General features: G+C 42.8%; 4 protein-coding genes and 1 non-coding gene across 7 annotated transcripts; 2 read left to right on the forward strand and 3 right to left on the reverse strand.

Annotated features, from left to right (window-relative positions):
* The first annotated feature begins 490 nt into the window (after nucleotides 1-490).
* Nucleotides 491-13,037, forward strand: ZDHHC23 (zinc finger DHHC-type palmitoyltransferase 23). 3 transcript variants are annotated; one of them, XM_058661906.1, is made up of 5 exons: nucleotides 491-582; nucleotides 1,128-1,394; nucleotides 7,098-7,811; nucleotides 10,120-10,287; nucleotides 12,287-13,037. In XM_058661906.1, the coding sequence occupies exons 2-5, from the start codon at nucleotides 1,255-1,257 to the stop codon at nucleotides 12,552-12,554; spliced, it is 1,290 nt and encodes a 429-aa protein (XP_058517889.1). In that variant the 5' UTR covers nucleotides 491-582; nucleotides 1,128-1,254; the 3' UTR covers nucleotides 12,555-13,037. The 3 variants fall into 3 exon arrangements, with proteins under 3 accessions (XP_058517889.1, XP_036350751.2, XP_004578344.2); XM_036494858.2 differs by lacking the exon at nucleotides 491-582 and adding an exon at nucleotides 629-831 and having other exon boundaries at nucleotides 10,129-10,287; XM_004578287.4 differs by lacking the exon at nucleotides 491-582 and adding an exon at nucleotides 633-831.
* Nucleotides 13,038-18,346: 5,309 nt separating this feature from the next.
* Nucleotides 18,347-114,062, reverse strand: CCDC191 (coiled-coil domain containing 191). The gene is made up of 17 exons (XM_058661908.1): nucleotides 113,637-114,062; nucleotides 111,299-111,337; nucleotides 99,295-99,436; nucleotides 94,938-95,081; nucleotides 89,189-89,367; nucleotides 86,171-86,394; nucleotides 83,211-83,364; nucleotides 61,861-62,051; nucleotides 51,689-51,923; nucleotides 46,118-46,569; nucleotides 44,436-44,548; nucleotides 42,437-42,519; nucleotides 41,613-41,714; nucleotides 26,777-26,920; nucleotides 25,044-25,196; nucleotides 24,291-24,436; nucleotides 18,347-18,556 (listed from the first exon to the last, which is right to left on the reverse strand). The coding sequence occupies exons 1-17, from the start codon at nucleotides 113,724-113,726 to the stop codon at nucleotides 18,412-18,414; spliced, it is 2,736 nt and encodes a 911-aa protein (XP_058517891.1). The 5' UTR covers nucleotides 113,727-114,062; the 3' UTR covers nucleotides 18,347-18,411.
* Nucleotides 75,668-75,828, reverse strand: LOC118758990 (U1 spliceosomal RNA). The gene has a single exon (XR_004995918.2). It is a non-coding gene; the product is annotated as a U1 spliceosomal RNA (small nuclear RNA).
* Nucleotides 114,063-121,494: 7,432 nt separating the features above from the next.
* On the forward strand, nucleotides 121,495-141,306 carry QTRT2 (queuine tRNA-ribosyltransferase accessory subunit 2). The gene is made up of 8 exons (XM_058661909.1): nucleotides 121,495-121,712; nucleotides 122,826-122,881; nucleotides 125,533-125,609; nucleotides 127,590-127,802; nucleotides 132,274-132,473; nucleotides 135,463-135,614; nucleotides 138,560-138,677; nucleotides 140,596-141,306. The coding sequence occupies exons 1-8, from the start codon at nucleotides 121,513-121,515 to the stop codon at nucleotides 140,825-140,827; spliced, it is 1,248 nt and encodes a 415-aa protein (XP_058517892.1). The 5' UTR covers nucleotides 121,495-121,512; the 3' UTR covers nucleotides 140,828-141,306.
* Nucleotides 141,307-184,339: 43,033 nt separating this feature from the next.
* Nucleotides 184,340-225,171, reverse strand: DRD3 (dopamine receptor D3). The gene is made up of 8 exons (XM_036494851.2): nucleotides 225,049-225,171; nucleotides 220,722-221,024; nucleotides 203,839-203,951; nucleotides 196,834-196,976; nucleotides 190,069-190,265; nucleotides 188,177-188,254; nucleotides 186,035-186,377; nucleotides 184,340-185,015 (listed from the first exon to the last, which is right to left on the reverse strand). The coding sequence occupies exons 2-8, from the start codon at nucleotides 220,989-220,991 to the stop codon at nucleotides 184,819-184,821; spliced, it is 1,341 nt and encodes a 446-aa protein (XP_036350744.2). The 5' UTR covers nucleotides 220,992-221,024; nucleotides 225,049-225,171; the 3' UTR covers nucleotides 184,340-184,818.
* Nucleotides 225,172-225,609: the final 438 nt, after the last annotated feature.

The following is a 225,609-nucleotide window of genomic DNA, read 5'->3' on the forward strand; positions in this document are numbered from 1 at the left end:
GAATTGCAGGTGAGGAACCTTGCTCCTTTTTTATGATGGGGCGCTCCCCCAACGCCTGTTGCCGGCCACCGGAGGAGGACTGGCCCACCACGTGCTCACGTAGGTCGGAAATCCTCCGGATTCCAGGCTTTCCCGTATTTCCGTCTCCGCACCGCGTTCGCACCCCGAGGGCTCCCGAGGCTGCCCCGCCCACGCGCTTCCCGCAGACACCGGCCGGGAAGACCCGCGCGGCCGCCGGTGCGGACACCCTGCTCCAGGAAGCCGCTCCGGGAAGCCGCCCCTCGGGCTCTCCCGGCGGCCGCGGGCCGGAGGAGGGGCGGCGGGCGGGGATCCCCGGCGCCGGAGGCGGGGCACCCGGAAGCGCGCGCGGACCTGCCGCGCCGAGCCCGGACGGCCGGGGGTGGACAGGGCGGCGGCGACTGCGGTCACAGGTGGGCGGCTGCGGCGGGGGCGCGGCTGTGCGGGGCCGGGGTCCAGCGGAGCCGAGATCCGGAGACGGGTTCCGCTTCTCCGGAGGAGCCGACCCTCCTCCGTTCCGTCTCCACCTCTTGGGCTGCAGCCGCACCTCCGTCGGGAGAGCAGGTAACTTCCCTTCCAAGGTCATTCTCCGGGCGGGGCGGTGGTGCTCGAGGCCCGCCCACGTCCTCCCGATTGGCGGGGGCGGGAGAGGCGCGCCCGGTGCGCAGTCGGAGAAGCTGGGGCTGGACGGCTATCCTGAGCTCTGCCCGGGTTCCTGGTGGCATTCCCGGAGCTGGACTGCTGCTCCTACCAGCCAGGAGCGTCCGCCGGTTCCAGCTGGCAGACAGTGCGCCTCTCCCTGCAACCCCAGGGGTGAGTTTTCACCAGCTCCTAGCCTTGGGGCGGAGACCGCCCTCCCAGTTCCGCACCCGCAGGTGAACGCCACCGCCCGCGCTCCAGTTGTCCCGGGCAGCGTGGTCTACCGTCACCATGGGAACGGCTGGTGTCCTAACAGCATCTGCCTTGGGTGGGAAGGGGCAGAAGGGAAAGCTCTAAGACTCCCCCCCCCACTCCCCTCCTCCCTCCCAGCCCTGGAGCCCCCTGCCTGGCCAAGCAGCGCCACGGAAGCGGATGACAACAGGCTTTCTTCTCATTTTTTGGTTGCTTAGGCGTTGGCGGCTGCTCAGAAGCGTGGATGTGTTTACAAGATGTGAATTGTGTTCTCATCACCTTCACCTTCTGAGGGCTTCTTACGCCTCATGGTGACAGGTGCAGATCACCACGCCGAAGGGCATTATGAAGCCCGTGAAGAAGAAACCCGAAGAACCTGAGTTGGAGCCTCTATGCTGCTGCGAGTACATAGATCGCAATGGGGAGAAGAACCACGTGGCTGCCTGTCTGTGCGATTGCCAGGATCTGGATGAAGGGTGTGAGAGGTAAGGACTCAGGGCTCCCGCTGCCTGACCCCCCGCCCCCCCACCAGCCCAGCCCTGTGAGTGCCTTGGCTCTTGATTCTATTGCCAAGGGTCTACGCTTGTTTTTCTGTGTCCAGGGTAAGGGTTTTATAAAGCTGTGTTATGCAGTAGTGCAGTGTCTGCCCAGCTGAATTACTAGAATCTGATCTTTGTTGTTTTTGTTTAAAACACGCAGGCAAAAGGAAATTAGACATGCTAAGTAATAAAAAAATTGCAAAGCAGCAGAGTTCATTATGGACACGTGTGTTGCAGAAAGTGCCTATGTTCTCAGGGATCTCTCACTAGAGATAAATTGGTACTAGGATGCACCTTGGGGTTACAAGGTGGTTCTGCTTTGGGTGGGTATCCTGGGAGACGGGCCAGAGGCGCGGGCATCCCCTAGACCATGGCCTTTTGTGGCAACGACAATAGTGGCTGACGGAGCAAACTGTACTTGGCCTGTTCTCAGGCCATCTAAAGAATAATGTTGAATGTCTTTGAAGAACTTTTGTCCCAAACAGCAGTAACCTTGCTTTTATCGCATTTTCTAAGTGATTATACACATAAAATTTGTTATATGGAAATTGTGATGTGGGAATAATAGGTATATTGGGAACTTAAGTTTTTCCATTAATAATTACTACTGGTTAAAAAAAAAAAAAAAAAAGACCAGGTGGTGGCCAGTCGCTCACTCGGAGCTGGGTGTGTAAGTCTGGGCCTGAGAAGCCTAACCTGGGCACTGCTGGAGGCTGAGGACTAACCTTGACCCCTAAGAGCTCATTGCCCTTTGCAGATCTTCTAACAGTGTCTGTAGTCTCCTTCACAGGTTCTTTAGTCTGAAATTCATACAGGGAAGAAAGGGAGCGCTTTGCCTTAATGAAGGAGCAAAGCTCCAGGTTCCGTAATGGCCATAGCTCAAGAGCAGAGCCCTTGCATTAACCTTGCTAATTCTCCCTTCCTGATCGCCCTGGAGACCTGAGTCGTCCTGGGAGTTCTCTCCCAGGCTCCCTTGCCTCCCTTCTCTGGAGGTAGGCTTTCAGGCTCCCCCTGCACTGCTGTACTGAATGACTCCCCTCTGGTCGCCTTGCATTCACTTCCAAGTTCCAGTCCCACTGTGGGTGAAACTTCATCTGTGCCTCAACTCTATGGCTCCTTGTGAGCCTGCGTTGGTTCACCCAGGCTGTCGAGATACCTTAGACTGAGTAATTTAGGAATAGCACGAATTGTTCGCCCACAGTTCGGCAGGCTAAAAAGTCCACGGCAGATCCAGTGTGTGCCATGAGTCCTCTTCTTTCAGGTGGCACGCCTGGTGTGGCAGGAGGGGCGAGTGACCCCGTTGGGCTCCTTTTGGGCCCACAGAGGGGGCGGGCTGCACCGCCCGAGACACCTGCATCCTGTGTTTTGGAACCTGGGTGTCAGGCCTGGCTCCACTTCCCATTTCAGCTTCCTGCTGATGCAGACCTTGGGAGTTGGAATGGCTCAAGGATTATTCCTACACACCTGGCGACCTGGATTGAGTTCCCAGCTCCTGGCCTTGGCCTGGCCCAGCTGCTGCAGGTGTTTGGGAAATGAACAGTGGATGGAAGTTCTCTGTTGCTCCCTTTTGTCTTCAAAAAATTTTTTTGAGTAAAATTATTTTTAGATAATAAAGATTTTGGTAAAAAGGAGGGCTTTGCCCTCATGATCTCCTCCTAAAGGTGCATAACTAATACGAATTACTTAATGATGTTGGAGATCAGGATTCAACTTGAATTTGGGAGATGTTCAGATCTGGACAGTCTGCCAGTGTTTTGTTACCACCTTCTCCTGTCTCCCAAAGTCATGTTCTTCTCACATGTGAAATATATTAACTTCATCCTAATAGCTTTAACAGTCTTAAACTCAAAAGCTCCAAATCCAGAGCATATGAATCAAATCTAGGAGAGACTCAAGGTAGCGCTCATTTGCTGCCGTGAATTCCCCTCCTGCGGTGAGCCTGTGAAATGAAATGTCTTGTGTTTTCCAGGTACAATAGTGGGACATGCACAGAGTACACATGTTCGTTCCAAAACTGAGAAACAAGAAAGATGGGGCAGGCATTGTGCGATGGGTTAAACCACCAATGGGTACCTCCATGCTGTGTCAGAGTGTCAGCTCAAGTCTCAGCTGCTCTACTATTTTTTTTTAAGTTTTTTTATTATTTTTTAATTGGAAAGGTAGATCAGATTTATGGAGAGATACAAAGATTTTCTCTCTGCTGGTTCATTCCTCAAATGGCCGCAATGGCCAGAGTTGAGCTGATCCGAAGCCACGAGTCTCCCATGTGGGTGCAGGGTCCCAAGGTTTTGAGCCATCCTCAGCTGCTTTCCCAGGCTACAGCAGACAGCTGGGTGGGAAGTAGAGCAGCTGAAACACGAACTGGTGCCCATTTAGGATCCCAGTGTTTGCAAAGGGAGGATTTAGCCACTCAGCCATTGGGCCGGGCCCATTAGCAGCTCTCCTAATGATCTAGGTTCCTGTTATTGTGCTGGGGCAGTGGTGGGGTGGGAGAAGGCAGTAGAAAGATAGCTAAGTACTTGGATCCCTGTCACTCACAGGGGAGACCCTGCTGTAGTTCTTGGGTCCTGTCTTCTGCCTGACCTAGACCTGGCTGTTGTGGCCATCTGGGCAGTGAATTCGCAGATAGATTTCTCTCCCTCTCTCTCTGTCTTTTTCACTCTCCTTTCATATAGATAAATAGATCTTGTGGAAAAAAAAGAATTCCTTACAAGTCCCAATCCAATTACAAATAATACTAAGTGTGAAAACTTGAGAATAATCATCTTTGACTAGTTATTCCACCTTCTGAACCCGTGGGGATGGTCCCCTCTGGCTTTTCAAGCAGCTCTGCTGGGCATATCCCACCCTGTAGCTTGCATAGCCCGAGTCAGGGGTCCACAGCTTATCCTGGTTGGCATTGCTCACTGGTGGCTCTTTCAGCCTAGGGTCTCTGGGCCAGGGTCTCAGGCTCAGCGGTGGGGATTCTACAGTGAGCCCTCTGCTAGGTTTCACTGCTGTGTGCCATAGTGGGGGCTTTTGTGATGACCCTGCCCCTGTGGCTTTTTCTGGCCTTGGTCTCAGGTTTGCTGGGCATCCTTTGCCATGGAGGAAGTAGCCATACCTCTATAGCTCTTTCACTCATTTTTTGTTTGTTTGTTTGTTTGAGATTGATTTATTTACTGAAAAGCTGAGTTACAGGGAGAAAGAAAGAGACAGATATCTTCCACCCACTGGTTCACTTCCAAAATGGCCACAATGGCTGGAACTGGGCTGAGCCAAAGCCAGGTGCTTCTTCGGGATCTCCCACGTGGGTACAGGCACCCCAGCACTTGGGCCATCTTCTGCTGCTTTCCTGGGCCATTATCAGGGGCTGGATTGGAAGTGGTGTTTTGCCCACTATGGCTCCTCTTTTAAGTGCCTGCAGAGGTGACACCCAATGGATGGCACCAGGATGTGCTGCTACCTGTGCCCTTAAGAGGGTGGCCACTATAGCCTGCAGCACACCTAGGTTCTTGGAGGCAGCCCGAGGCGGCCTTGCAGCGCTGCAACAGGAGGAAGGGGGCAGAGTCTCAAGGTGGCACTGGGCAGCGAACCTGTTCCACAGTGCCCAGGGCTGCTTTTACCAGCCCTTCTATCCTGAAGGCCCTGAGAGGGGCAGCCCCAGGACCTCCCAGGTGGCCTCTGCGCCATTTCCCATTGTCTTTGTGTGGAGCACAGGGTGCTCCAGTAGGAGTCTCGGTGCTGCCCCCCAATTGTATTTCTCAGTTGTTACAATAAAGGCATGCTGAGAAAGCATTAAATTCCCCACATTTTTAATTGTTTCCGTTTTGATTATAAATTGTGTCTTTAGGTTGTTTCTTGTGTTTTGCTGGAAGCATTCATGAGAAGCCAGGTGGTGCCGTGAACACTTGGCTTGGAGATTTCTCTTGCCAACATGCAGGCTGCTTGCACTTGAGCTGCCGCTTCTGTTATGTGACCAGTCTGTAGTTCAAGGATACAAACAGCCCGCAGCCCAGGTTTGTGGGACAAGGATCGCTTTCCCTTCGGTTTCTGATGACCTGTTCCTTATTCCTGTTGTGAGAATGGCCTTTTCCGACCCTGCGTGTACCAGCGTTTTGCTCGTGACCTCTGAGGTAATGATCTCTGAGGCTGAGGCTTTCTCGGCAGCTCCTTTCTCCTTTGGAGCCCTTACTAGATTGACCCTTCTTTGTAATCCATCCTTTTCTAGCATGGGCTTCCAGTATCATCAGCCCTTTCCCCATTTCCCAGTTCTAGCACTGCTAACACCCCATTTCTTGGCACTGATGTGTGCCTTCTCCCGTTTGGACTGTTGTCAAGTGCAGATGTGCACTGCCCACAGTGCTGGAGGCTGTGAAGCTGGGCCTGGCTTGTGGCTTTCAGTGGCTGGGGAGGGCGTGTTTGCTCACTGTCCCTGGTGCCTGTGTGCTGCAGCTTTATAGGGCGGAAGGGGCGAATAAGCTTTCAGGGCCTCTCAGCGGCACCAGGCAGGTTCGGGAGGGCTGCCCTCTGACCTCCAGTATCTCCTGCAGGCTCCGCCTCCCAGCCCTCCAGCACTGGGGATGAGGTTTTGCTGCATGAATGGGGGGGGGGGCACATGCACAGGGACATGGTGCAGTCTAAGTTTGCACAGAAACAGGCAGGTACCTTCCTGTTCAGCAGGTGCAGTCATCTGACCAATACTAGCTTGCTCTCCATCTTTCCTGGGAAGACTGACTAGGTTTTGTGCCGCACACATTTCTTTCTGTTGGAACACCTTTGTCCATTCCTCTCCAGGCTTGTTATTGTTATTAATATTTTATCTTTTGAATTAGTTACGGGCGAGAGGAAGAGAGAGAGAGAGATATTCCATGCACTCGTTCGTTTCCCAGATGGCTACAATGGCCAGAGGTGGGCCAAACTAAAGCCAGAAACTTTTTCCAGGTCTTCCTACATGTGTGCAGGCACCCAAGCTCCTGGACCATCTTCTGCTTTCCTAGGTGCGTTAGCAGGGAGCTGGATCAGAAGAGGAGCAGCCGGGACTTGAATTGGAGCTCATATGAGAAGCTAGCACTGCAGGCAGAGACTTAGCATACTGTGCCACTGTGCCACTGTGCCACAGTGCCAGTCCCTTTCCATGCTTAGAGCACTCAGTGGTCATCAGGGGCAGGCTCAGGTCACACTTTTTCCTCAAGAACCTTCTCTTCTTGATGGTGACCCCCCTAACTAGAAGTGTTTGCTCTCCTGAGCCATCTGTAATGTCTGGTTGTAGAATGTGCTAGAGAACCATGCTTGCTTTGTCACTCTCTTGGTATTTCTTGAATTCTTGGATTGTCTTTGAAATTCGGTTATGAGTGTTTTTTTCAGATTCTCATGGCTGCCCACCCGCCCTGCCTACAGGTTCTTTGCCTGATATGTGTGTACAGCTATGGATTTATTTAGTGGAGAAATAATCTTGACTGTTAAATTTCTAAGCATGGCCTTCTTGTCTCTCCTTATAAAAACATATGAATCAGGATAACTCAAGTTTAAAAGTGAGGAAGCAAAAGACCTTGGCCTTGGGTGTCTCTCATTCCCTGAGCTGCTGTTTGGTGTTCCGTGTTGTGTGGTTTTTAATCCCACAAACCCTAAATGAAGTAAGTGGCTTTTCTCGGTGCGTTTTTGGAATAGGTGGATTACGTGCAAATCCCTGCAGCCAGAGACTTGTGAAAGAATCATGGACACAGTTTCTGATCGCCTCCGAATTCCGTGGCTTCGCGGAGCCAAGAAAGTCAACGTGAGCCTCCTGCCCCCGCTGGTCCTGCTGCCCGTCTTCCTTCATGTGGCCTCCTGGCACTTCCTCCTGGGTGTGCTGGTGCTCACCTCCCTCCCCGTGCTGGCCCTCTGGTACTACTACCTCACGCACAGGCGCAAAGAACAGACTCTCTTTTTCCTCAGCCTTGGACTGTTCTCGCTGGGCTATATGTACTACGTGTTCCTGCAGGAAGTGGTCCCCAAAGGCCGCGTGGGGCCCACCCAGCTGGTCCTTCTCACCTGCGGCTTATTGCTGATACTGCTGGCCCTGCACAGAGCCAAGAGGAACCCAGGCTACCTCAGCAGCCCTGCGGGCAGGGACGGGGCGCCTGGCCACGGCAGCCACCCTGAGGGCCTGCCAGGAAAGGGGCAAGAGCTGCCCAAAGGTTTCCCGGGAGCAGAAACTGCAGGAGGCCTCAACAATCGCACCCTCAAGGATGACCTTAAGGGCCCCTCCCGGATGCTGGCTAGGAGCCCCAGCAAGCCGAATGAGGACTGGTGTGCCAAGTGTCAGCTGGTGCGCCCGGCGCGGGCCTGGCATTGCCGGATCTGTGGCATCTGTGTGAGGAGGATGGATCATCACTGTGTCTGGTATGTGGGGGTAAAAAAAAAAACCCAGGCGGCTTGCAGAAGTGAAAATTCACGGGAGAGTCTCATTCGATCGTCCTGCGCTCTCCTCAGTCCCCCTCCTCCCCAGCTTTGCACCCTGCGATGCTTGCAGGCTGTCGTCATGTTCCCACTTAGTCATCAGGTTTCCCAGTTTCACAGATTTGGGTCCTTCAGTCATTTCCTGAAGGAGCCTAACTGAAAAGGTTGGGTTCTTCTTCTTTTTTTTTTTCTTTCAATTTTCTTTTGAGCTGCTCTTCATTGATTTTCTCCCTAGTAGTAGAGGAGAATCTACAGTCGAATGATTTTTAAAAGCATTTGTTTTCATCTACTTGAAAGGCAGGGTGAGAGAGTGGGAGGGAGGGAGGAGAGAAGGAGAAAGAGACCCGCCATCTGCTGGTTCATTCTCCAGCCAGGGCCGGGTCAGGCTGGAGACAGGAGCCAGCGAGTCCATCTGGTCTGCTGTGTAGGTGGCAGGGGCCTAAGCACTCAAGCCATCACTTGCTGCCTGCTAGGATGCGTTAGCAGAAAGCGAGGCTGGAAGTGGAGTAGCCAGGACTCAAACCAGGCACACATCCTGGGGACGTGAATGTGTCCCAGGTGGCTACTGCACATGGTGAGTTTTTAAAGAATTGATCAGAATCAGTAGAGGCATATTTCTCTGTGCTACTCCTTTTGAACAGAGCTTGACTGAATCTTCCCCTGTTTTTGAGTGACTCTTGGTCATTTGGTGCTAAATCCCAATCCTTTTGGTGCTGCCAAGGGCTTCCAATCAGCGTTGCTGAGTTGGGGCTCCACACCTTCCAGCTAGCCAGAGGCAGTGAAGGCTTGTAAGACCCACAAGCTATGAAGTGTGTCATTTTGGAGCTTTATGGAGTGAATGTATGTGAATGTTGTGAGTAGCATGCTTGCAGCCTTCCTGCTCATGAGGCAGTGTGATTGATGAGTTAATGTGTTGGGTGTCCAGCGTTTGGTTGTGTGGTATGCTTCCCCTCAGAAGGGGCTGGGAATGCAGGGCACTGGAGTGGACTTAGTTGCACAGCTTAAGTACAGGGACCTCACTGTTCTAGAGCTGAACTTTATCTTTAGGAGCAAACAGGTATTTCTGTGTCTTCAGCTGAGTGTGTGCATGTCCACATGGATGTGCACTGGCTGTTTACAGATGCCTGTTGGCAGATGTACAGAGAGGAGGAGAGACAGAGAGGAAGATCTTCTGTCCGATGATTCACTCCCCAAGTGGCTGCAATGGCTGGAACTATGCCAATCTGAAGCCAGGAGCCCGGAGCTTCTTCCAGGTATCCCACACAGGTGCAGGGTCCCAAGACTTTGAACCGTCCTTGGCTCCTTTTCCAGGCCACAAGCTGAGAGCTGGATTGGAAGCATGGTTGCCAAGATTAGAACTGGCACCCATAGGGGATCCTGGGGCGTTCATGGCAAGGACTTTGGCTGCTAGGCCATTGTGCTGTGCCCCTGAAAGCCTCCCCCAAGCATCCCTGAGTGCAGGTGTAGGAGCGCCCCCTTTACATTCTGCCCTGATGGCCATGACCTAGGATTATTTTTGCCTGTAAAGTAGCCCATATATGAGCAAGTTGTTCTGTACCCCACACCATTAGTGGCTGTAAAGTCTTTGGACTTTCTTATTATGCTTTGTTATACCCGAGTTGTATTTTCCATAGTGTGTAGGAATTTTGGTGACCCAGTTTCCTGAAATTTTATATATTTAAAGCCAGAGACTGCGCTCTCGCCTCTGCTGGCTCACTGCTCAAATGGCTTAACAGCCGTGGCTGGGCCAGGCCGAAACCAGGTGCCTGGGACTCAATCCAGGTTTCCCATGGCCTGAGTGAGCAACCCCATCATGAGAGCCATCATCACCTGCTGCTTCTCAGGGCTACATTAGCAGGACGCTGGAATTGGCAGGATGCAGGCGTCCCGATGCAGGGCCCCTCCAGGTCAGCCTGTTGCTGATTTTGCATTTTTTTAAGCTTTTGCAAATGTTACTTACCACACTTTCTTCATAGCTAGGTGATAAACTTCACTTGGAACGGATGAAGATTTGTTAGCCAGTTTCTGTTTCTTATCTAGTCTTGTCCTAATGCTGTAATTCCATTTTGCAAAAGACTAGAGAAAATGGCAAAGTTTTCATTTCCCTAATGTTGAAAAATAAAGAGAACTTTTTTAATGATCGAAATTCATACCCGCCCCATTTTGAAGGCTTTCTTGTTTATTATGTGAGTTACACAGAGAACTTTTAAAAACATGTTTGCTTTTTTTTTTTCTCTTGTGCTGTTTTGAGGATAAATAGCTGCGTTGGAGAATCAAATCATCAAGCATTTATCCTTGCCCTTTTCATCTTCTTGCTCACCTCGCTGTACGGGATCACACTGACCCTGGATACCATCTGTAGAGACAGAAGTGTCTTCACCGCTCTCTTCTATTGTCCTGGAGTTTATGCCGATTACAGGTGAGGTGCGGGTACCACGGCTGAGAACCATGGGAGAGCACTGACCGTTGCCACTAAGGAGGGCTGATGCTTGTTGCTGGGGCATGCCTGAAAACACAGCGCAGGTCTGGGTAGCCCTGAAATCACCAGTAAACTTATGCAGCGACTGTGCATTTTCCTAGGTTGGTGTTGGAAGGACCACTGACTGACCCGGTGGTGTGTGCACAGGTGTGGGCTAAGTCAGGGACTTCCAGTGTCCAGTGACCTTTTCAGGCCTGAGGCACCTGCAGGTCCCAGGCTCTGAGTGTGGCCTGTTAGCCATTGGTGTCAGGAAACTTCCTCCTTCATTGCTCCTTTTGGGTGATTTTGAACGCAGTCTTTGTTATTGGGTGCTGCTGACCCCTCTGAGAAGGATTTCGCAGCTCTCTCCAACCTGCCTTTTCTTTCTGACCTCTCTTGGTTGGTTCTATTGTAGTCCTCTCCTGAGGACTGTGCTGTCTAGGTCACATTTGCCTTGGGCACTGTCGGGTCGGGGCCCATTTATGGCAAAGGCTGGGCTGCTGCAGCCTGGTCTCCATGCCTGCCTGTGCCTGGGTGCTCCGCTGACTTGGGTATTACTACATGGCTTGGTCCCTTCCTTTCTTCTCATTGGCTGATGTCAGAATAATCTTTGCTTTTTCTCACCAGTGCCCCAGGAGGGTGCTTTTGTTAGCCAGTAGACAGATAGCCCAGAGGGCCACCCTGGATGAGCCTCTGTGGCCATTGTTGGAACAGACCGGTGCTCCTCCTTCAGGGTGTCCCGGCTCGCTCCGTGGCTGGGCAGCATCTGGAAGCAGAGCACATCTGTGTGCCGTGGGCTGGTGGGCAGGAGCTGCGAGCACAGGCCTGCTGCATGGGGAACTCGTGCCACCTCAACTTCGTGAAGAGGTCTTTGGGTACAGTCACTATCAGGGCACCCTTCAGCCTCATCTGTGAAGATTCGGGGTGAAGTTATCTCCAACTCACTCTGTTTTGGGAATATTTTATTTCAGAATGGTGCTAAACTTAGGAAACTAAAGATGTGAGGTGGTAATAGAGTTCCCATATGCCTCTCATTTCCCCTTTTAACAGCTCATATTAATATCTTTGTCACAGTTAATGAACCACAGAAACTTCCTCTTTTTCCTTTATTTTTGTTTTTTAGATTTACTCATTTTAAAGGCAGAGTTACAAAGAGATGGAGACAGAGATCTTCGATCCACTGGTTCGCTTTCCATGTGGCCACAGTGACCCGGGCTGGGCCAGGCCAGAGCCAGGAGCCAGGAGCCTCTTCAGGGTTTCCCATATGGATACGCTGACTAAAGCACTTGGGTCATCCTCGGCTGCTTTCCCAGGCCACAGGCAGGGAACTGGAAGGGAAATGGAAGCAGCCGGGACAAGAACCTGCACCCATATGGGATCCTGGCTGGTGCAAGGCAATGATTTAGCTAGTAGGTTTTTGTGCTGTGCCCAGTAAGCTGGGTTTTAAATGCTGAGTTCCCATGTTTTGTGTAAGTAGGTAGAGGGCTGCTGGAGGTGGAGCTGTCTCCTTAGACTGCAAAGATAACAGAGATAGAGCTGCAGCCCTGCTCCCAGGGGTCTTCTTCCTAGAGGAAACTCATTGTGCCATGCAGTGCCCTTGTCTTCCCATGAGTCAGTTGGTTCCAGCTTAGGGATTATGCCTTCAGTCAGGCCACAGGTGTCATGTGCCATTCTGTTAGGCCCTGTGCTGGTTGTGTGGAGGACATAAAATGCCAAACCAACCCTTGCTATTCTGTTATAACATACCTGACAAAGAGGCACTAATAATCCTCAAATCAAATAGAACACGGTCACTCTCATCAGTTGGTTCTTTATTGATGTTTTGAGGATAGAAAGGCATCTTCTGGTTTGGCGGATGTGGGGAGGTACCAAGTATAAAGTGCGTAAAACGTTAGCATAGTGACAGCTTTTCTGCATGTGACGACAGACAACAGCCCTGACTGGCCTGTCCCTCTCCTAGCTCGGCTCTGTCCTTCACCTGCGTGTGGTACTCTGCGATCATCACAGCGGGCATGGCCTACATCCTCCTGATCCAGCTGATCAACATCAGCTACAACGTGACGGAGAGGGAAGTCCAGCAGGCCCTGCGGCAGAAGACAGGGCGTCGGCTCCTCTGGGGGCTCATCGTGGACACAGGCCAGTACAACCGGGGCTTCCTGCGGAACTGGCATCAGTTCTCCATGCTGGGCACGCGCATGTTCCCCCACCCTGCTGAGGACATTGTCTGAAGTGCCTTGTGTTGCGCTGCCCTGAGGGACTGCTCCACCCTCGGTATCCCTTCCGTTTCACATGCCCGTGTCCGTGCAGGCTCTTCGTGTGTGTCCCTGCTTTCTCAAAGGTATCACAGGGCCACGCTCAGGGTTAGAGACTGGACCGGGGAGAAGGGAATTTTTCTGACTTTACAACTCGAGAGATTTTTTTTTTTATATTGATGCAGTGTAGAGCCATTCTTTTCCTGTCACCTTATCAAATGGACTCAGTTGCCAAAAGTTGACAAGGATGTGGATTGCTAATGCACACATGGATTGAAGCAATTGCCTTCCATGAATGGGGGCAGAGAGTTTTGGATTAGGGTAGTTTCTAGTCCCTCTTTGAATCTTAATAGCCATGTGACCCTTGGTTGTGTCACTTTCCCAAGTCTCAGGTTCAACTGCAAAGTGGGGTACTCATGCCTGCCCTGCCTCATGAAGCCGTTGTGAGGGTCACGTGAGTGATGAACTGAAGCACTTGGAGACCTAAGACAGCCCAGTGTGAGTGAGGCGATGGGTGTGGCATACTGTTGTGCAATTACGACAACTTCTCGTGCAGTGGTCAGTCACTGTTGGAGCAGGATGGCATGATGTCTATCTGGAGAGTCTGCTGATAACAATTACAAAAGTAATTATCACTGTGTGTAAGGTACAGTGGGCATGAGTTTTTTGTTTTCTGTGTGTTTGGTTTGGATTTACTAGTTAACTCCAATAAACATTAATGTTCTTTTTCTCTTTCCACATTTCACTGGCTAAGGTGCTAGCACATTTGTGACAGTGGCTGGAAGAGAAGAAACGCTCCTGTGGGTATACTACTTTCTTTCCTGGGTAGCGAAGCTGATTAACAAGGGCTTGATTTTTTTTTTTTTTTTTTTTGGTTCATGAGTTTTAAATGCTGTCCTTTTATAGCGCTAAATTATGAAAAGTCAGTCTTCTGACATTCACATTTTTCTGACATGAACTTTCTCTGAGTTGACTGGCATCTTCCTATTCAGTTTATATATTCTCATTTACCCTTCCCAAAGTAGAAGAATCTCACTAGCAAAGAAAAAAAATGGTGTATCTGCTTTTTGCTAATAAGATTATAGTTTCTGCCTGACTTTCCGAAATATGAAGTCTTTTCTTTAATCATAACTCAACACTTGAAGATATATCAAAGATTAAATATTTATGTGGAGCAGGTCATTCAGCCATAGAATTAAGATGAGGGAATTTTACGCAGGGAAAACACCCTCTGGGAATGTTTGATTTTATTCATGTATTGTTTTGCAATCCCAGCCTAAAGATAACTCATGATTTCTTCTAGTTTGCCTTGATTTTATGTAGGGGAAAATACTGCTCGCTTTGTCAGGCATTCTGTGCATGCTCCTTAGGGATTTACAAATGGTGAGAGAAAATGGCACTCCTTCTTCCCTCTGCAGCCAGCACCATCCCTGGTCCTGCCACTCATCGGGCTGTCCTTCAGCCAGTCACCCTGTGCTTATTCAGGTTTGCTCTGCCCCCAGAGATGATGCTTAATGAGTGAGATTCCCTAGTCCAGTGGAATGAGCCACAGTACAAGCTTCGGATGTCAGCTGACACCGTGGTCTCTACGGGAATGTCGTTTCTCCTACCCACAGCCAGGATGGAAGTTGGATGGCATACAACTAGTTTGTTTCTGAAAAGGTAGTGGATAAGAGAGTAATCCTGTCAAGGACAGAGTGTGTGGGCAGAAAATTGGTAGCTGTCAGTGGCAAACAGTGTCATCTGTGTAGCCAACACTGAATGAATTGTAATGATTAATGAAAGCTGATGGAAACATTTGTATAGGCAATAATTTTAGCTTGCCAGAACTTTAACAGCAGTCAAAATATAATGTGATGAAGATGAGTAGTCCAAAAAGACCAAAGTCATTTGAGAGAATTATAGCTGATTATCTTCTTGGTAACCGTACACTCTTACGTGATCACTTGGTTGAGGGAACTCGTTCCTTCCAGTTGGCCAGGACTCTTAATTTCTGGCTTAGTGGAATGCTGATGCTTGTTTTAAGTTCTTTGAGAACTCAGATGGACAGTTTTGAACCTGGCAAACAATGAGTGGATTTGAGGGCTAAAAGCTTTCACAAGTGCTTGTCCTAAAAGGAATAGCCAAAGGGGCTGTGTGTGAGTGAGCAACATTTCTACAGGGCCTAGGACATCCCTGGTCCACCCACCCAGATTTCCAAGTCTTTATAATGTGGAACCACTTGAAGGATTTCGCAACTGACCTTGGTTCTCTGCAATGGACAGAGGAATTGATTGTGGTGTCTTTGAAAAGATGAGGCCTCCAGATGAGTCCTTTCCAGAGACTCCTGTCATGGTGGCAGCAGCATGGAACTGCTCTGCACACCTGTGAAGTTTTTTGGCCAGAGAGTAAAGCCCCTAGTACATGCTCATTAAACAAGAAGCCCTTCTCCCACTCTATTAAACGTGGATGTGGAGCTGCTTAAAGGGCCTGTTCTACTCTGAGCACTTACATCATCATAGTGCTCTATACTGTTCTTGGGGGAAATGAGTGCGTCTATAGCAAAGACTCAATAGAAATATGCAATATGTCAAAAAGTTTGTGAAAAATGGAAGTGAATATTTTGTAAAAAGTTGAAGTGCAATTTTTTTTTTGTAATGCACATTTGTCATGAACTTTTTGAAGATCCTAGTTAAGGATCAGGATTGCAATGAAAGAAGGAAATTCTTTGGTACTTTTTATACTTACAGAGCACTCTGGTGAATCTGCTTGGGCCCTCCTGAAATGAACTGGCCATTAACACCTCATTTGTAGGCTGCTTGGAGCTGTTCTGGGACAAAGCGCTGCTTGTTTCATGTAGGCCAAGCGTGTATTTGTATTAAGACACTGTGACCCTTTGCTGTCCAAGCAGTGTTTGCCTTTAGTGAATGAAATAACTGTTGTATTCCTCTGTACCATCTGCCTATTCAAAATATTGCTAGAGAATTTCTCTTACGCAATAGTCCTTGGTACTTCTAATATCTTGGTAAGAGAAAATTTTCTGTACCAGAGTCCTCCACTGCCAGAAATACAATGCCAGTAAAATGATACGTAATACTGACCATCTGCTTGATAGACTATTTTTCTTTGGGTGGGACGTTAGCTTCTTGTTATAAAAGCTCAACTATCATAAGCAAGAACATGACACCTAGAGGGAGCACAGTTTTAGGCACAGGATGTGTAAAAAAATTGGTTTTTTTTTGAGGTTCAAGGATCTCTTTAAACTAGGTAATAAGTAGATTTATACAACTTAACTGCATTTTAGCTATACTTGGTGCCCTGCATTTTGAAAACAGATTTTCTTGAACAAGCAGTAGTTGACAGGAGACTTTTTCTTATACCTATCTGGGCACCTGCTTTGCTCAGCTGCAGCTTCACGAGTGTGCCATTTTAATATGTGAAAGCCATGCTAAACTCGATACAGCAGCCTGGTCAGTATGTTCGGGTGGATGTTGGCTCTGCTTAACGTAAGCCTTTGCAGACTCAGCTGAAAGTGATCGTGTTGCTGACAGACAATAGTCCACACTTGAGCTGGCATGAGGCGTTTCACTGTTGCAGCAGCTGGAGCCAAAGACAACTTTGGTTAAGGGGGACAAAATGTGTCCTCTGCTGGGTTGGGCTGTGACTCACGGGTATGCCAGCTTTCTGGATGGCACCTTTAACCTCTGCAGATACAGCATGCAACACCGAGCTGCAAGCCGGTCTAGTTACTGATGCAGCTAACCCCAGTCTCTTCAGGTGGGGCCACAGATACGGCACAGACCCGCTGGGTCAGGAGCACGGTGGTTTGAGTTAGTGTTTTTGAGCCTTTTCATTTGATTCCATCTCTGGGTCTGATGCCAGATGAAAGGAAGCCCAGAAATACTTACTTCCTAGGAAAGTCAACACTGAATATAACTGACACAGGAATTTATTAATGGGGATTTCTGAACCAACTCTGGAGGCTGGGGGCTAAACATTTTGCACTGATTTTATACTTGTTTTCCTGGATCCTCTTATCACCTCAGACTCAGACACAGGCCTTTTAAATGTAGATTTTGTAAATTACTGCCAATTGTGAAAAATGACGTCCTGTGACCAAGTTGTCCAAAAGGAAAATAAAGTGCTTTCTTTACAGAAAATATTTGGTGTTCCTTGGCGTGTCTGCCCACCACTTGCTTTAAGAACTCCCTGCTTTGGAGCTGTGTTGCCTCGTTGGCTATCTAGATATTCCCACCCTATGACCCTGGCTCTAAGCTGTCATTTTCCTGTTGGTTATTCTTCCTGTATGGGCATAAACTCTAACAGTAAAATTTCAAATCAGATATTCATGACAGTTCAGCAAGAAACAGCATCAAGATAATTATCTTTCCATCTAGGTTTTTAAAAACCTTGCTGGCCCAATCAGAATATGGACTGCTATAAATTTTTAGTTGGTGTTTGAAGTGAAGCAAAAGGAAAACTTAAGCTTTATAGTATCTGTTTAAGCCCCTGGTGTGTTCATTTAAGAAATGTATCCTTTCTTACAGTTGGGCTTGATATTAAACAAAATTGGAATTTGTTTTCTCAGTGTTTGTATCAGGCAGTATCCATCCTTTAACTGTACAGTAGTTAGTTGTAAACAGTGAATTCGATGGAGAGAGATGAGATATATGTTATTTTTTTAGCCCTGTTCTCTCACTGGCCTCCAGTCTTAAAACCACTCTTTTCAGATGACTCCTGCAGAACAATATTAGAAGAAGAGCTGTGCGGGGACAATGATATCATGGCGGAGGTACCATGTACTTCAGACTCTGTGCTATCGATCCCCTGATACAGCTCAGGGAAAGGGGATCCTGGTGGGTCGTCTTGCAGGGAGCAGAACCAGGAAGCTCTTGTAGGAAGCACGAGACACTGACAGCAGCAGTCAACCTGAAGAACCCCCACAGTGTATTTTTCCAGCTTTACCAAGTAGTAGTAGTTGCCTCAGGCCTGCAAAGGGCTTCCTCATTTTATCATATACATTTATGGACTACCTGAATGTGTTCTATTAAACATTTTGTAATTAAAAATTTTTTTTACAGCAGTTAATTCTCTGAGAGAACATTTCCATCAGTATTCATGACACCTTAAAGATGAAAACATTCTTTTGATTGAAGACAAGCAGCTCAGTGTCTAGATCAGACTTGAGCTGAGGACTTGAAAACAAATGTGTTATTTAGAAGTTGCAATGGGGAACATGAACAGACATTTGAATGAGTTGCTGGTTTGTCTTTGATGGAGTAGCTGTTTCTGGAATTTCCTTTGGGCTCATGAAGGTACATAACAGAAGGAAGCAAAAAAGAGTCTCCTAAGTCAGCATACATTGCTGCCTGTTGCCATTCTGGGGCCTGGGTTGGCAGCAGTGCTGGTCAAAAAGGCAGCGATTGGCTAGGATTCCCGCTGCTGCTGCTCAGCTCCTTTTCTAACCGCGCACTACTTCTTCCCATTTAATTAAAGGGATGCTTGTCAGCAACTCTTCTTTAAACAGTAAGGACATATTTTCTCACACAGGGTCAGACAGGCATAAAAGTCCTTTTTAAAGCTTATTCCACTGAAAATAAATGACAGTAGGATTCATTTGAGCAGTGGAACCCTTAACTGTTTAGCTGACCCCACAGTGCTGAGTGGTGGAGGGAACAGAACTAGGAGTTTGGGGGAAATCAAAGGAGCGAGGACAAATTCTCAATTCCTCTGATCCAAGTGGCATGTACACCGGAAGAGGTAGCATGCACATGTATCCCAGGGCCACCAGAGAGCGCCGCTGTCCTAAGCAGCACACTGGGCCAGGTCCACTTGTCGCTGGGACAGCCAGGAATCACAATGGTGACGGCCGCTGGAAGTCTGGGAGAATTTCGGCAACCTTTCTACGGAGGTGTTCTCGCCTTTCTTCTTTCTTCCTTTCCTCTTTCATAAATTTCACACACTTCTTCCATGTTTGAAATGTGACCTGGAGAATCCTCCTTTAAAAATAAATAGTGAAAAAATGTGAATTAGTGAGGAAAAGTAGACTCTCCAATAGATGTACATCAAACACTTTGAAGAAATGATTCTTTGGGTCAGTGTTCTGATGTATAGCGGGTAAAGCTGTTGCCTGGGATGCTGATACCCCAGGTGGGCATTGGTTTGTGTCCCTGCTGCTCTACTTCTGATCCAGCTCCTTGCTAAGTCCTGGGAGGACAGCAGAAGGTGGCCCACATGCGTACACCCCTGCTACCCACGGTGGAGAGCCAAAAGAAGCTCTTGGTCCCTGACCCAGCCCTGGTTGTAGCCACTGGGGAGTGAACCACACCACCCGCCCTTCCTTCCTTCCCCTTTGTCCCTATTGGAAAGGAAGATCAGATTTATAGAGAAAAGGAGAGACAGAAGATCCTCCATCCACTGGTTCACTTCCCAAATGGTGGTAATGGTTGAGGATGAGCTTCCTCTGGGCAGGGTCCCAAGGCTTTGGACCATCCTCCATGCCATAAACAGGGTGCTGGATGGGAAGTGGAGCAGCTAAGACATAACCCAGTACCCACATGGGATCCCGGCACCTGCAATGTGAGGATTTGGCCATTGAGCCACTGCACTGGGCCTAGCTCTGACTTCCAAATAAGTAATCTTAAAAAAAAAAAAAAAAAAAACAATTCTTACATGAATAAAACATTATATTTAAAAGTGCAGAAATTATAATTGGGATTCAGTGTGAAATGTCATGAGGAAAATAAAATGACAGAGTTCCTGATAGGATATTTTTATTTTTGACTATTTTCATGCTTTGACCAGCTGAGCAGGGAAGCTGTCTCTGAGGGGCTGACGTGTGAGTAGCTGTCCCTGGTGGCCTGTTACAGTGCAGGCCACGAGATGCTCTGATCTGGCCCAGGGATGTGGCAAGGGCAGCCCCAGGCCTCAGGGCAAAGATGGCCGGGCACTGCATGCAGAAGGTGTCACAAGCTCCAAGGACGGCGGGAGAGAGCGTGTTGGGGAGCAGCCTGGGCTCAGGCTGTGGGGAGCAGTAGCTTAGGCTCCCAGGGCTTTCCCAGGAGAGGCCAGGTCAGCACAGGGACTTGAGGTGAGTTCTGCAGTTGAAACAAAAGTGCCCAGTAGTTTTTATATTTTTATAACTATAGGCAGAGATGGGATTTGTTCTGGCTTTTTAACCCTCTAATGAAGCCCTGCAGTGCATTCCAGTGCTTAATGTTATAACTGTTGGTTGGTTGTGGTGTTTTTGACACCGTTGATTTTTGTTGTTGAAAGTATTGTAAAGCAAAGCCTACAAGAAGTGGAATTGCTTTGTGGCTTCTGTTTTTTATCCACTCACTCCACCGTCCACTGGAGCTGTGCTGGGCCCCAGGGCCCATTCTCAGTCCTTGATCCTATCTGCTGCAGTTGGCTGCTGCTCACATCTGTTCTCTCCTGGCTACATCTGGATTTTCTGACTTCTACCTGTTACCTCCCTCTGTGTCCCTAACTTCAAAAAGCTCTGCCCCCGATGGGGAGGGGTCAGCCTTCCTAGAACGTCCTCATCATTGGCTTTCTGAATTCCCACAGCATTTTGTCACAATCACTGATTAAATACTCACTTCTCTCTCTCTAATCTATTATGTTTTCTACTAAATTATGAGCTAACGACCATGTTGTTAGGTACTCTTTATGCTTGGAAAATATGTCAGATTAATTACACGTAGGTATCTTAATGATTATTATGACTTAAGTTGTGAAGACGAAGGTTTTAACTTGGGGTCCAGAGATCTTAGATACTCTGTGTACAGTTGCATATGAAATATCTGTGTGCATGTTACGGGGCTCAGGCCTGGGACTTCTACCACTGTTTCCTGCTGGTATTGTGGCTAGTGACCACAGTGACAAGATAACATTAGAAATATGAGAAGTGCCCACTCAGCTGAGATGAACTGGACCAGCAGGCAGCTGAACTCTGAGGTACAACTGCAAAATAACTGCTAATAAAAAGACACGAAGGCCTCGTGACATCTATTAGTCCCACTGTGTATAAATCACCAGCTACATGGAAGTATACAGAAGTGGTGTAAATTTGTGGAACTAAACTTAATATTCTTATTAGTTATCATCTTTCTTGATGTTATTTTATTTTTAAAGATCATGCCTAAAAGAACAGAGATGTCTTCCCCTCATTCTCTTTTACCCATAGCTTTTTTATATTTTTTTACTCACACAGGATTAAGGATTTTTAATATCAATCAGAATTTAAAATTTTGCAAGCAAGAGAAAGAGACAGATAGAACTCCATCTTCTGGTTCAATTCCCAGATGCCAGAATGACTGGGACTTGGCTGGGGTGACAGCCACCAGTTGGGAACTCAATGCAGCTCTCCCACATGGGTGGCAGGACCCCCATGTATTTGGACCATTACTGCTTCCTTCCAGGATCAGCACTGGCACGAAGCTGGAGTTAGGACCCAAAGCCAGGAAGCAAATTCAGACACCCTACCATGGGACTTAGGCAGCTACATCATCATCATCATCATCCTTATCATGGTGAAAGGCACAAAGACAAAGAGTGAGGGAGATCCTCCATCTGCTGATTTACTCCCTAAATACCTGCAACAGCCAAGGCTAGGCCGGGCCAGAGGTAGGGGCCAGGCTCTCTTACACGTGGCAGGAACTCAAGTACTTGTGCCATCATCTGGTGCCACCCAGGTTTATCAGTAGGAACCTGGATAAGAAGCATATGGTAGCTAAGACTTGAACCAGCCACTGATATGAGATGTGGGCATTCCCAGTGATAACATTGTCTGCTCTAGCAAATGGGCATCGTAGTTACTGGGTTAAATGCCCAATTGCTAAATATTAGTTTAAAAAATATATTAAAGTTTATTTGAAAAGCTCTGCTACTCTAAATATTAGTGTCACTCCTGCAATAAAACCAATATGTTGAGTCATTTAAATATTTACTGCATATCATGTACTAAGCACTCTCATGACCTGAGAGCACAGTACTGAACAAGTGGGGGCCCTTCCACTCCACTGGGAGGAGAGACAGTCATCAAGTAACAGTGAATTATATACTTTGAGAGTCTTCGGGGCTGTGAAGGAGCTCTAGGTAGGCCAGTGGATAGGCAGTGACTGAGGGAAAGTGGTCAGGGAGGAGACATCTGAGCAGAGCTGAACGGAGCGAGAGGTCGTGCGAGTGCTCTGAAGCACAGGTGGGCCTTGTTAGAGGAGCAAGAAAGGCAGGCTGGTGGCATGGGAGCAAGGACAACAAGGAGTGAAGCGGGAGGAGATGAAGTCAAAGCAATGCTTTCAAACCCAGTAGACACGAAGGAGAATTCATTTGTTGTTGACTGCATGTATTCCTACACTGTTCATAACTTCAAACCCTGAACGAAATTCCTTGCCTGGGAATGGAAACCATGACATCTGCTCCTCCCCCTGGGTTATACTGTGATCACATGAGATGGTTTGTATGAATGACCAAAATGAATCAGCCTGCATCGGGTGGCTGAGAAACAGACAGACAGCAAAAGCAGATTAAAAGGATGTTTAATAATGATACTTTCACAATGATGCTAAGCTAAAAAATACTAGCTACCATCTTAGGCCATACAGAGCTTGAGTCCCTGTATTTCCTTGTTGGGTCTTCACCACAACCCCATGAAATGGCTTATGTTGTTACTCTAGGAGAAGCAGGGATGCTCTGAAAGCCTATTTGTCCAATGTCTGAGTCTTAAAGTTCAAAATCTTTGGGCCCAACGCAGTGGCCTGGCGGCTAAAGTCCTCTCCTTGAACACACCAGGATCACACATGGGCACCGGTTCTAATGCCGGCAACTGCACTTCCCATCCAGCTCCTTGCTTGTGGCCTGGGAAAGCAGTCGAGGATGGCCCAAAGCCTTGGGACCCTGCACCTGCGTGGGAGACCTGGAAGAGGCTCTGGGCTCCTAGCTTCAGATCAGCACAGCTCTGGCTGTTGCAGTCACCTGGGGAGTGAATCATCAGATAGAAGATCTTCCTGTCTCCTATATCTGACTTTGCAATGAAAATAAAATAAATCTTTTTTTTTTTTAAAGGTTCAAAATCTTCAGGCTGGCATTGTGGCACAATGGGTAAAGCCATATCCTGTGATACTGGCATCCCACTGGGGTGGTGGTTCATGTCCTGGCTACTCACGATACAGCTCCGGCTAATGGCCTGGGAAAGCAGTGGAAGATGGCCCAAGTGCTTGGAACCCTGTCACCCATATGGGAGATGTGGCAGAAGCTCCTGATTTTGGCCTGGTCCAGCCTCAGCTATTGCAACCATGCAGGGAAACGAACCAGTGGATAGAAGATCTCTGTCTCTCCCTCTCTTTCAAATAAATACACATTGGGGGAAAAAAATTCAAACTCTAAAGAGCAAATATTTTATTAAAAGGCAAGTCCCTCACATATGCTTACTGCCTGTTTAATTCAGATAAAACTATAATCAACTTCCTTTTTGAGTTATTTGAGAAGGATGAAGAGACAGAGCTCCCCCATCTCGTCTTCCCAGATTGGCTCCCTTCTCAAATACCTGAAATGGCCAGGATGGGACCAAGGCCAATGCCAAAGCCAGGAGGCTAGAATGCAATCTACCCAGTTACTGGCTCTGTCGTCACTACTGCCTCCCAAGGTCTGTATTCCCAGAAAGCTGGTCTTGGGGTCACCGGGAAACTGAACATGGGTTTTCCAGTGTAGATGTAGGACTCTTAACTACTAAGGCTAAACACTTGCTCCATAATCCACTTTCTTATCTATTTTCTCAGCCCACTGATTTCTAGTACTTGTAAATTCAACAGGAATGAGCAGGTTTTGCTAGAGGTGGATACCCTAATGATAACAAGAGAGGAAAACTATTATAAATAGAGAAACACAGGTACATACATATAGAATGAAACAAAGCACCCAGAATGAATGTCAGAATGATAAGGAAAGAGGTACTTAGCTACCTATACAAATTTTCACACATCAGAACCCAAAGGCATCACCTTATTATGCCTACCACATTAACTGATGCTCTTAAAAAGTGATCTAAATGTATAAAGGTAATAGCATTTCTGTGCAATAAGCCTAAAATTAGAAAACAAAGAAAAACTTACTTGTGTGGAATATCTCAATTCCCAAAAACTTTGGATTGACATATAAATGTTTCATAAATATTAATATGACATTGAGTATAATTTCATATAAAGCTCCAAACCAGGAAAAGAGTAAAGTCCTGAAGACTACATACTTGGGAGATAAATGTAACAAGAAGAGCAAAGAGGCATCCATCATACAAAGATGGAGAATGGTTTACCTTTAGGGGGCGCTCTGAGTGGGAAGAAGCAGCATTACCCACTGGGCTATGCTCTCAAACTCCCCTGGGAGGCCTGAAACTGCAGATGGTACCCAACCTTATTTTTTTTTAAATCCACACATATCTATGATAAAATTTAATTTACAAATTAGGCACAGTATGAGATTAACAACCATAAAAATAAAACAGGGTTAACAATATATACTGTAATAAAAATGTTAGCATCCCCATTCTTGCACTGATGTCACTGAAAGATGGGGGTGTGGGTGGGTTACTGAGTTGCTTTTTCCCACTTGTTGACAGGTGGGTTAGAACTCCAGGTCCTGCCTGGGTCCTCTGAATGCCCTGTGCTCCTCTGGTTTCTACCTCATCTTTGCAGACACACTGTAAACAGGGCATTTTCTTGGAGCTGAAAGCCTCACCTGTCGCTGTGCTCTGTGGCCATCTTGTGCTGGTGCTGAGCCTCCTTCTTCGCCTCCCTGACCACGTCAAGCCATGCCCTGAAAGTCTTCTTCTGAAGGAAATGTATACGAAGTCTTCTTTCTTCTTCCTCCAGATCATGCATGTACTGTAGATGAGGGCATGAAGGAAAGTGACACAAAGAACTAGAGCCAATAAACAACACAAATGAGAGAAGCTGAGCAGAAACAAACAAAAGAAGAAGGTCACTAAAGGCCTAGAGAGAAAAGTCTAACGTGGTCAAGATAATGCCTTCTATAATATAGAACGAAAATAACAACAAAAAACTAGTTGAATGATCGAGGAATTAGCCTTCTAATCAAACCTCAACACTATGATAGGAAACGAGTACAGAGCAAAAGCTGATAGAATGATGTGACAGCTCTTCCTAAAGGTTATGGATATGTGTGTTACGAAGAAACCAGGCTTGGAATTCAAAATTATTCACACCTAAATAAGCATCTTTTGATCCCATTTTTCATGAACTTTGTGAAGTACCCTTGTACATTATGTTTCACAGACTTGCACATCATGTGAGACGAACTTACAAAAAACTGATTTGGCATTTTCAGAGTCGTGTCAAAACAATGAATTGGACTGACCATCGTCCTTGAAAGTAATCGTAATGACCATGGATGTTTTGGATTCCATCTGGTTCTCCTCCATGGCCCTGAGCTGCTGTGATGCTCTGAGAGCCCCCTTCCCTGTTTCCTCACCCACAGCCAGCTCCAGAAGACTCTCCTCAGCAACATACGGGAACAAAACTCCTCGGCCTGGGCCTTCTTCCTAGCCAGGCTCTCCTGGCTCCTGTGGAACCAGGCCAACAGACATTTCTTCTGAAGGGCCAAACGGTGATGTTCCTCTGCCACCTGGATGGTTTTTTAAATGAGACAAAAAATGATTCTTTGGATTCTAAGTCATTCATGGAAATATGTCAGCCTAGCAAACAATGCTACAACCAACATATAGGCACTTACTGGAATGGACTAATCTCAAGATACATACAGTCTACTTCCGGAATGCTTTGCTTATTGATCCTGCAAGACGCAGGTTACAGATTCACAGCATGTGTGGCCTTTTAGTGGTTACTGCTCGAACCACAGTGGCTGCCTACGGGCATGGAAGGTACAATCTTCCCAGCCATCCCTTCACTTCTGCGGACTCTGGAGTGGCTGGCTGGCACCACTCTTAGGCTGCTCTCCCACAGCCTGGACAGCTACTCTGTAATACATCTCTCTTTGTCATGTACTTATCCACTGTCCAAATTGAGGAAATGCCAATACTTTCAATTAGTTACAGAATGAACTCTCCCCAGCATTAAAATTTAGATGTTATCGATAAGCCACAAAAACCATTGATATTAACAAGATGAATAATTTAATTTCTTGCTAGCTTAAAAGGTGTAGAGTATTTAATCAAAATAAACACACAACTCACTGTTTATAGGTCTTAACAAGTGACTGTTGTATTCTTTGAAGGAAGAGGGTCTGGGGAGAGGAGCTCTCTCTTTTAGTCCTTTGCAGACCACGGCTCATTTTGCTAAGCCTGCCTAGCCATCGAGAATGGGGTAGCTACAAGCCAGTGTCTTGGCAACCATGCTATTGGGCAAAATGACCACCCAAGGAGGTCTCTGTGGTCCTGACAATCACAGCCTGAAAGCTGAAATGCAAGACAACATTTTATCTATTATGCACTTCTTGATCAGTTAGCGGAATGCTCTGTTCTTTGCACTAGACACAATCACTAGGGACGTACCAGAAATTCCAGTGGTGTTTGGTTTCATGTATGTCTGGGCCAGAGGGTAGATTACTGGTCCATGTAACAGAATGGTACGCCCCACCCTTTGCTATGTGTCTGCAGTGGATGGAGACTCCTCTTCAGCTACCCTGACCTTGGCCCTGTTATTTGTTTTGGCCAATGCAATTTCAGGGACATGATGCAAGCAGAAGTCATATGAGCTTACATCACTTGGTTTGGTCTTTGTGCCCCTTGCCAGGTTAAAAGCATGCCTTGGGTAGCTGCTGGAACCAGAATGAGACACATGGGGAGAAACCTGAACCTAAGGCACAAGGGCCGCAGACATGTGTCAGAAATAAATGTGTTGTAAATCACTACTATTTTTGGACTTTTAAAATACATAACTTCCCAGCAGAAATATCATCACTATGATGCTGTTTTGTTCTCTTTCAAAAACTCTACTCAATGTCTCTCTTCATCTTATACCTGAGTCTCTAATCCAAAAATTCACCCTAGTTTTTTGTAATGTTGAATTATAAAAATCTTCTCTAAGATCAAATCTAAATTTTTATCTGAAACAAAGGAACATACACACTTACTTCATTTTTAAATCACCTTTCTGCGTGCATGTTATTGGAAAACATTCCATTTCTAACGGGCCAGGGGCGGGGACAGGGAGGTGGATGGGGGAGTTAGTAGTACGATGCTGCACCTGGATGTTTTGCTTGCTTTGCATTCTTAGTCTCTTCCAAGGTTCCAGACCTTTTGTAGTTAGCAACACCTTTTTATAATGTTCTTTGGCTATTGCCTCTAACTGCTGGTTTCTTTTGATTCTCTGCTGCTTCTCTATTTCTTTCTGGGAAAAAAAAAAAAAAGAAAAATGTCATAACCAAAAAACTAATGAAATTCGTTTAGACAAAAATGCTATTTCATTTAATTTAAATATGTAGCATTAAACAATGTGTTAGAGCTTTGGAATTAAAAAAAAAACTCTGAGAATATCAGAAGTTGGTTACAAATGCTACAAGAATCAAGGCTTTTGCATGTTATTGGTTTGATCAGTATCACTCACCGAAATGATTTACTTCTCACCAAGATACTAAAAAGTCAATCTCATTAGGAGAGCAAACAGAATTTTTTTGTCATTATCCTTGGAAACCCAGCAGTGCAGCTCCTTCATTGGAGTTATAAGCTAGAGATGTAGATATAACTAACCCTACTTAGATTAAAAAACACTCCACTAAAAGTCTGGTAGCCAGCACCACGGCATAGGGCATAGGAAGCCTGTGGTGACAGTTCAAGTCCCGGGAGCTCCATTTCCCATTCAGCTTCCTGCTAATGGCCTGGAGAAGCAGTGGTTCCTGTCCCCATGTGGTAGACCCAGAAGAAGCTCTTGGCTCCTGGCTTCAGACTGGCCCAACTCTGGCTTTTGTGGCCATTTGGGGAGTTAAACAGTGAATGGAAGATCTCTTTGGGTCTCCTACTCTCTAATAAGTTGGCCTTTTCAATCAAAATAAATAAAATCTTTTTTTTTTTTTAAAAAAGTCTGCAGTGCTTTTTTTTTTTTCTTTCAAAGTGATGCCGAGTAAGTAGAGATAAAGAACAAGTATTTGGTCACCTTGAAGTGGCCTTCCCTCCACTGAAGAGAAAGATGGACTCTGGTGATACCTGCTGTGCCTCAAGGGGACACACACCCCTGAGGGGTAAGACTGAGAAAGATGTCTGAAACTTCCCGGTGTATCCTGCAGATAGCATCATTTCTCTCACTTCTTTTTAAATGAATCTAGCTTACAATAAAGGTGACAGAAAAAGAAAATCTACCTAAAAATACTGACACCTGCTAATAAAGGGACAGAGCAAAGACTACAGACATCTTCCCAGTCATCACTTAGGCAGTATAAACACAGAGACACTTTAATTTGGGTTTCCTTTTCTCTGCTTCCCATAACTTCAGTCTTTTTGTCTAATGCTGTGGAAAAAGTTCCCGGAAAGGAACACTTTCGGATTGGTAGAGTCAGAGAAACAAAATCTCTTCCCCAGCAATGTGTTTCTCACTTAAGAAATTTATTTCCAACAAGAAGCTGGAAAGATAGCAAATTAATTGCTTTTTTTAAAGCTGATCAGAGGCTTGAAATTTGGAGAGATCAACACCTAAAGGGAAGCCCAAGAATTTGCTTACCTGAGGCAGATGCTACCTCACGCCAGGTGAGCCACTCAGGCAAACCAGTTATTTTGTTTTGCTGCTGGCAGCTGAGAGTAGACTAACATGAGCAGGGTGAAGTTCTTGGGAGGTCACGGTCACGGGGTGGTTCTCACCCTTCTGCAGGCTCTTCCTCTGGGAATGCCACCAGGTATTTGCAGAGGAGCCCTGGGAGAAAATCTGCTCAGCCTGCCTTCTCTTAGCAGGAAGAGGTAAGGGTGCATGGGGGAACACTAACCATTCAGGACTCCCTATTTTTTTTATACTTAAAAGTCTGAGTAGACAACAGTGCGTGAAATCACCTGGCATTGCTGCATATGCGTGCTGCATACTGCTCCTGGCTCCTCCGAAGAGGTGTGAGGGGAAGGTCTTTACAGAGTGAATTGGGATATAAGGCAATACAAAAGAACTGATTGGTCAAAGTAGAATAGTAGTCTTACTTAGATTATTCCACTGGAAAGTCTAGATATAGGTTAGTTGGTGGTTTCTGATTGGTTAAGACAGTTTATGTTTTGCATTGCTTCTACTGAAATGCAGGGCGAAACTCTTGGGAGATAAAACTGCAACAGAGTACAAAAGACAGCAGTTTTATTGTCAATGTTTAAATAATTGACAGCAGGTTTTGGCAGTTTTATCTTGTTACAACACATAATTTATGTAAACTCAAACTGCGTGTTTTCATTGCTTTTAAATGGGATATACATATAGCTACATAAACTGGAAGACAAAAATTTAGTAAATATGTTAAATGAAAACAGAAAATTCATTTAGTAAAATTGAGATCCTCGTGAAAGCGGCACGTGTCAGCACCCTGAACTTCACACACATGTCCAGACAAATTTTTAAAATATCTATCTATCTATCTAAGAGGCAGAAAGATAGGGAGTTCCCATCTGCTGATTAAATCCTCAGATGTCCTCAACAACCAGTGCTGGGGCTTATCAAATCTGGGAGAGGGGACCTCAATCTGGTTCTCCCCTATGGGTGACAGTAATCCAGCCAGAGCCATCTCACAGCATGCCCATTCATAGGAAGCTGAAATTAGGCGCACATCTAGGACTTCTAGTCTGTCACCATGGCTTGTGATTGTGGGCATCTGAACCAGTAAGACTCCCAGTGATCATACATAAAGACGTAAGAGTTTATCCTCCAGTGGGGAGAGCTTCAGGGTCACAAACTGGGTTTAAGGTGGATGCCTGCTTCAGCTGAAAAAACGGCAATGGAGTGCTGGAAAAATGGGTCCATACCTAAAACACAGACCCAAGTGTTTTTGAGTGTCCAGTTCTGTGTGTTCCAAAAACGGAAACTTAACAACTTAACTCCATACTGAATACTTCCCCTTAATCAACAGCCTACCACCGCACTTGTACAAGCTTCCAGTAACAACAGTGGATCACAGCTGGGTGAACTGTAGGAGACAGAGGCTCTCGGGAGCAGCACAAAGGAAAGATCCAATACAAGAGGGGAGACAAGAACAAAGTCACCAGAGGAAATCTAAATCTCTGGTGCCCATAGCAACAAGAAACCTCAACAGTGGCAGCCATGGCAACAACAAACTTCAACCGAAGTCCAATTCCTGACTAGACTAACACAAATCTCTACACTAAAGGCCTAGTTACCTCAGTTTCTATTGTTCTGAACACAATTAGCTTTTAACAACAGGAAAATACAAGTTATACCAAAATACAAAAAATAAATAACAGTATGAAAAATAAAGCAGTCTTCACAAGACCCCCAATGTAACAGACATGTTAGAACTCTGAGAGAGGGAAATTTAAACAACATGATAATAATGTTAGAAGTGCTAATAGAAAAGGTAGATACCATTCAAGATCAGAAAAATAATTTTAGCAGACACATGAAGACTTTCAGAAAATTAAAAAGCCTTAGATATCAAATGCACACAGTAATAGAAATGAGTATTTTCAATAGGCTTACTGCTAGGCAAAACAACTGAGGGATTAGGAAACTGAGATAGGATAATGAGAAGTGTCACAACTAAAAGGAAAAGGAAAAGACAGCAAGAATCAGCACATGTGAGAGATGTAGGATAACATGGACAAAACAGGAATTCCAGAACGTAAAGAAAAATAATGGACAGATAGGTTAAAGAAACAACAGAGAAACATCCCCAAATTGGTGACAAAGCACAAAACCATATACCCAAGAAGCTTAATATCACCAAGCAAAATAAAATAACCAACCAACAAGCCAAAAATAATCATTCATATTTGAAATACTGAAAATCAAACACAAAATTTTGGGGGCTAGAATGATGGCACTGTGTATTAAGCTGCTACCTGTAACACTGGCATCCCATATGGGTGCCATTTGGAGAATCGGCTGCTGCACTTGCAATCCAGCTTCCTGCTAATGCTCCTGGGAAAGCAGCAGCAGATTACCCAAGTGTTTAGGCCCCTCCTACCCATGTGAGACCTACAGGAAGCTCCCAGGTCAGGTCCTGGTTTCAGCCTGGCCAAGACCTGGCTGTTTTGGCCAATAGGGGGAAAATTGGAGGATGGAAAGTTCTCTCTCCAGTAATCTGCCTTTCAAATATATAAATACATCTTTTAAATAAAACAGTCTTGAAGGCTGCTCAGGGGAAGTCCACATAACCTACTGTTTTGAACTCTCTGCTTCATGTTCCCTGAAAATTCTTGTTGAACTCTAGTCCACAGGTGGTTATATTTGGACCTGAGGCCACTAAGGAATTAATTAATGTTTAAGAAGCCATACAGATAGTTCCCTGACTGGACAGGAGTAAGGTCCAGAGTTTTTGTGCCCTCCATCCCACTATTTCTCTCTCCCTTTCTCTCTTGATGTACACATGCCAAGGAAAAGTCATATGAGAATATACTGACCCGGCACGATAGCGTAGTGGTTAAAGTCCTCGCCTTGCATGTGCCAGGATCCCATATGGTCACTGGTTCTAATCCTGGTGGCCTTGCTTCCGATCTAGCTCCCTGCTTGTGGCCTGGGAAAGCAGTCGAGGACGGCCCAAAGCCTTGGGACCCTGCGCCCCCATGAGAGACCTGGAAGAGGCTCCTGGCTCCTGGCTCTGGACTGGCTCAGCTCCAGCCATTGCGCTCACTTAGTGAGTGAACCATCGGATGGAAGAACTTTCTCTCTGTCTCTCCTCCTCTCTATATATCCGCCTTTCCAATAAAAATAAATAAATCTTTAAAAATAAATAAATAAATCTTAAAAAGAACATACTGAGAAGGAGGTTGTTTATAAATCAGGAAGAAAGGTTTCTAAAACCCAACCATGATGGCATGAATTTTGGACTTTCCAGTGTCCACAACTGTGAGAAAATAAATTTTAGTTGTTTAAGCCATCTATCTACTCTATGATATTTGGCTAACACACCACAAGGAAAATAGGATTTCTACAGAGGAACAAAGATAAGAGTTACAGCAGACTTCCTGCAAGAAACTTTGAATGTAACATGGCAACAGAATAACATTTTTAAACCACCAAAGAAAAAAGTCAACTGAGTTCTCTATTCAACAAAGGATAAGGGCATTTCGTATGACTTTTTTTTTTTAAAAAAAAAGATTTATTTATTTTTTATTGGAAAGGCAGATATACAAAGAGGAGGAGAGACAGAGAGGAAGATCTTCTGTCTGATGGTTCATTCCCCCTGCTGCCCCAACTGCTGGAACTGAGCCAATCCGGAGCCAGGAGCCAGGAGCCTCTTCTGGGTATCCCATGTGGGTGCAGGGTCCCAAGGCTTTGGGCCGTCCTTGACTGCTTTCCCAGGCCACAAGCAGGGAGCTGGATGGGAAGCAGTGCCACTGGGATTAGAACCGGCGCCCATACGGGATCCTGGCACATGCAAGGTGAGGATTTTAACCACTATGCTATAGTACCGGGCCCTCGTATGACTTTAAAGATGCCATTTGCGATGCCAAACCTTCAGCCACCTGGACCTGACCCCCAAGCCCAGGCTGTTGCAGTATTTGGGAAATGATGGGAGATCTCTGTTCATCTTTCAAATAAAGTAAAATAAACATTTAAATTTTTAAATAAAGGTGAAAGGTAAAGAAAGATTGTCTTGGTCTTTATTGCAAAGTTAATTGTCTCAAGCAAATAAAAAACAAAAGAATTCACTGCTATATGACCCTAATCTTTAAGAAATGCTCAAGTGGGCCTGGCGTGATTGCTTAATTGGCTAATCCTCCCCTTGTAAGCACCAGGATCCAAGATGGGCACCGGTTCATTTCCCAGATGCTCCACTTCCCATCCAGCTCCCTGCTTGTGGCCTGGGAAAGCAGTGGAGGACGGCCCAGTGCCTTGGGACCCTGCACCTGTGTGGAAGACCTGGAGGTGGCTCCTGGCTCCCAGCACTTTCTGATTAGTTCCAGCTATTGTGGCCATTTGGGGAGTGAACCAGCAGATGGAAGATCTTTCTGTCTTTCATTCTCTGTAAACCTGCCTTTCTAATAAAAATAAATATTTTTTAAAAAGAGAAATGTTAAAGTCCCTCAGGCAGAAAAAAAAATGATACAGGTTAAAACCACAGATCTACAGGAACAAATGAAGAGCATCAGAAATGAGGGGGGCGCAGAAGTTTGGAGAAGCCTGCATCCCATATCAGAGTGCCTATTTGAATTCCGGGTCTAATTCCTATCCAGCCTCTTGTAATGCCCAGGCTCAGAAGCGCTGGTGATGGCTTAAGGAGTTGGGTCTCTACCACCATAGCTGAGCCCTAGATTGAGTTCTGAGCACCTGTCCTCAATCTGACCATCACTGGCTCCTGCAGACATCTGGGGAGTGAACCCATAGGTGGGAGATCTACAGCTTGTCTGTCTCTGTTTCCCTCTCTGCCTATTTGCCTCAAATTAAAATATATTTTATTTTATATTTTGTATTTATTTGTTTAATTATACCATGATATAGTTCTATAGGCTCTGGGATTTCCTTTCCCACTGCCCAAGCCAACCCCTACACCCAATAATTTCCCCCATTTGATTACAATAGTATAGTCCTTCACAATCAGTCATGGGTCCATCATTCTGCTATTTAAGTGTATCCTGACATTACAGGCATGGAAATTGGCAGATCCAGCATCCTGTTGCTAAGATACATTCAACAGTTTATTGGGAGTCCGTATTTGATTTGGAAGTAGAGATGCACACAGCATTGTATCTTTACATCTGTATGTGATAATCTCTACTACATAGTTACTATACATCCCCTTAAATGAAAAGCCATAAAACAAAATCAACAACAGGAATAAAACAGAAAATTTACAACAACATTAAGTTAAATATCATGCTATTGAATGACCAATATGTTGCTGAAGAAATGAAAACGAAAATCAAAGACATTCTGAAGCAAATGATGCTATTGTATTATCTATGTGTCAGGGAAGAAATGAATAAGAAAAACAGAAACTTTTTTTGAATGAATGAAAATAAAAACAAGCATATCAACCCTCCTGAGATGTAACAAAAACAGTATGGAAAGGGCTACTGATCTCATATTTTGTGTGAAAGTTGCCTTGTATCAGACAGAACATGATATCTGTGTGTTTGCCTCAAATTAATGTTTAAAATTTTTTTGAAGAACAAAGTTATTATAAAGAATGAAAGAGATTATGGTAAAATACACTTGTTTTATTTCTAATTTTGTTAGAAGAAAATTAGCTATTTAAAGCCATAACATTAACAAGTGATTGGGTATTTATAGTACAAAGAACAGTATAAAATAATGCATAATACAACAATGGTAGAGGGATGGCGGAAGGAAATGGAAACATACTGATGCAAGGTTCTCTCACCACATCTCAAGTGTTGCAGTATTATTTGGAGATGGAAGGAAGTTATTTTTGAAATGTAAATATTGCAATAACTAATAGAAATAGTTTTAAAGAAATATAAATAACAAATCCATATAGGAGCTAAGTTCGAATCATAAAGATGCTCAATTAAAACCAGAGAATGTAGGGGGAATAAGAGAAAGAACAAACACAACAAGTGTAAAGTATCTACTGAAATGGTAGATTTTACTCCACTTTAGATGTAATGGTATAAACACAACCTATCTCTGTTAAAGACAGTGCATATCAGATTGAATACTAAATCAAGACATTGCTATATGTCTACAAAAAACTCAATTTTCTAAGACTTACATCTGTAAGTCTTCTCTAAATATACACATCCTATTTCAAAGAATTATAAGGCAGAAACAGACACAAAAGGGGAAGCAGATAAACGTACAATTTTAGTCCTAAACTTCAACATTCTCTCAATAAATGAGCAAGTAGACACAAAATCAGTAAGAGTACATGTGACTTGAATAACAAATAACATGACAAAATATTTATAGATCAATAATAACAGAGAAGTCAGCCTTCTCAGAACACGTGAAACTATCACCAAGATAAAATCTGTACTGCAAAATAAAACTTCTATATATATATATACCATGTGCTTTCTTATATCACAACGAAATTAAACTAAAAACCAATAATGAGCCAGTGTTGCGGCACAGTGGGTAATATCACTGCTTGCAACAGCAGCATCCCATATGGAGTGCTGGGTTGAGTCCCTGCTACTCTACTTCCAATCCAGCTGCCAACTAAAGTGTCTGGAAATGCAGAAAAAATGGCCCTAGTGTTTGGAGCCCTTCTACCCACACAAGAGAACCAAAGGAAGCCCCTGGCTCCGGGCTGGCCCAGTTGTGGCCATTGCAACCATCTGGGAAATGAGCTAGTGGATGGAAAGATCTCTGTCCCTGTCTTTCCCTCTCTCTCTGTAACTTTTCCCTTAAAAAAATGATTAATTAATTTATTATTTGCAAGGCAGTCACTTGGAACAATGGACATCCCATATTGGAATGTATGCTGTCAAGTTCTGGCTCTGCTCTTCAGTCTGGCTTCTTGCTACCCTGGGAAGCAGTTGGCAATGGTTCAGGTAGTTCCTGCCACCGACTGTGGAGAGCTTGACAGAGCTCTTGGCTCCTGGCTCCAGCCTGACCTATCCCTGACTATTGCAGGAATATGGAAAGTAAACCAGCAGATGTGAGCATCCATGCTCTCTCTTCCTTTAACATAATGTAACACAACATAAACATAAAAATAGAAACTTGGAACTGGCACTGTGGCACAGCTGATAAAGTCACTTCCTGTTACACTGGAATCCCATATGGGTACTAGGTTTGTATTCTGGCTGCTCTGATTCCCATGTAGCTCCCTACTAATGACCTGGGAAAAGCAGTGGAAAATGGCCCAAATGTCTGGGCCCCTTGCTCTCCATGTGGGAGTCCCAGATGAAGCTCCTGGTTCCCAGCTATGGCCAAGCCCAGTGCCAGTCACTGTGGCTATCTGCGACAAAAAACAGCAAATAGAAGATCTCTCGCTCTCTGTTTCTCCATCTCTCTTACTCTGACTTTCAAAATAAACAAATAAATAAATAGACAACTCCAGGAAGAGATATTTCCCTAATAAATTCTGGCAAGCATTCAAGGAGAAGTAATATCAACTTTCCTTCAGAAAATACAGAGTAGTAACCTGCCGATTTGTTTTATGAAATTATCATTTCCTAATACCACAAAAAGACAAATATAGCATCAGAAAAGAAACTACAAATATATCTTATGAGAACAAGTACAACATTCTAAATAAATGTCAGGAAATCATATCCAATATTTTACATGATGGATGAACTGATAAGAAAATGTAGTATGTATATACAGAATGTCACATTATTCAGGCATAAAAAGGAATGAAATTCTGTCATTTGTAACAACCTGAATGGAGCCAGAGGATATTATGTTAAATAAAGTAAGTCAGACACAGAAAGACAAATACCGCCTTCATATGTGAAAGCTAAGTTCATCTCAAACAAGTAGAGATTAGAATAGTGGTTAACAGATCTTGGGAAGGGAGCAAGGGAGGAAGGGGTGAAGAGAGAATTGTAAACAAGGTACAGAGGGAGTGTTGGCTGGGAGAAATAATTCCTGATTTTCTGAAACATAGTGGAATAAAACAATGAACAACAATTAACTAAACACTTCAAATTAGCTAATAAAGAGGATTTTTTTTTACTAAGATTTATTTTTTCTTTATTGGACAGGTAGATTTAGAGAGACAAGAAGAGACAGAGAGGAAGATCTTCCATTTACTGGTTCACTCCCTAGGAAGCTGCAATGGCCAGAGCTGAGCCAATCCAAAGCCAGGATCCAGGAACTTCTTTTGGGTCTCCCATGTGGGGACAGGGTCCCAAGGTTTTGGCCCATCGTGTATTACTTTCCCAGGCCACAAGCAGGAAGCTGGAAGGGAAGTGGAGCAGCCAGGATATGAACCAACACCCATAAGGGATGCTGGCACATGCAAGGCGAGGACTTTAGCACTTGGTCCCAATTTTGTAGTTTTAACAAGTACACCAGGGTAATGTAATAACATTTGTGGAAGCAAACAGAATGAGAAACTCTCTTATTACCTTGTAATTTTTCTGTAAATCAACATTATTTCAAAACCAAAACCAAAAACAGCTCCTTCAAAAACCTGTTCTGTATATAAATGAAAATGCATTGAAGAATTCTAAATGACAAGTGAATATACTTATGAGAGACTCTTAGCAAAACATGTGGCTTACACACATACCTAACACAAATGATCAACATATTAAAAGAGAAAGACATAAAGGAAAAGACCAGAAGTAGATATATTAATATATTAAGTACAATTCCAGAATTACTGCTGAACTCAGAGCTTTCTTCCATCTTTTTGTTTTGGTCAATTTTTTATAATGAAGACATAAGAGAGAACATTTTTATATTGTGTAATTTGAAAATTGTCTCATGGCCTTACAGTAGCAAGGCAGCAAATTGTTAGTGATGTGTTACTAAGTGTAGTATTAAAAACCGGTTATACAGATAAATGTTACTACCTGACAAAGCCCCTTTTCTGGAGGCTTGGAATGCTGGGAGGATTACAGATTCTGAGAAGTTAGCTGAAACTAAGCTAGCTTTCTTTCTTCTGTTCTTCCTTTCTTTTTTAAAGGAAGAGTTTCTTTATTTTTTATATTTTTAAGTTATTCTTTTTTTTTTTTTGATGGAAAGGTAGATTTACAGAGAAGAGAGACAGAGAGAAAGATCTTCCATCCATTGGTTCACTCCCCAAATGGCTGCAATGGCTAGAAGTGAGCCAATCTGAAGCCAGGAGCCAGGAGCCTCTTCCAGGTCTCCCACACAGGTGCAGGGTCTCAAGGCTTTGGGCCATCCTCTACTGCTTTCTTAGGCCACAAGCAGGGAGTCAGACAGGAAGTGGAGCAGCCGGGATACAAACTAGTGCCAATATGGGATCCCAGTGGATGCAAGGCGAGGATTTAGCCATTAGGCTATTGCACCAGGCCCAAACTAGCTTTATTTCAACCAACATTACCAAACTTATTTCGCCACAGAAAGTAAACTTTCTCAATACAACTTAATTTTTCTCAGGAACCAGCAGGATTACACAGAACATATGTATTTCTATTTTAGAAGCTCTTCACTGTAGTTTCTAGGGGAGAAAACTGTTATGTTTTTCTAGATGTTTTAGGTTTCTTTATGAATTATACATATGCCTGGGAGGCCAGCATTGAGGTGCAGCAAGCTAAGCCTTTACCTGTAAGGCTGGCATTCCATAGGGTGGGTGCCCCCTTCTCATCCTCATCTCTATTCATGTGCCTGGGAAAGCAGCAGGAGATGGTCTAAGTCCATGGGCTTTTGCTGCCCACATGGCACACCTGGATGGCAGTGCAGGCTCCTGTAGCCACTGGAGGAGAAAACTAGTGGACAGAGATGTGTGCTCTCTCCTGTTTTTTCTATCTTTCCTACCCCACCTCTCTGTAACTTTTCCTCTCAGCTAATACATTTTTAAAACTAACTAATTATATATGACTGGATCTTTCACTCCATAGACAAGATGGACCATTCTGTGGGTACTTGTCAGCTTGTTTTCCCCCCAGGTAGCCCTGTCATTGCCCAGCGGGCTCATGAACAAAGGAGGCATGGTGGCAAGGATGGAGACAATGCATGGTCTTAGCAACGTGGACTTCAATTCACCAGAGCCAATGAGGCTGAAGGACTGCAGAGTGCCCACACTGCCTGCAGTAAGAGAACCACTGAGATCCTTATGTGGGACCATTTCCTCGGGGGAGTGGTCAGCGCTTGGTGGAAGGTTCCTTACACTGACCACTGCTATCACAGACAGAGCAAAAATTTGTTCTTACTTGGACTATGGTTTGGTTTTCCCTGCAAAAACAGCTACCATCTGCATACTTAACAGTACCACAAACATGGCATTTCAATAGCTCATTTCATTGTGTCGGGCCCCAAGTGCTCATTTCTGATAAAAGACCTCATTTGACAGCAAAGAAGTATAGCTATGGGCACATGCTTAGAGAATTTACTCCATCACCACGTTCACAACCATCCAGAAACAACTGGCTTGAGAGAGAATACTGGAATGACCTTTGGAAAATTTAGCTATCCCCCAGCTACACAGCAATACCTGCAGGACTGGGGGAAGGTTTCCCCAGAAGGCTTACACACTCTGAATCAGCATGTAACACACGCTACAGTTTCTTTGACCATCATGGTTCACTGGTCCAGAAACCAAAGGCTGGAAGCAGGTGTGGCACCATTCATTATTACCTTTAGTGACCCACCAGCAAAACATTTGCTTCCTATTCCCATGACTTACACTCTGCTGATTCTGAATGCCAAGGAGAAATTGAACCACTATTCTACGATGGAGGAACAGACAAACATATCCTGCTCTCTTAGCATGTCTCTTAGAATTATAATGTCCTGTGATTAGGGTCAACAGAAAAACTGCAACAATCCAATCCAGGCAGGTAGACACACTAACTGCTAAGACCTTTTAGGAACCAAAGTTTGGTGCACCATACCAGATAAAGAGATGCAAGCATCTGCCATTTTTGCTGAGGATAAAGGGAATACAGGTTGGGTATTATACCAGTTAGGAGCATCTGTCTAGTGACAGAAATGAGAACTCTTGAGACTGGCTTTGTGGCATAGTGGTTTAAGCTGCTGCCTGTGATGGTAGCATTCCATGTAAGAGCAAGGGTTCCAGTTCTGGCAGTTCTACTGCTGACCCAGCTTCCAGATAACACCTCTCAGAAAGCAGCAGCAAATGGCTCAAGTGCTTGGGTCCGTGCCACTTCTGTGGGAGACCTGGCCCAGTCCTGGCCATAGCAGCCATTTGAGGAGAGAAGCAGAGGATGAATCTCTCTCTGTGTGTATGTGTTTTTCCCCCTCTCTCTGTAACTCTGGCTTTCAAATAAATACATCATAAAAATTATAAATGAGGACTTTGACAATCACAAATATTTTCTTCCTATTTTGCTATGGATACATTGTGTACTTTTTCTGATTTCCTACCATGCAACAGAAAACGAGATGCATTCCCTTTGTATTATAGTGTTTAAGTACTGCTAATTTTACATCATAATATTTAATTTATGTGATTTCCAGAAGAGTGAACATCCCTTAGGGACTTTACCTCCTCTTGTGAGGAAAAGGTTAGCACATTTTCAGATGTACACAGGGTGACTGTATGATTCTGGACAGGATTAGTCTTTATTTGCAGATTATACACTATTAAAAGACATGTGAATGGGTGCCAAGTTGACAAGGGTGGATTTGTGATAGCTAATTTTGTGTCAACTTGGCAGGCAACATGAGGGGCCAGAGGAAACACTATTTCTGGATATGTGTGTGTATGGTGAGTCTTGATGAGATTAGCTTTCAAGTTGGTAGACTGTGTAAAGCAGACCGCCCTCCATAATGTTGTTGGATTTCATCCAATCTTTGGAGGGCCTGATGGGACAGAAAGAAGGAAGGCATTGTTCCTGTTCGCCTAATGTTTTTCACTTAAGCTGAGAAATGGGAATTCTCCTATTCTTGGTCTAGGGGTTTTTTTAAATATAAGATTTATTCATTTTTATTGCAAAATCAGATACACAGAGAAGAGGAGACACAGAGAGAAAGATCTTATGCCCACTGATTCACTTGCCAAGTGGCTGCAATGGCTGGAGCTGAGCCTATCCGAAGCCAGGGGCCAGGAGCCTCTTCCGGGTCTCCCACACGGGTGCAGGGTCCCAAGGCTTTGGACCGTCCTCGACTGCTGTCCCAGGCCACAAGCAGGGAGCTGGATGAGAAATGGAGCTGCTGGGATTAGAACCGGTGCCCATATGGGATCCCGGCAAGGACTTTAGCTGCTAGGCTACCATGCTGGGCCCTGGAGTTTTCATCACTGATACCCCATGGTCAGTAGCCTTCAGATTCAGGCCAATGTATGTCTTTAGCTTTCCTGGGTCTCCAGATAGTAGATGGCCAATCTTGGGACCCATTCTGTTTCTCTAAAGAATTAAAACTAACATAGTTTTTAATTCAAATTCCCTTTCTGTGAAAATACTTCTAGTTTCTCCAAAATCCTCATGGATCTTGCTTTGTATGAACTGTTGGTCTCTCTTGTTCTATGTAGCATCTTTGGGTCTAGGTACTGTCTGACATGTATGAGGATTGTTAAATTTAGAATTTTACAATCTCGAAAGTAAGATCTGGGCCCAGTGCGGTGGCCTAGGGCTAATGGCCTAGCCTTAATGCAGCAAGATCCCATATGGGTGCCGGTTCTAATCCCAGCAACCCCGCTTCCCATCCAGCTCCCTGCTTGTGGCCTGGGAAAGCAGTCAAGGATGGCCCAAAGCCTTGGGACCCTGTACCCGCGTGGGAGACACAGAAGAGGCTCCTGGCCCCTGGCTTTGGATTGGTGCAGCACCAGCCTTTGCAGTATCTTGGGGAGTGAATCAGCGGATGGAAGATCTTCCTCTGTCTCTCCTTTTCTCTGTATATCTGACTTTCCTTAAAAATAAATGAATCGAAAAAAAACCCGTAAGATCCTTGATCATTTTTTCCATTTATCCACTTATTGATACATTCATTTATCGTGTCTGCTGAGTGTCTGGTAGGTTTTAGGCACCCCAAGAGCCAGTTCAGCAACACCAGACTGTCACCTCTACTGTTACAGAGATTACAGTTTAGTTGGGAGGCAGACATGAATAAATTAACCATAAAAAGCTGCATAATTATAAACATCAATATTGTTCTGAAGGGAAGAAGTTTGAGGGGTCGCAAAGGGGTCTAACATAATCTTGAGTAGGCAGGACAGAAAAGTCTAATGTGAAGAAGTCATGTTTGAAGTAAGACTGGAAGATGAGCAGAGTCTAAATAATGGTGCAAAGGAGTGATGATGACTCTAGAGTATTCCAGAGTCTCTGAGAAGGGCAGATAGGGCCATGACATGAAAGCTGTCCAGAGGTACGTGACTACTAACCATCTTCTTCAGTTTCTCCTCTTCTCGCTTTCTCTTCACCCGAGCTTCCTTTTCTTCTGCCTCCCGCAGCTGACGTTCCTCCTCTTGGGCCTTGAAGAGGGCCTAGGAAAGATTGGAATGAAAATGATTAGAATTCTCGATCTATGGGTTTAGGAGTTTTTGGGCTTAGGAAAGTCAAACATCTTCCAACATATTTTGCTGTCTCTGAAAGAAGTCTGTGCTTTGTGATAAAAGTAGAAAATGTAACCAACATGCGGTGGGTTGTGTAACGTGAAAGTCTCTCCAAAAGCATCACTTTTAGGCTTGGGGAGATGAGTCAGCATGAAAAAAATCATTCATTTTTCAGCATTAAATGACTACTTGTTAGTTTTTAATTTTACTTGTAAATACTAAATCCAAATTATAAATAGTATGAAGGAGAAAATCCATTTTCTTTCATTTCACCAAAAAGATTCAAACTGTTAACTGTTGATTTTTTTTTCTATGTAGGTACAAAATTCACTTCAAATAGCTAGGTCGAAACTAATTAGTTTGGACACCCACTTATCACAAGCTAAAGTTAGCTCTGTGTAAACCTCCTGATTTGCTAGCCATCAACAAATTTTATAACATATCCTCCCTGTTATGCTCATGGTGTTGACTCTTTCTCCTTTATTTTCCTAATACTGCCACAGATTTCAGGTCTGTAGGCCAAAATCCACTTCCAAAGTTGGTCTAACTTGTTCTTCTGCAGGCTTAACCAAGCCAAGGCTTCATTAAAAAAAAAAAAAAAAGACCTAGACAAGTTCCTTCGATTGCCTCAGACTGCATTTTGAATTTATTACCAATTTCTCCTCTTCTTGTTTTTTCTTCCTCTCTGCCAAGATTCGCCTACGTTCAGCTCGTAGAATTGCTCTCTCTTCCATGGCTAGAAAATAGTAGCAGAGTTCCAATATAAAAGAATATGAGGAATATTACAGAAGAGATGTCTTCATTCCATAATAAAATTTTGTGTTATTGTTTGAATTTTCTGGTAAAGTTGCATGTTCACAATGTCAGAATACAAACAGATAACAATATAGAGAATTTGTAAATTTGGTACAGATGAAAATACCTAAAATCCCATCCTTATCAAAGATGAATAATCTGTGGATTATCTATGTTTTGCTTACATCATTATGAGAATAATGTTTACCATTCTAAACAAGAAAATGGTACTGAGAATAGACTTTCAGTATGTGAAACCTCAAAACCAGAATTTCAGTTTAATTACACCTTAATGACTAAAGAAAACTTTTTATCTAACAAGTACTTGAGGACAGAATCATTCCTCAAATCTCATTCAAATGAATCAATGAATTTTTCTTAAGTCACTGTACATATGTCTGTATATGTACAACAACAACAAACAAACTAAAGTTTGGGGTCATGATGAATTCATTTCAATCTAGTTTTCAGACCTGGCTATCCAGATGGGCAGGAAATGGAATTGTACCAGGCATTTGAAGAACAGGCATCTGAATGAATTTGAGTGTCAGACTCCTGTTCTTGACAGTCTATTAAATATCGATCCAAAAGAGACAAATGTGCAAGATGGTCGGATAATGTGACTCTGCAAGCAGTTGGGCCTCTTGGAAGAGGGGCAGGGGTGGGAGGAGTATCAAGTTCTGCTCATTTCAGCTAGCCAATGGTTACGTCCAACTCCCTGTGCTGTGTTGAAGAGAGAATTTAAGGCCAAGTTTTAAGAACTAATAAACAAAAAATTCAGCAGACGATTTCCTGTAACTATTAAGTGTCTGCTTTACTGGTTCCAGAGATGGCAGCAGGGAGATTGTCTTTAAAGAGGGTGGAAAGCGACTCAAGGATTAAAGGGAGAGAGCCCTAAGAAGCTCGGTCTGGTAATACGCTCTTTCGTTAAAGCCTACTTGAAAAGCAGACTGGGATTTCAAAATAGTTAACTTGATGATCAAACAACAATTTTAAAAAAAGCTGTTACATGGAACTGGGCACTTTTGATCATCCTTAGTGCTGGACAAAGATGGCATTAACTGTTGTCCTGGCAGGCAATTGAGGCAAAGATGGTACAGTTTTGTATTAATGGGAACCAGCTGCAGACACAGCGTTGTTCAACTGTGATCACTTTTTGTTCAGGCAATAACCATAGGTTAAAGAAATCAAAAGTTATGACTACCAATAGAATCATCAGCATGCCAACCACTACATAAAAACATACATACGGATAGTGACTAAGTGTATAGTAAAAGCTATCTGTAGATTCATTTGTGAGGGGAAGGTCTCAAACTATCGTTTAGTCTAAATAAAGGTCATTCTATGCTCATAAAAATGTTACCAAATTATAATAATCTGATCAGTGGATTTCATTACTAAAATTCAATCATTTATGAGTGTAATTCATTATGAAACAATGTAACAACTTTATGTGGATTTCTGTAAATTCACAAATCTTTTAACAGGAACAAAGCACAGTGATCTTTATCAGCATTTTTTAGCCTTGAAGGCTACTCAGAGTTTTCTCATTTATATAATTGTGTCTTGTTTTTACAACTGAAAACTCAAAGTAAAGAAATATAGTGCATCTTCCAGCAATGTGTTTGTTGTTGTTACTGTTGTTGGCTAGAAAGGCCAGAAAGGTTGAGAAATGGGGCAGGAGCCACGCAGTGGACCTTCCTCGTGCATTTCTTGCCTCCTAGGTATACCCATCTTAGATTTGAACCAGGAACTTCCAAATCTCAAAACCTAAGAGTTGGCAGGATTCAATCCAGTCATATTCTACTCTAGGCAGCAAGGTAACCACCACCAAGGCTACCACTAAGACAGCCCTGCCTTTCAGGAGGGGATGAGGAGCCGTTGCCTTGTTCAGTTTCCTTCTCGGTCCAGGAGGAGAATCTGGGGAATCATTTCTTCTGCCTTTCATCACACGGGAAGCAACAGAAGAACTGAAGGGAAGAAAAAAGCAAATAATTCAGACTAAGAACCCATTTCCTTCAGAGTTCTTTCATATGAGTAACTTGAAACATTTCAAAACTTTAACTCTTAGGCCTGGAGCAAGTCTCAGCTGTTTCATTTCCAATCCAGCTCCCTGCCTGTGGCCTAGGAAAGCAGTAGAGGATGGCCTAAAGCTTTGGAAGCCCACACCCACATGGGAGACTTGGAAGAAACTCCTGGCTCTTGGCTTCGGATCAGCTCAGTTCCAGCCATTGTGGCTACATGGGGAGTGAACTAGTGGACTGAAGATCTTTCTCTGTCTCTCCCTCTCCCTGTGTATCTGCCTTTCCAATAAAAATAAAACAAATCTTTTTTTTAAAAAAAGCCCTTAACTCTTCCTCTTTGGCATAAATGCATGTTATTACCTCTACTCCATAAATTGGTGTAGTGAGGTAGGAGAAGGCCATTGAGTCTACTGTGTAAGTCACACATTCTGACTCCATCCTCATGCTGCTACCGAAAAGGTCTTATCCTACCACTTATCACATGTAGTAAAACCATCTTAACTGGGTTTTGAGAAGTTTGGATTGCTATTCTAACTTCAAAGATGCTTAATTTTATCCCAAACAACTACAAATTTATGTGACGTAATTAGGGGTGGATGGGTGGGGAAATGACATCCCATATCGGAGCACCTGAATCCAACTCCTGGCTCCAATTCCATTCCTAGCTTCCTGCTAATATACACCCTAGCAGGCAGCAGGCCACGATGCCTAGTTTGATCCCTGTCACCCACACAGGAGACCTGGATGAAGTTCCTGCCTCTCAGTTTGAACCCAGCCCAGTTTCAGCCACTGTAGGTATTTCAGAAAGAGATCATAGGATGGCAGCTAGCTGTCTTGCTGCTTTATAGAATAAGAGAGGAAGGAAGGAAAGAAAGAAAGGAAAGGAAAGAAGGAAGGGAAGGAGGGAGAGAGAGAAGGTAAGGAAGGAAGGAAAGGAAAGGAAGGAGGGAGGAAAGAAAACAGAAAGGGGGAGGGGGAGAGGAGAGGGAGAGAAAGGGAGAAAGAGGAAGAGAGGGAGTGGGGGGGGAGAAAGAAGGAAAAAAAGTTATTCTAAGTAACTATGCCAGGGATTGCTCCCTGTGGATCTGATGCTATCTGACCTGGCTGCTCTGCACATAATTAGAAACCCAGAAACCTAGTGAGATGAATTAAGCAGTCTCCTCTCTTCCTGAACTCTGTCTCCTAAAATGAAGGCAGCCATGGTACATGCTAACTGCAAAACTTGGATTCTCAGAGGCAGCCATATTTGCCTTAAATTATGTCTCTCTCCATCCATCCATGCATCCATCTATTTATCTATCAATCTATTTATATATCTGTACCATATACCAGTGGACCTTCTTCTTTTTTGAAGAATGCACAATAAAAGACAGGAAGGTTATAGAGTTTAGAAGTTGGATAAAGAAGTACATAAGCCTCTGTACTTACAAGTAAAAAACAAACAAAACCACCAAAAAACAAAACAATGAAGCCCATGTAATGAGTCCAGGGTGTGCTCTGACACAAAGGATATACCTCAGAAGCTTCTGGCAGGTTCCTTTTGGTTCTGCTACTCCTTTGGGATTTGGCAGCGGGAGGCTCTGGGCATCTGTGACTGCCGCAGCCTGCTCTGATGCCCACCGAGCCTCTGCCAGCCGTTGGGCCTCTTTCAGCTCGAGAATTATTTTCTGCTGTTCCTGAAGCTTCTTCTTTTGTTTCTTAATCAGCTGTTGCTGAAAGACATGGCGGTTATGGAAATGACCCATGCAGATGGGTTCTGCTTTCTGACTGATTCCAAGCTTTTCACTGCCAGGCTGTTGGGGGGGCTCAGTGTCCAGGGTCCTGTGCAGCTTGCTGTCAGCTATATTCTGAGAGACAGCCTGAAGAGGATTCTGCAGATGGTCCTTTGTTCTTCCTTGAACAGGGCTGGGCATACAATCACTGCTCTCCAGGGGAGGCTTTTCCTGTAAAGAGGACATGGCTGTCACCTGAGGAAGAAGGAATGTAACACAGTTCAGCCACATACAGTATGGTACTGCTAAGATCCAACACTTGCCCAACCACCGTAGTTTTGATCAAGGGTACAACTGTCCAGCACCCCAGTTACAGCCACCCTGTTCGCCAAGGCCACCAGGTGTGGCCCTGCGAGCCACTCTTAGCATACACACTGCTTTTACTAGAGTCAAGAGAGGCTACAGCTGTGTGAACCATCCACGGGTCAGGGCATTTGCAAAAGGAAAAAGTTCCCTTGTGTAAATGTCTAATTTGCACTTTTCATTTATAAATTAGGTAAAATTCTCCAGCTACATATTTTAAGAATTTTAATTAACACATGAATTAACTGAATTTTGCCAAAAATTTTAAAATTTTGTGGTGAAAGTTATACTCTTCTTTCAAGAGGTTTGACAATTTAAGAATACCTTTTATAAACAACAGTTCTTTTCTTTTGAAACCTCTCTTTTCACTAGTAAATCAATAATTTTCCATAACATAGGGTATTTATTTCACCATCAAGTCTGAGTTAGCCATCTCTAGATGTGAATTATTTGTGAGAAATATTTGGAAGCCTAGGGTTACTGAGCAAACACTTGTGTTATATAAGAATAATATCAACTAATAATATTTTGCATGAACATAGGAAGTCACAGTTTTCAGGACTTTATCATATAAAGTTCATTCAATAGATGAAGATATCAAAGGATATCAATTACAAGTTCTATATGGCTTGATTACATAGTCTGAGATCTGACTAGTTTCTGATTCTACACCTGCAGTGGTGTAAAGAGAAAAATTCTGTGAGCTATGCAATATCAGAAGCTTAGTGCTCAGCAATGTGCTAACCTCAGGTACTAAACAATCTCTCATGCTGATGGAAGTGCTTTGTATAGAATTAGCTGAAGTCAAAGATGTGACATGTTAAAGACCTTTAAAAAGAATCTTTTATTTCAAAAATGTCAGTGGACATTTATTCATAAGAGCACCTGCTTGAGTAATTTAGCATCAAGCAGGGTATGTGTTTTGAACTGTTGTAAACTTTGTGGCGATGACATGTCATTAACCCAGCAAGATTGTATAAAGGGCTTGAGTATAAGAACAAGATTTCTTTGGGACATGGTAACTTTTTAAGGTGAAAATAAAAGAATGAGAGAAAAGCTTAATGGTACAGATTGTACTTTATAAAAACAGCAGTGAATAGTCTAGCCTAATCAGAGAAAATCACCTGTTAGATAACTGCTAATTTTGAAAAATTTCAAGGTACAATATGTACATTCTTGGCACCTGAGTTCTTATGATTGTATAATTATTGAGCATTCAGTTAAAGATTTTTATGTTTAATTTACTCTACAGTCATGGAAAAAGATTATTTAGTAGCCTTCACAGTTTATTACGGCCCTCTATTTTCATTTGTTCTACATTTTCTCACAATATTATCATTTATTGATGGAATCTTTTCTTCTTGATTTCATAGATTTGGAGACTTTTGTTCTTATGAAAAAAATGTATATACACACATATATCTATACCTATAGATGCAGGTATAAATATAGATACACAGGTGGGGAGTTGGGGGGAGTGATGCTGCAACCCGCCAGGGAAGGAGGCCTGGGGACGCACTGGGGTCTGAGGGCATGTTTGACAGGGGAGGAATGATTGCTGTGGTCTTCCACAGACCGGGTCACTGCACTTGCAGGAAGGCAAGGAAACTGGGATGGAGTAGTTCAGGTATTTCCTCTCTCTCTCTTTTTAATTTTCATTGGAAAAGCAGAACAGATTTATGGAGAGAAGGAGAGACGGAGAAAGATCTTGTGTCAGCTGCTTCACTCCCCAAGAGGCCACAATGGCTGGAGCTGAGCTGATCCAAAGCCAGGAGCTTCTTCCGGGTCTCCCACATGGGTGCAGGCTCCCACGGCTTTGGGCAATTCTTTATTATTTTCCTAGGCTACAAGCAGGTAGCTGGCAGAGAAGTGGAGCAATATGGGATCCCAGCACTTGCAAGGTGAGGAATTAGCCACTGAGCCATTGCACTAGGCCCTAGAGTGGTTTAGGGGACGAAAACTGGAAAACTAGAGGACATGTTTGGATCACACCAAAGCACTTGCACATGTGGGAGACTTGAGCTGGGCTAAACAGCATCTACACCCACCCACTGGTGATTGCAAAAACTGGGGACAGGGACATGCCTAGTTGAGTTAGACCACAGTACTTGCTCACAACTGTCAGAACAGGGGGTGGGTCATGTCAGGCTGGGCTGCACCATCCCAGAATTCAAGAGAACCAAATCTGGGAGCAGATTCTGTAGGGGACTTGTGGGCTTGCCTTTATGGAACTGCAGCACCTACCAGTTTGCACAGAGAACTAGGGCTGGTGATGAGCTGCGCTAGGCTTTGGTACCTGATGCCTGCCAGGACTGGGTACCAGTCATGTTGGGTTTGACTGCAATACCTCCTGGCAAGTTCAAGATCTGAGGTTAGAAGCAGGCCTGGTAGGGGAACTGTGGGAATGACCTTGTTATTTTGTACCTCCCGCAGGTGAGCATGAGACCATGCTCAGGGGGCAGACCAGGTTATTCAAGGCAGCAGCATCCACTGGTATTAGCGGGGGCCGGGTCTAGGGATAGGGCGGGGTGAGCTAGGCCCCCAGCAGATGCAGGCACATGCAAAAACTGGGGTTGGGGTCTCTTGGAGGTTATTCAGACTCGCTCTGACTAGGACACAGCACCCATCGGTTCATGTGAGAGATGGGGCTGGGGCAGAACTGACCAGTAAGCTGTCTCTACCACTGTGTGTGTTGGCTGATGCAGGTGACAGACCGTACCTGAGCCTACACTTGGCTGGCATATACATACTTGTCTGTATACATACAGACAAATCTGAGGTCACCCCAAGAGAGGCTCTTTAGGGGACTCCCTTCCTAACTAAATGGCTTGACTGAAACTCTCTCCACCACCATCATATATGTGGTTCAACCTTGGAGTGCACGTGCTGGGCCTCTTCAGTTGCTGAAGCCTGTGCAGTGGACAGCATGTCCAGATGCACATACGGGACATGGCAGCCAGCTGATTTAGGCCAGGAGATATTGAGTGCCTTGTCAGAGGACAGAAAGCAGCACAGGCTGGACCATGCTTCTAAGCTACACAGCATGTCCCTGGGCCTGTGGATGCACTAAGATGGACTTGGTCAGCTAACAGACCTTCAAGAGATTTTCTCAACCCTGAAGCAAAGAAACAAACAACTTGTTAGAACTATCAAAACCTCTCAAGTAACACTCTCAGAACACTCTCCCCCCACACTGGGGTTTCTAAGGTGCCATCAAGTAACTGTACCCATGTAGTTTGACAGCAAAGAATGCACAGCTCTCCTTCCCCCACTGTGGACACAGGAGGAAAAGACTGAAATATGTGTTCCACTATCTTCCTCCATACCTCAACCTGACCCACCTCTCCCTAACTGGAGATCCATACGGACATGCAAACCTCTCAACTATGTAAACAATATTAAAAATAAAATTGAAATATTAAAATATTAAAATTATTGTTGAATTAAATTATTAAAAATAAAATTGAAATATCAACTATGTAAACAATTTTTAAAATAAAATTCTGATATTAGGTGAGTTAAACAGATTTTAGCTTATGTTTCATGACAGAATACAATGCAGTCATTACAAAAGGATGACGTAGAACAGTTGTTCTCAGCAAAGGATATTTTTCAAATTTACCCACGGAACTTAGAAAAAAATGCAGGTATCTCACACTCAGAAATTCCAATTTTGTATGTCTGATTCTACAACAGTCTCAGCTGGTAACTACTGTGGCAGAAGTGTATGTTATCACACAGAAAATTCTCATTTTGTGAAAACTGAAAAACATTGTTTAGAAAATCAGAATTATGTTAGCGTGAAGAAGAAACAATGGCTCTTCTTTTTCTGAGTTATGGCAAATCAGATTTTCCCAATAACAAGTAACTGAAGAAAATTTGAAACTAAAGAAAATTTGAAACTACTGAAAGAGACACATTTGGATATGCTCAAATAGAAAGCCAACTCAATGAATGTATGTCAGCATGTGTTTTTTTTCTTTTTTTTCTATGATTTACTCTAAGGCAAACTGATTCAATTAGTGGGCCAGTACGATGGTGTAGCATGCTAATCTTCTGTTTGTAGAGCTGGCATCCCATATAGATGCTAGTTCAAATCTCAGTTATTGTACTTGCAATCCAGCTTCCTGCTTATGGCCTGGAGTAGCAGCAAGTGATGGCCCAAGGCCTTGGGACCCTGCATCCACATGGGACACCTCAGAGAAGTTTCTGGCTCCTAGATTCAGCCTGGCATAGCCCTGACCATCACAACCATTTGGAGAATGAACCAGTGGATAGAAGATCTCTCTGTCTCTCCCTCCCTCTCCCTGTAACTCTGACTACTCTTCCAAGTAAAATAAATAAATGTTAAATTTTCCATGTCAATTAATGCCACAATGTTGTAAATGGTTGGAAATATTATGTTGGGGCTTTTAATTGATTGGGATGATACTCTGCCGGCTCTACCTTCAGACCAGAGATGGTCTCACCAAGAAACCATTGAACTTACCAGAACAATAAGATGCTGGACTTTATGCTTGGTAAATACCTCCAATGAAAGAATCTCAACTGAATTTGAACTACGGAAATGCAACAAGGTGGAGCAATCTGCCGTGGGGGGAGGGTGTGGGGAGGGGCGGGGGAATCCCAGTGCATAAAAAAAATGTATCACATAATGCCATGTAATTAATTTAAAAAAATGAAATGCAATAAAAATATGTTTAAAAAAATAAATAAATGTTAAATTTTTTTTCAAGGATTGTCACCAGTGCTTTATATTTCTGTTCCTAAAGGTGTCTTCCACTTGGTTTTAATTTCCTCCTCTAAATTCTATCCCTAACAACTTGCAAGTATGCCAAAGTGTATATGTGATTATAAATAGAAGATGTGGTTCAAGAAAATAGATACTAAAAAGGAACCCTTATGACCATGTCCACTATACCTGAGGTTACAGAAGTATACAGCTCAGCTGCAAATGTTCAAGAAGCTGGATGACCCAACAAAGGAAAACAATACCCTCTGCTTTTGTCACCTGTGGATCCATCGTGGCTGCAGCTTCCTGGAGCGGACTGCCGCCTGAGGCCCCCTTGGCACTGAGTTTCCCTAGTAATGCTGCACTGAGCAGTTCATCCATTTTCGTCCTAGTTTCCTTCTTTGCCAGAGCCAGTTCTCTCTTTAGGAACTCTGCACCATGCCAATGCTGCCACTCTGTAAAGCAGTGCTGGAGAACTCGTTTCCGGTTAAACTCAGCAGCCAGTTGTTGTTTTCTAAGCAGAAAGGAACTCCGGTTAAAATAAAGAGGTCATGAGTGACGCACAAGTACAAGAGTACAAGAGTACCAGAAATGCTCTACCTAACTCCAGTATATGCTTTTATAATAAGCTATACAGAAACAGTTTATGAACCCCCAGCACAGAGTCTCCTTATAGAATGTGCCAACACCTAAGACATCTTCAAGAGGAGAGCCACTGTTCTAGCATATTCCAGACTTGGGAAATTTCCTTATTACCAAACAATAGCTTCTAAAAGCTTTTGGAGTGGATGGAACAAAAAAATTGATACATAAATAACAAAAATATGAATTCATAGGATAGATTGATTCAGTTACAAAATCTGACTGAAATTTGGGGAAAAAGGGAAAGGCACAAAATACTAACTTAATAAGTGGACTGCCAAAAATTACATGTAACACCTGTAAAAGTCAAATGAAACTACAAAGGTGCATCTTGTGAAAGAAGGACTTCATCAGGAAAACATTCGATAAAGAGACAGACTCATTGATAGAAACGAATGAAGAAGCTTGCTAATGAACCGGCAACTGTAAAAGGCAAAACAACACACTTGCTCTTCTGGCACTCATTGTTCATGCAGCCTTTACTCAGCAAGAGCTCCTTTTGATTCCTACAAATTTTATAAATATAACTCCACTTAGTGCAGTAGGTAGGTGGCATCTCTGCCAGCCACATTCCATTTCCAATGGGCAGCTCCGTTAGGAGACACTTGGGTGGCAGTCATTCGAGAGTACAATCTCTGTATTGATCTATAAATGAATGATTAGCATCTCTGAAACATAAGCTATGAGACTGGAACTTATATATGGTATCAGGGATCAGTTGTGAATGTTACATCTGAAATGGGCATTTGGCATTGCAGTTGACAGGTTGCTTGCAATACACACACACACACACACACACACACACACAGTAGTGGAGTGACCGGGTTCAAGTCCCAGCTCTTCTCCCAATCCCAGCTTCCTGCTTGCACATATCCTGGGAGGCAGCAGGTGATGGCCCAAGTAGTTGGATCCCTGCTACCCACAAGGGACACCCAGATGGAGTTCCTGGTGGCTAACTTTGGCTTTTGGCTTGGCCTCGCCTTGACTGTGGAAGGTGTTTGGGGAGTCAATCAGCAGAAGGCAGATCTCGGTGTGTCCACCTTTTTCTTGCAGCCCTTCTAAGTAAATAAATTAAAAACAATTTGTCAGGTTTAACCTTGTTTTAAACATATACTGGATTTTATCATATTAAGGTAACAGAAAGGCCTCAGCAGATACCAGCATGGTACTTTTGGGCTTCCTATTCTCCATAAGAAGAATGGTGAGCCAAACACCACTTTTTTTTTTTTAAGATTTATCTACATTTTTTTATTGTAAAGTCAGATATACAGAGAGGAGGAGAGACAGAGAGGAAGATCCTCCATCTGCTGACTCACTCCTCAAGCGACCATAACGGCCAGAGCTGCACCAATCTGAAGCCAGGAGCCAGGAGCCTCTTCCAGGTCTCCCACACAGGTGTTTCGGACCATCCTCAACTTCTCTCCCAGGCCACAACCAGGGAGCTGGATGAGAAGCAGGGCCCTCTGGGATTAGAACCGGTGCCCATATGGGATCCCAGCCCGTGCAAGGAGAGGACTTTAGCTGCTGAGCTACCACGTTGGGTCCCAAATACCACTTCTGTTGCTTATAAAGTATCCAATTTATAACATTCTGTTGTAGCAGTAGAAAACAGACTAAGACATGTGCTAACCATGCATTTCATTGCATTTAACTGCTTCCTTCCAGTACATTGATGATACGTGCTCAATAAAACTTGGTGATTCACAACAGAGGACAGAGCAAATCGATCATCTACCCAGCCATGTGTTGGCAGTGAAAATCTGAGCAAATGAGACTCTAAGGTGAACTATGTCAGCTGGTGGATTCTGGAGAGATTTCATTGTGCTTGGAATGGCGAGATTGGCAGCAATTCAGAACTGTTGAACTATCAAAACCACTTGAGCAAGTGCCCTCAGAGCATGCCCCATGTTGGGGACCTGGGATGGGTAGGAAGCTGGGTGGGGCTTCTCTCTTTATCTCCCCCCTTACCCCAGATACAGGGGGGAAAAGAGGGAGAGAATGTGGAGAAAAAAAAAACTTGGTGATTGACTGATGGGGTTTGTAACAAAAGTATATTGTGGGTAGCAATAAGCATTTATATACAATATTTTACATTATGAAAATAAGTAACTGTGACTGAAATAAAAATTTAAGAAGAAAAAAAGATAATAAATCAGGTATTAACAAAGAACAAAGCTCCAGAAATGTTAGAGCATAAGTGGTGAAACAAAGAAAACACCCTACTTAATGCTAATTCAAGTGAATAAGAAGTCATAAATTTCCTCAGGACAGAAGATGTAAACTGTACACTGCTTTCTGATTAATGTGAAATCCAATTTACAACAATCTACTCAGGAAGGTGGAGTGTGAAATTTATCTGATGTGTTAATTTCAATTTATCCAACATAAACAACCAAAAGCAGCACTTAGGCTATGACCATCAAAGAGGATCTTATTTGGACGCCATGGAAAGGCAAAGAGAAAGACATCTGTAAATATACCAAGAGTAAAAATGTTATAAAATGAACTTAAAAATGCATGCTTGCTCTGATGCTTGCTGCCCATTTGTTTTAGTCTGTTTTCTGCTGCTATAGTGAACTACCTGAGACTGGTAATGTATAAGGAACAGAAGTTTGTTGAGAGCGTGGTTCTGGAGGAAGGGGAATGTAAGAGCGTGGCTCCAGCACCCGGTGTGCGTCACCTTGCTGTGTCGTAACACGACAGAGGTCAGGAGGTGGTGAGGCAGAACAGCTGTGCTAAGCTCAGACTCTCCTCTCAGGAGACCCACACTTTGGGTTTCACCTCCAAGAGACTGGATCTCTTCCCATCCCAATTAACTCCTCAAAGCTCCAGCTCCAAGCACAATTAACACACGAGTTGGGGGAACAGGTTTATAATGCATGCACTTTAGAAGACACACTTCACACTTTCGTGTCTGCAGGTTGTGGTTGAACAGCAGTCCAGAGCCAGAGATCCTGAGGGGAGTATGTTTCTGCTCTACTATATCCTTGCAGTTTACTTCAGCACAGTGACAATATTTCAGATAAGCGGATTTCTACACTTTCTAAGGGATGACACTAGGAATACAAATATTTCTGAAAGTGAAAAAAATCATGTATGTTTCTTAAAACTTCAGTCATATGCAGTTGGCTTGGGTATGCCTACCTAAAAAAATGATTTTAGTCTCCAGCTAATCATAAAAAGAAAAACAAGGCTAGGCATTTAGCCTTACCAATTAAGATGCCAGTGAAGGGGCCAGCATTGTGGCACCGTGGGCTAAGGGGCCATTTGTGATGCTGGCATCCCATAAGGGTATCAGTTTGAGTCCTGGCTGCTCCACTCCCAGCCCAGTTCCTTAATAATGTGCGTGGGAAAGCAGCAGAGGATGGCCCAAGTACTCTGTTCCCTGCTACCTGTATGGAAGATGAAGCTCCTGAGACTCCTGGCCTCACTGTGGCCTGGCTGAGCTCCAGCTGTTGCTGCCACAGGAGCATGAACCAGTGGAGGGAAGTACACCTTCTCTCTGTGTCTCCCTGAGACCCTTGCATCCCACATTTGAGGGCATGGGATTTACACCTGGTCTGGCTGCTGACTCCAGCCTCCTGCTAATGTAGATCTTGGGAGGCAGCACTGATGGTTCAAGTACTTGGGTCCCTGCCTCTCATCTGGGAGATTTGGATTGACCTCTGAGCTCCTGAAAAAAAAAATGGTGCCAATAAGCCCTATGCTGCATATGTTTCTTGAGGATCCAATTTAAATTTACTTTGTTCTGAAAATACAAAATAAAATCTACATGTAAGAATAAAATAACACTATTGTCTTGAGTTTTTAAAAAGGGATTGAGAGATGATAAATAACCACATAGCAATTATCTGAATGTGAATAGAAATCCGATGCACAGGGTAAAAATGGTAGTGACGGGCACAGCTGCCTTTGGGAAGAGGTTTGGCAGGAATGGAAATGCAGATCGTTAATACATTCAATAATGTACCAGGTAACTCCTGCGGGTTGGGGAAAGTGAAGCATAGCACAATTCTGTTTTAAGAGTTTAAGGTGGGCCGGACAGGCAAAGCTAGTCCTTTTGCCTCTGAAAGACAAGCACGACCTTAACCAGCTGCAGATGCCAAGTGGCTCTGGATGCCCCCACCCCAATACCTTCTCCTCTTGAGTCCAGGGCGAAGGATAGTGAACAGGACTGACACAGGCAGCCCCCAAATGGCTGCCCTGGAGACTGTACAAGTCAGGAATGCTGGAAATGGGAAATATCTGATGGTGATCTGTTTTCAAGTCAGGTCTGATTTCTTCCTCCACTGGCAGGCAAGCCTGACAGTTCACCCTGGTGTGTCCCCACACAAGCTTGCCTTGTAAACTGCTGGTTTACTAGTTTTCCCCCAACTGAAAAAACATGCCCTTTTCTACAAAGCCACATTCTTCTGTCTCTGTCAGAAGGTGTGTGTGTGGGGGAGGGAAGGGGTGCCCATGAATTTCTTATTTCTAAAAAGCTCCTCAGGGGATTTTAATACACAATAGCCAAGTCTACATCATTCCTAAGGGTTTTATCTTATGGTGCCTCCTGTTGCAAATATTTTGAGTATTTGAATACGATCTTTAACTCCTCCATCTCAACTGAAAGTTGCTAGTAGGCAAAAAAATATTTAATACTTTTAGCCGTGCCCTTGGTACTGTTGAGGAGGGGGGTCTAGTACAGAATAATCATCAATAAGGCTGGTTGGTCGAATGAAGCTATCCCAGCAAACAGAATGAGTATATAAAGAAATGAATGAGGTGTGTGAGGGAGGCCGTAGGGTAGCTTTTCCACTGGCCTACCATGTAGGCTCATGCCTCTGCACCAACACCTTGGGTGTGTAGGAGTTATGTTTCCTGGGTGGGGTAATGAATTAGTTGAAGAGTACAGTATTAAGGAAGAGGGGCTTGTGGGACAGAGGGAAGAGATCAAAAGCGTATCCTAGGAAGGACCCAGAGCATTGTGTAAGAGGGTGGAACTGGAGATTGTGTGAGGATAATAAATGGACAGAGGGCCTCCCAGGAAAGCTGTGATCAGGGAAACAGGACTCAGGAAGGGCTGGTGGATGATGCTGAAAATACACTGCTTCTTCCCAGTTATGTCTAGGGCTGGCTGCAGCTGCTGGGAGGAAGTGAGAGAAGAGAAATGGAAAATCTGGAACTAACTCTGTAAAGTGAATATGCTAAAGAAATTGGAAAATACCATTCAAATTTCAGCATTATGAAGTCACAACAGTCTAATTTAGTATGTGTACTAGAAATTCATGTGTGTTATTTAAGTGAATCCTCAGGGATTAGAAACATTTCTTTTTTTTTTTTTTTTTTTAAAGATTTATTTTTATTGCAAGGTCAGATATACAGATAGGAAGATCTTCCGTCTGCTGATTCACTTCCCAAGTGAGTGCAATGGCCAGTGCTGTACCGATTCAAAGCCAGGAGCCAGGAACTTCCTCCAGGTCTCCCACACGGGTGCAGGGTCCCAAGGCTTTGGGCCATCCCTGACTGCTTTCCCAGGCCACAAATAGGGAGCTGGATGGGAAATGGAGCAGCCGGGCCCAGAAACATTTCTTAATGTATAAATTATACAACAATGCAATATTGAAAGTTGTGATATTGTTTCCATAATGTTTTTTAAAAGAAAAGAGATGGGGCCCGGCATGGTGACCTAGCAGCTAAAGTCCTCACCTTGATCGCACTGGGATCCCCTATGGGCACTGCTTCTAATCCCGGCAGCCCACTTCCCATCCAGGTGCCTGCCTGTGGCCTGGGAAAGTAGTTAAGCACGGCCTAAAGCTTTGGGACCCTGCACCCACGTGAGACCTGGAGGAAGTCCTGACTTTGGATTGGCACAGCTCCAGATGTCGTGGTCACTTGGTGAGTGCTTCATCGGATAGAACATCTTCTTCTCTCCTCTCTGTATATCTGCTGCAATAAAAATAAATAAATCTTTTAAGAAAACAGAAAAGAGAGGGACACAACTAGAGTGATACAACTCCTATTAGGGAAAGTAAATGCATTTCTGTATGTAGATGAACGCTTAGAGTGGAGGTGAGACTCTGAACACAGAATCCATAAGAAAAGACAGTCACTAAATTATGAATAAGCAGAAGACAGGAACTGTTTCTCCAGCACAACAGGTAGAACAGTAGACAGAAAAAAAAAAAACAACCCCAAATCCTAGATCCTTAATGAGAGACTGGCCGGTGGAAGAAGAGCCCCAGAAGGCAAAACCAAATATGGGCGTAGGAGCTAGAAGATGACACAGTGGACACTGAATATCATATAACCAATGATTTCCATGCCCAGGTGGACATGTCGCAGAATCACGTGTTTGTCAATCTGGTAAGAGTTCAGCTTCTACAAGAAGCGGTCAAGTTTCTATAGCAAGTAGCACTATGATAAGTAACCTATATCCTTTGAGCTTGCTATTTAGAAAGAACACTTAAAAGACCTCTCAAGTTAAATTAGGGAATGGGGCAACTGAGCTCTTCTTTCACTCACTGTCTCCCTTGTTATTTAATACATGGGTATTCGCTGACCATTGAGGCACTGGCGAAGAGAGCTATCGGCTCTTCTGACCCAGAGCATTTCTTAGCCTCTGCTTCTAGTAACTAACTGTGAGCCTTTTCTCTCTACCATTAATATCTCAACCATCTTTGAACAAAATCACCAATTCATTTCCTAAAACAACCTCCAGAATAAAATGCAGTGTGCAGAGCCAAGGATTTGGGAGAAAGCAGCACCAAGGAAAATTTATATTTTATAGCTCCTTTCTCTGTATATGTTTCCAGCATGACTTGTCATTTGTTATAAAGATTTATAGATTTACTTGAAAGGCGTGCGCACACACATACATGATAGAGGGACAAGGAGAGAGCTCTTCTATCTGCTGATTTGCTTCCCCAAATGTCTATAGCTGAAATTCCTGAAGCCAAGAACCAGAATTTTCATCTGTGGATAGCAGGGATAAGAGTAATTAGCCATCATCTGCTGCCTCCCAGGCACAGCAGCAGGGAGCTGGATCTGAAGCGGAGCAGTCGGAACCAGTGGCTGAAATGGCTGTGTCACCACACCATCCTTCCCCCACCCACCAACATCATTCATTAATGCAACTCTTATTTTCCCTGTGCAACAATCTTATTTTTTCAATGTAATAGAAAAAAATATGGTTATCTTAGGGGAAATGCTATTTATTTTCATGGAGAATCAGAGTGGTACGGGAAAAAGCGTAGGCAGAATTAACAAAGTCAAGTTTTAGTACTGGACTAGCCATTTTTAGCTTTGTAATCTTTGGAGTGTTATTTGCTCTCTTTGTATCTTTGTGGGTTTTTTTTTTAAGATTTATTTTATTTTTATTGCAAATAAAAATTTTATATACACACACACACACACACACACACACACACACACACAAAGGAGGAGAGACTGAGAAGATCTTCCATCCAATGACTCATTCCCTAAGTGGCTTCAGTGGCTGGAGTTGATCCAATCTGAAGCCAGGAGCCAGGAGCTTCTTCAAGGTTTCCCACGCAGGTGCAGAGTACCAAGGCTTTGAACTGTCCTTGACTGCTTTTCCAGGCCACAAGTAGGGAGTTGAATGGGAAATGGGGCCGACAGGATTAGAACCGGCACCCACATGGGATCCTGATATGCACAGGGCGAGGACCTTAGCTGCTAGGCTACTGTGTCGGGGCCGTACCTTTGTCTTCATCATCTGTAAAACCAGGACTGGATCAGATGATCTTTGAGGTCCTTCTTGCTCTTTATTTATTTTTTTTACTCTAGTGCTTTGTAGTAAAAACTTAGTATGATTTAGATATCTAATGTTTAAAATCTAACAATTAAAAATAGTATCCATTCTGAACATTTAAAAATAGAATTTACAAATAATCCAGATACAAGATGAGAAATTCTGAGATCTTTAAGAAACAAATTGGCACATCATATTATAAAATCCTCATTTAGTGCTTATATTTCAACAGTTTAATTGGAATAGAATCTTAAAATTCTCCAGATTTTTCTTTTATAAGTTACTTTTGGCATGTAAATCTCACAAGCCATTATGAACTTCAACATCCCAGCTTCCACTCACTTCACGTCCTCACACTGCTTCCACTTAGAACCCTCCATTTCCCTTCCTTTATCCAACAAATCCTGCCATCATCCTAACTCCTACCAATTCCTTGTTGCTGGGATTTCAGAAACAAAGGATGGGAGTTTTCTAACTCTTTAAAAATTTTCATTGACGATTCCTGTCCCCTCCCCCATCAGCACACTGTAAGATACAGAAACTCACTAGGTAATATCCCTATTGAAAAAAACATAAGGTTTCAACTCCATTTACCAAAGAATATCCAAACTTTTCCTCCTGGCATTCAAGGTCTATTAGAAGTTGATGAACTTGGGCCCGGCAGGGTGGCCTAGCGGCTAAAAGTCCTCGCCTTGAAAGTGCCCCAGGATCCCATATGGGTGCCAGTTCTAATCCCAGCAACTCCACTTCCCATCCAGCTTCCTGCTTGTGGCCTGGGAAAGCAGTCGAGGATGGCCCCAAAGCCTTGGGACCCTGCCCCTGTGTGGGAGACGCAGAAGAGCTCCTGGCTCCTGGCTTCAGATTGGTGTAGCATCGGCCACTGTGCTCACTTGGGGAGTGAATCATCGGAGGGAAGATCTTCCTATCGCTCCTCCTCTGTATATATCTGACTTTGTAATTACAAAAAAAAAAAGAAGTTGATGAACTTGACAACATGTTTGAGGGTCTGCTGCCAAGCCAAGGCTTAATGTCATCATCTTAGTCTCCTATTTCTACTTAGGAATATCCTATTTACCATGCAGAGCCCAGATCAACATCAGAAAGCCTTTCCTGGCATTCTTTAGGAACATTCTGGTCACAGAGACACAGCCCTCGTTGTGTTCTCAGCAGCAGAGGGGGATGCATTCTCGGTTTACAATGCTACTACCTCTACACTGTAGATTTTGTTTCTCCTGTAAAACGGAGAGTTCTTGGCCTTAAGCCAGGCTTCTACATACTCGCCTCAGGACTGATGCTGTCATAGGGTTGCACAGCTCCAGGAGGTACCAAGCCCCTCAACGTAATAATATCCCCACATACCATCACTGAAGTTTTCATCCTTGAATGCAGGTCAGAATTGCTGATAGAGTACTGACTACACATGAACACATGAACCCTTTCCCCCTGTAAATAAATGGCTCCCTCTGTAAATTTTAAGAAAGCATTTAAGAAATGAGAAAATATGTGGAATTTAAGATGATAGACTAAAAAACGTTTCATCCACAGAAAATTCCTGTCTTATGCTTATGAGAGCTGCTACAAAGGTGTCAAGAATCACTTTAAGGTGTAGAACAAAAGACAGAGGAGTGGGAGGAATCATTCTTGGCAGGATGTTCGCTCCATTCTAAGTTAATGTTCTCTGTATAGATGGTAATGTCTTTCAATGATAATTACTCTGGCAAATAAACCCAACTTCCTCTTCTGACTTACAAGATGGTCCCAGGTGTAGAGCTAGCATCACCAGAGAGCAAGGAGAAAGCCTAAACTTACTTCTTCTAAAGGAAAAAAAAAAATCATATTTTAATTACTAAACTTTAATAAAATGATTTTATTTGCTTATAATTTTCAGTTAAATTTTTCAAATTTGAGATGGAACACAGAAAAACCAGGATTACCATGGTTTATAGATGGATAAGGTGACGACAAGGAACAGCATTTTTAGAGTTCATTTCTTTGTTCTTCAGGCAGATTTGTTAGATAAACATATTAGAAGGATTTCAAGATATAAACAGTGTACCTGTTTTCTTCCCTAAGATCGTTTTCCAAGGCCTGCATCTCCCGCTCAAGCTTCTGCGCTCTTGTGTAATTTCTCCAGGCCCGCAGGACCTTCAACTGAAGTTTCCAGTCGGACAAAGTTCCAGCTTTTCCCAGCTGGATCTGATGATCAAGAATCAGCTTGTGCCAGGCAGAGAAATACCGTTTTTGACACTGCAGTGAAAACATTGTAATATAAAACCATGTATACAAAGCCAGTGAATCAAGAGCCCTCTCCCTCTGGTATTCCAGTTCTATTCTTTCTAACAATTCTAGGAACTGCTCTCTTGATGGAAGGGGAACAAAGCACAGTTCCTTTATGCTAACAATGATGAAGAGATATTCAAGTCATGCAACTAAAGCATTCTCAGTCTCACAACCTAAACTTTTTTTAAAATATCTGAATCACCTCAAGTTAATTTTTTTAAAAAAATTTTTATTGATTACATTGCATTATGTGACACAGTTTTATAGGCACTGGGATTCCCCCCCCCTCCCCAAACCGCCTCCCCATGGTGGATTCCTACACCTTGCTGCATTACCATAGTTCAAATTCAGTTGAGATTCTTTCATTGCAAGCATCTACCAAGCATAAAGTCCAGCATCTTATTGTCCAGATAAGTTCAACGGTTTCTTGGGGAGACCATCTCTGGTCTGAAGGTAGAGCCGGCACAGTATCATCCCGATCAATTAAAAGCCCTGACATTACATCAGTAACAATTTATGTTATGGAATTAGTTGACATGGTATTTTAACCAACATGTTAAAAGAGAAAAAAAAAGAAAAAAAAAGAATGAAAGTTCTGAACCACATCCTGTGACTTCTACATTGACATTTCAATTATTAGTTTATATACAACCGGGTTCTATACACCTTAAAATGGCTATAGATTACTATTCAGCTGTCTCGTGTCTATTTTCATTTTAGTATTTAGCAGTTTATAGCGTTGAAGCATGATTTTGCTGAACCTGGCTGTTTTCCGGGTAGTCTAACTCTATAACTCTAACAAGACATGTGTCAACAGTGTAGGTGAACAGTTTTAGGAGGGGTGTGCAGAGAAATCTTCAATACCCTAGTGAGGAGTAACTAATCTTTGTGTCCCACCCAGTGAGTTATAAGTGCATCCCCGCTGACCGTTTCCTGTCTGTTTCTAAGCTTTCCTTGTTGTTCTCTATCTATTCTAGTTTTTTTGTTTGTTTGTTTATTTGTTTGCTTGTTGGTTTTGAGGGGTTTCTGGAGCGATCCTGATGGTCATTGCGAGAGAGGGTAGGAACCCAAAGTCGGAACCAGGCAAGGACCAGAGAAAGCTCCTCTCCCTAGTCCCGAAGGAAGTTTACCGTTCTTCTGTTTCTGCGGACCGCTCAGTGCTCCTGGTTGTCGTTCTGATGACACTGGATCCTGCAAAGCAGGATTTGGGCTTCTTCCATCCCATGTGATAGATCCAAATGGAGGTGGGTGACCTTAGAGTTCTCGGCTTCCGAAGGAACTCCCATTCCCCGTGACAACCTACACTTTTTTTTTAAGATTTATTTATTTTTATTACAAAGTCAGATATACAGACAGTAGGAGAGACAGAAAGGAAGATCTTCCGTTCGATGATTCACTACCCAAGTGAGCCCAACGACCAATGCTGTGCCGATTCGAAGTTGGGAACCTGGAACCTCTTCCAGGTCTCCCACGCGTGTGCAAGGTCCCAGGGCTTTGGGCCGTCTCAACTGCATTCCCAGGCCACAAGCAGGGAGCTAGATGGGAAGTGGAGCTGCCGGGATTAGAACCAGCACCCATATGGGATCCTGGGGCGCTTTCAAGGTGAGGACTTTAGCTGCTAGGCCACGGCGCCGGGCCCTTATTCTCAGTGTAAATTGACGGTTCTGTAGAGAGCTGGAATTTCAAATTGTTATCTATGACAAAATGAAGGGATGTGTTTACTAGATTTGGAACCTTTGCTCCCACCACCCAGCCTCCATGACAGGCTGTCTTGTAGAGTGAAATGGCAACCATCTAGTTCATTCCCAGCACTGACTCTACCGATGTCCTTGACAGGTGAATACCGAGATCCCAGGAGGATGGAACAATACAGCTATAATCAGCAGTTTGAGCTGGACTGCCACCAACCAGGTTAGTGGTTTAGTGAGCAGACCTAGAAACACCACATGTTGGGGCTACTTAAAAATGTTGTATTAAATGAAACTGACAGCAAATCAAGCTGCTGACTCTAAGGATATCTCCAGATAAATACTTCAGTCAAGATCCCAAGAATATTAGTAAGAACATCACTATGACATGGTCCTTGTCTCTCTCATCTATATTCACAGCAAACTTCATTTTCCTTCTAGTTCAAATTACTCATAGTTCTTGCCCTTAATACCAACCATCATTTCACATTTCTCCATTTATGCTATTCTTTTAAAAGAGTTATTTATCTTTATTGGAAAGGCAGATTTATAGAGAGAAGGAAAGATCTTCCATCTGCTAGTTCACTTGCCAAATGCCCACAATGGCTGGAGCTGAGCCCACACAAAGCCAGGAATGAGGAGCCTCTTCTGGGCATCCCACATGGGTGCAGGGTCCCAAAGCCTTTGGCCATCCTCCACTGCTTCTCCAGGTCACAAGCAGGGATCTGGATAGGAAGTGGAGCAACTGGGACAGAAAGTGGTGCCCACATAGGATGTTGGCATTTGCAGGTGGAAGATTAGCTAATTGAGTCATTGTGCCAGCCCCTCTATGCTATTCTTTTCTGTCCTCTGTCCTCTGTCCTCTGTCTTCTTTCAAGAAGGCCTCCTATTACCAAATGCTCTTCTCAAATTTAAGTTTCCATCTACTGTGTTCCAAGAGCAATCTATGACTTATTGAATCAAAACACTCATCCTGCTGTATCATAATCACCAATTTACCTGAGAATAGAAAATAGTTCTATTATGGAAGTGGCAAATCAGAGTGGCACAAAATATAAGGAACATTAAATCTGAGAGTGACCTCACAGGAAGGGGCTTTGTGGAAGGGGCGGTGACTGATAAGCAGCTTCGAGGACTTGGCAATGCCAGCATGACCAGCCTGTGTACTGTTTCCATCCTCGTAGCAACATTTGGTTTTTACTGCTTCAGTTTTTACTAAATATTTAGCATTGGGGCTTAATTTGAAAACTCTGAACAAAATATTTCTGACATTTCTATTTTTGAGCGATGATGAGGAAAGGAAATAAAAATGAAAAGATTAATAACATAGGAAATTATATGCTAGAATTCTTAGAAATAGTCCCTTTGGCCAGCAGCTTTTCCTATACAGAATGCCAGTTGTATTTCCACGTAGACAAACTACACAGTATTATAATTCCTCATTAGGAAAAAAACATAGCAACTCAACTAAAAACAAAAAACAAAACAAAACAAAAAAACCAAAACTGTTCCCTTTCCATTATGTCAAATGAGAGCACATTTCCCAGACCTTTACTTTACATCCTAAGGTGTTTAGGCCAGAAGAAAGGAAGGAAGAAATAAAGGAAAGGGAATGGGGAGGAAGGAAAGTAGAATTGCTGGATATAGGATATGCTTTCAGTCAAAACAGAAGACATACAGCTGCTGGAGGTATGCTTTTCACATTATTATTAACCTATATCACAAGATACAGAACGTAAAAATATCTACGCCATATGCCATAGCTAAGTACGTGTACACACACACACACACACACTATCCCTATTGGTTTGTTCAAAACATCCCTCTTACATGATCTGGTAAAAATACCCTGTATAACTACTTTTAAATACTGAATTATAGCTAATGATGAAATAGTACAAATATAATCCCCATTGACAACAACAACACCGTTAATGGTGTTCTTGGAATTTCTATATTCCATTTCTCTGTAAAGTTAAAAGAAGTTTCCATGTTACTATGTCTGTATTGACATGCTGGTGGGTTCACAAGTCACTCCTTTAGCAGAGGATACTATGGAAGTGCCAGAATGAGACAAATCCTGTGATACTCCAATGGCAATCAAGCTCCACCTGCAAGACCAGGTCCAGCTCTTTTCCCCTAGTAAGGCCCCCTCAGATGCATTCCTACAGGAAGGCTGGTCACAGCGGTTCTCTCACAAGCTGTACTCATCTTCCTGCAAGTGTTTCCTGCCCCACCTCTCTTGCCCTTTGGTATAGAGAAGAGGAGAAAGAGCGCTAGCTGTGGCTAACTTTCATCTTTTTAAGATTTTTTTTTATTGGAAAGGCGGCTATACAGAGAGAAGGAGAGACAGAGAGGAAGATCTTTCGCACGATGGTACACTCACCAAGAGGCTGCAATGGCTGGAGCTCAGCCAATCCGAAGCCAGGAGCCAGGAGCTCTTGTGGGTCTCCCATGTGGGTACAGGGTCCCAAGGCTTTGGGCCATCCTCGACTGCTTTCCCAGGCCACAAGCAGGGAGCTGGATGGGAAGTGGCGCCACCGGGATTAGAACTGGTGACCATATGGGATCCTGGCGCATGCAAAGCAAGAACTTTAACCACTACACTAACTTTCATCTTAAGTCATTTTATAGGAGAAAAAGGACGTGTCGATAAAGGAATATCCTGTACAAAAGGATTCCTGAGAGGAGGACCCAGTGGTGGGTGTTTTGGTGAGTTGAATTTAGGATAGGGGGTAGATGTCCACCATCCTATTGGGTGGACTCCTTGAGTCCTAAAGTCTTCATGGTCTGGTGGGTTAGTGTGGTTCAGTAAGAATTCAGTTTTGTGACTCCCCTGTTTGGGAAATTCCCCTTGGGGATTTACATTAGTAGTATGTCTCCTTTGGGGACCACTGGTGAGTTCACATCCCTCTTCTGGGATGGTGGTGGTTTGGCAAGTCCTGCAGAATAATGTGTTCCTCATGGAGCAGCGGTGGTCTGATATTCCTCTAGGGGTAAACTGGTGGTTCAATTTTCTTTTTTATTACCTTTTAAAAATATTTCATTTTGCTTGAATGTTAGAGTTAGAGAGAGCAAGAGGGAGAGACGGAGAGAGGGAGGGAGGGAAGGAGGGAAGGAGGGAGGGAGGGAGCGAGAGAGAGAATGAATCTTTCATCTGTTGGTTCATTCTCCAAACGGTTGCAATGGCCAGATCTGGGCTAATCTGAACCCATCTAATGGGTGCAGCGGCCTAAGCAGTTGGGCCATTTTCTGTACTTCATCAGGACATTACCAGGAAGCTGGATTGGATGTGAGACAGCTGGTACACCAATTGGTGCTCATATGGGAGGCCAGCGCTGCACGTGGAGGGTTAGGCTGCCACACTACCATGCTGGCCCCCATACTGGTGGTTCAGTTTTCTTCTTGACAACCCCTGGTAACATAATGTTCCTCTTCAGGGGAAGCCTTGAAGGTTTGGGGTTATTCTCTTTGGGGACTGCTGTGACAAGGAAGGAATTTAGGTATTAGAGGGGTCCTCCATAACTCTTTTTTTTTTTAATTGTAGGAACTGTTTCTTATGTATTTCTGAAGGCTTAGAAGTCCATGACCAAGTTGCCAACAGACTCAGTATCTCACGAAGGGTCTCTGTTCCATTTAATTTCTTATACATGAAGTACTTTATTAATTCTTAGATTATCATGCCAAGACACACTGTGTTGGGCCTGTGGCTGTCTGTGGCACATCAGGTTAAGCTGCGCCCTATAATGCTGACAACCCATATTGGTATGCTGCTTGGAAATTCAGATTCCCCACTTCTTATCCAGCTTCTGGCTAATTCACCTGAGAAGCAGAAGAAGGCCCAAGTCCCTGGGCTCCTGCCACCCATGTGGGAAACCCAGGTGGAATTCCAGGCTCCTGGCTTTGACCTGCCCCAGTCCTGTAAGTTGTGGCCACTGGGAGGTAAGCCAGTCAATGAAAGGTTTTTCTGTCTGCTTCTCTGTGTAATTCTGCCTTCTAAAACAATGAATATTTTTAAAGATCTTGTTTTTAAAAAACATACAGACTGTGCTAGTATTGATTCAGTTCACCAAGCAGAAACTTGAAGTATGGAAAGCTTTACTGAAAAAATAGTTAGTAGTTCACTTAAGGCTAATACAAAATCATGCCAACATCCTGATGACTCTATGAAGCAAAAATTCTCCTCTTTAAAAAAAAGGAAAGGATAAATTCTTTACTTCTCAGATAATCAAAGAAAACTAAATCTCTAATTTGCTGTGTTAGAAAAGTACCGGTAAGGAACATAACTGAACTAAGGAGGCGAAAATTTCAGTTCATAAACTCTGTAGTTGATATCTTTCTGTAAAATTACCTAAGTGGAGGCTCTGAAAGCAAAATGATTGATTTTAGAGGTCAATATCCAGTTTTGGACATGCAGAAGTTAACAACAGCAGAGTGTCAGATCCCATATAGCAACTCCCTCTTAAAATTAACTTACTATTAGTTTTTCTTTTGACTGCTGTGAGAAGCAATCCCTTTAAAATTTATACTAAGAATATAATATGAATCAAAAAAGAGGTGTTTAGTATTTTCTGGTTATAGCAAACATTATTCAGGTCAATAGGAATACCATAGATACGTGTTTGGGAGACGATATTTGGGAAAGGAATATGACTTCAGTCTGCTGTTTTTATTTAGAAGGGATGAGAGTTGGCATGCTTCCCTAGACATGACTGATTCACTCTCCCCATTCTTCTCTCCCCTCAGCTAACTCCCTGCTGTTCCCATGCTGTTCCCATGCTGGTACTACAGTACCGCTCCATTTCTAGGGCTTTTTGAAACAAAAACGATTCTTTACAATCATAACTGGAAGAAGAATGCATTGTGTTTAAGTCAGCAGAATTTAAAATTTTCAGTGTCCAGGTAACTGACCTCCGTCCATTTCTTGCCATTTCAGTTGGTTTTATATCAAGTTTTTATTTCTGATAGGTTTCTAGATATAGTCATGCATTCTTATCTTAACTCTTACAACCTCTTTATCATAGTTACAGAAGCAATTAAGGCTTGACACACATAAATAAAATTTTGAAAATCACTGTGGGAAGGACTATTCCCAGGTGTGAGTTTGTGTGTCTGTATATGTATGTATAATTTCTAAAATAACGTGCTACAGTACGATACGTAGAAAGTTTTAAAGCATAATGTTTTCCTCTCCTCAAAATCTTCCACAAGATGGCATTTGGTTGGTAAGGACTCTACTCAAGAGATGAAATGACAGCTCACCATACTAAATTTATTACCTGCACTGGAGTTGCCCTCGTTTTGTTGGCAAGGAAAGCTCTTCCCTGAAGTGTAATCACACTGCTGTCACCAGGAATGATTGACATTAGGTGGAACAGCAATTTGCTATCTAATCTTCATTGTAATTCTAACCCTGTCACTAGAGATGCTTGTTCTGATTAATGAAGTGGGTAACTCATCAAAATTCCTCAGCTATTTCCCTTTTGTCAGAAAGCTCGGTGATAATTGCATCAAAATTCTCCGTCATGGAAAAATAAACAAGGAATTGTAAAGAGGACAAAAAATGTCAACAAGTTTACAATTTATCTTTGGTGAATGGAACTAACTGTAGTGCAAGTAGTAGTCTAGGAGAGTTGGCCAAGGTTTGAATGACAAGAAAGCTACACTTCTCCCAAAACCCCCAAATGACTCCTTGCTGCTCCTAGGTCAAAAGGAAAGGACACACTATTGCTATAAAAGCGAGCCACCATACCTAGGCAAAAGACTCCAGAGAAACTATAAAAGTTCCTGGGGATTGAGAAGAGGAAGATATTTATTACAGCAAAATACATCTTCAAGGAGAAGTGCAGCACTAAACAGCACTGAAATTTGCCACGGAAAAGCAGCTCTCTGCAGCCCCTCCTATTCCTGATTTTCATAATTTCGTCCCACAAAAAAAGAAGAAATTGCATTACCCTCCCACCTCTAACCATACACACTTTTGAAACTAATTATATTAGAGTAAACACATTGTTTCCAGAGCACAGTGCTAGAATTTAGACTTGCTATTGATTTCCATGGAAAAACCTAGTGGCCCAATTTTGACAATCATTGTTGTATGAAATGGCTATAGATAAAAAATTACTATAGTTATGTCCTAGAATATGTGATGCTCATTTTAGTTTTGTATCTAATTTTATTCTCCTTCCTTTTGTTTTTTTCAGAAACCTTATTAGAGAAATTTAACAACTATACCCAAAACTAGAACAAAGTAATAAAACCTTTACCTAGCTTCAAAAATGAGCATTTTGACAATTTTGTCTTTTCTTTTTCCCACCAACTTTCCTTTCTGGAGTATTTAAAAATAGATTCCAGAAATGCAAATAAAAATGAGATATCACTTCCACCCTGTCAGAATGGCTAACATCAAAAAAAAAAAGGAACAAATGTTGAGGAAGAGGAGCACTTATGCAGTGCTGGTGGGAATGGAGACACTTTAGAGTTCTTAAAAAATGAGAAATAGACTGACTCAGACAGACAAATACTGCATGATCTCTTAAAATGCAGGAGCTGAAATTTAAAGAACAAACACAAAAAAGAAAAAAAAGAAGAAAGGTGTATGTGTGGATCAGTATCATGGCAAACACAGTCTTGTAAAATTTTATATCAAACCTGTGTCAAATCAAAGATTAAGGATGTTATATATTCTAGTTTTAATGATCTGTGATTCCTTTATAATTTACTGTTTGTGAGTGAAATGGTCATTTTTCTATTTGATTATTATTCACAGCTATTGTCTGTATGCTGATTAAGGCCTTTTTGCTTTGTACCTGTTAAACTTAACTGGTGAAGTATTATGTCTTTTACTTCAATGTTACATGAGATAAAATATGTTATCTGAAAAGTTAGAAAGAAAGAAGGAGGATGAAAGGGAGGGGAGGACGGAGTATCATTATGTTCTTAGAACTGTATTTACAAATCACATTGAATCTGTTAAGTACTAATTAAAAATTAAAATTAAAAAATTTCAGAATTCTGAAAAAAAAATCCCAGACATCAGACATTATATCATTTTACTCATGAATGTGTCAAAATGTGCCACTAACATGAGTACATTTTATAAACTCTTAATTCTGCCTAGAAGTTTTTTTTTAATTTTTAAAATTTTTATTGGAAAGTCAGATTTACAGCGAAGGAGAGACAGAGAAAGATCTTCCGTCCACTGATTCACTCCCCAAGTGGCCACAATGGCTGGAACCAGAAGCCTCTTTCTGGTCTTCCACATGGGTACAGGGTCCTCTACTGCTTTCCCAGACCACAAACAGAGAGCTGGATGGGAAGTGGGACAGTCGGGACATATGGGATCCTGGTGTATGCAAGGCGAGGACTTTAGCCTCTACACTACTGCGCAGGGGAGGGCCCAGGAAGTTTTAATGAATTACACTGCTTTATGTATCTACTAGTTCTTCTGTTTCATGGTAGAAGTTGTAGAATTTCAGGATATAATTGTTTAGTCTCAGCAATGTGTTATCTATACTGGTGAAATTTGCCATTGCTCTTTCACTCGGAGATCTGTCCCTTCTCCACCAACCTTAACTCTCTGCCTGCCCCCCACCCCCCACAGGCACACTAAGCTGAGAACACAGCTCACCTTAGAATATATCAGACAAATGCTTTCTTCACCTTGAGGGTACTTTCACAGTGAGATGATGATGTGAAATCCTTTATTCTTCTCCCAGTCAATATTCCTACATTCACATGAAATGACTACTGTTCAGGGCAAAAGATATTCTACTATATAAAATGCAGTGGAATTAAATTATGCCAAAGGCCTTCACTTTTCAAATACAAACTGAATCAGTTATTTTTCAAAAAACAAAAAATCAAAGATTTAAGAATAGGGCCGCCATCCCCACCACAGTGTCTGGCTGCACTTCCAATACCAGTTCCAGATCCATGTTTTCCAGCAGTGCAGATCCATGGGGACAACAATAATGGCTCAAATAATGCATTCCACCATCCATGACATTCCCGGGTCTCAGCTGTGGAGAGGTTTCATGGGATTGAAAAGCAAAACATAAGCCTTGTATTTTGGTTAACTGACCCTCACTGTCCCTTCTGTGAGAGTGAGAAATAAACCACCCCCTTACTAAAACTAGTAAAATTTTAGCTTTGAAATCCCTCCTAAGTGCCTGTTGAAATGTATTAAAACTATTTCTCATGACAGTCAATCTAAGAGAATTGCATGAATCCCAATATTCTTCACCTACATGCTAGTGTTTCTCTTTCTTTACAGTTTATTTGCAAATATGTTCTCCCTCCTTGCCCTCTGTAAACATAACACACCATTGTTAAGAGGTTAGTTGCCATGAGTCAGCTCAGAAATGGTTTTCCTTTAGGTGTGTAGGCAGCTCAAAAAAAATAATAATAATAAGATCTTTGGGAAAGGAACCATGCTATAAAAATGAGGTACTTAAAGTATGAAACTACAGTGCTTATCCTATCAAAAAAAATCTAGGCTTCTTTTCCATCTAGCTCCACATTTCCTTGGTTTATTTTTTTGGAAGGCACTTTGTCACAAGCATGTCATTATGAGTCCTCTGGGTCATGATTAGCTTACTGTCTGGCAGAAAACCCGACCAAACAAGCAAACAGAAACCAATCCTGGGAGAGAATTCAGACTTGGGTTAGCGTCACCCCAAGTGACTGATGATGAGTTGGCTAGGTGCACAGTTTTTCCTTGTGCTCTTCAAATTTCACAAACAGAAAAGATCACAGAATGTCTAGTCTAATTAGAACAAAACTATTTGAGAATAGGGTGAGAAATAAGAAGGGCATTTCCCAAACTGTACAAGAAACTCATAGCTAGTCCCTTGTTGCTTCTGCTAATTAGCAATGACATATAGATTGCTGAGTCTCCTCAAGGGATTTGAATTGCAAGATCAAAGAAAAAATAGGAGAGGCTGGAGGGGGAAGGTTTCTGTACGGAAACAGATGTTTTTGATAAAACAGTGGACCTGGACATGAAATATGTAGGGGAAATTCATGAATAGTGCTGTACCTAAACTTGTGTTTTGATAAGACAGCCTGCCCTGCTTCTCTCAGAAAGTCTCCTGTTTCAAATGTGGCTCAAATGAGATGTTATGAGATTGTTTAGGGGAACAGATGAAACAGAATCAAATCACAAAGGATTGCATGAATTAAAGGAACTGGACTAGAAACGTCATCTGCAGATACACTCTCCATCTATTGCTGTTGGGTTTGTGTCACTCAGACATTCCGAGAGTGCTAACAAAAGGTTCCAGTCAGCTAGCTGCTAAGAGAAAGTCAGGTAAGCATGTGCTCCCTGTTTATCCTGTGGTCGTATTTAGGCTTCTGAGTTTCCAAGTTTCATTATCTACAGCAGCCCCTGCCTAGGAATGTGGACTAGGATAAAGGAGGCCAGAGGGCCTACTCCTGTTGCATTCATTCATTCATTCATTTGTTGATTGACTCATATGTTTTATTTTTCTTTTTAAAAATTCTTGCTATTTTTCATGATATGGTGCCAGAGGGACAAAGATCCTGTCCTCCATCCCGCATGACCCTTTACCTTTTCCCGCATATTATTACGATAGTACAGTCCTTCAACCTCCCGCTGCATTTAACAGAGGACTGTCATATCCCCAGCCAAGTCCATGTGGAAGCCTTAGCAGTCGGCCAGGCAGATTCTGATCATGTCTCAGTTATACTCATTAACACTGTAGAAATCTAAATCAGAGATTTACCAACTATACCACAAATGAAAACAAAGTCACACTGAAGGGGAAGGAAATGAAAGAAACATAACATGAAAAACATATTTCCACTGAATATCATAAGATTAAAAAAAACAACCTACAAATGCAGGTATTGTGTTCTAGTTAATGCATTTATTACCACAGTGGTATGACTTAGTCGTTCTGAAGCCATCTTTATAGATCATTAGGAATGAAGTAATACCTAAACGTAATGTAGTTCATGAGAACCGAGTTTCTAATGGTCAGAAAAAGAAGTTGCAAATGAAAGAGAGGGAAAGACTATACCGAACCCTATGGTGCTGGATTAGCACTAACAATATCGTTGTGCACTTGTAATTATTTAATATGTCTACAGATAGATAAATATTAAGAGAAGGGAAAAGAATGACATGATCCTTTTCTCTCACTGGAATTGGAGGTATCAACATGAACTCTTATAATTTAGTATGTATAAAGATAGACACAGAACTATAATGTCTGGGTAAGTTTATATGCTTATATTTTAGTGTCTGCTGAGAGGACTTGGAAAGAGTGATACCCCAGTGGCAATGAGCACACCTAGCCCCCAGATTGGTTTCTAAACATCATTCTAAAAATGAACCAAGTCCCAGATCTAGGGACAGAAATATATAAGATGAACCTGCAAGTGTCTTGTGATGCCAGAAAGAAAAAAGTGTTCAAAAATGTTGGAGGCATGCTAAAAATCACAAAAGTGTTGACCTGAAAAATTTCCCAGTGGCAAAAGGTGGAGCAACTTGAAGAACAAAGTAAACAATATTATCTTGTAACCTAGAGAATAAAGAGTCCAAATTGAATAAAATGAATGATTATGTAAATATATGGGAGAAAAGGGAGACAAAATCACCATTAAGCAATACCACATAGTAACTGTTGTAGGGTGGACCTGTGGCACAGTGGCTGAGCCATGACCTGAGATGCCTGCACGTGTATCAGAGGGCCCGGCTTCCAAGTTTGGACTCTGCTTTGATTCTATCTTCCTGCCAATGCACAGTCGAAGGGGCAGCAATCATTTCTCAAACACTTAGATTGCTGTTACCCACGTCGAGTTTCTGGCCTGGCTCTGGCCTGCTCAGCCCCAGCTATGGAGGGCATCTGAAGACTGAACTAGAGAATGGAAGATCTCTAATGGATGAAAGTTGTTTAAGGAGAAACAGGAAACTTGCACAGTCTCACAATACCTCCTGTGAAACAGCTACTGCTCATGAAGGGGATAACAGCAACTTCACATGGAAAAAGCAAGCCCAGCAGATAAAAAACTTAACCAAATAATCAGTATTAGTATCAGCAGTATATACTGCCTGACATGTTACATACTGTCTCTAAGAGAAAAAAGACACTAATGAGAAAACAGGAGATATCCTAACAGATATCCTAATGGCATATTAAATGATGTTGTACCAATGTTAATTTTCTAGTCTGTCAAGGCCATTGTGATGGCTCAACAAGCCAATCCTCTGCCTACAAGTGCCAGCATCTCATACAGGCACTGGTTTGTGTCCTGGCTGCTCCACTTCTGATCCAGCTTCCTGCTATGGACTAGGAAAGCAGCAGAGGATGGCTCAAGTCCTTGGGCCCCAATATCTAGGTGGGAGACTCAGAAGAAGCTTCTGGCTCCTGGCTTTGGACAAGCTCAGCTTTGGCCATTGTAGTCAATTGGGAAGTAGGCCAGTAGATGGAGGAACTCTCTCTCTCTCTCCTCCTCCTCTCTGTAAATTTGCCTTTCAAATAGAAATAAATTAATGGAAATTTTTTTCCTATTCTATCTGCCCTGCTATCCCCTACCTCCTACATTCTAAATGGAGAGGCAGAGACAAAGCTCCTACCTGTTGGTTCACTCCCTAAATGCAACAATGTTTGGAGCCAGGATGGGAAACTAGGAGCTGGCAGCGAGGAGTGAGGAAGTGGATTCAGTACCTCCACATGCGTGGCAGAAATCTCCTAATCGGGGCTCTCACTCCTGCCTCCCCAAAGTCTGTATTAGCAGGAAGCTGGAATAGGGAACTGGAGCCACATATGAGCACAGCTAGTCTGATATGTGGCACAGATATCTTACAGATAGATAAAGAGATACAGATAGCATATTAACTGCTAACTTAAATGCCCATCTTTTTTTTTCCAGGGGAGAGTGCAAACGCAGTCCCCCACTACCACAAATTATGTGATCGAGTTTCCCACATTGGGGAAACCACAGGGGTCAGGACACACAGAGTACAATGGGTGAGCCTCGCCCTGAAAACCACCTTCGTGATCATGGTATCTCTCCTGCCAGGTAAGTATTAAATGCCCATCTTGACGGGTAATGTGAAAAAAAAATTTTATGTATTTAAAAGGCAGAGTTCCAGAGAGGAGGGAAGGGGAAAGACAGAGAGCTCTTTCATCTGCTGGTTCACTCTTCAGATGGCTGCAAAGGCTGGAGCTGAGCCAGGCTCAAGTCAGGAGAACAGAGGTTCTTCTGGTCTCCCACATGAGTGCAGAGCCCAAGCACTGGACCATCTGCTGCTGTTTTCCCAGAAACATTACCAGGGAGCTGGGTTGGAAGGGAAGCAGCCGGGTCTTGAATCAATAGCTATATACGATGCCAGTATTACAGGTGATCAATAACTATGCAGAAGCAACAGCTCCAAGCTGCTTTTTAAAATCAAGTAATGTTTTAAATGGGTCGCCAATTTTGTACAACTCTGCATGAATGTCTTACATTCACATCCAGCAGTCCTATCTAAACAGGTGATCTCATATTATATACTGGATTTTAATACAATTTCAAATTGTTTAGGGAACAAATGTCTTATTTCTCTCCTTGCTTGAGTAACATACTATGGCACTTTATTCTGCGCCTTCACAAGATGGCCTCACAAATATCCATTTCTCTCATATTTTCTCTTAGAAATCTGAACTTCTATTATGGAAGAATATAACAATTCTATGTCTTAAAAAAGAAAACAGAATGTAAGAGCTCCCCCAAATATCCCTCAAACAATCCCAGTGACCAGTTCTGTGATGGAGTGGTTAAAAGCAGGGCACCAGTCCTAGTACTGGATGTTATACCTGATCTAGCTCCCTGCAATGTGCCTGGGAAATGAGTGGCAACTGGCTCAAGTGTTTAGGGCCCTGTACCCATTTGGGAGACCCAGATGAAATTTCTGCCTCCTAGAATAGGCCTGGCCCAGTCCTGACCTTTGAGGCATATGGGAAGTGAGGCAGCAGATCAAACACCTCTGTCAGTCTGCCTCCCTCTTTCTCTGTAACTCTGACTTTCAAAATAAATAAATAAATCATTGAAAAACATATTAATCCAAGGCTGGTGTTGTGGTTCAGTGAGTTAAGCTTCTACCTGCAGTGAGAACACCCCATATGGGCACTGGTTTGATTCCCAAATGTTCCACTTTTTATCCAGCTCCCAGCTAATATTCCTGGGAGAGCAGCAGATGATCGCCCAAGTCCCTGGGCCCCTGTATCCAGGTGGGAAACTCGGAAGAAGCTCTAGGTTCCTGGCTTTGGCCTGACCCAGTCATGGTTATTACAGCCACTTGGAAAATGAATCAGCAGATGGAAAATATCTTACTTTTTCTGCTTTTCCAACAAACAAATCTTTAAAAAAAATTAAATTCCTAATCCTGAAATGTCTTTTTTGTTGTTTTAAGACATAGATCCATAGGCTCTGGGATTTCTTATCCCCCTCCCCAAGTCCCCTCAGCCTCCCTATTGATTTCCCCACTAGTATTACAATGGGTAGTCCTTCATGAATAGTCATAAGTCCATCTTTCTGCTACTGGAATGTTTCCCAATAGGCATGGACAATGTCAAAGAGCTCAGCATCCTATTCTCAAGATATATTTAACTGTTTCACTAAGAGTCCATCTTTGGTCTGCAGACAAGTCTTTTTGCCACACTTTCTTCTTTATTCCTGAGGCAAAAATTATGACCAAATTTTGCTACTTAGTAGCTAATTGTCTGGTTTATAAAAAATTATTTATTATTTAAAAAGATTTATTTATTTTTAATTGAAAGGCACAGTGACAGAGAGAATATTCCGTCTGCTGGTTCACTCTCCAAACAGGCACAATGGCTGCAATTGGGCCAGTCCAAAGTCAGAATCCATAGCTTCTGCTGAGAATTCTATGTAAGAGAAGGGGTTAAGTCATTTTCTGCTGTTTTCGCAGGTGCAATAGTAGTGAGCTGGATTAAAACAGGAGCAGCTGGAACTTAATTTAGTGGCAATATGGGATATGAGCACGACACAGAAAGGTTTAGCTCGCTATGCCATGCCCCAAATTTTTATTTTTCAAAGTGCTTCCCCATATCTTAATCATCTTTATCATATGAAAATTCCTGTTACTGATTTCTAAGATCTTTGTAAATCTATCATCAGATTTATAAAGCTCCATGTAACATCAACATCTTTTTAGCATTCTCTTTTTTCTTCTAAAATCTATTCATTTTCCACTGGCAAATCCAAACGCCAGAGCAGAGTGTGGGTCGAGCCAGGTTTGGTTGCAACAAAAGCAGTATACAACATGGAATGAAAAGGTGAGGTTGCATGTACTGGATGTGACCACAGCGCCCAACCAGCACACATGAGATTCAGGAAGGGAGGGACAGAGCCGGCAGGGGAATATGGGGTGGTTCCCTTGCTGGACAGTTACTACCACTGGAGAGTGTGAGCTGGGATGGGGACAGACCAGACTAGGCAGGCCTACAACACCTGTGCACCTCATGTGGACCAGATAAGGGAAGAGCCAGGATGGGTGGACTATTCCTACTGGTGCAAACAAAATTAGAGTGGGTGAGAGTTGTTGGGGCTTACCCGCAGCATCAGCTGGCACTGGGGGCTAATACTGTCAAGTCTAACCACAGAACTACCTGGAGAGTGCATAACCCGGGGAGTGAGAGAGACCTGGGAGGGAAATAGTGGGCTCCTCCCTCTTGGGTTACCACTCCCATGGGAGGTCACAAAATAACTAGGACAGGGGCTGGGGTGTCTAGACAGAGAGGCACTCAACAACATCCATGAGGGTTGCATAGTGGAGCTGGTTAGATGGAACTAAGCTTCAATACCCTTCGACATTTATGAGAGCCAAATGGGATATGGGCCAGACTGGACTAGTCTGCTACACATACTGGCAAACCAGGGTAGGGGTGGGCCTGGTGGGGGTTATTGTGGGTCTCTCTGACTAGGCTGCAGCTCCCACTGGTTGATGTGAGGGCCGAGCATGTGATGGGCAGAGCCAGGCTGGACTGCAACACCCATTGGTTCCAGTGGAAGTCGGGGCTGAAAACAGAACCAACCCAGCAGTTGCAATCATCAGATGATCGGGGTGATGGACTGTGCCGGGCCCTGTACTTGCTGGTACATATAGGAATCTGGTCTGGGAATGCCTCAAAGTTTCTTTGGGGATCCCCCCAATCGAAATGGCAGACGTACAACCCTAACCGTGAAAAGACGGAAGATAGAACAGGTCAATCAACCACCTCAGCTATATGTTGGCAGCAAAATACTGGACAAATGGAGACTCTATGATGGACTATGTCAATCAGTGGATTCTTCATCAGCCTCATCGTGCCTGGAGTGGCGAGATTTGCAGTGATTCATAACTGGTAAACTATCAAAACCACTTGAGCAAGGATCTCAGAGCATGCCCCACATCCGGGACCTGGGGTGGGTGGGAGACTGGGTGGGGCTTCTCCCTCAATATTCCCTTTACCTCAGATATATGAAGGAAACAATAGGGAAATAGTGGTCTTACCCACTTTCCTATAGCCCTTGTACCTTTTTACTCTAATTAACAATGTAAAGATTGCCAAAAATATAATTTAAAAATTTTTAAAAAGATATATTCATTCATGTATTCATTCTCTTAACTTTAAGGATGTTGTAGAATAAATAAAATATACATATTAGTGCCTTCTCATCTAATCTTCTCAATTATATATCTGATATAATTTCTTCCATATGAAATGTATAAGCCCCAAATTCAGACATTTAGCAGAACCACTTCACTAAAAAGACTGCCTAAATAATTTGAGGGGATGGCTGTTGATCAATAAAAAAATCCACCATTTATTTTTGCTAACAGGAAAAGTAAAAGGAAGGAAAAAGGGGTAAAATAAAATATTGACTATTAAAAAGAGAAGGAAAGAGAATGTAGATGGCAGACTAGCATGAAGACACGTTTAAACAAATGGAGAAACAATAGCCAGGGTGAAGCAGAGAGGGCACATTCCAGGAAATAGGAGAGGACAGACTGACAGCAGAGGGGCACCTGGAGACTGCCAGACATGCGAATGCAGCAGAAACAACAGTGTGGTATTATAGTGACCAGACATCCCAGCAGCATTCAGCAGCGACGATCTGAACTGCACTGGCAGCCAGAACTGCATCAGCAACCACATGGGAAGGGGAGTTCATCAGAGCTCGGGTGAACCCAAAGAACTGTTTGACCTTCTAGTTTATTTGATTTGACCAGGAGCGAGGCAGAGCAGCAGATCCCAAACAAGCGGTACAGGAACAGGGTAGATTTCACAGCCCAGAACCCTCCAGCTCCCAAGCTGAATCGGGTGCCATTTTGTGTCAGGAGGCAAAGGCTATGGAACAGGACTGTGTATGCACTAAGCTGGGAGCAAATTAATTTCTGGTCCAGTGAATTGCAACAACGTGGTATCACACAGGTTCCACCAAAAATAGGACCAGGTATCACCCAGAACTTATGGCCAGCAGATCAAGAACTCCATGCATGGCACATCAGGCACCATTTTGCACAGTGTGGCAAAGGCTTTAAGATTGCAGGGACAACAGTGAGCTGCCCATTTGCTGAGCTGGGAGCAAACTCACTGAGCTCAATGCATTGCAATGGTCTCACAGGGAAAATAATATTGACTTCGGTATCTTATGACTCAAAATAGATCCGTGTGACCGTAGGACCTAATGGTCAGCAGGTTCTGGCAAGATCAGCACTGCCAAAAACCTAGCTATTTAGAACACCTGGTATCTCCCTAATCCTGGGACCTGCTCCAACTGGAAGTGGAGAAAAATTGTACAGACAACACTGCAACCAAACCACAGGATCACAGGAGGTAGAGTGCTAAGGCAGGAACTGAGGCTATGGAGACCATGGTGGGAGTCTAACATAAGTGCCCAGATCTGAAACTCGCTGGAGGGAGTGACACAAGCGACTGCAAACAAAAAAACGTGTACCAACCGCAATAAGTAAAATCGAATTGAAAATCTGAGGGTGACACAGCTTAGACACCTGCCCTAAAAAAAAAAAAGACAGACAGACAGACAAGGAGAAATGTGCCCTAAGGAGAAGAAATGCAATAACCAGAGCAAAAGAAGAGACAAAGGCACAATGAACATCACTGAAAACTCTCCTGCAAAGGAGCAAGTCTTTGCCAACCTCAGAGTTAACTGAGCAAATACATCAAGAAAATGAGGGATACAGAATTCAAAATACTTTTATTAAGGCTTCTTATCAACAAATGAGAAGTACATGCAGGAATTTAAGTAATATGTCACACAGCAAGCAGCAACACAGAAAGAAAATCAAACTGAATTAATGGAAAAGAAGGATGCAATAGAGCAAATGAAAAATTCAGTGGAAAGTCTCTATAATAGAATGTAGGAGGTAGAAAGAAGAATCTCAAAATTAGATATTTCTTGATACCATGGGGAAATAATCAAAAAGCTGGAATCAGAGCTGGGTAAAGCTAAAAAAGCTTTCAAGAATGAAGAGACACTATTAAAAGTCCAAATATAAGAGTTATGGGAGTTCCAAAAGGTACAGAAACAATCTGGGATTGAAGGTATATTCAATGAAATAATAATATAACATTTCCCAAATCTGTAGAATGAATTTGAAAACAACATCCAGAAAGGGCACAGAACTCCCAACAGGATTGACCAAAAGCGATCTTCACCACGACACATTCATAATCAAGCATTTTTCAACTGAACATAAGGAAAAGATCCTTAAATGTGCTCATGAAAAAAAATTAACTGACATATAAAGGAATACCAATTAAACTCACAGGAGACTTCTCACAGAAGCTACAGGCCAGAAGAGAATAAAGCGAAATATCCCAGATTCTAAATGCAAAAATTGTTGGCCCAGGATAATGTACCCAGTAAAGCTTTCCTTTGTCTTTGAAAATGAAACAAAATTCTTCCATAGTAAAGAAAAAGTAAAAGAATATGCCTTTTCCAAACCTGCCCTACAAATGATACTTACAGGTGTTCTCTTGACAGAGAAGAATAGCACCTACCAAAACCAAACAGAAATGCAAAGAACATCCCAGTAAAATAACAACATATGACTAAAGCAACGAGCAACCCATTGCTAAAATGACAGGACCAAATTACCACACATTCATATTATCCTGAGTGTAAATGGCTGAAACACATTAATCAAACATCACAGATTTGTAGATTGGATTAAAAGACAAAACCCATCTACTTGTTGCCTACAGGAGACACATTTCACCAATAAAGATCAGCAGAAATAATATCTAATGGATATTGATGTTTTTGTTTTTAGTTTCATTTCTTCAAAACACTTTTTTTTCTCATTAAATTATTCACTGACTGATAGGTCATACAGTAGCATCATCTTCTTCAACAAGGTTCTTGATTTTCTTTTTCATTTCTTCAGCAACACATTAATCATTCAGTAGCATGTTATTTAACTTCATGGTATCATAAATTTCTTTTTTTTTCTTCCTATTGATTTTGTGTGGCTTTTTCATTTAAGGGGATGTATAGTAACTGTGTAATGGAGACTGTCATACCCAGTGGCATGTTGTTTAACTTCATTGCATTGTAAATTTCTGTTTTTCTTCCTGTTGTTGATTTTGTTGTGGCTTTTCACTTGAGGGGATTTATAGTGACTGTGTAGTGGAAACTGACATGTCCAGATGTGAGGATATGAGGCAAAATGCATCTCTACTTCTGGACTGAGGATGGACTCCCAGTACAACTGTTGGATGTGTCTTGACACTTGGATGCTGGACTCTCTGTCATTGTCCATACCCGTAATGACGGACTTATGACTGTTTATGAGGAACTTTGCTGTTGTAATGATGTCAGAGAACTCAGTGTGTGTGTGTGTGTGTGTGTGTGTGTGTGTGTGTGTGTGTGTGGTGGGGAAGGATCTGAGGAGGGGGCAGGGGAAATCCCAAGGTCTATGGAAGTGTATCATAAATGATAACAATAATTAAAAATGAGAAAGAAAAAGAGAAGGAAGGACTCCACAAAGCATTGCTTTAGGAACTGAGCTACTGATGGGAAGTCATAGTTTCTTTATTTTTTGAATAGTAATAACAGAACTATCCTAACACCTCAAAGGAGAAGGTAAAGTTTCAAAAACTGCCAACACATTACCTTGGTAGTAAAATGCTACTCTGAAAGGTATAGTTTAAGAAGTTCCAAATTTATCCCCTAATCTCCCAAGATCCATCCGAGTATATAAAGAATAGTTCCAGAATCCAGAACATGGGCCTCCACACCATGCCAGCTAGATTACACAAAATAAACAGTATGTGCGATTCTGACATTTGTAAGGTGGCTCAGGGGAGCATGGCATTTATTTTACCCCATCTCTTATGGAGCTCCTGGTCATTTATTTTATACTACAAAATGCCAAATAAGGAGATAGCATAGTTCCCACCTGATGATTTTCCTTGAAAGTTTGGATCAATAACTTCTTCATTTCCCTTTTTCTTTCTCTTGCCATTTTTCCTTCATCTAGTTGAGTGTCGGCACTCTGAAATGTACTTTCTTCTGGATTCTTTTGAGAATTCTCTTCTTGCCTTGCCTTCTCCCTATTAAAAATAATATACATGTACAATAGATTTAAAAACAAGTAATTACAACCAACTATAGTGGAATCAACACTGATTTTCATCAGAAAACACATATTTTTCTTTTGAAGGGTTATTCCTTTATAAAATACAGATTAAGTGAAATAAATTATCATAAAGTACCCTGAAAAGAGAAATTCCAATAGATATTTTTATCAAAGTATTTCTGTAAAGTTTAACTTTGGACAAAATTTGAGAGTTAACGACTAGTAAGTATTTTCTAATATGGATTAATTTCTCTCTCTTCCTATAAGAGCAATAGAAAAAGATCCTCAAGTAAAGAAGAAATAAGATTATAACTACGTGGATTTTACAAGGGTTTATGGGAAGAAACATGATAAAGCAATTAGGTGTCACTGAATAACAAACGGTACACAATGCCATTTATCACCATTAAGGAGGTTTTCCAGCGTAAAATTACTATATTCTTGGTTCTAATCCAGGCAGCTCCACTTCCCATCCAGCTCTGTCTCTCCTCCTCTCTGTATATCCAGCTTTCCAATAATAATAAAATCTTTAAAAAAAAATTACTATATTCTCCTTTGTAAAGATCACGTGTTTTGGAAGATATACTCTAAAACTATGCAATGAACAGATTCAGGATTGCTTACAAACAAGTTTTTTTTTATTTTAAAGATTTATTTATTTTTATTACAAAGTCAGATATACAGAGAGGAGAGAGAGAGAGGAAGATCTTCCGTTCAATGATTTACTCCCCAAGTGACCCCAACGGGCCGGTGCTACACCGATCTGAAGCCTGGAACCAGGAACCTCTTCCGGGTCTCCCACACGGGTGCAGGGTCCCAAAGCCTTGGGCCATCCTCGACTGCTTTCCCAGGCCACAAGCAGGGAGCTGGATGGGAAGTGGAACTGCCGGGATTAGAACCAGCGCCCATATGGGATCCCGGGGCGTTCAAGGCGAGGACTTTAGCCGCTAGGCCACGCCGCCGGGCCCACAAATAAGTTTTAAAAAGTTCAACCAATAAGAAAATTTACTGATTCTTTGCAAACTATTAATGTTATAATTACATTAGATGATTATAGGTAAATCATACTGGGCATCAAAAAAGTGTAATACTAATATTATAAATCTGATTTTTAAATAAACTGCATTAAACTACATATGCATGTTCATCTATTATGAAAGTACAGTCTGGAGAGATGTAAAAACCATCAACATTTCCATCCAGAAGAAACTGATGTCAATTCTAATTTTTTAATTTAATAACTTCTCCAACATTTCATAATGTCTGTTATTATGAAGTTATTTTAATTACTTTTGAGCATAAATTTTTATCTGAATTTCTGGTAATTTTCTTAGGGCAGTTTTCCTAGGACTGGAATTGTCAGGTCAAGAGATAATATCATTCTATGGCTCTTGCTATTTATTTCCAAATTGCTTCTAGGAAAGTTTAAATCAGTTCATCCATCCAGAAGCAGAGCATATTATCTATTTCACTGTAAGCATGGATAAGATTCTAACTTTTAAAAGCAATGACTGGTCCGTGAGTTATTTGCTGAAGTGCCCACTGTGAACACAGCATCCCGCTAACATCAAATTCACTTGCTTCACAGTTTATTTTAGGTCAGCCTAGATTTTCTAGGGCTTGGGTGCAACCTGAAAAGCAAGGTTGACCTTAGAAATAGCTCACTAGTGTTTACTGGTGATTGCTTTCTGAAAGGCATAGCATCTGGAAGAGGTCTGAACCTGGCACTTGAGGGAGTGAAAAGCAAGTCCACTGCCATGCTGCTTTAAATCCAGTGGAATAAGAGCAATTAAGAACACAGGAAGGAAAGCTCTGTAGGCTGATCGAGCGGAAGGGATTATCCAATAGATGTCTCTCGCCTCTCAGTTTGAGTGTTCACTTGAGTCACGGTGTTCCAGAGGACTTTCACAGTTCATGCATCAGAGCTATTTCTCAGAATAAACACGTTAGTTCTCTTACGAAGCTCATTTTCTATGTGAGGATGATAGCTACATCCTGTGAGGACTATTTCATTCTCCTTTTGTCAGAGATATTCTTTTATGTTATTGGTAGCTTGTAAGGTAATGGTGACTTTCCATATGATTATCAGAAAAATAAGACACAGACACAGTTTAGAATAGGACAAGGCACAACTGCTGAACGTGCATTATGGAATATCAAATCTTCAAATATCATTCAGCCAAAGAACTGCAAACCAATCAATAGAATAACTATTAAAGTGTGAAATACTGGAAATCATTATATTCCCAAGTGAAGAAAAGGCTGTAGTAAATTGGCCCATTGCTGGCAATGCGGCAAATAGATATAACCCATTCTAAAAGCCATTTGGCAATGTTTCAAAAGTCATATAAAGACGTATACTGTTTTACTCAGTAATTATACCCTTAAGATTCTATCTCAATAATGTAATCCAAAAGAATTAAATACTTCTATGCTTAAGCATACTTACTACAATACTAAAATAGCTGACATGCTTACTTGAGGAAGTCATGACAAAAATTACAGAAAAGAAACTTAACACAGGGACATACAGACCTCAGGACCCTAGACAACGTGTTAATTACCATACACAAAGAAACAAATTAAATGCCCTTCATGGTTGTAATGAAGTGTGTAAAGGGATCAAGATCAGACAGAAACATGGAAAAATGAAATTAATTTGTTAAGAGAGTGGAATGCTGGGCTATTTCTCTTTTGTGTTCTGCTATTACAGTATTTGTGCATTTTTAAAACTAGAGCATTTCTAGAAAAGTTCTCAACGGCTTATCATGCTGTCTTACATTTTCCAGGCTTCCTCCACAGTGCGTCTCCTCTCTACTATCTCCCTCCTCAGCTTTATCATCTCTCTCTGAAGCTCCTCCTCCTCTCTCTTGGCTTCCAGAGCCTTCCTTTTCTTTTCTTCTTGCACCAGGTACTGAGCCTCCAGGAAGGCTGACTTTTTCATGGTCTTTTCGAGTCTCTGGAATTCCCGTTCTTTCTCGCGTCTTAAGCGATTTTCTTTCACCTTGAAAAGAATTGAACAATGGTGTAAAGTCTTTCAAGAGGAATAGGAAATGCAGAAGCTTGAAACAAATGTTCCAGGTCAGAACACAACCAGTGTGAAAGTTTCTGACCCAAGGCCCCACTGGTGAGTCGGAGGAAATTCATTTTAAACACAAATTTATACGTGAAGACAGATAAAGAAGACCTGGAAAAGTTGAGAATCTAGTATGTCAGATCTCAAGTTCTGGATTCCTATGTATTCCTGATTTCTTATGTAAGAGGTTGTTTAAGGAGCACTGCTCCTTTTCCCTTGGTCCTATCCACATTCTAATTTAAGAAACAGTAGGGGTAGTCTAGTGGTTACAGTCCTCACCTTGCACGTGCCAGGATCCTATACCGGTCATGGTTCTAATCCCGGTGGCCCTGCTTCCCATCCAGCTCCCTGCTTGTGGCCTGGGAAAGCAGTCGAGGACGGCCCAAAGCCTTGGGACCCTGCACCTGCGTGGGAGACCCAGAAGAAGCTCTGGGTTGCTGACTTTGGATCGGTGCAGTTCCAGCCATGGTGGCCATCAAAGGATGGAGGATCTTTGTCTCTCCTCCTCTCTGTGTATCTGATTTTCCAATACTAATACTAATACTAATACTAATACTAATACTAATACTAATACTAAAACTAAAAAGAATAGGGATACTTTTTAGAGGAGACATTGTGAAGGATAGAATAGTGACTTATTACCTTAAGGTACATCACAACTTTATCCATTTCTATCATTATTTAAATATGTGATTATGTGGTCAGCACAGTGGCTCAACAAGCCAGTCCTCCACCTTCAGGACCAGCATCCCATATAGGGACAGGTTCTAGGCCCAGATGTTCCACTTCCAATCCAGCTCCCTGCTTGTGGCCTGGGAAAGCAGCAGAAAATGGCCCAAGTCTTTGGGCCCCCGTACCCATGTTGGAGACTTGGAAGAAGTTCCTGGCTTCTGATAGCTCAGATCCAGCCATTATATGGCCATCTGGGGAATGAACTAGCAGATGGAAGATTTCTCTCTCTCTTTGTGTATTTTCTTCTCTGTGAATCAGCCTTTCACAAAACAAAACAAAACAAAACAAAACAAAGCAAAACAACAAACCTCACTGATTCCGGGTCCTATCTGGAAATTAAAGACATGAGCATTTTGAATAAAGCACATTCACTTTTTAAAAAAATTATTTATTTTTCTCTTAAATTTTGCTTATTTGAAAGGCAGAGCAATACACACACACACACACGTACATATATATACAGAGAGAGAGATTGATCTTCCATCTGCTGATTCATTCCCACTGCAACAGCCTCGCTAGGTCTGAGTTGACGACAGGAACCCAAACTCTACCTTGGTTCATCATGTGGGTGACAGGGGCCTCAGTACTTGGGAATCTTCCACTGCTTTCCCAGGTGCACTAGCAGGGAACTGGATTGAAAGTGGTACAGTTGGCACTCTAGCAGGGAGTTATATGGGATGACAGTATTGTAGGCAGCAGCTAAATCCACTGTGCCACAACACTGGCACCCATAACTTATCATTCTTTCATTTTTAAAAAAGTAGTATTTATTTAAAAGGCAAGGAGTGTGTGTGTGTGTGAGGGAGAGAAACAGACAGACAGAGATATCTTCCATCTGCCGGTTCATTTCCCAAATGGCCACAATGGCTTGGGCTGGACTAAGCTGAAGCCAGGAGCCAGGAACTCCACTGGGGTTTTCCATATGGGTGGCAGGGGCCCAGGTACTTAAGCCATTCTCCCCTACCTTAGTAGGAGCCTTAGTAGGCAGCTCGATTGGAAGAGAACTCAGGTGCTCCAATATGGGAATGTGGGCATCAGAGGCAGTGGCTTAGCCTGCTGTGCACAGTACTGACCCCCAAACCTGTTATTTCTTCAGAGGTTTGAAAGGCTCTGAGCTAATCAGTGATCCCTGCTCCCCTGCTTCTCTTTAACTCTGCCCTTATCTTACTCTCTAGCTGTGGTAAGTCTTCTTGACAACAACTATGTATCTTAGGGGCCATTCTCTCTTCCCTATTGTCATAAATCCAAGCCAGGATGATACTTCCACCCGTTTCTGCAACATTGCCAATGTTGAGTAGGTGTATCTTACTGGTATAAGCAATGATTTTCAAATTTGGCAATCAAAAATTGAGAAAGTACATGTATAGGTGACTAATTCTAGTTCATTCTTAGCTCTGGACATACGGCAAAGGCTAGGTCATTCTGATTCCCTGAAGCTCCCTTTAAAAGTGTTGAGATCCCAGGCTTTTTGTTTTTTGTTTTTTTCTTTTTCTATGACCCACAGTTCTCTTTGGAGAAGAGAGTTCCCACATGCCTTGTAATTCAAAGCAGCTGAACTAGATTTAATTCAGATCTGTCCTCCTTTTCAAATGATAATCACAAAATGAGTGTTTCAGTTGTCTAAAAGAGAATTACAACATTCACCAGAATATTCATGATATTAATATATTAAGGTCACAATACAAAACCAAATTTAAGACAATGTTACCTACATTTATAACAAGAAGTAATATGTTCAAACTAATAAAGTTCAGTTCAACACTATTGGTGAAGATCAATTATTCCCCTTTTTTGTCAATTATTTCCTAAACTCAGATTATGAGAATTATTTTCCTTCTAAAGTTCTTATATTTTATCTTTATTCTTTCTAACCAAACCACAGATGGCATCCTTTTTCATAATAAAGCCTAAATCTTTATTTAAGCTTATTAAATGTGTTACACAAAGACTGTTTCCTGTTATCCATTTTAATTTTGTTTTTCCCTCCCACCTGCTTATGTCTCATCTCCATGGTAAGACGAGGATCCTTCTGCTGCTTCTTGTCTTGGTTTTCCTTCATTCCAAGATCTTCCAGTATCCCAGAATTCACCACTTCTTTATGGAGCAGATGGTCTAAGAATTTTTGAACAGTGGTACTTTCCTCTTCTTCCTCCAAATAACCACAAAAATCTGAGGAAAAGAAAAAAAATGGGAGAAGGGTTAAAAACTTTCAATTTTGGTATAAGATTTATAGTTATATAAAGAATTCCGATATAAGAAAAATAGAAAGCTGTGGATCCTCATTAAGTATCTGATTCTGCCAAGTGGATGTGCAAAAGCCCTTAGTGGCTACCTTCAACAAAGAGGAAACAAAAATCCGCCAAGTCACTAAAGACAACTGCCAATTCTAAAGTCAACCTAGAGAACTGGACTGCTTTAAAGACAAAAAGATTGGGGCTAGTGTGACTGCTCAATTGGTTAATGCTCCACCTTTTTTTTTTTTAAATTGGAAAGGCAGATATACAGAGGAGGAGAGACAGAGAGGAAGATCTTGCGTCCGGAGGTTCACTTCCCAAGTGAGCTCAATGGGCCAGTGCTATGCCGATGCAAAACTAGGAGCCAGGAACCTCCTCCAGGTCTCCCACGTGGGTGCAGGGTCCCTAGGCTCTGGGCCGTCCTCAACTGCCTTCCCAGGGCACAAGCAGGGAGCTGGATGGGAAGCTGGGCCACCAGGACTAAAACCGGCGACCATATGGGATCCTGGCACGTGCAAGGTGAGGACTTTAACCACTACACTATCATGCCAGGCCCATTGTTCCACCTTTAAATGCCATTTTTTTTTTTTTAAAAATATCCATTTTATTTTCATTACAAAGTCAGAAATACTGAGAGGAGGAGAGACAGAGAGGAAGTAGAGCTGCCAGGATCAGAACCAGCGGCCACATGGGATCAAGGCGAGGACCCTAGCCACCAGGCCACACCACCGAGCCCTTTAAATGCCATTTTTGTCCCAGTTGCTCTGCTTCATGCCATTTTTGTCCCAGCTGCTCTGCTTCCTATCCAGCTCCCTGCTTATGGCCTAGGAAAAACAGTAGAGGATGGGACACTGCACCCATGTGGGACACCTGACTTCAGATTGGCTCAGCTTTGGCTGAAGCAGCCATTTGGGGAGTGAACCAATGGATGGAAGATCTTTGTCTCTCGGGCCCGGCGGCGTGGCCTAGCGGCTAAAGTCCTCGCCTTGAAAGCCCCGGGATCCCATATGGGCGCCGGTTCTAGTCCCGGCAGCTCCGCTTCCCATCCAGCTCCCTGCTTGTGGCCTGGGAAAGCAGTTGAGGACGGCCCAATGCATTGGGACACTGCACCCGCGTGGGAGACCCGGAAGAGGTTCCAGGTTCCCGGCTTCGGATCGGCGCGCATCGGCCCGTTGCGGCTCACTTGGGGAGTGAATCATCGGACGGAAGATCTTCCTCTCTGTCTCTCCTCTGTATATATCTGGCTGTAATAAAATGAATAAATCTTTAAAAAAAAAAAAAAAAAAAAAAAAAAAAGATCTTTGTCTCTCCTTCTCTCTGTAAATCTGCCTTTCCAATAAAAATACTGGCAATGGCAGGATTGGATGATGGACCTATGACTGCTTATGAAGGAATGTAGTATTATAATAATATAGGGGAAATCAGTGCAGGGGTGGAGGGAATTTGGGGAGGGCATAAGGAAATCCCAGAGCCTATGGAATTGTCTCATTAAAATGCACAAACACACACCCCAAATGTCTAAGTCTATAATATATTTTGTCACATGCTTATGAGAGTAAAACCATCCCCATAGTTATAATAGTGAATGTCTGTCAATTCCAAAACTGTCCTTGTGGTCATCTGTATCTCCTACTCTCACTCCTTCACATCTTCTATCCTGCTCCAAGCAAGCACAGACCTGCTTTCTGCCACTATAGATCGGTTTGTACTTTCTAGAATTCCATATAAATTAAATCACACCTTCTATACTCTGGTCTGACTTCTTTCAGTCAGCATAATTATTTTGAGAGCCATCAATGTTGCGTCTATCAGTAGTTTATTGTTTTGGATTGCTGTTGAGCATAGTATTCACTGCATGGACATACCACAATCTAGTTACTCCCTCAACTGTTGATGGAGATTTTGATTTTGCACACATTTTCATTATTAAAAATAAAACTGTTGTAAACAATTACGTACAAGTCTTTATACATAATGTGCTTTATTTTCTTCTGGAAAAATGCCTAGCAGTGGAATGGTTGATTTACACAGAAATTATGTGTTCAAATTTTTAAGAAGTAAACTGTTGTTTAGAAAGGGTTTACAGTTTCATATTTCCGCCAGCAGTATGGCAATATGTCAGTTTCTCCATGTTCCTACCAATACAAGCATGGCCAATCTATCACATTTAAACCCATTTTAAGAGATATGTAGTAGTAATACATCAGAGTTTCGATTTTCATTTTCCTAATAACCAATGATATTGACCGTTTTCCTTATTGATGTCTAAGTCATTCAATATTTAACAAGGTACAATGGCACGCAAGCAACTAAGCAAGACAATGTGGGATGCAGTTGATTAAGGGCACAATAAACCTCCCACTACCCATACTTGAGCAAACCTCATTATACTTATTGAAATGTTGGGATTTCTTAACACAGTGCATTGCATCTTTTAGATTCCAGCCAAATATTAATTTTACTCATGTTAAGATCATGTCAGTCTTCAACATGGTTTTTGGGAAACTTCACTGACACCTGAGAATTACATTAAACACATCTTGTGGGCTTGCATTGTGGTACAGGAGGTAAACCCATCCAATGAGATGATGGCATCCATACAGGCATCTTTCCTGCCCTGGCTGCTCCCACTGGTGGGCTGGGAAAAGCTGTACAAGGCATCTCAAGTGTTTGGGCTGCCCATGTGGGAGACTCAGATGAAACTCCTAGCTCCTGGCTTCAGCCTGGCCATTGCAGCCATCTGGGGAGTGAACTAGCAGATGGAAGATATTTCTGCTTCTATCTCTTTCTCTGTAACTTGGCTTTCAAATAAATACATAAATCTTAAAAAAACTGATCTTGCTCTTTGAACTCTTGACCAGTTTCAGTGTTGGGTGTGAACTCCTGAGACCCTGTCTCTAATTCTTGATGTGCTCTTTGTCATCTCCTTCTAAGAAGTTTTCCTATTTCAATTGCTTAAAAATCCTGAACTGTCGGGTCTGTAGCAGTAGACCAATGGTTAAAGGCCTCACGTTGAATATGCTGGGATCCCATACGGATGCTGGTTCTAATCCCGGCTGCTCCACTTCCCATCCAGCTCCCTGCTTGTGGCCTGGGAAAGCAGTTGAGGACAGCCCAAGGCCTTGGGACCCTGTACCTGGATGGGAGACCCAGAAGAGGCTCCTGGCTCCTGGCTTCAGATTGGCTCAGCTGCAGGAATTGCGGCCATTGGACAGTGAGTCAACAGATGGAAGATCTTCCTCTCTGTCTCTCCTGCTCTCTCTATATCTGACTTTGCAATAAAAATTTTAAAAAGATTTATTTATTTTTTATTTATTTTTATTGCAAAGTCATATACAGAGAAAGGAGAAACAGAGAGGAAGATCTTCCATCCGATGATCTACTCTCCAAGTGACTCAATGGCTGGTGCTGCACCAATCCAAAGTCAGGAGCCAGGAACTTCCTCCAGGTCTCCCACGCGGGTGCAGGGTCCCAAGGCTTTGGGCCGTCCTCAACTGCTTTCCCAGGCCACAAGCAGAGAGCTGGATGTGAAGTGGAGCTGCCAGGACTACAACTGGCATTCTATATGGGAACCCAGAGCGTTCAAGGTGAGGACTTTTAGCCTCTAGGCCATGCCGCACATCCCAAAATAAACAAATCTTTAAAAAAAAGTACTGAACTGTCTTCACTTGGGAGGATGATAGCTTCTTACATGTTCATCTGCTACATCCTTATTCTATTGGTGGAATAAACTTAACTTTATCCTCAAATGCTGTTTTCATTATTCTGACTTGGCACCATCGACAAGGACCAGACTGTAGGTAACCTATGGATTACTGAAGTCTCTGCTTGCTCTCTTATCTTACTAACTTATCTTTCCAACTTTGTAAGCTTTTTCTTACTCTATTTTGGGGCTCTTTCGTCAGGTTTTTTCTCTTAGCACAGTCTGTTTTTGTCCTAAAGTCTATTTTTTCTGATCGTGTCATCACTCTTACTCTCTTTTGGTTATTTAATAAATGAATCTTTAAAAAAAAGACAAGCTTTCATAACTTTGTGACTCCTCCAATTGAGCATTTTGTAGTCATAAACAAAGAATGTTACCTGGTGGGTTCTCCAAGGACATTTCAGCCAACCTTCAACACATTTACCTCAAAAATCTCAGACTTTGAGAACATTTAAGAAAACCTCATTGGATTGATGTTATGGTGTGGCATGTGAAATCATAACCTGCAAAGCTGGCATTCTGTATGGGAACTGACTCGTGTCATGGCAGCTCTACTTCCAATCGAGCTAATGGCCTGGGAAAAGCAGCATAAGATGGTCCAAGCACTAGTGCTCCTGCCACCAATGTGGAGATCCGGACGAAACTCCTGGCTCCTGGCTTCAGCCTGGCCTAGCCCTAGCTGTTGTGGCTGTTTAGGGAGTGAACCAGGGAATGGAAGATCTTCTCTCTCTCCCTGCAATTCAATAAAAATGTATAAATCTTAGTGGAAAAAAAAGAAAACCTCACAAGTTACCTATGTCTGATACTAGCTCTGCACTCAATTGTGTTATCTCTTTCATCTTTCAGGAAACAACTAGGAAAGTAATAACCTCCCTTGTAAATGACAAACGACAAAAATATGAGAAGCATTTTGTAGAAGAAAATGGGCCATGAATGTTTTCACAGAATACTCTCCACTGAAGTAGTTATTCAATGATACATGGGGAAGAGGTGCTTAAGCAACATTAATTGCAATTACAATCAAAAACAGAATTACAAATAATAAATTTATATTTATTTCTGTATTTAATTGAGAGGCAGAGAGAGAAAAACGACAGAAATAGGGAAATCTTGCATTTGCTGGTTTCAATCCCAAATGCCTATATAACCAGGCCTGGGTCAGGCTGAAGCCAGAATCCTATAACTCATTCTGGACCTCCCACATCAATGACAGGGACGAAAGTACTTAAGCCTCACTTGTAGCTTCCCTGGCTGTGCATTAGCAGGAATGTTGGAATTGGAAGCAGATCTAGGATCCAACCCAAGTAATATCTTAACCACTATGTCAAATACCACATAAAACACCACAAATTTATACTCAAATAATTTTCACTCAATTAATAACAACTAAAACCAATAACAAAAGGAAGCAAAACACAGAAGTCAAATACTGTATCACTTATCGTTCAAAACAACTAAAAACAAGGGGATGGGTCAAAGAGGAAATCCTTGTGTATATAGAACCATATCATAGAAAAGAATAATGATTTAAAAAATCAAGAGAAAAACGAACAACTAAAAACATTTTTTAGAACCATTCATTAGATGGTGGAGCTTAGAACAGTCAGATACACTCTTTTTTTTTTTTTTTTTTTTTTTAATAGAGGATTTTTTTTTTTTTTTTTTTTAAGATTTATTTTATTTTCATTACAAAGTCAGATATACTGAGAGGAGGAGAGATAGAGAGGAAGTGGAGCTGCCGGGATTAGAACCAGCGGCCATATGGGATCAAGGCGAGGACCTTAGCCACGATACACTCTTACCATCAAACTTGTCATACTTCCAGTGACTTCTGGCTTCTTCCATAGGAGTGACACTGAACACAGTGCTTTCAGCATCACCTTCTCCATCACTGGTTAATTCTTGTTTAAGTTTGGTGTCTAGCCAGTCATTGACTAGCTCCTGAGCTATCAATAAAAGAAAAACATCTTTTAAATATTTCAATTACTTAAGAGACTGTCTTCATTTATTAGTTTCATTGATTCAATAATGAATATCTTTCATGCTTCATATACAGTTCTAGGTTCTGGGAATATAGCTGTGAACAAAATTGGAAAAATAAACCCCCACTATCACGAAGTTTATAATGTAATTGAGAAAGAGAGACCATCATCATCACCATCATCATCACAAATAAGACAGGGCTGGCATTGTGGCCGACAAGTTAAAAGCCATCGTCAGCAATGCCATCAACCCACATGGCTCATGATCCAGCTACTCCAGTTCTGATCCAGCTCCCTGCCAAAGTACCTGGGAAAAACAATGGCACAAGGAGACTTGGAGGAAGTTCCTGGCTCCTGGCTTTGGTCTGGCTCAGCACTGACTGGTCTGGCCATCTGGAGAATGAACCATCAGAATGTTTCTCTCTACCTCTCCCTTTTCTCTCTTAACTCTTTCAAATAAACAAATAAAAAATGCTTCAAAAACAAATAAGGAAAAAAAAAGCAAAGCATGGAAAGGTGAACAAAGTCCAATACAGAAGATGGGGGTTAAGTTTTCAGTGGTCAAAGAAGGGTTCACGGAGAAGGATGTGATGCAGAAAGCCACCTGGATACATAAAGGGACATCCTTCTATGCAGCGGGAAAGTAAATGTGAAAGCCTTCAGGCAGGAATGTTTACCATGTAAGGGAAACAGAAAAAGGCCAATGTTGCTGAAGAGGAGAGAACAGCAGGATGAGTGAAATAGGTAACACATGGATAAGGTTCAGGGTGGCGATCATCAACAGAAGACAATTTAACCCCACAGAGGACAAATGGCAATGTCAGGAGTAATTTTTTTTTTAATTTTTGTTAGCTCAGAAATTTTATTATTTCTTTTTTTAAAATTTTATTATTTTTTCCCATTAATTACAATGTATTATGCAACACAATTTCATAGGTACTGGGATTCTCCCCTTCACCCCAAACCCTCCCCCCCCACCGTGGATTCCTCCATCTTGATGCATAGCCACAGCTCAAGTTCCGCTGGGATTCCCTCATTGCAAGCATATACCATACATAGAGTTCAGCATCCCATTGTCCAAATTCAACGACCTCTTAGGGAGGCCCTCTCAGGTCCGAAGGCAGAGTCAGTAGAGTGTCATCCCGATCAACTAGAAGCGCCAACATATCATCAGCAACAATCCAGGTATGATGAGGCTGGTGCAGAGTCCACTGACTGATATAGACCATCATTGTGTCTCCCCTTGTCCAGTATTTCGCTGCCAACATATAACGGAGGTGGTTGATTGATTTATTCCATCTTCCGTCTTTTCTTGGTTAATGTTCTGATTCCTCCATTATGATTAAGGGAGTTCCCAAAGAAACTTTGAGGTGTTCCCAGACCAGGTTCCTACATGTACTAGTAAGCACAGTGCCCGCCACAATCCATCACCCCGATCAGCTGGTGGTTGCAACTGCTGGGTTGGTTCTATTCTCAGCCCCGACCTCCACTGGAACCAATGAGTACTTCAGCCCATCCTGGTTCTGACCATCACACACTCATCCTTCACTTAAACCAGTGGGAGGTGTGCTAGTTGGGTGCTGCATTCCTAACCGGCACAGGCAGCCTTGCCTTGGCATTTTGTATTGTATATATATATTTTTTTAATTGCAACCAAACCTGGCCAGACCCCTACACAGCTCCAGCGCACAGACTTGCCAGTGGATAACGCGAGCTAACTCAGCCTGGTCCACCCCCAACTTGAGCCAATGTATGCAAGTGGGTTACTTTCCAACGCCTCTTCTGGGTTGTTTACCTCCTTGCTTCCTGCGTTTATTTGTAGGGTCAGTGTCCTGTCAGAGGAACTGTTCCTGGTGTCAGGCTTCACGCATACCAGCAGTTCCTTGGGCCAGCTCCGCTCTTCAACCCATTCTGGTTCCTGCTGTTGGAAGTTTCAGCCCAGCCACGGCTCATTCATACCCACATATAGCTCTTATATGGCTCAGTTGGGGTTGAAACCTAGCCGAGTCCGTCCCACGTCTACCCTGGTCCTCCAGAGCACCAAACTGTGCTGCGGTCTAACCTGGCACGGTGCATCAAGTCCCGATCCATATTTATGCCAAGGGACTACAACTGTGACCCGACCAGAACTCAGCCCCCTTCCAGTTCCTGCGTTCCTTAGTGGTAGACTCCACCCAGCCAAGGCCTCCCCCAAGCTCCCCAACCAGGCCTGTTCCCAGCCAGTATTAAGTATGCCAGTGGTTGCTCTGCATCAGCTCAGCACGCCCCATAGACTGTCATACCTCCTGCATTGTCTCCACCGGCCCTCCTAAACCATCCAGTAGGGTCAGAATTTCCACGGGGATTGGCCCACACAGCCCGACACATTCTAGCCCAGGGTATGGTTCTCGAATGCCAGTCAATGTCATGGTCTTGCCTACTGTGACCCCTCTGCTAATTCATCATCCTGTTAGGCAATGGGGACATCCTGCTGGACAAGCCCGTAATTTTGCCTTTAAATGAACTGGTGATTGGCAATCTGCACTATAAAGTGAGTACAGGATCGTCAGGGGAAGATTTACTGCCATTGAGAATCTATATGATTGATACATGTCCCCAGAGCACTGTGGGTTCAGCCTGGAGCCATTCATGCAGCATATCAAAGAACCCAAATTCCAGAACTCCCTGGAAGACGCCCAGGAGTCGCTCAGCCCATGTACCTGGGTGTGCCGTGCTGGAGATGGGGCGAACCTGAGCCCCCGAGCAGCATGGCTGCCCAGGGGGTTGAGGTGCTCGGATCTCAGCCCCCCCTCCCCCCGCTCCTCCTCCAGCTGCCGTCACGTGGCTCGCTGGGGACATCCAGATCCGCTTCTCAGGACCTTAGGACCCACCCTCCTGGCCCAAAAGAGGGCAGTCAACCAAGAATCCCGGCAAATCTGGAAGATGCCAGGGAGTCGCTCAGCCCATGTACCTGGGTGTGCCATGCTGGAGATGGGGCGAACCCGAGCCCCCGAGCAGCATGGCTGCCTGGGGGGTTGAGGCGCTCGGATCTCCCAGGAGTAATTTTTTAAAGACATCTTCACTTACTTAAGCGATGGAGAGATGGAAAATGTCCATCTACTGGTTACTCTCTAAATGCCTACAATAGGCTTGGACTGGGCCAGGTTGAAAATCAAAGCAAGAATACAAGAATTCCATGTAGGTCTCCTACATGGGTGGTGGGCACTAAGTCAGCTGAGTCATCACCACTACCTCCCAGGGTCTACATTAGCTGGAAGCTGGGGCTTGAAGCTAGAGTTGGGTGCTGTAGCCCTGTACTCGGAGGGAAAAAAATAAACGAATCTTGAACACTCCAATATGTGACATGGGCATCTTAATGAGTGCCTTAACCACAAGGCCAAATGCCCACGCAGATCGCATTTTTGTCTGTCACAACTGGGGAAATGATACTGGTATCTATTATGGAGGGACCAGAGCCACTGTTAAACATCCCATACTCACAAGGATAGACCCTCGCAATAAAAACTCTTTAGCCTCAAAGAAACCAACAACTCACTCCCCCCCTCAAAAAAAGACAAAAAGGCAAAAAACTGTACATGCTGAATAAATGAGAAACCAAACTAAGTGACTGGCGACATAAATGATCCAAATGGGAGTTTGCTTATGGGATAATCTGACTTTCCTCCACCAGAGTGGCCTCGTCCTTTCCATGTTGATAGTTTCTCCTGATCCTTTTAAATCTCTAAGTGGCATCATTCTTTGGAGCATCAGTACCTAAATTAACTGAATTCTAAAAAGCAAGTGCTTTTAGAAGATAGAGATGGCTTTAAGTTTTCTTACTAAGGAATAAAACTGTTCGTAACGAACCAGTGGTTAAATTGTTTGTACAATGCCAGACCAACCTAATGTTTTCCAATCTCTGCAACAGGTTAACACTGTACTACAATTCACTGGTTAACAGGGAGTAAAGCAGCCTCTGGAGGTGGTGGATTTTGTGGTGGATTTTGGCTGGCTTTGCGTGTGTCCTTACTTGTCTACACTGGAGTTAACCCCACAGCAAATGAGCTTCAGGGCAATTGGACAAAATAAAAATTAAGAACAAGAGTAAAAAAGTTTCCATTCTGCATTTTCAAACACACCATGCGTTATATTTTAAAAGCAGTTAACACCACAGTGGGGGGAAAAAGCCTTCTCTCACCTTCCGCATACACTTCATCATGATAATCTATTTGTTCAGTTATTTCCAAATCTGGGATTTGGCCCCAAAGCTTTCTGGGTAAATCTGGATTTCTGGCAGAAAGTGCTTCTGAAACCGCAGATTCTGAAGCCTCCTCCACTTTCTGCAACACAAAAAAATTCCATTAAGATGAAAATGACTTTGTTTAGTTAAAGAATTTAACTCCTATACAAGAATCTGATTTTCTATCAAGATTCTTTCTTCTTCTTCTTTTTTTATTTTTCATTTTTGAAATAATTCTGAGGTTTTAAAAACCCACCCCAAATAATTGTTTGGTATTTTATATATGAGGGTATTTCAAAAGACTAATGGAAAAAAATGAAAATTGTTTTTTATTCAAATTAAATAATGAAAATTTTAAAATTAAATTAAAATTAAAATCTCAGGGCTATCAAAACCACTCAAGCAACACCACTGGAACACTCTTCTCCACCCTGGGTTTCTACAGCATCATCAGAGAACTGTCTCCCATCACAAGGTACTGATGTAATTTTGGGCCCATTGTGGTGGCCTAGCAGCTGAAGTCCTCGCCTTGAATGTGCTGGGATCCCATATGGGCATCGGTTCGTGTCCCAGTGGCCTCGCTTCCCATTCAGCTCCCTGCCTGTGGCCTGGGAAAGCAGTCAAGGATGGCCCAAAGCCTTGGGAACCTGCATCCGTGTGGGAGACACAGAAGAAGCTCCTGACTCCTGGCTTTGGATCGGCGCAGCTCCGGCCTTTGCAGTAACTTGGGGAGTGAAACATCAGATGGAAGATCTTCCTCTCTGTCTCTCCTCCTCTCTGGATATCTGACTTTTCAATAAAAATTTAAAAATCTAAAAACAAAACAAAACAAACAAAAACCAAAACATTCGTGCCCCCTACTTTCTTCCATACCTGACCTTCACCCTCATCAGGGGCCCACATGGGCATGCATCCCTTCAACTATGTAAACACTATTAAAAATAAAATGTAAAAAAATGTTTTGGTAGAAAAAATACTTGAAATTCAGGTATAATTTTTTTTATCATATACATTTCCCATGAATTTTTTGCTCATATTAACCAAATTGCAGTATTTCACCCAATTCTAACATGTTTACAATGTTCGTATTTGGATAAAAGGTTATTTAGGCTTTAGATGACTTTTATTTTGGGCACTCATATTGGTTCCTGAGAGCTGGATACTTTACTTCAAATAAAAATATAATATTTTGTTACTTTCCATGCCACTAAGGACTTGCACATAAATGAACTACAGGCAGAGTAAATACAATTTTCTCCCGGTCCTACCACTGGAAGAAGCATCCCATCAGATATTAGGAAAACTACCGATTCAGTAAACTTGTAATAAACACTAAATGAACTGGAATGTTTTATTTAAAACTAAATGAGTCTAATAAAAAAAACATGACCACATTTCTGGGAATTGGGAAAAAGAACTGGAGATGAGATGTCAGCCTCGGCATTCTAATTTATTTTACAAGAACTCTTTGTCCGCACCCGTGCTTTTCCCTGCACGCTTGCTGTGTTCCCAGGCTTCTAACACAGGTAGTGCGAGCTGTGATCACACTGCATCCCCACCCGCGGGCAGTGTACAACCTGTCACGAAACACACTGCCTGTATTTCCCAAATATGTCCAGAATCCGATCCTTTTCCATCACCGCCTCCCCCTCAGTCCAGAGCACATCTGAACAGCCTCCTGTCACAGCATCTCTTGACAATGAAAGCCATCCCAACTCCACTCAGTTCTTCAATGGTTCTCTATCTGGAATAAAACAGAAGGTCCTGGCCACCGGGCCCCAGGAGACTCAGCCTCCTTATTGCTGCCCTTCCCTTGCTCACTCGTCTTTGCCACACTGGACCATTGTTTGGCCCTCCAAGGATCCCCCACATGTGGTCCATGCTCACAGCCCTTCTGTTTCCTTCCCCCTTTCTGGAATAGTGTCCTATAGAGTCCACTCAAACGTTTCTTTCTCAGTGAGGCCTTTTCCAGTCAATCTATGAAACAGCCACCACCCTCTTCCTGCCCCGCCCCATTCCCCTTTCTCTGCTCCTTCTCGAGAGCACTCATTCCCTTATAATATGAGGAGACTCCAAAAAATTCATGGAAAGTAGAACTAAAAGATGTTTGTTTTGATATGAAAGCTATTTGAATCTAAGTATACCACAATATATTTAGAAAAGGAGATTGGAAACAATTGTTTCACCCACTTTCCTACATTCCTGGACCCTCTCCACCCTAATCAGTGGTCCACATGAGCATGCATTCCTACCTATGTAAGAAATAGTTAACTATGTAAGCATCCCCAAAAATAAATTTATTGTAAAAATAAATGAATAAATAAAAGGTTTATGGAATTATAAAACATCATGCATCAATTTCAAAACATTTTGTCACTGAAATATATTTACCTTTTAATCCTGCTTTTCAATAAAATTTTTCAAGGACCCCAAGTAGAATGTTAGCAGGGATTACTGTCTTCGTCACAAGTGAACCCCAGTACCTACAGCAGTGTTCCCACTTTTATAAATTTTTTTTTTTCAGTTCCTCTAGGATATTTTATTTAGGAAATGGTACAAAAAAAATCTAAGTTTTAGAAAGAAAGCTGGTGTAAGCTTTAGTTAATGGTGAGAAGAGTTGACGGCAGAGTGTGGCAATGGCAAAGTCATTTATAAAAACACAAAATAATTTGTAAATAAAGGAAGTAAAAGACATGATCTGATAGGATTAAGTAGGATTTTCTTCTGTTTCCCTCAAACAATGCAAAATCATTTAAAGTTTTATTTATATTCACTGGTCAATATATGATTAACACAATCTTTTAAGTTATATATATATATATATATATATATATATATATATATTTTTTTTTTATTTTAGGATACAATTCTAGAGGCTCTGGGATTTCTCTTCTTCAAATTCCCTCCCCTGTTCCCATGGGTTTCCCCTATATTTTTACAATAGTATATTCCTTCATAAGCAGTCCATCACTCTATGTAAGTGTTTCCTGACATTGTAGGTATGGACAGTAGCAGAGCATCCTATTATCAATATATATTTAATGGCTTCTTTGGGAGTCTATCTTTGATTTGGAAGTAGAGATACATACTGCATTGTATCTTCACATCTGGATACGACAGTCTCTATCATACAGCAAATACATTCCCTTAAATGAAAAGTCATAAAACAAAATCAGCAACAAAAATAAAGTTTAAAAATTTACAACAACATGAAGTTAAATAACATGCTACTGAATGATCAATACGTCCCTGAAGAAATGAAAAAGAAAATAAAAAACCTTCTTGGAGAAAATGATGCTACTGAACAACCTAGGAGTCAGTAAAGAATTTAATAAGAGTAAAGAAACATTTCGAAGAAATGAAAATTCAAACAAAAATATCAAAACACATGGGTTGCAGCAAAAACAGTATTGAAAGGGCTACTGAGCTTATATTTTACATGAAGCTTGCCTTATGTCAGAGAGAACATATATTTGTCCTTTTGGGTTTGACTTACTTCACTGACCATAATGGTCTCTTGAACTATTTTTTTTCTTGAGGTTTATATATTTCCATTGCACAGGAAGATCTATAGAGAGAAGGAGATACAGAGAAAAAGACCTTCTGTTCATTGGTTCACTCCCCAAGTAGCCACAACAGTCGGAGCTGAGCCGAACCAAAGCCAGAAGCCAGGAGCTTCTTCCAGGTCTCCCACGCAGATGCAGGGTCCCAAGGCTTTGGGCCATCCTGGACTGTTTTCCCAGGCCACATGCAGGAAGCTGGAAGGGAAATGGAGCAGCTGGGACACAAATCAGCACCCAAAAGGGATCCCAGCACATACAAGGCGAGGATTTAGCCACTAGGCTACTGCATTGGGCCCAGTGCTTTACACTTATAACAAGTCAGCCATTTGCTACACAAAGAAAGAAAGAAAGGCAAATGGGAAGGTCTGTTCAATAAATGCTGTTGGGACAACTGGTTGATAGCCTGAAGAAACAAAAAGATAGACCCACATCTCTCACCATACACTAAGATCAAATCCAAATGGATAAAAGATCTAAACCTATATCCAGAAACCTTCAAACTTTTGGAAGAAACTGTCGGAAATACTCTACAAGATCTAGGGGTAGGCCCCGACTTCCTAAAAAGGACACCAAAAGCATTAGCAATCAAAACCAGAATAAACAAATGGGACCTCATCAAACTAAGAAGCTTCTGTACAGCGAAGGAAACAATCAACAAAGTAAAAAAGCAACCCACAGAATGGGAGAAGATCTTCGCGCACGACATAGGTGACAGAGGGCTGATCTCCAGAATATACAAAGGACTACAAAACAACCAAAACGGCAAAACAAACAGGCCACTCAAGAAATGGGCACGGGAAATGGGCAAACACTTCACAAAAGAACAAACCCAAATGGCAAATAAGCATATGAAAAAATGCTCAAGTTCCCTGGCAATAAGGGAAATCCAAATTAAAACATCAATGAGGTACCACCTAACGCCAGTAAGACTGGCCCACATGAATAAAAGCACCAACAACACTTGTTGGCGAGGTTGTGGGGAAAAGGGAACCCTACTCCACTGCTGGTGGGGCTGCAGGCTGGTACAGCCTCTATGGAAATCAGTATGGAGAACATTCAAACAACTCAAAATCAACATACCGTATGATCCAGCAATAGCACTCCTAGGAATATACCCAAAACACCTGTTTTATGAGAAGCCAACATGCACCCCTACGCTCACAGCACCACAATCAGTAATTGCAAAAACATGGAAGCAACCAAAATGCCCATCAGCAGAAGACTGGATAAGAAAGCTATGGTTCATCTACTCCATGGAATACTACTCAGCTATTAAAAAACACAAAATGCAGTTCTTTGTGGCCAAATGGGCCAAACTGGAAACCATAATGCTAAGGGAAATGAGCCAATCCCAAAAGGTCAGATACCACATGTTTGCGTTAAGAGGATATGATGTTATGTAAAACATGTTATTTTATGTATATTATGTTATATGTTGTGTATAAACTAAAACTGAATTGACAATGAGGTGATCACAGAAGATGGTTAAGAAATTGCAATTGTTTTTAACATACTGGTTACTCATTTCTATAACTATTAGTTACACAACGAAGTTAATTGTTGCTGAGGGTACGTTGGAGCCTTTAATTGATCGGGTTGATAATCTGATGGTTCTGCCATCGGACCGGACAGGGTCTCCCCAGGAAGCTGAGGAACTAGATTGGACTATAAGATGTTGGACTCTATGTTTAGTTTATGCTTGCAAAGAGGGAATCTCAACTGTACTTGATCAGTGGATATGCAACAAGGTGGAATATTCCACATGGGGGGAGGGCGGGGGGAGGGGTGGGGTGATTCCCAGTTCCAACGAAACTGTATCACATAATACAATGTAATCAATGAATAAAAAAAAAAAAAAAGAAAGAAAGGCTTATTCAAAAGAAGCCACACTTTGGAGTATTTGTATTGTCATCTGACCCGCTTTGAAAATGACTTTTCCTAGGGCCAGCTCTGTGGCTAAGTGAGTTAAGTCTCCACCTGTGGAGGTTCTGGTTTAAGTCCTAGCTGCTACATTTCCAACCCAACTCATTGCTGATGGCCTGGGAAAGCAGCAAAAAATGGCCCGACTCTCTGAGTCCCTGCAACCACGTAGGAGACCCAGAAGCTTTGGCTCCTGACTTTGGACCGCCCTAATCCTGGCCATTGAGTACATCTTAATGCCTTTCTCTGTATCACTCCTTTCTTTGTAAATCTGACTTTCAAATAAAAACATATCTTTAAAAAGAAAATTATTCCTCCTGCTGACCTTCATGTAAAAACTGAGTGTACTTCTATCCTAATTTGTAATAAACTTCACCATGTAATTTTACTGTACTTTCTATACCAGGATTATGTTAGAGCAGAGGAATAAAGCTGAAAAGTCATGGGTGTTTTGACACATATGTAGAAAACAGAATATACAGGGGAAGATATGAACTCCCCAAAATCCTAGGAATGTATCAGAGTCAAGAAAATAATTCGCTTCTTATGAGGTCACTCAGTAGAGATGTATTTTCCCACATCATTTCTCACTGTCCAAATTGATGTTGGTGGTATACGTCAGTTATTGGATTTACGGCTGGCAGATAGTCCTCCTCTTCAGGTTTTTAAATTTCAATTAAAATGAATTTCAGAAGAGTCATGCGTGCCTGCTTGTACAGACAAACACACACACACACACACACACACACACACACACACAAATAATATATAAATAAGTTAATTCACCTTAGTTTTTTAAACTAACATCCACAAAAACATAAATGACAAAAACAGACATATACTCTTGATTTAGTTTCCAGGATATGAGTGAGAAAAAAAATAACCTTAGCTGAGATTTATAAAGATTTCTTAGGAAAGTAGAAAGATTGGAAGGGCTCTGCGGCGTGGCTTAGCTGCTAAAGTCCTCACCTTGAACGCGCCGGGATCCCATGTGGAGGCTGGTTCTAATCCCGGCAGCTCCACTTCCCATCCAGCTCCCTCCTTGTGGCCTGGGAAAGCAGTTGAGGACGACACAATGCTTTGGGATCCTCCACCCGTGTGAGAGACCTGGAGGAAGTTCCTGGCTCCTGGCTTCGGATTGGCACAGCACCAGTTGTTGCGCTCACTTGGGGAATGAATCATCAGACGGAACATATTCCTCTCTCTCTCCTCCTCTCTGTATATCTGACTTTGTAATAAAAATAAATAAATCTTTATAAAAAAAAAAAAGTTTGGGAAATACAAGCCAGAAGACTGGTCTTGGCAACAGAGAATAGAGTCTTCTTCTGACAAGAACAGAATAATGGTATCATTTGCTTGATTCTAACAAAGCAAGTACCTTGAATTTCACTTAAAAGCAACACTTTATTTCGGGGTGGGCATGATGTGGGGTGCTTCAGATAACAGTAAGAATTAGGAATAATCTCTGGGGGCAGTGTTGTGATGCAGCACCTTGTGCCATCACCTGTAATGCTGGCATCTCACATGGACTGCTCCAGGTGAGATCCTGCTCCCTGCTCATGCACCAGGAATTGCAGAGGAAGATGGTCCAACATATGGGCCTCTGCATCCTCATCAGAGATCCTAATGGAGTTCCTGGTTACCCACTTGGGCCCGCCCCCTCCCAGCTCCAACTGTTGAGATGTTGGGATTGAACCAGTGGACAGAAGATTTCTCTGTCTTTGAAATAAATAAATGTTTAAATTACAAAGAAATAATCTTTGTATTTGTTTTAAAATAGCACATGATCAACATTTTTTTACTCAAAGTAAATATGCAAGAGACAGGTCTGCTACACATTTCATTAAATGCACTGTGTCAGTTTAACAACTTAATTTTTTAAAAGATTTATTTATCTGTATTGGAAAGGTAGATTGATAGAAAGAATGAGACAAAGATCATCTTGTACTGGTTCACCCCACAAATGGCCAGAGTAGAAGTTATGCCAAGCCAGGGTCTTCTTTTGGGTCTCCCATGCAAGTGCAGAATCCCAAAGCTTTGGGTTATCCTACACTGCTTTCCCAGGCCATAAGCAGAGAGGTGGATTGGAAGTGGAACACCTGGAACATGAACCAATATGGATACTGGCACTTGCAGCTGGAGCATTAGCCAACTGAACCATTGCTGCAGCCCCTTAAGAATTTATTGTTTCAGCAAGTCTTGATTGAAGGCTAGCTCTGTTTTTAGCATTGGAAGAGGAATTAAGGGAAAAAACAAAAATTAAATTTCTATATTTTTTTCAAAGACTTATTTACTTTTACTGGAAAAGTAGAGCCACACACAGAGAGAGAAGGAGAGATAGAGAGAGTTCCTCCATCCACTGGCTCACTCCTCAAACAGCTAAAATGGCTGGAGCTGCTTGAAGCAGTTTGAAGCTGGGAGCCTGAAGCTTCCTCTGGATCTCCAACTTAGGTGCAGGGGCCCATGGCCCTGGACCATCCTCCACTGCCTTCCCCAGGACACAAGCAGGGAACTGGACCAAAGGTAGAGCAGCCGAGAGACAAACTAGCTCCCAAAATGCATGCTTGCATTGCAGTGGAGGATTAGCATACCACACCACCAAGCCAGCCCCAAGTTTCTTCTATTAAAAAGTTCACTTTTTTTTCCCCTTAGGATAGACATTTCGCCCAACGGTTAAAACTGCAGCAAAGGCACACTTGTCCACATTAGAGGGTCTGTGTTTGTTCCCCAGCTTTGGCTCTTGACTCTAGCTTCCTGCTAATACAGAAACTGAGAGGCAGCAGGGATGACTCAAGTAACTGGGTCCCTGACATAGACTGAGTTCCCAGTCCTGGCTTCACCTTCAACTCTTGTCCATCTGTTTCTGACTCCCAAATAAAAACTTATGAGAAAAAACAGAACAAAACAAAAAAAACCACCATTTCTGGTTCATATGCCATGTGTACAATAAACCATGCAGGAACATGTTCTATAACAATATGGGGTGGCTTATAAAGAACTGAATACATTTAAAAGTTTACTACTCAGTTATTAAGTTATATATAAGTACATAATTTGTAAAGAAATTGTTTTACTTCTATGTTCTTACAAATGTTCAATATTTGCTCCTGTGTCCTTTAACACACACACAACTATCTCATGATCCACCCCAGACTCTGGGCTCTGCTGCCAGTGACAGCAGAAACGGCTGCTACAATGTAATCCTTTACATCCTCATGAGAGGATATACAAACACCAGTCATAGTGGGAGGGGCCAAGGTGAGTCGACTTAGGGGCTTGGATAGATGGAGCTTCCAGCAGTGTGGCAGGTACCTGAGTCAGGTTGGACTCAACACTTGGGGCCCTAGCCCAAGCTACCACTATCAAATGGTGAGCAAATCCTGGGCCTACCTGACAGCGAGCTCTGGGGTCTTGGGGGGTCTGAAATTACTCCTGAGGGACATCCATGGATAAGACTATTGTACAGGTAGGTAAGGAATGAATCCTGAAGGACTCCCAATGACAGGGCACTGTATTTGTAGACAAGCGAGGGAACTAAAACCTGCTGGTTTGGAGGGGAGAGACTATAAGATCTCTATGGGTCAGACTCATGCACTAGCACACATGGGAGTACTGAGTTGGGCTTGTTAACATGGAACATTGCTGACCACCACACACCAGTCCACACAAAAGTTAGGGCTGGGGACCTGTCTAGCAGGGCTAGATCTCAGTATCTGACAGAATGTCAGAACAGGGGACAGGTCATATTAGGCAGGACCATGACTAACCAATACGCAAGAGAACCAGGTCAGGGGATAAATTCTGTCGGGGATATGTGGGCCAAACCTTGTGGAAATACAAGTCCCACTGGTTAGTTCAAGAGTTGGGGTGGTGATGGGCTGAGCTAGGTGTGACCATGGAACCTACTATCACTCATGGGTACAGGGACCGAGAATAATCTGGGCAGGTCCAGGCTGCAGCACCTGCACGTGAATCCTAAAATAGGGTTTGGGGCGGGCCAGACTGCAACATTCACCAGCTCATACAAGGCCAAGATGGAGGGGCAGGCTATGCTGGGCAAGGGGCTAACACACACTGGCATGCATGAGATCCAGGAATGGGAGTGGACCGAGTGGGGGAGCATGGGAAACTCCCCTAGTGGGTCATAGCTTCCACTGGTGAGCATGTGGCTCAGGCATGGGGGTCATGCAAGCTGGGCAAGTTAGCTCCAACTATTGGCGAAAGTGTAGGTTGGTTTTGGAAGGGGCAGAATGGGCAGGACCAAGAAAATCTTAGTTCACTGGCAAGTGGAGAAACCAGGTTGGAGTACAGGTCATGCTGGGCGAGGCTGTCACACCTACTGGTATGCATGAGCCAAGGATGGGAGCAAACTGAGCAGGGCCAGGATCCAGCAACCACCAGCAAGAGTTGGGACTGTGGGCAGGGCGGGTCAGGCCCAGCTACACCACCCAAAGGCAAAGGCCAAGACACGGTAGGGACTATGCCAAGCTGGGTCAGAGCAACCACTAGGATCAGGCCTGGTTGGGGGAGCTAAGGGCATGCCCTGGCTGGGTTGTGCTTCCCACTGGTAAGTACGAAGAGTTGGGGCTGCTGTCTGATCTGGACAAGGCTGTAGCGTCCCTCAACACAAGTGTGGGCTGGGTCTGGGGTGTACCAGACTGGGCTAGATTCCTATACCCAATGGTGCTTGTGAGAACCAGGGTGGGTGTAAGATGGGTTAGGCCAGGTCCCTGCCCCTGCTGAGCCATGTGTGAGTTGTGTGTTGGTGTGAACTAGACTTGGCTGGGCTATAACACCCAATAGTAAAAACTCGAATGGTTGAAGGCCAATCAGGAGAGGCCACTGTTCCTGCTAGGACAGGAGGTAGATTAAGTAGTGCTGGCCCACAGACCCACCAAAAGGCACAAAATCTTGCATTGGGAGAGATTCTGATGGAGGAGCATGGGGAACTCCTCTGTCAGGACACAGTCCCCGCAGGTGAGCACAAAAACTATGGTAGGGAGCAGCCAAGTTCAGGCCAAGGCATGGTACTCGCGGGCATAAATTTGGTGCAGGTTGGGGGGTGAACCAGTCTGGGCCAGTTCACATCACCCACTGGTGAATATGAGTACCAGAATGGAGTGTGAGTGTTGTGCCCATATTTTGAGATCCCCAGAAATCACCAGGAGTCTGAAGTCCATCCAAGTGTACAAGGATGGTTTATTCCAGCCCAGCACATCTGAGCCCAGGTTCCTGGTTGAGAGCAAGCAGCTGGCTGACCAACCGGCCAGCCAGCCAGCCAGCCAGGACCAACATCCCTTACCAGAGTGTGGCCCTGAACAGCACATTCATAGGGTTTCTATAGGGGCAATTCACAATAGCTTGAAAAGGGACAATTCACAACAGCTTGCAAGATGAGGGGAAATACCACACATTCCCTGCCTATCTCAGCTGGACAGCCCATGCCTCCAGCAACTAAAGTATGCACCCAATTAATTACTTGGAGCTATCTGTGAGATAATCAGACTCTGATGGGCCTTGATTCATAAGAATTGGGGTCTGTCAGTGCCAAAGGTCGCATAGGCGGTTTGGCCTGCAAGCTCACACAGTTTCTTAGCAGCAATGAGCTATGAGCAAATGGTTGGGATTTTGATACAGAGGTTCTTGAAGGGTTGGGCCAAGTTGGGTCATAATACACGTCAGTTCACATGAGGACCAGGAGTAGGTGGGGGCTAGGCTGTAGCCTCCACCAGCATGAGCTGAACTGGGAGTGGGCCAGGCCTGGCCAGGATACAGTACCCACTGGCAAATGCCGAAGTGAGGCAGAGGACGACCCCAGTCCTTGGGTCCCTGCACCCACATGGGAATCCCATTAGAAGCTCCTGGCTCCTGGCTTTGGCTATGCTCAACTCTAGCCACTGTGGTTATCTGGAAAGTAAACCTGCAGAAGAAGTTCTCTCTCTCTCTCATTCTCTCCTTCTCACTCTGTAAATCTGCCTTTCAAATACAGAAATCTTTTAAAATGCACGTGCACATACCCCTCTTAAAGAATGCTCACTTCATTTATGGACCACTCTAATAATTAGAAAACTCTTTCTTTTGATATTTATATAGCCTGTTAGTTCTATTTGTCAATGTAATTACACTACAGACCTTCCAACAGTAGAAGTAGGGCACTACAATGTTTTCCAAGGCTTGTCCCTCCCTGTTGTTTATCTCTACCACATTTGTCCATGTCATACTCAGGACATTTGAAAAGGCATGTCTACACACTACTTTTGTTACATTCATGCTGAACTGTTTCCAGCAGAAGCAATAAAATCATGGAAAAATGGAAATAAAGTTATAGTACATAGTAATACATACATACAGAGTAATACATATACAGTAATACAGGAATAAAATAACCAAGTGCAAGCAAAATAGAGACCCTTACATTTCTTTTCAATCTGATTATGCCTCTTAATTTCCTTTTTATCCTCATGTTGAAATACCCTTACCTTAATCCAGTGCTTCACGTCATCAGGGCAAAAAGCAGGCTGCAGACAACATACGCAGTATATTAACATACTCAGTATTAACATACAGTAATATCTTTATCAACTTTAACGTTGAAGGTATCCTTTATTTAACATTTAACAATAAAGTGCCCTTAACACTGAAGGTGTCCTTTATTCTTCCTCCAAAGCATTTCATTAGAAAGCTGAGCACTAATAAGCAATAAAAAGCACACAGAATAACAGTATGAATAACCAGGAAGTCTTCTCTGGGACACTGCCTGTTTTTATTTCTTGTTTAGGGCCATCTTGAAGTTCAGATTGAACTGGGCTAAGGTAGGGGCCAGGAATTACAATTTTTGTTGAAAAAAGATTTATTGATGTATTTGAATGACAGAGTTAAAGAGACTTCTATCTTCTGATTCACTCACCAAATGGTCACAAAGGCCAGGAGTGGGCCAAGAGGAAACCAGGTCTTCCCACATGGGTGTCAGGGCCCAAAGGACTTGAGCCATCTTCCTCTGCTTTACCCTAGCCATTATTAGCAGGGAGTTGGATCAGAAAGGGAGCAGCTGGGACATGAATCAGCATCCACAGAGCGAATGCTGGCATACCAGCCTTACAGGAGGCAACTTCACTCACTGCCTACAGTGCTGGCCATGGCATAGTGACTCTATAAAAGCTACCCAGGGTTAAGGGCCAAGATAACTTCGTAGGAATACTAGGCATAACATTTCTCATAAAAATCCACACAGTACTGTTTAACTCTGAATTATCCAAGAACGTTGTGCTGGGAAAAGGGTGTGCCCCTCAGCTCTTTTTAGGACAGCACTGCAGCAAAATCAGAGACACGGTTTGGTACAGGAAGTACCAGGGATTGGAGTAAGAATTACTCAATCCAACTTCTGCTGTTTTCAAAGCAGAAAGTGATGAATGGTTAATATTCACCCAGATCAGTCAGACGTGATTAGAAATCAGACCATTAGGCTGCACTCTCAGGAACTCCTGTTTCCTGAAATAGTTACTAAACAAACAGAGGCAGTTGATTTGCTAAAAATTCAAGACATCTAAATTAGCACATGGGCAAGAGAGCTGGGAAAGGTATGTTCTCATTTACCTAATACTTCAACTTTAAAACATCTTCCAGAGAGTGAATTCATGTAGCTGTGCTGCTGAATAATTTTTCAAGTTCTCAGGTTTTTACCTTTTTATACTGTAGGCAACAACAGGGTAACAAGCACCAGCAGTCAAACATCCTTCCCTCTTTCCACGCATCTAGAGAATATTCTTTCAGCAATGCCTAACTAAAGGGTTACAACAGCTGGTGAAACTGCTCTGTAGCTTAAAGCTCAGAAGCCTCTCTGCATTTTCACATCCTCATTTACATTTACAGCATTTCTTTTGGGGACTGCTAACAGGGCAGTCTGTGGAAAGCACACACTGTGTGGCTGTGACTTTGCACATGTTACGGACAGATGTTGAAACGTAAGATGTGAAATGGGGTTATCACAGGGTTTTTCTGTTTTTGGTCTTTAGGTAGCACAGCACATTCAGCCTCCTTTGGCAAGCCAGTATTTAGTGTCAGAGAGCCAGGAATTGATTCCTGGCCTCACCCCACCTCCCTCATCTGTCACCTCCCATCCAGGGACCTGTTATTGTGCACCCTGGGAGGTAGCACTCAGGTCCTCGTGGCAGCCCAGCCAGGGCTCCATGCCTCTGGTTAGGACCTGGCTCAGTCCTTCTGTTATTGGCATTTGGGGAGTGAAGCAGAGGGAAAAATCCTCATTTTCTACTTCGTAGTTTCCTTTCAAAGAAATCAAAATAGAATAAATACGTTAAAAAAAGGGGGGTAACACGTGAAAAGGATCTATCCCTTGAATATCAGTTGAATCTGCTACTCAAGTATTCCTATATTCAATATCCATTTGTAATCCCGAGTTCACTTTACATATTTAATGAGAAACTGGAAGTGGAGGGGGCAATGGCAGAGCATTTAAAGGGAAGATCTTGCCAACAAACATATGCTTAAGCGTCCTGAAATTAGAGGGACAGGGTTTGAGATTCCTCCCACCCTGCGGGCCACGGGCAAGCTCTCCAGCTTGAGAACAGTGTTCAATAGCAACAAGTTTCTCCACGGCTGTCCACCAAAGCCTTAAAAAAAAAGCCATACCCCAAAACTTTCAGGACATTTCACTAAAGGCAGCTGGACGGGTCTCCTAAGGATGTCCCTCCGAGGAAGATGTAAGAACTGCGGGAGGGGCTGCGACTGTCTTGGGACAGGGAATCTCCTTGAACCACTCCCCGCCCCATAATCCCAAATTTGGCTTCTTCCTGGAATCACCTTGGGACTTGGCCTCTTCGTGAACCGTTTCCAGCGACTCAGTTCCTGCCTCTTCTTTGAGGAGGGCCTCTCCTGGGGCGCCAGCAACATTTTCCTGGTTCAGGCTCCGTTTCCCACCAAAGCTGTAACAACAACTACTCCGCCCAGGCTGCTTCCGAGTCGCACTGGGAGTTGTAGTTCTTCCAACCAGCAACGACAGCTAGCGTCAGGCACCACCGAACCACAACTCCCAGGAAGGCTTTGCGCAAGCGAAGCCCAGTTACCACGGCAACTGCAGCGGTCCCTGGGCTTAATTTTATTGTCGCCTTTGCTTAGTTATGGCCCCTGGTGATGACGCAGTTCCCCTTGATTGGTTCTAAGGCAGAGGCGGTGGTTTAGGGGGTCGAGAATTCTGCTACCCGGACACGTGTGGTGAACCGCGGGCGTTTGAGGGTTCTTAAGGCCAGAAGAGTTAGGAATTTACAGGTAAGTGCCCCATTTCCCTTGCTGGTGTAGGAGCGGCTGGACGTGAGTGAGTTGCGTTGTGCCCAAGTGCTTCCTGGTTGTGCTGCGGCAGCTTACTGTGTCCCCGCCATATCTGTGTCTTTGCTGAGTGATCTGGTGGGTCATGCTTGCTGAGAACCCCGATTCTCCAAATGACTTCAGCGTTGCTGACATCTCTGAAAAAGGGGCGTCTTTTTGGCCGGCTACTAGTCAAGTGGCAAGTTCCCAGCCGGAAGTGGACACTCAGCTGCCCAGGGTTCTAAACTGGTTGGGGGGTTCACTCCCCTAATAGCTGCAATGGCTAGCCAGAGCTGAGGCACTCCGAAGCCAGAAGCCTGGAGCTTCTGTGTCTCCCACATAAGTGCAGGAGCCCAAGCAATTGGGCCATCTTCTTCTGATTTCCCAGGAGCATCAGCAGGAAACTGTACTGGAAGTGCAACAGCCAGGACTTGAACTGGCATCAAGATGGGTGCCAGCACCACAGGCAGAAGTTCATTGCATTTGGCACACAGTGCCACAGTACTGGCCTCAATTTTTCTTTTCCTAAAGTATTGACTCTTGATGCTAGTTGTGCTTGAGGAAGCATAGTAATTTGCAAACCTTGATGAGACAGTTTTATTTCTTTTCACTTAGGTTGCTTATTTGAAAGACAGACAGAAACAAAGTGAGGACAAAGAGACAGATCTTCCATCCACTGATTAACACGCACTGATTCACAAATAGCTGCAACAACCAGGTCTGGGTGAAACTGAGACAAGGTGACAGAAAGTCCATCTGTGTCCCATGTAGGAGTAGGAGCCCAAGTACATGGGCCATTCTCTGCATTAGCAGGGAGCTGGGGAGAAAACAGCAACCAGGAGTTGAACTCACCTGGGATGCCAGAACCACACGCAACAGCTTAACTGGTTTTGCCACAATGCTCTCTTCTGTATCCTCCATCCTTCTCCAGTGGGTTGGGAAATTATGTATTGTGTTATTAATCTTTTGATGGGGCCCGACGGCGTGGCCTAGCGGCTAAAGTCCTCGCCTTGAACGCCCCAGGATCCCATATGGGTGCCGGTTCTAATCCCAGCAGCTCCACTTCCCATCCAGCTCCCTGCTTGTGGCCTGGGAAAGCAGTTGAGGACGACCCAAAGCTTTGGGACCCTGCACCCGCGTGGGAGACCCGGAAGAGGTTCCTGGTTCCCGGCATCGGATCAGCGGGTACCGGCCCATTGTGGCTCACTTGGGGAGTGAAACATCGGATGGAAGATCTTCCTCTCTGTCTCTCCTCCTCACTGTATATCCGGCTTTCCAATAATAATAAAAAAATCTTTTGATGGTTCTTTCTAGCATTTTAACTATACATACTTAACGAAGTATAATGTTGCTCCATACTTTCTTCGAATAGCACTTTTGGAATACTATGCCATGGTTTCCTTCTCATCTGCTTGTTACTCTTCTGTACAATTTTAGTTTTTATCATTCCCGTGACATTTCCAAGTCAGTGCACCACGTTGTCTAGAAGTTTTTCCGACTGCTTTTGTGGCAGGTATGTTCGTTGTTTCTGTAGAGGTGAGGGGATGTGTGCGATATAGACTTTTGCCTTCCTGAAGAATGTGGCCACTTGGGCTTGAGTTTTTTCCCTGAGCACGTTCTAGACATCTTTCCATGCTGTTAGGCAGCAAACCCATAGAAGAAATGTTGAAAAATCACTATCCCCTATTAGGTGAGAGGTGGAGAATGCTCAGGAAATTTTTATTACTCACAGAGGTGCCAAGGCCACTGAAGACCTGTCATTATCCCGACACGCCAGTAGCTTTCCCTTAAGACTTTTCCACTGGCCCTTTTTGTAGTTGGGAACTGTAAACTTTTGAATAATTAGGAAAAGCACAGCAGAAATGGTAGAAACTTTCCTCAGAACAAGCAAAGCGGCAGTGGGTGGTGATCAAGGTGAATGAAAACAAGGTAATATTTTGGATATTCTCTCTTATGAACTTTGCTTGGATTAGTAGATTATATCACTTCCAAAGCATGTTTTTAAAAGCACGCACAAATATCGATGTATTTTTGTATGTATATTTTATTATCTTATAGTAAAAAGCCTTGTATTGCATTTGAACACCTAGAAAATAACGTAATTATAAAAATGTACTATAGGGACTGGCTTAGTGGCGTATTAGTCTAATCCTCCACCTACAACGCTAACATCCCTTATAGGTGCTTGCTGTAGTCCCAGCTGCTCTGTTTTTTATTTTATTTTATTTTTCATGATAGAGTTCCACAGACACTGCTCTACTTCAGATCCAGCTCCCTGCTACTGGCCTGGAAAAGCAGAGGAGGATGACTCAAGCCCTTGGGCCCCTGTGCAAACGTGGGAAACCCAGAAGCTGCTCCTGGCTGCCAGCTTCTGATCATCCCAGCTCTGGCTGTGACAACCATTTGGGGAATGAATCAGCCGATGGATGATCTCTTGTGTTTCTAATTCTTTCTAGTAAAATAATAAGTATTTAAAAAATATTACTATAAAAAATAAATGAGGAAATTGGGAGCTTGAATCCTCTAACTTTGAGCAGATCTCCATTTTATTGTTTTAAATGCTGATTTTCAGGTGAAGTACATTCTCTGGTGCTTTTCTCAAAAAAATTTTTTTTAACAACTTTAATTCTTTTTGAAAAGTGGTTTGAGAGAGAATCTTCCATCTCTTGGTTCACTCTCCAGTAGCTGCAGCAGCCAGGGCAAACCAGGCTGAAGCCAGTAGCCCAGTGGTTCTTCCACACACTTGTACCAGCCTCCATTACTTTCCCAGGCACATTAGCAGGGAACTGGAACAGCCAGGACTTGAACCAGCGCCCGTGTGGGATGTGGACACTGCAGGCTTAATGCGGTACGACACAGCACTGGTCCCCTTCAGATTTCTTAGCATTTGCATGCATCCTCACCAAAGAGAATCATGGACAACAGCGATTTATTTATTAAGTGTTCTTTTTCGTTAACTTAGACATCAGCTTCTGCTTGTTTATTTTTACCATCATTGACATCTCAAATCATCTGATTGCAGTAATGACTTATAAGCGGTCCCATAGTAAATGTGAGTATGTAGCATCAAGGCCTCATAGTGCGGAGGGGGTCAAGGGAATATTTCTTTCCATCGAACTTAGTTGTTTCAATATGCTAAGCTCAGAATTTTAAAGTTCATCTTGAAGTTATGGACATTAAACTTTTGAGATTAAGGCATGAGTTCCCAGGAGAGCCGCATTTCTACATCTAAGGACTTGGGAGATGCTGTCCTTGGAGCTGCCAAGGACCTATGACAGACCTTGGATTAACAGCAAAGAAAACTGTTCAGGAGAAAGCGAGAAAGGGAGTTGTGAGACATACCGACACAGTTGAAAAGATGACCAATCACACTTGCGGCTCTTTGTTAAAGATGGGGAATCTTAGAACATACCATGTTCATTCACATAGTTTCTGTCTCCTGAGAGGGAGGTGGATTTTGGAAGACAGGAATCTGAACTTGCAGATCTAGCTGCCTCTGTATTCTTTTTTGTTTTTTAAAGATTAATTTCTTTTTAGTGGAAAGTCAGATAAACAGAGAGGAAGATTATCCATCCACTGATTCACTCCCCAAGTGGCTGCAATGGCCAGAGTCGAGCTGGTCCAAAGTCGAGAGCCTGGAACCTCTTCTAGGTCTCCCACGTGGGTGCTGGGTCCCAAGGCCCTGGCCCTTCCTCAACTGCTTGCCCAGGCCAAAAGTGGGGCAGCTGGGATATGAATTGACACCCATACGGGATCCCAGCGTGCGCAAGGGGGGACTTTAGCTGCTAGGCTACTGCGCCAGGCCCTCTGTATTTTTGTAATGTCCTTATGTCCAATGTTGGAGATTCTGAGTCTGATTTTATCAAGAAGAAGAGTGGGTTTCCTTTCTGAGGTCATACATATAAATATTGTTCCTTATGCTTCCTATTCTAAGTGTGTGTTAAGCCAACATTATGTTTGGCATCCTGGTGGCATTCTGTAGTGGAAGAATGCATCATTTGGTCTGTTTGCCCTTTGTTTTATTCTCAGAGCAATAATTGTGCTCTGATTTTCTTGTTCACTCTCTGTTGGTTTGTTTGAGCCTGCCACTGAGCAATAGATCTGTGCTGGGTGTATAAATAAGATCAAGCTCAGAGCTTGCCTGACAGAAGGCCACAACACCAGGCAGTGGCCAGCCCACCAAGTAGAAGGAGCCTGTGAGGCCCGTGTGGAAACAGCAGGCAGCCATTCTCAGAATGCCATTGGTTGGCACAGGCAGAAAGCTGTGAGAATTACTTTTAGGACTCCTCTGTGTGCTCGAGAGGTGGGGGGAAACAGCGTTTCACCCGTGACGTCAGCAGAATGTTGTGAAAGCATGTCAGAGTGCATCGGGTAGCATCTTAGAGTTACTTTCACTTGAAAGGCCTGTTGGAAAGCGAGCTTATTGGAAAAGGCTATTGGAATGAGGCCCAGCCCAAAATTAGTCTTGTTGAGCCTCAGATTTGCTATTGTTTCTCAGGAGGAGTTGTTTCAAAGTTGGGGGTCTTTAGTTGTAATGAAACGTTAATAACTTTCTAGCATTTTTTAAAAAGATTTGTTTTTATTGCAAAGTCAGATATACAGAGAGGAGGAGAGACAGAGAGGAAGATCTTCTGTCCAATGATTCATTCCCCAAGTGACCGCAATGGTCAGTGCTGTGCCGATCCCAAGCCAGGAGCCAGGAACCAGGAACTTCCTTCAGGTCTCCCACGTGGGTGCAGTGTCCCAAGGCTTTGGGCTGTCCTTGACTGCTTTCCCAGGCCACAAGCAGGGAGCTGGATGGGAAGTGGAGCAACCAGGATTAGGTGTGCCATATGGGATCCTGGGGCGCTTTCAAGGCAAGGACTTTAGCTGCTAGGCCACCGTGCTGGGCCCCTGGCATTTAAAACAAAAGGTTTATGTATTTTTATTGTAAAGGCAGATTTACAGAGAGAAAGCAGTAGAGACAGAGAGAAACATCTTCCATCTACTGACTCACTCCCCAAGTGGCTGCTATGGCCAGAGCTGAGCTGATCTGAAGACAATAGCCAGGAGCTTCTTCTGGGTCTCCCACGCCAGGGCGGGGTCCCAAGGCTTTGCGCTGTCCTCAATTGCTTTCCCAGGCCACAAGCTGGGAGCTGGAAGGGAAGTGGAGCATCCAGGTCATGAACTAGCACCCATATGGGATCCTTGTGCGTGCAAGGCGAGGACTGTAGCCACTAGGCTATTGTTCCAGGTCCTCTTTCTAGACTTTGTCTCCTTCAACTTCTAATGACAATTTATATACTACTTGGAATATTAAGCACAGATTTAGTGAAGCGCTGTGACTTATTTTTATCTGTACATGAATTAGCATACGAAAGCAGGTTATCATGCTCATCATAAACTTTGATTATTGGTATGTCATTTATTAGTAAACTAGAGAAATAGTGTTTCCATTTCCTTGTTTAGGAGATGGGCCCGGTGCGGTAGCCTAGCGGCCAAAGTCCTCACCTTGAATGTGCCATGATCCCACATGGGTGCCGGTTCTAATGCCAGCAGCCCCGTTTCCCACCCAGCTCCCTGCTTGTCGCCTGGGAAAGCAGTCGATGATGGTCTAAAGCCTGGAACCCTGCACCTACGTGAGAGACCTGGAAGAAGCTCCTGGCTCCTGACTTGAGATCCGCTCAGTTCCAGCCGTTGCAGTCACTTGGACAGAAGATCTTCCTCTCTGTCTCTCCTCCTGTCTGTATATCTGACTTTGTAATAAAAATAAATAAATTTTTAAAAAAAGGAAACAAGGAGATGAAGATATAGCAAAAACTGGCAGCATTCTAGAATCCTAAACATTTTTCTAATGCACTAGTTTAACCTATAAAGCCCTCCTCAACTCTTATGTGAGTTTAGTTAAAATATAGATATATATATATATGTATATATATATGTATATATATATATACGACATGTATTTACATGTAAGAGCTTTACAAACCTAAGCAGCTCAGAAGGGAGGATTTCTGGTGTAAAGGAAGAACCAGTGTGCTTTTGTCTTTAACTTTTTCTGGAATCTCTGTGGACATTGCCGTGTTTTCCAGTCTATAGATAAATAGATAAAAATTACACTCTTCGTTAAAACATTTTTTCCTTTTTGTCTGAATTGGTATGGAATCCAGTAGTAGTTGCTTTTAAGTGACCAGGCTTTCCTCAGACACACTAGTTTTTATAATTTGTGTTTAACATGAAGTCTTTTGTTGGGCAGTGCGGAAATAAATTATTATATCTGACATTCTAGTGACTGTGATGGCTGCCTTGCTTAAGTATGACAATGTTCGTCTCCTAAAAACATACCGTTTGCATTGCCTAGTGTCTGTGGTAGTAGTTAATGCTTATGTATCTGACAGCATCCTGAACAATGGTTGATTTTCATAGTAGAGTAAAATGCTTAAGAGGATAAGATCTAAGGTTGGGCACTCTCAACCTTAGATGTATAGCCTTAATAATTCAGTAATAAAATGGGAGCTGAGCCAAGTGGTAGTAGGAATTCCTAAAAGTGTGATACTTCATTTGTAGATATACTGAAGAATCTGTCATATTACGCTCGTTTTACGAAAGGTGTGCCATATGTGCTTATCAAGTTCTGTCATACATTTGAAAAGGCAGCTTGGGATTTGATAACATCTTCTGGTTTTATTCCCCTGTTGTATCTATGGAAGTTATAAGTTACATTTATTTTTAATGAATATTTGTATTTCACAGTTACAAAATCAGTGACATTTTGCTGATGAATCGTATGAATGCTCCATAGTTTTTTATCTCTTAGAGTACCATATAAGACCAAACTGGAAGACAGGTCTGTCTGAGTGATAATCTCCGCTTCTCTCATGATGTCTATTCTTCCATGTATTTTAGTAAATACTAGAATGCTATTATAGAATCTGTTCACTGTACACACTGTTAAAATACTACAATACGCGTAGCATTTCTCAAAGAATGAAAAAAAATGTGTCGTCAGTAATCAGTATGACCTAAGCACTGTGACATTTCACCGTACACATTTGCGAGGCTGAGAGTGAACCGTGGCTTCCTGGCCTCTTTCGGAGGTTAGTATTTCTACTTCTGTCCTTCCTTTTGTTTGGCTTCTTTCAGCAGGGAAACAAATTCCATGGCTAAATTGAAAAGTAGTTGATGTCTTCATATGGCTCTGAGACCCTGGAGAAGGTATCAGCTTTTCTTTGTGCCTTTGCCCATTATGCTCTTCCTCTGAAAAATTGTGGTCTGGGAATATTAATAAACATGCTATCATTAATTTTTCCACAGGCTGCTTTCTTTGCAGAATGTCGTGATGCTTCTTCTAAATTGAATGCTCTTTTCTTACCAGGACCTAGAGGAATCCATTGTGATGAAGCTGAGTCTTACCAAGATAGTTAATGGCTGTCGCCTAGGGAAAATACAAAACCTGGGCAAAACAGGGGACCTCACCATGGATATCCCGGGGTGCCTTCTGTACACCAAGACCGGCTCTGCTCCTCACCTCACGCATCACACACTGCATAATGTCCACGGGGTTCCCGCCATGGCTCAGCTTACACTGTCATCCCTGTAAGTGTTGGAACAGTCATTCAAGGATCACTTTGCTGGCAGCTTAATTATCTTAATTGATTTTATTTTTATTGAAAAGGCAGCGTGACAGAGAGGAGAGACGGAAAGATCTTCCATCCTTTGGTTTACCCCACAAATGGCCACGGTGGCCAGAGCTGGGACCATGAGCTTCCTCCAAGTCTCCCGCGTGGGTGCAGAATCCCAAGGGCTTGAGCATCCACTGCTGCTTTCCCAGGCCATAAGCAGAGAGCTGGATAGGAAGTAGAGACAGGAATCAATGCCCATGTGAGATGCCGGCGCTGCAGGTGGAGGCCTAACCTACTGCACCATGAAACCAGCCCCAGTTATCTTAATTTGATGCAACAAAAGAAAAGACTGTTTTAAAGTTTTATATATATATATACACACACACACACACGTGTATATATATATATACACACATATGTATATATATATATGTATGTGTGTATAACTTGTAGATTTTCGGAATGATATCAGATAATAAGTATCAGATCTTGTATATCTGGCCTTAATTATGGAAACAACAGGCCAGTCTTGTGTATTATTTCTGCCTCAGTTTTCCTCCAAACCTAGTGTCATACTGCCCTCATTGCTACTGCTTCTTAAAGGACTAGGGCTGAGAGTACCCTAAGAGAACTGAGTGCTTTTGTGCTTCGGTGTCAAAGTTATTTCTGCCTCTGCAGTTGGACTTGCTGTTAGCACTTTATGGAAGCATTAGATCATTCTGTGTAAGGTGCCGAGTGACTTCATGGTTAATTGAGAAGCCTATGATGTGATCAGATAAGTCTGCCTTGTGTTAATAACCATGATTTTAAGTGGAGAAAAGGGGGCAGAAAATCAAAATGTTCTGAAGCAGTTGATCTTTGCCAACTCCTCTTTTCACAGAAACACTTGCAATTTGAAGATCTTTATTTTGACTAAGAACCTACTGTAGTTAGTTGGAACTCTTGAATGATATTAGATGTATTTTGCTGTTCAAGACTACATTCATTGACATGTAGTTTCTTTGGGTTAGAAGAGAAGTTCAGGTGTTGAATAGAGTCCACAGATTGATTGGTTATTATGTGATGAAATCTTCTGTTTTGCTTACAGGGCAGAGCATCATGAAGTCTTGGCAGAATACAAGGAAGGAGTTGGAAAGTTTATAGGTAAAAATTAAGTAATTAGTGTCTTCTGTTAATTTGGAGTTTGGAGGTACTGTTGACTCTGGTTTTTCATTCACACCTTTGTTTGTTCATTATTTTAATAAGCATTTTTTGAGAATCTTAAGAACCAGGCGTTGGTGATTCAAAGTTGGATAGGGAGAGGCTAGCTCCATACTTCAATTGGCTAATCTTCTACCTGCAAGCAGCAGCATCTCACGTGGGCACTGGTTCGTGTCCCTACTGCTTTACTTCTTTTTTTTTTTTTTAAAGATTTTATTTTTATTACAAAGTCAGATATACAGAGAGGAGGAGAGACAGAGAGGAAGATCTTCCATCCGATGATTCACTCCCCAAGTGAGCTGCAGCAGGCCGGTGCGTGCCAATCCGATGCCGGGAACCAGGAACCTCTTCCGGGTCTCCCACGTGGGTACAGGGTCCCAAAGCTTTGGACCGTCCTCGACTGCTTTCCCAGGCCACAAGCAGGGAGGGAGCTGGATGGGAAGTGGAGCAGCCGGGATTAGAACCGGCGCCCATATGGGATCCCGGTGCGCTCAAAGTGAGGACTTTAGCCGCTAGGCCACGCCGCCGGGCCCCCTACTGCTTTACTTCTAATCCAGCTCCATGCTTATCACCTGGGAAAGTAGTAGAAGATGGTCCAAAACCTTGGGAACCTGCATCAGTGTGGGAGACCTGGAAGAAGCTCCTGGTTCCTGGCTTCAGATCAGCTCAAATCTGGCCATTATGGCCATCTGGGGAGTGATGGAAAATCTTTGTCTCTCCTCTCTGTAAATCTGCTTTTCTAATGGAAATAAATTGTTCTTTAAAAAGAAGAAAGAAAGAAAGAAAAATTGAATAGGAACAGTTGCTGCTCTCCTAGAACTCACAGCTTAGCTGGTTTAAAGATCAATAGGTGTATCATGTTACAGTGTAGTGACTGCGTTGCACGATTAGGGAAAAACACGTGTATCATGATAGCTCAGATAGAGGAGCTCTCAACTTTCTCTGGGTTTATTTGGAAGGCAATCAGAATAAAGAAAATGTTCTCAAGAGAGAAGTAAGGAAGCATCCTAGCTGGGTCAGAAAAGAGCAGGTAGTAACAGCAGCAGGAGTGGGCACAGACTTAGTGGTAGACAGATATGGACAGACTGGTCACTGTGCAAAGGCCCAGAGGTGAGAACTTCCACAGGACCTGAGATCCAGCGTAGTCTCATGCTAGAGCCTTAGACGGAAAGCAGAGGATGAAGAGTTTATGTACAGTTATGTTCCGATTGTTTAGTATCATCCTTTGTTCCAGACACTGGATTTTATATGCAGATGTGACCACTGATCTGTAGGAAAGCTTAAATGGTAACAGCTAAAGAAACACATCTTCTGTGGACCATTTTATCCGGAAGTTTTTTCTCAATGTATGAAACTCAGCAAACCAAAATCCTATTTCTGTTGGTTACAACCCCTCTGCTTTTGGGAGAACTGCCTGAATGACTTGTTGGTTTTTACAGGGCCCTCTGTTTAGGTGAAAGGGTTTATACACCACTCCTCTTGATCTGAAGTCAATTCGCTAGAGTAAACAAGCATACAATTAAGTGAAAATGCTAACATATGCTTTCTAGAGATGACTGTGATACCTGAAATTATGCAAAATAACTAGGGACACTGCAGAGGTTTTTCACTTGTGTCATTTGTTTTGTCTCTTTTTAGCAGTTCCTGTTTTTTCCTTATGGAAAAACATGGAATAGCATATGAAATTTAAACACATGTGACTTGGCACTCTTTTTATTATTTATCTTTTATTACAAAGTCAGATATACAGAGAGAAGGAAAGACAGAGAAGAAGATCTTCCGTCCGATGATTCACTCCTAAGTGGCCACAACGGTTAGATCTGAGTGGATCTGAAGCCAGGAACCAAGAGTTTCTTTTGCATCTCCCACATGAGTGCAGAGTCCCAAGGCGTTGGGCTGTCCTCAACTGCTTTCCCAGGTCACAAACAGGAAGCTGGACAGGAAGGTGGAGCTGCCAGGATGCAAACCTGTACCGAGATAGGATTCTGGTGCATGCAGGGCGAGAACTTGAGCCACTAGGCTACTGCACTGGGCCCTATGTTTTTTAATGATTGTCTGTTTGACTAACTAACCTAAGGAACCAATATTTTGATACACTCAAATGTACCAACAACGAGGTCCATTTGCAGTGCACCAGGACTTCCCTATAATTGTGTCCCAGGGGCCTATGATTATAATGAATAAGATTTACTGTTAATGAGATCATCTTTGGCTTTATTATTTCTTCTTTGCCAAAGTTAGTGTCCCGTGGTACTGCCTAGATAACGAGCATATTTGATATTACACCCTTTAAATCAAGTTGAGTGAGATCAGCATGTCAATATGTACTTTCACTGTTCTTTTTACTCTATGATGTCCCTTTCCTTTGTAGCAGCTCACTGTATCATTAGAAACAAACCTTTGCATTTAATTCTTTTAGATTAGTAGGTTTGAAAGAAGTATCTTGTATCATGTTGATAGGGGTTCTGCAGTGCCAAGAGCAGGTACTGTTTACTGTGAGTACAGTTCTGCCACTAGACATTGTGAAGCTGTTCCCTACTCTAACACAGTGTAGTTGTTGATACAAGCATCACTGTGTGTGTATGTTTTTACAGGTATGCCAGAATCACTGTTATACTGCTCCCTGCATGATCCAGTCAGCCCCTGCCCAGCTGGATATGTCACAAACAAGGTGTGCTTCCCCACAGGCCTCCAGGACTGCAGTCTTATCCTTAGAATTTCCCTTGGATACTGGAATCCCACTCTCTGGGATTAATTCCTTTATACCTTCTCTTTGCCTCTGGGATTAAAGTGGGATGGGATGGTTCGTAAGAGAGTGGGGCTACCTAAGATTGAGGTTAAGGGAAGAAAAATATCCTCAGCATCTTCATTGTTGCAAAAAAATTCGGGGATAGAAGAGGGTCATGTGCATGCCAAAAAAAGAAATTGCTGTGATGGGAGAAAACAGTAGTCTTTTGGTTCTGTGCTTTATTTGCAGTTTTAACAAGTTCAAGAAGAGTGGGGAAAGTTGCTGATGAGGGGTATCACATGTACAACTATATATAGTAGAACCTCAGTATAATACTGCTTGCTGATAAAACAGAATTGGCAAAATCTGGGTCCATAGTCTGAAGTTTTAGCTAATGAAGAACAGAATCAAAAGTCTTCATTAGGAAGTTTTTATCTGAGAAGTGACCCTATTTGCATTATCCCAAGGATGGCCTTTCTGTGAGGCTTCGGTGTCATGTTGTTGCTTTACAAAAACCTTTCCCTGCCCTCACCGTGTTGGTATCAGCAGTAACTGTTCATTATATCTAAGAACATTGTTTTTGGTTATTTTGCTTTAAGCTGCTTTTTATGTTGTAAAATGAATTCAAAAGAAAATATTTTTACCTGATTTGTCTATCCCGTTTGTAAAGGAGAGGACTCATTTTAAGCCGTATTTATGTTTTTGCACATAATTCTGTGTCTAACTCAATCTTGTAAGCACTTCCTAGGTATTACTGTGTGGTACCCAAGACTGGAATCAAGCATGAGCATTTACAGTCAGATAAATAAGAGAGTATTACAAAATGTTCGTGGAAAATGAAATTTAAAGATGTCCATTTGGGGGTGACATTTTAAATTCATGCATAGTTTCTTTTTCATAATACACACTTTTATGAACTTTTTTGAGACATGAGTTTCTTTTGTTTATTTTTAAGGCAGAGAAACAGGCCAACAGAGCTTGCTTGCACTGATTAATTTCCCTTATAGCTGCGGTAGCTCCAAGTGGGGGTCAAAGCTAGGAATTAGGAACTCAATCCAGTTTTTCTGTGTGATGGCAGGAACTCAATTACTCAAGCCCTGATCTTTATCTCCCAGGTCTGTAGCAGCAAGAATGAAGAGTAAGGAGTAGAACTGGGCATTGAATCTGGATAGTCCAGTGCGGGACACAGGTGTCTTTAGTGTCTTACTTAGCCAACTTAAATTCATACCTTTCCACGAACTTCTTGAAAACCCCTCATATATATGGATGTCAGAAATTTTTTTTTTTGCCTCAAAATAAATTGCCTTTTCTCCCCTGCCAGGTAAGTATGAAAATAAATTGCCTTTTAATCCCATTTTCTGTGGATATTTTGAAGTATCTTTATGTGCAATGGTGTTATGAGTGCTATCTTTTTGATAAAAGCAGTAAGTACAAATTGCTGTAAGAGCTTGGAGGAGTGAAAGATTGCCTGGGAAGGTTTAAATAGCATATTAAGAGTTGGTGACATATGAACTCAGTGTCTTAAAGATTGTATAACGCATTTGCCAGGCAAAGAAGTAGGAGAGTATTTCAGTTAAAAGGAACAGTGTGCATGAAAGCAGAGAAGAATTAAAGCATGTGATTTATTCAGGAACACCGGGTAGGGTAGGATGATAGAAATAGGGGAGAATAGAAGATTATTGGAGGACAGTGTAACAAAGAATGCTTGCCACTGGCTGAGAGGTTGACATCCCCGAAGGATGCTCTGTGAGTTAGAAATTCTGTAGAGAATTAGAAATTTATTTGAATTATTTCACTGGCCATATCTAGGCCATTGAATTATTACCATCTGTCCAGTTGTAAAGACAAATTACTGTTTTATCATTTTATTACTTTATTTGTGTTTTATTCCTGCTGAGTCCTTATTGTCTTCCTCTGTGACAGTCAGTGTCTGTGTGGGGTGTTGGAGGACGAGTGGAAATGACTGCTGCCAAGTTCATGGCAATCCAGGAGGCCCTTCAACCAGATTGGTTCCAGTGTCTCTCCGATGGAGAAGCAACCTGTGAAGAGGTCACTTCCTTGAAAAGGACCAGGAAGTCTGTTGACCGATCCCTTCTGTTTCTGGATAGCTGCCTGCGACTGCAGGAAAAGTCAGAGGTAGGCCTGCCATGCCATCCACTCTCTCAACACTTGCCTTCTTCACCCTCTATGAAAACAGCTTTTCTCTCACTCCTGCATCTCTTTTCCTCACACTTTGTTTTGTTTTTGTTAAGATTTATTTATTTGAGAGGCAGAGTGAAAGAGACATCTTCCATCTACCTCTGCCTGTTCACTCCTCAAATGGCTACTACTACCAGGCTGAAGCCAGGAGCCTGGTACTCCATCCAGGTCTCCCATGTGAGTTACGCTGTCTTCCAAGGCACATTAGCAGGGATCTGCACGGAAGCAGGACAGCCACACTAGAAATTGACACTCTGATAAGGGATGCCAGTCCTGCAGGAAGCAGCTTGGATGACTGTGCCACAGTGCCAGCCTCACGTCTTAGTTTTTAGTATTTTACTTTTTCATAGTTTTTCCCACTGTCTCTTTTACTGATTCTGTAAGGTTCAAACTTAGGCTTTCATCACCCTCTGTGTACTTCCCTGGGCAACCTTCCCTCCATGTTAATTGCTGAATAATTCCAAAACTAGCAAGTTCACTCCAATTACATAACTGCTGGGCTCTAGGTAGGTTGTAGTCCTCACACTCGGAGGTTATTGGACTCATTATCTCAATTTCTTCCAAGCTGTGCTTCCTTTTCTCTCCCTCATTATTTTATCTCAGTTTGTGATATCCACCAGCTTCCTCAGGCCAGAAGCTTGAGCTTTGCTAGATGCCTGTCACCCATCCTTAATATCCATCCGATTGTTCACTGTTCCTGGGTTCCATATCTCGCTGTGCTGAGCATGCCTACTCTCTTGTTACTGCCTCAGCTTGGAGCGTCATCATCTCTTGTGCAGACAGTGACTTGTAAATTGTTCTTCCGGATTCCATTTTTATTTGTGTGCAATTCATCAATAGTCCTGCTATCTAAGAGTTTGCAGGTGTGACTATGAACCCATTGTCCCCTTCCCTTTAAGAATGTACTGATCCATTTACTCCATCTGTGCCTCCAGCTTACTGTGAGCTGCTACTTCCTCGTGTGGCCGCAAGCTGAGCTCCTGAGTTATTTGCAGTTCCTTGAGCCTGTTTCATTCCAGTGCACCTTATAGACTTTCTTCTGGATTGTTTCTTCTGTGCTTACCCCAGCCATGTGTCTTCTCCTGTTTCCAGATTGAATTTATTTCATTCCACTCATCATTCTATGAAACTGGTCCCTGACAGTTCCAGAAAGTCGTAGTCATCTTTTGCTACCGCTTCAATTTGTAAATGGTTGTATTATACCTCCTTTCACATTGTTTTGCAGTGATTTTTTTATGCATTTGTCTCAAAATATGACCTCCTTAAGTTCAGTTTCTGTGTCTTTTTTTTTTCTTCATCGTGTGACAGAATCCCTGACACATATACTAAGCTCTCAGTAAATGTTTGCAGATGGTGAATGGTTGTGGTGGAGGAAAGATCACACTGTAGTTGTAAATAATGGAACTTAAATTGCTGAGGTTGGAGAAGGACACATTAAAAGAGAGCTGAGGAGTTAAGGGAGCAAACATAGTGAGCAGAGGAGGAGAATTTCACTGTCTGAAATCATTCGTATAGAATAATCCTAAGCACAGATAAAGTCACACTATCACAACGTTTATTTTAAATATTTTTAAAAGATTATTTGAAAGGCAGAGTTATAGAGAGAGGGAGATACACAGAATGAGGGACCTTTCCATCTGCTAAATCACTCCCCAGATGGCCTCAACTGCTGGGGCTGAGCTAGATTGAAGCCAAAAGCCAAGAACTTCATCCAGGTCTCCCATGTGGTGGTAGAGGCCCAAGCATTTAGGTTATCTTATGCTGCTTTACCAGGCACTTTAGCAGGGAGATGGATTGGAAGCAGAGCAGCCAGGACTCAAACCTATGCCCATATGGGAAGTCAGTATTGTAGGTGATGGCTTAATGTAGTACACCACAACACAGGTGCAACAAAGTTTATCAATAAAAATATAATTTATCTAATGAAGCTAATATATGTGTCATAATTAGAAGAAACACTTGTCATTCTTAGTAAAATGCACATCTGCAGGAGGAGTTTGGTATGGAGATGTTGCTGAGTGTCTGTATTCCTATAAGACTAATAACATTTGAATTAAGTAGAAGGCAGGTCAGGGAATATAGTAAAGATGATAATTAGGACAGGTTAGCCTAACGTCATTCCTCTGTGATGTCATTGCAATCAGCTTCACCATTTTTTCTTCCTCCTGTGTATTGGTCAAGTGCTGGGGTCCCTCTCTGTATCCCTTACACTTACATGGTTGTCTTGATATGATTATTAATGCAGCCTCCCTTTATTGTTAACTGTTGCATTTTAGATAATAAATTGTCTAAATGTATAAATGATCATATTTCCATTCATGCAAGGGAGTTTCCGAGATAGGCGGTGCTAATCACAGCCTGTGTAACAAGTCTGCTACTGCATACATCTTTTCCTTTTCCCTTAATTCCTTCCCCATCTTATTTGCTGAATCCTCTTATTTGCTCTTCACATATTGCCAGGAAAGGAAATAGCACACAAGTTTCATCCGAGGTGCTTGAAGCTGCTCCCAGGATCAACAGAAGAGCATTCTGTAATAGCTAGATCTGCATGGAGACAGGAGTGGTGTGATAGCATCACAGCAAGCATCTACCATTCTGGTCAAATCTCATTGTATCACTAATGCCCATACTTTTGAAGTCCACATCTTCAGTGACTGGATTTACATTGTTATTTGTCTCTCCCACTAAAACCTCAGACTCAGAATGCACAGGGCAGAATTACACTGTCTCATCTTCCTTATTCCCTTAGGTCTTTGCTCTTAGGATCATCTCCCTGTGTTTCCCAGATGGAACTCAGGCATCATTCCAGTCTTTACCCTCCTCCCCAGTTGGATGTGTGCATCCTACCTCCCAGTGAAGGTTCAGTGTTACCTTTGCTCTTTTTACCCACTACCACTGCCTTGGTGCACATCATCTTGCCCCTGTTGCCCAGATTATTAAAGTTTTTTACTACTCCAGATGTTAGCCGTATTCACCCTTAATTTATCTCTGCATAGCAACCAAAGTATCCCTTTCTAAAGGAATGGTCTAATTGTGCCCTTCCTGCTTAAACCAAAGACTGAAATTCCCTCTCCACAGCATTCAGGCTTCTCCCAATAGCCTCTGTTCTACCAGCGAGCCACTAATGATTTGTGTATATCCTTGCAAACTTTAACTTTTTTCAGTCATGTCTATGTAAAAGTGTGTTGATAATGCATGCCTGTAATATGATCATATGTTGAGCAATTTTGTTTTTGCTTAAGAATATCTTAAAATTCTTTTTCTGTCAATGCATATATTACTATATACTCTGTTCTTTTAAAAATAGCTAAAAAGAAGCCATAGTTTGAATATGTCATAATTTATTTAAGCATCTAATGGTGGATGTTTAGGTTGTTTCCAGTTTCTTATGATTCTAAATACATCTGTAAATATACTGTGACACAAAGGAATGAATGAATATTTTTGTAGGCAAGATTGTTGGAAGTGAAATTTTAGCATCTAAAGATAAAAGCATTGACATTTTGGTAAGCATTATCTGCTTACTCTACTAAAAGCCTGAACAAATTGTTATTCTGTTTGGTTATCAGGATATGTAAGTGCCATTTCCCTTACACTTTCACCTCCACTATGTTGTTTTAACTTTCTTATCTTAATGGCTAAAAAATAGTATCTGATTATTTACAGTTTGCATTCCCTTACTGGTGAGGTTTAGTAGCATTACATGTGTATCAAGCATTCGTATTTATGTTTCTGAATTTTATATTCACATTTTCTACCTAGACTTCTGTGGGGTTGTCATTTTCTTAGAGTTTGTTGGAGCTTCTTTTATGGCAAAGATAGTTTATCTGTTCTCCAGAGAGTAATTTCTCCTTTGCCTTTATTTACGATCGATTTTACTGGAAAGTTTTAGTGTTTTAAATATACTAATCTTTTCCTGTAGCTTCTAGTTTGCCTAGGATGGCATTCCTTACTCCAAGAATATAGTCAATATGTTCTTCTGATTCTTGTAACAATTACTAGGTCCATGAAGGGTAATGTGCAGTAACGGACTTTATTCCACATGGTTAGCCAGTTGTCTCAACTAAGTGGTTTCTAAGTTCCTAAGGTAGGCCTGCATGGTCATTTAAACACATTAAACTTCTCCTTTCCCTCATGTGTATGTTTACTTTAATCTGAGCCGGGACATGACAGCAGCTGTTGACTGCCCCAGACTTTCTTAGTCTTTTCATGCCTCTTTGGTGTTTTCAAAGTGTGTCCTTGCAGCTATAAAGGCTGTCAGGAAGGAGGGAGCATTGTTCCCCTTTCAGAATTCACTGCAGTCACTCCTCAGGCATCTCTGTCCATTGGGCTCCCATGTGTGGTTCATCCAGTCAAAGGTCTGTATTGCTAAAAGTGGTTGAAAACATTCAGTGCTTTCTTACTTCAGGTTCTTCAGAAAAGTCTGATCATCGGGGTGATTGAAGGTGGAGATGTTTTGGAGGAAAGGCTGAGGTCGGCAAGAGAGACAGCCAAACGGCCTGTGGGTGGCTTCCTTCTGGATGGCTTTCAAGGGAATCCAGCCACCCTGGAGACAAGATTGCACCTGCTGTCATCCGTCACTGCTGAGCTGCCGGACAACAAACCCAGGCTAGTGCTCAGAATGCAGGGCAACTTCCTGGGACAAGGGGTAGCAGTACTGACCAACAGTGTGTTACAAAAAGTCTATATGCACGTGGGCATGCCGCTTTGATATTGCGGTCACGTCCTTTCTAGGCTGTGTGGGCTAATGCAGACTTGGGAGAGGAGTTGCCATCATGTCCTGCCCACAATTCCAGTTTGTAAAGCACAGGATAATTGCCACATGGTTTATTTCATTTGATCCTCACCAGTGATGGCAAGTGGCACATGATTCTGTCTTGTTCTTGTGTCAAATACAAATACAGTTCTTTGCTCATTAAACCTGAGGGCAAATATAAAGTCATGTGGAACTCTAGTTTAAACTGAGGACGTATCTAGAGTGCCTACTCAAATGAAGATGGGCCCTACTAGAAAGAACCTGTACGAAGTGCCTGTATTTGAGACAGGTAGTAAGTGGTATCCCGTTTTAAAATTGAGAGGACTGAAAACAAAAATTGGGTGGATCCTTACATTTCTCCAAATCACAAAGTGTACTGTAAACTGGCAAGAGAAGAGCTGTGAATTTCAGAGCAGCTGATACAGATTAGGTGCCAATTGTCCTTGTTTTTTTTAAACTACTTGGAGTGAATATTCATGGATGTTCCTGTAATTTCTACTGCTTTAGGCCTGTTGGATAATGTAATACAAAGTTACTTCAAAAGTTTGTGGAAAATGAAATTGAAAGATAAATTTATTTTGGTGAAAAAGGTTTACAATCTATGCATAAACTGTGTATTTCCAGGAACTTTTTGAAGATCCTGCCTATGTGTAACCTAGCACTGTTTAGAAAATCCAGGTATAGGGAAGGAAGGAGGTGGAGGGAAAGAGAGTATCATCATGTTCCTACAGTTGCAGTTATGAACTGTACCAACTCTATTAAAAACTAGTGCAGAACTTAAATAACAGCAAAAAAAAAAAAAGTCTAGGTGTAAGCTAGACTGAAGTACTTAAATCTTTTTTTATAAGATTTATTTATTTTTATATAAGATTTATAATATTTTTTATTTTTTAATAAGATTTATTTATTTATTGCAAAGTCAGATATACAGAGAGGAGAGACAGAGAGGAAGATCTTCCGTCCACTGATTCACTCCCCAAGTGACTGCAACGGGCTGGTGCTGCACTGATCAGGAGCCAGCTCTTCCGGTCTCCCACACAGGTGCAGAGTCCCAAGGCCTTGGGCCGTTGTCAGCTGCTTTCCCGGGCCACAAGCAGGCAGCTGGATGGGAAGCAGGGCCCATATGGGATCCCGGTGCGTTCAAGGCGAGGACTTCAGCTGCTAGGCTACCGCATCAGGCCCAGAAGTACTTAAATCTTAATGAATTATGATACATGTATATGCTTGTATAAACATCAAAAACAAGATATTTTCATGACCCCAGTCAACCTTTCTTCTCCTAATTTTAACTGGCTTTGTTGTATTGTTTGGTCCCCCTTCTATGCTTGTTTCATTCTAATGCAGATAATAATTTGGTAATGATACTGGGGTGCCTCAGAAAGTTCACGGGAAAATGAAATTGAGAGATAAGTTTATCTTGTTGCAAAATAATTTTGAGATCTGTACATATGAGAGACCTTCAAAAAATTCATGATAATGCCTATTGTGAAAAAGCTGCATTGATTTCAAAACATTTTTGTAACAAAATAAGCTTTGCTGTTAATTCTGTTTTCCAGGAAGTTTCTCAAGTGTCCTCATGTTTCTAGTCATTTTCTGGACTCCTTTGCGTTAAGTGTTCACAGATGTCTGTTGCTGAATTTGAAAGCTAGGATTGTTTTTCTTTGTGTTAGTATGTAGAAATGCCAAGCTTCAGTGGGAGAGGACTTCTCAAGCACTGTATTACTTGAAAGAAACTGTAGTAGGAAAACTAGCATCTATTTAAAGGTTCTGCTTCAATATTACATAAGCTTTCTTTCTTTTTTTTTTTTTTTTTTTTTTTGACGTCTTAGAAATCAGGAAGCCTGAAAGCTCTCTGCCAATTCATGAAAAGGGCTGTTGGGTAGAAAAGTAAATATACAAAATCGGCCAAGCCAGCCTACTGAGCCGCATCTCTGCATCGTCCTTTAGGAGCAGGAGCTGGTTCAGCATAACTAACATCCTCAGAATGCTGTCCTCATCCTTTGTCTTGGAAAACACCACCTCTTCCCACAGTGCAGTTGGCTTTCTTTGTAGTGGAAAAATACAAAGAAAGCCAACTGCATTCCTAGATCCTATGACTAGAGTTGTAATTCAGAGAGCCAAGATTGCTGTGTGAACGAACCTATGAGGAATTTGGAAATTTTGGTGTGTTTTTCTTTTTAAGATTTATTTAAAGATCCATTTATTTATTTGAAAGGCAGAGAATGACAAAGAGAGAGAAAGGAAAAGGGGGATCTTGTGTCTGCTGGTTCATTCCCCAAATGCCTGCAACTGCCACATCTGGGCCAGGCTGAAGCCAGGGTCCTGAAACTCGATGTGGGTCTCCGACATGCAGGTAGGAGCCCAGGCATCAGAGCCGTCCACTGCTGATTTCCTAGGAGTGTTAACCAAAGAGCTGGATAGAAAGTGGAGCAGGTAGAACTTGAGTTTGTGCTCCTTTACAGGATTCTAGCATGACAGTCAGCAGCTTAACCTGTTGTGCCACCAACACCAGCCCTCCAGTATGTCATTAATCCTCGCAATTATTTTATGGCATTGTATAGTATTGCTGTTGTTTTTAAAGTGAAGGAAAAATTTTCAGAGAAGTTAAGAAATGTTCTCAAATTAACCCAGCTAGTAAATAAATAGCAGAGCCAGGACCCAGGGCTGTGTCCCTCCACACTCCATGTTTTAACATACCTTGCTGTCCATTGTGTACCATATTAACCATGATTTTTGTCTTTATTATTGTTATTATTTTTAGTGTCCTGTTCATTGGACAAACTCTCTGATTTCAAACCCAGCAGGATCCTCTTATCACTGTTACTGTTTTTGATTTTGTAGGCTCATCTCTGGGGTTAGTCGGCCAGATGAGGTGCTCGAGTGTATTGAAAGAGGAGTGGACTTATTTGAGAGCTTTTTTCCTTATCAGGTGACGGAGCGGGGCTGTGCCTTAACTTTCAGCTTTGATTACGAGCCAAATCCTGAAGAAACATGTACGTTTTTTGGAGTAGATTTTACCCTAAAGTGTCATGTGTTTCCTGTTAATGCTTAACTTGAGTCACAAGATAGAAATATGTACATTATATACAGCCAGTCTTTTAAAGAACTACAACTTGGTTTCTTATCCATACTCCCTGGCATGTTGGCACACAAAACCAGATACTTAATGCTATCCATGTATTTCATCAATATTAGGATGGGTTTTATAGTGAGCAGAACCAAGGAAAACAAAACCTCTTCTGTGAACCTGAAAAACAAACATTCAGAATGAATTGTGATGAAAATCTGAGAAACCCTTTGAACTGTTTGGTAAAAGTTAATTCATTTTTCACAAAAGAGTTCTTGTATGCTTTATTGAACTGCATGGTCTTAAAATACAGGAAGACTTACCGTTCTCTGATCCTAGTATTTACTTTTGGCCTTTTTTAAGCTTTTTTTTTTTTAACACACTGGGATGTGAAAACTCTTTTCCTCTGCTAATGTTGCTTTGAAGTCCTGCCTTTTTCTTTTATTGTTTAGAAGTCAAGCAAATCAGTTTTAGAGTCTAATATTTAACAGACAGAGGGAAAGAGAGTGGGGGTGCAGACTTAGGCTGAGTTCCCTTGGAGCGATTTTTTTTTTTAATTGGAAAGGCAGATGTACAGAGAGGAGAGACCGAAAGAAATATCTTCTGTCTACTGGTTCACTCCCCAAGTGGCTGCAATGGCCAGAGTTGAGCATATCAGAAGCCAGGAGCCAGGAGCGTCTTCCAGGTCTCCCACGCAGGTGCAGGTCCCAAGGCTTTGGACCATCTTTGACTGCTTTCCCAAGGCCACAGGCAGGGAGCTGAAAGGAAAGTGGAGCAGCCCAGACATGAACCAGTGCCCTTATGGGATCCCTGTGTGTGCAAGGCAAGGATTTAGCCACTAGGCTGTTGTACTGGGCCCAAAGCAATTCTTGAAAAGAGTTTTGCATGTCATTCATCCCTGTTGCTTCAGAGATGGGCCTTTTTTGGTTCTTTTCTTGCTGCCCTGTGAATTCTTCCTTTACCACAGCCTATCTTACATTTGAATAGGGCCAAGATAACTATCTTAATTTCATTTACTTATTTGGCCAGGCAGAGAGAGACAAAGACAGAGATCCCCCATAGGCTAGCTGCAGGACTGGGCCAGGAGCCAGGAACTCAATGTAGGTCTCCCACGTGATGGCTGGGAGCCAAGTCCTTCAGGCATCGCCTGCTTCCTCCCAGGGAACACATTAGAATGCGGCAATCAGAGCAGAGCCAGGATCTGAACCCGGGCACTGTGCTACGGGGTGCAGGCATCCCAGATAGCACCCCATGAGGCCAAGTAGCTGCTCCCTCAAGACTTCTTTAAAAGGGTCATTTTATTCTCCATAAATGATGATAATTTCACCTAGGAGATGTTATATTTTTGTAAAGCAACTTAAGCCATTAATCTAAATTGGGTTACTTCTGAAAACAAATCATGGTGAGTGAATTCTTATGTAAAGGAGACAACTTTTACTATGCTTTTAGATAGGACAGAGCGTAATCTGTGTGGATAGGTATACTATTAACACCATAAATTTTCATGACTTCATTTACAAACTAAATTTTTTCCACCAGAGGGGATTGTTAGTCATTCAATATCATGAATATGCAGAATTCAGAAAAGAATCTGATACTGAGTTCTCTGTAATGAACAAGATCAGTTTTTGGTCAGAGAAATCCCAGTATTTTCATGATTCAGGAAATTGAATTAGTTGAACACTTTTTTAAAAGATTTATTTGTTTATTTGAAAGGCAGATTTACAGAGAGGAGGAGGCAGAAAAAGAGATGTCCCAACTGCTGGTTCACTCCCCAAGTGGTTGCAATGGCCAGGGCTGAGCCAGGCCAAGTCAGAGCCAGGCCAACGCAAGGAGTCAGGAGCTTCATCCGGGTCTTCCACATGGATGCAGAGGCCCAAACACTCTGATTGTCTTCTACTGCTTTCCCAGATCATTACCAGGGAGCAGGATTAGAAATGAAGCAATTAGGACTTTAACTGTTGACCATATGGTATGCCAGTGCTATGGATGGAGTCTTAACCCACTATGGCACAGCACCGGCCCCACTCTGAACATTTTTATTAAAGTGTTATTGACTATTTGCGTGTGGTTTTATACGTAAGCCCTTTGACAAATAACGAAAACTCCAAACTAATAATGATTACCCCATGAAATGGCAGGAGTGTTTCAAAATATCAGGGCTTTATTATGGCTTCCCACATCAGTACAGAAATTCATAAAAACAAACCAGGTCACTTCTCTTCTGCCCTTGACCTTGACAAAAGTTACCTTATCAGGATCATCTGCCCATTCTTGTTAGCCAAAAATGAGATTATTGTGCATTTCCCTTGATGAATAATGTCTGCTTGCCCCTGCTTAATGGTAAAGGGCTTTGTGTAGAGTCGCTGGGGGATTGTTTTGCAGCTATTTTACTTACTCTTTAGGGCAAAAAGTTCAAAGGAACAATTGAAGTTCCCTTTTAATTCTGGATAGCCTAGGTCCCCTAGAATGCTAAAGTCTTCAGAGAATACATAAATTAAAACCATGTACTACTTAAATCTGTTTAGAATATAGATATGCCCTTATATTTTGTGATAAAGCAGAGTTACACCCAACACAAACACACACATCATTTTAAAATTATCCTTGATGGCAAGTTAATGAGTTACATGCTAATAGCTTTAATTGGCTTAGGGACTTTTTAAATTTCTAAATTGTTTTGCTGTAGGTAATATATAATTGATTATTTTGGATCATATTGCGATTTTTCTTGTGTGATTTCTTTATGATAAAATCTCAATACTGAGATTATAGAGTCAAAGACCATGGAATAATAGCTAAAATAAAATTCTTGCAATGGCTGTTTATTATCTGATCTTTATTCAAGACTTTTTATGGTTTGTTCTTCAGTGTTACAGCAGAATGGGATTCAAGTAGACATAAAATATGTGGACCAAACAAAGAAAATTAAAACAAGTAATTGCAACCAAGAAATGACATCATTTGAAATTAACCTGAAGGAAAAAAAGTAAGAATTTTTTTTAAGCTTAGATTTTGATTTCTGATTTTTCAATTTCAGTCTGTTTTCCAGGCTTATATAACTGTTCCCTTTTAGGTTTATAGCTTCATAAAATATTTATAGTTGAATATTAGTTCGGTCTTCTTAAATTTGGTTCCAGAAAAACTCTTATTTTTTCTGCAGATGAGTTTGTTTACTTTGTTTTGTCAGAAAACAGACAAGATAACTATTACTTTAGAAAAGCTGTCAGAGAAGGTTGAATGCATTGTTCAGTTTCTTTTACTCATTCTTATTGCTTTAAATAATGACAATGAAATAAGGATTTCAAGATAAAACACAACAAAGTTTTAAAATTGTGAGTCATCTTGGCTATATTCTGGTTATAAGTCTTAAATAAACGATTTGCTTCTATGAAGAGGGAGCGAAGATCTGTTGTAATTTTGTTTTTGGCCACAAGGGATGGTGATCAGTCAACCTGCAAGTGGTATCCTGTGCTGTGCGCGCTCTCACTGTAGCACTGGATGTGTTTGGGCATCTTGGAGAGACATGCTGCAGATTTTCACTTGTTTATGTCTGCTAGTGATTGTGCAGACTTGAAAACTGATTAAAGTGTGAAAATCCCATTTCTTATCTATCTGTCTATACGTATTTAAGGTTATTTATTTGAAAAGCAGGGTTAAAGAGAGAAACAGAGATATCTCCATCCACTAGTTCACTCCCCAAATGGCTGCAACAGCTAGAGAGGGGCTGGCTAGTATCTAGGAGCTTCTTCCCACGTGGATGGCAGGGACCCAAGCCTTTGGGCCAACTTCTGCTGTTTTGCCAGGAACATTAGCAGGGAGTTGGATCAGGTAGGAAGCAGCCAGGATTTGAACCAGCACCCATATGGGATAATAGCATCACAGGTCGTGGCTTTAGTTGCTATGCCACAACTCTGACCTCTCTTACCCATACTGTTGGAGCTTCTTGATTGTAGGACTGAAATGGTAATATCTACCTCATTTAATTTGTTACACATTAAAAATAACCAGAGATTAATTTCTCTTATATTGTTAGGGTGATATTAATGGTTATTACTAAAACTCCCTTTACATTGAAGATTCAGTTAGAAGTTATATTGGCTTTATTAGCACTGGACTTGAAGTTTTGCAAACTTGAAAACACATTCTAGCTCCATTCTTGACTTTGATCTTGTGAAGTCCCTTAACTTTGAGTTGTTAACTGATGAAAGATAATGCCTATATAGTGCTTACACATGTGGCCAGCAGCATTCGAACTGTCTTGCTCTATTAAGTCATTTAATCTTCACAGCGACTCTGAGTTTGGCAGTGTAAATATCTGGGAAACAAAAGCACGGAGGGAAGTTAAGTTGCTTGCCCGAGTGACTGTAGAGCCAGGACTCATATGTAAGGCAGAGTAGCTCCAGAGTGCTCCCTCTGAATCTTCATCCGGAAAGCAACAATACAAATGACTGTCCAAGAGTGGAGACAAAGATTCAGTGAGGCCTTGTAGGTGGAAGTGCCCTTGAAAATTTGGAAAGATCTATAGAAAACGGTCATACCACATCTTTTGATAGTTCTGGTGGTGAGTGGGAACAAAATGCCCTTCACCAGAGTAATATTTTCTAAGATTGTGTGCCTTTCTAATGTGACTAATAATGCCTAACGTGAGTAAGTGACCATGTGGGTTTCGTAAGCCACCATCTTGAAGGCTGTGTCCATCAGAGGAAAACCCCTGCATCTCCCTAACTTGCGATATTCTTTGCTATGTTTTAACCACATTCCCAGCTTAAGCCATTCGCCATTGCTGATGCCTTACCAATGATATTCTCAGCTGCTGATACTCTCATCAGCACACTAGCTAACTTGGATTGTGGATTTCTTGGATACTTCACTTTCTGGAATGACTCTGTGACTTTCTTTCTAAGGTACCAGGAGGACTTTAACCCACTAGTGAGAGGATGTTCCTGTTACTGCTGTAAGAACCACACCCGTGCATACATCCACCATCTACTAGTGACCAATGAGCTGCTAGCTGGAGTCTTGCTTATGATGCACAACTTTGAACACTATTTTGGATTTTTCCAGTCCATCCGTGAAGCACTAAGAAGCGATAAACTGGGACAATTGAAAGAGCTCATCTGTAGGCAAGCTCCTTGAAACCTCAGAAATACAAATCTGACTCTTCACGTGAAGCCTGTAGCACCATTACAGCATGGGAAGAAGTGAAGAAATTGTTTTAGTTTTAACCATTCATCTATGAGACTAAGACTTGTTGAAATGAAGAGCATCTGAACCACATTTGATGTGTCCACATAAGATTAAAGAGATGTCTTCTAAGGACCTATTTTGTGGATTGGTGTTATGGCATAGCAGGTACAGTAGCCACCTGCAGCACCAGCATCTTATATGGGTGTTGTTCCAAATCCTGGCTGCTCCTCTTCCCAGCTAGCTCCCAGCTAATATACCTGGGAAAGCAGTGGAAGTGTTTGGGCTCCTGCACCAATGTTGGACACCCAGAAGAAGCTTCTGGCTCCTGGCTTCAGATCAGCCTAGCTCTTGCTGTTACAGTCATTCAGAAAGTGACTGGAAGATCTCTCCCTTTCTCTCTCTGCCTGTATAACTCTGTCTTTCAAATAAATAAGCAAATCTTTTTCTTAAGAGGGCTTTGCAAAAGAAGAAAAGACATAGCTTGAATTGATCAGGATTGACCTAGATTGATAAGAAAGAAGTAGAGCCTTTAAAATCTCTAAGCTGATGCTTTAGTCAACAGAGGTTCGCTTAGACAGAAGCTGTAAATGTGAGAGGACGGCTTGGACCACTGAGTTGGACTTGGGTCCTGAGGGGAGAGAACTGGGCAGAAGCAGCATAACCTCGATAGACACATGCCTGTTGACTGGAGAAGCAATCTAGCTGACTTGAGGGTTTTCTGTATTTTGACTCTCATATTCACAAGGGCTCCTTTGGATGTTTTTGTCTGCCATGCTGCCCTGATGGTATAGTTGACCAGAAATACTTCTTGTGACTTAACCACCTTCATATCTCCCTGGAATGTGGGGCTCAAACATTGCTCCTCTAGTCACCCAACCCAGACAGTACTCCTTCCTTTGATCACCTTGTCTGATTTTCTGTGCAGTTGCCCAGCAGGCTCACTAATAGCCCGATAATCACAGTAGCCCTGTCACTTAGAAATTTATTCATACTATGTTCACTTAGAAGCAATACTGGTGTAGCAATTCATTCAGTCATAATGTGGTTTCCTGGAGAAATCACTCAACTTCTTCATGGAATAAATCATAGTGGATAAGACTAAATGAATTTCTGAAATGTTGTCCAACTTTAAAATTTGAGAAACAAAAAAAGTGGTAGCTAGAATTCTAGCCTCATTTGTCATCTTTGTTTAGTCATCAGAGACATGCAGCAGTGTCGGGCATCAGGCTCCAGGATTAATGCTGGAGAGCCTGAACAGCTTTGGCCTATAGATTTTGGAGTAGTTCGTCAATTGGCATCAGAAGATCTGAGAGAGGTAGGGGTTCCTTCTTAGTTTGTCTCTGATTCTATGATTTGGTTTGGATCTTACTGAAGGAGTGACATTTTTGTTGATGTTTTGAAGACATTTTTATTTTCTTATTGCATTTCTCTTTTTTTTAAAGATTCATTTATTTTTATTGGAAAGGCAGATCAGATTTACACAGAGAAGGAGAGACAGAATGATATTCCATCCATTGGTTCACTCACCAAATGGCCATAACAGGGCCAGAGCTGAGCCAATCTGAAACCAGGAGCCAGGAGCTTCCTCCAGGTGTCCCACACAGTACAGGGTCCTAAGCCTTTGGGCCATCCTCTACTGCTTTCTCAGACCACAAGTGGGAGCTGGATGGGAAGTGGAGTAGCTAGGACATGAACTGGCATCCATATGGGATCCTGCACTTGCAAGGTGAGGATTTGGCTATTGAGCCATTGCACCGGATCCTGACTCCTTTTGTTTTATACTGTATTTTGCTATGCAAAATTTAGTGGGCATTACTGAGCTTTCTTTCTAATTATGTGGTTACTGTATTTTTATGTGATGGGAGTTCATCTGTATGACTGTCTTCAGTAGTATAGAAATATCAGTGATTTTCAAATATTCATGGCATTGCTATAATTCGTTCATGAACAGCAAAGGTCCAGTTTCTGTTTTTAAGGACTTGACTGTTTTGAAATGCATTAGATTAGAGTAGTTCATGTGTTCATATTCCTATTCAATGCCAAACCCATTGTTGGAGGAGCATCAGTAAGTATCTCAGGAACCACACAACATTCATGAGTTTCCTTGATGTCCAGAACACTGAAAGTTCCATTCAACATTGTCAGTTTCCTGGGTCTTTTTCTTATTAAAACCTTTGAGAAGTAAGTTTCTTTCTTTTCATGTAGTAAGTCAGATTATGGCAATAAATATTTTTAATTTAAAAAATTACTGCATATGGCCTTCTGTGCATGGTAATGAGTCTGTTAAAGTATTAAATTTCCATGGTATCAAAAATGTTGTAGAGATTTTTTTTATTGGAAAAAAATATTTTTTCTGTATTCCATCTGGATTCATTGTTCTAAGAGCACTTGAACTAAATGCAGAGTCCAAAAAAGGAGCTATTCTTCATTAATACCCAACATGAAGATTTTCTGTTTCTTTAAATGATATAAGTAGGGACTTTCAAGGCTATGCTAACTGTAAGAAAAGTAACCACTGCCTTCTGTGGAGCATTTTCAGTGGCATTTTTATTCAATGCTTTTTATACATTTCTCATTGACCCTCAGAACATTGCTGGGAAGTGTTGATATTACTATTCCTCTATTGAGAACTGGGTTTTAGGAAGGCTGAGTATCCTGCCAGATGGCTTACAAGAAATTTCTGAAAGGTTGAGTAGTTTGCCAAAGAGCTTGTCACTACTCTGTTTCCAGTTTAAAGTCAAATCACCTTGATTAAGTCCCAACAGTTAACCTTTGCACTAAACAAATTTTTCCTTATTTTAACTTTCTACTAGGTGTAAGGCGCCAAGAGAATCAAGGACTGACTGGAAGGGTGTCCTGGCCTGAGATGTCGGTTGCTTTAGGAGCTTTGCTGCCTCTCTGATGAGGAGTAGTTGGCATTGGCTCTTGAAACATGGTGCCATGCTGGCCCTAGATGTGTTCACGTTGCCTTGCCACTGCTTGTCCCCAATTTCCCTGAACTTTCCCACGTTGGAACATAAACACTGAATGTTGTTGAAAGACTTTGGAGATTGTGACTAATTCAAGACTCAAGTAATTAAGATTTCCTATGTATCTTGGGAGTAGCATAGTTGTTATTCCATGGAGTGACACATTAAAGGGAAAATATAGTTCTAGAACATTTTTAAATTCAATACTTGTTTCAAACATTTTAATTTAAAACATTTTCAATAAAGACCATCAAAGGGTCCCAGCTCAAGTGTGAAGCAGCTATCTTATTCAGGATGTCTTCTGTAGAAGCAGCTTGGAGCTAAGAAGCCACAGAGTTAAATGATTGTTCCGCGCCTTCCTGATTAGGAACAGGCTGCTCTGTGTAGTTTGATTAATCTTGCTTGTAGCTACGGGATTACAGCTTATTAAAAGTGACGGTGCTGTGTAGTGCAGGGAGCCTGGAAGGTCAGATGTACACACTGAGCCAGCCAACAGCAAGGCTCTGCCTTCACCCAAAGGTTGGATGTGACTGGTACTCTTTCATAATTTCCTGTTTTTCAACCTTCATGCTTGCTTATTTTATAGGTTATTCTTCTTCATGAGATTCCCTGATTGGTGACTAAAGCTCAAATAACAGCCTGCGAAAAAAGGAAGCCAACCACTGTGAGCAAATGTGAGCAGGATAGTCATACATCATCACTCCTTACAGTGATCCTGGTTTACGCCTGTGGTTCAGACATTATTGCCAACGACATCTACACTTCTATTCACAAAAGTGCGCTGGCCAAGTTACATGGTCACTCTAATACTAGTGTTAAAGAGATCTAGCTAGAGACCAGGTGTCCCATCTAAAATGGGACCGTTGCTACCTACCTCTAGCTCATTACTGCTGCAGGACTAGTGCTGCCAAATATTCCAACCCTTTAAGAGAAGCCAAAACTCTGTGCTGTCAGGTGAAAAATCTCATAGTTTTCAAATGCAGGATCAGGCTTTTAAAAATACTTTGCCAGCCAAATCAAATGTACATGTATCTAGTGTTCGGGTGGGTAGAGGAGAATACTGGCAGAGCAGGAGTGAGTCCATGATGGATCATTCTGGCCTTGTCTCCTCAGGAATGCTTGACTGGAACCACCCAGACCTTGTCTCAGCCCACTACCATGAGTACCCTGCGTTACAGGTCACTCCCATGAGCAAACCAAGTAGTTGCCACCTTCTCCCGTCCCTCATGCCTAAGATGTAGAAAACCCTAGTGTTGTATGCCCCAGGTGGCCATTTTCCTTATGCAGTTACCCTGCCCTGTGGAAGTGGCCCTGGCCATCTCCAACTGGAGAGGGATCTGTCAGACTGTCTCCCCTGACTCATAAAATGCTTTGGTTACACTACCAAAAGCTGCTTTCTCTCAAGTGCCTCCAAACACAAGACAAAGTTTGCAACTTCTGATGTAGAATCTTGAGGGAAGGCCTTGACATGTTTAAGCACATGAAATTTCTCAATGAATCTAGTTTCCAGTTCCTACAACTGTGCACAGAGCCCCACTTTGGAAATCTTGTGTTGTCCCACTTCCATTGAATGGGACCCAAATAACTCACAACCCTTCTAACTACCAGAAGGGAAGGTATTCCTCATCTTGTTCAACTGCCTTTTAATGAATAAGAAATTTTAGGCCTGGAGAAGAAAGATTAATCAGTTGTGCCTTTGATCGTAAGGAGTATCTTATTCAGTTCAAGTTGGTATAACAAAGTACTCAACTCTGGTAGGTAGCTGATCAACCACAGAAATGTCTCAGTGCTGGAGGTTGTAAACCTGAGATCAGGCTGCCAGCGTGATTCTGCTTCAGGACCTCTTCTCAGTGGGTGCTGCTTCAGGGTCTCCTCCTAGTCGTGTACTAGAGAACTGTCAACTGTGTTTATTTGTTTACTATTAGAGAAAGAGAACACTGCCATCCTCTGGAACACCCTCCAAAGGTCCCTCCTCCCCCATAGCTGGGGCTTCTTGACTGGGGCCAAAGCCAGTAACCAAGAATGAAAAACAAGCCTTTCGTGAGAAGCAAGGAGTCAAGCAACTTGAGTTATCAATACAGCTTCCCAGAGCCTGTGCTGGTGTGGAGTTGGAGTCAGAAGCCAGAGCCATAAGTCAAACCCTATCCTTTTGTGTGTGTGTTTGTGTGTGTGTGATTATTGTCCATTTTTCTTTCCTTTTTTTTTTTTTAAGTTATTTATCTTTATTGGAAAAGCAGATTTTACAAAGAGAAGGAAAGAGCAAAAGATTTTCTGTCCACTGGTTCACTCCCCAAGTGGCTGTAACGGCTGGAGCTGAGCCAATCTGAAGCCAGGAGCCAGGAGTTTCTTCCAGGTCTGCACATGGGTGCAGGGTTCCAAGGCTTTGGGCCTTCCACTACTGCTTTTCTCAGGCCACAAACAGAGAGCTGGATGGGATGTGGAGCAGCCAGCTGGGACACGAACCAGCACTCTTATGGGATTATGATGCGTGCTAAGCAAGAATTTAGCCACTAAGCCATTATGCTGGACCCAAACCCTATAACTCCATGTGAGACTCAATATCTTAAGCATTAACAAACTGCCTACTCCTGGGTGTCTCTTAAAAAAACACGAATTTCTTTGGTGAGTGTTCTACCCTTGTTGCTGTTACCTCCCAATGGCTTCACTTCCTGATATCATTACATTACAAGTTGAGACACAAACATTCAATTCATCACAAAGAGTTTAAACAAGTTTATTCTAGTCACCTGATTGGACCTCTTACCTTTCCCTTCTGTTTTCTGCTTAGCTTGTGTCCTAGGGTCAGCATTGATTTCCAAGTACTCGCTTTCCAGTGATCCCTTCTGGCCTCACCAAACAGCTGGTTCAAAGATAGAAGTGCTCCTATTGTACTTTGCAGCGTTAATAGTAACAGTCCTGGCTGCCACAGTGAGGTCTCAATTACTGTTTGCCAAGGGAACGAATATTCTCAGAAGTAGTTGAGGCATTAGCTTCAGATTTGAGCCAACTGAGGGCTGGTTCGAAGTGACTTGCTCAACAGCATGTGTTAGAGCCTATGCTGAATGCCTCGTCAGTAGTGGTTTTATTTTACATTGTGCTTGGTAAGCTCCCAGTGACCTGACATTTTTTCCCTTTCTGTTACTCAGCTCTACTTTCTATCATTATAATCTTTTCTCATTGCCATCTTTTTAATGCTGGGCTCAAAGCAATTTCTCCTGCTCTGACAAGAGGAACTCACAATGAACTTTCCTTTTGTTCTCTGCTTGGAGACCAGGCCAAAGTTACCAAGGAGTTCAAAGGGCCCCATGTTCCCACCAGCATGACTCACAGAGCTTTAGCTTGTCTGCTCTGCACTCTTCCCAAGGTTCACCTCTTTCTATGAACTGCTCTCCCCTGCTGTCTGCTCCTTTGTCAAACACATTTTCTCTTATTATCACCTTGTTCCCTGCCTGCTTTGGATGGCTTCAGTTTGGCTCTTAACAAAATCAAGATGTTGCTATTAGCGGGTGTCTCTTTCTTAACAGCTCAGAGTCACTTCCTTTTCTTTAGTCCGTTCTCCCTTCCCTCCCAAACCACATAATCATCTCTGCTTCAAATAAAAGTTTTATGGCCGTTTCATAACCACTGCTTTATAGCTGCTATCAAAAGGCACAGGGGAGGAAGTGAAAGCAGGGGTGGAGGGTGGCAGGGAGAAACCAAAAGGTGAAAGGTTGCTTCTACAAAGCAGAAACAAGGCAAACGTATGAAGGACTTTTCTAAGGATATATTTAGGCAAGATTAATCCCTCTAGACTGAACATTTGCAAACTCAAAAATCTGTTGAAATTTTTCTCTAGTTTTTATGGATGGATGGGAGGAAGGTAGTCTCCTCTCGAAGATCTATTTTCCTTCCAAAGAGTTCAATTATTTCCTTCCAGTAGTTCAAATATTTCCTTAGAACTCCCCAGCATCATTTATGTTGGACACAAATCTTTCCATAGAATCCAATTACATAACAGAGAGGAGTTTTGCAAATCACATCCCCCCAAAGATAAAATATTTACGCACATTTTCCATTCCCTACTCATTTATTTTTACTTTAGTTTAACAAACTTAAATAACATTTCCATCACAATTTCCGTTTATTGTTCCCCACAATGCCAGCTCTTCTGAAGAAAATACAAACTATGCAAATATACTCAGCTCCCACATAGTAATTACACATCAAAAGAGAAAAGAAGGGAGTGACAGAGTAAGTTCAGTTTTTTTTTTCCTTTTTACCCCTTATCCGATTTTGGTTAGATGCCAATTTTACATTGTTTTTATAGAAATTCTCTTCAACGTAGGTCAAAAAGTCAGTGCCATTTTACTTTTCCACTAGAACGTTGAGCTATTTCCACAAATTCAACATGTCAAAATCCAAATTTACTATCTGTCTTCCTTCAGTCAAATGAGTTTCTGCAGTTTGACTTCCTTGTCTATGTCAATAGCACCTGTCTTCCAGTCAAATCCAGCTGGAATACTTTCTCTTTGGATGGGTAATATAATACATAGAAGGGGTGAGTGCAGGGAAATAGACAAGACTTGATGCTTGGCTTGGAGGATGCAGTGAAGGTCTGCTTCAAGGCAAAGGACCACCCATGCAGCCTTCTTCCCTTTCTGGGTATTTCCAAGACCACCACATCCTTCTTCCTGTAGTTTTGTTACTCACCACGTCTAGGTTAAGCAGTCATAAATGTTATCTCTTTTGAGGATATTTCTTTATTTAAAAAAAACCTTTAGTGGCTTTCCAATTCTGTCCAGACCAATTCTGCCAGTCTGAATCCTGGGCCTGCTGCGATATGACACCACCCAAATTTCATACGTTTTCTCCCAGTGGTTATATCTTACTCCTACCCATTCTTTAAGCTTCTACTCAAGAACCAAATCTTCCATGCGCAGTGGGTGCCAGGTAGGTGAGCCCTGGGGGCGGGGAGTCCCCTGGGGCCCAGGTCACCTGGTGCGGGTCCATGAACCCCAGGGATAGGAACTCCAGTGGAGTCTGAGTTGCTTGGCCCGGGCTCTTGGGCCAGTCTGTAAGAACTGGTCCTCCTCAGTGGAAAAGACAGAGTAGTGGACAGCTGGCCCACATTCACATAAAGGATATGGAAGTCCACTGGGGCCTGCATCTGTTACCAAAGCAGAGGAAGGAGAACAAAACAAATTGGACAACTACCCTAGCCAAACAATGACAGCAAATATCTGGGTGAATGGAGACGCTAAGGTCGACTACGTCAGCCAATGGACATTGAAAATGTTCGTTCACCCTTGGATGGTGAGATTGACAACATTTCAGACCTAGCAAAACCACCTGGGGCAGAACCACGAGCGTGTGTGCCACATCGGGATCCTGGGTCGATATTGGATGGCTGTTCCCCATCGCTGGGTACTAGGGCAGTTAGGAGGCTGACTGTGACTCTTCCCCTTATTTCCCTCTTCTCCCCAGATACTGGAAGAAGAAATAGAAAATTTGGAAATAAAGATCACACCCAGTTTTCCCTAACCCTTGATTATCACTCACCCTGATCAGCTAGGAAAGCATCATCTAAAATTATTTTTTTTAAAGATTTTTTTTATTATTATTGGAAAGCCGGATATACAGAGAGGAGGAGAGACAGAGAGGAAGATCTTCCATCCGTTGTTTCACTCCTCAAGTGAGCCGCAACGGCCGGTGCACACCGATCCGAAGCCGGGAACCAGGAACCTCTTCCAGGTTTCCCACGTGGGGCAGGGTCCCAAAGCTTTGGGCCGTCCTCGACTGCTTTCCCAGGCCACAAGCAGGGAGCTGGATGGGAAGTGAAGTTGCCGGGATTAGAACCGGCGCGCATATGGGATCCCGGGGCGCTCAAAGTGAGGACTTTAGCCGCTAGGCCACGCCGCTGGGCCCGCATCATCTAAAATTAAAAAAAAAAAAAAAAATTTTAAGAGAGAAGTTAAAAAAGAACCAAATCTTCCATAAAAATTCTGCTTTCTGGGATTCTTGACTATCAGGATTGAAAGAGATGGGGCTTTCATTTCTGACTTCCCTTTTCCATAACTGATACTGAAGGCATTTGATTTGCTCTTTGATTCTGTGAGCCTCTTCTGCAACGAGAATGTCAACTGTGTGAGAGAAAGAAAATTCCTCAATATTCTCTCTGTCTATATGCTTACCTTTGTGTCAGCTACATTGTATTTATCCACTGAAAAAGAGTGTGTGTGTGTGTGTATGTGTTTCTGTATGTATGTGTATGCATGTGTATATGTTTCTGTGTATGTATGTATATGTGTGTGTGAGGGGGCTAATTTTCTTTTTACTCCTCTGTCTTTAATATCTCACTTGTTTCATTTTTCTTTTCATTAAAACTTGTTCAACACTTTCTCTGCTTTATGACATTGACTTCTTTGTTGCTGCTGGTAACCCTCTGCGGTTGATATGAACTTCTCCAGTTTACAGAGGAGAAACGTGCTCAGGGAGGCTAAATGACTTGCTCAAGGATATGAAGTAGGGGCTCAAGGATTTGAACTTCTACTATGGCTTTGGAAGCCCAGGATTTTCCCATTCATTCCTTGACATCCCTAAGTTGGGTTTCCTCACCCAGACCTTTTCTCCTTTGAGAACAAAGCCAGAGCTAGATGCAGGCTTTTGCCAAGCTGCACTTCCTTGTGTGCTTGCTTCTGCTTCCTTTTTGGGATACTCCCAAGAATACTTTCTGGTACCATAGGATTCGTAAGTTGGGATGATTTAGTGATTATTCCCTTTTCCTGTTTTAGTCCCAGAAATCTACACTGCAATTTAATGAGAGGACAGAGGAATGACCTAGCAATGGTAATTTTGTTTTGGCCAAGGCTTATGCATTTACATACAAATGAAAAGCAGAAGGATATTTAAATTGTAAAAAGGGGGAAAATAGCTTATTGTCAATGAGAGACTTGTGTGTCACACACAGAATATGAATTTGGAGCTAGATGGAAGGGTATAGGTCATCTATTCACACCTCATAGAACCTGGTCCAGACAAGGCCCAACAGGAAATGAGAGAAAGACTAAGATTATGGGGGAGGCTTCCTCTCTCTATCCATCTCTCTCTCGTCCTGCCTCCGTGCAACCTCAACACTCTGTTACACAGTAGATATTTTTACAGATCCTGTTGTGACCTCTCTGGCAGTGACTACCACTCCAGCTGGTAGCACCACAATGCATCTGGAACACTCAGACGATTTCGCTTGTAGATATGCTTTTGCAGGCTCCATTGGTTTCATTATTTATGAGTGTACATCATGGTATTTCCTAAAAGATGCCTCAATTCCATCTCAGAAAGATGAGATGGGGCAAGTCCTTCGCAATGTAGGAGTATCACATCTTTCTTTCTTTCTTTCTTTCTTTCTTTCTTTCTTTCTTTCTTTCTTTCTTTCTTTCTTTCTTTCTTTCCTTCCTTCCTTCCTTCCTTCCTTCCATCCTTCCTTCCTTTCTTTCTTTTCTTTTTTTCTTTCTTTTTCTTGAAAAGGCAAATTTACAGAGAGAAAGAGAGAGAAAAATCTTTGATCTGTTTCTTCAGTCCCTGAATGGCTGCAATAGTTATAGCTGAGCTGATCCGAAGCCAAGGGCCAGGAACCCCCTCAAGATCTCCCATGTCAGTGCAGGGTCCCTAGGCATTGGGCCATCCTTCACTGCTTTCCCACAGGGAGCTGGATGGGAAGTGGAAAAGCCAGAACATATAGGATGCTGGTGCTTGCAGGTAGAGGATTAGCCAAATGAACCATCTTGTTAGCCCCTATAACACCAGTTATAATCTACCTGGTTCACACCTGTCACACCTTTATAATTCTTACAAATTGTTAATTTTTATGTAAAAAAAGAGTTAACATTGATGTTCACCTTCCAGGGCCCCATCAGGCAATCTTAATGTTTTGCATGAGTTTTTGATAGTCTATGAAAATTACTGCAGTCAATCAGCACATAAAAATCAAGTGATCGGGGGTTTCCCAATAACTTGGTAGCAGGGGTACTGCTCAGTCATTGTGGTTCTCTCTAATCCCCACCATTTGCTCATTTATCCAGTCAAGAAAATTCTGTCAACTTCCAAGATCCAAGCAACTGAATGACAAATGCTCCCACAGGGTGCTCCTTCCATCTTGGAATTCACAGAGGAAGAGAAACTTCCAAACTGCATTTATTCTACATGGAATCAGAAAGTTTCACTTTGCCCATATAGTCTATCAAATTGTATCTCAACCTCAAGAGAACTATTCCTAAAGAGGGAGAAGAGAGAAGGTAAACAAAATACCAGATGGCAGCATCAATAGATATAGGAAATCAAAACGCTATCATCATTTCATAATCTATCTGTTCATGATCAAGGAAGAGAACCTTAGGCCAAATTAATGAGCTCAGACTGCTTCACAGCTCACAACTCAGATCAGCTGACACTGAATCTGTTTCAATGCTTTTCATCTTAAAGTTCCCAATAAATACCTAATTCTTCCAAAAACCATGATTTCTCTTGTTTTATACTTGAAGAAGCAGGGCTGAAACAGTCAAATCACTGTTTTAAATTACTTCAACTTCGGGAACATCTGGTCCCAGGGCCTGTGCTGTTGTTTCTCCACTCCATTCTCGCTCACTGGGACTCGGGAGCCAGGATACGAAAGCAATATAAGTTGTGTATTTTTAATAAGTGACTCTGCACTGTGTCTTGTCACTGATTGTTTTTAAAACAGAATTGTGAAAAGCAAGATTTAACCTTGCTAAAAAGGTAATCAGCAGGGTATACAATTCTTCTAATGACCCTACATTGACGCAAAACCTGTTTTTGGAACATTTAGAAACAGAGTTTGGAAAAGGAGTTTAGACTGGGCAGCACATTCAGTTGAATATTCATAATAGTATTGTGCATGTGTTTTAGATTTTAGAAAATAACAAAGTCATTGAAATTCATTTCATGAAGAGGTCAAGCTAAGTAATTCTGCTTATGAATTTTTTAAAGGTGTGGATATATGAGCTAAAGCAATTGAAAAATAACTCACTGGATATGTGACTGTGTGATTTTGAAGTCACTAGCAAGAATCCAGCTTAGAAGTCACATTAGGGGCATTGGCTTCTGCCCACGCTAGTGGAGTGCTTGAGTCGCTGGCGGGTGGCCAGAGGGCTAGGGTCCCAGGCTGGCATGCCTATGGACCAGATTTGGGGACTAGTGCATGTGCTTGAGTCATGGATAGGTAGGCAGGCCAGCAATCCATTCTGCTGGAAGACTGGGCTCAGGAGGACCAGGCTCAGGAACCCACTCACTTGTGGGGCTGTGGCTTGCTCAGAGAAGGAGGTATGGGATATGTGGGAGGAAGGGCCACTGAGGGAATACATTACAGGTGAGGAATGACTTCTGTGGGACTTTCACCGACCACACCACTCTACTTGCAGGTAAGTGGAAGGGTTGAGGCCATGTGGTTTGGAGGAAGGAAACTCAAGGACCTTTCGGGAACAGACCAGTGCACCCACCCACGTGGGACATCTGAGCGGGGCTAGTTAGCATCAACCACTGCTGCCTACCACTCATGGCCTACCAGAGCACGCAGAAGCTTCAGCTGGGGGTGGGGGCTAGCCTGGCAGGGCTAGACCACAGCACCCACCAATGAGTGTCAGAATAGGCGATAGGTCACGTTAGAGTGGGCCATGATACTAACCGGCTTGCAAGAAAATTGGTTCTGGGGGCAGATTCTGTGGGGGGATATGTGAACTCATCCCTGTGGGACTACAGTATTTACTGGTTTCCTCAAGAGCTGGGAGTGGTGACACGCCAAGTAAGGCATGATCATGGAACTCACCAATACTCATGGGAACTAGAGTTGGAAGCAGCCCAGGATGGTCCAGGCTACAGCACCCACAGGTGCACCCAACAATTGAGTGTGAAGAGGGCTGGGCCACAGCATTCACCAGTATACACGAAGACCAAGAATCGGGGTGGGGAACTATGCTGAATAGGGGCCTAACACCCAATGGCATGTGAGAGATCTGGGTCTACGAGCAGGCCTGGTAGGGCAGCTAAGGGGATGTCCCTAATGGGCTACAGTTCCCACTGGTAAGTGAAAGACCCCGGAATGGGAGCAGACCTAGTTGAACATGGCTACAGCATCTTTTGGCATGTGTGTACACTAGGTCTAGGGTTGTGTTGGATTTGGCTGAGCTCTGGCTGTTGGTACTTACAAGAGCCAGAGTGGGTGTGGGACAGACTAAGCTAGGACTCTGCACCCATTGATCTACTTGAGAGCTGGGTTTGGGGGTGGTCCAGGCAGGGCTGGGCTGTAGCTCCTACTGGTGAGAACAGGAATGGGTGTAAGCTGGTCAGGCACTGCCGCAGTGACTGACAGTGAAGGTTAGGACTAGAGTTGGGCCAATTCAGGCTGAGCCAAACACCTGCCAGTGTGCACAAGATCTGAGACTGGGAGTTGATCTGATAGGAGAACTTGGGGAACTCCCCTGTTAAGATGCAGTTCTGGCTAGTGAGTGTGAGAACTGAGGTTGAGGGTAGTGCAGGCCAGGCCACAGGGCCTACAGTACCATTGGCATATATGCGGATCAGGTTTTGAAGTGGACTGGCCTGGATCAGTCTACAATACCTGCTGGCAGTTGTAAGAGTCAGGATGGGGTCAGGCTGGATTGAGATGCATTAGGGCTGGGACTGGGGGGTTGGCAGATCTGGGTTAGGTTGTAGCACCCCCAGCATGAGCTGGGACTGCGGGCAGGCTGAGTGGAGCCAAGGTGCAGCACCCAGTGGTGAAAGCTGAGGTTAAGATTGGCCATGCCAGGCAAGGCTGCAACACCCTCTGGCACACACAAAATTCCAGACTGGGAGCAAGCCTGTTGAAGGGTGATGTGAGCCCTGCTGCTGAACCACTGCTCCTATTGGTGAGCATGAGAGCTGGGATTAGAGGGCAGATTGGGCTAGACAGGGCTGCAACAACCATTAGTCTGCATGCAGACTGGGTTTGGGGAGGGCCGGGCTAGGCGAGACCACTCTATCCAGGACACATGCAAGAGCCAAGACAAAATGCTGATTGGCTGGGCTTTGCTGCAGCATCTGCTAGCAAGCGCTGGCACAGGGTGCAAGTCATGTCTGACTGGATCATAGTAACCTCTGGGAAGTGCAAGATTTGGGACTTGGAGTGGGCTTAATAAGGAAACTGTGGGTGGGAACTCCTCCGTTGGGCTGCAGTTCTGCTTGTAGGCATGAGAACCAGGGCTGGGGCTTACAGCACGAATCGGTTTGCATAGGGGCTGGGGATGGAACTGACTAGGCAACTGTAATCACCAACGTGTGTGTAGACTGATGTGAGTAATGGAGTGAAGCGAACCTTGTACTGGCTGACACATGCAAGAATCAGATCTGGGGTCATCCCAGGTGAGGCTCCTTGGGGTACTCCCAAACTAGATCACTGGACTCAAAACTCCGACCACAGGAAGGGTCATAGGATTGGCATTTTGACCTTAAAATATCTGGACTCCTCAGTTGCTGATGCCTGTGTAGTGGATGGCATGCTTGGGTACATGTGGAGAACAATTTGGCCAGTTTATTTGGGCCTGCAGAGGATGGTGAGTGGCATGTCAGAAGATAAACAGAATAGGTCAGACAACTCTCCTGGCTGAGCTTGGCAACAAATACCTGAGTGAGTGGATGCACTGAGGTGGACTCTGTCAGCCAATGGACCTCAAGAAGGATTTTCTCAACCGTGCAGCAATGAAACCAATAGCATCTCAGAACTGTCAGAACCACTCAAGCAATACCTTCAGAACATTCTTCCCTATATTAGCACTTCTAAGATGACATCAAGTAGATACTCCTCCACCTGCCAGTACTGATGTGATTTGGCAGATGGGAGCAGCTTCCCTCTACCCTCTCCACCTAGATACAGGAGAAAAGGGAAGAAAAGGAAAATTGGAAGTATTTGTCCTACGCACCTTCTCCTAAGCCTCAACCCTCTCCACCCTAATTAGTGGTCCTCATGGGTATGCATTCCTATCAACTATGTAAATAATACAAAAAAATTTTTTTAAAGTCACATTATTAATGTTCATTTGCACATAACAGGATTTTAAATATTGCTTTTTCATATTGTTAACCTACCAACTCAGTGATATTTGTTGAATGAAATATATTCTTCTTACTACAGTGCACATTTTCCACATGGTGGAGATTCAAAGATAAAAATATGAAGGCTTCTGTTTTTCTTTTTTTTAAAGAGGGAAATCTTCCAACTGCTAGTTCATTTCTCAAATGCCGCAATAGCTGAAACTGGACTAGGTTGAGGTTAGGAGCCCAAAGCACCATCCAGGTCTTCAATGTAAGTATCAGGATCCCAAGTACTTGGGTCAACTTCCACTGCCTTCCAAGGTGCATTAGCAGGAAGCTGCATCAGAAGTAGAGCATTTAAGATTGGAACCAGTACTGTACTGTGGGATGAGGCTTAACTGGCTATGCCTCCATGCTCACACTAGGGTGCTTTTGAAATCACAGGCTAGTAGAGGAACCAAACGCTTTTTTAGAGAACAGTGTAGTAATCTCTTACTATGGAGTGAAAGTGAGAAAGTCTGGCATGTTTTCTAAACTGTAAGAGTGTGCAGCTTGTTTAATTGAATCTATTTGTAACGACAATAAGGAAAATAGATGATAATTTTATTAAGTATGTGCAGAATTTCATTGAGGAAAGAATATTCCAGAACAATAATAAAGTAATCTGAAAATTCCTCCTGGAGCTGACTGTGTTCTTCCAACAATACCATAGTGTCCCTGGTTATCCTGTCATTCCTTCCTTTATGTGTTGTTTACTGACTGACTAGGAAAAGTGAGTGGTAAAGAACAGAGAACCCCTGCCACCTTTCTTTAGTAAAACAAAACCCCAACCTCCAAAGTTCAGCACTAGAAGCAAAGAGATGGTCTACCTTGGGGATGAATATTGCTGTAGTCTTCTACCCCTGAGGCCCAGTCTTTTTGGCAACCTTAATATTTGGGTTGGTGCTGTCTCCATCATGTTACCTCTCCCAGAGAAACATGCTGACTCAAATTGGGTTGGGAACATTTGTTTCCTTCCCTGAGATTTGCTGAGATGTCTTCATTTTTTCCCCTCCTCACACAACTGAGCCTATGGGGACCCATAACAGTTTTTTGACAATGGAGATGATGTGTTGTTGCAGAGATGCTGTTCCTACTGGGTATCTGCTTCAGTGCAAGGGAAGGCATCCCAGTCATTGTCATACCCATGCAGTCAGAAGTGATCAGCAGCACTGATTGATAACCTGCATTCCATAGGCTTATTTACAGTGAGTTCAGTGATTAGGATATTCTCTATTTGCTTTGAATTACAGTAAATGGCAAGCTGATGCTAGTTTTTAGTGCCAACCAATCAGCTCAAGACCAGTTTGTGTGCTGCATTGTTATCCATTTCCCTTCTTGCTACCACAGGGTTATTTTAAAGTTTAATACAAGATGTCTTATATTTATGAATATTTCAGTGTTCATCTCTGAAAGATAAGGCTTCTCTCAAAAAAAATTAAATAATGGGGCCAGCATATTAGCTCAACTGGTTAATCTTCCACCTCCAAGTGCAGGAATCATATGGGCACCAGTTTCTGTTCTGACTATTTCACTTCCCATCCAGCTCTCTGTTTGTGGCCTGGAACAGCGGTGGAGGATGGCCCAAAGCCTTGGGACTCTGCACTCGCATGGGAGACTGACAAGAAACTCCTGGCTCCTGGCTTCTATGGCTCAGCTCCAGCCATTGTGGCCATTTAGGAAGTGAACCATAGATGGAAAAATCTTTCTCTCTGTCTTTTTTCTCTCTATAGATCTGCCTTTCCAATGAAAATAAGTAATCTTTAAAAAAAAAAACCTTAAATAATACTTTTATTCCACCTAAAGATGAATAATAAGCCCTCATTAGAAGCAAATACCCAAATAGCATTCCCATTTACTGATTTATTTGAATCCATGTAGATGCTGGGTGCTTAAAATGTTTTCTGAATTGTGATATGCCAAAAATACACATTTTTAAAAACTCAGTAAAAGTGATCTAAAATGTTAGTTATTTTTTACATTGTTTATATATTTCAGTGATAATTTCAGTGATTTTTGATGTAAAATATTTTATTAAAAATAATCTCACCTGTTTGTTTTTATTTTTTAAGTTGGGTGAAGGTTAATTATAAGGAATAAATATGGCTTACAATATTTCTTGAACAGTGCTGATTCAGAGAAATAACCAGGTTTGGGTCTGATTTTTCTGGGGGAGTGGGGAAGAGTATTTAGTAAGTGAGGTGTATTCTTCCACCTGGAGACACAAAATGGTCGCTCCTGTTTTTATGCCAGGAGAGGTCCAGGCATTAGAGCCTGCTTGACCCACGTTAACTATGCCATCAGCTTCGCTCCTAACGATTTTGCAGCCATCACTAGTCAATCTGAAGATCCACTATTTCATTAGGATTATGGATTGAATATTTACTTCCGCTCAAAGTTTGGCTGTTGAAACCCTGATTGCCAATGTGATACTATTAGGAGGCAAGTCTTTAGGAGGTGAATAGCTTTAGATTATGCATGTGGGTGTGGCTGTTGTGATAGAATTAATGCCATACTAAGAAGAAACCAAGAATCTGTGTAGCAGGGGATGGGTGGGCAGGCACAGTGGTGAAGTAGGTTAAGCCTTTGCCTGCAGCGCTGGCATCCCACATGGGGACCAGTTAGTCCTGGCTGCTTTACTTCAGATTCAGCTCTCTGCTAATGTGCTTGGAAATGTAGTGGAAGATGGCCCCAACTGCTTGGTCCCTGCACCGACATGGGGGACTGGAACAGAAATGAAAAATGCCTTTGATGAGTTCACTAGTAGACAGGACACAGTCAAGGAAGTAATCAATAAGCTTTGTGTTAGTAGAAACACCTCAAACTGAAGTGCAAAGAGAACAAATAGTAAATAACCTTGAGAATACTTCAAATGTGTACGATTAGTAACTGGAATGCAAGAAAGAAAAAAAGAGTGGAGAATAGATCCAGGAAATTCAAAGAACCCAAGCAATATAAGCATCCATATATAGGTATCAAATATGAACATGAAGAGTTTCACATTTATACATATCATATTCAAATTACAAAAAACAAACACACAGGGAGAGAAAAATACATGGAAAGAAGCAAAAGAGGGAAAAGATCACTTCATAAGGACAAGAATTGCAACAAATGTTTCTATACCAACCATGCAAATAAGAGGAATGTGATATATAAAGTTGAAAGAAAAAACACTGACTCTTCTCTGAATTAAATATTCATTATGACAAGCAATCCCAAAAAATCAAAAGGAAAACGAGACAACAACATCTGTGAATAGAGCTGATGGCTTAACTGCAAAGAGAAATCTTTTCAAGTGATAGTAAAAACACAACAATTTAACTACTTAGAAATACATCTCCAAGAACATGAAGAATTATAAGGAACCTTTCAACTGTTACAAGACATTGCATCATTGCTGATAAATTGGCATTATTGCTGTAATGCTGCTAGATATATCTGTGATTATGGATGAAGCAAAATCATTATGTTGATGTTATTAGGAACTAAGCTTTTTAGTTAAAAAAACCACAAATATGAAATTTAAAAAGTGATGTAAAGGGGCCCGGCGGCGTGGCCAAGCAGCTGAAGTCCTCGCCTTGTACACGCCAGGATCCCATGTGGTCACCAGTTCTAATCCCGGCTGCTCCACTTCCCATCCAGATCCCTTCCTGTAGCCTGGGAAAGCAGTTGAGGACAGCCCAAAGTCTTGGGACCCTGCACCCGTGTGGGAGACCTGGAGGAAGTTCCTGGCTCCTGGCTTCGGATTGACACAGCACTGGCCGTTGTGCTCACTTGGGAGTCTTCCTCTCTGTCTCTCCTCCTCTCTGAATATCTGACTTTGTAATAAAAATAAATAAGTCTTTTTAAAAAGTGATGTAAAAGCTCTTTAACTTCACGATTTTTGAATTAAGAGTGTATTTTCTTAAACAAAAACATATTATGTATTTCTCTGCTCTGTCCAATGGAAAACTAAAACAAAGACTATAAGAGTAACAATACTCTTAAAACACACATTTAGCCTCTAAAAAGCATTTTTCCAATAAAATGAATCAAAATTTCTTAGGAAAATGATTAATTCCTAAGAGATTACACAGAAAAATTTCACAAACACTGTTAAACATGATTCTAGAACATCTTATTGTTTAGGGAAAAAAAAGACATTGAGATTACGTCAAAAGGACTCAGAAATCAATAAGCGAATCTCTTTCCTGACCAAAGTCGAGAGAATATGAGAATCCAAAAAAAAAATTGGAACTGTATTTTTAAAAAAGTTTTATTTATTTTTATTGCAAAATCAGGCATTCAGAGAGGAGGGACAGAGAGAAAGATCTTCTGTTCGATGATTCACTCCCCAAGTGACCGCAACGGCCGGTGCCACGCCAATCTGAAGCCAGGAGCCAGGAACTTCCTCCAGGTCTCCCATGCAGGTGCAGGAACCCAAAGCTTTGGGCTGTCCTTGACTGCTTTCCCAGGCCACAAGCAGGGAGCTGGAAGGGAAGTGGAGCAGCCGGGATTAGAACTGGCACCGTGTATTACAGGTGCATTAAAGTTGAGGACTTTTGCTGCTAGGCTACCATGCTGGGCCCAACTGGAACAATTTTTAAAACACAAATAAATTGTTTAAAAGTTCATTATGACATTGAAAAATAAATAGGGTGAGCATTTTAATACAGCAGTTAAGACGTCTGTGATCCCACATCGCACTGCCTAAGTTCAAGTCCCGGCTATACTTCTAATTCCAGTTCCTGCAAATGCAAGTTATGGATGCCATAAAGTGACAGCTTACGTACTTGGACCCCTGTCACCAAGATCCAGATTGAATTCCTGGCTTCTGGTGAATGAACCATCTGATGGATGATATCTGTCTCTCTCTCTCTCTTTGCCATTCAAATTAAAAAAAAAAACTTAAAATGGAAATAAACAAATAAAGCCTTGTTTGATTTTCTTCTTGTTTAAGATTTGTTCACTTTTTTGAAAGTGAGTTACAGGGCCCAGTGTGATGGTTCAATTGGCTAATCCTCCCTTTGCAAGTGCCAGGATCCCATATGAGCACCAGTTCATGTCCCAGCTGCTCCACTTCCCTTCTAGCTCTCTGCTTGTGCCCTGGCAGAAGCAGTGGAATGGCCCAAGCCTTTGGACCCTGCACCCATGGGGGGAGACATAGAAGAAGCTCTTGGCTTCAGATCAGCTCAGCTCTGGCCATTGCAAGTGTTTGGAGAGTGAACCAGCAGATGGAAGATCCTTCTGTCTTTTGTTCTCTCTATAAACCTGTTTCTCCAATAAAAACAAATAAATCTTTAAAAATTAAGAGTATAAATGGATCTGGAAAGAGTTTCTATTACCTATTGCATATTGCTTGCCCAGGAAAAGTTCAAAATCCAAAATTTGAAATGCAATTTCTACTGAATGCATATTACATTTGTTTTTTTTTTTTTTTTAAGATTTACTTATTTTATTACAAAGTCAGATATACAGAGAGGAGGAGAGACAGAGAGGAAGATCTTCCATCCGATGATTCACTCCCCAAGTGACCGCAACGGCCAGTGCTGCGCCGATCTGAAGCCAGGAGCCAGGAACCTCCTCCAGGTCTCCCACACGGGTGCAGGGTCCCAAAGCTTTGGGCCATCCTCGACTGCTTTCCCAGGCCACAAGCAGGGAGCTGGATGGGAAGTGGAGCAGCCAGGATTAGAACTGGCGCCCATATGGGATCCTGGCGTGTTCAAGGTGAGGACTTCAGCTGCTAGGCCATGCCGCCGGGCCCCGCATATTGCATTTGTACCAACATAAAGTTACAAATTGGAACTATCATAAGTTGGGGATTGTCTATGGCTAGAAATTTAAAAGATTGGAAGGAATGAGGATAAATGGGAACTTTTATACACTGGGGTCATGAAACTGTATTAATACAACTCCTGTCAAAGTTTTTCAGAATATTCCCAAAATTGAAGGTGTGCAATACTTTCTACCAGCATTTTCTCTTATGTTCTAGAGCAAGTGTAGCATACACACCCATAATTTTTGTACAAAAATTCATTCCCCGGCTGTTCCAATTCCCATCCTGGGAAAGTGCTTGCGGCCTGGGAAAGCAATCGAGGACAGCCCAAAGCCTTGGGACCCTGCACCTGTGTGGGAGACCCAGAAGAGACTCCTGGCTCCTGACTTGATTGGCTCAGCTCCGGTCATTGCAGCCACCTGGGGAATGAACCATTGGATGGAAGATCTTTCTCTCTGTGTCTCTGCATCTCTCTGTAAATTTGCCTTTCCAATAATAATAAAAAAAATCTTTAGCATAAAAAAATAATAAAAACTGGTCTTGTGTTCTGTCCCCACAGTGTTATTCAGCAACTGAAAGTGTTAAAAGAATAATCCAAGATTCAGAATTCCTTGGAATCAGTCTTAATAAGGGATTGATTGTGGCAATGCGTAGAAAGACGAGTGGGATCAAATTATCAGGTCAGATTTTGTTTTCTTCTTCTTTATTAAAGATTTATTTATTTGAAAGATAGAATTAGAGAAAGAGAAAGAAAGGAAGGGAGGGAGGAAGCAAAAAAGAAAGAGAGAGAGAGAAAGAAAGAAAGAGAGAGAGAGAGAGAGAAAGAAAGAAAGAAACAAACTCAGGTCATTCCTCAGATGGTCGCCTGACCAGAGCTGGGTCAGGTTGAAGTCACGAGCCTGAAAGTCTGTCGGGAGCACTGCACGTGTGCCCTAAGATGGCGCTGAGACCTCTCCTCCCTCCGGAGCGTGGTGGTACACAGGTTTCAGGAAGTGCCTTCTGATTGGCCCGTAGCTGCATGCTTAGCGCGTGTGCTACGCGTGATCAGAGCCATGATTGGCGTGCCTGCCACGTGCATCGGTGACCTTTAAGCTGATTGGACTAGGATTGTATTTAGCGGTGGGGGTTTCAGGAAGAAAGGGGCCAGCACAGGGAGACAGAGGACAGAGTACGACTGGGACGGACGGACGGACGGACAGACAGAAGACTAGGGGTGACGAGGAGGTTGGGGAAATGAAGCGGAGACAAACGGGAGGAAAAGGGAGAAGTCGAGTCGACTGGCTGGGAAACCGACGGGTTGGAAGAATAAAGTGCCTCAAGATATAGAACCTGGAGTGTTGGGTGAATTCTTCTGCGGGACGGAAGACCCCGACAGAAGTCCATCTGGGTTTCCTGTCTGGGTGTGAGGCCCAAGTACATGAGGCATCTTCTGTTATTTTCAGGCAGCTTATTCAGGATGTAGCATGAGAAGTGGCTTTTCTTTTACCTGTGCATATTTTTAAATTCATAATCTGTGCATACATGGTTGCAATGATTCTGTGCTGTATTATTGAGGAAACTGAGGCACAGAGAAATTTAGTCATTAGAGTTGTTAACTGAAGAAGGTGAGCTTTAATGGAAGTTGTTAAGAAGCCAGGCAGGAAATGGGATTCCACAGCCGCCAGGAGTTGCAGAGCCAGTGCAGTCTGCCTACCCTCCTGCACCAGGTAAAAGGGCTTTGCTTGGAGGCAGGTGGAAGGTGAACTGCCTGATAAAACAGAGGTTGGCTCCAGTTTCTGCAACTGTGCCTTTTAGTTCAACGCCAGCAGAGTCTGAGGGACAAACTGAGGAGCTTGACACCAATCCTGGAAAGACAGGAAACAACCCAAGGGGAAACGGGCGAAAGAAAAGTGGGCGGGGGAAGGAGAGCAAATGACAGTGAAAAGGAAAGTGTGAAATAATTTGCCCTCAATTTGTCTTCAAGAAACATTGGATTTTTCAAAATTCTTACTTGAAGGTGAGAAAAATAAAGAAGTAATTATTTGCATTACAAATTAACTCTTCACTTCAAAAAGAGCATTTACTACAGGGGTGAGTTTATGATGTGAGGCTTTAGAAAAGAATTTGACTTAGAAGAGATGCGAAACCTAAACATTAAAATCCTGCTGATGATATAAGGGAAAATCACTGCGATCATCAAAAGAGACAACTATATAAGGAGCTGGCTGTACAGGCTTTTATAAGGACAAGAACAAAAAGCAGAGGAAGGGCTTGTGGATAAGCCTGGGTAAAAGGCTATCATGAATCTACTAGAGAATAGAATGTCAAAGTTACGACTGATTTGAGTTCCACAAAAAATCCAAAAGTCTGCTTAATTGAGTAAGAAGGGCAAATATGGAGCAAGTTTCTCTGTGAGTTAAGCCGGGTGGTGCTTGCTTTACAGAAATAGCCCTTTTTTTCCTGTTATTTATTTTGCTTCTGTCTTTTTGAAGATGTGAAAAATATGGCAATGTGTTACACAGTGATGTTTCAGTGGGTCAGTTGTGGGCTGCCTAAACAGTGGCAATCATCTAAGATTGTACTGCCTACTGACATGGTGGCAATCTTAGTTTGTGTACATGTGTTCTACGGTGTTTGTACAGTGATAAAATGGCCTAATGATGTGCTTTTTATTTTATTTTTTATTTTTTATTTTTTGATATAATCTCATCTAATCCAATCCAATCTAATCCATTCCAATCTATTTTTTTGCTTTTTAAAAATTAATTTATTATTTTTAATTCATTAATTACATTGTATTATGTGACACAGTTTCATAGGTACTTGGATTCTCCCCATCCCTCCCCAAACCCTCCCACCGTGGTGGATTCCTCCACCTTGTTGCATAACCACAGTTCAAGTTCAGTTGAGATTCCCCCATTGTAAGCATATACCAAACATAGAGTCCAGCATCTTATTGTCCAGTCAGGTTCAATGGCTTCTTAGGTATACCCTCTCTGGTCTGAAGACAGAGCCAGCAGAGTATCATCCCGATCAATTAAAAGCTCCAACATACCATCAGTAAAAATTTACATCATTATGGAATTAATTGACATAGTAATGAGTAACCAATATGTTAAAAGCAAATGCGAGTTCTTAACCACCTTCTGTGACCACCTCATTGACATTTCAATTTTAGTTTATACACAACATATAACATATATAACATAACATGTTATACATAACATCATATCATCTTAAATTAAGGCAAACATGTGGTATTTAACCTTTTGGGATTGGCTCATTTCCCTTAGCATTATGATTTCCAGTTTGGCCCATTTGGCCACAAAGAACTGCATTTTGTTTTTTTAATAGCTGAGTAGTATTCCATGGAGTAGATGAACCATAGCTTTCTTATCCAATCCTCTGCTGATGGGCATTTTGGCTGCTTCCATGTTTTTGCAATTACTGATTGTGCTGCTATGAACATAGGAGTGCATGTTGGTTTCTCATAAAAACAAGTGTTCTGGATATATTCCTAGGAGTGCTATTGCTGGGTCATATGGTATGTTGATGTTGAGTTGTTTGAATGTTTGCCATACTGATTTCCATAGAGGCTGTACCAGCCTGCAGCCCCACCAGCAGTGGAGTAGGGTTCCCTTTTCCCCGCAACCTCGCCAACAAGTGTTGTTGGTGCTTTTATTCATGTGGGCCAGTCTTACTGGTGTTAGAATGATGTGCTTTTTAAAAAAGATTTATTTATTTTTATTGGAAAGGTGGATATACAGAGAGGAGGGGAGACAGAGAGGGAGATCCTCCATCCGATGGTTCACTCCCCAAGTGACTGCAATGGCCGGTGCTGCGCCGATCAGAAGCCAGGAGCCAGGAACCTCCTCCAGGTCTCCCACACTGGTGCAGGGTCCCAAAGCTTTGGGCGGTCCTCGACTGCTTTCTCAGGCCACAAGCAGGGAGCTGGATGGGAAGCGGGGCCGCTGGGATTAGAACTGGTGCCCATATGGGATCCCAGCATGTGCAAGGCGAGGACTCCAACCACTATGCTATTGTGCTGGGCCCAATGATGTGCTTCTTAAGGCATATCTCTGTCGCTAAGCAACACACATAGTTGTAGTTGTAACAAAACAGAGGAAATACTTTTTTTTCTTTAAACCTGTCCCTGTGTGCAAGGAGTCCCAGTTGGGACTAACGTCAGGCTTAGGAGCTCCCAGAGTAAATTTGGGAGAAAATTGATGAGTTATGGGGCAGACAGTGACCCTCACCTCCTACCTCCTTCTCTGTTCAAATCTTGGATAATTCTATTAAACACACTGTATGGCATTTGTACGATGACAAAAACTACAAAATTCCACTAGAACTCGTAAATTGCTTGATGTGAGTGGGTTTCTTATGGAAACAGAAGATGAAACTCAGCAATACTCCCTAGGGGACCTTAAGAAAATGAAAGCCAATTTTCAGATACGGGAGTTGAAGAAAAGGGACACAAAGATATACCACCATCAGTTTGGAAGAAAGATGCAGTGAGAATTAGAAGTCCCATGTAGATGAAAAAATCAGGAAACACGGAACTTGTCTGAGTAGATTTATACTTCTAGAGTTAGAGGAATTAAATTTTAAGAAATTAAAATAATGTACAGGGTAAAGTGGTTCTTAGAGCATTGCTATCAATAAAGTATTCGAAATTACAGTAAACAGGAAAGTTCCCTGAAGCTGGAAGGCCTTTCACAAAGGGAAACATATTAGATTTCAGCAACCAGAGAATAGTAAGCAAACCTTGACATCCATTACACTGCAAGTGATTGATTTCAGGCCAAGTGAGTCATGGTACTGTGCTCACCTTGACAGGATGCATTGCTGCTGTGATTTCATCCTGGTGAATAAGACAAAAGGGAAAGTCTGTTGGGAGTAACGGGCAAACAAACAACATGGGAAGAGTGCTTCACCTGCTGCTGGATGTAGTGTTAGACATAACTTCCACACTTGCACCCTCAATCCATTGTGCCCATGGAGATGGGGACTAGCAAGTAAGCTAGAAACCAAAACAATTCTCTGAGTCTAGCAGAAAGGAGAGCCTGAATACATGAGATATTGCTAAACCATTGAATCTGTCAGCCTAAGTCTAATTTCCTATAAACGTCTTCATAAGCAATAATAATAGATGTCCTTGTTGCTTAACACAATCTAAGAGTGTTTTGTTATTTGTGTCAAAGACATTCTCGGCAACACAATGGAATATTTTGAATTCACCAAAACATCTCCTGGATCTCTTCATATTATCCTTGACATGAAAGAAACTTGTTGGCCAGAAAATAATAACCATACAAATATTTCTGGAGGGTTAAAATAATCAGAATTTCTGTGGAAGTTCTACAAATATCAGATGAGCTTAACTTTGTGCTTCAAAGTTTTAACAATATTAAATGTCTTTTCTACATTTGGAGATAACTCAAATCTCAAGGGAAGGCTAAGATAGTGGATATCAAGATTAAAATTCAAAGGAGGCCCAGCATGGTAGCCTAGTGCTTAAAATCCTCACCTTGTACATTCAGGGTTCCCATGTGGGCTCCAATTCTGGTCCCAGCAGCCCCGTTTCCCATCCAGTTCCCTGATGTGGCCTGGGGAAGTAGTCAAGAACGACCCAAGCCCTTGGGAACCTGTACCTGCATGGGAGACCTGGGGGAGATGCCTGGCTCCTGGCTTCGGATTGGCGCAGCTCTGGCCATTACAGCTGCTTGGGTAGTGAATCAGCGGATGGAGGATCTTCTTCTGTGTCTGTCCTCCTCTCTGCTTATCTGATTTTCCAATAAAAATAAAATAAATCTTTAAAAAAATTCAAAGGGACTTGGCAGGCTGGCATACTAGGATAAAAATCAATAAGTCAAATAGGTAACAATAGAGTCAACACTGTCTTCAAAAATCTGCTACAGAAGCACAAGGTGAATAACAGTTGGCTTACTAGAATTTCAGCAAAAACATCTGAGAATTCTGGTTGAACATACACAATGAATATCATGGTTCACCGGGTCCTCTTTCAGAACTAAGGCGATAATTTTGTAACCTGTGGGGAGTATTGATGGCTGATGACTCTCAGCTGAGTTCCTCTCCTTCTTTTGCTGACTCCTACATTTGTCACTCTAAGGGCATAGATTCCTTGGGTGTTTCCCATTGAGCATATGCCTTTTAAATGCAATTCTCCTTCTTTGCAATCTATGGTTATTAAGCATCGAATATCCCAGCTTTGGAAATAATTATTCTATGACACTCTGATCAGTAAACATTTGGAGTATGGTATTCTATTTAAGGTCATATATTTTAAGAGAAACAAACAATATGGCTACATGTAGAGGAAATCAACCAGGATGAACAGTGTAAGACAAAAAAAAAAAAAAAAAAAAAGGAAGGTACTAGATAAAGGATAAATGAATCGAAACTTGGGAGAATTGTCTGAACCCCACAAAGACTGTCCTGGGGAAGACAGAATGGAGGTTTCTGTGCAGGAGAAAAGAATAGAAACCAAAAATAGGATTTTTGTAAGGAGACACATTCAAGTTTTGGCTTAATGATTGTGGCTCAGAGATGTCTGAGAACCTTTGCAACGATGTGGGCCTGAGCTAGGGTCCTTTCCAACTCTCAGGTCCTGTGTTTGAAGGATGTGATAAATTACACGCTTTTTAAAGCACTTTGATTTAGATTTTTACAAAATCTTGTTGAATACAGCATCAGTTATACCAGTTTTGCTTGAAGTGAAAAACACCCTCTGTCACTTTTAGCTGGTGTAGAGTGGAGCTTCAAAGAACTGAATAAAGATGTGATATTTCCTCATAACCTTCCCAAACTTAAATGTGTTTTCTGTTGAATTCTTCTTTTTCAAGACACAAAGAAGCAAGTGCTTGTCTTTGAGCAGCTTTGTCTTTTATTAATAAACAACTTTACAAGTTTTTAGGGCTTAGAAGATGATGTACAACTGTCTAGAATTATTTTTAGCTTGTATTAGAAATCCAAACTTGACACTTTCACTGATTAGAAAGTTAAGCTCCAAGAAATTTGCCGACTGACTCAGACCACTCAAGGGACAATACATCATGCCTGGAATGTGACCTTTTAAAATTCTGAATGGTCCTTGCACGGTAGCCTAGTGGCTAGAGTCTTCACCTTGCAACCTCTGGGATTCCACATGAGCGCCGGTTCATGTCTCAGCAGCTCCACTTCCCCTCCAGCTCCCCGTTTGTTGCCTGGGAAAGCAGTCGAGGATGGCTCAAAGCCTTGGGACCCTGTACCCACATGGGAGACCTGGAAGAAACTCCTGGCTTCTGGCTTCAGATCAGCTCAGCTCCAGCTGTTAAGGCCATCTGGGGAGTGAACCAGCGAATGGAAGATCTTTCTCTGTCTCTCCTTCTCTCTGTCAATCTGTCTTTCCAATAAAAAAATAAATGAACTTTAAAAGAATTCTGAATGACATGGCTTTTGAATACTAATATATCTGTGTTTAAATTCCTCTTGCTTTGCATCTGTTATTGGTTTAATTGTGTCTCCTCCCAGAAGGCATGTTGAAGTTTCAGCCACTGGAACCTGGGAATATGCCCCGGAATTGTAATAGGATTGTTGCAGAAGTAATCAAATTAAGATAGAATCTTCTTGGATGAAGGTAAGCCCTAAGTGGTTGAGACTGAGTGGAACGCTGTGTGGAGATGGAGACAGGAATGAAATCCGTGCTAGCACAAGGTAAAGAACACCACAGATTTCCAGCATCTACCACTTTCTAGAAAGAGACAAAGAAAGATCCTCCCTGAGAGGCTGCTAATCGAGTGTGAAGCAGATACTTTGTTTTTACACTTCTCGGCTTCAGAACTAGGAGAGAGTAGTTTGTTTCTGTTGTTTTAATCACTCAGTCCACGGGTTATGGCAGGTCTAGGCAACTGATGTAACCTATCTGAGGCACTCACTTCTCCCAAGCAGGAAGCAATGGAGTTAGAGGGAGGGGAGGAAGTCTCACACATCGGGAAGATCAAGAGGAAAGGCTTGAGGAGTAGCTGGTCTTGCTCCATATCTGATGCTTAGGAGAGAATCAGAGAACACAAAACATCATTTAGCAAACTAGTCTCTTCCGGCATCAATCTGGTTATAAGAATATAATATAGTTGGGCATTTGACTGTATGAGGAGGAAAGGATGCCCCATCCACTTGCCTTATATCAGGCAACAAAGTCAATCATGTATTCTGAGCATGTGTAGGAAATAAAAGACAAGAGAAAAATCAGATTTTACTAGAGAAATTGAGAAGACTGTGCCAGATAACTTGAGAAGAAGTTCTGGGTGGGCTATGATCCACATAGGTAAAGACAGAAACAATGGCACAGTGGGAAAGCAAATCATATCAACACTGATCATATTAGCTTGCTTTGTTAGAGCTTTGCAGTTGACAAATCACTTCTTTTGTGGTTTGAATTTATGTTGAAACAATTTCCGATTCAACAGGATAAGAGATAAAACCTTTAGGAGATGATTAGGTCACCAAGTGAAAAGTAGGAAGAACACAGTTCCAGAGAAGTACAAACAAGAGACAGGAATCATATAACAAGATGTCGGCTTCATTCCTATACATTTTTGTTTTCTGTATTAAGTGGCACATATCAAGGAAAACGTATTTGTCTTTTTGGAACTGACCTATGTCACTAAGCCTAATGATTTTCAGTTGTATCCATTTTGTGCAAAAGACAGAATTTTATTCTTTTTTTAAAAGACTATTTTAAATGGAAAGGTAGATTTACAGAGAGGAGAGACAAAGGTCTTCCATCTGCTGGTTCACTCCCCAAATGATTGCAATGGCTGGAACTGAGCTGATCTGAAGCTAGGCACCAGGAGATTCTTCCATGTCTCCCCTGTGGGTGCAGGGTCCCAAGGCTTTGAGCCATCCTCCATTGCTTTCCCAGCCATAAGCAGGGAGCTGGATTGGAAGTGGAGCAGCTGGCACATGAAGTGGAGTGATTATGGGTGTTGGTCCTTGCAGGCAGAGGATAGCCAGTTGAGCTGTTGCACCACTCGGTCCCCCTTTATTTTTTTATCACTGAGTAGCTTTCCATAGTGTATATATACTCCATTTTCTTCTTTGTCCAGTCATCAATTAATGGACATATGGATTTATTTTAATATTTTACTTATTGTGAATTGAGCTGCAACAAAAATGGGGATACAGGATAATTCTTTCATTTGGTTATTTCATGTCTTTTGAGCAAATTCCCAGGTGTGGAATGGCTAGATTACATGGTAGATCTGTTTTCAGATACCTGAGAAATTTCCATGCTGTCTTCTGTAATGGTCTCCTTAGTTTACATGAACAGTGTATTAGAGTACCTTTCCCCCCACATGCTCACAAGAGTTTATTGTTTTTTGACCTTTGGATAATGGCTGGCCTAACTAGGGCGAGGTGAAGCAACATTGTAACTTTCATTTGCATTTCCCAGGTGGCTAGTTGATCCTGAGTAATTTTTCACATGTCTATTGGACATTGAAATTTTATCTTTTGATGAATGTCTGCTCATGTCCTCTGTCCTTTTCTTAACTGGGTTGTTTGTTTTGTTGTTGTTGAGTTTCTTGAACTCTTTGTAGATCCTGAATCAGTTGTGTAGTTGTGAATGTTTTCTCTTGTTCTGTCGGAAGCCTCTTCACTTAGATGAGTGTTTTCTTCGCAGCATGGAAGCTTTTTAGCTTGAGGTAATCCTATCAATCTAATTTTGCTTTTATTGTCTGTGCTTCTGGTATCTTTTCCAAGATTTTTCCCTATGATAATGTCTTGTGACATTATACTTTCCTTTTTTTTAATGTGCATTTTTTCATGTTTTTAAATTATATTTTTGGAGCCCGGCGGCGTGGCCTAGCAGCTGAAGTCCTCGCCCTGTGCGCCGGTTCTAATCCCAGCTGCTCCACTTCCCATTCAGTTCCCTGCTTGTGGCCTGGGAAAGCAGTCGAGGATGGCCCAAAGTCTTGGGTTCCTGCACCCGTGTGGGAGACCTGGAGGAGGTTCCTGGTTCCTGGCTTCGGATCGGCGCAGCACCGGCTGTTGCAGTCACTTGGGGAGTGAATCATCGGATGGAAGATCTTCCTCTCTGTCTCTCCTCCTCTCTGTATATCTGACTTTGTAATAAAATAAATAAATCTTTAAAAAAATAAATAAATTATATTTTTGACAATCTTTACATAGTTATTTAGGGTAAAAAGGTTCAAGGGCTATAGGAAAGTGGGTAAGACTATTATTTCCACATTGTTCCCTTCATGTATCTGAGGTAAAGGTGGATTTTAAGGGAGAAGCCCCACCCAGTCTCCCACCCACTCCAAGTCCCGGATGTGGGGCATGCTCCGAGGGTCTTGCTCAAGTGGTTTTGATAGTTCATCAGTTATGAATCACTGCCAGTCTCGCCATTCCAAGCATGATGAGGTCGTTAAAGAATCCACTGATTGACATAGTACATTTAAGAGTCTCCATTTGCCCGATTTTTCACTGCCAACATATAGCTCACGTGATTGATTGACTTGTTCTGTCTTCTGTCTTTTCACGGTTAGGGTTCTGAGTCCGGGAGTTTAGTTGGGGAGCTCTCCAAAGAAACTTTGTCTGAGGTGTTCCCAGACCAGATTCTTGTATGTATTAGCAAGTATAGGACCCGGCACAGTCCATCACCCCAATCAGCTGGTGGTTGCAATTGTTGGGTTGGTTCTGTTTCCAGCCCTGTCTTCCACTGGAACCAATGGGTGTTGCAGTCCAGCATGGTTCTCCCTAGCACACACTTGGCCCTCACATAAACCAGTGGGAGCTGCAGCCTAGTTGGAGTGACCCACAATAACCCCCACCAGGCCCGCCCCTACCCTGGTTTGCCAGTATGTGTAGCAGACTAGTCCAGTCTGGCCCATATCCCATTTGGCTCTCATAAATGTCTAAGGGTATTGAAGCTTAGTTCCCTCTAACCAGCTCCACTATGCAGCCCTCACGGATGTTGTTGAGTGCCTCTCTGTCTAGACACCCCAGCCCCTGTCCTAGTTATTTTGTGCCCTCCCATGGGAGTGGTAACACAAGAGGGAGGAGCCCACTATTTCCCTTCTAGACCACTCCCACTCCCGGATTATGCACTCTCCAGGTGGTTCTGTGATTTAACTTGGCAGAATTATCCCCCAGTGCCAGCTTCTGCCAGCTGATGCTGTGGCTAAGCCCAAACAACCCTCACTCTAATTTTTGATTGCACCAGTAGGAATAATCAGCCCAGCCTGGCTTTTCCCTCATCTAGTCCACATGAGGCGCACAGGTGTTGTAGCCCTGCCTAGTCTGGTCTGCACCCATCCCAGTTCACACTCTCCAGTGGGGGTAGCTGTTCAGCAGGGGGGCACCCCCATATTCCCTCTGCTGGCTCCGCCCCCTCCCTTCCTGGTTCTCATGTGTGCTGGTTGGGCGCTGTGGTCACATCCAGTACAGGTAACCTCACCTTGGCATTCTGTAATGTGCACTGTTTTTTTTTTTTTTGTCACGACCAAACCTGGCTCGACCCACACTCTTTTCTGGTGCTCAGATTCACCAGTGCATGATGTGAACTGATTTAGCCTGGTCTGCCCCTGACCCATGCCAAATGTATGCCATTGGGAAACTTTCCATGGCCTGTTCTGGGCTGTTTCTTATCATGTTTCTTGTGCTTACCTGGCGGGTCTGTGTCCTGCCAGAGGAGTTGTCCAGGCTCCTCCATCAGAACCTCTCCCAATGCCAGATTTTGCACATACCAGGGGGTCCATGAGCCAGCCCTACTCAGTTCACCTCCTGTCCTAGCAGGAACAGTGGCTTTTCCTGACTGGCCTTCAACCCTAACTGGTCCTTGCTGTTGGATGTTTCAGCCCAGCCATGGCTCGTCCATACCCACATATAGCTCATATACGGCTCAGTAGGGGCTGAGACCCAGCCTAGTCTTTCCCACATCTACCCTGGTCCTCCAGGAAACCAGACGGTGTTGGAGTCTAGCCCGGCTTGGTGCATCCGGTCCCAGTCCAGACTTGTGCTAAGTGAGACTACAACCGTATCCTGATCATAATGCAGCCCCTATTCCAGGCCACGCACCGCTTGGTGGGAACCTCTACCCAGCTAGGTTGTCCCCTTAGCTCCCCAACCAGGCCTGTTCCCAGCCATAGATCTTGCACATGCCAGTGGTTGCTCTGACTCAGCTTGGCACAGCCCCTCACCTGTCCCAGCCCTTGCCTTACACACTGTGGCTTAGCATACCTGGCTCACGCAGACCAGATGGTGCAAGAGTCTATCTTGGCAAGACCTATGCTCCATGTTGATTTCTAATTTTGCTTGTGGGCTAAGCTTTGCTCAGTCCTGCCCAGTACACCCTATTCCATTACCAATCCACACATTAGCCAGCCATTGGAGCTACTTTGCCCAGCTTGTCTGACCCCCAGGTCTGGACCATGTGTTCACCAGTGTGACTTATGACTCGCCAGGGGAGTTTCCCAAGTTCCTCCACTTAACCCACTCCCAGACCCAGTTCTCATACATGCCAGTGAGTTTTAGGCCAGTGTCCGGCATAGTCTGGCCTTCCTATTGGCCTTGTATGAGCTGGTGAACGTTGCAGCCCGGCCCACCCCACACCGGATTCAGGATGCACATTCGGGTGCCGCTGCCTTGACCAGTCCAGACTGTTGTCGGTTCCTTCACCTGTGAATGATGGCAGTCTCCTTGGTCACACCTAGTTTAGTCCATCACCCTTTCAACTCTTGAGCTAACCACTGGGGCTAGAATTTCCACAGGGTTTGGCCCACACATCCCCTATAGAATCTACCCCCAGATATGTGCTACTTAATGTCATGGCCCTGCCTATTACGACCCGTTTCCTGATCCATTATCATGTCAGGTAATACGATATGATCTTGTAGACAAGCCCTGAGCCTTAGCTTTTGCATGGACTGGTGTGGTGCTCAGCTTTGTTCAGTGATTGCAAGTATTACACAGTATTTAAAAGAGCTTGGTATATCAGTCTTATCCATAAACATCATCTGGTCCCTCTCCTCCAACCTACCAAGGTCTCATTACCCTCACTAACCTTCAAAGGAAAAGTTACTCTGTCATTGGGATTCTATAGGATTGATTGACATCCCAGAAGTAAAGTGGGCTTGACATGGAGCTACCTAAGCAGCAATTCAAAACCCCCAAACCCCAGAACTGGCAGCCGGGCAGCCAGTGTGCCATTCGGCGCCAGGCTCTGCCTGCTGGCACCCACCAGCAGCCAACAGGCTGCTGGAAGTTTTAATCCCCAGGTCCCAAGTTCGCCCCCTCCCCAATCCCATCCACCACACCATGATGATGGCGGGTGGGGCTTGGGCCTGCCCAGCCCTCCAAACTTCCCCCTTTGGTGTACTCACCATGAAGGGAGCAGTCTCTGGAGTTTGGGCAGGCCCAGGGACAGGTCACTGTGTGGGCATGGTGGCTGGAATCGGGGCTCCGAGCATGGAGATGATCCCAGCCTGGTACCCACCAGCAGCCAAGAGGCTGCTGGAAGTTTAAATCCCCCGACATACTTTTCAATGTGTATCTCTTTCATTTATTTTCTTTATTTTAATTTATTTTTAGTTTGAAAGGCAGATTTACAGATAGAGGAAGAGATAGAGAGAAAGATTGGCTGCAATCACTGTAACTGAGCTGCTCTGAAGCCAGAAACCAGGGGTTTCTTCCAGGTCTCCCATGTGGTTGCAGGTGCTTAAGGACTTGGGTCACCCTTCTCTGCCTTCTCAGGTCTAAATAGGGAGCTGGATGGGAAGTGGCACAGCTGGGATATGAACCGGTGTCCCATATGAGATGCTGGCACTTACAGGTGGAGGAATAGCCTTCCTTCCTTCCTTCCTCCTTCCTTCCATCCTCCCTCCCTCTCTTCGTTTCTTCCTTCCAGCCTTCCTTTTTCCCTTCCTTCTTTTCTTCCTTTCTTCCTTCCCTCTGCTTAATGGCTTTGGCTGAAACTTGCAGAACTACATAGATTATCAATGGTGAAGGTGGGACTCCTTGTCTGTTATGGATTTTAGTGGGAATATTTCCATCTTTTCTCCTACTCAATAAGATCCTGGTTGTAGTTTTATCATATATTGCCTTGATTGTGCATAATAAGGAATGCTCCTTCTGTACTCAAATTATTTAAAGACTCTGGTCATGAAGGTATGTTTCATTTTGTCAGATGCTTTCTCTGTATTTATTGATGAAATCCTATGGTCTTTACTTTTCATTTGTTAAAGTGATGTATCACATGTATTGATTTTCATTTACTGAACCATTCCTGCATCCCAGGGGTAGTGATCTTTCTCATGTTTTGTTGGGTTCTAATTGCTAATTTTTTGATGAGGGTCTTTGCATCCATCTTTACCAGGTTTATTCATTTATTGCTTTCTTTCTTTGTTGTATCTTTTTCTGGTTTTAGAATTGGGGTGATACTGGCTATGTAGAAGGAGTTTGGGAAGATTCCCTCCATTTCAATTGTTTTGAATAATTTAAGAATTAAAATTAGTTCTTAAAGGTTTGTTAGGATTCAGCAGTGAAGCCATCAGATCCTGGGCTTTTCTTTGTTGGGAGAGTTATTGGGCTCAGTTTATTTTAATGTCTTCACGAATCAACTTTCATAGATTGTAGGGATCAGATACTTATCATTTTCTTCTGGATTTCCCAATTTGTTGGCATATAGCTGTATGTAGTAATTTCTGATTATTCTGATTTCTGTAGTATCTGTTGTAATTCTCCTGTTTTTCATCTCTGATCTTCTTAATTTGAATCTTCTTCCTTTTGTTTAGGGTTAGTTGGGCCAATGATGTACCAACATTATTCATTTTTTTAAAAAAATCACTTTTTGGTTTCACTGATCTTTAGTATCATTGCTTATTTTCTCTTTCTCTCTCTTCAATTATTTCTTCTGCCAATTTGGAGTTTGATTTATTCTTGTTTTTCTAGGTTCTTGAGATGCATTATTAGAATATTTATTTGATGCATTTCTAATTTCTTAATGTGGTCACTAATTGCTATCAAATTCCCTTGTAGTACTTCTTTTGTGTTATCACTTAAGCTTTGATATGCTGTGTTGTCATCTTCATTTGTTTCTAGGAAGATTTTTTTTTTTAATTTCCCTTTTGATTTCTTCGAGGACCCACTTGTCATGCATGAACATATTGTCCAGTTTCCATGTGTATGCATATTTTCTTAAGTTGTTAATTTCAATGTTTAATTCATTGCAGTCAGAAAAGACACATGGTATGATTTCATTTTTTGAATTTGTTGAGATTTGCTTTACAACCTAGCATAAGTTTACCTCCTGTAAAAACTCAGGCACTGATGAAAAGAATGTGTATTCTGTATGTGTAGGATGAAATGCTCTATAGGTGTCAGTTAGGTCATATGGTCCATTTTGCAGATTAGCTCTTTTGTTCCCTTGCTGATTTTTCTGTCTTTTGATCTGCATGTTGTTGAAAATGGAGGAGTGTTGAAGTCCTCTGTTAGTGAATTGGCTACTCCTGCTCATTTTTGCTTTCCATTAGCATGGAATATGTTTTCCATTCTTTCAATTTCAGTCTCTATAGATCTTTGTTAATGACGTGTGTTTCTTGCAGGCAGTAAGTAGATGTGTCTTATTTTTTAATTCATTTGGCCAGTCTGTATCATTTATTAGGAGAATTTAGGCCATTTACACTTAAGGTTATGTTGATAAGCAGTGATTTTGTCCTACCATTTTCCCATATATATTTCTATTCTTTGCTTTGGATTTCCTTTGTATTTTTGCTAGGAGAATTTATGCATTCATATTCTTTCATAATGATGATTATCTTTCTCTGTTTCTGTGTTTGGCATGTTCTTAAGAATCATTTGTAAAGATCAATGAATGGTGACAAAATCTTTCAATTTCTATTTGTTTTGGAAAGTTTTTGTCTCATTTCCACTTTTAAATGGGGACTTACTGGGCACAGAGTTATGGGTTGACAGTGTTTTTGTTTTAGGACTTGCACTGATTCTCCATTCTCTCCTAGCCATTAGGGTTTCTGATGAGAAACCTGCTGTCAGTCTAATTGGAGATCCTCTGAAGGTAATCTGACATTTATACTGTGCTCACGCTAGAATCTTCGTTTATGTTTCACTTTTGAAGTTTAACTATAATGTGTTGTGGTGAAGATCTTTCTGAATGTGTCTATTGGGAGTTCTTTGTGCTTCTTGTAATGGATGCCTCTATATTTCTCCAAAGTAAGGCAGTTTTCTATTATGATTTCACTAAATAGGTCTTTTAATCCATTTTGTCTCCCCACACCTTCAGGAACTCCTATGATACATTTGCTAAGTTGTTTGATAGTATCCTGTAAATCTCAATCATTAAGTTTTTCAGACTTACTTTTGGTCTGATATTTCCAAAGTTTTGTCTTCTAGCTCAGATATTCCTTCTTCTCTCTCATCAAGTCTATGGTAAGACTTTACACTGTGGTTTTTTGTTTGTTTGTTTTTAATTTTTGTTTCACTGTGTTTTTAATTTGATGTATTGAATTTTAATTTTGTGTAGTCTTATGATCATTCTTTTAAATTCCTTTTATCAATCTCTTCATCTTCACATTTTAATGTTGAAGTGTTGTGTTTCTTTTGGGGAGTCATTTTTTCCTTGTTCATATTTCTAGTATTTCTATGTTTGTTTATAGACATTTGTAGTAACACTTGCTGGTTTTCTCCTCTGATGGCTTTTATTTTTGAAATATGCCTCTGTTGCTTAATGGAGTAAGTATTCCTTCACTGAATTTCCAGTATGTGCTGGGTGGGGCCAGAGAGCTCTGACTAATGCTTGAGGATGAGACAAGACCCCAGTGTGGCACTCAAGTTGGATGTGCTAAATCCCTATTTTCAGTAGAGAGGATAATATGGCCATGTAGGCTGGCATGATCACAGCCTCACATCCTCTCTACTAAGGTGTCAATGCCTGGATTAACCCACAATAGCTACACAGGCCACCTACATAGGTGTATGAACCACAAAAAAGATCTGAATATTCCTGAGTGTAAACAAGAAATCTTCTACATTGACTCACCCAACAAAGGGAGCTCTGAACCTCTGAAGCCAGACAGAGTGATTGCACAAAGACCCAGCCTTATCATATGCCCTATTTTGTAGACACAGAATTCACACCACCATAGTGTGCAGGGCTCCCACAGTCACAGGGAGCGGGGAATCCACTCTCAGTTCTATGAGCCCACCCTGCTAATGGCCAAGAGAGCCAAGGCAGTCCCAGGGCCAGCTGTCTGTCATTGCTCCAACTTGGCAGTTTGAGTCTGGAGACTGTGATAGAGGAAGGTGAAGGGAATACCTCATAGGTCTAACTGGGAACCCTGCCTCCTGAGACCCTCCACCATATTCAAATTCAGTGGTGGCCACAGCTTTATCCCTCCAATAAAATCCCCCAGTAGCTCATACTTGGAGTTGTCCACAGTTGCCCTTATTCGGCTTATTAAGATGGTGTTTCCTCCCTGCTGTTGCCAGGTGTCTTGGGAGGGAAGAAAAGAAAGCAATGTGTTTGCCTCTCATGGGCTTAGGTGGGCAACCTGTCCTTCACTAGTGGTACTCTAGGCTGGCCTTACAATCTGTTTGGTTTTCAAGATTCTCCCTTGGGCAATATCACGAATGACGCTAGTGGCCACATGCTCCTCTCACCTCACTCCAAGAAGATGGCATTTCCTCCAGCCCCCAAAATGCAGGAGTCACTGGTGGGACAGGCTGGGTTGGACCAACCCATAGAGCCCACTGGCATGCATGAGAACCAGGACATGGTGTGGGCCATGCCCAGCTGGACTAAGTTGCAAGATAAGGAGGAAGGTCCCACCCATGTTCCTCCATATCTGGTCTTTCCCATCTTAATCAGAGGCCACATGGGTGTCATCCCTCTGAATTATGTAAATAATACTAAAAAGAAAGTTTAAACTTAAAAAATATATAATAACAAACAAACAAGCAAAAAACAACAACAAGGAATGCAGCTATTCTGTTTTTCTTTCATCTGTAGTTGGTCAAAATCAGCATGTCTAGGCCCTGCATGGTAGCTTAGTGGCTTAAGTCCTCACCTTGCAACCCCTGGGACCCCATATGAGCACTCTTTCATGTCCTAGCTGTTCCACTTTCCTTCCAGTTCCCTGCTTGTGGCCTGGGAAAGCAGTTGAAGACAGCCCAAAGCCTTAGGAGCCTGCACCCATGTGGGAAAACCAGAAGAAGCTCCTGGCTCCTGGCTTTGGATTGGCTCAGTTTCAGCCATTTGGCCACTTAGAGAGTGAACCAGTAGATAGAAGATCTTTCTCTGTAAATCTGACTTTCTAAAAACAAAAAATCAACATGTCTTCCTTATTCAGCCACCTAGGACTGCCTTCTTCCATCCCCAGCCTTCCAAATAAATACTAATGAATAAATAAGAGCACCCAGTCTATAGCATTTTGTCACAGCAGCTTCCAGCACATGGTTTTATCTAATCTTCAAATGGTCTAATAAGGAAATCCAGGCCTCCAGATTCCTATTTTACTTGTGAGGGGACTGAGGCTCAAAGAAATTAAACTGTTTTCCAAGGTCCCCTGTCTGTGTTGGAACTGGAACTCCAACCTTTGACTTGATTCTGTACATTGCTCTTCATGTAGGGTGGTCAGAGATACCTTGACCTAGTCCTGCCCCATCTTTGGGGCACATTCGATCCTCAGGGAACAACAGCCACCATACTCTTCTCTCATTACCTTGAAGATAACTCCAAGCAGGGGCTCGAGGCCCAAACACAGAGATGGGGTGACTAACTGATATGAGAGTGGGTAGAACAAGAGGTCTCAGGTCTCAGGGTGGGCATGGATTCTCACAGTCCGCTCCCACTAGTGTGTGCAACACAGCTGAGATGACACTGGCATTATCCGCATGTCAGGAGGTAGTCATGGCAACTCACTCCTTTTCTAGGCTGATGAGTACACAATTAGGTAGAAAGGAAGAATCAAGTTAATTGCCTGTCATCCCCTCTCTGCTCTCTGCGTATTGATTCAAATTAAGCTTTTTCAGTTTTCTAAGGTCAGCCAGATACCAAAGGATCAGAGTACAGGCCTGGGAGTCAGCACCTCCGGGAAACAGCCAGTTCTGAGTGAATCCCTTAACCTTTCCGCCTCTCTGTTTACTTCTGACCTATCCATTCAGAAAAACAAATCTCTTTGCCTGTCCTCCCTTGATATCTGACATGAAGTTTGTAACCTGCCTTCATTTTAACCATTTCTGTCTCCATAACCATTCAATTAACCATTCAGTCTCTGAGAGAAAAGAGTGAGGGATGCAAATTAAATTCTGTCTCTATTGAAATGCAGGAAGCATTGACCTAGAGACCAGTGGAGGGTATTGCATGTGCATGTCCACACAAAGGTTGGGGGCTGGGGAGCTAGAGCTGTCCGCTGAGCTGTCCACCTGGTAGAACTGGAGGAGGTCCTCAGCAGTGTCCTAACCCTTTCCTAGCCCCATGGTTCTTCTGCGAGATGGAACCATGTGAACGTTCTTGCATGGTCCTTGCTTGGCTGGTTTTGTCTTCAGTGCTTCAAAATTCTTCTGTCTAGAACTCCTTTATACATCTTATAAAGATGCTTCTATGATCACTGCCTAGAAATTTTGAAGGCTACATACATGGAGCTTCCAAGCACCATGACTATTTTTGTAATTGACAATAAGCAGCTCATCATTGTATACAATGTATACAAACTCTATCTCAATTTTTGACCACAAGCTACAAGAGAGAAAGCATGTCTTCTAAGATGTTGCCTAACACCAAGCATAGTGCCTGGCATGTTAAAGATAATCAATCAGTAATTGCCAGATAAATGATTGATTTATTAAATCAGTGATTTAGTAAATGAATAATGTCTAATTGGAACATTAGACAATGGTTTTCTGCAAGAAGCAAATAGTTACTTAATGTGTAGAGCTAATGTTGATGGTAATCTATTTAGATTTCCATCCTATCTGCATTTTACTCAAATTGCTTGGGCAACTATGAGACCTGTTTGTGTTTAGAGCAGAGATTGCACTCAAAAACTTTGCTATGATTTATTCAGGTAAATAACCCTTCATTCATTCTGGCTCTGCAAACAGCAAGCCCTGGGATTAAATACATTATTAGTTCCTTATGGGAACAATAGAGATCAAGGAGGTAGACTGAAGGGGCTCGGGCTGACAAGGCTGAAGTGAGTGCTTGAGAGGTGTGTTTAATATTCCTCAAGAAAATTCTTTGGGGATCAGAAGAAAATTCTGAGAAGGAAATGTTATAGAACAATTAGGGATAATAGACATTGTCTGTGAACGAGCCACCTTTCAGTTTAATGGTGTGGGTGACAATATGACTTTTACCTTGTATCCATACAAAACTCACAGCTTTTATAGGGCTCTTGGCAGGTGTGGAATGTAGGAATCCTAAGCTAGGATTCCCATCATCCGAGTGTCTGTCTTTAATTAAAGGGGGGAGAAATTTTTAAAAATCATTCTGGGTCTCAGTTCTGTTTCCTGCAAATGAAAAGAGAGGGTAGGACCCCATACTCTATAATGGCAGTTCTGTGATTCTACAAAGGTAAACACAGATTTCCTGTGTTATTGCTCTAGAAAGTAAACATGGAAAGAGGGTGAAACTGATGCTTTGGGCTGTATTCTGGGGTGCAGGCAGGTGAAGCAGGATGATTCACCCCCCAAAATTGTTGCCCCATGTTTTTCCTCCCAGTTCTTCTTACCTTCCCCTCCACCTCTCTGATGAGAGGCAGTCTGCCATAGTAGCTTTTTCCATGGGCTTATCAATCAGACACACATTGGACATTTGAATCCTAGCTCCAACACTTACTGGGTCTGTTTTACCTAACAAATTTCTTAACGTCCCCTGCTTTAGCTTTCTTATCTTTAAGTAGAAATATTCTTGGGCCTGGCGAGGTAGCCTAGTGGCTGAAGTCCTCACCTTACATGTTCCAGGATAGCATATGGGAGCTGGTTCTAATCCCAGCAGCCCTGATTTCCACCCAGCTCCCTGCTTGTGGCCTGAGAAAGCAGTCGATGATGGCCCAAAGACTTGGGACCCTGCACCCGCATAGGAGACCTGGAAGAGGCTCTGGGCTCCTGGCTTTGAATTGGCTCAGCCCCAGCCGTTGCAGCCACTTGGGGAGTGAATCATCAGATGGAAGATCTTCCTCTCTGTCTCTCCTCCTCTCTGTATATCTGACTTTCCAATAAAAATTAAAATGAAGTAAATCTTTAAAAAGCAGAAATATTCTTACCCAAAGTTTCCATAAATTTTAAATATGTAAGATAAAGAAGAGCTACAAAATATTTGCTTTCATTCTTTCTCATTAGTATACCCAGTACTAATGCTACTTATGTTTCTACATTTTGAACATAAATTTTGATATTAAATTTTATGACCTTTTTACCTGGCTACCTCACCTTTTTTTCCATTAATTTTAATGGAAAGACAAGGAATCATGTATTTTTATTTTTGCACCATTTAATTGTCTCAGGATTCAACTTTGCTTACACCATAAACCCACTGAGCTAAATGGCACATGGTACAAGATGTGGTAAGCAGGTAGAATTTTCCTGCCAAGTTACAATATAGCATTATTATTGATAATAACATTTTTTTCAAATGCTGGTGCTAAAAGCATTCAAAATTAATAGGTAACTAGCTCACTAGAAGTATATATATGTCCTTAATATATACTTAAGGGCTAGGGGACTAAAGACAGGGCAAGGGAGGCCTTGGATTACTGTCAAGTCCTATGTAGTCTAAGTTTTAACAGCAGTGTAGTAGGTATCAGTCAAGTCACTAACAGCCCTTAAAGGCAAATCTACTGAAGTTCACAATGACATTTCCTAAATTATCCATAAATTTTATCTTGATTCTGCAATCAATAGAAAATAGCTTCTGTAAGTGAAAGGGTGGATAGTGAGAATATTCAAGTTTCTTTTAAATGCAATTTTGAATGAAATTTCCAAATTATTTCTATTAAATCTTTCATCTCAGCTGTAGGAGTGTTAAGCTCAGGATTTTTATGCGGGCTTTATAAGGAGAGTCTATGTGCTAGCCTTGGATAGCCACCCTGCCCAGTGCCCTCAGTTCCGAGGTTCAGGGGCAGTCAAGGTGAGTCCCTGTCACCATTGGACATGAGCAAATACAGCAGTAGGTGAGGGGCTCCTTGAGTCAGTTACTGTCATACTCATTGTTATACATCCAGAACGTGCACAGACATTTACAGTGTAGTGAGATTCACGATCTGAACCTACTGCTAAGCAGAGATGCCCTAAGCAGAACACCTTCTTAGTGCCAGGAAAAGTGTTTCCGAGATGTATTCTGGACCATAAGGTTCCACTGTGATAGCACAGTGGGATTTTTTTTGTCCTTTCCTCTCCAGTGGACTTTCCCATCTGCAATAATTCTAGATGTTGGTACTGAGACTGCCTCAAGAGATAAGGGCAAGGAATCAAATGGTCTTCCTAGCTAGAATTAAAATGAAGGATATCAAGGTTTGAAACAATGCCCAGGTCCCAATGTGGGACATCATCTCCTCAGGGGAACAAGTCTCTCTCACTAAATGTAGCCAATCAGATTCTAACAAGAGGTAGAGCCTGGCTTGCCGTTCACATCTTGGGATACTATGATGGAGAATAGCAGTAAAGAGGGAATGGTCCCACCAAAGCAGGTTAGTCTGCCAGTTACTGAGATGTCTCTTCTGCAAGGTGGTTTACTGGTGAGATTTCAACAACCTGGTGAGCTAAGAATGAGTTCTGTTTATTTTCCTTCTCTCATGAATCACACACCTCATGACAATTTCGTGTGTGCATAGTCAGGTTTTTCAGCTTCTTTCAGAATTATTGCTTATCACTTAGAAGTTCCCAACCTCTTAAAGACCGAAATCAGAATGGAGTCAGATTTTAGCTGGGGAGGTAGAACAATTTGTGCTGGAGGAAGCAATGGATTATACCTGCCCCATAGGGACATCCTGGCTCTAGGACTCCTCTTCCTCCCACATGTCAGGGAACTCTGCGCAGTCTTTCTGTGCAGGTCCTGGCCAGCAGCCCAACAGCTTGGTAGCGAGACATGGATTGCAGGACATGTTGCCTCCTTTCTTCTCTCAGCAAGACAAGATCTTGAGGAAGGCTTTGCGGAACTCAACATTGAAGGTGGTATAGATCACAGGGTTGAGGGCGCTGTTCATGTAGCCCAGCCACGTTGTAGCACTGTAAAGTTCTGGGGACACGTGGCATGCTTGGCAGTGGGTATTGAGAACATGGGTCAAGAAGAAAGGCAGCCAGCAGATAATAAAGGCCCCTAGGTTGCAAAAGAAAGTAGAAATTGGGTAAGGTGTCTGCTTATCCCTTTCATGAATGAAATTTCATATATGCATTTTCTTTTTCACAACATCCCTTTGTAGAGGGTAGAATGAACCACCTTTTTTTTTTTAAGTGCAAAAGCTACATGCTAATATCTTTCATTTACGTCAGGCTTTTGTTACTAAACCAACTTTCTAGTTTGGTCTTCAGTTAGTTCTTCACTAGCCTTTTCTCCTTTTCTTTTGTACTCAGACATTTGTTTAAGGTCTATCCACAGATGACATGACTTTAGGGGCTGATAGAGAAGACCTTAGAGATATCAAAGACAATTGCTGCTGTTACGGAGGCAAAATCTAGGGGTTCTAGGAAAGTTCCTGACATACGAGAAGTTAAGGTTTGCCATTGACTTACAACATGGATGTCTTCACTAGTCCTCTGGAGTACTTAATTTCTTTTAAAAATAAACTTGCTTTTCTTCTATAAAAATTAGCTTTCATTCTCTATACATTATAAAAAACTAGGCAAATATAGAAAAGTAAAAAGAAGAAAAATAACCACCTATCACTCAGACATCACTTTTGACATTTCAGTGAATTTCTTTTCAGTCTTCTTTCGCTGTATTTAAAATAATCTAGAGTTCTCATACTGTATGACAGTCATGTTTTGCATTCTTATTTTGTTAGTTAATTTTAAAAATAAGTACAATAAGCATTTATTCAAAATCCACTGTGTGTCACTTGTATTGACTCATGCATGATCTTATTTATTATTTGATATATATATTATAACTCCATGTGATAGCAAAATGTGGATCAATAAGGTGGGTTGTTCAGCTCTCATAAATTTGATTGAGGTCTTTTGATTTTCTCCCATAGCTAGTTATTATACAAAAAGCCTTTTCAATTTTTTATAAATATTACTATCACTGGATTTTTAAATTCTCTCAAATTGGAACCATCTGCCCATTTTCTATAACTTAATCCATCCTAACCCAAGACAGTTGTCACAGCAACTTACCAAGCACGATGGCCACCATCTGGGTTGCCTTCTTCTCGCGAAGTGGCACTCCCCGAGGCTGTAGGGAGCCCAGCCTCAAGGATGTCGATAATCTACCATTACTGAGTTTTCGAACTTCGAGGCTGAGTTTGGGTGCCATGGTGGGGCTCAGGGAGTTCCGAGTTCCCTCTGCCCCTTTTGACTGCTGTTCTTCTTGGAAGCCCAGGGGTCTTAAGGCAGAATCTTGGCAAATGCTATAGTAGCGCTTCAGCTCCATGTGTGCCCGGCCAGGAGACAGAGGTTGCAGTTGTGACAAGAGAGGGTCCTGACATTTCTGGGGACATTGTTTGTCCTCTGAATGTTCCTGAAAGGGGAAGGAGATGCAAAGAAGGAAGAGGAAACTGTCCTGTGAACCCTCAAAGGAAGTAGCTGAGAGGGTAGTGGGACTATGAGAAGTTAAGAGAAAAGCAACCTACTTTTGACTTCATAGCTGAAAAGCGTTTATCATGGATACAGTATTTGAAAATCACAGCCACCCCTCTATGAGGATAACAGGAGATTGTAATCTGGCCTTTTTGAGTTAGGATGGTCTGGTTGTACAAAGGAGCATGCTAAATGACACAATTGGGATGTAGACAACAAACCTGGAATATGGGAATGTGAAAAACTACAAGAAAAATTATTCAGTTTCTTCAACGAATACATTGTCACAAAAGCAGCAATAAATACTACCAATTGCAAAGTATAGGCCTTATTTGAGTTTTGGTTCAAACAAACCAACTGTAGAAAATATATAAAACAAATCGAGAAATTTTAATATTGATTGATATTTAATTACATTAGAGAGCTATTACTAGTGTTTTTGTTACTGTGATTTGATATTGTAGTTGTGTGCTTTACATCTTTTAGAGGACCTCACAGATATATTTTTGTGGTAATAATATGATATTTGGTATTTACTTCAATCCAGTGAGAGTGAGTGAATGTAAATAGAAAGGTGAATAAAATACATTTGGTTTTGAGTTGAAAATTAAGAGCTTCATTATATTTGTCTTTCTATGTTTTTATTCTTGGAAATTTCCACATTAGGGGGAAAAAGCATTTTAAAAGAAAGTCAGGATTTTTTTTTTTAATCTCAGATTTTCTACTTAGTAGTTGTATCCTTGGGCAAATTAATTGAATATCTTTGCACCTCATTTGTAAAGCAGAAAACAAATGGGGAAAATGGTTATGGGATAAGTAATTCCTGAGAGTAACAAACTGAAGATGTGTGAACACTGCTAGAATTTAGCGGAGAAGGATGTGAGTGTGTGGGGGGTTGGCGGGGTCACAACAGCTGTGCTGCTTCTGTTCGAAGAAATCGGACACTTGCATCAATTCCTATTGCTGAAACCAGAAAAGGCCACATTCCACACATCCCCAGCAATGACAGCCTCTTGGCAACCTCCATCTTGCCTTTGTAGTCAATACTTTTCCTTCTTTTGGCCTTGGAGTCTCTATAGATCATGAATCTGAACTATGTTAATTTAAACTGCTTTGCTATCATTTATTATGCATAGCATAAATCTGTTTCATTGGGCCTATGTAATAAATGGTTGATTAACCAGGGATTGGACATGACACAGCCCTTCATCATGGGCTTTGGAAGTTTTATCCCTAATGTAGAGTTCAGTGAGATAAACACTGATTTTAAATGCAACACTTCCAGACTCTAGTAGGTCTTCTGCTGGCTGAGGGAACAGAGAAGGTGTGCATGGGAAGGATATCATTCAGGTGACTATGGAATCAATCTTGGTTACCCCACATTCACAGGCAAATAGGGCACTTGAAAGTCTCCTTTCTCTGGTTTTCTGTTTATTTTGTTTGTTTTGTCTAAGTATATTGCAATTACATATGTTCTCTCTAATCCAGGTGGCCCTGGACAGCACCCTCTTATAACATCCAAGAGTGACGACCCAGTCATTGGGATATAGCCCAATAGTCACAAGCTTTCTGAATATCGTTTGATTACTCCTATTCTGAAGCCTAAATTAATCTCTCTGATTTGTGCAGGACCTGGGCTAGATTTCATTTTGGGGTGGGCATTGAATCAAGACACACCAGTATGTCAGGAAAAGGTTTCTTATTTTTTTTTTTCAATGATTGAAAATACGACCTACTTACCATTTTCCCTGTGGTATCTGATGAAAATCTGGCTCTTATTGAAAACTGTCGAATAGGGTGCAGTCGCAGACAGGAAGACTAGGGTAGGTTCAAGGAGAAATAGTTTTGGATTAGGTTAAAAAAATTGTTCCATGTCATAAATAGCTGCATGACAGAGCAATATTTTGATGCAATGTTTTCATATCCTCAGCTTTAGTCCTGAGCTATTTCATGGGAATCCACAGTCATATTATAACCAAACCTTGAGACTTCAACTGTGAAAATCTGACCTTTACTGAAGTCATCAGAAATGTGGCCCGATGCTTTGGTGCAATGGTTTAAGCTGCATTCATATTGGAGGGCTAGTTGAGCCCTGGCTGCTCTGCTTTCAATCCAGCTTCCTGCCAATGCACCTGGAAAGGTGGCAGAAAATGATCCTAGTGTCTGGACACCTGGGTGAAGTTCTTAGTTTCTGCTTTCGGCCTGGCCCAATCTGGGCCATTGCAGCCATTTGGAGAGTAAACCAGCAGATAGAAGATCTCAGCCTCTTTTTCTGTGCCGCTTTTCCTTTTAAATGAATGAACACATTAAAAAAATTCATTTAGATAGCTAATTGGATGTCTTCAAGGTCAAACTCACTTCTTACCCTATCTGTGAAGCCCTTTCCTAAGCATACATGAGTACTTCAAAAAGTTTGTGCAAAATGGAATTTAAAATGAGTTTATTTTGGTGCTAAAATGTTTTGAAATCCAAACTTAACTTTTCCAGGAACTATTTAAACATCCCATGGCATTGTCCTTTTCTCAGCACAGCATATTGAGTGCTTTATTGTCTTCATCTTATATGTGGCAAATATCCCATTCAATTCTGGACTATTTAATAACTTTGATTAGAACTGTGATTCCAAACTCTGTGAAGGCAGAAGCTGTAACATACTCCCACTCTTCCTTCCCTGGTAGAGTACAAGAGATCAGGATCCACCCAGAAATGTGAGATCAGTATCCATTAAAAAAATGCCTCAAGTACATTTTGGATAAACTATCAGCTACCAGAATTTAGAGACCAAGATCATTAAAAGATCAGTGTTGAGATAATGACTTTTATTTTCTTGCTTTCTGGTTTTTAAAACAATTTTTTTCTTCATGCAAAAGTCAAGGTTAGGGAGGGAGGGAGAGAGAAAGAAAGAGAGAGAGCGAGACAGAGAGAAAGAGAGAGAAGACAGAGTGAGAAATTGAGATCTTCCATCTGCTGGTTCAGTGCCCTGATTCCTGGGAGCTGGGAGCTTCTACTAGGTCTCCTGCATGGGTGTGGGGAAAGGACAAGGCCTTGGACCATTGTCTGTGCTTTTCTAGGCCATTAGCAGGGAGCTGGAATGGAAGTGGAGCAGCTGGGACTTGAATCAGCACACATATGGGATGCCGGTGCTGTAGGCTGAAGATCAGCTTGCGATGCCACCGTGCTGTCCCATCATTTTTTAGAAACATTGAAGAATGTTATACATGCATCACCAATATCCAATTCCACCAATTGAACTTTGGTACAGAGGCAGATTTCATAAGAAAAAGAGGTTTTCAATAAATCCTAGTGACTCTAGAATAAGTGGTTTAGATGAAATGTTGCTGGCAGTACCCTCCGCCCCCCTCCACCCCAAACACAAACAAACTTAGCAGTGCATGGTATATCCTCAAAGTGCTCTAAAACCTCAAATCTTGTGACACGTTTACTAGCTATGTGAGGGAAACAAAAAAAATGTTGAAAGGAAGAAGTCCAGAAACCATCCCATCATCTTACTAAGAAAGGAGAGATTGCCTCCTTTCAGTACAGGCAAAACCAGACACTGGGCACAGGCTGGGGGCCCAGGAGTTGGGTGTACTCCCCGCCCCCACCCTCCACCATCCCCTCCAGGTGCTTACTTGCTGTGGAAAGCCAGGCCTGACACTGATGCACTGACTGTTCTGTCGGGTGAGGATCCGCTTTCGTCTCCTCTGCCTCAACACCACATAGATCCTGGCATAGACAAGGACAGTCACTCCAAAGGGCACATAGAAGGACACCACTGAAGAGTAGATGACAAAGTCAGGGTTGGAGATGGAGCAGACGCTGGGATCCCCTGTGGGGGAGAGAATGGGAGAAGGTAAAGTGATTAGCTGTGTATTGGACTTAAATAGGAAACATAAAACACGGCCCCAGATCACTTGTGATGACTCCAAATTCTAATGCACATAAAGCCTGGGTGAGAGGGGAGGGGGAAGCCATTGCCATCAGCTCCTTGGCAGTAGAAAGTCAGAGTTACCTTTGTCCTCAATGTTCACTTATGAAGAAAATTTGCCAATAGTTATATGCCAGACTACTTTGCCTTGGATTTGCAAAGACGGATGAGACACTGTGAGTGCCCTTGAAAGAGTGTGCAATCTAGAAAGACAGGTATGGTAAGTACCACAGAAAGGAGCATAGCTTGGCAAGAGCATCACAGAGCAGCATGACAGATGCTCCTGGGGTTGGGGAGTTGGGGAGAGGTGGCCCCCAGGAAAGGGCCTGCTGGTGTGGCAGTACTAGAGAACTGTTGTTCTGGAATGGGGAAAAGGAGGCTCCTGTGCTAAGACAGCCAGCTTCCTGGTGCCAAATCTGGGATGCAAAGCAGGTGGTGGCTGAATACAAGAACTTCAGTTCTGGGTAGGGGAGGGATGGGAGGAGGTGGATTAGTCTGACGCTGGGAAGATGTGACATCAGAAGGGTCCCATCCCCGCTATATGTGCTCCAGTGCTCCTGCCATTCGACAGCCTGGGAGCTTTGCCTTATTTCCTAGCAGATATTGAGATTCCTCTCTCAACCAGGATAGGACCTGAAACTTGGGCATCTTGAGAGAGAAAAAGGAAAGCGAATGGATATCTTCATTGAGGTGTGCTGCAGGTCTTGTATACTTTATCTGACCTAAACATTGTAACATCATGTGAAGCAGGTGCTTTTTTGTCTCCCTTCTCAGATAACAGTTCAGAACGATTCTGTAAGTGGTTCAAGGCCACACAGCTGAAAATATACATTCGCCAGCCTGTCTGAGCCTCAGACCAATGTTTCTTCTACACTTTTGTCCCTTCACCTTCCTCTCATCCAGTGACATTGGTATCTTTTCTGCATCCAGTGTTGTTAGCAATGACTGTGACATACCCAACCACTCCTTCTGGAGGTTGGGATTTCTCTAACTCAAAATTTGGCCTCAAAAGCTGTGGCCTTAGAAGTGAGTTGGAGGGGAGGTGACAGTATCCATGAGACCCTTCATAGTCCTCTTTTTCTTCTTAGGTAGGGAAAGATCAGGCTGAGACCCTAGATTGAGACATAGATCTACTGTTTATTAACTGTGTGATCTTGGGCACTTTATTATGCCAAACCTTAGCTTCATTCCCTGTAAAGAGAAGGATAAAGATAATCCTGTATAATGATTTTGAGAATTAATGAGAACAAATAGTGGCAATAATAACATTTATGGTTATTAATTTTACCTCCCTCAGCTTTTGAACTTAAGAAAGAAGGTATCATTTTGAATGGAATTCAGAGGGAGATGTATAGAATGCAATATTTGTGGTGGAAGGGAGATAGTAACAGCTGAGAATTAAGATCAAGAGGCTGGCGTTGTGGCACAGAATATTAAGTCAGTGCTTCCAATGCTGGTATCCCATATCAGAGTGCCATTTTAAGTCTGGTTGTTCCACTTCCAATCTAGCTTTCTGCTAATGCACCTGGGAAAGCACAAAAGGTGACCCAAGTGCTTGAGTCTGTGCCACCCATGTGGGAGACCCAAATGGAATTCCTGGCTCTTGACTTTGATCTGGCCCAGCCCCATCGCTATAGAAAAATCTATTTTTGATATCTCTCTCTCTCTTCATCTCTTTTATTCCTTTGTCACTCTGCATTCCAAAAAAAAAAGGAGAGAGCTAAAACCAAGAGAAAAATGTGCTTGGTGTGTGGTGAGGAAACTGACTGACCCACTGCCACCAGAATCTTTACAAGGAACCCAAATTCTGTTGGGTGTTGTTCTGAGACTCTCCTGGAGAAAGGATGAAACCCATGCCATCTCCTTTGGCAGAGCCCGTGTCAGTATCCTTTAGGAAATGGCTCTAAGTAGCAGGCAGCAAATTGGCCTACTCTGGTATTCTGGGGGCAATGGGTTTGGGAGGGATAGTGTAACCACTGATGGTCTTTTTGAGTCTCCAGAGAGCCAGGAGGATGATAATCAGTCCTACCTGCTGGAGATCTGCTCCCCTATTGTCAGTGTCTGACTGTGACTCTCACCCTGTTACGAGGAAGAGTCACAGCTCATTTGCCCTCTGAGATGTGGTTTGAGGACTGGCAGGACCACCTCCCCATTTCATGTCATGGCCAACCTTGGTGTGCTGGGGACTCCCCATTGTCACTCCACATACACTTGATCCTTCTCCACCCTCTGCTGGATTCTGGGTGACTCATGTGTACATTTCATACACAAGCTACTACTTTTTTTAAAGGTTTATTCTATTTTTATTGGAAAGTCAGATACACAGAGAGGAGGAGAGAAAGAGAGGAAGATCTTCCATCCATTAATTCACTCCCCAAGTGGCCACAATGGCTAGAGCTGAGCCAATCCGAAGCCAGGAGCTTGGAGCCTCTTCCGGTTTCCCACTCAGGTGCAGGGTCTCAAGGCTTTGGGTCATCCTCGATTGCTTTCCCAGGCCGCAAGCAGGGAGCTGGGTGGGAAGCGGGCCTGCTGGGATTAGAACCGGTGTCCATATGGGATCCCGGTGTATGCAAGGCGTGTATCATGCCAAGCTCACAAGCTATTACTTTTAATAAGCCAAGATCAGAAGAGGGTGTAGTATGTTTCTGTTTGTCTAAAAGTGGATCACACAGAATCATACCTTGTGGTAAGCATTTTCTTATGAGACCATTAGTGCTTGTCCCCCAGCAAGGGCAATCTGGAGTAGAAGGGAGCCTACCCAGAGATATGCATGTATCTCATGATACCTTATCAATGTTTTATCATATGCCAGTGTCTATTTTTCCAATACAAACATTAGAAGTGTGAGTACAAGCAAGAAACAGCACCTCACTATTTTGGGGTTGCTGATCAAAAAAGGCTCTGGTATATAATTGCTGAGTTTGCGAGGTTATTGCTTCCTGCTATGCTAAGTAAATCACTGCCTATCCTTAGCTGGAGCTTTGTGACCTCTCCTAGGTTGCCCTATACTACACGCCTCGTCTTGGCAGTGTGGATGAAGTGACCCTGGAGGTGGTGGCCTCTGAGTGCAGCCCTGCCTGGGTGTACAGTCTGACTGGCAGCGCAGAGGAAGACACCTCACTGCAGCTATTCTGAGGGCTTCTCTGCTGAGTCCTGAAGAGGTGGTCAAGGCAGTGAGGCCCCTGGAAGCTGAGGCTTGCCCTGCAGAAGGAGTGACGTGCCTTGATGGTTTCACTGAATTGAATCTGTGCTGACCTACAATCATTTCTGAGCCATTCGTGGATGAGGAGCGAAGAAGAAAAATGTACCACTGAGCACTCACTGGCTAGAGGACCTTGGGGGAACCTGGGAGACAGAGTGACTCTTCCTTCTCCAGGATCAGAGACACCTAACCTCAATGATCTCAACATTTCAGGAACAAAGACGGTTCAGCAACTTATACATCCAACCCTTGTGGAGTGTCCACCATGTTCAGAGCATTGGACTGCGTACTAAGAGTTCTAAGATGTTTTTAGGGCTAGCCTAGGAACTTGAGTCCGATAACTGTCAGGCCAAAGCAAGGTTGCTTTGAGAGATTCATGAATTTCAAATTCACTGAAACATTTAACCTCAACTTGATTCTGAAGTCAGGATTCTGATGTTGATGAATCTGATTTTAGGACAAGCCTTTCCTTTTAACTGTGTGCTTCTATTGTTCTTTCTGAGCCTGCATGCTCCCCCTGGTTCCCCTGTTCTGAAAGCCAGGTGAGGTTTTCTTTTGCTAAAATGAAATAGACGGCACTCTTCCATTTCCCTTTTTTCAAAGGAAAAAATCAAGCCGCCAATAGGATTTTCTTAACTGAATTTTTCCTCCCTTGAAAATTTCTTAAACCCTTGTCACCAACTATTGTTTATTCATTCTAGAATTTTTTATATAACACAATAGCTATCTGATTTAACAGAATTTTAAATGCTAGGCTTTTTTTTCCCCTTGTCTGTGAAATCAAAGGATTGGGTACACCATGTGGGGGACTTTCGGGCATTCTTTGACACCAGCACTCCAGGCTCTGCTGTGTTAGGGTCTGCTGGAGAGTGACACTGAGGGGCCAATACGGGTGCTGACAGTTCAGGTAATACTGTTCAGCCTTGGAGTTCTGCGACTCGCACCTTGCCTGCCCTTACCCTCTCCTCAGAGGATAGGAGCAACTCTAACTTGGAAGAGACTGAAGTCCCGCTTTTTCTATCAGATATTCTCTAACAATTCTCAATCGCATGTGGCAGCCCATTTTGTTAAAGAGCTTGGCCAGAAAGTTCTTTTCTCTGTTGTACTTCTTGGTGAACGTCCAGCTATTTTTAATATCAACTTTATTGGCAGTATCTTGGCCATTCCCCCTCTGCTCTCCACAAAGGAAACAGGGAAAAAGGCTGAGAGAATTTATTTACATTGGGCTTGAGAACTGCCTTCTAGGTAGGAGAGTTGCTGGAGGAACTGACATCCATCAGGATAACAACGCTGACGCTGTCAGCAGAGGTGCTTCCCCAGGGGCTGGCGCTGTGACACAGCAGGTTAAGCTGTCATCAACAGTGCCACCATCCCAGATATGGGTGTCAGTTCAAGTCCAGGTGCTCCGTTTCTGATCCAGCTCCGTGCTGATGGTGTGGCAAAGCAGTGGAAGATGGCCCAACTGCTCAGACGAAGTTCCTGGTTCCTGGCTGGCCAGTCCCGGCCTTGCAGCCATCTGGGGAATGAACCCATAGATGGAAGATCTCTTGTGCACACGTATGCATATATGCCTGTCCCTCTCTCAGTAACCTGCCTTTCAAATCAATATACCTTTAAAATTTTAACTAGAGTTTTGGTTTTCTGATTATTCTTTTTTGTTTTTAAAGATTTATTCCATTTTTATTACAAAGTCAGATATACTGAGAGGAGGAGAGACAGAGAGGAAGTGGAGCCGCCAGGATTAGAACCAGCGGCCACATGGGATCAAGGCGAGGACCTTAACCACCAGGCCACGCTGCCGAGCCCTGATTATTCATTTTTTAAAAAAGATTAAAACATTTTGTTCAAGTCAGGATCAGAGAGAGGGGAATAGAGAGGGAGGGAGGGAAGGGGAGACAGACAGAGAGAGATTTCTATCCTCTGATTTTCTCCCTAAATAGTCACTTTAGCAAGAGGTGGGCCAGTCTGAAGCTGGAAGGTGGGAACTCTAGGTCTTCTATGTGGGTGTAGGGGCCCAAGCACTCGAGCCACCCTGCACTGCATTCCCAGGCCATCATTAGGAAGTTGGGTCAGAAGTGGGGCAGCCGATACTCAAACCAGCATCCATATGGAATGCCAGCACTATAAGCAGAGGATTAGCTTGATATGCCACCACACTGGTCCCATAAATAAATAAATAAATAATGAAATCAACATTAAAATAGTTAACAAACTTGCTCAAGGATTCACAGCTGATAATAAGCTTGCTCAAGGACTCATATGGAGTTTGAACCCAGGCTTTTCTGACTTCCAAACCTCCATCTGTCTTCCTAAATGTGTTCTGATTTCAAATCATTGTCTGGCAAATAACACTTGGAAGATTATTTATTAGTCAGGATTTATCTGTATTTATATATAATTTGTTACACATAATATCTGCATATGCATAAGCACATGGCTGTGTTAGTAGTACATATAAACCAGAAATTCACAGACCTAGAACTTTGTAGGAACTGAATGAACCAATCCAAATGAGCAAGACAAGAAACCCAAAGGGATGCTAACCAAGCAGTTCTCTTTTGGCAAACACTCCATATACACTGTCAATAGCTTAGATTTGACTACTGAAATCCTTAAACCTGAAAGATGAGCATGGTACAGACAGCAAGAATCCTGGTCTTGGGAGGTATAAACTCGGATTGCTGTCACATGGTTAAAATTTCAAACATCTTTCCCACCCACACATTCACAATCAATAGAGAATATACCATGTGCAATCATCATGATCAGAATTTTTGTATATGAAAATTGAAAAATATACACTGCAGTAATTTGAGAATCTGTACTCATTCCCGAGCCTCACAATTTTTATGAGTCAAAAATTAGAAATAAACATCTTACTCCAAGACCTTTATGATACTGCATTATAAGTCTGTTTTGAATTGTCATCTTTTCACTAACAAACCTCACTTGAATTATTAATACAGCTTAGTTTTTAAACTAGTGCATTTCTGCAAATGGTACAATGACATTTCTTTCAAAATATGGGTGAGCCAAACTTTCCATTAATTGGGGGAGAACTTTACCCCTCTGTCAATAATTGATGAGGGCTTGCTTTATATTTTATTTATAACTAACAAAGGTCAAAGCTTTGCAGTGTATGGCACTGTCATCTGCTTGCAAAGTACTCTTTCGAGGGGTCAGAAAGGTCAAAGGTGGGCATCCCTCACAGCCACTCAGCCACACTTTGAATCTTGTGGGTGCTGGAAGTGAAGTTGTCTTCAGTACCTGTGGTGTTGAAGCCAAAGAGGAGTGGGCAGGACACAGCAAAAGCCAGTACCCAGACAGCAGTAATCATGACAGCTACACGCCGACAGGAGCTCTGCCCTGTGCCATGCTGGTAGTGAACAGGCATGACCACTGCAGTGTACCTGTACAAGAGAGGGAGAAAGAATAGGCATGAAGAGATGGGTGGGCGGGTGGCAGGGTGGGGGGATACGTGCATCTCACAATGAAGTGCCCTATCTCAGTGCCAATTCTCATCTAGTTGCCTGTGTAACGTATCTGGGAGGTGGCACATGATGGCGCAGGTGTTTGGATTGCTGCCACTTACCCGGGTTACAGGATTAGGTTCCAGATTCTGGTTTCTGATTGTGGCAACAGCATCCCATATCTGAACCCCTAGTAGAACCCTGGATGCTCTAGTTCTGACCCAGTTTTCTCTCTCTGTTAATGTGTCCCAAGTACTTGATTTCCTGTCACCCACTTGGGAGACCCAAATGGAATTTCAGGTCTCTGACTCAACCATTTGGAGCCTTATAGTCACTTGGGGAAATGAACTGGTAGATAGAAATTCTCTTTTTCTCTATCTCTTCTTTACTCTGTCATTCTGCATTTGAAATAAATAAATAAATAAATAAAAATAAAAAAGGACCATCATGTTTTTTACATCAAAGGGCATTATGGGCATGGAAGGTCTTGGCCCAGCCACCATATTGTCCATACACAGTGGGGACAGGGAGGTGTCGCAGCTTTGCTTCCCATGGCTTCATCTGGTTGTTGCACCGTTAAAGCAGCTGGACTCAAGGCTTAGTCTCTTTCTCAAAGGCGCCTCAAGGCCACCATGAACAGCAAGACTGGGGTAGACATGTTTGAGTTGGAGCCCCACCCAGTATTTCAGTAGATCTAAATCCTTGAAGAGAATGAGGTCTGAAGGAATGCTGGTCATCTGTAGGGCCAAGGTGGGGATTCATGAGAGGACTTGGAGAAATGCATGGCCAAGGTGAAGTGGGACATCACAACCTCCCTGGGCTTGGTTGTGGGATCTTCATTTGACTTTACTACCTAAGGACCTCTATTTCTCCTTCTTGAGTCAGGAGGTATTCCTGGTTCCAGCATGGCGCCAAGGCCACGTCCTAAACGTTTACCTTTATTTTAGTGGACTTGCAGCTATTCTTTTGGGGACATAAATGTCAATGCTCTAAAGCAGGTACACCACCTATCGGGTGGTGCTGCTGTTGAGGAGCTGGCATTTACAGGGGTGCTAGGGAGCATTGCCCACCCCCTCACCAAATGCCCGCCTTTTTGGTTCCAAACCTTGAGTGCACAAAAAGGGCTAGAGGATATCTCCCTCTGACTGTGGCCTCCAGGACTCCAGGAAACTGATAAGATGAAATATGTGGAGTATGCACACTCATCCCTATGTAGGAGACTCCTGGGGATCCTGTTAAAATGCAGATTCCCATGTCAACTCTCCGAGGATTCTGATGAAGTACTTCAGAGGAGGAACGCGGAAAAGTGTGTTAACAAGCAAGTGCATCCGGTGATCAGACAACTTCGAGGAAGTTCACATCAGAGAGTTTCTATGTCAAGGATTCTCATGAGTTTGAGTAAGGCGTGAAAGACGAGACTACAATTTACCATTGTCACATTTTCTTATAACTTTTTTCATCATGATTGAACGTTGGAAATAATTCGGGCTCCCCAGCTTGCCGGAGGTATTTCGGAATCAGCCATCAGAGGGCACCATAATGCAGCAAGAACTCCGTTCGCTCAGTCGGGGTGAGAAGTTCACGGCTCACCTGGGGGCTCTTCAGGCGCAGTGGGAAGGCAGAGAGGGAAAGTCCCGCCCCCGCGGCTCCTAGAGCCCCGCGGCGACCCCGGATCCTACCCCGGGAGAAAACAGAGCCTCCTGCTTTGCTCTCGGGCGGTTCGCTGCAGGCGAGGCTGCGCGGGGACGCCCGAGGGACGCTTGGCCCCGTGCCACCTGCGCAGCTTCCACCTGCTGCTCTCGCTGGGGGTGCTCCTGGACAGCTGCTACTCTGTGCCAGGCCCTGTGCTTCTACCCACCATGTTTAACCGAGCCCAACTCTGGCAGCGGGCATGGCGGTTAAGTTCGCGCCTGAGTCCCAGCCCCACAGTTCTCAGTGTGGCCACGGGGGCCAGTGCTTGGATACTTCTGAGACTCCGTATACAGCGAGACCCAGTGTACAGTGGAGAGGAGAATTCCTGCACGGTAGATCGGTTACAATAATATACAATGGCATTATCTCTGTTTCTGAGCACAATGCCTAGTCCACGTTAACGAAACAACCATATTATTGTGAGCTTCATTGGGCCAAGCAAGAGACTCAGCGTATATAATTGTGTTCTTTTTACTTGGGATTATCTGGGAACTTGAAATGTATTTAATTAACAGACAAGTCTATGTGCCGGGCACTGCTGACAGTGCTTCACAGGAGTTGCAGTTGTGTCTTCTGAACACACCAGGAGACTGAGGCATTGAGACAGGTTAGCTGATTTGCCCAAGCTCACGTTAGCATGAAAAGGTACAGCCAGAGTCCCGAGCCCAGGCAGGGCTGGAAGCTTGGGCGGGCAGTATGTTGCGGTGGCCATGAAAGCACAGAATACTTACTTCTGCATCCACTGACTGAGAAGTCCTAGCAAGCTTGCTTAGCAGGGATCTCAGTGCCCCTAACTGTAAAGCCAGGATGACACGTTTACCTTGCTGGGTGGTCGTGAACGTTGTCAGTAATGGATAAGAAGGGGCCAGTGAGTGCCCGGATACTTAATTAGTTACCGCACACTTAATCAACCACAGTTGTTTCGCTTCTAGACTCATACAGAGGAAGCCAGGACACAGAAGGTGTGAACAATGTGCCTGGTTTGGTTCAAGGGAGCTCACCGCATACGGCTTTGCAGCCAGCATATCCAGAGACCCCGCCCTCGTTGCCCCATCTCGACCTCCGCTGACTGCCAGGCCGCGAACCTTGGCACACTGCGGGGAGCCAGGGGATTCCTTTCCTGGTCTGCCAACGCTGTGAGACAGGCAGTGTGCAAGCAATTCTCCCTCTCTGCTCAGCCGATTTAACGATGACGCCCCTTGGGGATCTCCACTCCACAAACTAGACTCATTCTCCACCCTAGGGCCCCGAACCAGGGAGGGCGAGATGAGGGGTGGAAACCACTGAGGGTGCCTCTTTAGGAAGCGGGCAGTAGGGGAGAGGCCCGGGCTGGCCTGGGTGGGAGGGCCGGCCTCTGACTCCTCGCTCGGGTTTAATGAGCGGGTTGCTCTGTGCGGACTGCTTTTCAGCACCTTTTCTTTGGTCGGACAGGGGACTTCAATAAATCTTTAGTACCGTGGACGCCCCTCGTGGGGTGGTTGAAGGAGAAAGCGTTTTGCAAATGACTGGAAAGCCCTTTGCAAATATAAAGTGCTTATTTAGATGCAAACTAAAAACCCAAGGTGCTTGTGACTCATCCGGCACCTATTGTGCTCGCGGCAAAGGCGCGGAGGCTTGTCTGTGTGATGGGTGCCATTTGAGAGCCACTTAAAGAACTCCTCGGTGAATGAATTTGTTCGCATTATTCCCGGGCTCCTTGCGGGGGACTTTCATTTTTTTGATGCTAGGTCGTGTCCCACCTCTTTTGACACATTTCTCAGGCCTCTCCCCGAGTTAGTTCTGACCCAGGGCACGGTGGGAAGGGGGGGCTGTCCTGGCGGAAGGCAAGGACCCATGGGACGCAGGGCCTCAGCTCCAAGGACTTTCCGCTCTGCCTTTTAAAACAGAAAAGCCTGCCTTAATCCAAGCATCCAGAGCAGTGCCTAAGAATCGAATGACAATAGTATTACTTGCTTTCAAAACCCCCTTTGTCAGTTCCTTTTCTTCCCTATCTCTTACCACCCTGTGGTTACAGACTGGGGCTTCATGACCAAAACGTCCTGAATCCATCAGGTCAAGTTTGTCAGACCGGTGACTGGCTTTGTGTGAGGACCAAAGGTCTGCCTGAATGACTGCATTTTTAATGACTTGACCAGCTACTTGGCATCACATGAACGGATTTTAATGCTGTGTACTGCAAACTGCTGTGCAGGATAATGGAGACAGCTTTTTCCAAGGCCCGTTTTTCATTCTGAGTATGGAGAGGGCTTTATTTTGAGGTTGGCGAAGCTTGGGCTTCAGAGAAAAGCATGTTCAGGGAGGGGACTTTCTCCATTGGGGTTATTGGGGCTCAGAAAACCAAGTCCCTGAAGTGAAGGTCTTAAGTAGCAGCCTCAGAAACAAAGTTTCTTGGGGATCTTCTTTCATTCTCTGTCTTTGGCAGGCCTTCTGTCACAAAAACTGAAAAGGAGTGCCTATACCAAGGGGGTAGGAAGATACCAACATACCAAGGAGCACCCTACTGTGTACCTCCCTAAGCCCAAGCAGTCCCTGCCCATCCTCTAGGATCATCCACTCCCTGAAAGGAATTCATGGAGTTGAGGAAGTTGCACAGCTGTTCCCCCACACTTATCACCCACTCAAGAAGTCATTTGCTTCTTCAATAGATAAAACATGATTACCAGTGTTGTCTAGAGGGGTTTTGTTTAGGGGAATACTAACTTTGGGGTAGTTGGCTACCCTCATGGAACCCTCCAGACCAACTGAAGCACACTTAGTCATCATAAAAGTTCCCTGCAAACCACAGTATCACTGGCCAATCAAAGAAAGGCCACAGGGACCACAGATCAACCAGGAACTTGGATATTAGCTGATCATGCACCACTCAATCCCAATTTCAATCAATAATAACCTTCACCATTATTGCTTCAGGGTGACTAGGAATTAAGTGAAAACTGCCCATCTTCTGCTCTGCACTTTGCAATTACTTTTTTTTTTCTAGCACCCCAGTGTCATTGATGGCCTTTCTGTGTGCATTGGGCAAGTAGATCCAGGTTGGGGGTTCTATAGCAACTTCTCCAACCAATTAGGGGAGTGTTTCCTAATAAAACTAGACTCCCTCTTCCCCAAAGCAAACCTGAGAAAACTGGGACCCCTTTCTCCCCAAAACCAGATACAAAGCCTGAAGATTTTATTCTTGTTTTTCCTGTTCTTTGTGTGTAACAGTTAGTCATAAACACACGAAGATCTTCACTCTAGAGGAGCCTACCTCTGCCTCATCCTGCAGGGGCCAAGAAGAGCCATGCTGCAATCTGCCCTCCCCAAGTCAATGTTAGGTCATACCGTTTGACTAATCAGATTTCTACATGATTGTCTATGTGTCATAAAAATCTGAGCATAAAAATATCATTCTGAATGTGTGAGGTCTTCCATCTGAAAAACTCTAGTGTCATGTTGTTACAGGGAAGTCAGTGCAAAAGGCAAATACTGCCTTAGTTTGCACTTGTCTCCCATGGAAGAATTTCCATGCAGATGGATCAGTCAGTAAAATGAAATTTATTAAAGACAGAAACCTCCTGCTGCAGCAATCAAGAGAGGGGCTACAAGAGAGGAAGACCCAAGAAAATGGTTGAAAAGGTGTCTTATAGTTAGAGTTCGGATGAGTGGAACAACTAACAATCAACAATCAACAAATCCCATCAGAAGGTTAGAATTGTTATCCTGTGTAGCTTGCTCATGATAAGATAAAATGAGAAACTACCAGAAAGGTGTGATTGATGCAATTTCTTTCTGTTCTCATGATAAAACTAGAAGGGTGAGATGGCTGTTTTGCTAAAAGCACCTTCTAGGCAGAAGTAAGCATCTTATAAGCTTTTAAGGAGACTCTCCCTTTCCTCATTCCAACATGGACCTGATCCTAACTACCTGTTAGTCTTTGAACTGTCCTAACATAGGACTATGATCAAATAAATGTGTTACGCTTCTCTCTTCCTGACCTACTTTTTATTATATAGGTATCTGACACGACCTTTTTATGATGGACAGGAAAGCATGGTCTCTTTATCTACCCCACGTGGTCTTAGTTAACTTTATCCCTGTGAGGAAATATCCAATGGAACTAACTTTATAAAGAGAGAAGGTCTATCTCACAATGTTGGAAATTCAAGCCCAAGACTGAGTAACCCCATTGTTTTAGCCTCTGAGATGGCAGCTGGCAAGGGTGGAGCACAAGCAAAGAGAGATCAGAGAGGGAGAGAGAGGGAGAGAGACTCGCCCCAACTTAGGCTGTTATGACTACTCCTCTTGAGAGAATTGTGGTTCACCCTCTGTGACCCAAGAACCTCCATGAGGCCCATTCCCTGACACTCATAATTGGGTTATAAGTACCATTAACGTGTGACTTGGGGACTTACACATCTGCATGAGTTCAGAAGCCAAATCATATTCAGGCTAGAGTAGGAGATAATTCTGACTTTCATTTCATAGGCCAAGGAGACACCGAAGAGTTTTGAATAGGGCAGCAGAACATTTTTTAAGGCTTTTCTTCTGGGGGAATAATTTTGATTGTATTTCTTAGATTCCATGAGGGAAAAATGGAAATCACAGCCTGTTTTTCTAACATTGCCTTCCTCCTCATCCATGTTTCTCTTTTCATCATACTCAAAATGTACCCAAATCTGCCTGTCTTCTTCCATTTCTCTGTGTTCTCAACCCTCCTTTCCTCTTTTCACCAAGAACAAACAAGCAAAACAGTAGACTACTTTCCTGTCAATACATATCAGCTTATCTTTTGTCCTTCCTAGCATCCCTCTTTCCTATTTTCTTCCAATTAGGAATCCCAAAGACCCTAAAAAACAAACAACAGCAAAAAAACAAAAAGCAAGCAAGCAAGCAAACAAACAAAAAACAACCAAAAAACAAAAAACAAGGCTGAGATCCTTTTCAGGGACCTACAAGAGAAGGAAGGCTAGGGAAGCTCATAGGATAACCATCCCTCACCTATTGCTCTTACCTGCCCACTACAATTTAAAAGAAAATCTCCTAGTTGCAACTTCTACTTGGGACTAACCCCAGTGCCCTCGGATGCAAACCCTTGCACCCCACCCTGCATTAAAGGGAATCTCGGTCCTACCTGTCTATGCTGATGGCACAGAGGTTCAGGATACTGGCTGTACACATCATGACATCCAGGGTGACAAAAACATCGCAGCAAATTCGGCTGAAATTCCAGACTCCACCTGTCACCTGGATATTAGAGACAATGGAAAGTAAGCTTTTTTTTTTTTTTTTTGGCAAAGGAACAACAATCTGACTATAACCAGCTATAAATAACATAAGCAAACACATTTTACTACCTAAGTGTAACATACAGTTCCTTATTTCAGCTTCTTGTGTAGAGCAGGAAGACCATGACCAGGCTTGATCCAATCTTACCACCTATAGACCTCAACGACCACCACGATGAAATAATCCATGGTGTGTGACTCCAGAGACCTACAACTCACATGATTTTGTCATACCAGCACCCCCTTCTCTGAAGCATCTTATAAAGCCTCAAAACACCCTTATCCAGGATGGTAGAGTATCTGTCCTTTAGAACCAGATGTCTAATACTCTTTCTTTGGTTGACATACTAAATGTTCTCTTTCTTCATCCCCATTATTTGGATTTGGCACTGGAGATAGGGACTGACCTTTCAGTTACACAGTAACTTGGTTTCTTGATGCTACCAGCATCAACACAGGCTTTCCCTCCCTCCTCCTGCACTGTTGTACATACTACAGTCATCATTCAGGAAGCACCAGTGAGACTATTCAAGCTCAGTAAAATCTTGTTTGAGGTCCAGGATCAAACCTTGTGAGGCCATTCTCCTTGGACCACCATCTCACTGCCCCATGTTGACTCATCACTGTTGGTTGGGAAACTTATCATTTGTTAGTCTCCCAATAATGTCTTCAAGTAGGATGCACAGAAATTGCCCAGCTATTTCTTAAGTGGTTAGAAACCACCAATGGGGAGGGTCTTCTATGGACTGGAAATCTTAATGGCGGTTTGACTCCTTTCAGGAGACACCCCATCTCCCAGATGTCTCCCAGGAGGTGCTTTCCTCTTTTTATTCACTTGTTCACTTTGCAAATAAAACTTCTCTGTTTGCAATGGATACTAAACTAAGGGAGGAATCCATCAAACTTCTAGGTACACAAGGACATCCACAGTTGGTTGCTAAAGAAAGTAAAAATTCACAGAACATTAGACTCTTACTACTAGAATATCCACATCTCTAAGTCCAGTGTTTCTCAAAGTGTGGTCCACAGTGGGAATACTCATTAAAGGTGCAGATGCCTAACATTTTCATAGACTGACTAAGCTGGAATCTGTTGATCTGGCTCTCATGAGTCTTCATTTTTAAACAAACACCCCCAGACCTACCAAGGTTTGAGAATCACTAATGTGGGTCAAACTCAGGAAAGTTTCTCATGGTTAAGTGGTTTGCCTGTAACTGCACAACTGGCATTAAAACGGCTTGGCTGGCTGCCCAATGAGTGTATTGTGCCAGAACTGCCTCTCTGAAGTTTTCCACTCAATAGAGAGCTCACCATGTACCCAGGAAATAAGCTAAGAGCGTGTTTTGCATGAAACATAACTCCAGAGTAAAATTCTGTCTGGTTTCAGGTTTTAAAGCTTGAAAACACCTTGAGACAACATCTAAGAATTCATGCCAAGCAAGTCAGTGCTAATATTGAAAGCATGCTAGATACCATCAGGCTCCAATCACCTAGCCTCCCTCCCTTACCTTAAAGTATACTTTCCCTGCCTTTTGATAGCACTAAAATTAACTCACTGAAGTGAGGTAGTGGTACAGCCAGATCTAAAAGTTTCCAATCATTGGGTTCATGCGGTCATTTATTTCTCCAATAGGTAACACCTTGATGACCTGTATTTTCTGGTGAGATTTTATCTAAGGGCCTTCCACATCTTGGCAGGGAATCTGTGGCCCAGAAAAGAAAACACTGAAACTCACTTAGTCATCATAAAAATTCGCTGAAGAGTACAGCATTGCCAAACACCGGGAACATGGACATGAGCTAAACATGTAACTGGAGCAAATAACTATTGTGATTCCAAACAAGCCCATTATCACTTACTTGAGGCCAACACACAGCTGTCCATATTCTTTGTTCCCCTCACTTCTGACTCCCCCTTCTTGATAGCCTCCTTAAAAGCCCCAAAGCACCCTCATTCAACAGGACAGTCGTTTTTGGGACTTGAAAGTTGGTTACCTCCTCACCTTTCTCTTATCCTCTAACTTGTCCATGCCCTTTTTTTAAAGATTTTTTTTTTTTTATTACAAAGTGAGATATACAGAGAGGAGGAGAGACAGAGAGGAAGATCTTCCATCTGATGTTTCACTCCCCAAGTGAGCTGCAACGGGCCAGTGCGCGCTGATCCGATGCCGGGAACCAGGAACCTCTTCTGGGTCTCCAACGCGGGTGCAGTGTGGGCCATGCTATCCTCGACTGCTTTCCCAGACCACAAGCAGGGAGCTGGATGGGAAGTGGAGCTGCCGGGATTAGAACCGGCGCCCATATGGGATCCTGGGGCCTTCAAGGCAAGGACTTCAGCAGCTAGGCCACACTGCCGGGCCTGTCCATGCCCTTTTGAATTAGCACTGGTGACAGGCACTGAAATTTTCCTAACACTATTGATATTGCCAGGCAAGTTGCTAGTGATCATCAAAGAGCTAAGGACTGCCAACACCTAAACCAACTATGTAGCCCAAGTCCCATCACCTTCCAAGCTGATTCAACACAGCTGAAGGTTCAGCACTCCCTTTCCCACTCCCTATTATGAAGCTAAACTTCACTTTCCGTCATGTACCAGAAGGCTTGATACCTTTCTGGAGACCACCACATGCCCTCAGCCCCACTCCAAATCCTGCCTCCTCTGAGTATATACTCAGTGTTTGCCTCAAGCACCCTATACAACCCAACCCTGCTTATCCTATAAAAAGGATGACCCCAGGCTGGGTGAAGGCAGTTCTCCCTCATGAGGCTGACTGCACACATTTAGTCTGAGTGTGTACTATTCCTTCATTTGTCAATAAATTCCACCTTTCTGCTCATCTCTATCTACTTGTATTCCTATTTTTATTCCTACATATGGGAAGATGAGAACCTGGGTTAAGTCTAACTAGCTCTCCTAATCCCTACAGCAATATGACTGTCCTCAACTAAGTCAACTCCTTATTTCACTTTCCATGAGGCAAGGGTAACTAGAAAGGAACATATCCTGTTACTCCCAGAATTTATGAGGGTGGTCCCAACCTCAGGCACCCCAACCCCCTCTAAACAACCCTTCTACAAAGTTAGAAGTTAATGTAATTTAATTTACACTCTAGAACATTGGCAGTTACTTAATTTTTTTTTATTTATTTTTTTACTATTAAGGAGATTGTTTCTTTTCAGACTGCCCACAGTTGACCACTCAGTGGCTCACAGGTTTCCTTCCTGTGAGGCTACCATTCTTGAGGATTCTGATTCTTCAGGAAAAATTGCTGAAGCTTTGTGTTCTGGTGATGGCCATGGGTTCAAGACATCCCTCCTGACCATTGGCTATTTAAGAGGAGGGAAGGAGAAAAAAGTATATCTAGTAGACTCTACAGTAACCTCTCAAGAAGAAGCTGGTAATGACATGGTGCTGTAATCTGTTGTTTTTCTCAGTGAAAAATCTTATGTGATGAGACCCTTTTTCATCTAATTCTTACTTTTTGTTTTAATTAATTTATTTTAAAGATTTATTTTAAAAGTCTAGAGAGAAAAAGGAGAGCGAAACAGAGATCTTCCAATTGAATTAAGTCCCTATATTGTACATTGGATGCAGATGCTAGTTACCATCAGGCTTCCTACTTTTTTTATATTACAAATCAACCTCTTACTAAATTAACTCACTACATTGATGGAGTGAGTAATCCCGCTATTACCAGACTCATGAGGTCATTTGTTTCTCCACTAGATAACATCTAAGTGTGTGGTATTGTCTGGACGTGTTTCTTTTTTAGGAATTACAGGTCCAGCACAGAAAGTAATAAGCACTGACATATAACTTCCAAACTGAAGTCCACCTTTCCATTACACACACACACACACACACACACACACACACACCCCCTGAAGATGTGTCAGGTACAAGGACCCAGTTGGAGGGGTGGTAAAGCAATTCCTCCAACAGTTTTGAGGAATTGTTCTATATGACATCAACTAGTTCATTCCCAAAGTAAGTGCCACAGCTAGGTTTTGCCAGGGCAAAACCAGGAAACAGATACTCAGTTTGGGTAGCAGGGGCCCAAGTACTTGAGTTCTCACTTGCTAGCTCCTAAGTTGCACAATAGCAGGAAGTGGAAGTCAGAAGTGGAGTGGGAACTTGATCCCAGGCTATTCTGATATGGGATGTGGGTGGCCCAGGTGGTGTTTTACATTCTGTGCCAAGCTCCTCGTTCCTATTTTATCCCATTCCACAGTCTCCCTTCCCAAAAAACAACAAAAATACAGACAAAAAACTTTCCCTTTGGATTTCTTTTTGGACAATGATTTTATCTTTATATTTGGTCATCACTACAGTTTATTTTGGGAAACTCTGATTGACAATGCTTTCTGAAAATCCAGAATTTTAAGTTAAAACCAGTGATGCAGGAATCACTTTGCTCATTTGTCATGGATTCACTTCCTTTCTGTTCAACCATTTGCCTCATCTAAGTATGACCTAATATGAATTTATAGGAATTCTGAGTCAGGAACCCTTTTTAAAATGGGAGATACAAAGATTCTGATTTAAAGAGTCATAATAACAGATTGATTTAAGAGCTGGAAGAATAAAAAAATGGTTCTGCTCATTACATAGGACAGTTCGTGCTGTAAAGGCTTTTTGCAAAAGTTGAGTTGTATATGTTCAATTTCATTTCAATATTAAATCAACTATGCAGTTTATACCTTTAATGAGAAAAGGCATTTTCTGGCATGATTTTCAGTGTGTGTGTGTGTGTTGGGGACTGTGTGTTAAAGAGGATAGTTAGGGCATGGAAAAATGCCAGTGTTGGTTGGGTGTTCCTTTGTCCACTCATGCATTTATAATGCAAGCCTGTGTGACATTCTTAATACTCAGCTCATAGAAGGTAGGCATGTTCTGTGTGTTAAAAGGTCTTGCAAATTTACTGCAGGGTCTTACAAGATAATTCAAGAAGCAAGGTATTCTTAAAAAAACCCTAGAGATCACCATGGGATTTTAATGTTGTTAATACAATGAATGGTTATTGAGAATTTGTTGTACATGAGTCACTGACCCTTCTGACCCATTCCAGGAATTTCTATAGCTTTGAAACTTCACATTCTGAAAACAGAATGTGCTTTTCACTGCATGTGCTCACAGAGCTTTTGTCAGAGTAGCTAATTTGATAGCAGACTAAATGACTATTACTTAACCAACTTGATAGTTGTGGGGACATTTCCTTCTTTGCTGCTGCATCCCTGGCTCTTACAGGGCCTGGGTATGTAAATACATTCAGGCAAAAAAAAAAAAAAAAGAATGGTCTCTGACATAATCTGTGTTCGTACTAATAGCTAACATTTATTAAATGCTTACTAAGTGCCTGGTGTCTTGCAAAGCATTTTACACACATGGCCCCTATTGCTGATTACTATCCTGTGAGAGAGAACTATTATCATTATCACAGAGAGAAGAACTAAAGCTTGGGGAGGTTAAGCTCCTTGCCAAAGGTCGCATGACAAAGAGAGGCAGACAAGGCATTAGTGTGAAGGCTGTGACACACCCTCCTCTGGGGAAAAGGCAGCTGTTAGGAAAAGGATGGAAGTGGCTAAACCCCGGGAGAAAGGAGAATATCAAATGTGCACCAGGCTTTTCCTGTGCTAGACTTGGTTTTCATTCTAGGGAAAGAAGAGAGCTTTTTCTTTTTTTTTTTTTTAAATTGGAAAGTCAGATATATATAGAGGAGAGACAGATAGTAAGATCTTCTGTTTGCTGATTCACTCCCCAAGCAGAATGGCTTGGAGCTACACTGATCTAAAGCCAGGAGCTTCTTCTGGGTCACCCATGTAGGTACAGGGTCCCAAGGCTTTGGGCTGTCCTGCTTTCCCAGACCGCAAGCAGGGAGCTGAATGGGAATCAGGGCTGCCAGGATTAGAACCAATGCCCCATATAGGATCATGGCACATGCAAGGCAAGGACTTTATTTGCTAGGCTGCCATGCTGGGCCCTGGAAGAGGGCTTCTTGTCTCCTTTCTAGGGTTGCAAAGGATGGCACTCAGACAGTGGTGGTGGCTGCTGCCTTAGGGGCTGGGGTGAAAGTACATGGAAGGTGGATTTAGTGGGTACCTTTTCTTGTAGGACCTCAAGGCCAAAGCCCTCAAGGTGTTGCCTGGTTTCTAGGCCACCACTGACTCAGTCTATCCTCATTGTTACCATCATATTTTCTTGTCCCTTATCTTGTGTTCTCTCCTTATCTCAGTTAAACTCCAAGAAGAACATAACCTGATTAGGTGATTAAAGTATTTCCCACTAAGGTGCCAGTCACTTAGCCTTCCCTGTAGTTATGAGTCTCTAATTGGTGTGACTTGTAATGGAAATAGCTTTTTATTGGAGTCCTTCACACCAAGTAAATAGCAGTATAGGATCAATAAAGAGCAGCAAAGTGCAGGGAGCAGGCTAAGTAACTCGCACATTATCTCATAGCTACCCAATGAGGTAACCATGACTTTGAACTTATAGGTAACTGGAGCTCTAGAGAGGTTATTCCTCTAAGGACACATAGCTAGTAAACAGAACTGGCATGACATCCTGGCACACCGCTTCTGAGACACATGCATTGTAACACCATTCTAATATACAAAGGAGAAGACTTGGCATTTGTCCATCTACCTTCTATCCATCTACCCACATATCATTATTTGTTGATTGCTCATCGCATGCTTGACACTTTTCTTGAGTGTGTTTTTGACATGTTTATTTATTTTCATCTACTTGAGAGGCAGAGAGAAGAGAGAGGAGTAAGCTACCACCAATGCTCATTCCCCATATGCCCACAACAACCAAAAACTCCACCAAGTCCTTCCATGAGGGTAGCATGTGCCCAACCTCCTGAGTTATCACCCACCGCCCCCAGAATGCTTGCAGGAAGCTGATCAGAAGCAGAATAGCCAGGACTCAGACTTACACTCCATTATAGGATGTAGGCATCCTAAACAACGACTTAACTCATTTGAGTGAGCAGGCCAGACTGGCACCATCCTGCAATTGCTTGCCAGCACATATATACAAGGTAAAACATGATGGAAGCTCTCTGTAACAAATATTTGCCAATGGACCACAAGATTTTTGATTCAACAAGAACAAGCTGGAAAGAGCTCCATGTAAGACTGCCTTTGCTGTCACAGTATGCCGTGTCTAACCACTGTACTTGTTTCTTGGAGATAACATGGTAGAGATGTACAAGTAGCTGCAGACCGCAAGACTTTAGTGACTTGGTCTCTTTACACCAGTCCCTCCCCTTTTAGAGGGGAGTGTCTCTTCTTATACAAAATGTCATTTCTTCTGCTCTCACCTTTGAGTTCTGTCCTGTAAATTGTCATTAACACCAGGACACACACCTGGACTTATTTCATTAATGTTCTTGCAACACTCTGAACCGTGATGCTCCCCTTGGCTGGGTGTTTTTGTTTCCAGAGCCTCCAAGTGCTGTTGGGTTATGGGAAGTGATTTGGGAATGGGATGGGCAACCGAGGTCCCAGTAGATAGGTATTAGGAACTCATGATGCCGTGTGGTAAGTACTGACTGACAGTGAGAGGAGTATTAAGTGTTGGAAAATCATGAAAGTGATTTTTGAAATTAAAATAGGAAAAAAAAACCCAGAAAAAGGTCTTCTTTTGATTGATGTGAAACTCTTAAGAGACATGATTCTTTCTCCTAAATTCTAGTAAAAAGCTCTCTTTAGAACCATACAGCGGCCAGGTGGTGTTACTCTCACTTGCTAATGAATATAACTAACTCCTTTGACAATACAGAAGGTGAAAGTAAGCAAGAAAGGGTCTCCAGGTACTGAAGCTGGCTATTGATTTTCAACAGACACAGCCTAGGGCAGCATTTCCCAAATTTACTGACTGTAAGGCAGCATTCTCCCAACCACCCGAGGCTCTTGCTAAACAAAATGATTCTTAGATCCTTTTCTGAATACTAAGTCCACAGGTGGTTCTTACCGCAGCACTGCTTGGGACACACTGGTCTCAGTAGGGGAGGTGAGGGCTTTGATGTTCAGAAATAATCCCCAAAGCAGTTTCTTAATTGCTCCTTATAAAAAGAGAGATTTATTTATTTGAAAAGCAGAGCGACAGACAGGGAGGGAGAGAGGGAAAGATAAAGAAAGAGGACTTATATGTATAGTTCACGCCTCAAATTCTTGAAACAAGTCCTGGCTGGACCAGGCTGAAGTCAGGAGTTAGGAACTCCAGCTGGTTCTCCCATGTGAGTGGCAGGAATCCAAAAATTCGGGTAATCACTGTTGCCTCACAGACACATAAGTTGGATGCTGGATTGGATATGGGATACAGGCATCCTAAAAGGTAGCTGAAACCACTGTGCCACAGGGCCCTGCTCCTTAATTATTTTTTTTTTTCTTTTTTAATGTTGTGACTCTCTTTAGTCTGTTGATTGCATGCTCAGAACTTTTTTTTTTTTTTTTAAAGATTCTGCTCATTTTTATTGGAAGTTAGGTATACAAAGAGGAGGAAAGAGAAGAAGAAGATCTTCTGTCCGGTGGTTCACTCCCCAAGCAGCCACAACAGCTGGAGCTGAGCCAATCCAAAGTCAGGAGCCCAAAGCCTCTTTCAGGTCTCCCGTGTGGGTGCAGGGTCCCAAGGCTTTGGGCCGTCCTCAACTGCTTTCCCAGGCCACAAGCAGGGAGCTGGATGGGAAATGGGGCTGCTGGGATTAGAACTGGGGGGCCATATGGGATCCCGGTGTGTGCAGACGAGGATTTTAGCTACTATGCCACTGCAATGGGCGCAGAAGAATGTTTTTAAATGCATAAAAAATAAATGATACAACGGATCAAGGTGGGTGATGTGGCATCGCACATTAAGCCACTGCTTGGGAAGCCCTTATCCCATACTGGAGTGCCTGAAACTGAGTCCTGCTTCCACCTGTGACCCAACTTCCTGCTGCTGTGTGCCATGGCCTCCTGGGAGGCAGCAGATGATGGCTGATGCCTCAAGTACTTGGGGTCCTTGGCATCCATGTGCAAGACCTGGACCGAGTTCCTGGCCCCTTTGCTTCAGCCTGGGACAGCCCTGGTTGTTGGGAGGCATTTGGGGAGTGAACCAGCAAGTGGTTCACTCTTTGTCTCTTTCTCTTTGTCACTCTGCCTTTAAAGTCAAATATACACATAAAACTTAAAGAGCACAATTATTTTGAAATACAGTTACTGAAGTATTTCAAATAGTTATGCTTTTCTAGTAACGCATCAAATAATAGCATTCAGTAACAAGTCCAAAATTTTTATAATTTTACATTTTTTAAAGATTTATTTATTTTTATTGGAAAGGTGGATATACAGAGAGGAGGAAAAACAGAGAGGAGGATCTTCCTTCTGATGGTTCACTCCCCAAGTGACCGCAACGGCCGGAGCTGAGCCAATCCAAAGCCAGGAGCCAGGAGCTCTTCCAGGTCTCCCACACGGGTGCAGGGTCCCAAGGCTTTGGGCCATCCTCAACTGCTGTCCCAGGCCACAAGCAGGGAGCTAGATGGGAAGCAGAGCTGCCAGGATTAGAACTGGGGGCCATATGGGATCCCGGGGTGCGCAAGGCAAGGACTTTAATCACTGCACCACCGTGCTGGGCCCAAATTTTTATAATTTCAAGGAAATGAGCATAAATGTCATTTGAAAATATATATGTATCTGTGATTTCCATTAGTGATGCTAAGCTTTTCTTTCATTGTATGTTGATGCCTACCTGTCTAATTCAAAGATGTGCTCAATTTCAGCTTAGTGATTTTATTTATATCCAAGTTGATGAACTCCCCAGATTGAGTCACTTGAAGCATGGATTGCAGTTTTTCTTACAAAGACATCCAGAAAGATAGAAGTGAAATTTATGTAATCAGCCCCGTTGCTCTTTTTTTATTTGCCATGTTTATAATCTGGTCTAGACAGTAGAGGGTAAGACAGAGTAATAAGTAAAGATTTTGCACTTCTTTGAATCCTAATTTCCTTACCTGTGAAATGCATGAAGGTGTATCAGGCAGCACGTTGTCTGTAAGTCATCCTGCATTGATTGTGCCCGGGAATGGTTTAAGATTCAGTTCTGGGGCCACCAGTTTGGGAGATCTGAGGTGGACTCAACAGTCCATTTATAGCAAACAACTCCACCTATAATGAAGATGGAGCTCAGAGCTACTCAAAGTTTGGGTCATACAAATCACTGAGGAGTTCATTTAAGATGTACAATCCAAGGGCCTGGTGCAGTGGCCTAGCGGCTAAAGTTCTCACCTTGTATGTGCTAGGATCTGGTGCCGGTTCTAATCCTAGCAGCCCCACTTCCCATCCAGCTCCCTGCTTGTGGCCTGGGAAAGCAGCTGAGGATGGCTCAAAGCCTTGGGACCCTGCACCCGTGTGGGAGGCCCGAAAGAGGCTTTGGGCTCCTGACTTTGGATTGGCTCAGCTCCAGCCGTTGTGGCTGCATGGGGAGTGAATCAATGGACAGAAGATCTTCTCTGCCTCTCCTCCTCTCTACATATATATCTGACTTTGCAACAAAAATAAAATAAATCTTAAAAAAAGATGTACACTCCAAGGTCAGGACATGCAGCTTAGTACTGAAGCTTCAGCTTGGATACCCATAGCCCATTTCTCTTCTAGAGATACCTGGTTGCAAGTCACAGTTCTATTACCAATTCCTACTTCATGCTATGTGGGAGGCAGCAGGTGAGGGCTCAGGTGCTTGTGTCCCTGTCATCTACACGAGAATCCCAGACTGAGCTCCTCCTGGCTCATGCATTCATCCTGGCCTGCCCAGCCCCACTACTGTGAGCATTTGAAAAGTTAACAAGCAAATGGAAGATATTCAGTGTGTCCATCTGTCTGTTTATGTCATTCTCTGTGCAGACTTGAGTGCTTATACCCAGATAAACCCTGTGACTGGGACATCTAGAAATGATCTGTGATTGTGTTGTACTTTGGGAAGGATGGCAGAAGGCGCTTCCAAATCCTTCCAGTTTTAACAGCCTATGACTTATAAAAAAGCCCATTTTGGTAAGAGGTTGTGAAACTGAGATCTGAAGTTAACTATCATCCAGGTTTTCTTGAGCTATAGTAAAATTTCCTTTTGAAAGAATTTTTGTATTTTAGTTCTTAAAGGATGTATTTATTTACTTGAAAGACAGAATTATACATAAAGAGTTAACCTTTCATCTATTAGTTTACTTTCTAGATGACAGCAATGGCCAGAGTTAGGGCAGGTCAAAACCAGGAGCCAAGAGCTTCTTCCAGTTCTTCTACATTTGTGCTAGAGGACCAAACATCTGGGCCATCTGCTGCTGCCTTCCAGGGGTGTTAGTAAAGAGTTGGATCAGAAGTGGAATAGTTGGGCTATGAACTGGGGTCCATATGGGATGCGAGTATAACTGATAGCAGCTTAAGCCTCTGTGCTACCGTGTTGGGTCCCCCTTTGCTTTTAATAACCAGCAGCACTGCATGGCTACAGACCTCTTCTCCCAGAAACATCGCTGCTTTTTCCTGCCATCATCATTTACTTTGATCACTTTTTCTTTGGTTTACTTCTCTGCCTGATCTACCTTATTCTATTTGGTACACATTTCTTAACTCTTTGAGTTTTTCCTCTCATGCATAGGGGATCCAAGACTCCTGAGTTAAGTGCAGATGCTCCTCAGTTTAGGATGGGGTCATGTCTCAGTAAAGCTCTTGTATGTTGAAAACCTGCGAAGTAGAAAGTATATTTAAAGCACCTGGCCTACTGAATATTTGAGCTTAAAAACACAGCACATTTTCATGGCTGACTGGGAGTTGTGGCTCAATGCCATCATCCATTATCACAGAAGGCCTTGCTGACTATCACTAGTCTGAGAAAAAAAGAAAAGCAAAATTAAAAGGATGATTTCTACTGCATGTGTATTACTTTTGCACCACCATAAAGTCCAAAAATCCAAAGTCAAACCATTGTTAAGTCAGGAATGATCTGTATTTCACACATTTCCCTGGGTATTTATGCTGCCTCTCTATCCCAGTACAAGTACATTAAACAGCACAAAAGGTGCTTAACCAAGTGGAACAAAATGGGATGTTTATACTTGAAGAAGAAGCTCCAAACAGACTTCAGCCTGTAAAGCAGGAAATTAAAAACCTGAGAGGGAATCTGAGATAGAACTATTTGGTAGGCACAAAAAAGAGTTTTTGAGAAAATCCTATAAACTGAATTAAAGTGATAACTAAGCCACTGGCTGTCTGAAGTATAACCTCATGTGAGGTCACAATGACCTGTGTGATTTTTTTTCTCAACTTTTCTGCTAGATCTAAGAACACACAATATTGAGGTGGGACCATGGACTGCCTAGCATAGGTTCCTGTGTATTTTTTAAAAAAACTATTTTTAAATACTTATTGAAACTTAAAAATTTATTTGCCTCTGCTTGAGAGGCAGTATGAGAAAGTGTGTGTGTGTGTGTATGCGTGTGTGTGTGTACAAGCGTGAGACAGAGCAAGCGGTCTTCCATCAGTGTTCCACTTTCCGTACACTTACCACAGCCAGGTCTGGGCCACTCCATTTGCAATTCCCTTGTAGGTGACAGGGGCCCAGCACTTGGGCTACTTTCTGTTGTCTCCTGGGATACATTAACAGGGAGTTGGATTAGAAGCAGAGTGTCCAGATTTGAGAATTGGGGCTGCAGTAAAGAGATGCAGGCTTCCCGAGTGGTGGGTTAGCCTTCTTCGTCACAACACTCATCCTTTCTGTGTGCCTTGAGGAGGCTAATGATACCAAACAAGACCAGCCAGGGTGTTTATTTATTCACTATTCTCTTCCTTCCTTCCTTAATACCTGGATTCCACTGGGAATCCATGAGATCCCTGGCAGCTTACGTGCTCAAATAAATGTGTAATTTATGCTAAGCCAATTGCTGTACCTCATGATTAATTCCAAGAAGATCATGTGCCATGAGTCAGTCCAATCAGAGTGCATCTTGAAATTTTTACGAGGAATTCTGGGACATAGACTTTTCCTCCTGCTGTGGATGGTTCAGTGTGCACATGTGAGGCCTACAGCTTAGCCTATTGCTTGTGGAGAAGGTCCATTTATGAAGGAAGGCAGGCTTGAGGGAACTGTGGAGAAATGGAGGTGGGATTCCAGTCAAACTGTGCCTGCATAAGACTTTTAAAGCTCCCAGTATAAAGAGAAATGCTTGCTGCTTTTTATTTAAACCAATTATACTTACAATGAAAAGTGTGTTAACTACAGCATTTCTAGATCGCGTTTTCTACTTATCAAAGCACTCTTGGAGCAGATGACAGTTCAGCCTTACACCAGCTCAATAAGAAAAGTGTTGTTGCTGTTGCTTCTTATTTATTCACTTCCTTTTGTCTCTTGCACCTTTCAAATCTGAAGGTGCCTTTTGTAGCATTACCCTGTGTTGAGTAATGTTCATCCCAGAGAACTCCAATAGAGGTAATGCTATATTATAATTTATTGCCTACCTCATGGTAATTCTCCAGCCCCACATTTTTTGTTAAGCCAACTCACATTATCACTTTGTCTTTGCTTAGCCTCTTTTACCACTACATTGAGTCTAAATGTTTCTGTTCTTAGTGCAGCTCCTTAGGGAGATGACTCAAATTTCTTCAGGAAAGAGGGTTTTCCTCTCTGTGTGCCTCTGTGGTCTCAGTCCCTCTCCTATTTTGAATACTGCTGTTTGGCAGCCATCTTGTGAGTAGCATGAGGAAGCAAATCTGCTGGCTAGGGGGAATGAGGAGGATGGATGGAGATTCTGGCCCATGATGACACGGGAAGACACAGGAAGGCAGCCAAGCTGGCACCAACGATTGCATTCCTTCAGCACACACAAAAAGTAACCCCTATAATTTTCTGATGTTTTCTTACTTTAGCCTTCTAATATTTAGTGCCAAACTATTCCTGACTCACATATACTGATGTTTGGGAAGACGAGGCAATTTTCCTTTGAAGAAGATGAACATGTTCAAATTAAAACACATGAGGGTATGAATGTGGTGAATCCTTGGGCCCCAGAATGGTGTTCTTTAATGTGTTCTGTGTTTCTAGAACTCCCCAGGTCTGTGGCAGTCTGTGGTCAACTCTGTTCCTTGCTTGTTTCCAAGGGTACTCCTAGGCATAATCAAGTATTGTTAGAGCTGCTACTCAAACCATATCATCCTTATGACTTGCTTTTCTCTGACATGCATGGATAATTGTTCAGCATCCTTTTGTGAGATCAGCATACTCTTTTTGTCTAGTTAAGGTGTCTCATCCTGCCACTAAGGAAAGACAGGAAAAGAGTTCAGACTCAGAAAGACGCAAGCTGGCACGGGATAGGGACAAATGGTCCTTTGAACTGGAGACTTCTAATAAATGGCTGTCCGTTAATAATGAGTGCTTTATGCCATACCATATTTTTCATTGAGAGACAGCCCTGATTGCTGTTAATGATAGATAGTCATGTAAAGACATTAAGTTGCACCAATGGCAGCATTACTGCAAGTTGGTAAGGGCAAAAAGAGGCCCCTGAAAGTGATTTCCCAGGTGAAAGATATCTCCGTTCCTCTAAATTTGTTTTATCCTGAATGTAAATTTCTTTGACAATGCCATTGATTGCTGAATAACTTTTTGGAGAGAGAACATAGTGATTGTCAACTCTTTTCATCAGAAAAAATCCAAAGTTCCTAAGACAGAGATTCCTTCATTGCATTTTCAAGATTTCATGTGCTTTTCTGTAGGCTCAGCAGTACTATGGGGATGGTACCTATAACCCCAGACGGGGAATCTGTGGCTTTCTAGCATGTGTAAATCACAATGTCCATTTTCTAATCACTATTTACTAAGGTTTCCTAGTATGGTCAAATCAGAGTTCTGGAAGCAATTGCAATGAATTTCCAAAGAATGCCACTGAGTGGCTTTGTCACTGACACTAAAAACCTGTTGTTGTTTTTTCTTTTTTAAATCTCAGAGGGAATGAAATGCTTCTTTGAGTACAGGAACTCTGTCTACTTGTTTTTTCGACATCTTTTTCTTTCCTTTATTTTTTCTTGTTGGAAGATTTAATAATTCTTGTAAAATATGGGAAGTGACAGAACTATTTAATGATTTTATGGGAATAAAGGTGGTCCTGTGAATTACTGACCAATCCATGCCAGCTTGTAATATCTAACTTGCCTTCCTCTTGAGCAGAAAAGCCACTAGTTTCTACTTCTTGCTTGCTCTTCTTGTTATTGTATGTAAATTCAGAAGTGTTTCACCCTCCCGCCTCTAAATGTCTGTAACAATGGATATGGATGCAGAAATGAAGCCAGGAATTGCCCATATAATACATAGGTTAAAAGAAGCTTCACTTAAAAATCGATGTACCAACTATTTACTTAGCAGATTGTCACATGTCAAGTAATTTGTTTGGATCACAGGAAAAAGAGAAATTCTTTGGCAGAAAGGATGATTTGTCCTAATTGGACAAAAATCCCAACAAAACTGAGCAAATTGCAAGATTTCTTACCCTCAGAATTATCCTAACGGGGAAGAATGAACACATGTATTTCCCTCATATGTTCCCATGACCTTTAGATGTATTCCAATTCACTTACTATACTATTTCTTTTTCCTTTATTTCTCATTTTAAAAATTCTTTTTTATATACCTCTTCTCCTTTGAAATCATAGATCTAATTTTAGTTCCCAGCCATTTTTAATATGGATACCACTGTGCCAGTCTACGTTTGAGGTTTTGGCTCTCCCGTGATATGTCATACTTAATTAACTGTCACCTTCACTATTAATATTAACTGAAATACTAATTTGGTGAAACTTAATTTCTCTTAATCATAGCATCATTTTGATCCTTCATTGGATACCTCCTTAGAATGACACATGGTGTAGAGGAGAAATATTAATAGCATATTAAGGCGTAAAAAAACCTCTCTTCAGTAATTGCATGTTTTCCCAGGAAGACTGTGTTTCTTGAACAGATGTAGACACTCTGATCTCCTTGTTAGTAAGTGGATGTTTTGTCTTGATCACCTCTTGATCTGTTTTGCACTTTCAAGTGAAAATACTTTCAAATTTAAGAAATGTTTCTCCCAAGAAGAATTCTCTAGAGTCTTTTCTGTGAGACTGGCAAAGGCTCTGGCTACCAGTGGATGCCTGGAGAAAACAGATGTGAAAGTTTAGCCTATCCCTTTTATGGCAGAGCCTACGGAGGGCTAGCACCCAGGGAAGAAGAACCAACGGGTGGAGGAGCTGAGCCATCAGAGGAAGTCTGATCTGTTTGCAGGACACTTCTTCTATCTTTCTTCTCATTCAATAATTTTTTTTTCTTTTGGCTTTCCTAGAATTCCTTCTGTTCCTCCATGCCCTGCATTCCTTCTGCACATCTTCACCCCCTTGTATGTCGAACCCTGGCTGCCTCTTCAACACTCTATAGCATCGGGACAAGAATGGGATAGTTTTTTTTGGAAGAGTCCTATCACTCTAGTTTAGCTACCTGGACACTGGAGACCTGGGGACAGAGTCCCAGTTTCCTGGTTCTGATGTGAGTGAGTGACTTGATGGTGGCTGCTCACAAGAACTTCAATTCCCTCATGTTAAAATGAGGACTGACAGAGGTTTTCCTTCGTTCCCCACTTCCCACACTGCAGCAGGAACTATGTTGAGCCCTCAAGGTCAGGAACTCAGAGAAGACAAAGACAAGCACAGGAACTGCAATCACTTAGCATCTACTCACCTCCAGGTACACCACCCAGGGCATCACCAAAGTGGCCACCAGTAAGTCCGCCACAGCCAGGCTTACCACTAGGTAGTTAGTGGTGGTCTGCAGGGCCCGCTCTCTCAGTACAGCTGCACACACCAGGCAGTTGCCGAAGATGATGGCCAGGATGAGTGCACAGTAGGAGAGGGCATAGTAAGCATGTGGGCGGACCCGGTTGGCACCTGTGGAATTTTCTGCCCCACAGGTAGAGTTGATATGGCTACTCAGCTGGCTCAAAGGTGCCATCACCCAGAGGCAGTGTGTGACCGCGAATGATTTCTGAAAGGAAACAGAAAACAATGCTGGTAAAATCAGACTCCTGGCTGCTTGAATGCTTGGGTACATGTTTTTCCTTATTGTGTCAACAAACATTTATTGAGCATATTCCATAGGCCAGGCACAGTTGTAAGTGCTGGAGATACAGCAATGAGCAAACCAGATAAAAATTCTCCTTTCATGAAGTTTTCATTCTAGATGAAATAAAGGGCACTGTATGATCAATGCTGATGTATTAGTTTGGTGGTTAATAAAGCAGAGAGGGAAGTTAGCAGTAGGTAAGGACTTTGTGTATGTGAGAGGATATATGAGAAAAATTTTGTACTGGTATAATCAGGTAACCCTCAAGAAAGTGTTGACAACTAAGCCAAAATGTCGGGGGATATAAGGAGGCAGATGATTCACACAATTGGAAGGAGAATGATCCATACTGAAAGAATAGTGGCTGCAAGCAGGAAGGTGTCAGCAGGAAGGGCTGGCAAGTGGAAAGGCTTGTGTGGCTACAGCCTCAGTGAGACATTGTTAGAGTGGAAGAACATGAAGTCAAGAGGGCTGCTGAAAGAACCATGCTTAGACTCAGAGTGAGCTGGGAGGCCACTGCCATATCAGAATCCCACCTCTGCTACTTCTAGCCTCTGGGAGATGGGCATGATATTTCTCCTCTCTGAGCTTTGATTTGCTCCTTTTAACATAAGGGAATAATGGAACCATCTCACAGAATTTTTATAAGGACCAAATGAGTAATCATCCTAAGATAAGTATTTGTCGTTTTCTTCTCATCTGTTTGTTTTTCTTCCTTTTCCCTTAATTTGTTTCCTTCTCTCCACCCTTCGTCTCCGCATTGCCTGTTCCTTTTTCTTCCTTCCTGTATCTGTCTTCATTTCCTTCAACCTCCAAGTCTCTCTCTCATGTCTTCCACAGGGTACTACGAGTTTGGGATACTCAATTATGGGAGAAGATCTCAAGAGTAATGAGTTCTAGAGGCATTACAGAGGAAGTCTATGTGTTAGAATTTAATTTGAAAACCCCTAATTTTGAAAGATAGATTACCAATATAAAATGTTAAGTTCTATCAAGTTTTCTCCTTTCCCATCACCAAAATCCCACATCCATAGGCTGGTGACCCCAGGCACTGCCACTTTTCAACCTCTGACCCAATCTGATCCCCTTGTTTTTTTTTTTTTTTTTTAACTAGAAATGGTGGCCCAGTGTGAAGGTCTTATATTTCCTTCAGTGCCTTTCTTTGACTTCTGAAAGCCACAGTCATGTCATCACCTCACTGGGAAGAGCTAATTCTTGAACTTGGACTTAGTATGAGACAAGCATCCAGAGCCCATCAGCTGTCTATGACACCAGTCATCCTGGATTGATGCCGAAGAACAGACTGTAGGTTTTCAGAGCTAAATGTGTCTGAAGGGAACAAAAGTCATTATTCTTTTTTTTTAACACATAAATTGTTATTTATTTATTTATTTATTTATTGGAAAGGCAGATTTACAGAGAGGAGAGACAGAGAGAAAGATATTCTTTTTGCTGGTTCACTCCCCAAGCGGTCGCAACAGCCAGAGCTGAGCCGATCTGAAGTGAAGAAACCAGGAGCTTCTTCTGGGCTCCCATGCAAGTGCGTGGTCCTAAGGCTTAGGGCCTTCATCCACTGCTTTTCCAGGCCATAAGCAGGGAGCTGGGTGGGGGTGGATTGTGTAGACAGGACATGAACTGGCGTGTGTATGGGATCCCAGTGCATGAAAGATGAGGATTTAGCCACTGAGTCATTATGCCAGGCCAAGTGTCACCATTCTTAATGAAAAATTTAGAAATGCCTATGTGCACAGCACAGTGGTGCAGTAAAGCTAGATGCTGATGGGAGACATGAGACCTGTGGCTTACAATGTGGCCCTGAAGCATGGGCAAGATGACTCCCGCTCCAAGATTTGTGTTTAGAGGGTTTGATTCTAGTAGTTTAAAGGTCTGTGTTCCAGTTCGTACAGGTGAGCGCAAGAACCACAATAAGGAGCAACTCAGACCAGTCCAAAGGAAGTCATCATACATATGGCATAGGTGGGGGGCAGACCAGGCTGAACCCATTCACATCAACTGCTGGCAAATCCAAATGCCAGCATAGAGTGTGGCTCGGGCCAGCTTCGGTCGCAACACATACCAGTGCACATTAAAGAATGCCAAGATGAGGTGAGCCATACCAGATGTGATTGCAGCACCCAAACAGCACACGTGAGAACTGGGGGAGGGGGAGGCAAAGCCGGCAGGGGAATGTAGGCTCCTCTGCAGGACAACCACTCCCACTGGAGAGCATAAATTGGGATGGCGGCAGACCAGACCAGGCAGGGCTATAACACCTGTGGGCCTCATGTGAGCTAGATTAGGGAAGGGCCAGATTGGGCTGACTGTTCCAACTGGTGCAAGCAAATTAGAGTGGGTGAGGGTTGTTTGGTGTTCTGCCGGAGCATCAGATGGTAGAGACTGTCACTGGGGGCTAATTCTGTCAAGTTACATGCCAGAACCACCTGGAGAGTGCATAATCCGGAAGTTGGAGTGGCCTAGTAGGGAGATAGTGGGCACCTCCCTCGTGGGTAACCACTCCCATTACAGAGCACGAAAACCAGGACAGGGGCAGGGGTGGCTAGACACAAAGGCACCTGCCAGTATGTGTGTGGACTGGATAGTAGGTTGGTTGGGCTGAACTAGGGTTCAATGTCCATTGACAAGTACCAGAGCTAAATGGGACGTGGCACAGACTGATCAAGCCTGCGGTACATACTGGCATGCATGCGAACCAGGGTAGTGGGCAGGCCTGGCAGGGGTTATGGGGAGTCGTCCCAACTAGGCTGCAGCTCCCACTGGTTTGCGTGAGGACCGAATATGAAGTGGGTAGGATCGAGTTGGACTGCAACACTCATTGGTTCAAGTGGAAGACAGGGCTGGAAACAGAACTGACCCAGCAATTGCAATGACCAGCATGTGCATAAACTGGTTGGGGCGACGGACGCTGCCGGACCCTGTACTGGCAAACACACACAAGAATCAGGTTTGGGATCACCTCAGATGAAGTTTCTTTGGAGAACCCTCCCACTGAACTGCTGATCTCAGAACCCAACCATGAAGAGACTATGTCAGCCAGTGGATTCTGAATAGGTTTCATCGCGATTGGAACAGTGAGATTGGCAGCAATTCAGAACGGTTGAACTATCAAAACTGCTTGAGCAGGACCCTCAGAGCGTGCCTCACATCGGGGACCTGGGATGGGTGGGAGGCTGGGTGGGTCTTTTCTCTTTGTTTCTCCCTGACCCCAGATACAGGGGGGAAAATGATGATATTAGTGTGGAAACAGCGGTATTACCCACTTTTGTGCCCTAATCAACTATATAAAATTATTTAAAAAAAAAAGGTCTGTGTTCTTCCCAAATTTCTATGTTGAAGTCCTAACCCTCAAAATGATGGTATTAGGAGATGTGGTGGGAGGTCTTTGGGAGGTGATTAGGTCATGAAGGCTGAGGGGATTAGTGCCATATAAAAGAGCCCAAGAAACTAGCTAGCCCCTTCTAGGGTGTGTAAGACCATCATCTATGCAGAGAAAGCAAGCTTTTACAAGACAACAGATTTTTCAATGCCTTGAGGGTGGACTTCCTAATCTCCACAGCTGTAAGAATGGATTTCTGGTGTTTTGAAGCTAGCCCTTGGTATTTTGTATTAGTAGCTCCAGTGGAGTGAAACACTCTTCTGGCCTTACCCTCCCTCATGGTGGGATCATATCTTTCCACAGCTCCAAGGAGCACAGATCCTGTTTTCATGCACACCATGATCCCAGTGCCAAGGTCACAGAATTATCTACCTTAGTGGCTGGTTTTTTTAGGATTCAGAAGTCTCATTCTGACCCTTTACTTTGAGGTTAGACTGTCCCATGAATGTGGAGGTCCTCTCAATTCAAGTGGTGGCTCTTTTTGGGAGCTCAGTGGAATAGCTGCGGTGTAGCTGGAAGGGAAAGAAAGAGGGCAAAGCAGGAGAGTCTTACATTTTGTGTGTAACTCCAAGGGGCCTGGAATCCTAAGGTTATGTCTGATCTTGCAAGTTGTTACAGAGTTGCATTTGTCAAGGTGGCAGGATTAAACGTTGTAGTCAATGGTTTGTTGGTAATGATTTGATATCGTTAGACATGATATATATGGGTTCCCATGGAAACCCTTGTTCCAGGTTCTGGTAGAAGTAGAGGCTGACTTGATGACAGAATTCTCTGTCAAACCTTGTATATGTATCTTTCCTTGAATTAGGGGACTGGCCTAATCATGGCTATCATTTTGTGTCTCATTTTGAAACATATCAGTTTAGACTTTGAAAGTGTTAAAATGAACAAATGATTGGAAAGGAGTAACTTACTTGGAATGTATTCACAAAATTGTTTAAAACTGTATCTTGGTGCATAGCACTCAGTATGTTTTAAACTATAATAATAATCCTTGATAATAATTATAATTTTCTCATTATTTGGAAAAGGGCAGCTTGCTTCCCTGGAGATAGCACTGCTGCTGCCAAGAGCTTTTCAGAAAATGCTATTTTCTGAAGAATGTTTCCACTT

The sequence above is a fragment of the Ochotona princeps genome, chromosome 3, assembly GCF_030435755.1.
Source record: "Ochotona princeps isolate mOchPri1 chromosome 3, mOchPri1.hap1, whole genome shotgun sequence".
Taxonomy (NCBI): domain Eukaryota; kingdom Metazoa; phylum Chordata; class Mammalia; order Lagomorpha; family Ochotonidae; genus Ochotona; species Ochotona princeps.

Coding starts and splice junctions, on each gene's coding strand:
- DRD3 (XM_036494851.2), bottom strand. CDS start 220,991: ATGGCACCTTTGAGCCAGCTGAGTAGCCATATCAACTCTACCTGTGGG. Junction 196,977..203,838: donor TGTGCCATCAGCATAGACAG/GTAGGACCGAGA, acceptor TCTCTTGTACAG/GTACACTGCAGTGGTCATGC. Junction 188,255..190,068: donor GGCCTGGCTTTCCACAGCAA/GTAAGCACCTGG, acceptor AACCTACCCTAG/TCTTCCTGTCTGCGACTGCA.
- QTRT2 (XM_058661909.1), top strand. CDS start 121,513: ATGAAGCTGAGTCTTACCAAGATAGTTAATGGCTGTCGCCTAGGGAAA. Junction 127,803..132,273: donor GACTGCAGGAAAAGTCAGAG/GTAGGCCTGCCA, acceptor TTCTTACTTCAG/GTTCTTCAGAAAAGTCTGAT. Junction 138,678..140,595: donor ATTAACCTGAAGGAAAAAAA/GTAAGAATTTTT, acceptor TTTCTTTCTAAG/GTACCAGGAGGACTTTAACC.
- ZDHHC23 (XM_058661906.1), top strand. CDS start 1,255: ATGAAGCCCGTGAAGAAGAAACCCGAAGAACCTGAGTTGGAGCCTCTA. Junction 1,395..7,097: donor CTGGATGAAGGGTGTGAGAG/GTAAGGACTCAG, acceptor TTTTTGGAATAG/GTGGATTACGTGCAAATCCC. Junction 10,288..12,286: donor GGAGTTTATGCCGATTACAG/GTGAGGTGCGGG, acceptor TCCCTCTCCTAG/CTCGGCTCTGTCCTTCACCT.
- CCDC191 (XM_058661908.1), bottom strand. CDS start 113,726: ATGTTGCTGGCGCCCCAGGAGAGGCCCTCCTCAAAGAAGAGGCAGGAA. Junction 89,368..94,937: donor GAAGTATGACAAGTTTGATG/GTAAGAGTGTAT, acceptor TCTTTTCCTCAG/ATTTTTGTGGTTATTTGGAG. Junction 51,924..61,860: donor GATCTTAGGGAAGAAAACAG/GTACACTGTTTA, acceptor CTTTCTGCTTAG/AAAACAACAACTGGCTGCTG.